We start from the raw sequence: 288,358 nt of genomic DNA, 5'->3' as shown, positions 1-288,358 counted from the left end.
GTTATGACAGGTTTTTCAATAGGGACGCTACAAAAGTAGACCGATAGTAACAGTAAACGACGCCATATTTTCTCGCGCTCTTTTGACATTTCTTTTCAGTAAAGATCTATGAAAAGTAAACTCAAATTCTTGACACGAGTAAAGCCTCAGCTATTTCAAAATTTCCTGATTTTCTTATCAGTTTTTACAACAAAACTTAAACGACGACAATATCTGGAATTTATAATGGTAACCGGACAGAGAAAAAACTACATTTTTACGTATTTAAATATAAGCTTTTATTATTTCTTTCAAAGCCGCATCCCGAGCCCATATTTGATAAATTTTTCTATACAATTGTTATAAGCTTCGGCATTGATAGCCTTTACTGCCTTCAAACAATTTTGTTTATATCGGTTTCGTTTAATTTTTTGAACGTCATCCTTTAGATTATTGGACAGTTTCATAGACCCACGTCTCGTCATTGGTAGTGATGCTTTTTCTAAATGTACACAAATTACTCAAGCATCTCTTTTGCGACCTGACGACGTCTCTTTTGCAAAAGTTTCAGATCTTTTGGTAGTAGTCTGACTCATTTCATGCCAATAACATTAACCAAAATGTGCAGAGTCGATTCGTAATAAATATTGAAGTCCTATGCTATTTCTCTGGTGCCAACACGACGATTAAATTTTTTGTTTTTACCGTCAGTAGCAGACACATTTGCAAAGTTTTTGATGACTGCACGACCTTCGCTGAATGTTTTGTGCCACTCAAATACTAGTGCTCTAGATAAAGTGGACTCCCCAAAACACCTCTGCATTTCTCCTCATTTCCTACAAAATCCACAAAACGATTTCTTTTTTTCATATAGTTGAAAGCAAGATACAAATTTTTCTATCGTAAACCGTTAGGCGGAGGACCTTCACGTTCCTATTAAGAGCTTATATTTGGAAAACCTTTCGTAGAAGTGTCAATCTACCAAATTTTTCACAGTACTAAGTAAAAAAAACATTAGTTTTTGGACCCACCCTAATATATGTATGTACATACTATGTACATAGAGTTGAACTTCCTTAATCCGTTTTTTTACTTGGTACTCTGAAAAATTGGTAGAATTTGACTTATATAGACAATTCAAGAGTTCGGGAGAACTTCGAATTATAGTACATAGTTCGGGTTAAGGAAGTTCAACTGTATGTTTATACGATATATTAATGTTTATAGTTTTAGTGTCTACTCGTACTTACCTCGAAATTTAAATATTTGATTTACAAATTTACATTTAAGTACAATCTTACAAAAAGTTTAAGAAATCTAAGATAAAATTAATTTTTATTTCACGATATTTACAATTTTTGTTTGAAGTTGTTGTTATTTTTTTTTAACTCTGCAATTATTCGTTTTAACTAGCAACATTATTCGTTTCCTGTTAATAAATCCGAATAAAAGTAAATTCAGTATTTTTGTTTTAACGATCTTTGTTTTATTTCAATCATGACCAATTAGTGGCCGTTTGTTTGAATTTCCAGTTTACAAGTCAACACAAAGTACTTAGGCGCATTAGTACTAATGTAACTATAAATGTTTGCATTATTCTAACATATGTACATACATACATATGTACATATTTATAGTATACTATAAGCAAAGACAATGTAATTGTTAATGAAAATAGTAGTTAGAACACAAAACTGTTTATTTGTAATACAAAACCGATTTGGATATCTCTCGTCTCTACTTCGTTTTTTCATTATTCCGATTGTCTAGTTTTTGTTTCAATTCCGTTTAGTGTTTCATAAATTCTATTACTATTTCATCTGTTACAAGCTTTGCTGCTCTCACTTACACCAATTGTTGTTGCTATAACACAGTTACTCACTCTATAAATTACAACAATTTCTTTAAGCTCCACTAAGTCGCAGTTGTTGTTGTTTGTTATCAGTCGTTTTGATGGTGCAGCCAATCAGCCAATCCCAGTACGTGGAGCCACTAATGTGGAATTGTAGATTAATACATACATATGTACGAGTATATGCGTATAAAATCATAGTTAAAGCTGCTTACCAGTTATTAAAGGGAATACGCTCAAGGGGCTATGACCACTTTTAAATTTCAGAAATCGAATTATGTTTTGCATATCGCATATGTATGTATGTATATCGAATCTTCTTATATCTCAGAATAGTTTCGGAGATTTGAGAGTATTTATAAGAATTTTGTAACTTAGTGTAATCGGCTCCTAAAACTTTAAACGCTTTTTTCTCGATGTTTTCAGAACCGATTCACTTGAAATTTTCAAATGATTTTCGGTTAATTCTTGTGAGAACCCTTATGAAACTCTCTTTGGAACTTGTTATGTACATAAATAGAGAAAGAAAAGTAAATTGTTCCACGAATACCTAAAAAAATACCCGAATTAGAACAAGAAAAATCGTTAACTTCCGCTGCACCGAAGATGGAATACCCTTTACAGAGACAAAATATTAGATTATGGCAGCGATTTTGTATAAGTGTAGAATATGGTCGCACGAAAGCAAGCCCGACGATTTAAATTTAAGTGTGCTCTGCCCGATCCACGAAAAGGAAGACCTCACAATCTGTGCCAGCTACCGTGAGATAAGCCTCCTCGACATCGCATATATGGTTCCTTCGACCCTTCAATGTAAAAGTGATTGGACCTTATCAGTGTGGCTTTAGACCTGTAAAATCAACAATTAACCAGATATTCACCACGCGCCAAATCTTGGAAAATATTCGTGAAAAGAGGATCGACACACACCACCTCTTCGTTGATTTTAAAATTGCTTTTATAGTTCCTTCTTTTCTGCTGCTATGTCTGAATTTGGTATCCCTGCAAAACGAGGTTTCTGACAAGGCGACTGCACATCTTCAATCTATTCCTGGAGAGCTGAAAATAGCGGGCTCAATCTTCTAAAAGAGTGAACAGGTGCTGGTCAATGATATTGATATCATTAGCCTCAACAACTGCGCCGACACTTCTGCTTTCTACAGACTGGATAAGGAAGCGTTGCTTCGCTGTGTCTGGTAAAGAACGAGGCAAGCCAAAATATCTCCTGTCATCAAACAAAGAGTCATCGCACTCGCGACTTCGCTCTCACGTTGACAGTCATAGCTTCGAAGTCATAGTTACTTTCGTCTATCTTGGAACCGGTATTAACATTATCAACAACGTCAGACTCGAAATCCAGCGCAGAATAACTCTTGCCACCAGGTGCTACTTTGGACTCAGTAGGCAATTGAGAAGTAAAGTTCTCTCTCGACGAACAAAGATCAAATTCTGCTATACGATGAAGAGGCATGGATGATGATAACATCTGATACGTGAGCTGTACGAAATATACGGCGACATTGATTGTATGTAGTTCAGCGAATCAAGAGACAGGGGCTGCGCCGTTATGTTACCCGGATAGAAGAGAACACTCCAAAAATTTGAAGGTTATCGACCCGCGGGGGTAAGCAGAGGAAGAGGAAGACATCCACACCGTTTGAAAGACCAGGCGGAGAAGCATCTGACTACACTTGGAATCTCCAATTGACGTCAAACAGCGAAAAGAAAAAACGAGTGACGTACCGTTGTAAACTCGGCTGTTACCGCGTAAGCGGTGTCTACGCCAATAACGAAGAAGAATATGTTATAGTGGTCCAATACGGCGGTTTCGACAAAGGACGTGGGTAAAATTTTAGAGCGATGTGCTATGATCCTTGGTATCTTTGTCCAGCACCTTTCTACAGTTGTCTCCTGTAAGTTGCCAAGCGAAATAGTAGTATTTATATGATACACATGGCGTCTACACGAAATATTAAACTATTTACAACAACAATAACGAGGTAAAGTTTAAGCGCAAAGCTCTTTATTTGTGCTCCAAATACATATGTATGTATATCACATACATATGTACATATACATATGCATGTAAAGGAGCCGTAAAGAGTCATTAATTTAAGCTTTCCGTCATTTACTCGTATTTATTGATGCATTAGCATTTCCCCAACGACTCTGCATTGTTGTAAACACAACAAATATTTTCTATTGGCGCATGATCGTGAGATACTTTTCACCTTGTTTCATGAATATTTGATGCATAGGTATGTATGTATGTATGAATACAAATATAAAGCAACTGTAAATGAAAACAGTTACAAGCATATATCTATGTACAAGGTTACATTTCATATACAAGCGATACATCATATATACATACATAAGAATATATACATATTAAGGCAAAGCAATAAGCTCCCCTCATTTAACAGCATTAGAGTCTTTTAAAGTATGTAGATGAATGCAACAACAACAAATTACTTATATACCATACATACTTACGAGTTACATACTCAAGCATAATGTACCAATAACAACAGCAAAGGGCAAAAAACGGCATTTAATTACATTTCCACTGCATCATCAGTCAAAGTGGGTGCTGCCAGTGGAGCGTATACCTTAACTTCACCGATTCATGGCTGCGCTGGCTGGTCGGTTGACTGACGCTGCGTCTGCCAGCGCTTCGGTTGGCTGATGAGCTTGAGCTCGAGCTTGTTGGCAAGAGTACGAGGCACGAAGCTGCCAGTATGGCAAATAGCGCAATTCGAGGAGAGAAGACAATATGTGGTGGGGTGCGATGGAATGAACTCCATGCTGGTCTCATGCGGCAGGCGCTGTTGTTGGTGCTGGTGGCATGTACACTCATACATAGCTGTGAATACAAGATGTAGTGAGGGCGTTAATTGATATTCCGCTCATTTGGCATAATATCTTTTCGAACAACAAGATTAACAATAATACATAAGTATGCGTGTATGTGTGAAAGCATTCAGCAACAACTGCGGTAACGTAATTTGTAATGCTGTATTCATCAATTTCAAATTGGTGGCAAACATTGACGAAGGGAAATTTGTTTGAACGTGTAACTTTCTTTGTGCGTATAAGCATACATACATACAACTCTATGCATATACTATATATATGTATATGTATGTATACAATTACTTATGTGTATATTTTTTGTGTCTGTCCCTACCACCCCCACCAGCTTTCGCATAAAAACGAAGTGCGCCAACAAGTGTATCAGCACGAAAGTTTTTTTCAACACATACATACATACACGTATACACAAATGCTTGATTGTGTTCACTTGAGTTGTGTGTTGAATTTTTGACGAGTTCGCCGCGCTTCACTTGCAGATAGATTATCGTTTATCAGTTCTCGCTTATCGCACAATATACAGATGTTTGTATGTGCGTATATAAGTATGTATTTTCACAAGCAAATGAGCGTCTTCAATGAGTCCACTCATTTGCTACTTATTACCATTACAAGTGTAATTTATTCTCAAAATCATTAATCAAATCCATTGACGTTTTTGTACAAGTATTTTCTCACTGTGAACTTTGCTGATGATTGTTGGCAATTCAATTGATATGAATGAGATCGTTTTACTTAAATACACAAATATGGTATATATGCATGTATGTGCTAAATGGAAGAAGTTATGGTTAACTGTTAACCTTTCATTATGTATTTCAACGTGGCGTTTAATTTGTTAAGCAAAGTATGCTACGATATTTATTAATTACTTGGAATGCAAAGGGTAATTTGAGTTGTGAGTGGAATTCGGTTAATAAATATTTAAGTATGTAACAAGAAAAAGTGGTAATTTCGACAGCACCGAAGCTATAGTAGCCTTCACAGGTGCATTTCTTATAGTATAAAGGGTCTAAAAAGATCTTTATCGTCGATTTTGAAGGGTCAATTTGTATGGCGGCTATATGAAAAAGTTGTCCGATCTTAACAATACTACTGAGCATACTCTTCGCAACAATATGGATCACTAATTTTGAGGATCTGTATTTAATATTAAATACCATTCGACTGAATAAACCACGTCCAGCACGCAGTGAAGAAAATATATCAGCTGCAGATGAGAGTGAACACGAAGATGGTGAAGAGTCGATTCGGCGCCGTTCGTAACTACTAGGACTGACTATGGAACGACTTAACACATTTTACGTCGAGATCTTTAATTGAGAGCGTACAAAATACAGCTTGTGCAAGAACTGAAGCCGCTCGACCTTCCCAAGTGACATCGCTTTGCTCTATGAGCTCTTGAAAAGTTCCCAAAAAATGCGACGTTTCGAGCCAACTTGTATTCAGTGATGAGACCCTTTTCTGACTCAATGTATGTATGTAAATAAACAAAATTTTCGTATTAAGGACGAAGTGCAACCTGTAGAGATTTAAGAGCTGTCGTTTTATCCTGAAAAAAGAAAAATGGTTTGTGGGTCGGTGGAATCATCGGTCATTATTTCTTAAAAAATGATGCCGGTGAGAACATAACCGTCAATCGCGCCATGATAACCCACTATTTGATGCGCCACTTCCCACAATTGGCATCAATCAATGACTTTTATTGAGAGAACACTTCGGTGAACAGATAATTTCACGTTTTGGGCCGGTCTATGCGGAGAATCCTGTTTCGATTCAGGTCTTGGAGCAAAATGTCACGCGTGTCATTCGTCACTTACCAATCGAAATGCTCGAACGAATCATCGAAAATTCGGCTCAACGAATGGACTATTGGAAATCTAGTTGCAACCAACATTCGAAAGAGATAAACTTCAAAAAATAAATATCTAACAATGTTCTTTGGAATGAAAATAAACATTTCTTATCAAATTTGAAGTTTCCGTATTTTTTCTTTAAAAAATTGGGAATGGATCAGTCTTTACCATACTTCTAATGAATTCAGTATTTCGACTCAATTTGTTTACTAAAAGTTTATTAAAGAATTTTTGTTATGTATATACACAGATGTATTTCTATATATATAAATATGAGATTGTTTTGCTTTCCAGTATTTTTAATTTCTCCTCGCTCACATGACAAATTGAAATTGACATTATTAATGATGCTCAAACTGGTGTTTTATTAATTGCTTAACCTCCGGCCACACTGTTATCGACTCGTTTTCAATGTACCGTTGTTGTTAGTTTTTTGCTGGCAGTACTTTTTACAGGTTAAACCATATACTAGACGAACATACCAATGCAGTGGTGGGTCTAAAAGAAGAAAGAAAATTAAATATTTTTAAAATGAAACTTCATAGAAGATTCTTTATAGAAAGTACTTCACTTTATTTTTTATAATCAAGATCCCGTATATACGTATACTATACTCGTATATGCATACACACTTGTTGTATACATGTATGGTTGACTTTATCTTTTTTGGGTTACCAGAAGTCGTATAACATATTGATAATATATTATATTAGGAACGACTTTTTATAACTATTAGACTATTTTTATAAACTATTACAATTTTCTGGTCGGTTTTATCACCTAGGCCTCTTGGCTGCCGCTAACAATCATTGTGCTAGATATTTGAATAAGCGTCTTTTCTTTCCGATTAATAATGCTCTCAATTTATATTAAATTTTTTTCTGGTATCCTAATTTTTATAGCCACTATTGTACAATGTACATTCATCATAATCGCTTTTCGTACATTATGGGAATTTAATTTATTTTTTATCGGCTAAGTATTTCAATCTGAGATGAGATTTTTGGTCTGCTCATATTTATCGGAGAATATGTGTGTATATAAGACAATAACTTGCCACAGGCGTTTATCGACTTGAAATTTGTGGTAAAAATATTTCAACAGTTTTCTAAAAAGCTGTAATTACAGTAAATTTATTATGACCTTGAATGGGTTACAGAAATGGCTCGTTATTAGGTAGTTGTTAGAAAATATGTTAAAGATTTTGTCATAAAACTGATTAATGCGATTATTTATAAAGAATTATTCGTTGATTTTTTCTAACTTCTTTTTTTTATGCTTTTCAGTTTCATCTCTTCTTTTTATTTTTGTCAACTTCGGAAATCCTAAGTTCATGAAACAGCGAGCAGTTTAATGAACCTATTTAAATATTAATCGGTCGACTTTAGCAGATTTATGGTATTGTTATTGTTGTAGCAGCAAACATATGTATCACAAAATATTCTGGATACTTTACTCAGAAGATCATCTTTGGGAGAACATACGGTACGTGATGGATCGCAGATTCATAGTAAATATTTGCGGCATGACTAAAAATAATATTTTTTGTGAGAAACTCGAAACTTGAAACTTATCATATACATAAATAGACAAAGGAATGTAAATGGTTCCACGAATTGCAAAAACAAACCCAGAAAGAATTGAAAAAAATTTATCATTAATAAACATTCAGGAAATCATGTTTTGACGGACAAATCCATGTGTATAATATTTTCTTATTATATAAAATAAAATAAAAAAAATTAAATAAAAAGTTGTGTGCCGTGAAATTACTTAAAATAACTGTAAACGATTTTTTCGAATAGCGTAAATTATATGAAATAAATTAAATAGGTATATTTTGAGCAGGGATTGTAGGATTGTCATGCCCAGAAGGAAACCTCCTATAAAACAAATATAGTATGACGAGTTATACGCGAGCTAGATATCAACCTAAAATTTTGGATTCGATGGATTGCCGACCGAACTACTCAAATACGGTGGTTAAGAACTGATAAGGAGTATGCATCAGCTTCTTTATAGAATATGGTCGGACGAAAGCATGTTCGACGATTGGAATTAGCATAAGTGTGCTCTTTCCAATCCATAAAAAGGAAAATCCCATAATCTGCGCCAACTATAGGGGATAAGCCTCCTCAACATCGCATATAAGTTTCTATCGAGCGTATTGTGTGAAAGATTAAAGGAAGCCCGCGCCGTCAATAAACTGATTGGACCCTATAAGTGTGGCTTTAGACCTAAAAACCCTACAATCGACAAAATTTTCATCAAGTGCAAAATCTTGGAAAAGACTCTTGAAATGAAGATTGGCAGACACTACTTCCTCGTCGACTTGAAACCCGTCTTCGACACCACGAAAAGGAACTGCCTCTAGGCCTCAAGGTCCTTAAGAAAATGATAGAAACTTTGTTCTGCACGCCGACAAATTTTTCAGCTGTGATTGTGATCGGTCAAATGACTGTCACTGTTCCTGCAGGGTAGATATATCTATAAGTTTATGTGTGCCTTGTGTTTTTTTTGTAAATATACAAATATTTCATTCTTAAAATTTATAATTTGGCAAACAAAAATGTTAATTGATTAAATGGTTTAACGGCTTCACCAACTTGTTTACCATATTAACGCACTGTGTGTGTGAAAAAAACAACGAAAAAATTAATTAATGGCTTCGCTAGTTATAAAGGTCGCGGTCAACAGATATGATGATCGCCTGCGGCCATTGGTGCCTTCTTTGAGCGAGCGTGTGTAGCTACACACTATATAAGATGTTAGATGCAGTTAATAAAGTACTTATGTATAGCATATATAAGAGCCAAGACTCCAGGCATAAATATAGTGACTTAGTTATACAGGTAATGACCCAATTAATAAAGAAAGATTTAATATAAAGAATATACAACATTTTTAAGAGTCATCAGATGCTAGTAAGATGAGCTTAGCGAACTCGCGTATACTATTTTCTGAAAATTTTATAAAGATTTGGTTATTTTCAATCTTCTATATTACCCACTTAAAAATGTTCCTAATAATATTTTGTGAACTGTAATCTGCTACATCTAAATAGATACTCATATATGTACATATGTATCCACTTAAAAGAGGGGATAGCAATAATATGAAATTCATTCAAAAATTAAACTTCATTAACAAATTCTAAATTAAAGGCGCCATTATTTTAGATTTAGGTGCTTAATGACTTATAAAAATTAATAATACAGGGTAGGCCATTTAAAGTTGACCCATCTGGCAACGCTGTAACTTTTAACAGCGCTGACAAATCGGCTAATGTCATACCGCGTTAGAAGCGTCATTCGAAGACAATTTATACCATGGAACAGTACACTCCAAAAGAACGCGCTGAAATTGTTCAGCTTTATATTCAAAATAACTTTTCAATTGTGTTAACTCAACGTGCGTTTCGCAAAAAAAATAAAGTGAAAAGTGCTCCAGTTAAGAACACAATTAAGTCTTTATACGCAAAATTTGTGAACACCGGTAATCTCAGTAATGCCAGTCATGCATCCAGACAACGCACAAGACGTTCTGATGAAAATATCGAAGCTGTACGAGCCAGTATTGAGGAGACTCCATCGACATCGAGTTATCGCCGCTCTCAGGAATTAGACATCTCTCGCACCACTCTCCGACGCATAATTCATAACGATTTGAAGATGTTTCCATATAAAATTCAAATGGCACAAAAACTAAACCCAGCTGATTATCCGCGACGCCTTAATTTTGGCAAATGGGCCATCGGGCGATTGATATCGAAAAATGGTGATGTTGACTGGCCACCGAGATCACCAGATTTGACGCCACCAGACTTTTATTTGTGGGGTTATTTGAAATCCAAGGTATACGCTAATAAGCCAAAGACCTTAGCTCAACTGAAAGCCAACATTCGACGTGAAACAGCCGCCATATCATCCGAAACATTGGCCAAAGTCATGGAAAATGTCGAAAAAAGAGTGCATTTAGCTGTCAAAGCTAAAGGTGCCCATTTACGCGATCTAATTTTTAAATATTAGCTGAAACAAATCCCCTTGGACCAAAATAAATTATTTTTGAAATGAACAAAAAACATTGTTTTCTTTTGTTCTTTTTTTTTAGAAACAAATGGGTCAACTTTAAATGGCCTACCCTGTAGAATTACAAAGAATATAGAACAAAATGATGTCTAGTCAGCAGATTGTATTTATAATAGAATGGTTTGAAAATTGTTTGCAATTCTGAAAGCAGTTTCATAATGTCACTCTCGATCAAATTGGATTTTCAAAAGCTTCTTTTCAGATGAGTAATTTCGTTTCGAACTTCTTCTTGGTCGGGCAGTACAACGTCTACTCCAACGTCATCGTTCGATCTAGAATCGGGTTTACCATCTCCTGGTGTTATGCTTTCAGTGCCATTCAGCAGGCTAGAAAAATGTTTCATTCCATAATTTCAGCATACACTAGACATCAGTCAGTAGATCACCTCTACAAGGGTTCTACAAGAGTATGCTCCGATTCCTCCTCCTTCTGTTAGTCGCCGCGTCTTTTCGTAGAATTTTCGAGCATGACCCCTGTTGGCCAGTTTTCAAGCTCTTCGTACTCACTCATTTCGACCTGTCTCTTTTTTGTCTGCAAACGCGTCTCGCTTCCCTCTTCTGCTCTTGGTATCTATCCTTTTATTAGATTTTATATTTATTACATAAGTAGTTTTTCCGGTTAATATTTTGCTGATGTGGGCTAGTAGAGCAAGGGAAACGAAAATCATAAAAATAAGTCATTAGAGTACAACTTCCGGTACAGTCTACTAGTGTATAGGTATTCGCGCTTAATTTATGATGTTTACTTAAAAACTGTATCACTTATTAAAATATTGTTGCCACTACACAAACTCATATTTTTATATAAAATTTCTATACTTATAAATTCAGTTTGTTTTAAAGTATAATAGGCTCAACACATAGTCGAAAATGTTAGTCTCGTGCCACGCCCGCGATCTTATAAAACAACAACAATTACGTATATATGTACTTTCATACATATTAACTTATAAAATATTTTCCCCAGCTGCTGCTGTCTATTTATCTATAAAATACATCGCAATTTTTATTAAATGCCACAAGCTATTAGACAGCAAAGAAATGTTTTTTGTTGTTACACATACATTGATAAAAAAGTGAAAGCGTATGGAAATATTCGAGGGCGACAGAATTTAAAAAGTAGAAAAATAAATCAAAAGCACCACTTTGATATCGAAAATAAATCAAAACTCTTGTGTGTGATAATGAAAACCGCGACGCAGACGACGCCACACGCACATGCTCAGCAAGTGGCGATAGGGTAAAGGTGCAAGAAATGGGCTGAAATCGAAAAGCATGAAAAATAAAGCACTTTAAGCGTTTGGGCAGGATAGTAGCGAGGTTATGTTTTCATATACTGGTTGGAATTTAACATTTCTTCTGCTAAAAAGCTTAGGAGATTAAAAGGAAGTGTTGGAGAATGAGTTGAAAAGTTGTAACTCTGAAGAGTGTTGATCATTGTGATATTCTAGAGATAAATTAACGGCTAAAACGACCTTTCAATGTTAGCTAAGAACCAAAAACCGGCCTCATATTAAGAAGCACAGTTTGTGCAAATTCCAAAAAAATCGATTTTTTCATATTTGGAAAGTTAAAAAAACATATTGCACTACATTTTTTAGTCGATATCTCAAATAGTTATTGAATTACAGCCTTCTGAAGTGTAGCCACTCAGTTCAGATTCACCCGTAAGAGGTCCTTTGAATTATTTACTCTTGGTAAAGTCAATCTCGTTGTAATTGTAGGTATTCTAACTGGATCAGTTCACCTTTAAACAAGTTTTTCTCAAGACTACATTTTTAAAATTGAGTGAATACTTCCAGGAAATGATCCGATCACTATCGGACTACAGATCACTATCGGATCAGTATATTCCGAAATGATCTTGATAAAGAAATCTGTTTCTGTTTCTGTTATATTCATTGGCTCCTTAAGCAAACATCACCCTATATTTATTTAGGTTGTTTTTATTAAAAACCGAATAATTTTAATTAAAAAATGTTTGCACGCCATTTGCGTCAAGCGAAAGCCATTCTGTGCGTCAGACTTGATTTATGAATACAAACAGAATATTAGTAAAACAAATTTATTTATTTGTGAAACATTTAACAACAGCGGGACACTTAAGAAACTTTCTTATAATGTCATTTATAATCTTTTATTACAATAACAATTCGAGCATATATAAATTTATGGCAGATCAAAGAATGTAGCAGCCCGATGGGGTGTTGTAATCTTAAATTGTGGAGGTAAAAGAAGAATTACAATAAATTGTTATCGGTGCAGTCACTTACTTAATTCCATTTCAGATAAATGTTTTAAAATTTTATTAATATTTGACCTACAGGCAGCGGAACTTCCAACATCTACACAGACGAATCAGAAATCGCTAGCCGAATGGATAACGGAGTTTATTGCTCGGAGCTGTATCTCAAGCGACCCTTCAAACTTCCGGAATAATACAGTATCTTTCACACGGAAATTTTTGCGGTCAAAAAAGCAACTGAAGTTGCTAACAACTCAGGAAACAGCGGAAAGAAGATCAATATCAGATGTGTGACGATAACCAGGCGATAATTAAGATAATAATCCCTCAACGTATTGAGTAAGAGAATGTCCTTAGAAGCAGGGAAGAAGTAGATTTAGTGGTTGCCGGAAAGCGCTTGCAATTATACTAGGTTCCAGGTCACAAAAGAATTCCGGGAAACGAAATAGCTTTCAACGAAAGAGTCATCCTTCTAGCTACCGAACCAGTACAGAAAATACGTAAGTCACTAAGACCAATACATAACACCATTTAATTTCCGAAAGGGCTGACAGGCGTATCAGGATGATATGGAAAGCCTTGAAGACATGCAGAATTGCCAAGGTCATATGCAGGGGATTATGAGTCCTGAAGAAAAGCATGAAGGTCTTGAAAGAATCGCAGGACGATTGTTGGCCACGTCACACATTGGTAACGACGATACATACAAAAAGTGTAGAGCAAAAGTTATGAGAGAGACGCTGTAAAACCTCCCATACTTCCGTCTAACTCTAAATAGAACTCATCTTAGATCTGACAGCTTCGGAGTTTAAGCGACTGGTTGAAATATAAAAATTAGATATCAATCGCTCTAAGGTTCGCAAAAAGCTTCGGCTTCGTGTATGACGAATGCTTTAGCTTAAATTATACTGAACCTCCATCTGACATTACTAAAGACCATTAGGTTTATGTGTGGCATGATAGCCGATTTTTCGTCTTGAAACGATGAGTGATTCTTTTTTCCATCGTTAATGTATTAATTTCAATTACATTTTTACGAATTTTTCTCTCAAATAATAGCAAATACGAGAGTGGTCCAAAAGACCCTTGCGATTACAAAGTTGCTAGTCGTTCACCAACGGTTGCAGAACTGGCCTGAGGCCCAATAATATAAAAGTGAAACGCAAGAAACTAACGGAATTTCTACCGGTTCCCATTCTACAGCGAGCCAGACTGAAATACCTGGCCCATCAATCTTATCGGCCTTACAGTTACAGTTACAGTCGAAACTACGGACTTCCTCCAGCAATCCTGCTCCGAAGAAGGGGAGGACTGCCTTATTGGCAGGAAAATTGATTACCACCGTTTTCTCGGATTCACAAAGTGTGATCTAATTTGACTAACACGATATCAGCGCTATACTACGCCGAATTTAGGGCTGACTCTACGCCGTATACCCGGAAAAGCGATTGCAATTTCGAAGAGAAAAATGCCTTTGCACCTCATACCGCCGTTGTCGCCACGGCCTTTTGCTCAATAGATTTGAGTTTTGTAAAGCTTGGATAAACTATATTAAATTATAAACGTCAACACGGCAGTATGTATGTATTTATATAGCCGGTGCTCAGTTTCAAACTTTGAGCCATTCAAGACAACGGCTTAATCTGCTAGAATCTTAAGTTATTGTCTTTTTTTACATGCACTTAAAAATTATTTTTCCATATCTTTGTAGTTTGTAAATCATATGCAATTCATTTAAACAGTTTTAAAAGCATGTTACATCGCTCTCATAAAGCTACTTGCTACACAAAATCCAAGTTCAAAAACAATTAACACCTTTCACCTTTCTAAACGAAATTAAGCACCGAAAATAGTCGAGGAGAACTTGTTCTCATGATGCTTCAATTTTTTATAACCACACTAAATGCACAAATATGCATACAAACCGCTAAGCGTGTGTGTGTGTTGAAATTTGGTGATTCTTGGTGGTTGTGATGGTGGTGGTGGTGTGGCCACTCGTGTAGCATTTAGTCATTTGGTCTCACTTAAGCATTGTTTATTGGCGGGGTTTTATGTGCGCCGAACCTGTTGAAATTCACACAACATTTGCACAGCAGTGACACACATAGACAACAGTATATGCATATACACATATACATACATATGTATGATTGTATGTGGGTATTAATGTTTGTTTTTGCATGCCTTCTGAGAATTGTCTAGATCATTCGATCGAAATGGAGAGGTCTGAGATTTTTGAAAATTAAAAAAAAATTAATTTATAAAGAAAAAAAAAAATTTTTTTGAAAAAATTTACACTTCGGATACACTTTAAAATCTCAAGTAAAATATGTTTTTCTTTCGATCGATCGATTTTCTCTGATATATGTATATCCAAGTAGGGGTACTTTTTTCAAAGTTCCAAGAAGATCCGACGTTTCGAGCCAAATTTTGTTCAGTGGTGAGGCCCCCAAGAGACCAGAGCTGTAATTTCATCCAGAAAAAATCACAGTTTGGAGTGCTTTGTCGGTCGGTGGAATCATCGATCTATATTTCTTCAAAAATGATGCTGGTGAGAACATAGCCGTCTATGGCGACTTTTATCGCGCCATGATAAGTGACTATTTGATGCCTGAGATTGAAGATCGTGATCTCGACGACATTTGGTTTCAACAAGACGGCGCCACTTCCCACACATTGCATCAATCAATGGATGTATTCAGAGGAGACATCGGCAAGCAGAAAATTTAACGTCTTGGGCCGCTCGATTGGCCATCAAGATCGTGTGATATCACACCGTTAGACCTTTTCCTGTGGGAATACATACGTAAACACTAAAGTCTATGAGAACAATCCCACCGATGCATGTCATTCGCCAGTTACCAGTCGAAATGCTCGAACAAGTCATCCATAATTGAACTCAATGATTTGAAACGTAGCCGCGGCCAACATTTCAAAGTGACAATCTTGACATAACCTTCAAAAAATAAATGCCAAAGAATTTTCATTCGAATAATAATAAACATTCCCCATTAAATTTGAAGTTTATTTGTTTTTTTTTTTTCTTAAAAAAAATAGGGAACCTCCAAATGAATCACCTTTTATAACTAAGAAAGTCATGTGAAGATTTCAAGCCAATCGTGCCAGTCGATTCGAAAAAATTTTCCTCAGCTAAGAACATTATTATCCCTACAATGTTCTGTTGCTGTTGCTTTAACTGCTACAATCGATAATTTTAAGTATCCAGACTACAAGATAATCATTATTTTTACACGAGTTTTCTACATGAACGTCCTAAAAGAATTCCAATCAAATACAAAGTAGAAGAACGACTTTAATTTCCTACAGAGTCTACCCATTTTTAGCTTACAATTTATGCTTGACATTATATCACCGAAACAGTGCGCTGCGACTAGCATTCAGAGCGTTCCGATACACGTTCTACGATTGTTCTAAGCGCTGTTGCGCTGCGCCGCGCTTTTACGACCAAATTATCCAGTGCAAAGTTGTTACGAGCGAACACCTTAACGTGTTGAAAATTCGCTCAAATGACCAACAGCAACAAGCACAGCAGCAATGGCTTAAATATTGTTTTCCTAAAGAAATTTTTCGTGGTGGATAATATCTTTTGTTACTTTGTGTTCACTATTAAATTTATATTTTCTGCTTGAGCGCTTTTATTTTCTTTTTGTTTTTAATTTTGGTTTCATTCGTGTTTTTCGCTCCGTTTGCTGGGCTTTTGTTTATTTGCATTACCTTTTTTCTACTACAAAGGTAATAAACTTGTACGAGTAGGAGCGATTCGGGCAATAAAAAACTCCCACGGTCGGTGTATAATTTCTCCAAACAAACATTCAAGTATAAACATGTATGTTGGAATGCATATGAATATTGTATGTGCTTTCATAATATCAGCTCGTTACTAGCTATGGGCACGACCAACAAGAAAAACGTTAACCTCGGCTGCACCGATACCGCCTGCTATGATATCCATCTCGGGCGTATGTTTTCATAACATAAAAGAGATGACGCAGTGAAAATGAAGCTTTTAATCGATCAGTTTATATGGCTGTAGTCCGAATATTGATGTGCTGCCTGGGATAATAATCTTCACAAAATTTCGCGAAGGTAACTCGTCAAATAAAAAAGTTTGCCATACAAGAGCTTGAATTTTATCGGCCAGTTTGCACTACACCTACATGCTATAGTGGTCAAATATCGCGGATACACACATATAAACAGCTTCTTGGGGAGAAAACGACGTGTGCAAAATTTCAGACCGATAACTCCATAACTGAGAGACTAGTGCGAATATTTCCAGAGGGCAAACAGGCGACCTTTCTAAAATCGACGCAGCTCGTCGCGCTGATCATTTAAATATATACTTTTTAGGATATCCAATGATTGTTAAGAACTTCGTGTTAAACTATCCTGAACAGGGCATTAAAATACATACAAATGCTGCAGGCAATCGGTCTTCATTTGCTTGTTGCATGACGCCACACACATTAAATGCAAATAAGTACCCGCCCTCTTTACGAGTGGCTATGGTTGTGTGCATGTAAATTATTCAATTGAAATTGAATTGAATTCATTACGAACTCATTCGCCCCTTCGTCGGCAGCGCAGCTTCGTATCAGCAATTTGCTTGCATTGAGTGAGCGCCAATAAATACTTATCGACATCAAAATGAGGCAAACGATTGGCAATGTAAGCACTTACACACACTTCTTTATATGTACATATATGTGTGTAATCGTTTACACTTCTATATATGTATGTATATGTGTGTAATCGTTTATAATCAGCATTTTATGCACGAGTGCATGTGGTGTGCATCGATAGCTTAAGCGAATAAAAATTTACATATATACATACGAGCATATACAAGCAATCCAACCAATCCGCTGTGAGCGTGCCGACTTCCCCTTGTTTGATTCGGTGCGCGAATCACATACCATATTAAGTATCGTATTGCAATCACGGGCCGAATCAAATGATTCACTTCGTCTCATTTGTGGTGCGATTTGTTGTGCGATTGGCAGTGGCCATGCAGGCAAACGAGGTTGATGCTGGTCTTGTTACCTATACAAATACACGTACTGCTGATAACTGCTGTGGCTGCCTTCACACACAGTAAAATGTGAAAATATTTATAAGTGTTGTTTCCAACTAGTAAGTTTTTGGTACTAGTTAATCAGTAAATTTCCAATAAATAAGAACCCAAATAGAAAGTTTTGTTCACATATTGGTAAGAATATGAAATGAAAAACCTAAAAAATCGATTGATTAATTTTATCATCTTTTATTAATTTTGCTTTTATGACAAAACGCGTAGTTCAGTTAACTTCGGTATATTTATGTTTACTTATATGCAATTTTGGGCTTAAAAATTCCAAAATATTGGAATTAAGAATTTTGAAATATAATTTATATATTATATACTTTTTTATTGCAAATTGCAATACAAAAAAAATTAAAAACAGGATTAAAAATTAATAAATGTAAATCATTGTAATGTGTAAATTTGTAGAAGGCGAAGTATACAAGCGCGATAAAATGTAAATGCAACAAGTAAGGAAGAACTCTGTGCGAGTATAACCTAAAATTTCATACGATTGCAACTTGCAAGTATTAAAGCCAGCGAAGTACCTTCAGGCCTATTAGTTACATACATGCATATATAGGATCTAGGGCGAGTTTTTACTCACTCTCAGCCCAAACTCTGCAGAAAAATAGGGAAAGAGTATAACATTTTTTGTTTTGTAATTTTTACTTATATCTGTACACTTTCATATAATAATGGAATTTAGGAAAATTTTTTTAATTTGCAAAAAATATGCAAAATAAAATAAATTTATTTGAAGGACAATTAAATTATTTTTAAATACTTTAAACATTTTACATTGTAATAATATTATAATTACTCTCAAATCCAAAAACAAAAAAAAATTAATACAATAAAAGAATGCAGATAATGATTGAAGGATTAGCCAAAATTTTTTTTTAGACAAAATTGTGGCTTCCCAAAAAAATATAGTGTGAAAAAATTTACAATTCAAAATGGTTTAGAAAATCGAAATTACTATAAAAAATCTTATTTTTCCGATAATTACTAGAAAAATATATCTGAGAAGGTCGTGAAAAAATTTCAAGTTAATCGCTCCGACCGTTCGGGAAAAGTTTCCTCGCCGAAGTTTAAAGCTTTGGAAACAACTTACAAATTAAAAAGCTAAAAACATTTCGCAGATGTGTTCCTTTCACCGAAATTATTTTCCCGATCAACTGCAAATTTTTATTATAATAATAAATGTATACCTGATATATGAAAATACAAAATATATCGACGTTTCGAAATTCATAAGTGGAATGAACTAGCATCATATTCATTAAATAGTATATGACTCACCTTCAAATGATCATCAAATTCTGCACATATTTACATACAGATACGAGTACATAAACATAACTTCAAAAAAAGAAAACAAAATCAAATAATAACTATTAAATAATGCAAGCCACCAAATTGTTCTGACGCCATTAAAAATACAAATAAAAAATAAATAATAGCAACGTAACTACTAAGCTGTCTTATTTGTACAGCACCATTTACATTAGCATCATGTGCTGATATGACGAACAGTAGATATATATGTACATACATATGTATGTATGTATGTATGTATATAAATGCTTATATTTGCGCCTGCGCCAACGTATCGTTCTTCTTGGTCTTTTCTTTGGATTCGGTTTTGACATTGTCTTTGCTCACATTTAAAATGCATTCGTTAAGGATTCAGCACAGTTTTCGGCTATCTAATCAATAATCGAACAAAGTTGTTCCGGTTCCGGTATATACATATGTACATATATGAAGTACGTGGACACATTTAATCTGTTTGCTTGGTGAGAAAACCGCAATTAAAATTTTACAAAAAAAATTTACTTTACGCTATTATTTTTGATATTTTTTGTATATTACCAATAAGCTAATACATTTTTAGTCCACCGAAAATTGTGATTTGGAAATGATGATAACACTTTTATTCTAAATGCTGGTTTAAAAAGTAAAAAAATAGTAAATAAGAATTTTTTTAGAATTCACTTACTTCGAGATGAAATTAAATTTTCAGTTTTGTATTTTAATTTCGGTATTAATTTAAATTAAATTTTTTTTAAATTTTTTGTATTTAAAAATGGAAAATGCAATTTTTTTAAATTTAAAAAGTTTTTAAGTTTAGTTTTTAATTAAATTTTCAATACCTTAAATTAAATTTTAAATTTTTGAATTTTTAGATTTAAAATTTGAAGTCTAAATTTTTAAGCCAAATTTTTTGTTTAAAAAAATTCAAAACCCTCTTGGTGCATATTCAATCATTTAACATTGATTTACCTCAAACGAACTTTTGCCCATATCTGCAACCATTCCTCTGCTTCTTCTTCTTCTTAATGTGGTTTATGGAAAATTGAAAATTTCAAACGCCTCGGTCATCGTTAATTTTATTATTTATTTAATTACTTATTGACAATGTAACGTATACGACAGTGCAAATTTATTGCATTGTTCTTTTATATGTACATACTTACATGTGAGTATGTATGTGTGTGTGTGGCTGAAACTAAATATGCATTTCGTGGAATAGTTCATAAAAAAAATAATATTATGACATATTCATGCACAGAAGTTAGTAGCATTACAACGACTATACATACTTCCATATACAAAACTCATATGTTTATATATATATATGTATGTATAAAGTATATACATATGTATGTATGTTCATGGTATTATTCGTAAGTCCGGCTCAACTTGAGGTTGAAGATGAGATTTCTACTCTAGTAAGTAATAAAGTTTACTTAGTTATTATGCGGTAACACGTGCAACAAACAGCACTACAAATGCAACAACAACAAAGTGAATAAAAGAAATAGCTGCAGCTTATATGTGGCTCCACCAACCAATTGCCGGCATCGCTGCCATATTCCACAGTTCAAGCATCAACAATCCGCTGATTCGCCACCATTCGGCCACCAGACGCTGTCCGCGCAGTCAGCCAGCAGCTTAGCTTATATACGAGCATAGCTTTGTGCATACATACATACATTGCATGTTTAGATATGGAGGCTGGCAGACATAGAAATTTTCCAATAATTTACATGATAATCACTACTTGACAGAGAGTCGAAAAGCATAAGGTTGAAAGGCAATAAAATGCATTGCCTGCATGTATGTACATACTCATCGTTTGTGAGATATGTTAAATATATCTGCTACATAAATATATACATACATGCATATAGTATATACATATGGTCATGAATAATTTTTATACTTTGTGGCCTTATTGTTGTTCCTTCGCCTGTCATTTTGTATTGGCGGTTTTAAATATTTGCAACTCTTTGTTGCCATTGCTTTTGTTATGTAAAGCACTTGGCGTGTATTTGGATTGTAAATGTAGATACATATATATTTATGTGCATAAATGCAATCATTTGGCTTTGAATGAAGGGAGATAAAAACTTTGTTGCTTTCCAGTATTGCGTTGACTTAGGTTGCGATTTGAGTTTTGTTTTTTCGGTTAATTTGAGTAAGGTTAGGAAAGCAATAGGTTAGGTTAGGTTAATCTGGTAGACCATTGAGCTACGTATAGACCAGGTTTGGTCCTTTCCGCTACCAGATGGAGTTCAGTTATTAGGTCCTTGAGGAGTAGTCATCCTTCAGGCCTGCGCTTGACACGAATTTTAATAGACTCTGTATCCTCACTATCGATACCTATTCCAGTGTATCATACTGTGCGGACCCCAGATGCTTACAGCGTAGTCTGGCCAATGTGTGAACAGTGCACTAGAGATGCTCCTTTGTTTCCCTGATACTCTAGAAATTTCTTGCAGTCTTCTCAATCTGTCCGGTTCATTCTTCATTCTGCATTCTAAAAATTTGCCAAATTCCTTCTGTTGAAAGTTTTAGGAGGATGGGGTAGTGAGCGTGGAAAGTAAGCGTTTTAAAGGTCGGTAAAGAACACTGTTCCCAAACAGCTGGACTAATCGTCTTTCAATTCTCCACACGGTGTTTATTCTTGCAACACGTTGCTACAGAAGATTGAAATTGCTGATGGATGGAATCGGACTATTGACACGCCCACAAAACGTCATTAATCAAAACAATATAAAGTGCCATTACTAAGTTCCACAATAAGATACAAGAACGAAAGCATAAAGAATTACATTTGGAAGTAGCATCTATTGTTGAACAATTTATTTAAAGTGAGCGTGGCTCAATCTAACAACGAAGTTCGCTAAACCCAAACCTTTATGACATCCCTACCCACTCTGTTAAAATGGATAAATTCGGACAATAACCCCACCCTATCTTCATATAATACTTAACAATAAATCCATAATTAACTGAGCATAGGGCACTAAATTTTAAACCCAGGATGATACAAGAGGGCTTTATAAGAGCCACGGTCAGAAACGGACGTTAGGCCTGACACCGCTCAAATTTATGTGAACTCACATATCTCCGGGCTTACCTTACTAATTTTTTATCGAAAATATCGAGAATTCGGTGGGAAGATTCAGAGGGAATTATCTTATATTATTTGGAATGTTTGTAAGTCAAAATTGAGATCAATCGAATTAATAATCCACCACATCTCTAATAGAAAGATTTTCGAACTAACTTTATACCGCATATATCGGTAATTATGTGAGTTACTTTTTAAAATTTATTGAGCGTGTTTTTCTAATAACAATTCATAGTTGTGCCTAGTATAATAACCCCTACACACATTATGAGGCCAATGACTCTTCTGTTTACTTTTAGCCGAGTCAACATCCTTTGTTGACATTTGGGGTCATTGACCCTTTTGGTTACATTTTATGAGGCCAATGACCCGTTTGTCTACATTTAGCCAAGTCAACGACTGAATCCGCTGGCCACCAGAATCGTATGTTCGTGAATTGAGCTGAGCAAGAATCATCTTCAGCGATGAGGCTCAATTCTGGCCGAACGGCTTCGTCAATAAGCAAAATATGCATCATTGGTCAGGCTGGAATTGACACGTACTCCATGAGTTGCACTTGAATCTCGAAAAAATGTCAATTTGGTGCAGTTTGAGGGCCAGCGACGTCGTTGGGCCGTACTTCTTCCGTGATGATCAAGATCGGCACGTTACTTTGAATGAGAATCGCGACCGCTCCATGATAACCGCATATTTTTGACCCGAATTGGCTGATATGTACTTGAACAATATGTGGTTCCAACAGGACGACGACACAAGTCACACAGCGAATGTCACAATCGATTTATTGAAAACCAAGTTTGGTGAACGTGTTATCATGAAACGCGTTTTGACGCCATTCAACTATTTCCTGTGGGGCTACGTCAAGTCTATGGTATGTGCCAACAAGCCAGCGACGATTGATGAACTCCGCACGAATGTCAAATGTGAAATTGCAGCGAATTTCTTATGAAGGAACTTGTGTACCAAGTTTCATCACGATATTTTTTATTCAAGTTACAGCTTGCGCGGACGAACGGACAGACAGTCGATCGGATTTCAATTATATATTTATATATTGTATATTTATAAATAACCCTCTCGATTAGTTTTAGGTGATACAAGCAGCCATTAACTGAGCAAAACTATTATATTCTGTAACAACATGTTGCAAGAGTGTAAAATTAATTCCAGAACCTTCACTCTTCGTTCTGCAAATTTTTTCAGCCCCTCTCCTAGTTGGACAAATCCTTTTGAATTCGTGTTAACATACTTACTGTAAGCAGTTCATGGTCGCTGCAATCCAATTTGACTAGCTGGTGTGACTTATCTGGAGACACACACATATATTTACAAAACTTATACCCTCAAACACATTCATATACATACATACATATGCATCGAGTGGCAGATTTATTACAAAGTGCACTCAATTGGAATTAATTCGTTGGTCCGCAGACGCAACGACACCACTACATACACACATCGATATATAAAATATCCACAAATTTATTTTTAATACAAAAATTGCAGCCGCTACTCCATTCACTGGCTGCATGACTGATTTGTTGCAATGTCGGCTTGTCGCTTGCCACCGCCGCCGCTGCTGCTGTTGGAGTTGCAACGCGTTGTGGCGTGGCGGAGGCGATTTCTTTTATGTTCAATATTTTTATGTACTTTTCGACGAATGTAATAATTTTTAATAAGTTGCAACAGCCGCAACCGCACATACTGCAACGGTTTAGCACGCAAGCGACGCAACAACAGCAATACTCATATGGTTATATGTATGAATGTCTGTATGGTTGTATGTGTGCATTTGTTCATTCAGCTTGCAGCTTTCGCTTTTTGCGCTGATTTCTGCGATTCGTGCTGCTGCAGTCATCGCGTTCGGGCGCGGCAGCATATAAATTAAGGAGCATACGGCGACCGCCTGTGCAATGCGAATCCATCAATTTGCCTCAATTGTTCTGCGAATAAATCAAAGCAGCGTTCCACATCAAAATTTTTATACCCAAATGTAATGCTTGCCGTTTTACGCTTGTTTTTCAAGATCAAGCGAATGTTGCTCGTAAGGGCTCTTTGAAGTTACGCTTGATGGAGGCATTCGAAATCGGAGGATATTAATTGCGAACACTTTGTTATATAATTTTCTGCGAGCGGCAAATGTAAGTTTATATGTTGTATTGGAATGGTGAAACTTAATACTAGAAAGTGGTCTAGTCTGTTTGGTACTAGGGAACAATTAGTTGAAAACCAACGCGCCAGTCGCTCTTCCTTTTCGCTGTTTAGCGCCAATTGGAAATGTGTAGTCGGGTCCTTCTCCACAGGTTTTCCAACAGAGTAGAGGTCTTCATCTTCCTTTGCATCCCCCGGCAGATACTGCGTTGAATACTCTCAGAGCTGAAGTGTTGTCATCCATTCGGACGACGTGACCTAGCCAGCGTAGCCGCTGCCTCTTAATTCGCTGAACTATGCCAATGCCATCGTATATCTCGTAGCGCTCATCCTTCCATCGACAGCGGTATTCGCCGTTGCCAATGCAGAAAGGACCAAGACTCATCAGATGCTGTCATCGTCCATGCCTCTGCACCATATAACAGGACGGGAATAATGAGGGATTTATAGTGTTTGGTCTTTAATCGTCGAGAGAGAACTTTACTTCACAATTGCCTACTCAGTTCAAAGTAGCACCTATTGGCAAGAGTTATTCTGCTTTGGATTTTGGAGCTGGTTTTAAGATAGACGAAATTATTTATAACAGGAGATATTTCGTCTTGACTTAGTTCACCATCAGACGCTTTTGCTTCGCTTCCTTATTCAGTCTGCAGAAGGCAGAACTAACGGCGCGGTTGTTGAGGCTCGAGGCTCGAATTATTTTCACTAGAAGTAGGTTGAAGAAGTCGCACGATACAGAGTCGCCTTGTTTGAAACCTTGTTTTGAATCGAACAATTCGTAGAGGTTCTTCTCGATCCTGACGGAGCTTTTGGTATAGTATTAGTATTAATATTTCAGGGATACGAATTTCTGACGTAGCGGTATAAAGGCAGCTTCTTTTCGTGCTGTCAAAAGCTGCGTTGAAACCGACGAAGAGGTGGTGGGTGTCGATCCTCTTTTCACGTGTATTTTCCTAGAATTGGCCATATATGGGTTATATGCGATGTTGAGGAGGCTTCTACCACGGTAGTTTGCGCAGATTGTGGGGCCTCCCTTTTTGTGTATTGGGCAGAGCATAATTAAATTCCAATCGTAGGGCATGCTTTCGAAGCGTCAAGGTCTGAGTTATAATGCAGGTGAGGTAAAACATTTGCTATTTTCTAAATAGGTTTTAACCAGTTTTTCAACATGATACCGAGCGTTGTCATGACGAAAATTTATTGTATCGCATCTAATCGCAAATTTTGCGGCGTGTTCTGCAATCGCTCGTTTTAGTTTGTTGAGTCGTTCTCTGTAGTGTTCCCCATTAATGGTTTCATCCGTTTTTAGAATTGCATAATATGGTACGCTTTTATGACCGTATTTTTCATCATTCATCACTTTTTGTAGGGTTTAAGCAGTTTGTAGGGTTTAAGCAGTATATCTGACATGCAAACTTGTCTTTTAACGTCAAATGTTACTCATACGCCATGGTGTCCTCTTCAAATATTTGGTGATTAATCAAAAAATCCTTTGACTTTTATATGTAAGAATGGATTTATGAATTTGTGTAGTATCCAAAACTGTTTGAGTAAGTTTTTGTACACAGTAAAATCAATATAAAAATACATCGAAAGAGGAATCTAATGACCATATTTATCATTGGAATCTTAATCGGATCGTCGCTTCATAATAGAATATGAAATTTAATTATTAATATATTTTCTTCCTGGTAATTCATGGTATATTTATTAAAAATGTTGCATAGCTTGTGCAAATTCGTTTAATAAAAGGTCTACCAAAAATAAATCCTTTATTTTTGTAGTAAAATTGAAGATTTTACCAAGCAGAGTTAGACAGATCCGATTTTGATCAAATATGTAGAGTTTTGTGCTAAACTTGTTGGCATTATGAGTTTAGTTCCCCGGTAATCAAAACCGTGATTACATGACGATTTCAACGATTGCCATTATTATATTGATATATTCGAGAAGTGGCCTTCCAGAACGGGGTTCATCTTTGATTTACGAGTGATTAACTCTTACAGATGAGGATTGTAAACACTATTCAGATTTTCAGCCACTTAGATTGCTTTTTCTCCTTTATATATAGTGTCATATTTTAATATCTACATATCTACATATGAGCACATTGCCTACCGACACGCCAAACAAGCCTTAGCAACATTCACTTAGAATAATAATCCTCATGGCAACATTAAAAAACAATATTGAAAATAAATAGAACGATAATAAATGAGCAAGCGTCAAATAACATAGCAAAAGATCTCGAAACAACTTTAAACCCGTCTATAAAGAACTATTTGGTGCATAAAAAATGTTTTGGGGGCTCAGCGAAGCGCTTGATCTGCACCAGGAATATTGTAAAGCGCTGAAACTACAACAACCACACGAGTATGACACCGAAAAGCAAGAAGAAGCCAACGAAGGAAATGAAAAATCGCAAACAACGGGAGATGAGTACACAGAAGAGGCAGAAGAGAAAGTGCCCAGCGCAGAACAAGAAACTGGCGCTTGTGGCGATGCAAAAGACGCGACTCATCAACTCAATATACTGCTCTTCGGTGCTGGCGATCCGCGTCACATCATCCAAACTATGGCCAAAATGTACCAACACAAAGGCAGCCGTGTCAATTTCTATGTGCTCGATGGTTGCATAGAAATCGTCGCACGCAATATGTTGCTGCTTGGCATAGCGCTCGAGAACCCAGAATCGTTTCATTTAGTGCGAAAGGTGCATCTCTTCATGGACGTGTACGGCAATGCGCTGATGCGTCCCGCCTCACATCAATATCTCGTTGGCAAAGCGAAAGCAATGCTGAAAATGATCACCGATGACGAGGAGTTGAAGCGGCTGGCACCACAATTGAATATTGAACGACTGAGGTACCGCGAACGCGATGGTTTGGAGAACGCATTCAACTTTCTGCTGCCACGCGAGGGTTATGTCTTCAATGTGCAGCAGTATTGGACCGAACGCGTGCGCAAATTGTTGACCACGCGTTATGATTATCGCGAGGGCGCCTTCGATTGGGATTTGAATATGGTGTTGAAGGACCGGGACGCAGGGCAAATATGCTCGCAGGTGACTTTATCATTTGCAACATTTTAGATGACATTTTTTGAAACTTTTTATGCACAGGAATACCGTTATTGGCGCGAAACGGGCATCGCTTTTACTTACCCCGAATATGAGCAATGCAAGCCGAATAAAACACTCGTCGCTGGGCTGGTGCGAAATGGCGAGAAGTATCTGCATCGTGGCTATGCTGGGGACATAGAGACAGGGCCGTTTTGTACATTTGGTCTCAACACAGCTGACAAGCAAATGATGAACTCGGTGCATGGCGATAATGACTATCGCGCAACGGACCTAACCGAACGCAATCTGCTCGAATATTTTCATGAATTGCAAACGCGCACCGCTTACACGCATGATCGTAAAATTTCACGTAAATATGGTTCGGTTAAGTTGCTAATGGGCGAACGGCTCACATTTGACGAATGCGATGTGGAGGCTGCGCGCGAGTATGGTAAACCGTGGATACAGGTGGAGCAGTGCAAGGTGTTTTTCCTCTCGGCCGATGACATTTTCACGCTACAAGACGTGAATACCAATGAAAACTGGCGCAACTTCTTCGATGTCGTTTTTGTGGGACACAATTACTTTCCATTTTTGAAGAGCAATTTCGCCGAAGTGCTGCGTGGCAATGCGTTGCTCATTTTGGAGAGTAAACTGTTGACTGTGGCGCGTAAAGAGGTAGTGCACGAATTCGAGGACAAATTGAAGTCATATGCAAAGTTGTTAAATTTAACGCCGGTGATCAATTATAATGCCCTGAACTCGAAGAACAGTATTTTGCGTTATAAGAAAATTATCGAAGTGGAGAATATGGCCGAAAACGACATTTAAATAGTTTAAATTAATTCAGCTAATTTTTTTATAAAACGACTTACTGGTTTTCAACAATTTTTACGGTCTATAATTTCGTTTCAATTAAATATATATATTTTTCTAAACTAAAAACTTACAAAAATGTAATTAGTAGCTATTTTCAGTTTTCTTTTTAGAGCCCCAAGTTTCTAAATTGAAATCTTTTTTATAGGATCTTATTTTGGGCCTTTGCTTGTAATCTCTATCATCGAAGTTATTATCTAAAGAGAAATTCAGCTGCTTAGCGCGTTTTTCCAGCTTACGCTTCTGTTGCAGCTCCTCTGCTGATACATCAAGTATTTTGCGGCGTGGTACATGTCGCAGCGCTTGTGTCCAATCATTGGTAGACTTCAGGTCCAATAATATGTTGACCATTTGGTTAAGCGTTAGCGACTTGCCTGAGCCGGCGCCCCACTGCAGGTAGCGATCGAGCGGCAGACGTGCCATGCGCAGGCCCAAACGTTTCGCTTTGGCCAGCGATAGCGGTTCATTATTAACCTGCGAAGCAAGAAGAATATTATAGATTTTGTAACATTTTTATTGTTGTTCGATGTGTATTTACCGTATCCACCATTGCGCCGACTATATACACATTATCGGGATTATACACTTCCAGATCTGTGCGGCAATGTGGCGTCAAATAGACTAGATTTTCTTTTGGAAATAACTCGGTAAAACATTTTTCATGCACATTCATTGGAAATTCTGTATTGAACATAGTGGGTATGTAACGGTTGAGTGCTTTTGTGCATACACTATTCATATTTACGTTGCAGTAATGCAAATCGAAAGGATCATCATGCGCACGATTCTCAGCAAAACATAACATCAATTGTTTAGCGGCATTTAGCGCCTCTCGACGCGTCATGTGTCGATCGTACGAACAGTCTAGCACAATTTTAGGCGAAAACTGCATCGCGCGTATCAATCTGTATAAGCAACAATAAATTTAAGAAATTGCATTGTAATGAAAGTAGTCACCTGTTATTCTGAAAATTATTTATGGTCGTATCGTAGATGCGTAAAAAGAGTGATGTATGTCCCAAGCCATAGATGATGTGTTGATTCTCCTCACGTTCTTTACGCATTTCCTCCTTTCGCTCTAGCACTTGCACTGCACGTTCTTCTTTTTTACGTTCCTTGGCTTGTTTTTTAGCTTCTACTTGCCATAAGAAATTGTAATACTTGTAACGTGCTGATTTCGAAGGCAGTGTAAGTATGTGTGCCCACTTCTCATCGGTAATTGACTCTAATGGCGGTACGCGTCGTCCCTCTTGATGTGCTATATCGACTTCGAGCTGTAAGACTTTGAGAAGTTTGTCGCGTTCCTCAATATTGGCTGGAGGCTCAGCTTTTGCGCCGGTTCCATATGTTGGCTGGTTTTGCGTAAATGGATTATAATGGGTTTTAGCGGGTTTAGCCTCATTATCGATGTTCTCATCGGCGGCTACTTTAGCACAACTACGCGATGTGACCGAAACACAAGCGGTTTTCGTTGACAACAGGCTGTGATTTGTACACTGTGTTAGCTGGAAATGCTGACGCAATGTACCACGAGCAGGTGCTAACCGGAATAGTGATTTTAACATTATTTTAATTTAAATTATAAACAAATAAGAAGTTTGATAATCTCCATGTGTGTAATGCAATTTGCGGCGAATTCACAATGGTCGCTCAGCTGATCAAGAATGTCAAATGCAAAAGCAATAGCTAAGAAAAGTGAAAGCAGAGTACGTCTAAAAAAAAAAATAAGCAATGCATACTATAACAGCAGTTTTGAAGCGTTGTGCAAATATTTATATGCATTCAGTTTTATTTTATTTAAAAATGTGTACATTATTGTATATATTTTCAAATTTCGTTTAACATTTCTTATGAATTTGCTTTGTTGACTCGTTTCCTTCTTTGGGCACTTTGAAAGCCACTGCAAATGGAACAGCTGTAAACTGTAGCAACTGTCAAAGTCTGCTTTCATTCATGTACACGCCAGCGGCTAATACATTTATTTTAATAAGAGTGAAAAGGAATACAATTCCCCAAAATAATAAAGTTAGCTATTATAGAAGTAGTATTTTTTATACGTTTTAAAATAATCAAAATAAACGTGATTTGTGTTTTAATCACTTCAAGTGCAGTAGAAATAATTTAATACTTTAAGGTAAGAACATATGATGGTATTTTACTGAGTGAAAGTTTTTTATGTTATTCACATACGAATTCCGCCACAGGAAAGAAGAAAGTAACATGCATATTTGGAAATGAAAAATAAAATAATGTGCCTCTTGATGTGATAAAACAGAGTTGGTTTTTCTGACAATAAAGTGTTTCTGCATAAGCCTCAATTAAAACCGTGTAAGGAATGTGCATCAGGAAAAGCAAATAGTCCTTTGTCAGACTTTCACATGTGACTGCATCGCTGCTAATGACAGCAGTAATCAACGTGTACCTTCAGCACCAAAACAGTTAAACTTTTCATTGATGCTTTAATTATTTAACATTTACCTCTGCATGTTTAGCGCACATGAAACGCAAAGCAGTAGTTACGAAATTTCAAATATTTATATATACTTATGTTTGTATGTCAGCCGAAAAAAGTCTTATACGTACATATGCATGTTTGTGGCTAATGCCGCCGCTCACAAAGCGTGTGCTAAGAAAGTTGTGAGTAATCACAAAACGCTCAGGCGATACTCATTTCTTGGTACTCGTAGATATGTATATTAAATTAAACGCTCCGTACCTACATATGTGTGTATGTATGCGTAAATATTTGCAGTTAAATTTTCATACATGCATACATATATTGATGTGGGCTGGGCAAATGTGATGAAGGATGGATTGATGTCTATTTTTATTAAATCATTTATAATTTCACTTATTAAAACAGAACGAAGTAGAGCAAATGTTTTAATTAAGCGTTAGCAATGTTTGTAATACTTGACCGTTATTTTGAAAAGGCTGTCAAATGCAAGTGTTGAAGCTAATATCGACGCTAACACAGTAAAGTTAATAAATATTATACATATGTATATTGTTATAAATTTTTATACACTGATCAAGGTATACCTCAGTTGACGTATTCTTGCTATATATCAGTAATTGTTTAATAAAGAAATGTACTTACAAAGATAATGAGAACATTATAGACACATAATTATATTTTCAATATTTCCGTAGAAATCAAAATCAAGATGTTTACACGTAAAAATGAAGCTTTAGTCAGAATTTTTCTAATATGAACTTAGCACATTCTTAGAAAAACGTCATAACGTTGACTCTGTACCCGCATGCATTACTTTTCTGTTTGAAAAAAAAAGAGTTCAAACGTAAACGCTGATTTTATCGTTCCATGTAAACATATGCATACATATGTATCTGGGATATTCATAAGTGCTATTTTTGAACTCTATAAGTATGTATGAAGCTATTGATGTAAATTGAAGATATACAACAAGCAATTTTATTTACAAATTTAAAATATTTGCAATCAGCTTGCACTTTTATGTTTTTTTTTTTTGCAACAAATTGTCGGAACGATTGCTCACCAATAAAAACCGAAGCCACAACATGAATACGTTTTTTTACAAAGCAATTAAACTTTGAACCCAAGTAAACATTCGACTATGACAAGCGGCAATTATAGGAGAGGGTTTTTCTAAACAACAACAAAAACATACGAATGATTTATAGATTACTTTTTAGCTTAGTTCCTAAGCGACAAGTACGCCGCTGATAAGCTTATCAAATGAACGCTAAAGTCTATGTAATCGATGAAAAGCGCAATTTTCGAATAAAACTGAATGAGTTGTGTTTTTGTGGGTGTCTGCCATTTACTAAAAATGTAAACTAAATGTATTGAATTACATATTTACATGCATATGCATGTATGTATGTATGTACATATATGCAACTATTTTGCATGCCACTTGATCATTGATCGAATTGCTTTCATTGCAACAACAAAATGTCAAATATTACAGGCATTGAGCAATACGTGAAAATCATACAAATCGTTTACGATAAGCAGTGGCAGGGCTTAGGAGTGTCTAGTAAATAAATAGTGTAAATAGGCGTCCCCTCATACATATATGCATATACATACATATGTGTGTATGTATGATTGGTATGCTCAAATGTCGGCACGATCGATAACAAGTTAACTTTGTTGTGCGCAAGCCAAATGGACAAAAGGTGCTTAGCAATCGTAGGGGCAATACATTAACCCCACTACAACAAAAAGTAACAATTGAAAAATAATAACAACAAGAACAGTAGCTCTAGAAAAGCATTTATTGCAACAAGCGCCGCCAAACGCATATGTTTGCTGCTTGCGATCATTTCGAAGTCAGTCTTCTTAACGATTTCCAGCGTTACGGTTTGAAATTTTTGAAAGCTTTGCGCTCCGAAACATTTAGTTGTGATCACGATTACGCGTTCATTGATTCTAAGTATTTTAAAGCTGCATCATCACACCTCTGAGTCGCTGCTGGCCTGTTCGTTGTTTATATCAAAACAAATAAAGCGCCAATTCATCACTCGACATACATAAAGCGAAAACACAAAACAAAAAGTGAAATTTCGGAATTTAAACGGTAAATAATTAGATTTCAAATATTGCGATTCTTTTTTTTTTTCAAATATTATTTAAAAGTGGGACTGCGCGTGTGTTTATGTATGTTTATATATAAATATTTGCGGCTGTTGATATTTGTAAATTTGTATGTTTGCGTCATTTTAATTGATTATTCGCGAAATTAAGAGTATTTTGCTGAGTTATTGTTTTTATGCAGAAATTTAACAAATTGTTTGGATTTAAAAATAATCTTCAAATTTATTTTAAAGAAAGTGAAATAAGCGCACCAATTAGTCTTTAAATGAAATAATTGTTTTATTGGTCTAATTTTCAACTCGATTTTACTTAAAGTAGACAAACGTTAATATAACACAAATGAATATATACATACATATATACATATAACATACGTATGTATGTATATATAAACGCAATAATCTTGTAGTTGCAAGTCACTTGTCGTTTATGTCAATTTAAGGCTGCTTTGGTGCGAAAAAATGTTAAAAATCAACAACAACAAAGTGTTGGACACTTAACTTTTGAGCCAAGCTTGTCATTATTACATGAGGTACTCTAAATTAATTTACAGCTTGACTGACACGTGATGTGAAAGGCGGCAATAAACTCATAACGGGGGGTTTAGTAATGGGGGAAACTTTAGTATACGATCCCACGATTTCAGGGTTAAAAGTGGTATGGTTGGATAGGGCTGATGCTCCAGATTAAGAAAATATATAATTGTTGCCGCCGCAAACTTATAGTTTCCGAGATATTTGCATTTAAAGTTGAAAATTTTGCAAATTTTATCTTGCAATTTCTCGATTGCTAGTAATCATTTAATTCATATTATGCCTTTTTTATGCACTTATACTTCATTACATTGTTTCTACATATTTTTTTTCCAGTAATTATTTAGTTATTTGCTTAAAATAAGCATTTTATATTTTACACAATTTTCATTTCATGCACAATAACAAAAGTATTCCGTGTTTACAGATATTAAGTGTTGCCATAATTTCACATATATCAAACGAATAAGAATGGATATAAAAACTCAAACGCAGAAAACAAATACTATCTGAAATAAATTTTCCATTGTAATAAGAAAAGTTTTAAGGCTTTATTGGCGGCCTTCGGCCGCGCTTCAAAAAAAATAAAACTCCTTTTCGCGTTGGCGGCCTTCGGCCGCGCTTCAAAAAAATAACCCTGGCCGATCCAACACCGGGGTGTATCAGGTTTTTTTTAAGTAAAACTCCTTTTCGCGTTGGCGGCCTTCGGCCGCGCTTCAAAAAAATAACCCTGGCCGATCCAACAACGGGGTGTATCAAGTTTTTTTTTAAGTAAAACCCCTTTTCGCGTTGGCGGCCTTCGGCCGCGCTTCAAAAAAATAACCCTGGCCGATCCAACACCGGGGTGTATCAAAAATCTTGATATATCAAGAAAAAGGGCAATGATTTATGTATTTGGGGTATAGTCCTATTTTTTATTCATTTTTATTCCTTTGATAAATGTGTAATTATGGCAACACTTATTATCTGTCAACACGGAATACTTTTGTTATTGTGCATGAAATGAAAATTGTGTAAAATATAAAATGCTTATTTTAAGCAAATAACTAAATAATTACTGGAAAAAAAATATGTAGAAACAATGTAATGAAGTATAAGTGCATAAAAAAGGCATAATATGAATTAAATAATTACTAGCAATCGAGAAATTGCAAGATAAAATTTGCAAAATTTTCAACTTTAAATGCAAATATCTCGAAAACTATAAGTTTGCGGCGGCAACAATTATATATTTTCTTAATCTGGAGGATCAGCTCTATCCAACCATACCACTTTTAACCCTGAAATCGTGGGATCGTATACTAAAGCCGACCCTAGTAATGATATAAATATTATATAAAAATTATTTTATTAAATAATACAATATAATAAAAAAATATGAAAAAATTGTATGTAAAAATATGTACATACATATGTATATTTAAGAAAAAAATAAAATTTTAATAGACATTACATACTAAATTAATTTTATGGAATGCTTAAGTGTCAGCATACGACGACATTTAAGTTGTGACAGCACTATTTGTAGGTTGTTAAGGGGGTATTATGGTCTAGATGCATGAATTTTAGGCAAAAGAAAAATAACAAAATGGCGTCGACTTGAAAAAAAATTTTTTGAGCCTATTTTTCGACCTTTTCGAATTTTTTAAAAATACTTCAAATCAAAATTTTTGAAAATTCAAGGCAGACACGATAGAGCATTGTATAAAGAAGATATGTACCAAATTTCAAAGGAATCGGTTCAGTAGAACTTGAGATATCATGTCAACCACCTCAAAAAAGTAGTTTCGAGAAAAACGCGTTTAAAGTTTAGGAGACAATTCTAGTGAACACGGACGGCACGTCACAAAATCGGCTGTATCTCCGAACATAAGTCGAATTTTGAAAAATCCTTCCAAGGTCTTATTTTTTGAAAGTCTAAACTTTCAAAATATGCAAAAAAAATCGATTTTTTTCGACCAGAATACCCCCTTAAGTAATTTATCAATATGCAAATATGACAAAAATTAAGTAAAGCTAACTTTTAGGAAAAACAAGAAAAAATCTTGGCAAAAAAAAATTCCAAACAATTTGTCTTTGATCGGTTCCTTTGTATGTCAACTATGTTGTTGTTGTAGCGTCAGAAATCTTCCGAGTTGTCAGTCCTTGGCCGGATAAAAATCCCGGTCCGTTCTGGTTACGTAGACTCGACTGTCGTAGGAACGGGTATGTCAGTTATATGCTATAGCGGTACAATTTCATTGATATCTTAAAAGATTGCAGCATTGTCTTGGATAATAATCATACCAAATTTCCTTTTCCATACAATAAATTGATTTTTTATGTTTAGTGTGTATGGCAGCTATGTGCTATAGTCATCTGATCTCTAAAATATTTTTGGAGATTGTAGCATTGTCTTAGAAAATATTCTCTGCCAAATTTCGTGAAGATATTCCGTCAAATAAACATGTTTTCTATACAAGAAGTTCATTTTGAGCGGTCAGTTTGTTCGACAGCTATATGCTATGGTGATCCGATCTCAACCATTTCTTCGGAGATTGCGCTATTGCCTTAGGCGATAATCTATGTAAAATTTCTTGAAGAAATCTCGTCAAATGAAAAACTTTCCATACAAGTACTTGAGCTTGATCGGTTAGTTTGTTTGACAGCTATTATCTATAGTTGTCCGATATCGACGCTTCCGACAAATGAGCAGCTTCTTGGATAGAAAAGCACGTATACAAAACTTCAAATCGTTATCTCAAAAACTGACGGACTTATTCGGGAGGGACAAACATGCTAAATCGACTCAGATCATCAGATTAAATGATTAAGTGAGGATTGCACCGCGACCTGGGATCTATTATGCCCTCTCATAAGTCACAACGTCTCAACTAGCCCCAACAAATTGGTAAGTTCCAATATACTTCTAGGTGCTATTGAGGCGATGTGACTCACTCAGACTCAGATCGTCTTCCTTGAAGTAATTTGGAGTGATACTGCCGAATTGACAGTCCGTGGTTGGATATAAAACCGGGTTCGTTTCGGTTACGTAGATTCTGCTGTCTTGGAACGGATTTCATCCGGTGGCGCAAATCCGATTATCATAGAAACAATGTGTCTCTGCTTTAGTCCAGTTCTACAGAGATTTCGTTTTATCTAATCACTTCTTTCCTTGCGTCTTGAATGACATTGAAATTTTATGTATGGTGTAAGAGTATGGAGACCCTAAGAAATCAAAAAATATCCACAATTTTACATAAAAAATATATATTTATAGCCTACTGCTTTTTATATCAACTGCATAATTATACAGATAATATCGGATACACGTGTGCGCTTAAATGCGTGTGTGGCGTTACATAAAAAATATATAAAAAGAATGCATCGCGCACTGCAGTTTTCCACACACACCAAATGTCAGTTGAGAACGAGTTTTCGAGTAGCAATCAAACAAAAAATATATATGAATATGTATATATGGTAATTCCTTTGACAACCTGAAAAAAGTCCCAAAAAACAGAGTGATCATGATCTTTACACAAATTATGCAAGAGACCCACTGACCAAACAACACACTGCTTTCATACATATGTACATAGGTGCATGCACATATACATATAGTTTGTGTAAGTAAACATTCCGCTGAAGGCACTCACGCACAATAAGTTGCTCATCCGCACGCTCCTTCTACGCTCGTTCGTTCGGCCTCAAGCGCGCTCTTCACTAAACAATGTGCCAGAGAAAGTTTTTCATTCGATTTCATTACAATACCTTCCACTTACATGCTTATGTACAAGTTGTCTATGTAGAAATTAAATGGACTTACTGACGCCTTCCACAACTGGTCCGTCATGGTGTGGTTGTGGTTCTTGAATGGATGTATAATCGATCAAGATCACGCAATCGATGGTTCATTTCGAACCAATTCAAGACGGCTTACTAAGGTACATTGTGCCCCCTCGTAAGTCACAATGACTCACTTAGCTCCAGCATATTGATAAATTCCAATATACTGCTAGGTGCTATTGAGCCGATGTGATCCTTATTAGGATCCAAGGGTCTCTATGCTGCGTCTACAAACTGCTGTGCAGTCGAGCTCATCAGCCAGTTCATTTCCGCCTATATCTTTGTGACCGGGCAACCAGATAAGGTGCACTTGGTTACGATCTGATAGACTCTTCAACCGTTCTATACGCTCCTGCATCAATAGCGATTTGATCTCGTATGCAGAGATCACTTTTAGTGCCGCTTGACTGTCGCTGAGTATAACTATACGTTCATTGCGATAGTTGCCGTTGAGGTTTATCTCTACGCACCGACTTATAGCAAATACCTCTTCTTGGTTTATGCTCGAAAAGCTACCCTAAGGTATGGAGAGTTAGCGACTCCTGCGCCAATTCCCTCCAACGTTTTCGAGCCGTCGGTACACAATTTGATTGTACTAACTCGAAGCAGCTCGAGAGCGGAATCGTTCCAATCTGAGGGTAACTTTGAACTTCTTAGTGAAGTTTACACTTTTGATAATGCTGGCCTTTGGAAAAAGAACCAGTAGTATTTCGCCACTTAAGTCCTTCATGCGAGATTAACTTAGCTCTGTCAAACCCTTTTGCTATCATTTGGAGCATTGTGTGTTTGACGACCTGTCCGATTACTAGTTGAAGCGGTGTGAGATCCAGCATGACTTCAAGTGCCGCCATCGGACATGTGCGCATGGCAGATGAAGATGAAGACGAATCAGTTGCAGCTTCGATCGTTGAAGTCTTACCGAAGTTGCTTTCAAGGTTAAATCCACTGCTCTATATGTGATAATCAGTATACAACCACCTGATAGTACCCCAGAATTTAACAGCTAGCCGATTTCATAACATAAATGCTTTAGTACCATGGTCAGGTTAACAAGCTGCTTCCACCGCAGAGTGGAATCCAGCCAACGTGAGACCAAGGTATTTGATCATATTAGTGATCTTTATCTCTCTGTCCCCAAAGGTTAGGTTCCTGACGCCAGGCAGGGATCTATGCCTCGTAAAAGGGACGATGGTTGTCTTCGGGGGTTTAACGTTCAGTCCAACTCCTCTGCACCATTCTTTGCCTAGGCCTAGTCCCCTTTATACAATATCGCAGAGAGTGTCCTCAAATTTTCCTCTAGCTATAATAACAATGTCGTCCGCATATCTTTGACAGCGGATTTCATTACAAGTTAACAAAACGAACAGTTCGTCCGCAGCAAGATTTTATATCCTCCCTAGGATAGCATTCCACCACTTTGATGTCATATGTATGAGTATAAGTTCATGTAATGTAATTTCAAGTCGTTCCGTCCATCCGCTTCAGACAAATATCGATTTAGCTAACAAAAAAAGTAGTGCAACACCATTTTGAACTAGTCCAATTCTACCCTACAGAAATTGCAATTTACCACGTGGTTGTATACGAGTTAAATGCGATTTTGATTTTAATATTTACCGTTTTATTATAATATTATATGCAATAGTAAGTTTTATGTCCGCTATATATGTTAATTTCCAATTCACACATTTATAAATAAAGTTGTTTGTATTAACGCAATCATTGCGGCGCGCGCGAATCTTCAAGCGGAAAACTTTTATTTGTTGATTTCGATTTCGATTTTCAATTGAATACTCTTTTTTATAGTTTTACTTGAAATATGCATTCATTCATATTTTGGAAGCCACACACACACACACCCGTACAACCAGCAATTGATCACTCAATTCGGCTCTTGCTGGCTACGCGCGCCGCTCTGTTGACGGAATTGACGTTTGGTCTGATCGACCATCGCTGGCGACTCTTCAACGCTGGTGGATCTCTTGTCGCGCGCATTTGGCTTTCAGCTCTTGAGCGTTCAAGTTGTAGTGTGTTCCCGCGGCCTGCGAATTCTGTGCTTTTGATCTTTCACTCGGCTCTACTCCGTTCGGTTGGCTTTATTTCGTAGCTTTGGCGAGTGTTTATTTAAGAAAACTATTAAACTATTTAGCGCTAACATACAGACAAGCAGCAGTGTTAACTCATCAGCGTACGTTTATTTGTGCTTTTACGTATGTATGTATGTGTGTGTGTAAGTTTGTGTTAAATTGTTGAAAGAATTCGTCGTGCAAACAGGTGAAAGTTGTGCGTGTGTCAAGTATTTGGAAATAAGTAGGTATATAGGTTTACCACGTTTATACCAGTTTACAAGAAAACGAAAATTACATATGTACATACATACATGTTTATGTAAATTGCTTGTGCTTCCGCACGGTAAATAAACGTGAAGCCAGTGCTAACCTTTGTTCGTTTGGTCTTCGACACGATGCCAATTGAGAATTGGACTCTATTTTTTATAGAAATGTGAACTTTTAACCATTTTGTACATACATATGTATGTAGTTATAGTTGCAAATTTTTTTATCACCATTGCATTTATATCGATTTGTTTTTGTAATAATTAGTATTGATATGGTTTTGTGTCAAAGCACTCAAAGTACAGCAATTAAAGTTTCTATGATAAAAAATTTAAATTAAAATTTGTCTGGCACACAACTTTTATTTATGCAAAAAAAGTAAATCACAATTGTTAGATATTAAAAAAAAGCAAAGGAAAGTACTAACAATTAAGTAAATATTTCATTTTAGATATTTCAACATTTTTTTTTGTATTTTTTTCTAAACTTCCGCGAAGCTCAGCTATTTAGTAGTAAAACACAAGACATACGGGAGCACCGATCCGCTCCCTTTCCGCCGATAGCGGTTCTAAGGTGCCTTTCCTTGCTAGCTTATAAGCATTACAGTTCCTGCGATTTCGCTGTGGCCTGGCACACATATCAGTCTTATCACAAACACAGTCGAGGATATTGATAGCGAGGTTAGGCACTGTTTGACCAGGCCTGAGCGCACTGTTAATAAGTTCAAAGCTATTATCGCCGCTCTGCTATGAGTGGAGGCTACACTACGGAGCAGTAAACTTACTGCAACCTCGGCCTGGACACTGCAATAGTAGACCCCTCCACCAATCCTCCTCCCAAGCTTTGACCCATCCGCGTAGAAGCCGACTGCCCCTCTCCTCCAACAGTTTCTTCCCACCCACAACACCCGCACCGGTATATGAGTAGGAGAAGGAGCAGCCAGAGTTCGGTTTGGCGACTCCATGATCCAAGTGATCCGGTATGAAGTCAAAGTGAGTGAGGATTTCCGAGTGTTCGGACCCGTGTTCTTTTTTTTTTACACACTATAATTAATTTTTTTTAATAAGTTCAATTTCAAAAATCGAAGGAAAATATTTCGATTTTAGAGGCTAACTTCGAAAAACGTGGAAATTAATTTTTTATTTATAATAATTCTCCAGAAATATACGGTTTCATCTAATACCCTACTGATTAATGTACAGTTTCATACTTTAGGCAATTACCTTTTCTTTTTTTAAGACGTGGCGTTTGTTATTCCGAAGAAATTATTTCCTCTTTTATATAGGTCATTATTAGCATCTGATCAAATTTGACCTGGACTGACAATATTTTCCTACAAATGCTAATTTAATGCAAATCTTTATTATCGGCCATAAAATAGACTTCTGAGCCAATAAAAACATGCCAAGACCTAATCCTATATTCCATATACTAGTTATAAGACTTTGTTGGTAAGGTTTTCAGTACCTTCAGCGAAATATGATTTTTTTTTTCATGTGTCAAAATAGTTTCTTTCGAATCGTGTCCACGAATAATTTATGAACGATTTTCTCATGTGAGACAGTGAATAAAAAATAAAAACAATGAAAATTCCTATATAATTGTCCTCCAGTGTGAAGGGTCACCCATTGCAATATATGTATACACCGTTATTAATAGCTTACTTCTTTTCCTTTGCAGTCTAACACTCACCCAAGCGCATTACCAACCAGCTCTCAACTGTCAGCTATAACCAACTACTAAGCACTAGTCAAGCTTCCATTTCAACTCGCATATCCTTAAAAACAATCATTTTTACAAATGTGGCCCGAAAATGTTGGCATACGCGCCATTGAGGCGATCTTCCCATCCCAGTTTGTGGACCAAACGGAATTGGAACAATTTGATGGCGCCTCAGCGGGTAAATACACCATCGGTTTGGGACAAGGAAAAATGGGTTTCTGCTCGGATCGTGAAGATGTGAATTCACTGTGCCTCACTGTGGTCAGCCGCCTGCTGGAACGCTATCAAATCAAACCACAAGAAATAGGACGTTTGGAGGTCGGCACCGAAACCATTATTGACAAATCGAAATCCGTTAAATCGGTGCTAATGCAGCTATTTGCCGATTCGGGCAACACAGATATCGAGGGCATCGATACAACGAACGCATGCTACGGCGGCACAGCGGCACTCTTCAACTCAATCAACTGGATAGAGTCGTCCAGCTGGGATGGTCGTTACGCACTGGCCGTTTGTGCTGATATTGCCGTGTACGCGAAGGGTGCAGCACGTCCCACAGGTGGCGCTGGCGCCATTGCTATGTTGGTGGGACCGAATGCGCCGCTCGTCTTCGAACGTGGTCTGCGCGCCACACACATGGAACATGCCTACGACTTCTATAAGCCCGACTTGAGCTCGGAGTATCCCACAGTTGATGGTAAATTATCGATACAGTGTTATCTCTCCGCGCTGGACACATGCTATCAGTTGTACTGTAAGAAGTTTGCGAAAAAGTATCCGCAAGAGGCTGAATTTACTTTGGATAACTTCGAAGCGCTGCTCTTCCACACGCCCTTCTGCAAGTTGGTGCAAAAGTCAGTGGCGCGCGTCGTCTTCAATGATTTCCTACAATGCAGCATTGAGAAGCGTGCGCTGAAATATCCCGGCTTGGAGCGCTTCAACGAATGCACGCTGGCACAAACCTACTTCGATCGCGATGTGGAAAAGGCCTTCATGACACAATTTGCAGACGTCTTCGAAGCGAAAACACGCCAATCATTGCTGCTCGCCAATCAGGTGGGCAACATGTACACACCGTCGGTGTACTCTGGTCTCGTCTCATTGCTCATCAATACGCCAACGGAGCGTCTGATTGGCAAACGCATTGGCCTTTTCTCGTATGGCTCCGGTTTGGCGGCCACAATGTACTCAATGCAAGTGACCAAGGATACTGCCGCTTTCAAGCAGCTCGTATCTAAATTGGATTATGTTTTACCGATGCTAAATTCGCGCGAAAAAGTCGCACCCGAACTGTTCTCCCAACTGATGGAGGTGCGCGAGAAGAACAATCATGCGGCGCCATACACGCCGACCGGCAGCGTAAGCGCGCTCTTCCCCGGCACCTACTACCTACAGTCCGTGGACGACATGCATCGGCGCACATACGAACGCAAGCCGACCATTGCGAATGGCGTGCATTAATAGTAGCTGTTCAAGGATGTGGTCGTCGGCGTGTTGGCGCACCGACAGTGGTGGCGGTGTAGTCTACGTAAACGGCGTCTCGGCGGTTAGAGCAGCGGCTGCATGCGTTGGTCTAACAGTGCATGTTGGTTGAGGGAATTTAGGGCGCCATACGCAGTGCTTTAACTTAGTTTTAGTTAAGGTAGGTGTGTGTGTAAGACAATTTGTTGAAAATTAATAACTGAAAGTACTTAATTTTTTTATAGAAAATAATTACACAAACACACAGGCAACATGTGGTGCGCAATTGCAGTTAAAAACGTATTTGCTTTTATTTAATTAAACTACAAACAACACTTGACAATAATAATTCATTTAAAATAATGTTGCATATACTATACTAGGTAGCTAAAATTCAAATTAGTACATATATATGCATGTATGTATGCAGGTACATAAGCAATAAATGATTGCACTAACTAAATAAACCGTTAAGTAGAATGGCTTACTACAAGTGAATTTTCCACACAAAAGGAATAAAAACCCATAAAGGCCGAGTTATGGTTCGGCGCACCCGTAAACACGTGAAGGCAATGCGAGCGCGCGGCTGGGCAGCAGCGACTTATGCGCTTGTGCGTGCGCAACTCTACCTTGTACCTTATTGCTTGATTGCAAATGTAATTTGCTTTGTTATTTACTGTTATATGCACACCAAAACGCAACTTAAATAGAAAACATATGAAAAATTCAGCAAAATTAACGCTATTATGTAGTTAGTTCTTAGTTCAGCGCACTCTTGAAGAAAAAAAATTGTTTTAAAATTTATGAAAAACGAAAATCCAAAAACATATAGATATTTATATCTACATATAACTAATTTTCACATTTGCTTACGCTTAAGAACGCGCGAAAACGTCTTATGTCAAGCGACCAAGTAGCTTTACATGTTCATAAGTATATGTATGTATAAATGGAAATGTGAATATATAAATTTATATAGCTTTAGGTTAAGACAAAATAAAGGCAAACCTCACCCCAAGAAAACAAAAACAAAATAAATACAAAAAACCGTATTCCTCAACTTATTGCTGTCGGTTGCGGTAGTTAGTAGAATCATATTTACTTATGTACATGTGTGTGTGTGAAACTCCCAAAACATATTTTTGCTACCCGTAGATATTTAATTTACGTGACATTCGCAAGTGCAGCGGATTCCAGGGCAATAATCAGCCGTATGCCCAGAGGGACATAAATCAACTTTGGAAATTTTATACCAGTTTTTATATAAATATATAAATTATACGATAAGATTAATACAAATTCGTCTACGACGCGACGGCTAATCTATCTAAATAAACTTTAAAGATATTAAAACAACAACAACGCTCTCAACTAATATGTATAGAAAAGATTGATTGTATTTAACAATTTAACTACTGATAACGGTAAACCATGCAAATAGTAAAAAAGCAAATAAAAAAATTAAAACAAAAATTTACAGCTAGTAACAAATTATTATGTAAACATTAAATGAAATCAAAAGAAATTTTGTATCGTTGCAACTGCATATATGTATATCTACATAAATATATATTTAGGTATATATAATAATTTATAAATAAAAGAATATATAAATAAAATAATATTTAAAGTAAAATAGCAACTTGGACATGCATCATAGAGGCATACAACCTGTAACACACACTATTCGTTATATGTATGTATGTGTTATGGCTAAAATAACGGCATTAATAGCTAAGTCATTGAGCGTTAAAGATAATGGCAGGCAAAGGAGGTGTTCGAAATAATAAATGTTAAAATATAAATTCGAAATAAAATTGAAATTGTTTGATTTTTAACGCAAAGGCTGTAGAGTTGAGTTGTGTGAATGGTGGGAGCCAGATAAAAATTATATTAGTCAACTACCCAACCTTTCTTGCTTCTTCGCTGCACGGGATCTAACACTCTCCTGGACCATATTCACTACTGGGCGAAGGAGTATGTATAAGTACAGACTTAACCTTAATATTAATATTGCAGTCGAAGACGTTAAAATTCCGACTGTCAATAACGCTAAGATTTTAGGTGTGACATTCGACAGCCCGGCTCCTTTACTCCTCACACGACCGCGATTATTGCCAGAGTACAGACCCGCAACAAAATCGTCAAATCGCTAGTCGGCAGCGTATGAGGAAAATACAAAGAAACTTTGTTGGCAAGGTACAAGGCAATCAGCCGGCCGGTCCATAACTACGCCGCACCAATATCATGGCATGAATGTAGTAAAGCGCAGGCGAAGAAGCTACAGATATGTCAGAACTCCGGACTATAACGGGATGCCTCTTGTTGTCTCCTATCGAACATCTGTACAGTGAGGCCCCCGTGCTCCCAGTTAAGGAGCATAATGAACTCTTCTCCATGTAGGTTTTGCTGGGGTGCTTTTGTGGAAATCATCCCTGCAGTCATCTGTTTGTAACGGAATCGTCTCCTAGAACCATCAAGAGGTCAACTACGTCGACGATATAAAATAATATGCCGACCAGAATTCGGACCCAATAAATTTAAGACTGGCCGCTACTCACAGTGGAGCCATAAACACCTTCACCGACTCCCTCTCAGTGAATGGCGTACTTGAAGTTAAACCTTCACCCATCGAAGACAACGAGCTCGAATTGGTGCGAGAATAAAGAGTGGCATTTGCGCAGGCTCGTTCTGGATAGAGTAGCAGGCTAAATAGGCTGAATCGCTTTTGCTTTGTGTATAGATGCACTGTAGTTTAAAAAAAAAATACTTTGCGGTGTCTTCTGGTCCATGTTGGTAATTTTTCAATCAATGTATGTATGGTTCAAATTGATAATTTTTTGTCTGTAGTGTTTAGTATTAACAGTTTCACCAGGTTTTGGAAGGTCATGATAAATCACTCCCTTCCGATCCAACCAAACGCAGAGCATTGCCTTTTTACCGAATCGATCTGTTTTCGCAGTGTTGATGGTTGTCCCGGTTTAACCTGACAAATGTTCAATGTAATGCATAAAAATTCATCTACGTATTAAATTTCATTCGGATATCTCAAAAACTGACGAACAAATTTTTATAATTCCTAAAAAACTTCGCCTTACAAATCGCTGGTCCCAAAACGGTCTTAGACCCACAGTCACTTAGAAAAAGTTGCCATAAAACATTTCCCACATACGCGAATTTTCCGTTGTTTGTCTCCCTGTAACTCGACCCGCTCTAATGTATGAGTGAATTCGCAATTGTTCGTATATTTTCGAAGTTTTGCAGTGCTCATCACTTTTCACTTCTGTTTATGTTTTATCAATCAAACTTCCAATATAAATTTAAACAATTGTGAGCTTGTTGAAATAAATAACCAAAAGCAAACATATTGACTTAAACAATGTATGTACTATACATACATATGTATGTACATCTATACCCATCAGTAAAATTGGCTAGTTATAAATTACTTCACAATTATATATGTATTATATACATATATTGTTTTCTATATAAAAGCGCGAAAACATGAAAGAAATCTAAAACTAAAACGAACGGATACAGCATCCTCTCCGTAAACTTCACAAATTTCATTGGTGACTTGGGTGGCATTCTTCCCCTTTTTATACGAAAATTTCAAAATATTCCAAACCAACTTTCCAAAAAAATCTTAAAAAACTATTACTTTTCTGACGAGTGCAATTTTATTGGAGAAACCCTACTCTTTGGCATATTTCCTAACTAATAGGAGATTTCATTCCAGTAAGTATGTATGTATATAAGTATGTACACAATATAGTACCTAATGCGATTAAATACTTGATGAATAACTGTTTGAAAGCGTAAATCTGTTTACAATTAATTTAAGAACGTTTTTAGAGAAAAGCTGATTGTGATTCAAATTAAGTTGAAAAGCGTGAAGATGATTCGTTGCACACACTGATTATCGCATCAAAAGTTTTCTTTATTTAATTAGTGTATGTATATGGTTATATACGCCAAAAAGTATTTACAGTGAAGACGAATTAATAAGGACAACTAGCAGTAAACTAAAAATTTAGATATTTGATTTGCATTTCTATGCAAAAAATTAAAAACGGGTTATTTAAGTATATAGATTTATTTTTATTATATATTTAGTAAAGCAATTTGTAACTGTGTCTAGTCTTCAACAGTGTTTAGTCTTTAAAATAGTACAAATACTCTACTGTCAAAAGAACACGCGTTAAAAATATATATAGATTTGTGGCAGGCTTCTTAATTCAATACTGTGAATTTGAAAAAGTTGACGCCTGAAATGGAAAAAGTAAAAAAAAAATTTTAAATAGAATAATTATTCTAAAAGTTGTTTTGAATTTTTGTTAAAAAATGTAATAAAAAATTAAATTTTAAAATATTTTGTTTAAAAATTTTTAAAATTATTTTAATAATTGTTTTGAACCTTTTGTTAAAGAAAATTAAAAAAATAAATTTTAAAAATTTTGTTCAAAAAATATATTTAAAATTATTGTAAAAATTTTTTGAAAAAAGTAAATAAAAAATATATAATTTGTAATTACTCTAAAAATTGTTTCGAATTTTTTGATAAAAAAATGTAATAAAAAATTAAATTAAAAAAAATTTGTTTAAAAAAATATTTAAAATTATTCTAAAAACAATTTTTAAAACAAAGTAATTGCAAAAGAAATAATTTGTAATTATTCTAAATACAGTTTTTAATTTTTCTTAAATTAAATTTTAAACAGTTTTGTTCAGAAAAATATTTAAAATTATTGTAAAAACTATTTTGAAAAGAAAATTTAATTACTTTAAAAATTTTTCTGAATTTTTTGTAAAAAAAATTAAATTTAAAAAAAAAAATTGTTTAAAAAGAAATATTTAAAATTATTTCTAAAATTATTTTGATTTTGTCTGTTAAAGAACCATTTTTTTAAATTTAAAATGTATGTACAATACATAACAATTATATAAAAATTAAAAAGTTTATATTTTCAAAAAATTTTGATGTTTACAAAAAAATGTTTATTTAATTTTTCATTAGTTCTATGTATGTATATACTTTATAATAAATATTAAAACTTTTCTTTAACAATAAATAAAAAAAAAGAAAATAGTATTAATATTTGTTTTAAGTACATATATATTTACCGTTTGGAATAATACGCGTGTTGAATATATGCGTTTGCTTGATCACACCCAATTTTTGTGATTTTTCGAAGAGATTCTGAAAATATTAAAATAGGTGGGAAAATGAAAAATAATAATTTAGAAAATAAAAATAATAAAATGAAAATAATGAAATAAAATTTTTTGATGTAATCAAATAATAAAGTACTTTAAACAAATATAGATACATATATTAATATATTTTAAACTGATTGTTTAATTTTTTAATTTTTGGAATTAAAAGTTATACTCACCACAACGTCGTAGCCGCGCAGGCTGTCTAAACCCATCTCTTTTAAGTTGAAGCTAATCGGATAAGGAGCGCCATCGGTGCGGCGATTTACGAAGGCCACAGCATAAGAATATTCGCTGCACAAAACGTTAAAAAAAAAATTTTTGAAAATAGTAAATATAGAAAAAAGAAAACAATAAAATATAAAAACTCACCCTGCGGAATTCCTTGGTGTAATTGGACGTGTCCAGACTTCAACATTCTTTTGTATAAGCACACGACGACCTTGTATACCCAAAGGATCCTGATTCACAGCGATGATTTCACTACGCAAAAGCACAAATAATTTATTTTAAAATTGAAAAAAACGAGATTAAAAAATGAACAAAAATGATAAAAAAAATATTTCAGCTCACCGATTTTGCAAGATCGCTTTAATTTCGGGACGTACAGTGGCCAAATCGTTTGACATAATCAATGGTGCGGCCAAAATGGCCCACACAGCCATTTGCAATTTGCTCTGATCGTAGCTCAAGCCAAAATTGCCGAGAATTAACTGTAAAATATGAAAATATATTTATTGAAGATTAACACCCAGACACTATATCAAAACTACACACCATATCGGGATCATTCCAATGGCCGGGTCCACCATGTGGCTGTATGCGATCCTGATTTTTCGAGAAGTAATCCATAATCTTGGCCACCGACTCAAAGGAATCATCAATGTCGTCATAATTACGCCACAAATTGCAATGCTGCTTGAGCGCCTCATAGTCGGGCTTAAGTGAGGCAAAGCAAATGTTATATAAGAATTATGAAGAACAGATTACGCCACATTAACTTACGATTTTGCCTTCATATTCTTGATAGACCGGCCAACTGCACGAGTACACCATCGGTCGTCCAGTTTGGTTGAGCAGACGTCCAAATTCAGGGTAACCCGCATCCATTGTAGTCGTATCAGCATAGCAACCATCCAACTTCACATAATCCACATCCCATTCGGCGAAGGTCTGCGCATCCAGCTCCATGTGATTGATCACACCCGGATAGCCGGCGCAGGTGTGTGTGCCATAGTCCTGATACAAGCCGAATTTCAAGCCAGCTTCGTGGATCTAAGCGATGGCGAGCGTTAACATTTTATCTTGTCAATATTATATGAGGTCTTTGTGGCGTTGTGTCGAACTTACATAGTCAGCCAAGTGATTGAGTCCGCTGGGGAAACGATATCTGTCTTCTACTAATTTATTTGTGGCGTTATCGCGATTCTTCTCCAACCAGCAATCGTCAATGATGACATACTCATAGCCAGCTGCGGCATAACCTTCCGAAACCAATAAATCGGTGGTGCGTTTGAAAAGGTTCTCACTGTAAACGAGAAGGGTGTAGAGGGTAAATGGTAGAATTGATAAAATTATAAAAATTGGATCGACTTAGAAAATGTTATTCATCTGATTTCCAATCTTCCACAGCTTTTAACTTTGCTAGCTAACTTTCTCACATTCTCAAGCCGAACTCTAAGTAAAGCTTAATACAGAGAAAATTGGGTCATGGCCATCTACTTTTCAAGGAAAGACAGTTTAAGGCTTATTGCTGTCTTTATCCTCATAATAAATAAAATAAAAATAGTTTGGATAAGTTGTCTTTGTGCTTAGTAAACTGGTACCGGAAGTAGGTATAATCGGAAACAGGTATAAGAAATTAGTCTGCAAATTAATTTTAAAATCCGAGATTGTACATTTTTTCCGCAAAAGAACTCGAATATATTTTACTTTTATTAAATTGTTCAATCCGGGGGAATATAGATAGGGCTCAGTTCTTCTTCTCTCTTTGGAGTATGGAGTCATATGTAGACGTTCACGCAAGTGAGGAAAGTTCTCTCGGCGCCATTCCAAACCCACCAAGTATCCTATAAGTAGCCAAAAAAATTCTCTGAAAGGTGAGCTGAAGAGAGAAGGCAAAACATCGAATCACCAGGGTTGTGCGCTGAGTTTGGGACCCGTAAAAAACATCCCATATTAAAAGAAGAATGCTTCGTTTTGCTCGAATATATTTCCTACTTACAATGATTTTTATTTTTTATACCCGGGTATACCCTATACTAAGTTGGTCATGAAGTTTGTAATATTCGGAAGAAAACATCGGAGTCCCTATAAAATGCATATGGGGTATTCCATACCAAATCAACCACTTTTGAACTCGACCCCTTTAGATTTTGCTGAAACTTATCCATCCTTTTCTACCCTTTGAAAAACATTTTTGAGAATTTTTTCAAAACTTTTTGTCCAACTTCAAAAAAGTCATGAATTTTTCAAAAAAATGTTTTTTTTTATTTTCAAATAGCCATAACTTTTGTAGAAATTTACTTTTAGGGACCTTTTTTTTAAATTTTTGTTTTTGAATGAACTTTTCGAAAAAATACACGAAAAAAATTTAACACGATCAATTATGTATATAAAATAACCGGTTTTTTCGTCATTTTTTGGAAATTCGCCATTTTTTTCCCTCAAAAAAAAACTTCAATTAATTTGACAACTATCCCTGCTAATCCCGGAGTGGGCCGATTTTTTTTATATTTTTTTTTGTTTATTGAAAAAAAATTGTCAAATTTTTCAAAAATGAAAAAAAAAAATTTTTCCGTAAACTTTATTTCTATCATAGTATATACAAAATAAACGATCAAATACAAGTCCTTGTATGGAAAACTTTTTTGGTTGACGAGATATCTTCACCAAATTTGGCATGGAAAAAGAAACTATATAATATCAGAAGAAATTGTTCGGATCGGAGCATAAAGCTGCCATACAAACTGAGCTATCACATTCAAGTTCAACTTTATAAAAAATATGTTTATATATTCACTAATTTCCAACACCGCTTTGTGCTAATCAATCGACAAGAAATTAGGTTCGCTGTTCTTTTTTCCTTAAAACTGCTGACTAAATGTATCGCAAGCGCTTCACTCAAACCCGAAAACTTGTTTATATCGTAGCTATACTTTTTGTGCAAAATAATTTCATATTTTGATTGCTCTAAAGTTCAATAACCAGTAGAGCAATTTGTTTGCACTGAACTTGGACTGAAGCAAAGCTTTCCAGCGCACCTAGCACAGCCACACACAAACAAACACACACACGAGCGCGCTTACACACACTTATACACACCTTATGCACTCATTCGGATATTTTTGACAATCGGTAATGCAGCGGAAGCGTTCCCAATGCATCCAACCCATGGGTGGTGTCCTCGCCAAGCCATTCTCCAACGCCATAGCGGCTTGATAAGACGCCAGTAACACCAAAAGGATGTTATAGAACATTATAACGAAGCTTTTTTCAATCGGAAGCAAAAAAAAAATTACACTAGCAGGGGCTTAACACTGCCTGCGTTTCACACTTTTACTTTCGTTTGTTATTATGTCGCGCAACTCCTGACTTTTGCACCGCGTTCGTGCGCAGTCCACTTGCACTATGTAAGCGGTGAACAATTAATGATGGCTCCTGTTGATGGGCATAAGCGATTTATATATGCTTTTCAATTACTAGATAAGTGGGGGTTCTCGTCTTTTGTTGTTGCTTTTCTACACTTTTTTGTAACTTTTTTCTTTTTGCTACGCAATAGGTGGTGGCAGTAGCGGTGTGCCGTGCCGTTGAAGTGGCCCTATTACCAGCCTAACTAACTGCGCGCACAAATATCGGAGACACAAGAGCTGCGCTCCAATTCTAATGGCGTACTAAAAAACAAAAACGCAGGCGGCGTTGGTGCCGGCGGCACCTACACACGAAAAGTACCAACAACAAGTATCGCGCACAACAACAAAGTATAGCCACTCAATGTGTACGCGACGGCGGCAGTCGTTAAACAGCTACTCGTCAAATGTCAGCGGCGCAGTCGTCAGTCTTATCAGTTTAAGTTGAGATTCCGACTTGAAGTTCAACGTTATGCTGCTCTTGTGCGCCACTTGTTCGCCTCCGCCTTTCCACCGTTTTTATTGTAATTTTTTGTTTAGTTTCGTGCGATTGTCGTCGTCGCTTTTACTAATTTGCTGATTTTGTGGCGTTTTTAAAGTGCTCCTCCACTTTTTTCAATTAAAAATTGTATGTACATATGTATTTGGATGTGTGGCAGGCACTTTATGTGTAAATATATGTATTTACATATGCACTAAAATTGTTCTTCAATTGAATACTCGAACGATAGCGCTGGGCGTCCGCAGCAGGCGTAGACGAAATGCGAAAGTCATGAATACTAAAAAAAGTGAACGCAGCACGCTTAAGCCGGGATATCCGCGCTGCGATAAATGATAAGCAAATGTGCATACATACAGACACACGTACATATACTATTCATGTATTTACGTAGCTTAAGCTTAGCTTTGTTTGAAGTCGCATTGCTGAGGGTCGGTCCGCGCCTCCAGTTTAGGGCCAAGTCGCCAGTAACGCCGATTATCCAAATGACTTTGCAGCTTGTTGAGGGTCGGCAGCCGCTTTGTCAATAAATAATCACAAACTTGTATGTGTGTAGGTGTTTAAGTACACTTACATACATATACTTATTACATATGTACGTAAATGTGTGTAGTATATTGCAACATTTGCTGCCGTTGCTGCGGCTTGTTGTTATTGTTCGCTATTTTTATTGCACTTTTTGGCCATTGCAACTAGCCTGTTTTAGTGTGTAGCAATTACGTTTGCTTATTTTATTATTTTTTTTGTATGTTTCTTTTAATTTTACCAACACTTTATATTTGTGGCATTTAATTGGAATGTGCGACGACTCTGCTGGCACCCGCACTTTCGTTAGCTCCGAAACGAAAACGAAAACTTATCGCAAATCCAAATGCAAATGTGTACCCGCAGCGTTAGCGAAATGAAGTGCTTAGACCCCCTATCCGTTCGACGACTGGCCGAGGAAACGCGGTGCCATACCGTCAGCAGTAACTGGTGCGCTGCACTGGGAATTGTTTGTTTTCAGCTCGCTCGCTTGCCTTTTCGCTTTAATGTTTGTGGCATTTTTTGCCTTTTTGTTTTTATTTTTGCATTTTTGTTGCTGTTTTTATATTTGTTTTTGTGTTTTTTGTAACTGCACGATGATCACCATTGCTGATCTGTCAGGTTATACTGGTTTTACGAGTGTTGATGGACGAAATCGCTAAATTTGCATTTTAATTTAGTTAACGGTAACTGAAACATGACTTTATTTTGACGTAAAGAACATAAATAAAGAAGGGCAAATGGATATAATCTTACAGTTGTGCAGCCATATGTACTTACAAATGTATGTATGTAAGTTTGCATCTAAGTAAATGTATTTGAAAGTACGAGTATATGTACATATATGTTTGTCATCTAAAGCTGTAAATATTGCAGGTAGTGTTGTATCCCACTGACAGCTTGCGGTTTGTCTGGTAATTCGCAAAGTGACAGTTTAACAAATCCATTTAAAACGATTTAACTAACGTGATGCGCTTTCAATGAATTAAGTTGTTTGAATTAAACGCCAATAAGCTGAAAGTAGTTCCGTATTGCTGTTTAAGCGATAAAGAGTTCTATGCTTATTATTTTAATGTAAGAAACTACAATCAAGCTTCCATATAGAGAATCTCAAGGGAGCAAACATAAACTTCGCCAAAGCTAGCGCCTTTGAAAATAGTAAAAAGTGAAAAAATTATTTTACAATGAAATCCATGGGGGGAAAAAAATATAAAATAACAAAATGTAAGAGAGTTCTGAATTTATTTGGGGGAATATGGTTTATCTCTATCTCTAAAAAGATATGCAAATTTGTGTTGTTAACACTTCTTTCACATGACCTCAACTCGATGCTATCCAACGGTAGGCTCAAGAAACGTGTTGTTTCGACGGAGACTCATTGTACGCAGGATTAGATACAAATGCTACAGTATACAGAACGGAGCTGGGCAAAAAAATTTTCTCGTCAAAATATTTGCTATTTGAAATGTGTAGTTGGTAGGATTTTTCCCTTGAAATATCTTCCTTCTGATGACAAAAAAATACATATTATGGTAAGTTTTCTCAGAAAATTGAAAATACCCAACTAGACATTTATACTCGATATTTATAGCTGCTACTAAGAAATAACAGGTAGATGAGTTAAAAAAATCAACTTTGAATCATTTAGTGGGGTCTTTTTTGCATGCTCTGAAAACAATTATATACACAGGTGTATACTTTCTTAGTCATTAGAAAAAAGTTATTTCAAGTAAGTGAGGCATCGCTTAGAAAAATATGCTTAAGTAGAGAAATATGTTGTAAGGAGCGCAAAACTTATTAAAAATTGAATAAAATTGCAATATTCTGGAAAATAATTCCGTATGAAGAAAAGTTCGACTTAGTTTATTTACGACTATAATTATAATAAATGAAGAAAACTAGAAAATGTAAAAAATAATATTTTTACAAAATATATAAAATTATATAAACGAAATCAGAGTTCTTCGATTCTTAGAATAATAAGATTTATGCTGTTTCAATTTAAAAAGAAATTTACAATTCACTTAAAAAAAGATTATAAGTTTATTTTGTCTTTCCAAAGAAAATAAAACAAGATCCCTATTGGGTAAATAGGTACTTAACTTTTAAACACGTACATATATACATAGATATACAATTATAATAATATTATATAAAAAATATAACAATAAAAATTATTTTAATAAATTTTCCAGTAAATTAGTTCTTATTATGCTTATAAAACAATAACAACTATATGAATAACAATAATAATTATAATAATAACAATTATATAATACACTTTTGACAAATATATTGTACATATGCATATGTACATAAATACATACATATATCACATTCTACACATCACAATAAACAGCGTCAGCTTGTTAACTGCATTCAATAACTGCTGATCAAGCTTTATGTTTATTTGCGTGCGCTATATATTTGCAATATTTGCTTTTTGCAATCTATTACAGAAGTATTTAGCTTTTAAGTTGCCGCTGCATTTACAAGGCGATCGAATTCTTGACGCAACGGCGAGAAAACACATAACTATACTAACATATGTATGTACATATGTTCATATGTTCATATATAGGAGCAAATGGAAAATTAATGTCCCACATTGAGGTTATGTATATTTGTGTACATCCAGTGTATACAGCGTAATTTGAATTGCGATATTTCAACCAACCGTTTACCGTAATAGTATTTCCACATTATGGTAGTTGGTCTCACATAACTAAAGACAAGATAAAAATATTTATATTGAACATAAAAGCAGTGAGGCGGGGCGTATATTTCTTGATATAATCGTACTCACGACGCTGCAAGCAAAGCTAACCGGCAGTTTTACAATTATACATACATTTATTTACATAACAATAGCATTGTCGCATATTATTCGCGAAATGGTGTTGCTGAATGTTTTCATATGGGAATTGCTAAATTGCATTCTTTAAAAAACAATTGTATAATATATTAGAAAACTTAAATACAACATTTCTTACAATTCAACGGTGGAGCAAATATATATCTGTATATACATACCTGAGAATTGTATATAATAGTAAAAGCAGTATTCGGGAAATAGCTTTTATCGCTTAATTTCAAAATTCAATTAAGAAATTTTAACGATTAAAAAAAATCCTCAGCGCGGCGATTGATTTGAAAAGCTTTGTGAGCACAATTAGTCCAACTTCAGTAGCCAACACTTCTGCTGTGTCAGAAATACTCTAATAGATTAATCTTTACTTATAATTATAAATAATATATTATTACTATTTTTTGTTTAGTGAAATTTTTATAAGCGTCCCCTTTGTATATCCGTTGCTCTTTTCATTTTTGTATGTCATATTACATTTCCTTTTACTGCCTTGGCGCCATTAACGTGCCTAGTTTTCAAACATTGAACTACAGTGCATGTCAAACTGTTAACTGTCAAATCACGAACGAAATTTCCCTAATGAATGTTATCACGTGAATTTTTTCGTATTCCTTTTTACGCTCACACTAATTCCGTTTTAATCGCATATTCGTTGTGTTGAGTTTCTTCACAGTCTGTCTTCTCGCCGTCGCTGTGGCCGTCGTGTAGTTGCCGTCGTCGTTCGCTGTCGATTGATTTTTGGGCAATAGAAAATTGTAAGTGAAAAGTTTCCAACGCAATTGCAAATTCTTTGCACCATCGAATCGCACAAATTTTCGGCTAGTTTTGCAAAATTCCGTTGCAGTTAAAGTGTGGTTTCGCAGCTTCGCATAAAAAGAAACACGAAAAAAATGTAAGTGCCCCGTGCCAAAGTCAGATGAGTGTGTGAGTGTGGAATGGAAATATGGAGGGGAGCAACAAATGTTTTGTGGAATATTCATGGTTTTGTCTTTTGGTGGGCTACTCGAGAATCGTGTATAAATTCATGGTTGTACAATGTAACAGCGGAATCAAGGCGTAATTATGTAGAAATGTGCATTGCAAATCGGATAAAGTGTATGAATGCATATGCGACATTGTATTGAAGGTTAAAACATGACTTTTGGGTGGTCTTATAAAGCTTGTATAAAAGCAGACAGGATCATGTGTGCATCCGCTAAAAGTGCTTTTGAATGATCTGCAGGTGTACGGTTCGACTGTAAATGTCTGCTAAATGCATTTGATGCATAGAAATAGACAAACATATTGCATAGTTGGCTTAAAAAGCATTTGAAAAAGTGAATTTTCATGATTGTGCGAACCCGTGAGCGAAAAATTTATCGATCCAAAGCTGTCATGTGACTGTCATCAAACAGCTGACACCACATCGCGCTGCTATGGTGGATTTGGCATTTCCAAGCGCAGCGCTGCAGTGAAATGTCAAAACGTTTTATAGCAACTGTGGTGTATTCTTCTTGTATTTGTTTTGGTTACGTTTTCCGCCTTCCACCCCAATTTGACCAACTTACAAATTTCTAATTTCTTATTTGATTTTTGTTTTAATTTGCACCCAATATTAAAAAAAGTTGTAATATGTATTAAATAAATTTGAATTCAAACAATTGCTTTCACCCACTTAATGATAATTTAGAATTGTTTTATAAATGATTTTAAAACTTTTTTCCTTTATAACTGTGGTTGTAATTAACTCACGTGCCTGTTATGATAAAAAAGTTCTGTCAGTTGGAGAAGTGAGTTGTGACATCATTTCACATTTAAACCTCAACAGCTCTCCGCCTAACGAAAGTATATCCAACTTTTAAGGTGCAGTTCAGGACACACGAATTTAGACAGTCGGCACAATTTGCGAATTTCCCATGCACCGGAAACGCGTGGCATTGACACACATTTGACCTGCCTCATTTTCCAACTTAACGCACAGTTTTTGTTTTGTTCTTTTTATAATTAAGAAAGGTTTCGTGTAAAATGGAAATGACAAAAAAGCCGGCACGTAACATCATACCACAGCGTGTATGCCGTGTTTTAAACCGCCCTCATGACATGTCCGGCAAAGACCAAGAAGTGGTCGCGCCTAAAATCAAACAAACAATTTCTATAATTGTAAAAGCAACATTATCTGGGCTTGTAATGGCAGCCCCTTCAAAAATCCAAATGTTTACATGCATTCATACATACATATGTATGTACATGCATGTACATTTGTACCTAATTTGTAATAATACATATATCCTTGTTATAATTTTTTATTTAATTTTATGTGCTCACGCCTGGCATGTGATTGCGTGCTGGTAATTAGGGTAGACTTTTAGTTGGAATTGCCTGCGTTATTATAATCGTAATGGCGGCGAACCACTTACATAACACGGTTTTTGTTTTTGTTTAAATACTAAGTCTTGGAACATGAATGCATACAGGACAATTCTAGAGTAACTTGCCAGCTGTAAATATGATTATGAGTAAGCAGATAATTGTTTGTTCCAAATTTTTAAAATCTTTTTTTTTTTCAAAAACAAAATTGTTTTGTTTATTACTGTTATTTTTATTTGTTCGCCGAAAAGAGGTAGATTTATTTAAAATCCACATAAATTATTATATACTATGTTTTTTTTTTACAATGTTTTCTTTTCAAGGCTCCTGTGGCACGTGGAAAAATGCTTAATGAATGCTTCTTTTTATCTTGCCCAATCACCACACACGCTTCAGTCAGACATCACGTATTTAATTAAAAAAAAAGAAATATGTCCTTCAAGTATGCATATGGGTGTTTCCATGGTTACGCACGCGACATTTGTACACGATTAATTGCGTTTGAATGTTGTAAAAATAGATATATAATGGGAAAAAGTCATATATTTTAGGATCGCTGCATTGTAGGTGATGAGTTCTTTCAAAAAAGTATTATTATTGGAAAATTGAGCAATGGGTACCCAAGTACCAGACAATCAAAGTTGACTTACGCACGTGACAAAAATGGAAATCGCTTTCAGAGCCGTAAGAAAAAATGCGAAAGTAAGCGAACTGTAGGAGATTTTTATCCAGGAAAAATTATTTTTATAAAGCTTAATAATGGAGCTTCATAATTCATCCTTGCTTCTAAAACAACTGAGCATGGTTTGGCTAAGACAAAAAAAAAAGTGTATTACTCACGTGACATTACGTACGTGACACTTTTTACCTTCACACATATTTTAGTAATTTTACATATATTTTCAAAAATTTTGACAAAAAACTTAAACTTTTATTCAAAAATGAAAAATAATAACTCAAAATAAGAATACTATATAATTAACTTAATTTAACTTAATTTTTTCCTTAAGTGAGTATCCTGTTCGAGCAACATTTATATATTCGTTATCTTGGTAGGAAAAGCAATGCATTTTTTGTATTTCTGGAATACCGCGGACAATTTCCCATTTTTCAATTAATGGTGGAGAAAAGTCTTCAATCTCTTTTGATGAGATATATAACAGACGAACTCCTTCGATGATTTTGTCAGCACATTCATAAAATGCAAAGGCATCCGGTAAAATAATATTATTTGCCTTAACCGCTTGCCAAACTTTCCGCTTCACCACCGCGCCGATTCCATCGACTGCACCTTTGTCATGCGAAGTCGCAAAGAAGTTCCACTCTAAATGCTTTAAGCCAAATTCGCTAACAAACGAAGGAATGCTGGTGAGAATATACTTATTTTTGAATTGACTGGTGCTGCCATCAGAGAATATAAAAACCGTAGAAATTTCTTCGAATTGACTTTGAATTTTGTGCACAATTTTTGTAAGGAAACAATAGACGTCAAATTTGTTGTGGGTAAGTTTGTCACTAACGACAGCGAAAGATTCAGTTTGATCTCGCATCCATGCAACGCAAGTGAAAATAGTAACTTGTTGGTAGCTAAAGTGAGCTTCTTGGACCTCATTCTGATTGATCAATCGATAGTTTTCTGCAAAATCGATTTGCAAAATTAATTCATCATCACGTAAATTATTCTTTTTGTCCTTAAAATATCTTTGCTGAGCGCGCTTTATAAAATAATGAAATTTAAAAGCTGGCAGCTGAATTTCCAGTTCATGTAACAAATCCGATAATGGCGCTATGGTATAGCTTAATGTTAAGCGATCATCAACTTTCCTCCAATAGCTCCATTTAACATTTTCTTCCATTTTGGATAGAAAATATATAGGCACCAAATCATGTTTTAGATCCCGTATACATTTATCACAGTCACTAATCATGCACTTTTCGTTCAATACATTGCAGCATGTTAATTTCAAAAAAGATTCAAAATGAGATGGAAACTGAGGCATAACTTTATGACATCCCTCTAGCAAAAATGCGAAGTTTGCATGATATTTACATACACACATATTATGCGGAAGTTTCTCCATTAATTTCACGTTTTTGGGTCGATGGTGAAAAAATTGGGATTTACAAAGATATTCTGAAGTGACCTCGCTTCTGTACATTTGATAAGCTTCTGATACAGATACAATCATAAAGCGCTTTGCAACTACTAGCTTATTGCAGATTAAAGTATCCTTCCGGCCGGCAGCTTGATTGAGATTAAAGTATCCTTCCGGCCGGGCAGCTTGAACACTTAAATAAAACTCGTGGACTGCTTTAATGTTTTCCGGCATATTATCATTTGAACAAACTGGTGTCTCAGTTTCATTATTCGAGAGCTTGGGATACTTTTCATATAAAGCTTGTAGAACTTCATCTCTCTTTATTGCGTTCATTGGTAACGCCCTCTCTACCTTCTTTATTATTTTGGCTAGTGTTTGTTTACACTTGTAACCACTTTTGAATTGAGTATTTGAATTTTTTTTCATTGCCCTACACTTTTGTTGTCGAACGCGATCTATATTTCTTTTTTCTTTCAATAATTTTGAATTATTTTTGGCCTCGCATGCCTTTCTCTTCCGATATTCACGCATTCTTTCAGCGTGTTTTTCTTTATGTTCCTTAAGCTTATTTTCATCTTGCTTAATCCTCTCCCTCCACCGATTTTGATTTTTAGCATTACGTGACATCTAGGTGTAATATGTATTGTAAAAGTACAATAATATTTATCAAATGGACTTTAATTAAGAGTGATTAAAATGAGACGCGTTGGATTCGGTTATAAAATAGTACTCAGCTCTGGTTGCCCAAAGCTCCTTTATTTATAGCATTCCTTATCCTAATTCATGTATGCACCACATGCTGAGTGCATACACACATCTTAAAACACAATTGTTTCTTGTCTATTGTTAGTTTAGGATCATTTGCGATCTCAAGGGCAGGCAGAATTGTTTTTTAGCTATTATTCGTTTAGGATCATTTGCGGTCTCAAGGGCAAACAATCCTTTACATTGCATACATTAAATACTAAGGTCACTAATCAATATTCCCGAAATGAACATTTATTACATTGTTGATATAAATGGGTATTTGTAAATAGATATCTACGTTTAAGACTAGATTAGTATTAATAGATTATTATATTATAATAGATAATTATTATTAGACTATTTGTATACGCTGGCGATAATGAACATAAATATTTGAACTATTACAATTGTATCTTTACAAAAATATCTTCTTTACAATTGTAGCCGTTTAGAACTGTTCAGAAATCTGAACAAAGAGCATTAAATTTTTCGTACTTACCATTACCCACGTGACAAATTTCAAAAGTTAAGAAAAAAATTAATATTTGTAGAATGCTATTTGTATTAATAAATTTTTTTAGCAAATACTAAACTTGCTTTACAAACTAAATAAAAAAACATTTAAACTGATAATGCGCGAATAATGGCACCATGTGGTCCTATTGCATTACGCACGTGACATACGAATGTTGCCGAAATAGAACTGAAAAAAATACCGTTATCGATGTGCAGTTTGATCTTTTCTGTCATTTTTATATTCATTTGTAGTTGTATCAATTACTTATATACCAAATTTCGATATTACATATATATATTTCTTTCGTCAGCAGCGATTAAAAGTAATACATTTCACAGCTTTTAAAGTGAATAAAAGAATCATAAGTTTTGCATACAATTTTTTTTATTTTAAAATTATAATAAGCTGAAATTTTTTTTGCATAGGAAAATATGAATAGTTTTCTTCCATTTTCTGTGTCTAAAAAAATTCTGCGAGCGTTTTGATTTTTTAAGTCACGGTGGACCATTTCATGGAAACACCCATATGTGTTAGTATATAAATAACAACCGCACAACGTGTGATTTGTGGCACAATCCGACAGCGTTTAAAAGCCATATTGACATCTAGGAAACAATGTCCTTTTGTGATTGTAAACATTAGCATTTTTATTGATATACTGCGCTGATAGCCGCTAATTATACTCTATTTCGCCAGTAATTGTTACGCTTTGCGTTTTGAGTAGTGTGTGTGTGAACAAGTTAGTAGTAATTTTTTATTAGAATACTGTAATATAAGTGAATAAATAATTTTTCAGTCAATAACTGACAAGCAGCTTGTGGTTTTTTCTATATTTATTTACAAAAACAATAAAATATTGTACATTGTATAGTGACCATGAAAAGGAAAAAGTGTGGCTGCTTACTCTAATATGTACATATGTATGTCTTCCATCAGGTCAACATGTGCTTTTATTCACTTGAGTTATTTCCTATAAAGCGCGCACATAATCGCCGAATGGTCATGCTGACAGAAATTGGTAGTTTAAGAACACATTTAATATACTTTTTACATACATATATGGCTACAATACAAACTGTAGTGGTAGAAAGTTTTAAACTTTCAACTCTACTGTTGCTTGTATTCACTATTAACTTAAAAAAAGAATGAAACAATAACGTTTGTCGCACCGATCATACATACATACAATACCCTTCACAACTAAAAAATACTTGATACAAAAACTTGATTTTGATCGGTCAGGTCGTTCGAATTTCCACCTTAAGATTTTGCTCGGAGATTGTAGCCTTTCCTTGAACAATAATTTAAGTCAAATTTCGTGAAGATATCTTGTCAAATAAAAAAGTTTTCCTTACAAGGGTTCGTTGTTGTTGTAGCGGCAGCATTTTGCCGAGTTGATAGTCCTTGGCCGAACAAAAAATCCGAGACGTTCCGCTTATGTAGACCCGACTGTCGTAGAAACGGCTATACAAGGGCTTAACTTTGATCGGTCAATTTGTACGGCAGCTAAATGCCATAGTGGTCCGATATTAGCGGTTCTAAAAATTCAAACTTAATATCCCTTGTTCAGGGTATACAACAAACACTTTTTGTTGTAATTTTCACCGACAAACATATGGCGCGCCACCCAAAACAGGTGACAGTGTTGCGCAGGGAACTGGTAGAGACATAAAACCATATAAAATGCTCGAATGGCATTCAATAGGAACATTATTATTAATTAATTAGCGAGCAGCACACCCGTTGAGTCAGCAATTGGGGTGTACAGCAAACTACCCTACAGAAAAGCAAACGTTATACGCTCGTTATTGCAATGCACGCGACTGTGAGCAGTTGTATGTATGGATATGTATGTGTGCAGCACGCCAATTGTATTAAAATACTTATGTATATGTACGTATGTATGTGCATGTGTGCGGTTAAGCCCGCAGTGCCAACAAACTTTGCTATTGCCACCACAATATGGGGATGCAGCAGCAACAACAGCAACAACAGTGTGCGCGGAACTTCGTTGTTTCGTGTGACACGGCTGCTTGCTTCCTCTCTATCTATATCGCGCTGCTCGCTGCCTGCTGCTTGCTTAGTATTCACCCCCACGGCTATGAATCTTTAGCATTACCGTCATTATCGGCGCATTCGTCAGCATTGACGACGCCAGCTAGCCAGCCACCCAGCCAAATAAACGCACCACACACCGCTATGTCGCCGCACATTCGAGGTTAGCGCAGTCACACTATTTGTTGTTGTTGTTTCGTTTGCGCAAATTTGCGCCGTGACGACGATGACGACGCGCACATTTTTCGTTTTCCCTTTCGAATAACGCTGCCTTTTCCTAATCATATTTACTTTCCAATAGCTTACCGCGACTACGCGCCATACGGCGGCCGACAGCAAGTAGCAGTTAACCTCCGTGCTCAGCTAACACCCACCCACCCAGGGTTCAGGCGTCGTTGGTGCGCTGCACTTAGTCTTGTTGGCGCCAGCATGCTTTGGAGTTGTTTATATTTTTCCCGTTTTATTTTTCTACTGTTGTTTTTTTTTTTTATTTTTGTGGTGTCTTTGTTTTTTTGTTATTGTTTCCTACAAAACACTTCGTTACTATTTTCGGTGTTCACTTAGCGCTTCGGCGATTTCGGTCGCCTTGACGTTTGCGCTCTACGCCGCGGTGGGTGCTGGCAGGAAACGTTTTGAGATTGTCGCTCTGTGTCGATGTTTGATTCATACGCTTGGTCGCCAGCCGAGCGACGCCGCCAAGCCATTAGCTGCACTTCGTCACATAAATATATTTGAAAGTATGTATGTACTCGTTTGTGTGCATATAAGGCTTTGTATGCATACATGTGTGTGTTTGTATACAAAAGGGAATTGCTGTCTGCTGTGCAGGTGAGAAACAATTGTGCTGTGGTGCCACATTGTCCTGTGCATGGCATTCGCTCTGTGAGTAGCCCTTCACTTGACCACATATCTCGTAATTGCGGAAGCCAATGGTAGGGAAGTGGCTGTCGTGAGTATGCTAAAAATAGCATTAACACTAGGGAATGAGTAATATATTTAAGTAATGTGTGCCACAAAAGTATACGCTTATACATACTTACATAACGTTTGTAAATACACAAACATACGCATGTACATAAGCACCACGTTTGCGTTACTCATACGCCCTGTCGTTCGCCTAGTCATAATACAATTTGTGCGCTCGTTCGTTGTTGTTGCCGTTCATTCGCCTTGCCACGCGTCCGAAAAGTATTACTGAACTTTACAAGGTTGCTCATTGTGATTCGTTACCATGCTGACTACTTGTCTGACAGTTTCTTTTATTTGTATTTGCATACTTATATAATTTATGCTTGCATGTGTGTACACTCGTTCCGCTGCACTGTGCATGCAGGCACGTTTATATCCTGACTATCGCTGATTGCATTTATAACGCGTGGCAATTGCGCGATTCGTGTGGTGTGAGTGGCACACTTCCGTTGGTGGCGCCTCCTGCAATTTGTTTTGTCAAATTTTACTTCGAATTCCGCACACACTCATGCATACACACATGTGCAGGTTCATTTGTAGTCTGTCGTTTTGCTGCTTTTTATTTTTGCTGCTTGATTTGGTTGGTTTTTTCGGTGGTGGCATTAGTCATGCTCTACAAATGTGTGCAAATACACCAAAGATTCCGTGCTGTATAATTTAGTGTTTTTCTTTGTGTCTGCGGTTTTATGAAAGGAATTTTTTATTTGAGATCGTGATGGCGTAATTATCCTTTAGTGTGCATATTTTGATTTTTTGCGCTAAGAATATTATTTTGAAAATCATAAAGTGCTATGGAGTAAGGAGTGAGCGAACTAACTTAAATTTACTGAAAATGTTAAATAAAATATTTTTTAAATTTTTGTCATTTCAATTTAATCATTTTGATCAGCTCAATTTTTTTTTAAACTCTTTTAATGTTTTTTTTTTTTGTTTTTTAATTTTAACGTCGTTCTATTTCTTTTGTAATCTTTAAACAAATGTATAAAAAATAAATAATAATTAAATACTAATTATTTTTTTATAAAGAAAATATTAGAAAAAATAATTAAAAGTAATGTTTTTTTTTATTTTTAAATAAAAAAATATTCTAATCTATAATTTTTGTATATGTATATTTTTTGTATATTTTTTTATCTCATATTCTATATATTTTTATTTTACCTTATATTTTTACTTTAAGTTTTTTTTTATTTTTTGTTTAATTTTTTTTATTTTTTTTATTCTTTTTTTTAATTTTTTTTTTTTATTTTTATTTTTTATATTACTTTCTGCGTTTTTTATTTTTTTTATATTTTTCACCTTATCCAATATAATCCCTAAAACAATAAAACAATTACATATGCAAATATTTAAATTATGAGAAATAAGTCATGTATAATACAAACACAAATATGGCAGCACAAAAACAAATAATTTCCCCTCCTACAACATTTGCTCCCTCGCACAAAGAAACGCAACGATAAGCGCATCTACACACACATACTTACGTGATTGATGCCCTTCGGAGTTCCGAAAATATCGGTACTTTAAATAATGAAAATGTTCATTGGAGCCACCTTTTACAACAGCAACAAATGCAGGCAACCATTATTGGACATTACGCGCCATTTGTTTATCTCACACAAAAATCCAATTTATTGCACATCACAAACACACCAACGGACATCACAAACAGACAATCAATGAGAAGGCCATCGTGCTCTGCACAAACAGCAATGGAAAAAACTCCTAACAACATACGCAGCGCACAACAACAGTAATTAAATGACAGCAACGTACGCATTGTTGACATTTTGTGCTCATTTTTAATACCGAAAACCAGAAAAAAACCGTTGTACGCCAATTGAATGCTTCAAAGCTGCAGCGGTGGAGCGGATCAAACGCCGAATACCGAAATGTGACGAAAGGACGTGTTGAGCAGCAGAAGATAGAAAAAGTAGAAAACAAAAACAAACAAGCCGTCAGCAGTCAGCCAGACTGTCTGCACGACTATGTGTGTGACTAAGTGACAACAATGGACGCCAACATGTCCAAGCGCATACCGCGCTACTCGCTACGGTCCTCTGCATATGTGTGTGTGCATGCATGTAATATTTTCATCTATCACCATTTTCGCCTGACTAAGACACCATATGCTGCCATGGGGTGGGTCGGTAGTCTGGAGCAACACACATTATTGCTTGGCTATGCGTTTGAGGTTTGGCTGACACGCTCGCTCTCGGTCTGGCATAGCTGGCATGCTTGTTGGGAATGTAATTTCCCAGGACGAGTTCAGTTGCGAACAGAGCGCCGCCGTGTACGGAAACCTGCGTTTTGGTGATACTGAAATAAATATTGAAATCTCAATAAAAAAAAATAAGAAAAATTCTATTTAATTTTTAGAAGCCAAATAACTACCAAATTGTTTGCAATTAAGGAGCGAAATAATTCATACACAAAGTTCCCAAACTAAACAGTGCAAATATAAATTGTTTCAAAATCGAGCGAGAATTGTCAATGCTGAAAGTGTTTATTATTGTGGAAAATGTTAAGAGGCCAGCTAAGTTTTCACGCTAAGCACTCAATACACTCGCGCATTGAATTGTTGTGTGCCATCAGCGGACGTGTATGTAATGTGTGGCAGGTTCACACAAAAATAAATAATAATTTACTATAAAAGCATTTATTTATTAGGCTGCTGGAGCCGCCGAAGACGTGTGTGTGTGTATTTGAATGGCTTTGAGCAGTTGAAAAACTACTAATTCAGATAATTGTTTTTGTTTAATTTTCTTTTATTATTATGTTGCCATATGCAAGTTTGCTTAAAAGCAAAAATACGTTTTATACACTCTTCAATAATTGGTGCTGCTTGGTCCTAAATATACTTACAATAAATATATTAATGCGCAGTCTATAAGGAGTTATAGTATAAGGTGTACTCGGTAATCCTAAAATATTTGAGATTAGGCTTTCTTTTGTTGATTTTCTATTAAAGAAATATATTTTTAATATAGCTGCCATACAAACTAGCCTATCCAATTCAAGTCCCTATATGAAAAACTTATTTATTTGAAAAGGTAGCTTCACGAAATTTAGCATATGTTATTATTTAAGGTATTGCTACAATCTCCGAAGAAATTGTTCAGATCGGACCACTACGGCATATAACGGGTGATTTTTTAAGAGCTTGATAACTTTTTTTAAAAAAAAAACGCATAAAATTTGCAAAATCTCATCGGTTCTTTATTTGAAACGTTAGATTGGTTCATGACATTTACTTTTTGAAGATAATTTCATTTAAATGTTGACCGCGGCTGCGTCTTAGGTGGTCCATTCGGAAAGTCCAATTTTGGGCAACTTTTTCGAGCATTTCGGCCGGAATAGCCCGAATTTCTTCGGAAATGTTGTCTTCCAAAGCTGGAATAGTTGCTGGCTTATTTCTGTAGACTTTAGACTTGACGTAGCCCCACAAAAAATAGTCTAAAGGCGTTAAATCGCATGATCTTGGTGGCCAACTTACGGGTCCATTTCTTGAGATGAATTGTTGTCCGAAGTTTTCCCTCAAAATGGCCATAGAATCGCGAGCTGTGTGGCATGTAGCGCCATCTTGTTGAAACCACATGTCAACCAAGTTCAGTTCTTCCATTTTTGGCAACAAAAAGTTTGTTAGCATCGAACGATAGCGATCGCCATTCACCGTAACGTTGCGTCCAACAGCATCTTTGAAAAAATACGGTCCAATGATTCCACCAGCGTACAAACCACACCAAACAGTGCATTTTTCGGGATGCATGGGCAGTTCTTGAACGGCTTCTGGTTGCTCTTCACCCCAAATGCGGCAATTTTGCTTATTTACGTAGCCATTCAACCAGAAATGAGCCTCATCGCTGAACAAAACACGCGCGCGAAACACATTTCGAACCGAACACTGATTTTGGTAATAAAATTCAATGATTTGCAAGCGTTGCTCGTTAGTAAGTCTATTCATGATGAAATGTCAAAGCATACTGAGCATCTTTCTCTTTGACACCATGTCTGAAATCCCACGTGATCTGTCAAATACTAATGCATGAAAATCCTAACCTCAAAAAAATCACCCGTTAGCTGCCATACAAACTGGCTGTTCGAAATCAAATTCTTGTATTGAAAACTCTTTCATATGACAAGATATCTTCATGAAATTTTTCATAAGTTATTATTTAAAGCATTCCTGCAATCTCAGAAGAAATTGTTGGGATCGGAAAACTATTCAATATAGCTGCCATACAAACGGGCTGTTCGAAATCAAATTGTTGTATTGAAAACTCTTTCATATGACAAGATATCTTCATGAAATTTTGCATATGTTATTATTTAAAGTATTGTTGCAATATCCGAAATCATCATATCAGATAGGAACACTATTTTATATAGCTGCCATACGTACAAACCGATCAACTCCAAACCTTGTTAATAAACCCTTTTTTGGTTGACAAAGTATCGTCACGAAATTTGGCATATATTATTATCTAAGGCATTGTTATAATATCTGAACACAAAGTTCAGATCGTACCAATATAGCATATACAAATCTGCAATTTCAACAGACTTGATCAAATCAAGATAAAAATCTTTTTTATACCTTTTTAGACTATACAAAATGTACCTGTGAAGGGAATTATAACTAGTTTCGGTAAATCCAAAGTTTACGTTTTATCTTCTTTTAATTTATTTTTTTTGTGTCTATTTCAATTTTATGTAATATTTTTTTTTTAATAATTAATTTTTGAATAGCTACTAAAAAATTCTTATTTAAAACAAAATTTTTTTAGTCTTAGTCAGTTATAAATTTGAGGTTAACATTGTTTTTATTATTTCAATCCGGTACTTGGAATAAAAAAACTTTTCAAATCTGAATTTGTGATTAGAAATTTGAAAACAATTTTTTATATATTATTTATTTATTTTATATAAGATTTCTGGGATTACAAAATTAAAGTTATTTTTTTAATGCATTATTTGCAGCCCTAGTTTTAATATTTAGGAGTTTTTAAATTAAATTTATTTATATTTTTTTGGGAATTAGAAATTTGAAAATTATTTTTAATTAAATGAGATTTATTTGGAATGTAAGATTTTTGTAAATATTAGCTAGATCAAAATTTCATTATTATTTAATGTAATTAAGAGTATGTTCATCGTTACCTCCAACGAAAATTTCCGATAATATTTTTTCAATATTTTTCTTTTTTTACATTGTTATAAATTTCTTTAAATATTTTTTTTTTGTTCTTAATAAATACATTTTTTTTGACTTGTTCTTTTTTTATTTCTAACTACTAACTACCTCCAACAAAATTTGCGATGTTTTTTTTTAATATTACACGTTTTTCGATATTTTTCTTCTTTTAAAATTTTTATAAATTTTTTAAAATATTTTTTCTTCTTACACTATTTTTTTTTTTAATTTCTCATTTTTAATATTTCTAACTACTAACAACCTCAAACGTAAATTTTCGATATGTTTTTTTTTTAATATTATATGCTTTTCAATATTTTTCTATTTTTAATAGTCCTGTAAATTTCTTTAAATATTTTTTCCTTTTGTTCCTAATAATATTATATTTTATTTTTAACTTCTCTATTTGTAATATTCCTTTATTTTTTATATTCTTATTTTATTAATTTATTTGAATATTTTTATTTTATTTACTTATTTTAATATGTATTGTGTTTTTAATTTTTTGAAATATTCATATTTAATTTTAAATATATTTATTTTATTTTTTCATTTCCCCTCTGCCACTAAGTAACTCAGTATATTATAATTTGAAATTTACTAATTATTTTATATAATTTATATTTTCCTTCTAAGCATTATCTATATATCCACCTTTTCATCTTTAATTCCTTTAATTAGCATTTCGTTGAATAGTTTTCAATCGGACATTACTCAATCTTGATTACACCTGCACATTACTCATACTCACAACTTTGAACGCCGAGTGTACACACACACCTGCACCTGTGTGTAAATATCTAATCATAACTTATGCAGTCATATGTAAAATAGCGTTTATTTGAAATTGAATGTCACTTCCTGAGTCCTTCGTTAAACTACTCGCCGCCGTTCAAGTTCAATGCGATATCAATTGAAAGTTTTACAACACTATAAATAATTAAATGGATCTATTGATTTTACAACCGCAATGCATTTACTCATCCGTCATGTGCGCAACCAACTACAATTGCCTTACCTTCATTTCACCTCGTTTCCTGCTTTTTTTTAATTTAAGTTGCATAATGTTTATTTATTTATATTTTTCCCGCAGCACCGCCACGCTTAAGGGTTCCTCGTTTGCAGCATTATTGGTTACCTGCCACCTCTCATGCTCCACTACGCCTTGTCTGCTGTGCGGACTACTGCGGTTGTAGTAAACCGTACACGAGCGTGGCACATACAAGCGCATATATTTGAATATCTTATATAATAACGGTTAAACGCAAGCAATGGAAATTGCATGTCGAGACATCCCGTCCATTAAGTGACCATTGACACTTCTGCCCTGCTATGCAATGTGATGTCATGTCGCATGCCATGCGCTTGTCGTGCGTTCGTGTCTGTGTGTGTGTGTATGTTTGTTGAGTTTGAATGCTTTGGCGTGGCCCATCAGGAAGGGGTTGTTTTACTTCAAACTTTGTCTAGCTGAGATTCAAATTAAAATTTTTTATTCAAGCTCAATTTGTGTGGAAATGTTGATTGATTTTTACTAAAAAAAAGTCTTTTAGTGTTTTGAATTTTTTCATTGTGTGTGACTTGGCGTGTGTTTGCTTACATACAAATAAATTCCCATTTATGTATTTACTAATTTTATTTTCTTATTGCCTTAGAAATCATCAAGATGTCCGAGTATTGGCTTATTTCAGCCCCTGGCGACAAAACCTGCCAACAAACGTTCGACACCATGAACAATCTCACCAGCAAACAAAATAATCTATGCAACAACTATAAGTTTCATATACCCGACTTGAAGGTGAGCACTATTTTTGGTTAGAAAATATTTGTTTGTTTGAGAAATATTGTAAATAAGTTGGAAATTGGTATATAAATTAGTTTTGTATTTATGTACATATACATATTGATCAAACTTGAGATTTACCTCCAATTTCGTTCAAAATTTATACAAAGGTATAACAAAAATTTACGAAATTTTTCACTATATAAATTTAAAAAGTCAAAATGGTCTAAAAAAAACTCAATCGCATATTTTTTGATAAAAAAAATAAAAAAAAAATTGTTCCTTCTTGAAAAAATTTCAATATTCAATCGTGCTTTTGTTAAATAACTTGAGTTATAGGCTTAATACAGCATGAAAAGCTTTGAAAATAAGTAACTTTTAAAATTTTTCAATGTATTTTTAATAAATTAAAAAAAAAACATTAATATATAAAAAAAAGTTCGTTCCTTTGCTATTTTTGTTTATATTATATTAACATTTTCTTAACAAATTTTATATAAGAGTCAAAATCTTGCCTACATTTACACCAGGCACCTTGCTAAATAACATACCAGGATGGATTTCGTTCGAATTCGCTTAAATTTAAATTTAAATTTTTAAATGTAATTGAATTTTTTTTTAATTTGATTTAATTATTTTTATTTAATTTATTTTTTTTATAATTTTTTAAATTAATTTCTAAATTATTATTTTTTAATTAATAGTCTTATTTATCATTTTAAATTAAATTAAATAATTTTGAAATTTTTTGAATCAAGTCTCTTATAAAATATCAACGTATAAAAAAGACGTATATACATATATTTTCATAACCAAAAAATATTTTTTTATGAAAACAACAAGAATATACGAACAAAATATTGTATAAAAAAAATTTGTAATTACAAAAAAAAAAAACAAAATTTAAAAAATTCAAATTTCAAAACAATTATTTAAAATATACATATACATATGTATATATTAATTTAAAAAAATTTTTATTTTTGAACATAAATTAATTTTAAGATTTATTATTTTTTCTTATCATTTAAATAATTTTGAAATTTTTAATCAAATCTTACCTAACCTAAAATTAATTTATGTTTCAAAATTACAATTTTTTTAAATTAAAAAACTTTTAATAAATTAAAGAATAATTCAATGAATGATAATTTTTTTTACCTAAAAATTAAATTTAAATCAAAATTTCAAAAAAAAAAAAATAAATATGTAAAAAAATGATTGGAAAAAAATTCCAAAAATATAATAAATCATAAGAATCAAACCTTATGAAAAATTATATCACTCTGAGTCCTTGCTCACACTGGTGTACATAAATCTGTTAAAATTTTTTCTGAAGAAACATTGCCAATCTTGCAGGTCGGCACACTCGATCAATTGGTCGGTCTCTCCGATGATTTGGGTAAACTGGACACTTATGTGGAGCAAATAACACGCAAAGTTGCCGCCTATTTGGGTGAGGTGCTCGAGGATCAACGCGATAAGTTGCACGAAAATCTACTCGCCAACAACAGTAAGTACAAGTACAATTACTAAAGTACACAAACATACATACGTTGAAATAAACTATATAAAGAACTTATATACATATGTAACTGTACGTTAATAATAATTAGTAAATTTAGTTTGAAATATTACTTTTTGTTTTAAGACTAAAGCAAATTTCTTCTTACTTTTGACAAAACACGTTTTTGTACAAAAAAAAATACAGAAAAAGCAGAAAAAATAAACGAATTAACAAAAAGAGCAAGAAGAAAGTTTTGTATACAGTAACACCAACAATATGTTTTTTTAGTAGAAATCGTTTGGAATGTTGATTGCGATGCCAAAATAGTAATTGAAATGAAAAACAAAAAACAAGCATTAAAACAAAAACAAAAAAACCAAATAACAAAATTAACCGAAAGCGTATTAACAACAATTAAAATTGTGCATTTATTTTTGCAAAGCCCTTTAAACAAAAACTAACACTGTTTGCCTACCCAAAATGGAATGAAATAGTTGATTTTACGTTTTGAATGCCCCAAAATACGCAAATTGTGTATAATACACAACAACACTAGCGTTGTTTACCTTAAAAAAAATGAATTAAAATTAAAATTGGTACTAAAACAATTTTATGAAAATTATTATTAGAATTTAGTGCGTACAAAGTACAGATTTAAAAACTAATCGATTTTCAGCTGGAAACAAGCGGTGTCTGTGATTAATAAAGAGTAAACAATGAAAACTCCTCTAAGTTCCCCTTTTCCTTGGTTTCTTATTTACTAATTTATTATTATTATTTTGATTTTTTGGCTCTTGATTTAATTTTGCGTTAATTTCTTCAATTTGCTTTTTCTTTACCACTTCTGTTCATTAATATTAATTTGTTTTTGTATTATTTTCCAAAAACTGAAATTTTTTAATTTAGCTTCTTCACCAACTGAATTATTTTTTGTGCTTTTTCCCATTTAGTTCATTATTCAATTCATGCGCACAATCATCACATCTCAGTCTGGCAACACTGTGTGTGTCGCTTTGTCGAGATGCGCTTCTTATAAGCCTACTATTTTTTTCGTCTTATACATACATACGTTGAGAAGAAATGTAAAAACAGCCATAAAGAAATTATTGTGTTGTTGTTTTTGTACTCTTGTTTTTCTTTTTAAGTGCCAACTATGTCATTTACAGCTACATGCATAACATACATACATACCAACAACATTTACTACTAACAATTATTTACACATGCAGACTGGCTGCTAAGCCGCCACACATTTTAACACGCATACATACAAACATATGTACATAACTCATATACAAAGTACATATATATTTCAGTATAGAACTCCAGTTTATATACATACATTTTACGACCATTTTTAGCGGCTTCATCCCCGCCTTTATCCCCCTTGAAGTCACACATTTTGACGCGTTTTGGTTGGTCTAAATTTTCTGTGGAAGAAATCGCAAATATTTTTTCTTATTGTGCACACACGAATAAGTTCAAAAACATAATGACGCGTGATTAGGGTAATTCTATTTATTATTGAAATTTGGGTAGCTCATTTTCGGCGCACAATGACTAATCAGAAAAGTCAGTTGGAAGGACTGTTATTGCTGGAATTTCGCACAAAAGGTTTATTGGTAGATACCGTTCTAGTATTAAATTCAATTCAGATATACTCGTAGGAATCCAAAAATTAACCATTTGGACCTAAAGTTATTAAAAACTATCGATTACCGATATCGATTAAAAAAAAATATTTTGATAAAATTAAATGATAAATTATTGTTATTAGGTGAAAAAGAAATTTTTTTTATCGCTTACTGATAAAAATAGTTAGCTAATTATGGATTAGATATTTATTAGTAGGTGAATAGGTAATTTTTTGTATAATTTAATCCAGGTTTTTATACTTCTCTGAATACTAATTTGTCAATTTTGCTATTTCTGCAAGTTTTTACATGTTGAAATCAGAACACTAACCATCTTGGCCTGGAAATTATCGTGCCAACATAAAATTAACATAAAAAAACTATCTATTGTTTGATATCGATTATCGCTCAAAAAAATTAATGAGAAATGTGAAATAAAAATTATTAGACGAAGAAGTAAAATTATGGAATGTCGATAAAATTATCGATTTTTTGATATCGATTATCGATAAATAAAATCGATAAATAATATCGTGATAAAGTTAAAAAATTATTATTGGGCGAAAATGTATTTTTTTAACAATTTTACAATTTTTTTTCAAGTTTTCAGAACTTATTTAATGACTTAGCGTGTAAATTTTGTAAATAAATTATTTAACATGAACAGAAATGAAGAATTTTTTTATTTGTTACTCATATTAGTTTCAATTTGATTTATTTTTTTCATGTGCTTTAATTCAAATTATTTTCGACCATTCATAAATCGTCTAAAATTTGGAGTGTGTTCTGATGTTGTGTGTTGCTTCATTTGTCACTTGAAACACAGACATTAAACTGAATGCGTTTTTCATAATTTCTCAGCCGCTTACATCAAATCTGTCATTTTGCTGACGTCACTTTAGCTGATATACTCAAAAGTTGAAGTTTCGTTTAGTCTCTTGTTTATAAATAGTGGGTTTTCAGCTGGAAAATGTGTCTATGCCCTGGAACTAGTTACCACTTAAAAAAAAATATAGCTAAATTAACAAATATCGACCTTTATTTCTACTCATAAACTCAAACACACACAATCTTCCTATCACCCCACAATCTGACGCTAAACATTTTCATTTCTTCATTATTTTGCGTAAATTTTTTTTGTTAACGAAATTTGTTGTAAAAACGTTTACTGAATATATAAACATATTTAACTCAATTGGATAACTGACAGTGCCTCAGTTTTGAAAGGCTTATGATTGATGTCCTTAGCGCTTTGACTTGCCATGTAAATAAGAAAGAGAATCAGCGCGATGTGTGCGCAGTCAATCGTTTAACCGACCAATCAATCCAACAACCAAACATCCAACCAGAAAACCAATTAGTTTTTAAATCATGCTCAGAGACCAAAAACTGTGTTTTGTTGTTGTTCAATTGTCAATTTATTTACGTTTGTTCGTTCGTTCGTTCGCTCGTTCGTTTGTTCGTTGTATCGTTAATTCAGTTCATTAAGAATCACTTTCAACACACTCGTTCTCAACTTGATCGCAACATGATTTATTATTTGTGGTTATTGTTTTTATGCACTGATTGCTGTGTTCTCCTGAGGGAATGGGCAACATTACTGTTTTTCTTTTCGTATGGTAAATGTGTTTTTGACAATATTATATAATGTTTGTGAAAGCACACCGAGTTGCATTTGAATATTGAAAAGTGCAAGCACCGCTATTTTTGGGAGGTTTCTTTTTTTGTGTATAATAATTGCTTTGGGATTTGGATTTTTGATTTTATAAACTTTTTAATTTTTTTTATGAATTTTGTATTTGGTTTTGAAAATGCCTGCATGTACATATGTTTGTTTGTATGTACGAAGAAAGTGCGTTTTATTTAGTACATACATGTATGTATGTATGTATGTATGTTTTAAGGTAGTTGTTGTTTTGAAAATTTATGTTCGCTTTACTTTTAAGTTTGCCAACTAATGACTCGTCACTTATTTGCCTTTTCGCGCAGAGCTTTTAAACGTCAAATAGAAAATTAGTTGAGAAATAATAAAAATAATTGTTGTAATATGAAATTAATACGAATCATCCTTTGGGTGTTATATTTGTTTTGAATTTCAATAAAATGAGAAATTTGAGTTTTAAGCAGAAAAAATTTTCTCACCGCCAATCAGTTTTTTTCGGCAACCCAGCTGGAGATAGGCTAAGGGTTCAAGAAAACTAAAAAATTTCAAAACAAAATTACTTTAATAAAAGGAAGTATGTATATTGAATTCTAAAAAAATTTTAATTATTTTTTAAAGAAATGTTACCTTCAAAACAACAAAAAATCACAAAAAATGCGTTTTTTTCTGCCTGAAAAAGTGTTTATAACTTTAACGTGCCAATATTTTTTGGACTTATGTCGATTACGCTACTGAACAATATTTTTGAGTTTTTATTAGAATTTATCATAGCATTAATTGTATTATCATAGTAAATATTAATAATGTGACGTTTAAAAGCATGCTGCTTTTATAAACTTATATATGCATGTACATTAGGGTGTGCGTTATTACTCAAGTGATTATTTTTTCCTCCGAAATTTGAGTTTTGGTCCTAAAAAGGTACACAATCTAAACAAGCGCTTTCTTTTCAATTTAAATCTTTGCTAAACTGTGCCTGCTATATGTCTTTTCTCATATAAATGGGATTAAACATTGAAAAATTTTTCATTTAACAAGTAAACCCATAACTTTGAACTTTTGTCTTCAGGCACAAAAAAATAGCACTCTACAAAAAAGGCCTAATATTTTTTTTTTTTTTCAAAAAAGCCACTGCTTTGAAAGTTATACTTAGTTAAAGTTATGTATAGTTATAGGTATAGCTGCCATATAGTACACCATGCCGTATGAGCAACAGAGCATGTGTAAAACACTTGTAAGAATTGTACGCATTGCTCTGTTGCTTATACGGCATGTTGCACTTAGTACTTTTGAAGAATAAATTTTACTGCGTATAACTTTTCAAAGAATATGTTTATGAAAAAATATAACTTTATTTGAAAAACGCTAAATTTGATAATGGAATATGAAGTACAAAATAATTATGATTAGGCCAAAAGGCAAAATTATCGATTATCGATAAAACTATCGATTGCTTGATATCGATTTAAAAATTTAAGTAAATTAATGAGAAATGTAAAATACTAAGATAAAATATATGAACTTTCTTGAAGAACGCTAAGTTTGGTATTGGAAAACCTTTTTTTTCAAAGCTGTCAGTTTATTTGCTTAGGAGCTGAAAAATTTAATAACAAATGTTAAACAAGTGCCTTTTAAACACTTAAAAAAAAGTTAAATGATTTACGCACGGCTTAAATTAAAATGTATTGCGCTTGTTTACATTGGATAATTTTTTTAACAGACTTGGATCAGACCCCCTAATGTTCATATGTATATTTAAAACTATTTTTGGTTTTTTAACTATTGTGTACATATGTATATTGGTTATTTTGTAAAGCACGCTATAATTTTTTTTTCTGCTGAAATGTCCGTTTTGCTGCACTGTAAATACAATTTTTTTAGTTTTTTGATATATTTTGCTAGCGTTTAGATGTTTTTGCAACACATCACTTAATTTTGTATAATTTTATTTTCATTTAACTTCTTAATCAATATTTAATTTATGTTTCGATACTTTCTTATTTCAACTTACTCTCTAAAAAAATACAAACCTTGTTATTTAGTGCGCGTTTCAACTTCATGAATAACAGTTTTAGTGCATTTCTGTATGTAGTAACTAATTACAGCAAATTTGCAAGGCGTCTAACAATGTGCCGAGCGTCAAACTAAACAAATCAGATCAAATCATAGGTTCTTATATTACAAATACTTTTTACAAATTATACTATTGCAACCACTAGGCAATAAGTAAATTATTATTTTAACATTATTTATAGTGAATTCGATTTAATTTTGTTGTAAGCTGCTCTGTTTATTATTTAAAAACCAAATTTAAATGCCTTCCTCTTGCACCGAGGAGCGTATTTAAAGTATATTTCTTTTAATGTGCAACTCAAATGTTAAATTTGTATTTTTTCAAACTGAAAATTATACCTGAAATGAATGAAAATCCAAAAACTAAACCGACACCATACCAACCAATGAACGAAACCGCCGGCGCAATAAACAAATAAACCAAAAAAATAAAAATAAAATAAAAATGGAAAACTCGCTGCGCATCTATCCTGCAACCGACAACTGCAACAACTGTTATCCCGCGTACGTGTTGCACGTTGAAATGATGCCTGCCACGCACACACTGTGAAAAAAAACAACAACACACACACATCCCTGTACGCACACACTTACAACAATTAATTAACTACATGCACCACCAACAACACTATCGATATGGATTGAAAATGAAATCGTAAACGTCGTCGTCAACGCCACCAACCTCGCAACCCCACTGCCCTCTAAAACTGCACACATAACATCGTCGTCATCCATTGGCCAACCAACCCGACTATCGAACTATCGTTCCATCGACTGTTTGCCGAACCGTATATTTTCCCTTGTGTCGATTATGTCACCTATCAACTATCGTTACATGCATATTTGACTATATACATATGTGTATATGTGTATGCTTTATATCTGTACTATATATATATATATATATATGCATATGTATATGTGTGTGTCTGTATGTATATATGTATGTAACACAGGTCCGGGGCCGCCCGACGACAACACGCATGCGCATTCGCATTCGGAATTGACGGGTAAAGCATCAAATTTATCGAATAGTCGTGACACGACCACTACCACTACCACTACCACTTGTTCCGCATGCCACACCGGAAGCCTAAATAATTGCTCCTCTAGCGAGGCATCTGCAGCGTCTGCGTCTGAGCGTGAATTCGATTTGTGTGCATCGTCGCCTGTGTGCGCGTGTGATGAATGTGCTGCCAGTGCCAATGTGAGCGCTAGCGTTAGCGCGAGCGGCGTCAGCGCCTGCGCTAGTGCGAGCGCCACAGCCACCACCCTTGAGGCTGATGAATGTTATCCTTTTACTTCTTCCTCCCTGAATGTGCCTACATGCCATGCGTCCTCCGTCATCGCATCCGCATCCGCCAATGCCTACGCCTACGCCTGCACCTCTGCCGCCGATTACGCATCCGCTGCCGTTGTTGCTAATAATGCCTCCTATTGCTCCACATCGGCGCCCACCACAATGGTCGCTGATGAGCGTCGCCACGCTGCTGCTACTACTACTACTTCTACTACTACCGCTAGTAAATTTATTAACAGCTTTTCCAGCAGCAGCAACAATAACAACAACAACACATGCAACATAAATAATAATAATCGTTTGGGTTTGACGATCAGTTGTAGCGGCGCTAATATGCTGCAACTGCATCAGACACACCAACAGCACCACCACCACCATCACCAACAACAACAACCGCAACACCACGAACCGCTTCACCTTCAACATCCGTTGTTGCAACAACATCATCACCACCAACACCACTCTCATCATCAGCAGCAGCAGCTCCATCACCACCACCACCAGCATCAGTCTCATCATCACCAGCATCAGTCGCCGCTGTCGGACGGTGGTGAGGGACACGAACAGCAGAACTTGAAGGGCAGCAACAGCACGTCGGATTTGAGTGATACATTCGATTGGTGGTTTCATAGGCATAAAAGAAATTCGAAAAAGAGCAGGTATCTACAAATCACAAGAACAAATCACTCATTAACGTTCCCATCCACATCCTACACTAGCCAACACCTACACCTACACCCAACACTAAATACCTTCAAAACCCAAAACACACCAAACATCAAATACCAACAGCCAAACAACACCCATCCACCAAGCCGAAATGCTAAATAAGCAATACACAACAACAAAAACAAATATTACAATCAACTAAATACCAAAAACAACAACAACAACAGCTATAGTGAAGATGAGCGCCATGCAAAGAGAAGAGATACAGATCGACCCACGAAAGGCGAGAGCCAGTCGTTAAACAATTACGTAAATGTTGAAGCCTGATGAGGTTAAGATTTATATAAGCAAATATCTAGAGTACAGCTCAATATATATACATATATAGGTATGTATGTATATATTTTTTTAGTCGCAAATAAAGTCACTGGTTTGGCAGATTCGGGTTTTCGCTGAAGGCATGCCATAAAAATTGTTTATAAAAAAGAACAATATATCGAGAATGAATAATTTACAAATTAACATTAACAAAAAAATTTAAGCTTTATTGCACCGAATCCATAATACCCTTCACGCAAAAAAGTTTTTTTTTTAATTTTAATTTATTTTGATCGGACAGCTTGTAGGGCGCCTATATGCTACATTTGCCCGATTTTAACAATAATTTAAATATCTCGTCAAACAAAAAAGTTTTCCTTACAAGCACTTAATTTTTTCGATCTGTTAATATGGCAGCTATATGTTGTAGTGGTCCGATTTGAAAAATGTATTCAGAGATTGTAGCGTTGCTTTAGACAATAATATATGCCGTATTTCGTAAATATATACCGTTAAATAAAAAAGTTTTCTATACAAGCACTCGATTTCGATCGTTCAGTTTGTATGGCAGCTATATGCTATAGTGCTCCGATCTATACAATTTCTTTTCAGATTGTACCGTTGCTTTAGATAATTATGCATGCCAAATTTCGTGAAGATACCTCTTGAAATAAAAAAGTTTTCCATACAAGCACTCGATTCCGATCTTTCTGTTTATGTGGGAGCTAAATCTTATAGTGGTCTGTTATACTCGGTTCCGACAAATTAGCAGCATCTTGAGCAGAAAATGACGTGTGCCAAATTTCAGATCAATGTCTCTAAAAACACTATACAGACAGACATACATGTCTGAATCGACTCAGCTCGTATACACTGCACAGGCTCTAAATATTACCCTCCTCAGCTCTATCGTGCACTATAATCCTACTATTAACGTTTTCACATCTCCAATTCTACCAAAAGCTGAAAAAAAAATATTCTGTGCAACAACAATGACTTTATTTGCGATTTGTATATATACTTCCATATGCTTTGCAGGAAACAAAGTTTAAAAAAATAGAATTAAAACTAAAATCTGTAAAAAATTGTTAGTTAAAATTTATTCATTAGCTAAAATATTTGAAATACCATATTCCATAATTCAAATTAATATTACCCGCGTCAGCTTTTGATTTTTTTCCGCTTAGTATGAGAAATTAGACGCATATGTGATAATTATTAACAACAATTTTGAATAAGTTTGCATAAGAAAAATCTAGAGCAATGAAATCTTCAGCACGTACATACACAATACGGTGACCGTTATTTTCCAATTTTTTGATATTTTTTTTAACGTTCCATAAAATTTAAATCGTGCCTAAATCATTTTACCCTGCACATATATTTTACATGGCATTTTTGGCTCCAAACCAAGAGTACACCATGACGTATGAGCAACACAGAATGTGTAAATGATTTCAATGAATGCTCAAGTCATTTGGTTGTATATCGTCACCTAAAATGAAAAATAACGTAACATCACTTTTCATAAGTTTACACCGTTATAATAGAAACCACTCATATTGAAACAAAATTTGAGTTGTGGTTATAAAATGGTTATATATTGGTTATCATACAGTTATTTTGAAACAAATTTGAGTTTTGGTTATATATTGGCTATTATATCTGATAGCGATTTTCGATTTTTTTTGGTGATACGTTATTTTGTGTTTTAGGTGATGTTATGTAACTTTGACTGAATTTTTTAATGAAAAAAAACATCAATATCTTTTCTGTAGACCGAAAAATTTCAACACAAGTTTTCAAAATTGCAGATTTACTTGCTTAATGTAAAATATCTAAAATATACATGTTATTTGTATAAAAAAAATAAAATTTAGGCGCGGTTTATTTTAAAAATAAAGAGCTTGTTCACATTGAATCCTTGTTTTTAATCAGAAACTGAAATTTAAGTAGCCATTTGTATAGAAAAAATCAAATTGGAAAATGACGGACACCCTAATACAAATAAACAGAAAGCAAACGGTAATTACAAAGGATATACTCAAATCAACAGAAAGCATAGAAGCGCACAAATTATATACACACACACATATACCATCATTTTTATGTACACATACACGTAAAATGCCAACACTCTCACCATACACCCACACGCACACATTTAACGCCCACCCAATAAACAAATAACAAAAAAAAAACAATTGGAATAAGCACTTGCACACTTGCAATCAGCGATAAGCAATCATGCACCGATCCGTAGATCCATCAAACATAATTAATTTCCATAATTATTGATTTTCAAATTAATACAAATACACTTACAAACACACATACATGTACATACATATACATACATATATACAGACATCAAATGCACCCGTTCACCTAAATCAAAATTTTGAAATTATTGAATAATTTGCCAAATGAAAACCTAACCAAATCAATCCAATCACGTCCAACAACGCGCGCCTCGTTATCTCTCTTTCTCTCTCTCTCTGTGTCTCTATCTCTCTCTCGATGCTCATTTTTTATAGCAGTCGCTCATCAACGTTTCAATTAAATATAAACAATGGATTTAATTTCACACCAACTCATAGATCGTCCCCAGTGAGTAGTTGTTGTGGCAGTAGTAGTCAAGGTCGTTCCAGTCCGGACACAGATTTGGGCGAACCACCGGCATTCCCATTAAGTCCAGGTTAGCATGCCTGGTTTACAATTCTACTCTAAATATTATCATTATTTTTTCAACCAATTATCAATTATTTTTTCAGTTTTTTTTTACTAAAGATTTTCCGTTATTTCAATTGCCTTCATTTTCTTGGATTGTATACCGATATATTATACTTTTTTCGTTATATTTTGCAATCACTTCTTCGATTTCCTTTACAAATACAAGTATTCCACCTTTGTATGATTTTACAGATTCTACTTTGTCAACTTTTCTCTCTCGCTCACACACGTTTTGTCTTCAACTTCGCTCTGTCGCACACTTTGCCTACTCGTATATAATATCACAGCGATTTGTGTAAATTATTTTGTAAATTTGCCAAATATGTTAGTCAAAATATGTAAATCATAACTGAATTATACAAAAACAACACATACATATATAATTCTAGTACAAGTACACGCGTATATGCAAGTAAAATCATAAATATACATATACCAGAAGGTGTGCAAGGTGACTCATAAAGTTTGTTGTTAAGCGCCGGGGTAACAATATTACAATAACAATGCCGAAATGCTTAGTAAATAAGAAATGCGCCTGATGGTAGGCTACACGTTTTATGTTAATGCAAATTAAGTCTCAAATATGTAGTTCGGCACATAGGTTATATAAGAGTTGTTGACTTGACAACTGTAGTACATCGATTTATGCCATTTATCGATATTTTTTCAACATTATTTCGATAAAATATCGACTTTTGCCATTTATCGATATTTTTATAAAAATATTTTTTTTTTTTAATTATGAAACAAAAATGTTTAGTATACATTGTACTATTGATTAATTTACTTTTAATATTTGCTCAGGATTTAATTTTTTACATATTATGTAAGGTTCTGGGTATTATGTTTACAGAATACATACATATTTAATATGTTTAGAAGGATTTCTAGACTTTTTCTAAATAATTTTTCATTTCTGCAGTATTCAAGTGTTCAAGGTGTACGGACGTATTTTAATTCGCTCCGTGAATTAAAACGCAAACAAGCAAAAAAAAATTAAAAAACCAAAAAATCGAATAAATAGAAAATAAACAAATAGAAAACAGTGCACACAAATTGTTATAAGTAAACATAAACAAATTGTGCACGAAACAAAAAGTAAAAACAAAAAAAGAAAAATAATCAAATAAAAAAATGAGTGCTACTCAGCCTCACCAGCAAGGCCGTAGGCATTCTTTAAATGCCTACTTTAGCTTTGTCAACAACAGTAACTCCTGGCAAAAACAAAATTAACGGCGATGACTCATCATCGCAGCGATCAGCTGAAAGAGCATGTAAGCAAGCGGAGCCAGCAGAAGCAGCAGAGAACAGCAAAAGGGCAACAACAAATGCGTTGACAGCAAACAGTACGCAGGTACCAGCAAGCACCCGGTCAGCGAAGGAAAACAAAAAGCAAGGTGAGAATGTACCAAGCAAAAAAGGACCGTCTGTTCAGACTGGTATTGATCGCTATATTAACGTAAAAAGGAAACTAAGTCCAGTTAAATCAGCCGTCAATACCAAAAAATTTCAACCAGGCACGCCAAATGGTAAAAAGCCAGAAATTCTTAATGGCAACAGATTTGCCTTATTAAGCAAGGAGCCTAACGACGAAGCAAAGGGTACCACCACGGTCGTGAATGCCAAACCCCCTCCAATCTATTTGCGTGAGTGTAGCTCAAATGCGCTTGTTTCCAAAATGAGCAATTTAATAGGCACAAACAATTTTCACATTGTGCCCTTGAAAAAAGGTAACATAGATGAAACAAAAATTCAAACATACACTGAAAAAAGTTTCATGGATATTGTAAAATTCCTATCAGATAATAACAAGAATTACTACTCTTACCAACTGAAGAGCTCAAAAGGCCTAGTTGTTGTAATAAAAGGTATAGAGTCTTCGGTAGACTCTAACGACGTTAAAGAAGCACTAGAAGAAGGTGGTTTTAGCATTAAATCAGTAGTAAATATTTTTAACAGGAACAAAGTCCCACAACCAATGTTCAAAATAGAATTTATGCCAGATTCTAACAAATTAAAGAAAAATGAAATACACCCGATTTACAATTTAAAATATCTTCTCCATCGCAGAATCACCGTTGAGGAACCACACAAGAGAAATGGTCCAGTACAATGTACAAACTGCCAAGAATATGGACACACGAAAGCATATTGCACTCTACGAAGTGTCTGTGTAGTATGTGGTGATCTACATCCCACTTCAAAATGTACTCTTAAAAAAGAGGATTTAAATAAAAGATGCAGCAATTGTGGAGGAAATCATACTGCTAACTACAGGGGTTGCCCTGTTTACAAAGATTTAAAATCGAAATTGTCACAGGGTATCCAAGCACGTCGTAATCAAATGATGAATATTCCATCTAATGAAAATATTAAAATCCCCGTCCATATTTCAAAACCAGTAAATCTTAAAGACAATGCTACACAAGGGAGTTATGCAAACGTTGTGAAAGGCAATACTACACAAATGCAATTACCCCAAAACCAACCAAATGGAAGCGTTGAAACTATGATTTTAAACCTTACCCAATGTATGACACAATTTATGGCTTCAATGCAAAATATGATTCAAGAGATAATCAAATCTCAAAACCAAATGTTGCAAACTTTTTTAAGTAAAAAATGAGTGTATTGAACATTTGTTTATGGAATGCTAACGGTGTTAACCAACATAAATTGGAACTTATTAGATTTCTGGATGAAAATAGCATCGATGTAATGCTATTGTCAGAAACTCATCTTACGAACAAAAACAAATTTTTTATACCGGGATTTAGACTCTATGTTACAAACCATCCAGATGGAAAGGCACATGGAGGAACAGCAGTGTTGGTTAGAAAACGGTTAAATCACCACACATCAGAATCTTATGCCACAGCGCAATTACAAGCTACAACAATAACTATAAAAAATCGCTGCGGGGACTTAAATCTGACAGCCATATACTGCCCACCTCGGTTTAAAATTACAGACATCCAATTCAAAGACTTTTTTGAAACACTAGGCCATAGATTTATAGCAGGTGGAGATTACAATGCAAAGCACACGTATTGGGGCTCACGGCTAATTAATCCGAAAGGACGACAGTTGTACTACACTATTATGAATAAGCATAATAAGCTGGATATAATATCTCCTGGTAAGCCGACATACTGGCCCAGTGATAGAAGAAAAATACCAGATTTAATAGATTTTGCTGTCGTCAAAAATATAGATAGATCGCTTATGACAGCTGAAACATGTACAGACTTATCATCTGATCATTCTCCTGTACTAATAAAGTTATACGAACAGCCCATGATATTTGAGCCGAAAGTTTCTCTAACATCACATAAAACTAACTGGTTGAAATATAGAAAGTATGTCAGCACCCACATCAATATTGATTGCAAAATAAATACAGGAAGAGACATTGATGAAAATATAAGAGAAATTAATGAAGTAATAATTAATGCAGCTGTATTGGCAACACCAAAAAGAAACAACAAACCAGTAGGTTTTAGAAAGATCACTAATAATGAAATAGAGAAACTTGTAAATGAGAAAAGGCGAGCTAGGCGGGAATGGCAGCTAAATCGATCCCCTTCAACTCTGCTTCAACTGAAATCTGCTGTACGAAAGTTAAAAAAAGCGCTTAAACGCGAAGAGGAACACAACACTGAAAATTATATAAAGAAACTGTGTCCAAATTCTCTCAAGCAAAACTCTCTTTGGAGAGCACAAAAGTCTTTCAAGCCACCAGTAGATTCCAACATGCCTCTAAGACAGTTGAATGGTAATTGGGCACGTAGTGATGAGGATAAGGCAAATTGCTTTGCAAATCACCTAGAAAAGGTATTTCAACCCAATTGCCCAAAGAACAACTTTGAGTTGCCAACCTTGCCCAATGCCGCAAACGATTCGCATGTGTCTATTAGGACTTCTACTTCTGAAGTTACTAGAATAATAAAAGAACTTAACCCCAAAAAATCACCAGGACATGATAATATTACCCCAAAAATGCTAATTGAGTTACCAAATATTGCCGTAAAGGTGCTCTCTTTGCTCTTCAATGCAATTCTTAATCTCGGACACTATCCAAATTCATGGAAAAAGTCGCAGATCATTTTGATAGACAAACCTGGGAAAGACTTAACACAGCCGTCTTCATACAGACCAATCAGTCTTCTACCCTGTCTTTCTAAGATATTTGAAAAATTGTTACTATCAAAGATGACTCCTTTCCTCCACGAAAATAATATTATACCAACGCACCAATTTGGCTTTCGTGAAAAACATGGCACGATTGAGCAAGTTAATAGAATTACTAACGAAATAAGAAAAGCATTTGAGCACAGAGAGTACTGTTCAGCTATATTTCTAGACGTGGCTCAGGCGTTTGATAAGGTATGGCATGAGGGCCTTTTATACAAGATTAAAAATATTCTACCTTCAGAATTATATAAAACATTGGAATCGTATTTAAAAAATAGAAAATTTATGGTAAAAGTGGGAAATTTCATATCTGATGAAAGACAGATAAGGGCTGGTGTACCCCAAGGCAGTGTTCTAGGCCCAACACTTTACATCATATATACAGCAGATCTTCCAACAGCTAACAATGTATTAACTTCTACTTTTGCGGACGACACAGCTATAGTGAGCCGTAACAAATGCCACATAATAGCATCAAGAATATTAGCCGAGCACTTAAGGTTTGTCGAAGAATGGCTAGCCAACTGGCGTATAAAGGTAAATGAACAAAAGTGTAAGCATGTTACATTTTCGCTTAGACCAAAAATGTGTCCGGCAGTAAAAATTAACAATATTTTAGTACCCCAAGCGAATGAAGTAACTTATCTTGGTATTCACCTAGATAGAAGACTTACGTGGAAAAAACATATATCTAGTAAAATAACTTGCATGAAGATAAGAGCTGCAAATTTAAATTGGCTAATAAATAAAAACTCCAAACTTAGCCTAGACAACAAAGTGCTTTTATATAATGCGGTCATAAAGCCGATTTGGATGTATGGCATTCAACTGTGGGGTACGACCTGTGCAACTAATATAGACATAATACAAAGGTTCCAATCAAAAATGCTTAGATCAATCACGTGTTCACCATGGTACATGCGTAATGAAAATATCCATAAAGACCTTGGTATTTCTATGGTAAGAAAAGAAGTAGAAGACAGCAGAATTAAATATATATCTAAACTCCGTGATCACCCAAACCCTTTGGCTAATGCTTTGGTACATTCCTGTGATCAAACACGCCTTAAAAGAAGAGATATGCCCGCGTACTGAGGAGCAATGTATCACCAAAACATCTCAATCACTTGCTTGAGCGTGTCTAGTTTTTAAATAGGTTTAAGATTTTATTACTTATTGTTAGGCTTTTAAAACAAAAAGCAGATTCAATAAACAAAAAGATATTGAAACAAAAAAAAAAAAAAAATTTCTGCAGTATTCAAAGTCATATAATTCTTTTAGTTTGTCATAAAAACTGATCGATCAAAATCAAGTCCTTGTATTTATATTTATTATCATAAGAGAATATTAAATGGTAGTTTTTTATTTTCTAAATTTTATATTTCAAAATTTTTGGGTAACAATTTTTTTTTAAATAAGTTATTAATTATTGTTATTATAAGAGAAAAAAATATGGCTTATAGTTTTTTTCTAAATTTTATTTTTCAAAATTTTTGGAAAATATATTTTTGTAAAAAAAAATAAATTTCTTAATATTTATTATTATAAGCGAAACATAAATATGTCAATGATATGTTTTTTTTTTTTATTTTTCTAAATTTTTTATGTTGCAAAACTGTATAGAAACTTTTTTGTTCCGTCTTAAAAATTGTAAATAATTTTTCTATGATTTTATATTGTTATCCATTTTGTCATTATTTTATAAAATAGACTATATATAGTAATATAATGCATTCTCAATAAAAAATTATAATAATAATAAAAAATAACTTTTATGTTTTCATATCACCAAAAATTTCAATTTACGTTTTTGGTAAAAAAAAATCCACTTCATATATTTTTTATAATTTTTTTTCTAAATTTTGTAAATATCTTTTTTAAGGTATTTTTTTATCTTAACGAACTACTTTATGAGCCATCGCACACCGTTTTTTTATTTATGAGCAGTAACTGACACACTTGCATATAATACAACAATAAAAAAAGAAAACAAAGAATTTAGTAATTTACTTGTTTACACTGAAATTAAGTAAATACACAAACCTGGGTACTTGAAACATTTACCACTAAAACCCTGTAATATTTTGTATAACAGTTCCACAGACTTCCAAAACACACCACCCTTTCAGCAAAAAAAAAACTATTCTACCACATGATACATACATATTTGTACATACGTGTATATATGTATGTATGTATGTATATGCCACATTACACCCGATATCTTCCATTTCCCGCCTTCTACAGTCAAACTTTCTTTTGCGCTCGTTCATTTGTGTTTTATAAATAATTGGTTTTGTTGTATTTTTAACTTGCAATTGCTGGCATCTTAATTTATCTAACTGTCAGCTGACCGTTTTTACATTTCATTCAAACTATGATTTGTGTGTGATATTTTCTTTGCTCTATTTTCACGCCGCACAGTGTATAACGCTGACATTGTGATATTCCTTGAGTGTTTGCCACCATCACTAGCTACTTGCATACATACACATACAAACATACAAGCATATGTATAGACGCATCATCATATGCACAGCTGTAAAGCATACATAACTGTCAATGTTGTCCACCAAATGTGTCCATGTGTTGTGCTCTACAACTCACCACTACCACTACCAAAACCACAACCACTACTATGTGTACCATCACCACCAACGTTCACCGCTCACTGCTCGTCTGCGCTTCCGTCAAGCGTTTAAATGAACAAAATAAAAAAGTATATTTGTGCCATAAATGTGCAGAAATTGTATTGAAATAAAATTTGTTTGTTGTTATTATTTTTTTTTTAAGCAATCAAGGGTCGTGTGTATTTTGTTGCTGCTGTTTTATGCCAAAAAATGTGTGTTTTCCGACAAAAAGTGACAAAAAGTCATATTGTATTGCTGCGAAGTTTATATTAAAAATATTGTGCGATTTAAATATTTAATATTGTTTTATTTTATATTTTTAGATATTTATCATAAAAAAAAATTATTTAAATTTTATTGTAACAGTGTAAATTATTTTTAAGTTTTTTTACTTAAATTATTTTTAGTTATTATAAAAAAAAAATTTTGTATTTAAATTTTATTGTAGGAGTGTAAATTGTTTTAAAATTTTTTTATTTAAATTATTTTTTGTAAAAAAAAAAATTATTTAAATTTTTTAAGTTTTTTATTTTAATTGTTTTCGAAAAAGTACATACACATTTTTTTAAATATGTTATACTTCCTTTTGTTGCATTGTTATACAAATATTTATTTTATTTACAAAAAAATTGTTAAGAATGTGAAAAAATACTATATTTCATATTTTCGACTCAACAAATTTTAATGTTATTTTATTAATATTATTTTTTTGTTATAAAAATATTCTTGTCCGACAACAAATGTTATTATTTTGTTATTATTAATTATTAAATATTTTCCAAACAAATATTTATGTCCAACGTAGCCCTTAAGCTTTAGCTCAATATTTAAATCACAACACTTTTGTACGCCTGTTATTTATTTATTGTTAGACTTAGTTATAAGCTTGTTAATCGTATCTCAGTTACTTCATTGCTTGAATTTTGCTAATTGTCCGAACTTGTTTAACAAATTTTGTAATATTTTGTGCTACTTCCCATTTCTGTTTTGCCAACCCCCCCAAAAAACCGTACTATAACTGTTTTGTCTCCCAAAAATGGTCGTGTGTTTGTTGCTGTGACTAACCAAACTAAATATGTACTATAACTACTACTATTTTATTGTCGAATTTCCAAATTTTATTCACTCTACTTAATAGCTAGTATTTTATTTCAATAAAAATTTTCAAAAAAAACCACCACTTACATTTGAATACAATGTATAACTTCAATGTGTTGTTAAGAGCTACTTAACTCGAGTAATAATGCTTTTGAAAACTTTTTCACACTTTTTATTATTAATTTTTTCTTATAAAACGTAGATTAAAGCTGCCAATGATATTCCAAATTTTTTTTAATATTGAAAAAATAAATTTATGATAATGAAGTAATGTTTATTACATAATCAGTTAACTAAAATGTACTTAGCTACGGCTTAAATCTACGCTCAAGGTCAAATGCTTGTCTTATTTTATTAAAAAAAATTGTTCAAAATTACCAAGCATTTGGCCTAATTTTTTCTATAATTATTTATTTTTTTCAATTACCTTTTTTTACATATCAATTTTATATAAATTTGCATATACTCTAAAAACTCTTATTTTACCAATTAAATATTTTTCAATATACCAAGTATGTCACTAATCGTATTTTACCGTTTTTCCAACTTCGTCTTCACTTTCTCGTCATTTATTAACTTCGTCAACGCTCGTCAAATTTTCATACGCACAGCCGATCTATCCGTGTACATTACCCGCTTTCAATGGGATATGGCCAAGTACCCGATTAAGCAGTCGTTGCGCAATATTGCCGATATTATTTCGAAACAAATTGGGCAAATCGATGCGGATTTGAAGACTAAGTCAACGGCTTATAACAGTCTTAAGGGTAACTTGCAAAATCTGGAGAAGAAGCAAACGTAAGTGTGGCTAATTTAAATAGAAACCATTTAAAGTTTTTAATGAAAAAAGTGGAAAGAATAATTCAAGCGCTCCTTCAGCGAAAAATTAAAAAAAATCAAGTAAAAATTCAATTTTACCTAATTTAACTAACATTCCATTTTTCTGTATTTAAAAAATACATTTTTTTGAGTAAAAATTAATTTTAATCTAATTTAACTCACTCTTCATCTTTCAGCGGAAGTTTGCTGACCCGTAATTTGGCCGATTTGGTCAAGAAAGAACACTTCATTCTCGATTCGGAGTATTTGACCACATTGTTGGTGATTGTGCCAAAGTAAGTTTCATTCAAAAATTACAAGTTTTTCAAGTTTCTAATATTCTCTACTTTTCTTTGTAGAATTCTTGCTAACGATTGGTTAGCTAACTACGAGAAGATCACTGACATGATCGTGCCACGTTCCTCGCAAATGATCACACAAGACAATGATTATTGCTTGTTCAATGTGACACTCTTCAAGAAGGTCGTTGAAGAATTCAAACTGCATGCGCGTGAACGCAAATTCATTGTACGTGACTTCGTCTACAATGAGGAGGAATTAGCAGCTGGCAAGAATGAGATGACCAAGCTCATTACCGATAAGAAGAAGCAATTTGTAAGTACTTCATATATACACGTTTAGATCCCAATTTAATTTTGTTGTGTCTAACATACCCTGTAGTTTCTGGTTTTGCCCAAAAAAAGTTTTCAACATAAACGAGTTCCTTATTTTCAATTTAATTCGTGCCAATATTTCTTTTATTTTTAAAAATTGATATTAGAAAATTCTTGCTCTACTCTTTTTTTTTTTAAGTTTGAAGTTTGGAAGTTATACATAGTCATTCCCACGTCAGTCGGGTCTACGTAACCGGAGCGAACTCGCATTTTTATCCGACCAACGACTGTCAACTCGACACTATTCCGTCGTAAGGACAACAACAACAACAAGTTATATCCAGTCCAAGTTATACATCAATTGTCCTGAGCATTCATATAAATGATTTACACCATACATTCTGTGTTGCTCATACGACATGGTGTACTGTATGAATACAGCACATTTGATCCATGAGTTTAATTGCGTATAATTTTTAAATCGATGCTTTTACAAAAAAAAACTATTACGATTTTTTTTGTAGAGCGGACAATTTTTTACTAGAATATCATCTTTTTAAACTTCAAGGTTTATTATCTTTGGAGATATAAAATTTGTTGCAACAAATCAAAGAGTGCCATGTCTAATATATGGGAATAGTAAAATCATTTAGGCACTGTTTAAATTGAGAATAAAAATCATGTTTGTGTTGAAACCAATCTTTAAGACTAAAAACTGTAACTTCAGGGCATTATCATTAGTAGTAATAAAACATAGATAAATTGATATATTTTCTTTCCGTAGGGCCCATTGGTCAGATGGTTGAAGGTGAACTTCAGCGAAGCTTTCTGTGCTTTGGTGCATGTGAAAGCGCTGCGCGTCTTTGTAGAATCCGTTTTGAGGTGAGTGGTATATATGGCTTGGTATGAATAAGTATGTCACGATTTTTAGAAAATATTTATGTATTTTCTTTCATTTTTTCGTCTGTATATAACATTCTATAGACAAAAACTCCATTTCAACATTTCATTACATTTTCAAAATTTCGAAATTTTTGTTGTATTTCCAGTGAGCTTCTATAGACAAAAACTCCAAATTTCTAAATTTTTGTTTCCAATATTTCATTTAGAAAGGCACATAAATACCTAATAAATTCATTTATAACTCAAATTTGATCAGTGACTCGACTCTTTATAATCGATTAGTATCCAAATTTCACTTTTTTGAAACCCCAACTGGCTTCAAAACATGAACCCTTCGCAGGTGTATTTCTTATAGCATAAAATGATATAAAAACTGGAATCCTGATTTTGATCGGTCAGTTTGTATGGCAGCTATATGCTACAGTGGTCCGATCCGAAAAATTTTTTCGGAGATTGTACCGTTGCCTTGGTGAATAATCCGAACCAAATTTCGTAAAGACACCCCGTTAAATAAATAAGTTATCCATCCATAGCTATATGCTGACCACTAAGTTTTCCTGACGGCTATATGCTGTAGTGGCTCAATGTGAACAACGTGTTTGGTGCTTCTGGTTTTGCCTTGGACATTGGGCATTTTGTGAAGACGGCCTTTCATATAAAAAAGTTTCTTATACAAGAACGACTTAACTTGAAACGATCAGTTTGTATTGATTTTTCCAAACCAATTAACTTCGGTTCCTGTGTTTGAGAGAGTACTAATTTATTGGTATTAAATTAATTGTCAAAAATCAGCATAATAATGTACAAAAGGTCCGAGTAAAATTAGATAATCAATATTTAAGAAATAAATTCGCAAAAAAAGCATTTATTTTACCTTGAAACCCTAACTCCTCCCTTAAGTTGACGCAAAACGCTCAAATCAAAACTCATAATTTTTAACAACCTGTTCTTCTACTCCACAGATACGGTCTACCTGTCAATTTCCAAGCCATCCTCATCGAACCCAACAAGAAGAGCGTGAAACGCCTACGCGAATGCCTTAACCAACTATATGGACACTTGGATGGTGCTTCTGCTGGCGGTCAGAGCAATGCCAGCATTGATGTAAGTCAACTTTGCTTTCATACCTATTTATTAGCATTAAAACAACTTCCATACATGTACTCTCTTTTCTCATATAGAATGTTGACATCCCCGGCTTGGGCTTTGGCCAATCGGAATACTTTCCTTATGTGTTTTATAAACTGAACATCGATATGGTGGAAACAGCAAAAATCTAAAGTTCTTTTGAGTTGAACGCTCAACAAATCCAATTTAGCCTAATCACAAATGAAATGAAGAGAAATACCTTTACAACAACAACTATGTTTACAAAACAAGCGAGAAGAAGCAACAAACTATAATTATTATCCTACAAGTGAAACAAACAAGCAAACGCTAAAAAAAGTTTATATAAATCTTTAAAATAGTATAAAGTAAATTACTAAACCATCTGTATGTATGTTGTCAGTTCCACGTTCTTTGTTCGGTAAATTACGCGGCACAAACGAACGGCGTCAGCGCAGTGCAAAGTGTTGAGAGAGAGGAGCGTTAGTTAGACTAAGTGTACCCGCGCGCACGCCATGCCATGTTAAACAAAAGTATAAAAGCAATGCTTTACATATACATATATATTTTTATATATATATGTGTGTATATAATATATGTATGTATAAATATTTCGCGTCTTCTACGAAATTTTGTAGTTATTTCTCTATGTTGTTAAAATTTTTATTAGTTTCATTTATATACACATATATTTGTTTTATCATTGTTTGGAAAAAAAAGTTAATTTACACGCACACATACATACACACACACTAAATTCTTGTAAAGTGTATTTGCGCAGGAGCATTGCTGTTAAAACCGATTTTGCCAACAAATTTTAATGCCGAGTTTTGGCTGCAGTGGTTCAAGTGTAATTAATTATAGAATATTAATAGTAGGTTTCTTCGTTTCGTTATTATCTACTTTTTGTGTGGTTTATTAAGCCAATTTGACAGTATTTTCTATTTTCCTTTACATCTGTCGTTGTGTTGTTAGTTAAAAAAAAAGTTAAAGAAGAACTCTTTCTGCAATTTTCGCCATCAATTCAACAACAATGGGGTAAATTTTTGTTTTCGCACTAAATTTTATTAAATATTATTGTTAAATTTAGCCTTTTAGCGCAAATTATGGTCAGCTACGTTGCGTTTTACTTTCATCCATAATTAATAATAGTCGAAAATGTTTTTTTCTAAGCGCAAAATTACGTTAGGCTATTAGTTGGTGAGTTAAACCGTAAGCATTCAAGCAATTATACAGCCATTGTACTTTTATACATGCAAACACATACATATATACAAAGAAAAATATTTAATTGAACCGTTGATTTAACGGTTAATTACAAAAATTAAAAAATTACAAAAGTGTTCTCGATACTTTTTTTTGTATTTTCGCCACAATTTCATAGCTTTGGTGTACATACAGGCAGCAGCGAGTTAATAAGAACACTAAGTGAAACTTTAAAGTAATTAAAATCAAGTGGGAACATCATCATTTATTATTATTATTATTATGCGAGTTATAGCGAGAAATAAATCAACGGCATACCAAATTCAATAACAATGCTAATATCTAGCATAAAGTGTATATTTACTATATGTATGTTTATTGTTGTTGTTGAAGCTAGCTAGCATACATATATACTGCGTGTTTTTTATGCATAATCATACTGTACAACTGGCCCATATTGCTTGTGTTAAACTTAAAACATTTTTAATAAAGCCAAGAAATATTAGAAATAATGCGCATAAAAGGACATTACGGCCAGGGAAGCTGTTGCGCGGTTGTGAAGTCATGCTATAATTTCTATGTTTCTAAAAGCAAAAGCACTTGCGTATTGTAGTTTACATTTTAATTCTATCACCTATGCAACAACAAACGCATGAGCTTCCCTAACGCAAAGCAAAGCAGAAACAACGCTTTGTGTCCTTTTCAACCCCGACAACATGTTGCGAAAGAGAACGTACAATAATATTTGTAAACTCTAAACTTAAAAGTAAAATAATTATATATATATACATATATATTATTGTTATAAAGAATGAATATTTAAAATTTTATTGCATATTAAATGAAAAAGCTACACATCCAACTTACATAAGCTTACAGAATTATACACTTCCACACACAGACACACATGCATATATATACACTCACACATACAACTACCTTGAAGCTACACACAAGTAACAGAACTTATTTTGCAACAGAAAAGTGAGAAAACCAAACCAAACTCTATGTAAATGTACATTACGAGTATTTAAGCAGTCAGTATGAAAACATAAATAAGTTTGATGAAGCGTAAAAGAGTAACGAGCTAATAACGCCATCCTTGTAAATAATTATACGAAAAAAAGACATTCCAATTTTGTTGTTTTTTCTAATGGGACGCGCTGCGGTGCTATGTAACAGGTAATGAAAATTTATATGTCAAGCGGTTGTAAGGTTAAAGGAGTGATGTCTATAGGGTGGTCCTTAATGTTTATAAGATAAGGTTGTCCATAAGATAAAAAAAAAGAATTAACGATTTCTCAGTTTAACTCCTCGACCGACAATACTACCATTGAGAAAATTGAGTTGAGTGCTGTTAAGATAATGTTTGGACGTGTTGGACAGAAGGTTAACAATCAAATTCTTCTATGGCGAATTTTAAAAAGTTGAAGTTAAGGTTTGTTGTCCTCTAAAATCGATACAAGTGTAATCTAGAACATCAAATCCAAGTTTTACACTCGATTGGAGTCGGTTAAGGTGTGTCACACAGAGTAGATGGTCTAGAAAAAAATGCTCTTAGTTAGTCTAGCTCCAAGGAAGTTTTCTCAGGTGCATATTTTATAGTATAAATGGATATAAAACGATATTCTTGATTTTGATTTATTTAATTTACAGTAAGGTTGGAAATAAAATACAAAACCAGGTACTTATCGGTTACTTATCGAGGTCAGGCGTGCATATAAGGTCATGATTGTTGTCTTGTAAGACATTCGAAGGTCTTGTAGGACAGGTAGAAGTTTGCCTACTACTATTAAAAAGAAAGAAATGAAAATATTGATTTATTAATCAAATAAGTATATCACACCTCCTCATCAAAGTGTAAAAGCAAGCTCTGTCAGCCGCCTTTCTAAACACTTGCCAACTTTCTCGTATTCACAGTATTACTAGTGATAGACTTATGGAAGGAAAAATATCAACAACTAGATTTTGCTTTATTAATTTAAAAACTGTAAAGCACACACATAAATTGCTAAAAAATCAGCTACTTGAAACGGGGAATGTATGCATGTGTATCCCAGTATATTTTCAATAGATATACCACGCATATGTCTTGTATGACTTCTTAACTTAACTCTCATGCTCTGCTTCCAATTTCATCAAACGCTTTTTGGTTTGACGACGTTTGCGCAAATTATCATACAAACGCACTGAGAAGAAGTAAACCAATTCGATCAGACTCAAACTGGAAATGCCCATAAATAAGCCGAGAATGCCACCCCAGTTGGCTATCAAGGTAGCGATGCTGAAGAGCACAGTGCGCTTGATGGCCGTAAATTGATGCTCCTTGAAGTAGACCGACAAGCGCGAGCCCATGAAACTGTCGAGTGAAGAAATATTAACTAGTGCCTGATAATCAGTTATCGGCTGTCACTTACTCCTCATGCTCGTAGACCTCGCGGAAAGCCTGCAATGTTTTGTTCAGCTCATAGCGTGCACTCGAAATCTCCACATTATAATCCAGCGAGGTGCAGGCTGGCATACAGTCGCAAATGATTTTCATATTCGGATCCATGGTGGCCTGCATAGTTTGATTCTGTATTAGGATGCTCAATTCAGACTGCGCAGTATCATAGCAGTTTATGTCCTCCACACTGCAGACGGGCACATCTTGCGGCTCTGTGGGACGATGCAATTGAAGGTTATGTATAAGTATGTATATAGGAAAGCTGTGAGGGGGCTTACTTGGCATCCAAAATTTGGCGCACCCACATTTATTTATGGTAAAATTGGTTAAGCACTCCACCTGACAGTTGGATTGTGAATAGGAGCGGAAATAACGCAAATAACGCTCGTCATTGAAGTAGCACTGGCGTCTGAAATATAAAGAGTGGAGACGATTGTTAATTAATGCAGCACACGAATTGTGTTGTATATAAATGATATCACTTCTCTGGGCTGAAGTCATGCAGATTATCCGTGGATATAACGTAATGCGGCAGAACGCTGACCATCACTTCGTCGCCGTGCGGCAGCAAAATGTAATTACTCGTTGTCACCGGCACGCTCTCGGGGGACGTGAGGAAAACCTGTGGGGCGAGCCAAAAAGGAATAACTTATTTAATTTTGGTTAATACTGAAATAAGCGCTTCATGTGAGTGTGTGTATGGTTGAGGACGATGGTTACTATGAGGTTTGTAGCAATCACGGAATGATATGAATCCCAAATACATTTCTAAACATATGATGTCATTACTTGAATTGAACCACACTGACTTAAGAAATCCTTCCAAGCTTCATATTTTAAGGATGGTATATCGGGGTAACTGATGACATAACATGAACAATTCTTGAATGGAAAGATACTTTTCGTACAATGTTGCTGAACTAACTCAATTTTTGTACGGAAATAATTCTTCAATACCATTTATTTCGGTCTTCGGCTTGCCTCTTGATTTACCTCCAACCTGGATTTTGGATATTTCGTCGTCCAAGTTCCTTCCCCAAGTAAGAACGTTCTGGTCTTTCCGTCGGCTGTCTTGGAGATTCCGGTCGTTAGTGTTTCGGGTTATTGTGTTTGCATCTCATCTCCAAACTTGCACGACCCAGCAACATTTGCCATTTGAGCCCATAGGTGCTTGATTTACGTGTGACCATAAGTCCTTGTTAGCATCGTCATCCAATTCCTTGCGAAGGCATCGATTTTTGAATAATTGCAGCTTTTGGATGTCTGAAGCTACGATATTCCATTTCGTGGAAATACCGTTAGATGAATTTGATTAAAATCTTAGTGCCCTCTACCCTGATCTTAACCCTTTTGCGTTTACCTTCAATACCACTCGACTCAACTCACCTTATACCCTTGCTTAAAGCTTCGACAAGCATATTCGAAATTGTGCTGGAAACCTTGTAGAAAAGCAAAAAATCCATTGCGCGCCGACGAAAATGCTGTACGTTGCGGATACGAATTGTAGCCTTGACCCACATACCCATCGTCCAATGACCAATTGCCGGTTAACTCGTTGAAACGTGGCAGCGGCTCGAAGAAATTATTGAAATCGACAACATCCTCGTCATAATAATTTACAAAGCTACAGCATATGCAAAAAATTAAATCAAATTTTTTTTTACTCAAACCACACCTTACTTGACATCTCGATATATATCCTTAGCCTGCAGACCATTAAACTGATAGCAAATACCCTCATCGGTTGCCACAAAATTAAAAATTTTGTCACAAAAGTAAAATCGACCATTCCACTTACAAAACGGTCCCGTTTCGTTCTTCGAAATGGAGATATCGACCAATGTTTGCGTAATGTTGGGCTTGAGGTTCTTCGGTAAATATTTTGCGAAACGTTGCACAACTTCGGATTCACAAATGTGCAAAGTGGACATAAAACGTTCCAAACTACGAGCAATAAGTTTAACTGTATATATAAACATATACGCAGGTGCATTTATAACGGTTTACAAACTTACTCCGTTTCGCTTAAGTCTTCATAATTTTGGAATGAGCCATATTTTTGTATCTCCTCCAATATGCGACTCGAAATATTGGTGAAATCAAAGACATTACGCTCCATTTTTATTTCCGGGCATATCGTAATTGTAGGAAACGGTATCTTATGCACGGGCACAAGCGTTTCGTCGAAACCCAAAATTACGGGTGTGTCCTGCCATTTGAGGTAAGTGGCCCAAATGAGCGAAATCGCAAAATACACCGAAATTACAAGCACCACAAACCAATATAATCTGCAAATTTATTTTATAAAAAAAAAATATAATTATAATTATATAATTATCACTAATTTAAAAGCTCTCTACTTTCGCATTATCTCACTTCTCATAAAATGGCCTATGCAATTCCACCAAGTAACGTAATCCATGAATGGTTGTATTCTTGGAGTATTCCATAATCAAGCCCTTGCAGGCAGACCACCTTGAGCCATATTTAATGCGAGATTTAATAATTATATCGCTCGGCACTTCACTAAGCCCAGATATGGTACTCAAAGAATCGGCATTCTTGGAGGGCGTTGGCAGTTTTACATCCACTTGTGGCAATGTGGCTTCCGAGCCTCTATTGCTAACTTCCATAATGCTTAGATTAATCTTTTTATATATTATTCATTAAACAACTCGCGTTACACTTGCGTACTCCATTTACCGTTAACTACTAAATGTGCAGCTTTTAACGCCACGGCTTTTATAGCCGCTGAAACTGATGATATGCTAATTTTTAAACTATCCCTAAAGGATTTATGCCCGAGGGAGCCTTTTCCTTCTACCCACATTTATATGTATGTATGTATGTACGAGTGCCGGTAGATGGCAAAGGTGTGTAATGTGAATATACAAACAGATATTCTATACACTCGCTGACGTTTAAATACCTGCCGGTTCTGTATCATTTTATTATATAGGTGAGCCCATTATAAAAAATTCTTTTGGCAATATTATAGATTGTAGAAGCAATGCCTTAATTATTATTCCTTGCCATCTGAAATTTTGTTTCTGAGCAATAAAATATTATTCAATAAAAATTGCAAAAAGCAAAGAAGTAAGCTGAATGGCACATAAATATTTTATTTTATTACTACACTTTGGCACATTTATAAAAAATAAACCCAAGTAAACCATTTTACTAAAAAAATAAAATTTATTTGCGATTATTTTATTCTTAATATGCATAAAACAGAGTATTAAAAATATATGCAAAACAACGGGTGTTTTGTTTTGTTTACTTAATTAATGACAATAAAATAGCAACTATAAACAATTTGACAAGTCAAAAAAAGCGCAATGAACCAGTCATTGCTTTATTTCTTACTAAAGAACGATGCAATGCTCTTTGTACCTTTAGCACTCTTTGCTAACGCTTTTTCCTTGGCTGTTAAATTTCTTTCTTTAACCGGAGAAGGGGTAATTGGTGCTTGCACCACACTAAGCGGGCTTACTTCTTCACTGGAACTACTATTTGGCCTACTATGGTCATTAGTTGGTGAACCGTCAACCAAGCCACTGCTTTTAAGTTTATCTGTTGCATTTTTGCCTTTATCTTCCAATTTTATTTTCTTGTTTTCATTGGAATTAAGCTGTTGAAGAGATTTTCGCTTCTTGCCACCTTTTTCTTTTTCCTCTTTCTTCGGCGCAGTTGTCAACGGCTTTTCTTCGGGTATATCCAAATATTTTTTAAGCTCCTCGTATAAGTCTTCATCCAAATAGTCACCCACAATGTCGCATGCCATGCGTAAATAATCCATATCAGATTCTTCTCTGTTCTCGCCCTCAAGTTCTCCGCGTACATAATTTTTTGACATTGCACTCTGACCACAGTGCACGCCAATGCTGCGCAGCTTTTCAGTTACACGACGTGTTTTAATAGCTAACCACGCCAGCGTTTTCTCCGCATTATATTTATAAAATACCATGCCATTGGCTTTCTTTACATCGGCGATACATCTCAAATGCTCCTCACCGCGTATAAATTCACGCAATAAACGCAACGTGCTCTTATCATCTGCCTCACCAATATCATCTAAAGCCAGCGCTTTTTGTGAACGATGTAAACGTATATGATGCAATGCCAGCAGCGTTATATCGATCGGTGTTGTCATGTAGATGCGTCCGTTTGAGCACACATCATTGTTGATTAACCAGCAACGTCTGGGTTCAGCAAATTCTTTCACTTCCATTAGCTCTGTGTTAGATTTTGTTATAAAGAGTGTGGGCTTGCCTTTTCCAGGATGATAAAAGTACTCCAACGTCAACTCATTTTCAGGATCTTCCAATAGTTCTTTTGATATGAACATCACTTTGTAAAGCGCTGGCGCCTTCGCTGCCGGAACAACTGTTTCCTCAGTAGGTTTAGAAGACCGTGTAGACTTTTTACTCATTTTAAATTCGTCTGCAATATTTTGTTAATGATGTTAAAATTAGTTTATAAAATTTACTACAATCAAAACAAAATGCTTGCAAAATATCGCGCGCTAAAGAAAAACAAACATTTATGCGAAATGTCAAAAATGCAACTCTGTTAAATTAAAGGTCTAACCACAGTATGGTCATTCACAGTGCATAGTAAAAGAGATTGACTTTTATATAATTGGGTTTAATTTTGGACCAGTTCGGAATAATTTTCTACTAGTTTATTAGGGTGTGGGAAGTACTCATTGTGACTTGACTAAATATGATATCGGAAAAGGGTAAATTCATTGAAATCAATTTGATATTGAACTGCATGATATCAAAAATTATAAATATGTAGACGTATTACGTATACAATGCCATCTCCGAGCTACTCTTCTTCGAAGATAAGACACAAAAAGAGTTTTATACCAAAATATATTATTCGAACAAAGGCTTTCGATAATATCGCAATTTTGTTAGATTAATTCAATTTTAGAAAAAAATTCTGTCGTTTACGAGTAATCACTCAAGTACATTTAAAGAAAGTCTGTTGCCTACTAAAGTCTGTAACTCAAAAACAGAATTTTTGTGTTTTTTTTAAATATTATCAACTTTATTTGTATTAAATTTTAGATAAAATACATTTTAATACATTTCAATACATTAAAACCTTATACTACTAATTATCAATAGACAAAAGTAATTATTTGCGTACATTGTATTTGTATGGACACTGTACTTCACTGAATTTTTAATTGTATGCACATAAAAGACTTACATTACTTTAATGCTTGTGTATGTGTGTATATGTACAAATGTCTTTAAATACAGTTTTTTAACTATAAATATGTTTTAATGCGATTGTAAATAATTGTAAACACTAATTGCATACATACGAATATGTTTTTTGTTTTTGTTTCTGTTTTCAATCTAAATATTTGCATAATAATAATGCGAAACTAATTAATGTCTTTATTTTACATGTGCAGGCAAACGTACATATGTACATACATGTATGTGGTGTGTTTGCGCTTAAATTTCAGATTGAAAAGTTTATTATGCCTCATTAATTCATAACATACACACTATTACATTTTAATGTCTAAATTTATTCTTTTATTTGTTTTTTATTTCCTTGCTTGGCAACTCATCCGCTATCATATGCATGTCAGTAGTTGAAACGTTATAAAACCCGTTAAAACTTACCGTTAGTTTTTATGATTTAAGAAAAATATCATTATCATACACATGATTTTTTACGAAACCAGTATTAATTTAACTATTTAATATTTATTAAATAACTTTACATAAAGGCAAATATTTCAAGTCTTTTCAGTATTAAGTTGCATGTTTTGTTATTTCTCCGCTCTACCAATCTTGGACTGGCACGAACGTTGTGTGTTTACTCACAATGAAATGTGAGTATTAACCAAACCATTCAATATTCCTAACCTACTTATATGCCAAACTTATTTTAACTATTTATAACATGTACATATATATGGCTTAAAGTAGAATTTTGATGAATCTCTAACACTAAGTTCAATCACTATTTATGGCATTACGCGTTTAGGTGGGGGTGCACATAACTAAATGAGTGACTGAGATTGGCCTTAATTGCTTTTTCCATTACAAATATATTTCCTATCCACATAATATAACCTTGTAGCAAAAATGCTTATAATATGTTGTTGACAAGGCGTTTGTTGTGGTCTGAAAATATTTCTCTAATACTTTAAACTTTTTGTGTAACAGTTTACTTTCTGCTTTTGAAAGTAATGCTTTTACATTAGTTTTTACTAATCTCCGAAATATGCTGCTTATTTCAAAGCATCTTCCAAGCCGTTCGCCTTCTCATTCTTTAATGGTTCACCCTCCTCGGCACTAACAACAGATCTGCGTTGTTTCTCCGGTGGATTGTTCCAAGGCTGCAATTCGCCGGAGCCCAAAATAATGTAAACAATAGCGCTGGAAATGTAAGTGACGGCCAATATGCCGAAAACTATTTGCCATTGATGATATGATTTCTGTAAAAGAAATTAGATAAATTAATTCTCAATTTTTATAAAATAAATCACTTATGGATTTATGCCACTTACATCATCATAGGTCAGCGCACCCACCATCCACGTCGACAAGAAGCCACCGAATGAAGAGAGCGTATTGGCCAAACCGAAAATGGTGCCGCTGAAATTGGGCGCAATATCCAAGCCGTTGCCGAGATAGCCTGCTGTTACGGCGCCGTGTGTGAATAAGGCCAGGGTGAAGATCGTCACTGACCACGCTGCATCGCGTCCCAAAAATATTTGCGCAATCATCAAGGTGCCGGGCGATATCAGTGCTGTAATGAAGAAATGTTAAAAAATGTTAGACGTCAACGTCATTTTTCGTAGGCAACACTCAATAATATTTCTTTAAAAAAAGTACCCACCAAAACCGGTGAACACCTTCCTTGTGGCCGTTGTAGACAGCGTACCACGCTGCCGCAGATAATCAGCAAAGCAGGACGAACTGAAAGCCATTATATATTTGCCCAAATATGGCAAAGAAGAGAAAAGTCCATTCTAAAAATGTAACAGGAAAAAATAAATGTTTTGTTTGTTATGAATTTGTTAAACTTTTCCTTACTTGTTTAATATTAAAATGTAATATTTGATCCATAAATGTCGGCAGTTGATTAACGACAGTGAAGAAGCCAAATACAGATAAACCGTGCGTAATTACAATTGCCCACACAGGTGCTGAGCTGAACAGATCGCGCCATGGCACATAGCTAGGACGTTTCTTGGAAGTCGAGCTGCCGATGGCGTCTTCAATTTCGCGCCGTTCTTCAGAGCTGATACGCGGATGTGTGGCGGGTGTCTCATAAACAAAGGTAAACCAGCAGATAGACCACAAAAGGCCAACACCACCTAGAAGAATAAAAATTGTATATTATTATACATTCTGTTTGTTTTTATTGTTGATATAAAATAGTAGAACTAAAACTAATATTTTTTACGTTTGTTAAAAATTATGTATAAATTATTATTAACACTTTTAAACATTTTAGATATTGTCAGTGGCAACTACTGCAAAGTCATCCGCTTCCGCAGAAAACGAAAACTTGGCAGCACTGCCGTTGGTATTTTCTACACACGGCCGTTTGTGCAAATATTCTCTAATTTTTTTCGCTTTGTAATTGTTTTTTAAATCGGGAAAAATTTGTTTTTTAAACTTTAATAGTGTGAATATAAAACGCCGTATAGCATTTTCACCTACCTGTCAAATAGAAAACGCTGGGCCAACCCCAAATGGAAATGAAGTATCCACACACCGGCATCGTTATAGCTGCACCCAAAGAGGAAGCTGTCAATTTAAATAGAAGACATTTTTTTTAAAAACATTGTCATGATTGACTGGCTGTAAAGTGTACTTACCCATCATGTGCGACATGAATTTAGAACGTTCCATTGGTGGAATCCATACAGCCGCCACAGGATGTATAGCTGGCCATGATGCGCCCAACATAAAGCCCAATACAACGCGTACAATAATTAACATTATATAATTAATATGTGCCGCTAATGGTGTAATCAGTGTAAGCAAACTAGCCCATAGCATGGAATGTCCGAAGACACGCCGTCCACCGATTAGTTCAGCAAGTCGACCGCCGGGCAGTTCAGTTAATATATAACCCCAGAAAAAGGAACCTAGTACAAAGTTCGTTTGATAAGAGTCCCATGGAAAGTAATCATTTCCATCGTCAGTTGGTGGCAGCTGAGTTGTTGTTGTCGTGGTCGTAGTTGTGGTTGTTGCTGCTGTGGCATTATCAGCTAGCTGTGCGGCACTCATTTTGCCGACCGTACGCGGTGGTGAGTGCACATCTGGATGCACCATTGCCACAATGGCTATTGTCAGATTTACGCGCAGTGCATAGTTCAACATGAAGCCAAGCATGGTGAGTATATTGAGTACTTGACGACATGATAGCATATCTATTCGATTATAAAGAGTGGAAAGTTTTTAGATTAATATTAGTTCGAGAATAATAATAGAATGTGCAACTTGTGTGTTTATATGTATATAAAATATTTTTAAGAATCTATCTATCTATGAAATAATTTCATGAAGTATTTGAAATTATAACAGATTTTTAAGATTTTTTAGTGTTTGGTAAAATGATATGTTCAATTTCAATACTTCACGCAAATATCGTGTTTCCATATACTGCTTTAATTTACAACATTTTAAAAATAGGAATCCAAAGTGTTTCTTGCTATTTTTGTTATTTATTACTTTCTTTCAACTTTAATATATTGTTCAAACATGACAAAAATTTCCAAAAAACCAAAATGTGTGAATCATGATCTTATATCTATAAAATACAACCTTCTTTATTTAGTCTATATTTCTCGAGTTTGTGTATATACATACATATGTATATAAGTATGTATCTGCCCGTTTAATATATGTATATGGACCCCCGCATTCATTATCAAACCGCTATAAATTTGCCGGTGAGATCATATTTGCTTAAGTGTTTAATATTTTATGGACTGTTGAAGCTCTATAAGCTTGAGGAGAATTTTCAAAAGTGCCATAATTAATTGTGCAAAAATTCGCATTGATTTGGAGTCGCAAAAAGTAACACCTTATATGGTAATCATAGTAAAATAGCGTCACAATTCGAAACACACATAAGCTGAACAAACACAGACCGGCATGAAATAAAAAATGTGCGCATAATTATCACGTGATGTTAATTTTATAAATGTTTTTTCGTTTATTCTTTACGCAATTAACATGCCAAAACGCTCGTGGTCAAAAATGTACATGTGTATAGGATGTATGTAAATTGTAGAGTCAACTAAACGGCGCTCGTGCGAAGAATACCTCAGACTGATTTATTGATGGCTTTTGCGCGGATTCCAGTTTTTTATTGATTAGAAGAAATTAGCAGGCTCAAGTAAATTATAACCGTAATGAATCTACTGTATATAGATATATAGCTCTACGATTTCACTATTCAAACGTCAAGACTTTGAACTATCGCGGTTATATATTAAGACCGATGACGTGTGTACCTTTATTTATATCGCATAACCAATATTTGGTATTTGCACTTCAATATTTGATATGAGTGTTTTAAAATTTGGTTCGTATGTACATACATACATATGTACACATGTATATATGTATGTATTTTTATATGAGTACGCATGCTTATTAAGTGGTAGCGTTTTAAAAACCTGTTTCGGCATATGCTTATTAATCTGCGGTTAAAAATCCCCGTCGAACAGACACAGAAAACAAATTAATTATTTAAATTATAAACAATGTGTTGTTTTTTCATATTTTTTTGCACGGTTGTACGCTTTTGGGGGCCAAACGTGATCTTAACTAATTCGTAGAAGTCGGCACATGTGACAAACGAACGACTGCCGACCAGATCAACAAGCACGATATTTGCATAAATAGCTTGAGGCGCATTTCGCAGTCAATTTGAGTTTTTTGAAAATAATTTTGAAAAGCACAGTTATTTATTTGTAGGATTGAATATTAGCTTATACAACAAACTGTTTACAGTTTTTTTAAGAAACAATATTTTGCAAAAATTAGCCATGACCGTTTGTCTGTCGGTATATACACGAACTAGTCGCTCAATTTTTGAGATATCGGTATGAAATTTTGCATACATCTTTAAGGAGTTTTATACAGTTAGAATTTTCACGCAAATTCGAAAAGACATTTCAGAGTGCATGGAAGTACAAGGCTAAATTTTAAACGCGTGGGGCTTTCAAAGTCAGTGACCAAAATTACTTGATAACGGCTAAGCCGATTAGTTTCAAATTTTAACACGAGCTTCTTTAATATATTTTTTTAGTAATTAAATGAAGATTTTTTCTAACCGAAAAGTATTTTTTTTTTAATTCTATTCTTGAAACCGTTCTCGAACTACTATGGGATAAACCTATCGATCAAAATCAAGTGCTTGTATGGAAAATTTTTATTTGAAAATAAATTTGGCGTGGATTATTTACTAAGCCAACGTACAATCTACGAAGATATTGTTCAGATCGAAACCCTATAGCACATAGACTCCATACAAATTGTTCTAACAAAATCGAGATTATAGCATTTTATGCTATAATAAAAAATGCATCTGCGAAGGGTATTATGGCAACCAAAGTCAACTTTTTTCTATTTTGTTAATTCATACTTTATTTTTTCAGTTTTTGACCGGCTCAATTTCATCATAACTAAAAGCTTCTTAAATAGCTTTTTAGCTTTTAACTCCGCTCTCATTCAACACTCTTATTTCAAAAGCGCTACTAAAAGTGGAACGCACCGCTTCGGTGGGCATAGAATTATGTGTATGTATATTTGCATATAATAAAAATAAGTTAATAGCTTCTTAGAACTAATAAATGCTTAACTATAAATCTTACTTCGCTAGTAAATTGGATTAAAATCGTTCAATGTTGGTTTAATCATTATAATAATTCTTAGAAAAAGATTAATCAAATAAGCTCAAATCTCCAGAAACTACAGCACAAACAACAGACTAGCAGCTGATGTAAAGTTTGATCGCACATTTTTTTGTGTTTAATATATGCGAGCCCATACATATGTACATACATACATACAATACCCACTAAAGTTGTACAAATCGGGAGGTACGAAGCTTCCGCTAAACTCGCCGTCTGTCCAAATTGCACGAGCATTGTTTATTTGAAATACACACATAAATATGTACAACTGAAATAATATGAGACACTGTTATTTCGCACATACTTTTTTGCGGAATAGAAATTTCTCACGGCCATTTGAATACAACTCGTGCGTCCACACTTGTGTGTAAAAGTAGCTACGCACATAGAATTTGCGGTAGAACACATAGAATATGCCGTACTTACTATGTGCATAAATATGTCTATGTGTTTGCCACTTACAGTTCTGCTTTAGAAAATGCGTCATCTGCGAATTCTAACAAATATTTGTCTTTTTCGTTTTGCGCGGAACGTCGCGTGTGTGCGATGACGAAAGCGGCTTCCAAATGTCAATTTTCCAAACATATGTACATACATACATACGTTTTATTTTAGTTACTAAATTTTTTAATTTTTTTTAAATTTTTTTCAGAAAACATTAAAATTGTTGAATCTTTAAAGCTCTCAAATATCATCTTTCAAATCAGAAAAGAATTTCGCACGGTTCAAGGTGTACCAAGAACCTTGTGAAAGCGTTTATATTTCAATGCAAATGTTGTGTTCTTCATGAAACGATTCATTGAACTCAAGTTGTTGTTATTTTGAACAAGTTTCCAATTAAGCATAACAAACAAATAACGGCTGTTTGGGAGTCGCTAAACCTTGGAGTTTGACGAAACGAACAAATAACTGGTATAAATATAAACGAATGGTATAATCTAAGGGAAATATACCTACATTAAGACAAAAAGCACCTGGAATTTGTAATAAAATTCCCCGGGTAAATGATATCTCAAAAATATGTACATGAGTTGGTAGGACTGTCCTTAATTACTATGCCAAATATGAGCACGATTTGGCAACCAGTTTGTTTACAACAGCTGCTTAAGTTGTACTTGTCAGGATAAAAATATCGAAAAAAGAATTTTTTTCAAATTTTGTATTTCTAATCAAATTTGCGTAGTGTGTGGAGTCATTGCAAATGTTGGAAAAGGCTTGCGGCCATTCTGTTTTGTCAGATGGTCAAGAGATCGTTGAAAACGTGCCTTATTTTGTAATTGATTGGCTTTCTTTTAGTATCTACGCCGAATACCGCGTGAATCACACTAAAAAAAAATTTCATAAAAATAACTGTCTGCATTAAAAAATTTACGAGCATATTCATTTGCGTCAGCATGACTGCATATTTGCTTTGGACAGTCAAAGCTTTTGCATCTTTGAGCGCAATTTTTTTACTGTCTAACTTAACCTCTTTATTTTACTTCGGAAGTCAATAATGTAAATAAGCTTTGCATGAAAAAATCTCACAGCAAAAGCTTTGTTTATTTATTTAACAACCTGTTTTATAAATTGAAGGCTTTTAATAAGCGTCACACTTAGTTTGATATTATCTTAGAAACAAACACATCAAGCGAGTATATTTCAAATACTAGGGTGAGCCGTTTTTCGGGGGTGAGGAATATTATTTTTCACAAAGCAACGTGGAAGACCCTATAATGCATATACATACATACATATGTATATAAATCAATAAACGTGAGTTGTGTCGGTTTAGCCATGTACGCCTGACTGTTCGTCCTTTTGTCTGCTTAAATGCGAACCAGACCTTCAGTTTTGCTATCAGTTTTACTTAAAGTTTAGACAAAAACAAAATTTAAGATTTTTAAAATATTTTTATTTTATTATTACGAAATAAAATAAAATAAAATTAATTAATTAATAAATTTTAATAATTAATTAATTAAATTAATAAATTATTTAATTAATAAAATTAATTTTATAATTAATTAACAATGCCTAAAAATTCAGAAAATGCTCACTTAATTAACTTTCATTACTTTTGTATACATTTCAGTTGGAAACTTTGTCACTTTCAGCCAGATCAGCTTTGGTACTGCAACTTTGGCAGCAAGTATGTAAATGATCTAATGCCTGTTTTCAATTTATAAAAGCGAATCTTTTTATTAGATGAATCATTTTTTGAGCCTGAAGGCCAGTATACACTAAAGTGTGACGTCAATTTGTTGTCCCTTTGTATGTGTGCACAGAGCTTAATCCGCGGCCTGTATAAATTTGGGTTATTGTCACAAAGATTTTGTCATTCGCAAGATTTCAATTTCAATGAACTCCTTAAGCTTTTTTCACGTTCAAATATGAGTACATACGTACTCACACCATAAAAAATACAAAATGCGCCAATATTTTTTTAAGTAAATATTTTTTTTTTTTTTAAATGCGAAATACGTCGTTGGCTCGATCTTCCTTGACTTATGTACATATGTATGTGTGCACATGCGCCAATATTTTTCAAAAACCGCAATATGAATGCTTTTACACATACATTGTTGCAAAAAGTTCTTGGTAGGCGTGCCACCATGTCTGTATATACCTCTGTACGTATGTTAGTGTCCACAAGTATGTTTATCATTAATGCCAATATTTGGATTTCAGCCAATAACTGTCTGCCTTTCCACAGCTATGCATTAGTACGAGTGTTTGCATATAATATCTAATATAACGCTCGTAAATTGAGTTATGTGCGTGTGTTTGTACCGGTGAATAACAGCAAAAAATCTAAAAACACTTTAAACAACTGTCCACACACATATAGTATATGAACATACTCCACCGCAGGTACAAATGCTTGTATGTGTTGGTTTACCGTCAGTAAACACATATCAATCATACGCAGTTAACGTCGGCTAAATAGCGGTACTTTTAAGTTTATTATATTGTATAATATAATAACATACATATTCGCCCGTATTTGTGCTATTGTCTCAATGTCAATGGATATCACGTGATATTTGCGGTTTGAATTTGATTATTTCGCTCACGTGCTAAACAGCCATTTTCGTGGTATTAAAATGTTATCTGCGTTGAAGTTACTATCTAATGCTATAATTAATTAATTAGTGCCATTTAAATAGGATTGAATACAAAAAGAAGCATGATGTCGGGGTGCCACATGAGTTGACACGAATAAACTCCAAGCCATTTCTGAAGCAGATGTATGTACATATACTGATGATGGAAAGTGGCTCGCTTTCGACGATGTCAAACGAAAAGAGTTGTGGTTGAACCGTGCCGAGTAGGCTGACCTAGCCAAGTATGACTGCCAGGAAGACATTACTGCATGTTTGGTGGGTTCGGAAGAAAATAATTTTCTATGAGCTGCTCTCCTATGACCAAATACCTAATTCGGACGAGTATTGCCTACAATTTGAAGAAAACAATATCTCAGATGAGCGATGAGGTCAATAGGAGAAAAAGTGTGTTCCATCAGTACAATATGAGGTCATATACAACGATCTTGACTCGACAGAGGCTCTGGTAGCTTGGCAATTAACTCACAGTTCGGACGTGGTATCAAGTAATTACTACTTGTTTCTGTCTTCAACGAATGATTTTGCTGGTGAAAAGTTCGCCTCACAAGAAACTTGTGAAAATCGACTCTTCCAGGCTTTTGTCAATAGGGATGGGTTTCACCATGAAATGGATATCTTGAAGTAACCTTCAAAACCACAATCAGTTTTCGCACGAAACGGTGAATACTTGAGTTAAATCGGATCACTCTAAATGTGCTAAATATAACCGTTATTTTTTGCATGGATTTATTTTTACTAGCCCTTATACTTATAATACATATTCACGCTTGTCTGTGCTAGTATTCAATGTCAATGGATATCACGTGATAATGGCAATTTTAGTTTATATGTGCCAATCACGTGAAAACGATATGTATGTGTATGTATATTTTTATGATATCTTCTTGCCCATTCTATATAATTAATAATTAAGTTTTTTTATGATATGACATTGATTGATATTGAAGTAAGATGATTTCCGGACCACCATAAATTTAGATTTAATTATTTATAAGTGGCAATTTAGCGGAAAACCATAAATATTTATGTCTGTATAATTTAATTTTACTCTATATTTATCTTTCATTTTTACTTTTGGAAAATAAAAGCAACTGCCACTAACCTACTTAATCAGAATGTAATTGGGCGACATTTATGCGCACAAGTGGGTCTGCAAGTTGTGCCAGTTGCTAAAAATAACCTTGAAAACAAGTAAGCTCATTTGAATGTCTGTCTTAGAAAAGCGCTATCAATAGGTCATCGACCATAAATATGTTAATTTAATTTTATATACAAACAAGTGTGAATAACATAAATATGGGCATATGTATATATGTATATATAAGCATTTATAGTACCTGCCGACAACATGAATATTCACAGGCAATAATGAGCGTCAACACTATTATTGTTTGTATGAAATTAACGGTTATTTATTCAGCATACGACTAACTAACGAGTCATATTTTAAATGAGGCCGCACAGCTGTGTAATTATAAAAAAATCGTAAATTTAATTAAATTTTTTTCTGCGATAATTTTACTGTGGACTCCAAAAGCATTATACTTTTAAATTTTTATGCAATCAAAACATTTGTTTATTTTATTTTAAATTCCCGAAAATCGCCTGTTTCTTGGGCTGACACGAATTCATATGTATATACTATATAAGCTTGTTTACACAAAAAATTAAAAAAAAAAATTTAAATGACACAAAATTTCTACAGACAGAAACAGAAGAACAGCTGACCTTGCCTTAAAGACTTCTTCGCCAACTCTTCTCTTGCCATTTTAACGAATTTATAAACTAAATTTGGCATTCCGTTATGGATTAATTTAAAATTAAACTAGATTTTTGCGGATATGTGACGACGGTTATACATACATATATACGTATCATACTCGTATATGTACATTAGTGCTCCTAAAACTATTGGAATAACTTGAAAACCGATTATTCGAATATCTGGTTTATAACCGTTCGTAAAAAAATATTACCGGTTTCTACTATTCGATTAGCCACAATTTTATAACATTCTACTTGTTCTACTGCGACTATTCGTACATTTACTCTCACGCAAACGACGAATAGCACTCAAATATTATTCCATGTCGACAGTTTGGCTGGTCGGAAGCAATTCGGAGTGCCCTCATCTCGATAATCGAAGAAAACTGTCAACATATCCTTGATTTTTGACCTGCTTTGTTGTGATTTTATGGTTTCGGCTCATATTTATCCCGATATTCAACCCATTAATCATTATTCCTGGATCGTAAGCATCGAAAAACGCTTACTATTCGAATAGTCTACAAAGAGCGGTAAACTTAACGACTTGCTAATATCCGAATACTGCAAACCGAATATTATTATTCGAATAATACCCTATCTGGTTCATTCCGGTTCGATTAGTCGAATACCAAGTGCTCTAATATATGCACATACATATACATATGTATGTATATATCAACTAACCTGCTCTGGTCGAATTTTTAGCTAATTTTTCGTCGCATGTTAATTAGTTAGTCGAGTCTATTTTACTTGCACGATAATTCCTGATACATTAATAAAAAAACTAAAAATATACTACATATACTTATATATTGTACATAAACATAAACATATACATATGTATTTGAAGGAATTCCGGTTTTATGCAAAATATTCGAAATACTAAAATAAGAATTTTGCTAATTGAGAGATATTAATGGCACGCAGTAAGGGGAGTGTGTTGATATTGGAATGCAAAATGGTCGAATTTAAAAGTAGGCGTGTACCTATTATATGTAGTGGATCGTGTTAGCTTCCTAGCAAAGTATTAACAGTTTGAATATCACTCTAGAGCTTGTACTGCGCGACCTTACAGTTTAAATTAAATGAATTTAAGGGGACTCTCATCGAAATTTGAACTATTTAATAAAAAAGAGAAACGAAATTTTAATATTTTTGCGTATTTGTAGTGATTTTTACTTAGGCTTACTCAAAGAGAAAAGTGTTTTATTTTATTATAAACGTCAAGCAATATTAGTGCTAGCGCCAGGGATACTAAATACAAGTATATCGATATGTGCCTCTGTGAAAGGTTTAAGCTGTTTAACTAGAATTCTGCCGCGGTTATGCATATTAATCTGGCTAATTCTATAATGATTGGCTAATTGATATAATTGATTGTCTGGTCAATGTAATGCTTGGAGAAAAACGAACGTGTGCAAAATTTCAGTTCGTTATCTCAAAAAGAGAGGAACGTATATAGTGTGTACGTACAGACATATTACTTTACATAAATACACACATACATATATACATATGTACATATATTTAAAACGAACGTACAACGAAATTAAAAGAAGAAGCATATAATGCTCCCACATTCCATAAAACTGATTAAAACCGCACTAAGCTAGTCAAAGCACAAAAAATACTGGATACAACAACTATATACTCGTATAGTAGATAAAGTTAAACTCTAAATTCCAATCGATGCCATAAAAAGCCAAAGTGGAAATTTCAAATCCTCGCATTTCCGCTATACAAACAACCGTTAAGTAATCGCTAATGCTGCTTATCAAAGCATGAAAATATTCAGTATAATAAAGTCGCAGACACGCACACAAACACATATGCACATTGATATTTCAGCACACGCGCCAGCTAGCGCTACAAGGCGTTCGAGCCTCTGCTGAAAAAGGGGGCTCGACTTGCTCGCGGCCAGCCGACTGATAAATGCTGGCACACACACACACACTATCGCATATTAGCAATTGTATGCATGTATTTAGTCACATTCGCGTTAATGCAAATATTTTTTAAATGTGGATACACATACATACATATCTAATGCAAAAAAGTTTATGATTAAAATTCTCAGCAGATCATAAATATTTTTTTAAATATTTATTTTGGGAAAATTCCACTAAGAACCGTCCATATAAGTGTGGTTCGTGGATATTTTTAAACATATACAAAGATGTGTTTGAAGTGACTTGCGTCAATAGCTGCTTGAATCTCTTATATAAATCACTGCTGCGACATTCCAAAATATAAAAATACAATGTTGACGGCGCCTATTTTTTCGTATTTTTTTTACTAATAAATGAACGGCGTTACTAAAAATTAAAATGTGTACATATATGCATGTATGTATATATAAAATTTATAATATTTGATATAAATCTAGAAGAGATAAGTACTCATATATATAAAAAGCATTTTTAAGTGAATTGGGTTTTCCAAACTTATACACAGCTTTATTTTTTTAATAATTTATTTGTTCAAATTTACTATAAATAAAGGACAAGATAGTTAGACTAATTTTAACAACTTTCTAAATTTCTAAAAAAAAAATTAAAAAAAAAACCTTTGTGGAATTTTTGTCTTTGTAAAAATAAAAATTAAAAGTGTCATATTTCATATTTTTTTAAACCGATATTTCATATAGTTTTTGAGTTACAGCTTTCTAAAATGCCCCTTATTAATGGGTTACATGGGTTTGCGGGTTCAAAAAATAGTTTTTTTTTTTTATATTTATTACAATTAAATTCACAACACCTATAGAATATTGTCCAAAATTTTCTAGTTGATCTGAGTAATAGTTTAGGAGATACAGCTTTGAGAAGTTGTGCGCTCGAGGTTAGCTAGACTAAGCTTGTCGTCTTTAAACACTTTTTCTCGAAACTGTGTTTTTGAAGACGGATGACAAGATTTCGCGAGAACTACTCAACTGATCTTCATGAAATTTTTCACAGGCCTTTGAGATACAATTCTTGCAGACTTAGACGAAGGTTTTATTTTTCGATTACAACTATTTAAAAAAAATGTCGCGAACCTTTCACTAAAATTTTAATTTTTATGTAAAAATGTATGCCAAAAATTCAATTTTCAGTTATTTTCCCTTCGTTCAAGTTCTAGGTTAAGATTTTAACTAAAACACGTATTTTTTTAATTTCGATGACCCTGTAAGAGTTATTCTACCAACGCGGGCGCATCTTTTTTCTGAGGGGTCCACGGAAATGGCGTCGCAATGACCAAGTTTAAATTTTTTTTTTCAAAAATTTCAAAGACTCTTTGTTAATAGTAACAATAAAAAATCGAATAAAAATTTGTATATCTTAAATGAGAAAAGAATTGTTGAAAAAAGGTTGTTTTTTGCCCGAAGAAGCCCATGTGAACCCTTAAATCCTACATTTGGCAAACATTTACTCTTGTGTTTAAATTGAATGCTTTTCGAACTTTATGTTTATTTTTTGAACAGGTGGCAACTCTATAAAAATTAAATTTGAATTGTAGACTTTTTGCAATCCGTTACTTAGTATTTTACCAGCTTTTGGCACACCTTTTATAATAATTTTCTTAGTCTTACTTTCGAATCGTCGCTTCTCTGCTTTTCAGTTTGAGTTAGTTAAAAAGGCTTTGGGAAAAGTCCCTTACTTGTTATATTAATTGTTCAATCGCTTGCTGCCTCACATTGGACAAAGCCAGCTATCAATTCGCTTCACCATTCTCTAAATTTTGGCGCACCGAACATTGCTTTTGAAAACATTGATTTGCTGCTTTGATAATAATCGCTAGACCAATTCTTTTTCTTTTTTTACGTTTTATAAATAAACAAATATTTGCTTACAAATGACTAGCACATTTTTACGACCTTGTTCCTTATCTTATGTCTGGGCATTATCGGTTTCTTTTATTATCGACATTTTATGAATATCATTATAGAATGATTCGCCACGTTAAATGACAGGTGTCATCCTCCTTAATTGCTTCTCTAAGCACTAGAGGCTTATTAGAACTTCAAACAGTCTATTGCAAATATGCGATAAATACCTTGAAGCACTACGATACTATGAAATACTATAAAGCTATTTAGATATATGACTGCAATTGTTCACATGAACGAGCACTTCATTAGCACTAGAACGACTTTAGTATCTTGACAGCGGCAAAAAATCATTACAACGCAATAATTTCCGCTAAATTTGTCATATGTGTCAATGTGTTGGCGTAGCTCGTGTACGAGCGCATACGAGTTGATGTGCATATCTACATGTTTATTGAATTATTTTCTTATTAATACGCGAAAAGCAAAATATTTATTTATTTCCTTTTTAAATGTTCTACGATTATGGTATATTTTATTGCTGTTATTGTTTTTATTTGGTTTGCAAATAGTTGCATATATGTATGTATTTACATCGTAAATGTATCTATGTATGCATAATAATATTGTAACTATTTATTTATTGCAGTATTATGCAGATATGCATTTTATATTTAACTATACATTGTGACAAAAAAGTTCCGGAAATTGAAAATCAAATTTAATTATTCATCAATATTTATTTTGTCGCCTTCAAATAATCTCCAACAGATTTGATACACTTATGCCAACGATTTTTCGAGGGATGACCTTCAGCTCCGTTTGCGTATTTTATTTTATCTCTTCGATCGACTGAAAACGGAGCAGCAATTTCAGTTTGGGGAACAAGAAAAAATCACGCGGAGTCAAGTCCGGTGCGTACGGTGGTTCATTGCGTTTTTGGCTTTAAACTCGGTCACAAGCGAATGCATTATCATCGTGTAAAATCCATGAATTGTTCTTCCACAATACCGTCCATTTTCGACGGATGTTCTCACGCAAACGTCTCAATACGGCCAAATAGAACTCCTTATTGACCTTCTTTCTCTTTGGAACAAATTCATCATGAACCAAACCATGAATATCCAAGAAAACAATGAGCATCAACTTTATTTTTTTCGTTTTTTTTCCTCCATTCCGATGATTGTTGACTTCTTGCATGTCAAAATCATAAACCCATGTTCATCGGCAGTTATAATGCTCTCCATTAATGTGAGAACAGAATTCGCACGATCAAACATGTCTAAAGAGACCTTTGTACGGTAGTCTTTTTGAAAAAAATACAAATTTATCGGGACGAGTCAAGCAAAAATGCACTGCATACTCAAAATATCTACCAAAATCATTCGAATGGACTCGCGAGAGATGTCGAGCTCTCTCTCATCTTTCTAACACTTGCCTGACGATTTTCAAGCACAATACGAGTATCCTTTCTTTATTTTAATATTTTCATCAGTTGCAGAGGTCGAAGATCGTCCAGAACGAGGCATATCTTCAACGATCTTTTGACCGTCTTTGGAGTATCATTTACCCGAGGAATTCAATTACAATTTCCGGGCGCTTTTTTGTCACAAAGTCTGTATACGTAGGTATGTGTATACAACACATACTGCTAACTAATTACGATCTTGTTTACAAAATGCTTCAAGCGTTTTCAAATTACCATTAACACGTAGATACACGTGTTAAACTATTCGCAATAAATTTTATAGCAAAACTCTAATATATCGCAAAGGCAGAAATATAAACCGTAAATTTTATATTTGTTATATTTTTAGTATTTTTTTTATGTTATGACTTTGTTGACTTTCTTTGCGTAGTGGTGTAACATTTTTATTAAGGAAATGCACAAATATAATAAACAATTACAATTATTAACGTAACAAATGTCAATTCATGCTGACACTCAATCAATTTTGCATCTAAATTAATTTATTTTATTGTTTTGTGTAAATATTATGGCAATCAGAAGTGGTTGTTATTCAATTATGTGTTAAATTGAGTGTAGACAGAGAAAGCACAAAACAAAGCATGTTAAATTATTTTCGGAACTTTGTGCAAATTGATTACGAAAAAACTTAAGAGACACAGCTAGTGAAACTTTGTTTTTTTTTTTGTTTGTATGTATAAGTACTTGCATTGCTTGTGATAAGTACTTTCAGACACTAAATTTTCCATCTTTACTTATGAGCACTTCGATAGTAATTTTTATAATAATAATAATACCCAACAAATACCCTCCTCCCGCCCAGCCGACATTGAATATTTACCTTTGTCTTGATCGCAATATATCTTTTAAATTTACACAAATAGAATACTTTTAATATTTTAACACATTCTGATTTAAAGAAATAAAGTGAAGTGAAACAATTTATTACATACATACATGTACTCGCCTGAAATGAAAACAAGTTTAATATTTTCAATCAGCTGTTTTATGTTTACATTCATTTACAAACAACAGATGGCGCGAGAGAGATGATGGGTAATAGGTAGATTAATTACCGGTTAAATAGACGAAAGGGTGCTCATACCACGCCATAAATAGTTACAATAAAGTAACCTTAACAGGATATATTAAAGTTACCACGAAGTTCGATACACCCAGAAAGATATTCGAGACTCTATAAAGTATATACAAATGTATGAATGTATAAATGATTAGCGTGGTGAGCTAAGTCTTTAACAAATTTGGCATGAATTATTGTCCAAGGCAACGGTATAAACTGTGAACATATTTTTCAGATTGGATTCTATGGCAAAAACTGTCATATAAACTAACCGAGCAAATCAAGAAATCTGAGGGGTATTTAAGCATCAGTGCTGTTTAAATTAAAAAGTTTGCAAACATTTCAGTTATTTCTAATAATTACTTACTACAAAAAAGGCTGAGCCGTGCTTGCAATAATATACTCGTAATATATGCATTTATACACATTGTATGTATGCCATTAGCTTTTCTGTAAACTTCATTCTCTGCTCATAAACTATTTATGACTATGTCCACTTAAATTCATTTCGTTGGCCTATTTTTAAGTTGATAGTTTTGATTTCATTGCATTTTTATTAAATTATATTCAATAGTGAAGTCTGTAGACTCCTTCAGACGTCAACTCAATTGACATGGTTTATAAATAGTACGTGTGTGTGTTATATTCTCTTTCCAAAACACACGCACACACAAACATATGGAGAAACGCACAAATTGTGAATGCAAATTCATGCATTCTCGCATGCAGAGACTGAATGTTTACGACGTGCATTGAACCCGTCTCCTTGCATCTAAGAAAACATGCAAGTTATTATACTCCTCAATTAAGAACGTTTCGTATATGACAAACAATTTCCGAAGTCAGCCAATTTAAACATTATGACCCTGTGAAGCATTTTTCAGAAGTCGCTACATAAACATACATATTTATATATACATACAGACATATATGTATGTGAGTGTGTCAGTACGTGTTGATGTGGACTTTAATAAGCTCATTAAGGCCGCTGAGCGCCATAGAATTCATATCGACTGAATAATTGAGCTGGTAGTACACAAAAGAGGCTCGACTCAATGCGATCGGACATGTGCAGTCCATTGAACGCTTATAAATAGTTTTAAATGCTTTATTTTGTGTTTGTTTTTATTTTTAGTGGCTTTTTATTTATTTATTTTCTTTTCTTTTTATTTATTTTTTTTTTGTATTTTTTTTACTTGACTTTTTTTAATTTATTTAACTTATACAAATTTATTGCATTGCCTCACCGAGTCACACACACATATTAAAAAGTTGCAGGCGTAAGTTAATTAAGCGTGAAAATGTCGCTTTAATTCAAGTGTACACACATTAAAGTGCCGTTAATTTACGCTAATTAGGTCTTAGTATCTTAGGTAACTGTATTTAGCACATTTGCTACACTAAAATAGTTATTTACTGTAATTAACACATTTCTAGACAATTGTAATTAAATTAATTTGTAACAATGTATTTAGAGGCTTAAATACACTTTGAAAAACCTCTGGGCCATTGGATGAGGGGTTTGATGTAATTAATTTTTTCTGGGTAGAAGATCAGCTCCATATTTCTACCCTTATTAAGGTATATTCAGAAAGAGACATCGGAAACCCGTTAAAGTTCATATTTTAATGATCAGCATGACGACCTAAGTTCAGTTAGCCACACCCGTCTATCAGTATATATACCAACTTATCACTCAATTTTTGAGATATTGATCTGAAACTTTACACACGCCCATTTCTTCTCAAGAAGCTGCTTATTTGTCGGAACCGCTGATATTGTACCATTATAGGATATAACTACCAAACAAATTGATCGATTCTACTTAAAGCCCCTGTATGGAAAACTTTTTTATTTGGCGAGATATCCGCACGAAACTTAGATCGGATTATTGTTGTTGTTGTAAAGGTTATCTAGTTTCCGTTAGGGTGGTAAAGTTTAGATAAGTTGTCATCGTAACATCGAAGAGTTGGTTCATCCGTAAAGTTTAAGCTGTTCTCTTAAAGGAGACAGTTAATCGCGCTTCTAGCTGAATAAACCTCGTTAAAATCATTAATTCGCTTTCTGTACGTTTTCTCTGATATCTCTGCTTCTACTATTCATGCCATTTTTCGAGAATTTGACTTATGCTTTCATAAATATAACGCTCTATTGTCCATTAATATATCAACTTTGTCATTTACCGCTTCTCTTCCTGTGGTGAACGAACCCTTAACACACTCTACGACTATCGAATTGAGCAAAAATATTTCAAATTCTGTTGACAAGCCTTCTTCGTATTTGGCATGCAAATTCTCATTCTGTGTAAACAACACCCACACATATATATAGACACTAGTAAAACTTTTAATCATATAGAATATCATAATTTATTGCTTTGCCCCAATTAGGAAAATTGATTCGTCATATGTGTGTCTATTATAGCAGCTATTCAGATAGCAGTAACATTTTCAAGTACACATTTTCGCACGCAATACATATTTATGTAGTTATGTTACTACAAATCTGTTTACATACAATATATATATTATTATGTATTTAGTGGCAATGAATATGAAACGCTTTTTCATACATAAATTAACTCGAACGACTTTGAAAACAAGCTACAAATCAACTATGTGCCCATACTTACGTATATGTATATGTATGTATATAAAAAGTACGAGCTACAAGCATATATACAAATGTACGAGTATATAGTTTTTTATTTATGTACTATATATCTGTATGTATCTGTTGCATATTCATTATGTATGTATGTATAATCAGTCAGTCGGGGCGCGTCCTGGCCACGGCAAAGTTTACCATTACAGACATACTTATTGTAGCTGGAGGATAGTGACTCAGACTAGCTAGCTACTATTAAATGTGTTTTAACTACACAAATACATATACATATGTAAATGTGCATACATTCATATAGTTACAGTTAACAGTTTTTATGCGTTTAATAAACTTAAAGCGAATTCAATGTCAGAGTTATAAAACTTTCTCTATGCATACACTTTTATTAGTTATTTACATGTACCACACATGCATACATACATATGTACATAAATAAATTTAGCAAACAATGTAATTAGTAAGTCGTTGTAAATATATTGTATGATATAGCGGCTCCACAAGTGTCAGTTTGCACTATGTGTTCATGTGACTTCGCCTATTTGTTTACTGTTTACATGGAAAATAGTTACAAAGTTATTGCATTCGTGCTTGGCAACGAAAAGAACGCGAGTCAAAATCTCACCCGGTGACTTAGAATGCCGAAACATTGTTGTAATGCGCCGAACGCTGTAATATTGCTTGTAAAATAAATTTTATTAAACAGCTACAAGCCTTATCTTTTCTTGTAAGTGTCGGCACATTTTATCTAAACTCTTGTAAGTACATAAGTGCAACTAATCGCCGACAAATTTCAATGCAATGGTGGTTAAATATTATTAATATGTTATCTTTGTGTACATATCATAAAATCCAATAGCTTTGTGGTTCTAAATTTTATGATTTATTATCTTATTCCGGTTAGAGATAATAAATCTTTCAGTAAAGAGAGCAGTAAGAGTCTAGGAAATTATTAGTTTTTCAGTTCAAAGACAATGAAACTTAACAAAGAAAAGAATATATTTTGCTAAGTTGGTAGGACTCTCCTTAGTTACTATGCCAAATATAAGCGCGATCTCTCTATCAATTTGTTTATATCAGCTGCTTAAGTCGGTCCAACTCAGTAGTGTGTTGCGATTTTTACAATGGATGAAAATATCGAACAAAAAATTTGTCTCAAATTTTGTATTTCTAACCAAATTACGAGTGGAAAAAGCTTACGGTGATTCTGATTCATCAAAAAACACAAGCCAACATGTGGTACCAAGCCTTCAAAAACGGTCGAAAAATTGTTGAAGGCATGCTTCGTTCTGGTGGATATGGTGCTTGAAAATCGTCAGGCAAGTTTTAGAGAGATGGCAATAGAGCTCGTCATCTCACGCGAATCCGTTCGACTGATTTTGGTGAATATTTTGGGTACGTGTTTTTGATCGACTCGTCCGATAAAGCTTATTTTTTTTCAAAAAGTACCATAAACAGGTCTCTTTGGACATGCTTGATCATGCGAATTCCGATTTCCCACATTCATAGGGACTTTTATAACTACCGATGAGAATGTGTTTATGGGTTTAACATGCAAACAAGTCAACAATCATCAGAATGGAACCTATTTTCAGTCGAACGAAGAGATGAAACAAAATTTGCTGAAAGAGCTGAATGCCATCCCAAAAAATACTTAGAAAAGTGTTTCGAGAATTCGAAATCGTTGGCATAATTGCATTACATATGGTTGATATTACTCTCAAGGTGACAAAATAAATATTGGTAAATAATTAAATATTTTTCGTTTCATTTACAATTTCTGGGTACTTTTTTGTTACAATATATACCTATAGCTGTCCATACAATTTTTTGAACTTATCAAAAATCGAATTTCGGCATGCTAAAATCGACCAAAATTATGGGAAAATTCAACTTTTTTATCAACGACGCTAACTTGTCTGACTGACTTGATTTTTTTTTCATCTGTGGGTCATTGTACGGAAGATATAAAGGGTGATTTTTTAAGAGCTTGATTACTTTTTTTTTAAAAAAACGCATAAAATTTGCAAAATCTCATCGGTTCTTTATTTGAAACGTTAGATTGGTTCATGACATTTACTTTTTGAAGATAATTTCATTTAAATGTTGACCGCGGCTGCGTCTTAGGTGGTCCATTCGGAAAGTCCAATTTTGGGCAACTTTTTCGAGCATTTCGGCCGGAATAGCCCGAATTTCTTCGGAAATGTTGTCTTCCAAAGCTGGAATAGTTGCTGGCTTATTTCTGTAGACTTTAGACTTGACGTAGCCCCACAAAAAATAGTCTAAAGGCGTTAAATCGCATGATCTTGGTGGCCAACTTACGGGTCCATTTCTTGAGATGAATTGTTGTCCGAAGTTTTCCCTCAAAATGGCCATAGAATCGCGAGCTGTGTGGCATGTAGCGCCATCTTGTTGAAACCACATGTCAACCAAGTTCAGTTCTTCCATTTTTGGCAACAAAAAGTTTGTTAGCATCGAACGATAGCGATCGCCATTCACCGTAACGTTGCGTCCAACAGCATCTTTGAAAAAATACGGTCCAATGATTCCACCAGCGTACAAACCACACCAAACAGTGCATTTTTCGGGATGCATGGGCAGTTCTTGAACGGCTTCTGGTTGCTCTTCACCCCAAATGCGGCAATTTTGCTTATTTACGTAGCCATTCAACCAGAAATGAGCCTCATCGCTGAACAAAACACGCGCGCGAAACACATTTCGAACCGAACACTGATTTTGGTAATAAAATTCAATGATTTGCAAGCGTTGCTCGTTAGTAAGTCTATTCATGATGAAATGTCAAAGCATACTGAGCATCTTTCTCTTTGACACCATGTCTGAAATCCCACGTGATCTGTCAAATACTAATGCATGAAAATCCTAACCTCAAAAAAATCACTCTATATTTTAAATTTATTTTTTGGATTCACCCACAGATTTTCAATAGTTATTTTTACGATTATTAAATTAGGCGTAACTCTTAAAGCAAAATGATACATACCTCTGCATCTATTAAGTCCTCCTTTTTCTGTATTAGACATTTTGATATTGTCTGTAAATGGAAGAAATTACATCGTTAGTTGTCTGAATTATATATTTTAACAGCGTTTGGTTTGTTTTTAACTGTCTAACTCTAGCGGTTTTAGCCACTGTTGGTATAAAACTTTCTGAATAGATTGAGATCTAATGAAACTGTACTAATTTTTATTATGGTTGAAGTCTTGACTTAGCTAAGACACTCATAGAAAAATCAAAACTTCTAATTTGGAATGATAGTTAGGGATTTAAGACACTTAAGGTTTAAATGTGTATATTTGTGTATGGAAATCCAGTTTCCAACTTGTTTTGATAATGTGGCAACCTTTATATAAGCACGCATACAGATATACTTATAAAAAATTATTATTTGTATGCAACTTTTTGTAGAAAATACTTTTTGGATAAATTAAGCTAATTTTAAAGTTACCCAAAAAAATTACCTTAATTAATCAAGTAAAAAGCATTTTCTATAAAAAGTTGACTACAAATTCGTCATTAACAAATTATTTGATGTAATTTACAGCTTTTTAGGCAATTTTTAATTATCAAATGCGATTAAATTCAAATTTGATTTATTATATCAAATACAACACCATCATTTTAATAGCTACGAAAAATTGTTAAAGCACGTTTTCAGCGTTCTAATGAGCATAAAATGTTTGTAGTAGCCAAGTGACAACAACAAAGTTGCAAAAGGCCACGTTCCGCCAATAGAAATTAAAGAGCGATTTCAAGGTAGTAAACTCACTAAAGCTATGCAAACGTTCATACATACAAATGGCACATATATAGATATGTATACACTTAAATGCGTATATACATATCTACTTATATGCAATGCAAATGCATGCAAAATAGCTGAAAAGTAGAGCAGTAACAAGCGAAGTCAGTTTTGCTGGAGCAGAACTTAAAAAAACACCCAGCGTGCATTTCAATTACAATGCTTAAAGTGATTGTAATGAATTTTCCAAAAAAAAATTCATTTATTCAAAAGTGTGGCTTTGTGGCATACATACAAACACATTGCTTTCGATTTTACATTCTTTCATAGTTTGGCACATGTTCGAACATATGTTGACATGAGCGCCCATATTGCTGTATGTATATGTATGTTTTCGTTTTCGGTAATACATACATACATATGGACTGGCATAAAAATGGTACATATAATGGCTAGCCGAGCTTTTTGTGAACTTAACGAGTCGATGTTCTAAGATCGCACCGAAATGTGGATTAAAGCTTTAAAAAGTATAGTGATGTTGAAGTTAAGTTAAGAAAAAAAGTGAATTTATTTTCTTTTTTTGAAGATAAGTTAATAAAAAGTAGCGAATTTATTTAATTTTTTATATAAAAATTTCTATCTCCATTGTTTTCCGATTTATAAATACTTATTTCTTTATTTAAACGCTATAATAACTTATGCCACCAAACAATTAATAATATTGCTCACCAGCATGCCTAGTATATGGCATCATCAGGTTGCCGATAAATGTCTATAAACTTATGCATATAATTGTACATATTTAATTATGTGCATATATAAAACAAAGCCAAGTGGTTTATGCGTTGGAAAATAGAAATAAAACAAACGATTTTTTTTTTATATAATAAAATACTGATTACACACAGAAAACTTAAGAATAAATGCATTCTCGCGGGTTACTTATTTCCGTGCCTATGTATATTATTTCGGGTACATTGTTGGATTTCAAATAAAGCACAGCGAAGTTAATGAATTTACGAATACTTTGGTGTTACTGTACCGCAAATTTTATAATATTTACTATTCTAACGTATTCTAACAGAATTTTCACGCAAGAGTTGGGGGATGGGTTTGGAACACGCCACGTAAAAAAAACCCGCAATGAAAGGAAGAAAGCAGTCTCGGAAGAGAGCCCTAACTCGGCTATAACCACGTAAGCGGTGTCTACTCCAATAAAGAAGTAAAGGATATAACTCCTTAAAAGCGAAAAAGCTTAGTCACCCAAGCAAGGCTAAGCACATAGTCCACGGCAACATTAATTTATAAGTGGATAAGAAGCACCGGAGTTTACGCTCTAATTTATATAATTTCCCTGCAGTTTTTTCTCTTGGATTGCTGTGGCATTAAAGCAACAATATTATTACACATAAAATATGTAATTTTATTTACAATATTTTATTACTAAAGCAACCATTATACCGGCTTTATTTTGGGTATACATACATATGTATATGAATTGCCTGTTCATATATGTATATGTATAACAATAAAAATGTGTCTATATATAGAAAAAAGATTTGGAAACACTTTTCTATATAATTTAATTAGAAGTTGTGTCTATTTGTGCTTATTTACTATGTACATACATATGTATGTCCTCCAACCTGCATGGATACATCAAATTCACTATCTAACATATGCTTGACAAGCCCACTGACTCAGCATAGCATCAAAACCAATTGTTGCATGACGACGCACACACAATTGTGTAAATACAAGCGCCATTTATTTTTCACATGGGCGTACACAGATTGGGGCTGATACAATATTACTTAATGCCAAAGAGAGATTTTGCTGTACTTATATTTTCTTGTAGAGGGTGAGAGTGGAAGCATTTTCGACTTCAAAATGAACAAATTTAATTAAATGAAGGAAATATTTAATATTTTTGTTATATCACCGCAAGTAACTGCAAACCACTTAGTGCGCCTCTTTAAGCAAAGCCAACGACCGCCACTGTTTGGCTGGCTTATGTATAACGTATTTACATTCAAAGATTAAAAAAGCACATGCTAAGCGACAGTCTGCAATTATGACGTATAACTTATTTAGTCACATAGATAAAAAAAAACTCCTTAATTATCTATGAGGTATTTGACTTTTCACATGAGTGTACCTAAGCGACAGTAACTCATATTTAAGCGTAATTAAGTTGTGCCACGCATACATATGTTTATTGTAAATATGTACAGCAATAAATTAATCGTACAGCAACACTGAATGCCCCCTATGTACTTGTACATTTGTATGAATGTTGAAAACGTCAGCTCGTGCTTTTTTGAAAACGTCGAAATTGTGACAGCCGTTGGTTTCTATGTACATCTAAACATTTATATTACATATCTACATTTATGTAAGGATGGGTTTATTTTCACTAGATATGTGTGTATTTATATATACTTCTGATACCCATTTACTATAATATTGTGCTTTACTTTTGTCGTTCTACAAACCGTCTCGTATTTCCCCTAATTAAATTTGTTAATTAGTCAGAACTTTACATTAACACTTTTATTGCTGCGAATTTAATTGACACTATTAAATTGTATAAAATTAATGGTGTTTCGCCTGTGGATATAAGTTCTTTAAAAAAATTATATTTTTTTGACGCTCAAAGGTAATTTAATTATCTATATATATAAAAAGCCAAAAAAAGGTAAAGAAATACATTTCTTTTCCTTTGTATTAATAAAAATAGTTTATTAAAAGATATCTTTTTTAATAAATATTAATTTTTTATAAATATTTTTTTATTAATCGAAACTAATTATTATGTGGATTACTTTTTTTAATTTTGTTAAATTAAATTTTTTATAGTCAAAAAAATATTTTTCTGAGACATAAAATTTTTATAAAAAATTAATTTATTAAGTATGAAAAAAAATGTTTAAGTAGGAAAAGTTTTTTCAATCGAATTTTATCAAATAGAAAAATTATTTTTAAATTTTTGAAAAATACGATTTTTTCACGATAATATTTTAATACAAAAATTTATGTAAAGGTGGAAAAATTATTTTTTTAATTTACTTTAATTACAATTTTTACGAAAAACATTCTTTTTTTCTTCACGAAAGCACAAATTTATATTTTTTAAATAAATTGGAAAGCGAAAAAACTATAACATTTATCAATTTTTTTAGTTAAATCCTTTATAGTCGAAAAAATTCCAAACCATTAAATATGTATTCAAAAATTAATTTATAAATAGAAAACATATTTTTTACATTTTTGAAAAGTAAGATTTTTCATTTTTTATGCAAAAATTAGTTCATAAGCGGAAAAATTATTTTTTAATTTTGTTTAATTACGTGTTTGTTTACGAAAAAGAAATTTTTTCTTCACCAACATGTATATTATATATATTTTTAATTAATTGCGAAGCGAAGAAATTATTATAATTTTAAATTTTGTTCAATTTTGATTTTTTGTACACGAAAAAATTTTCTTCACCGTTCTAAATTTGTCCAAAATTGAATTTATAAAAGAAAAAGTTCTTATAAAATAAAAATATTATATTTTAAAATTTTGTTTAATTATGATTTTTTTGTATACGAAAAAATTTTCTTCACTTGCCTATTTTTGTCCAAAAATTAATTTATAAGAAAAAATGCTTATACATTTTTTGTATGATATTGATGTGTTGTTTAAAATAATCAATTTACAATATTTTCAAACTGTGCAACGAAAGTTTTTGAAAAAACTGTCAATGAATCGAAAAAAAATTAATTCAAAATATTTAAAAACCATTGGAAAAAAATTATTTATAATATTTATATATAATATATAAATTTATATAAAATATTATTTATAATATTTTTCAAATAGTGTTACGAAAAATTTAATTCCTCTTTGGAAAGAAAGCTTCGATTAATAGAAAGCAAATTTTAAATCAAAAGTTTCACACACAACACGGAAAAAATATGTATATTTACAATGTTTTCAGACAGTGCTTGGAAAAAAATCAGTTTGATTAAAAATAATCGTCGATTGATCAAAAGAAAGCACATTTTTTACACTATTTAATATTTTTTCAAAATTATTATTAAATAAGTATATTTATTTATTTTGAGAACGCTTTGTAATTAAGCATTAAAAATATTTAAGTTTGAAAACAATTTTTATGCACTATTAAACATATTTTGTCACTTTTTATAGTTTTAAACAATAAACTATTTAAATTTACGTTAAATAAATTTATTTACATTAAATAATTTTCAAAAATAATTTTGAAGTTTTATTGAAAATAATTTTTATGTATTATTAAACAAATTTTGGCACTTTTATAGTTTAAAAAACTAATCGTTATTTTGTATTATTTGAATTTGATAACATTTTGGGAAAATAAATTTAAATTTTTTAATCTTAAATTATTTTCATGCATTAAACTTTACTATTTTTAATATTATTTCACTTTTTGTTTTAAATATTAAATTATTTTCTTTATAGCTGCACAATAATTGTCATTTTAGTTTTATTTATATTTCTGTTAATAATGCAATCTGTTAACTTTTCTTCATAATATCCAAATTATTATTTTCTAAATTTAATATTTAAATTACTTTCTTTACAGCAGCACAAAATAATTCATTTCAGTTCTATTTATATATTCAAAATATTTATAAATATACATATTTTCTATACATTATATGTAGTCAACAACGCCACTTTATGGTGTGAGAATTTCGTAAATTACTTTCTTTGACTTTCATTTACACAATATACAAGCAGCCCTGCCAAAATTTATTTTATATTGTTAAACGTTTTCGGCCGGTTGCCACACTACACAATTTAGATCTAGCCGACATTTCTTTTTTTATTCTATTGTATTTTCAGTATTACAACGCAGCATCTGCTTCTAATGTGTCACCCCTCAGAACAGTCTATTTTCAAATATAAATGCTCAACTGCCGATTTACAATGTACGAAAGCAACAAAATTACCTTTTCACTGTTAACTTTCGAAAGTTTATTTATTATATATAATTAGTTATTTAATTTTAAAACTTTAGTATTTTTCTAGTTTTATTTCACTGAATTTATTTTCCGCGAAACAATTACATATGTCAATAATGCACTGGTGCTTTAGGTGCCGCGCCAAAAATCACATTTATTATAGTTATTTGCTCAACTAAGGAACTAAGGTGTGTGTTATTGTACGTTCTCGAACTCAAAAAGTTCCGAAATCAACCAACTGTCGGCACCACTGCACAAATTCAACTGAAAATATCTCAGCGTTGACGCGCCTTTAAATTTGCTCGCTCTCAGTTGGCGAGTAGATGAGGCACATGGCAAGAGTGCAGGCAAACTCGCGTATATACTTATGAAAATATATATTTGTGACGCGCTAGTGTGTGTGTTTAGGTATATTTATATATGGATTTTCGTCACGATATTCGTACCTCGTGGGTTGATTGTTTCAACAACCCGATTTTTATTCACTCTGCCTTCTGGCGTGTACTTGTATTGGTGTACAGCACTCACAGGTTTGTTTGGATGTTTGCATAGCTGTGCGTTCACATGCATATTAATGCGCATATACATATGTACGTATGAATGTATTTTTATGGAAATTGTGAGATGTGCATTTGTTGTAGAAGAACTCTATTGTTTCTATGCAGCTTCATTAAAGCTGACTATCCTTATACTAGTTCCCTAAATAAGTATGTTTGTATGTATGTGGCCAAGCGGTTGGAATGAATTCATGCAAATTGCATTTAATTATTGAAATATGTGGCGATAAGCATTATATTCTCGCTATATTTTCTGCATGGAAATTTTAACTATAGAAGCTTCTTTGGATATATGAAAATATTGTTTAACCTTGAACAGGGTATGAGCTGGGAATTTCAAGAACTTTGTAATACCCAGGAAAATATCGGAGAACCTTTAAAGTATGAATATAGATACTGATCAGCGGGACGAGCCGAGTCCGTCTGTCCGCATATACACGAACTAGTTCCTCACTTTTTGAGATAACGACCACCTGAAAATTTGCTCACGTCCTTTTCTTCCCAAAAAACTACTCATTTATCTCAACTGCCGTTATCGGATCACTATAGCAATATATAGCTGACATACAAGCTGAACGATCGGGTTCAAGTCCGTATATGGAAAACTTTTTGATTTGGCAGGATATCTTTATGAGATTTGGCATGGATTATTGGAAATGGCTGTGTTGTGTTGTTTCTACCTTATATTCTTCTATACAGCTCCTTCAGATGGCATTTGGTAAGATTCCCAACCTTACAGGATGGACGCCAATCGTGCAATGTACCGATGGAGTACCCAGCGTTGTCAAGCTTCCGCAAAGCCCAGCTATTTAGTAATAGAACACAAGAGGATAAGGGAGCACCGTCTCGCTCGCATTCTACCGATGGCGGTTCTAAGGTGGCTTTCAGCTTTGCAATTTTCTGCGATTCCACTATTGCTTGTAACCTATACCAGTCTTATCACAAAGACACTCGACACTCGATAGTGTGGTTAGGCACTCCTCGACCAACTCTGAACGAAATGCTTTTCCCAAAATAAGTGCTCTTTGACCGTTCTAAGTCGATGTAGAATTTATTAGACTTTTCAGAACACCCTTATATTACTGTCGAAGATCGCATCGCCAGGATAACTTTTTACTTCAGGATATAGTTGCCTCAGATTCCTTTGGGAAGCGTTAACTTTTATGCCTTGCAGATATGAGAAATTTTAGAAAGATAACCGTTAATCCTTTGCGACAACAGCCGTCAGCATTTGAGTTTAAGGACAAGTGCTTCAATTTGATGAAAACCCCCGACGATGCTGAACTGAGCATCAAAAAACATTTCCTAGAAAACTTAAAATTTATTTTTTCGAAAGTGATTCATCTATCAGCACCCACATGAGTGATAGCGTTACACGCTTAAATATATAATGTATATATGCCACATAGTAACATGTAAAAGTGCATTTTAAACGCGCGTGCACGCACACATACAAACATAAAGTAATGTATAAATAAGTACAAGAGTTGAATTCAATCTGATAACGTTTTTATAGACACCCATCAGTGCCAGAGTTCAGCCATTTTACTACGAAACCACACACATGCACAAACAATAAATTGATATACATATATAGTATGCCTTTAGCCATACATACATACATACATATACACATTTATATTAATTCTCATTTTAAATATTACTCCAGTTGTCATTTTTAATTGACACTAGGAAAACAAAAATGTTTTTCTCTAAGCAAATATTCCAAGAAAATGCGACTTGGAAAATTAATGGGACAATAAGTCGTAATTCTATATAAACTGGGCTATTCCTTAAAATCCCAAGAATTAATGTATATATGCAATAATGGCAGAAGCCAATTTAAAGTGGTCCATGCGGTCGCTAAAACTCAACCAAATGGGTGATAAGAAGCAGAGAGGTGCTTAAAAATTAACCACTTCAAGTGAAGTGGCACGTATAATACTCAAATATTCATATTGATAAGATTATCAGTTAGCACACACTCAAATATATATTTATGGACTATAAACAGGGATTGTCTGTTTACCTATTACTTCATAATGCCCTCGTTCACCTCCAGACCGATTTACCTACGTTCTTTATCTAATTTGAAGAAGATATAACAATTAATAGCTGTTTTCGAAAAGCCAGAGCATAGAAAGCAATAAATCAAACAATCTACTTGAATAATATAAACTGTCTTAGAATCTTTAAACCTTGAAGAGTAGTGAAACGAGCAAAAACTGGTATAAATGCAATAGTCATACTTTGGAAGAAAGTGAATCGAGAAATCTAGTGGTGTAAATGCAATAAATTAGCATAATCAAAAAACATCATAAAATCGTTAGACCTTGAACCGTAGTGAAATGAACAAACAACTGGTATAAATACGATAAACTGATATAATCAAATTGAAAGTGTTTTTGATTCCTGAAACCTTGCAGGAGAGTGAGTAGAACAAACATTGGCATAACCAAATTATAATATCTAATTGATTAATCAAACCATAGATGCGAGTGAAACTGGTATAAATAGTAATTTTCATAAAATGGTTAGACGTAAAAGAGTAGTGAAATGAATAAACAACTGGTACAAATACGATAAACTGATATAATAAAGTAGAAAGTATATTTGGTACCTAAAACCTTGGAAGATAGTGAATAGAACAAATATTGCCACAATCAAATTGGATGAGAGTGTAACGAACAAATAACTGGTATAAATGAAATAAATTGCGGCAATACAATTTGAGTTATCATAGAATCGTTAGAGAATAGAGGGGAGTGAAACGAATTACGATACACCGACATAATCAAATAGACTTCGATTATCGTTTGATAATCGAGCAAACAAACGGTATAAAGGCAATAAATTGGCAGTATTATAATGGAATCTTTAGATTTTGAAAAGTGGTGAAGCGAACAAACAACTGGTACAAATACGATAAACTGATATAATAAAATAGAAAGTGTCTTTGATGCATAAAAACTTGGAGTAAAGTGAATCGATCAAACAAATGGTATAAAGACAATAAATTGGCAGAATCATCATGGAATTTTTAGGCTTTGAAGAGTGGTAATACGAACAAGCAACTGGTACAAACAAAATAAACTGGTATAACCAATTAAAAAGTGTATTCAATTTACCAAACCTTGGAGAAGAGTTAATCGAACAAACAATCATCATAAATATACGAAAAATTAAGAATTGAGCTAGAGTAAGAACCGTACTACTAAAAGGTGATTCATTTCGAGGTTCCCTACTTTTATCAAGAAAAAACTCAGACACTTCAAATCTAATAGGGAATATATATTATCATTCGAAGAAACATGCTTTGTCATTTATTTTTTTAAGATTAACTCTGTCAAATTTTGGCCGCAGCTACGTCTCAGATGGTCCATCCGTTGAGTCCAATTTTCGATGACTTGTTCGAGCATTTAAAATGAGGAACCGCCATTCATTCGTGTGGATAAAATTTAGTTGGACATTTTTTGTCGCTTTCACATTAAATTTTGTAGATAAAATTTAGTTGGACATTTTTTGTCACTTTCACAATAAATTTTGTTTTTACAAGTGATCAGTGATGAATCAAAGGCGCCTAATGATATACCTGGATTATTATCTCTCCTCTTTCTCTTAAAAACTGCATATTTTATCATTTTATAATTTGCTTTCAATTGCTACTAAAATAAATGTTAGTTGCAGATACTCTCTGATCTCTCAATTACTTTTTCTTCTCTTATCAAGATATCAGAAATTTCTTCAATGATGACTAATTCAGATCTTCCAAAAGGCAACAGAAGTCTCAGCAGCAGCGATAAACAATTTGGTGGCGTACAATGTTTTTTCAAGTGGTGACTGTAGTCAGATGCAGTGTAATTATATAACCTTTCGCAACTCACTTTGGTAAAACTTTGTATGCAGCTCGAGAATATTAACAGAGCACTAACCCATCGATAATGACAAACTCAGGCGCACACATACACATGCACTCACATATATGCACATTTTTCGGCGAATTCAATGCCATATTGTTTACTTGGACGCATGTGCAGGCGCTTTGCACAGCACCATTGCCCAGCAGGTAAGGAATGGTTGTGGTTAATATGTTTCTCCTTTCAAAGCTATCAATTCACAAACAGGTAAGCACACTTGAGAATTACAAATTCGCCATAAATATAGTGCTCACAGTGTGTAATATTTATATACGATAATATTTACAATGTGCGCTTAAAGGATCATAACGCAAATTAGTGGCTATAACGGTAAATACGTAGCGATTTTACTAAATCAAATGGACACATTGAATTAAGTCATTCATTTACACATGTCAATTACAAATATACTGGGTGTTAAGGGAAGAAAGATGTTGTGTATTTTTATGGCAACTGAAATGCTTGACCATCACACAGTAGTTACTAATACTCATCTGCACGCGCGGCTATACATATACATAATTACACAATTGGATGTTCAAAAAAATGTATTCTTTATAAATTCTGTTATTGTTAACAACAAAAACTGCTTAAAGCTTTTTGGCCTGCTAAATGCTTTATAAATGCGAATAAAAAGTTAGGAGTGCGAAGAAATGCAAATTCTTCAAGCGTTTTGCACTTTCATTGTGAAGCAATTATGAAATATCATCTGATTAACACGAGAAAATTTCCAATGAAATGCTAATCGGCTGATCATTATGAGTTACTTAATAATTTTATTTTGAAAGAAAATAAAATGTTAAAAAAACTTCCAATGTGGCGCTAATCGCGTCAAATGGGCTTATAGAGTTGCGTAGTGGACTAAAGACTATTATACATCAGCCGATTAAATTTGACCCGGACTGGCCGGTATTTTTTGTGTTCGTTTGAAGTTTGATCGCCATACGTTAGTTAGTGTATGTTTGGAAGCTATTTGTTTAGAACACTCAAGGTTTGTCTGGCAATTTTTACCATGGAAAACAATTTTACAAAGAGGTTGGTTAAAATTTGTATAAAAATGTTGCAGAAGTTTTTTTCAAATTCCACTTTATGTTCGTGATAAAAATATTCAAATGGCAAAAAGCTTTCAGTGAAGGTCGAGAAGTCTTCGAAAACTTGCTCCATGCGTCGTCAATCCACGTTTGTTAATGCCGATACGAAAAGTGTCAGAGAGATGCAAAGAATATAAACTCCAACATCTCTTATGGATCCACTCCACACATTTTGGTTAATATTTTGGGTATGTAGCGTGTCAATGCTAGACACGTACCAAAGGAATTGAATCTTTTGCAAATATGACGACCAACAGATGTCGCAAAAGATGCCTGACAACGTAACTAACATTTAGCAAACATACTATTATTGGTGACGAGATGAGGGATTATAAATATTACGTCGAAACTGTCCAACAAAGAAGCTAATGGCACTTCAAAAATAACTCGAAACCGAAAAAACCACGTTGAAGTAGGTCAAAATCAAGGTTATGCTCAGCGTTTTCCTCGATTATATTGATGTGGTCCACTATGAACTCGTTCCACAGGGATCAAAAGTGAATATTACTTTATCGTTGTCTATATGAAGCATTCCGCCTTAAATGACGGTATTGGTGAATATAAAACTCGCAGATATTTTGTCACAATATAGCGCCGTCACAGTCATGATTGTTACTGACTTCTTGACCTAACACGAAACGAAACTCATCGCACAACCATCGCATTTTCGTATCGCAGCGACTTTTTTCTGTTTTCGAAACTAAAAACCCGCTTCAAGGAATTAATTTAAAGTCGTTTCCTGAAGGTTCTCAGGACCAACAGAGGCCCTTAACAATTTTATGGAAAATTAGATTATGCATTGGCTTATACAGGGTCTGAAGCCTGATCTGAAAACGTTAATAAAAATTTGTATTAAAATAAGAGAAAATGTTTTTGTTTTTTGCCAGTCCGAGTCATACTTGACTACCGCTCTCTCGCAAGCGAGCTAAAAAAGAACACATGCTGATTTGCTCTATCCGTTTGTGAACTTGTAAGAGAATGAGATTTCTTAATTTTTTTAAATTTTTTTTTAATAAACACTCACTACTCTTAACATTAAATATAAGTTATAAATAACTCAACAAATTTACTTAAATGTTTTTTTAGTTAAAATAAAACTTTCGCCTTAAGGAATAAATAACTTGTAGCACTGATACAATTGAAATGAGGTCACGGGTGCAGCTGTAAATATAAAAAATAAAAATAATAAAAGTAAAAACATATATTTTTCATACAATTTAAAGTTGCTCAATCAATAATTATGCCGATCACGTAGGTGAAACCGTTGTCGTCGCGCGAAATTGCCAATAACAATTTACTGCCTAAACTTCCTGTAGATTTTTATACGGTTTTCATTGAAGAAAATCAAGCACTGCCTGCAAATTACTTCACAATTGTTTTTGCGTTTTTAATAAATATATAATTACAATGATATTATTTTTGGCTTATTGTGGCTTAACAATAATGCTTTATAGAGATGTTTTGCGAAGAGGGAACTTTTGGTTGTGAGTCAAATATTAAAAATATATTTGAGTAATATGTTATATTTTTCACTTTTCTAAGTTCAAACTAGGCGTCACTGGTATACAAAGTATATAAGGAATAAATTTTAATATAACAATGATATGCTAAAGAACATTGAAATTATTAGAGACCTCCCTTAACCATTCAAAAAATATTTCGACAATTTTATTTATTTACTTAGCTGGGTACTGAACCTGCAAACACAGAGGGGTACACTAGTACATATCTAATTATTATGATAAAGCCCACTGTGTCTGGTTTTAAACGTAGCAATAAGAAAAGCAGGCTCATCGAAGCCTTAATACCCTTTACGGTGTTTAAATAAGTAGCATAAAAGAGTCCAACGTGGACGAATAAGAGAACCCGTTTAGCATTTTACTACAAAGAGCGTTTTTTAAAGGGTGCCCTATTTATAGGTTACCTCCATTTTTTTAAGAAAACACACAGAAACTTCAAATTTAATGCGAAATGATTATTATCATTCGAAAGAACATTCCTTCGCATTTATTTTTTAAGATTATATCTTTCAAATGTTGAACGCGTCTACGTCTGAGATAGTCCATCCGTTGAGTTCAATCTTCGATGACTCAATCGAGCATTTCGACTAGTAACAGGCGTATGACACGCGTGATGTTTTGCTCCAAGGCCTAAATCGAAGCAGGATTGTTCGCATAAACTTTAGAGTTTACATATCCTCACAGAAAAAAAGTCTAACAGTGTGATATCACACACAGATTTTTTTGTAAACGTTGTTTAGGCGTCTACTTAGATCACCCTATACATTCTTACGAAAACTCAGAAACGATTACAGCTTCCTCTCTGTGGAAAAAAAAAATTTCATAGTAATACTAGTCAAGGGACTTAATCGGTTTGAAACAATAACACGTTTGGATAAATTAGGTGCCATAAATTAGTTAAGAACGGTTATTTGAAAAGACTAAAGACCACAAAAAAAAAAAAAACAATTTTATCGATAACCGTTGTCAAGGTGCCAACGCTAGGCTTACATGAATACTAGTACGATATTAAATAACGCTTCATAAAGAAAGTACTCAATTCCAACTGCGCCCTTTATTAAACTCAATGATGCCTACAAAGTTACTTTTACACATAAAAGACGATAACTAAAATTAGATTGCCAGCACGAGAAGAAGCAGCAAAAATGTGCCCTCTTCACAAAAAGTAGGACGTTTAACTATTTTAAGATCGCCAGCGCAATCAAAGCTCGAACTTCAATTGCATTTTTTTATTAGCAGGTCTATTAAAAACGATACACCTAACTGCTGATATTTTTAGATTTTCTCCTTTGCCTTTGTCTTTAGCAGACATTTGAAAATGTCCATTGGGAGGCAACGTTAAGTGGTCGCCATGCGCAGACGCATTAATCGACCGTTGATTAAAGAGTATGGAGTGTGTGGCATATAAGGTTAACGTTCTGCAGGCAAAATGCAACCGTGTTGCGCATCGTTACTATTTTTACACAATGCAAAATACAGATTTACTGGTATTCGCATATTTATGGAGGCATACATATTATTACAGGTATGTGAGCAGTAGGTGCAAAAAGTATACGAACCAGTAGTGAGTTTGAAAAAGTAATACATATGCTTGCAATGACTTAAAAGTAAAAAAATCTTCGACTTCGATGTGACTCACCTAAGTATACCTCACTAAGCTTTCATCAGAAGCTGGTATCTATTGCCAGACCTGTTTCCATATTTTCATGTGTTCCTAAAGCCGTGAGCGTTCTCATTTCCAGATATCTCCAGAAAAGTTTTCACTATCTGCTATCAACGAAAGGCTGGTGATATTTAGAGTTTTTACCTGCAGGAGAGAGAAAATTCGTAGGAGTACAAACCTTTTTGATACACCTTGACTGACATATCCGATATTTGAAACATGATTCTACCTTTTTTATTGGATACGGAGCCAGTCGAAGCTTCTTATAGTAGGTAGTTTTTATAACTTCATTTAGATTTTCTGAGATGATTTAGAACTTGAGAAGTTCTTCATTGGATACATAATATCATGATATTTATAAAAAAGCTCGATCTGAAATGGATGGTTAGGTACATACATATTTCGTTCGATTTGAATTATTGTTTAAGGGGTTATATCCACTTATGAATTTCCATTTTTTTTTGTTTTCCTTACATACATATATGTTTATCGAATTTACAAACAAAACATTCTACGAAAATCTGGGCTGTAGGGCGGCCGCGGAAGCGTTGGCTGCGATGTCGGACTTGATTGACCCATCGTTTGAGTCTCTTGAGGACTTTCACGTAAAACTTGGCCTTGACGGTTTGTCGAGGAGGAACAAATTCATGGTGGACGATGCCTTTGATGCCAAAAAAAAAACACAATGAGCATCGTTCTCTCTTTCGATCTGCGACCTCCTCCCGGCCCTGCAAAAAAGCCTGTAGCCACACACCACTTCTTGCTAAACCAATATCTGGGTAAGTCTGCTTGATCATATCAAACGTCTCTGTCGCAGATTTACCGAGTTTCTCACATTAATCGCGAACCTCTGCTCTAACGAGCGCTGCATTTTCGGCTTGTAGCACACACAGAAATATGTCACGCGAAAGTGTTTGTCGTGACTCTCCAGGTGCTCGGAGCCAACTGACCAGCCGCTTGTTAGCAAGGAACGCCTTCTACCTAATCCAGTCGGTACGCGCACGCTCTGAAGTACAATCGCGGCGGAAGAAAACCAGTCTTATTACTTTCCGGATAAACGCTGTAGTTTATTTGGATTCCAAACCTTGAAAAGCGTTTTCTTCCAAACGTTTTTTTGAGAGTTTGTAAGAAAAATTTCTCCAAAATTGCTGGACAGAAATTTTCACATAGCCTCCTTAGATATATTTTTTAGATAACGGACGAAGAAAAAAAATATTTGATAATAATTTCGTTGCAAAAAAACGAAACTTTTCAAAATGAATCAAAGTCATATTAAATACTGTAAATGAACATTATTTTTAACAATTTATTAAATAAAATTCTTTTTAAAGAAAAATTCACTAAAAATGCGTTTTTTCTGATGAAAAATAGACAATATAATAAGCCACAAAGTCGAGTCTCGATATCAGAAATAATCACCAATCATTTAAGTCAATAATTCGCTTAATAAGGCACATTTGTTTATGATTTTGCAGGTTAGTGAAAGGATATAACTATAACTAACTTTTATCTAAAGTGTTTTAAATCGTATCTGAGCCTGACAAAGCACAAACGCTCTTACAAAAATATCTACTTCCTTTAATATTCAGCACTCCCATCACTGTTTTGAGGTGCCTACTTATTAAATATATTTCCTGATTGCCGCTAAACATATTTTTGTGGCACACTGTATGCATGAAACGAATGTAAATACTCGTATAACTCAATCTATACCCGCGAACGTAACGAATGCGAGTTAACAAATGGATATGTATGTATATGCATGTGTGTGAGGCGAGCTGAATGCAGCACCACTAATTTAAAACGATAGTCGATTCATGTTACAAATATGATCAGCAAAAATAAAAATTAAAATACAAAGAAACCAGAAAAACCAAACACGCTTTATTGTAAATAAACATAAAAGCCACATTCCGATGCTGCACCAAAGCACACATTACATTGACACAAACACGTGCCTACACACAATAAGACTATACCTGTATAAGCACACTCACACACATACACTAACACGTGTAGCTGTCCACTGGCAGTACACTGACCGGCCGTTAATGCTGGTTAACCCGCTGCCGGGTTGCCGGACCGGCGCTGTGCGAAGCGCGCGCAAATTTCGTACACACGCACACAGACACACTCTTGCAAACTTGTATTTATTTACACACATAATTACATATAAACACGTGTGTGCGGTGTGTAACCACAAGCGTTCGCCTGTAAAGAGGGGATGGTCCACGCTGTTCGATAATAATGATGATGATGATGATCACGACCGCGCCGCCGTTGCTTTAGCCAAAGTTGAGAATGTGACGAGCCTCCTTCAGCTCTGATTCAGCTCTTTGCTGCCCATATGCCTACGCACATCTCAACATACGCACACATGCATGTATCTTCGGTTGTAACAATGTGGGCTGCGTCTTTGCGCCACTTGGAGCACTCCTCACGTTGGTAGAATGCATGGATGTTCTAATTTGCAAATGGAAGGTAAAAAAATAACAAAAATAAAAGCGCATAATAAATTCCAGCATCTAAAAATAACGCAACGCACCTGCAACATACCAATATTTAGCTCTGACCACCTTCTCCAGCGCCTTTTCGAGCAGCGCGCGGCCTATTTGGGCATAATGTTAGTGGCACCCAACAGCGAATGCAACTAGCGCTAGCCGCGTTATTACCAATATGGTGTAATAAAAATTCGCTTTGGTTGATGGTAGCTATTGCTTGCTCAGCCTTTTTAGATTCGAATGGAGTTGGTGCTGCATTTGGCGGAGCTGAAGTCTTAGGAAACTCTAGTTAATTAAAGAGTGATGATTTTGAAATTTATGTAAATTAATTTTTGCAATGAAATATACTAATATGGCACATATATGTATGTGCAGTTAACTAGTTTTCATAAGTTGCACACATTTCAAGAAGTTTCTTACAACAACGTCTTCTTTGTGTAGTATTAATCCCCGGATAAGTGATATTTAAAGCAAAAAATGTATTTTACCAAGTAGGTTAATTGCTATGCCAAATATGAACGAGATCTGTCAAATGTTGGAAAAGACTTACGATGATTCAGTTTCACCAAAAACACTAGCATATGAGTTGCACAAAGATGGTCGAGAGATCGTTGAAGACATGGCTCGTTCTGGACTATATACGACATCTTCAACTGATGAAAATATTAAAAAAGGGAAGGGTATGTTACTTCAGAATCGTCAGACAAGTGTTAGAGAGTTGGCAAGAGAGCTCGACATCTCTCGCGAGTCCGTTCGAATGACTGTGTTGGACATTTTGAGTATGAAGTGTGTTCTAGCTCGAATCGTCTGAAGGTCATCCCAAAAAGTGCTTATGAAAACTGTTTCGAGGCCTAGAAAATCGTTGGCAAAAGTGTGTTACGGTGGCGGGGATTACTTTGAAGGCGACAATATAATGACTCATTTTGAAGAGTTTTTGAATTCTTTGCTCCCTTAACCGATCTCCAGAAAAACCTCCGAAAAGAGATGCCTAGCACTGAGGGAGATTTTTATGCTTGAAATGATCTCAAATGCAAAACCAAAAAAAATATGTTTTTATTATAAAGGAATACATGTAATGATCAAAGGACTAGTCAAGACTTGAAAGTTCTCAAAAATGGACGCATTTCTCCGAAATTATTTACCGAATTTCGGAAAACATTTTATATTTGAATAGACAAAAATTTTATTTTTTTTAATACACGAGGGAATATAACAACTTAGTTTTCGAATTTGAAAATAATAAACTTTCAACTTCGTACAATAGGCATAAGCAGGAATTACAAGTGTTCGAGAAACCTTAATTAATAATTGCTAATAAACTTTTAGCGCCGCCTGGATATTTTTAATTTTGAATAACAAATGTAATGAAAGTAACTCCTGAATATTTCACTGCACCTGGAACAAAAGACTTAAGCAACAAACTTGGTTTGCGCCATTACACCTGTGAAACAAAAGATTTAAGCAGCAAACTCGGTCGGGATCTTTCAAGGCTTAAAACAAAAGACTTAAGCAACAAACCCAACGCATACGTGGCACTAGGGCCAACTTACACTATTTGAAGCGAACTTTTGTTTCAGAAATAGCTTAAGAAAACGAAAAAGGTAGAAATTGTAATAAAACTAACAGCTATGACTCTCCTGTTCTCATTAAATATATCAATTCGACTGAGGAAATGTTTTTACTAGCAATCATTCAGCACACAAAGAGTCTCAATGAGCCTTAAAATAATGACATGAGATGATATACAAAAATTATTTTTATTTTTAGTTGTTTTTTTTTATCTAGCACATTTGTTGCATATCAATAAATGCGCCATGGCTTAGGTATCATAAGAATGATCTTCATCATCGCCCTTGCGCACCTTAAAGATTCAAAAATCTGCCCAAAATTAAAAAAAATTACTTTTAAAAATGGTTATCGATTACTCCAATTATTTTTCCACACTGAACATAAATGTATATATGATGTGCACATACATATTTGTATACGTATATACGTATGTACATACATATATACGATGTGCGCAATAACAGGATCGCAGCAATCTAAACAACAATATTCCACACATTTTAATTGATACAAAAACCGGCCCACGTCAATTAACTGTAACGCACAAATTAATTTTGATTTCTATATACATATGTATATATATAAAAGTTTAACAATGCTAATATGCATTCATATCATACATACCCGGTACGCAAAAATATAAGTCAGTCCAGCCTTTACAAGATTTGGTAGTAACAAGTGCAAATGTAGATAAATAAATGGCTTCAGAGGCAAAATGAAGTTGAACAAAGATCACAGAGTAAGTAGTTAATTAGACTTAGTTAGTCTGCAGAATAAGTTGCTAATTTATAAGGTAATACTTAGGTCGATCTGGACGTATGGCTCTCAAATCTGCGGTAGTGCAGCGAATTCAGGTTTTAAAGTAATTCAAAATAAAGTTCTGCCCACCATAGTGGGGCTCCTTTCTATGTGTGAAACGATGTTCTCCACCGGGATCTAAAGTTGTTTACTGCTAAGGAAACAATCGCAGTATTTAGTAGACTTTAACTCTTCCATTTGGAGAATCAAAAAAATAGCTTATAACATAGAGGATTGAAAAGATACCATTCACTGACCTGCCTTTCGATTCAATTAATGTTTAAAATTTTATTTTATTTCTTTGTTTCGGTTTTTTTATTTTCTTAAAGTCATACTATCATAATTCATCGTCATTGTGTTTTCATGAAATTTAGTTATTGAATTTTTTATGGTTAAACAGATTCTGAATATATTGAAATTTACAAAAAAAAAAAACCTAAAACGAAAATAGCATCGATCCAATGAATTTCCTGCTGAGCTTTCAGAAATACATCCATACATGGTACAAGCACAAGTAATGTTTAACGAAACTTCTATTGTAGCTACGGTGAGGCAATTTGAAGTTTAAAATTGCTCTTAATTTAGCAATTAAATGAATGGATACGTTTTCTATCGTATTAGGGATGTTATTACTATTTATTTAGTTTATTTTTTGTGATGTATTATTTGCAAGATTTTAGTGAATGTTTAATGCTACATATTAGACTCTTATTAAACAAAATGATTTATTTAACAAAAACACAAAAAAATAAAATTATATTACTGAAAATTTTAAATTTATAAACATTATGTAATGAAATTATGTAACGAAAAACCATTTCCGGATATAAATAATTAGGATTTTTGTTATTTTATTGAGGCTTGCTTATATCATTTTTAATGTATGAATTTCATTTGAATGAACGGAAATATATAAACACGTATACTTAAGTTTACTTGAACTATATTTACTTTTTTATATTACATGTACGAATTTAATATTGAATTATGCTGTGTTCTAATAACATATTCTATAATTGAGCGACATAACTCTAGTGGACCGGTCATACTATGAGTTCATTGCTAAACAGAACATGTGTTCATACGTATGCATGTTTGAACATATACGTATACATATATGTATATATGTACAAGTATTTATTTCATATATGTAGTAAGAATGAACTCAATAAACATTAAATTAATTATGATTTGTTTTCGTTTGGTTTTTATGCGCTATTTGTGCTTATTATTCTTGTATAAAAAATATTTATACTTGCTGTTATAATTTTTAAAAATATATTTAACCTTCTTAGCAACAAAAAACCATAGGTTATCAATTTGACCTGATTTTGTGTTTATTATCGAGTTGTTGCTTTATTTATTCTCACATATGACACTTAATAGAAATATCCGGTCACTTGGACTGGGGTAATATATATAATAAAGACGCCACCCAAATCGATAAAACTTTTTTCCTAGATTGGTGCAACCTTTTTTATAGGGTGGGTCATCTAACGTTCTGAATTTGAATTATCTATATTTCAACATTGAAAACGTCAAATACCATTCTGAAAGTGACAGATATTCAGTAAATAGTCTAAAATTTACGAAAAATTTAGCAGAATTGTCGCATTTGGGGCACAGAAAACCCGCACGTAATTGTCGAGAAGCCAATGCACCCAGCGCGAATCATTGTATGGTGCGGATTTTGGTCTGGTGGAATCATCGACCCATTTTTCTTCGAAAATGAAGAAGAAACCGCCGTAATTATCAATGGTGAGCGATATCGCGAACCGAACCGAATTTTTTTTTTTCAAGCAAATTGAAAAGGAAGACTTGGACAACATTTGGTTCCAGCAGGACAGCGCTACGTGCCATACAGCAAACGCTACACTCAATCTTTTACGCCCTATCTTTAAATTTAAAATTTTATATGGCCCACCCGTTATGTTCATCTGAAGTTTTATCTCCATACAGAAATAAGTTAGTCAGTGGAGGATGGAGACATGTGTAGAAGTTCACGAAAGTGATGAATGTTCTCTGAGCACCATTCACTTGAGAATGGCCAGAAACGATTCTTTTACATATGACTCAAGTAGTTCACGACTTCCGGTCCTAGACCAAGTATCCTCTGTATAGCCAAAAAAACATCCGTTTGAAGGCTAAAGTCAGAAAGCAAACCATCTCTCCCCAAGATTATGCTCTGGGTTTGGAACCATCCAGCCTGATATGGGAGACGCCCTTTTTGATGACGACCCCTGCAAATGTGTTAAAGCGACGCAAGATTTCGGACGAGCTATTCAAATATGGTGGTTAAGAACTGATATAGAGCATGCATCAACTTTTTTGTAGAATATGGTCGGACGAAAGCATGCCCGACTATTTTTTATAATTTTTTTTATAAAATTAATGTATTTTAAATTCAACTTTCTTATAAAAAATGTTTACGATAATTAATCATTACATTTATGTTAAAAATTATAGAGAAAACAAAATCTTCAAACCATCGAATATATTTCTGGCATTAAACAACTTTCAACTATACGAAAATATTAGATTTTTCTCGTAATTTTTGCAATTTTTTTAGTTTTATTTTTAACGCCAAACATGGCACGTGTAGCCGTTTACTCATGATTCCTGCTATTTACGATCGCTTCGAAGCATTAAGTTGCCTCAAAATATTTTTCTTCTGGGTATTCACATGCGTATGTGCTCCAAGACAGCTTTTCTTGTTGTTTTAATTTTTTTGAATCTCCTCTTGCGTACATACGCACTAAATAAAAATAAATTAAATTGTGTGATCTCCCGCATCACAGGCAGTGGCGTTTTACGCTTCGCGATTTTTACCACAAATTATTACTTTTTATATAACGAAACATAATTGTGTGAGTATATAGATGTGAATAGTATCTACCGAAATTACATATAAAACATGGAGTTAAAGCTTTTTTGAAACAAGAAATACTTATGCTTTAAAAAAACCGATGGAAGGAGGTACCTGGCTGCAAAATTGCAAAAGTTATGTGCAAAACGGTAGATCGGAAATACACAAAATTCCTATTAGCATTATCCTCGATAGAAGAGACTGTAGGAACATGATCGGAATACTAGTTAGTCACTGTCTGGTGGCGACTCACGCTCGCTGTATAGGGCCGACATATCGAGAAAACTGCAGGAAATATATCTATGTCTTGTCCTGCATTGGCAACACTACACTGTAAGCATTTGGGGTTCCCTCGGTATGATATACGGTAAGGCCACAGAGTCTATTAAAACTCGCGTTAAGCACAGGCATCCTAAAGGATGACTACTCCTCATGGACCTAGTAACTGAATTCCATCTGGCATCGCACAGAACCAAAACTGGTCTATACGTGGCTCATTGACCTACCAGGTTAACCTAACCTAACTTATGTTTTAAGTAATTTCTAACATGAATTTTACACCAGCATTTTCGTAACCCTGAGCAAGCCTAATTTCGAGATTATTACACAGAATTCGAAGAAGTTTCATTTTTATGAGAATAAAAATGCACTTTAGAAGGTCAACGGAAGGAAAGAAGCGGTGTCAAATACAAATGAATATTAACGAGTCGGTGAAGCCTTAAGGCTTAGCGTTTATCATGGTACCTTTTCGAAACCTGCAAGGTGTTTCTGGGATTCAAAACCCAACTCTTTGCCTTGATGGAAAAAATTTAAATGAAGATTTTTCAACCTTGGTCAACCTTGGTCTGAAAACAAAGCAGTTTGTGAAAAATTTCTGGTGCAATTTAAAAGAAAGCGCGAAAAAACGATTTGTGAATTATAAAATCAAATTTTACCCGGACTGGCCAAAATTTTTTTTTTTCTTTTTTAAAAGAAAGTGCGAAGAAACGATTTATGAATTATAAAATCAAATTTGAACCGGACTGACCAAAAAGAATTTTTCATGTATTTAAGACAAAAAACCTTTTGGTTTTTTTTTAATCAGGTTCACTTTGGGAGCGCCACTCGCTGGATTGTTGGACAGTTTCGAAATCATATTCATAAGCCCACATCTCGTCACCGAAAATGACGACCGTTTACGACCACTCCTCGACATCGTTTTTGCAGAAAATTATGTTGTTTTGGTATGAGTCTATCATTGATACGCTTCCTATCCGAAACATTAACCAAATTATGTTGAATCAATCTATATGAGATGTTGAGAGCACTGTTTCCTTGACTTTTTCTCATTAAAAGAGATGGTTCCATTGGAAAATAAATTTAATGGCGAGTAAAATTAGCAGACAAACCGTTCGCCTCAGAGATAAACAGCTTTCAAAATTGACTTATGGAGATCAAACTTCACCACACATGTCTATTTAATAGTGGGTACATTCATTTTCATAACAGACTGTACGAGTACAATCTTTATGTATATACTCGTATACTATGTGAGCACCTAAATTTGTTTGCGTGTTCTATTTTAAAGGTCGTTCGAGCCAACAAGCCCCCTTTAACGTATACAAAATGGACGCTGTGACGCGCCTCCATGCCTAAAATGATTTTATTTTCTCTTTTAATTTTATTAATAACAGCATGTGCCATCAACTCGCTATTTTTTGTGTTTAAAACGCTTTTGCCAGTAAATAATATTATGCGCACACGAGCAGGAGAAGTAAGAAAAATATTATATAAACATACACGCTTACGTATGTGGATGTTTTCATATTTATGCTCATTACGTATATTCGAACAAGTATTAAATATTTTTGTATTTTTTCGAAAGCATTAAATAATCAAGATTTTTTTTCATGTCAATTCATTAGACACAGTTCTGCAACAATAGTTCGAATTGCGCATGTTCTATTGCGTACTTTGCACTTTGTAATAACATTTCGCAATAGTTATATTACAATACATATTTACACCGATTAATATATTTGTAAATATGTCAGATTTACACTATGTATTATAATACTTGTCTGTGCTCTATCAGGCTTCTAATCTTTCTACAGACGATATTCTCGTAAGTGCTGTGCTTTATTAAACTGTGTGTGTGTGTGTAGATGTGTAGAGGCACTCGCCCAAGTCTGAACGTCTAAATGACGCATAAACGCCGGAACAGAGGTTTTAATTAATTCTCAATACAATAGCACTTGAAAACCTTCAAATCAAATACGAGTTTGATTCGCCTGACTCAGAAATGTTTGAATCTACACACATAAGAATGCAATTGGGCGGCATAAAAACAATAATAAAAAATTAAATTGTATTAAAGAAATATACATGCATATAGTATTTCGATTATTCGGCGTTCAAAATATCTATATTTATAAAATTTCGATTATTTTACTTATTAAACATTATTCAAACAAATTATATCACACTAAAAAGCTTTACTTCGACTGCACAGAAGCTATAATACCCTTCACAGGTGCATTTCTTGTAACAAAAGAAAAAATAAATAAATAAAAAATTATAGAAATACAAAAAAACATACATTTCTTATTCTCATCAATCAGTTTGTATGACAGCTATATGCTATGGCAGTCCGATCTCAACAATATCTTCGGATCTTGTAGCGCTGTTTTAGACAATAAGATGTGCCAAATTTTATGAAGATACTTTGTCAATTAAAACTTTTTCCACGCATCGTATCCGATATCGGCGGTTCAGACAAGTGAGCAGCTTCTTGGGGAGAGAGAGATTTGTAGAAGTTTCAAATGGACAAAAGCACTAAATAGATAAATGACTCATCTCGTCTCGTTTGTATCGAGACCCATGTCCAAGACGGCCATCAAGATCAACTGATGATGAACACGTCAATAAAATAAAGGAATTGGTGGTTGAGATTCGACGATTAACAGCCAGAGATCTTACTGACATCGTTGGAGTATCGGAAGGATCACTGAAATCCATTTTGTAAGATCATTTTGGTCTAAGAAAAGTGATAGCACGACTGGTTCCAAAATCACTTCTTTCGAAAAATAACTTCGATCTGTCTGTGAAACAATCGTATTCTCACTGGCGATGAGTCTTCGATCTATGCTTACGTACCGGAAACAGACGATCAATCGACCGAATATCGTGACAAAGGTGAGCCGAAGCCAAAAAAACCACGTCAAAGCAGGTCAAAAATCAAGGTTATGTTGACAGTTTCTTCGATTAACGAGATGTGGTGCACTCCGAATTTCTTCCGACCGGCCAAGCTGTCAATAAGGAATACCTTTTGAGTGTTATGCCTCGTTTGCATGAAGCTATTCGTAAACAGAAGCCGGAAATATGGGCCCACAACTCTTTGTTTTTGCACCAAGATAATGCGCCGTCGCCTACTGCATTGATTCTCCGTGAGTTTTTCGTAAAATTTTCAATCAATATAGTGCTGCAACCACCTTATTCAGCTAATTTAGCTCTGTGTGACTTCTATCTGTTCAGCAAACTCAAACGACCGCTCCAAGGAAACTGTTTTGATTCGATTAATTGCATTTGAAGTGAATCGCTGCACGCATTGAGGTTATTCCAGAAATTGATTTAACAGCTGTTTCGAGAATCGGGAAACACGTTAGCACAAGTGTATTGGGGACAAGGGGAACGGCATAGATTTTGAAGAAAAAATTAAGAATTTTAAAATTATGAACAAAGTCTTATTATTTTTTGCCTATGGAAATATACCACACTTATACACTACAGAGTCTCCGACAATTCTTTCCACGTCTTACAAACTTCCTGGAAAACTTAATATATCCGTGTTCAGGGTATGAAAAATCGACTGCAGATCAATTATATAAGTATATTACATTACAATATTGTATATAACATTTTTAGAACTGCTTTGTTAGAAATTAGCGGAAATGCTGAAACAAACATCAGGAAGCGTATAACTTACACACTAACGGCCAATAAAACCGCACCTGTTTTAAACGATTTCCACGAGAATAAACTCTTTCGCCGAGCATCTCATTGTAGGCTGTAACTTTTTGTTAGAAATTAAGAATCCCACTAGCTTTAACTCTTTCAGTCGTGGTGGTTAGTGTCAATAACCACCTCTTTCCGATTTTTTATATTTAAATCCACGCCAACTACCGACAATCGCGTGAATTATCATGAATATTTGTACCTTTTTTGACAAGGTGCGACCGGTTAGCGGCATATTCGATGAGTAACAGTTCATTTGTTTTCATTTGAAAATTGCGCTAACGTACATTTTTTCTTGTGTTTGATAAAAAATATCTGTGAGGCGGGTAAGTAACGTTTTTCTTTAATGTTTTGTATTCAACTTATTCTCCTATATCTATTTCTTATGTATGTGTATGAAACTATCATTAATTTTTTTATTTTCAATGTGTATTAACGACGAAAATATAGTGGTTAGTAAACTAACCACCGTGACTGTTGCAGGTTTATAGGTTTATTCTACATATGAGTTAGGCATGTAAGTATTCATGTATTTTTATATTTATTTCAGTATATCGCGCAAGCTAAATAATAGACAAATCGAGGAATACTTGTTTGAAGATATTCCTTCAGATAGCGAGAGTATTTGTAGCAATGAGGATACAGAAGATCAGCCAAATCCGCTGGTGTTAGGCGATTCGATTGGAGAAGTTCAAATGACTGATTATGACAACTTTGATTCCGATGATGACATCCCTCTGTCTAACTTAGTACTTCGGAATCCTGAATCTACAGAGTCTAACAATGTAAACTCAAACAGACCGGCTACAATGGCTCCAAAATGGAAGAATAATTATAGAATGGACATACCTGGTGAATTTACTGAAAGTGTGGGAATAACCGATCAAATTCTTAGCATGGAGAATGTGCAACCTCTTCTACTATTTCGCCTTTTTTGGACAGAGCATTTACAAGATATTTTATGCTTTCAAACTAATCTTTACGCTACTCAATCAGGAAAGCTTTATACACCCACCACTACAGAAGAGCTTATTGATAGAAAATCCCACAAGTGGTGGCACAGGATTTTCTTTCATTTTCTTGATTGTAGTATTGTCAATGCTTTTTTTAATTTATAAAGAACTACAGTCCTCTTCACGCAGGGATCTATGCCCTTTGACTTTGAAAGCATTCAGACGAAGCGTATACCAGGGTCTACTGGCCCCAGCATATGTCAGAGACAAAAGAAGGCCCGAGTCAGTGAACAACAACCGCAATTCTACTGCTTCTTCTACAGGCCCTGCATTTATAAAACGTCACAAGCCAACAGTTCCTTCAGAAATTCGTCTTGAATCCAGTCGCCATCAACCTGAAAGAAGCACATCAAGAAGATGCTGTCTAGCAGCACTAAAAAATTTCCAGTCCGTACTGTATGGCAGTGTAGTACATGCAAAGTGCCTCTTTGTCTACGCAAGGGAAAAGCTTGTTTTCAGATTTTCATAAAAAAAAAATTTACCTTAGTTTTGTTCCGGAGAATTACATTATATCATATAATATTAATAAACAATATAAGTAACTCATAATTGTTTTGTTTCTATCAATAGTCACGGTGGTTAGTGCCACTAACCACCTCATACCTCGAAAACCTTGATACGTAAATTTTTTTTTTTATACTTTCAGAGATATTTCAGCTGTAGATAATGCCAACACAATAATCGAAACATTCAATATATTCTTAATCTAAAAGCGTGACTGAAAGAGTTAAGAAGATCTGAACAGCTAATGAGCTTTTGTATAAAGCTTTTCTTGACAAAAAATATGCTGAGAGATTTCAAATGTGCAGTTTAATGACAGTTGAAATGCAATTTTCCATAACTTAAGTTTTCGGACCCATATTTGTGCCCACAACTTAAAGAATGATATTCGCACACTTCACTTTACTTTAGCTTTGCGTCCACTTTCATAAGAGAAATTAACCTTTTGACTGCATTACAATCTATGCTTCATTGTGTTTCCTTTCGATTGTTGGAAGCCTAGGGACCTAGGGAGCCTACCATGACTCCTCAAATTATGTATTGTAAAAAGTAACGAAGTGTCCATTACGTGGTAAGAAATACCGCGCTGCTGAAACGTTAAGTGGTCCTCAGATAAGTAAAGATGTCCCTACCACCTGATAACGACACTTGCCCACCCAACTTTGAAGCTCTCTTTGTATAATGCATGAAGTTTTTTGTGTACGTATTTTGCTTAAAATTTCTCAATGTATCTTCACAATAATTTCTAAAAATGTTTTCTTGATTTTAGAAAACTTGATAAGAAAGAGGAAATGTGATCAAAAATATTTTTAGATTACCTTGAACACTGGTTTCCAAATACTGACGTACTCTCCTGTGGTGAAAATACACAGATCGTACATAAGCACCTGCAACGCCCCAATCGGCGACATTAAAATCCTAAAATATATATGACCTTGCCTGCACCTCTATATCAGTTGCGGCCAGTAACTGCGCTGTGGTTTTGGTTCCATAACAATTATATATGTATGTTAAATCACAAAACAAAACATGTTCCCGGGGCCTGTTGCGGTTTGGCGCGTGTCTGTTTAGACTGCCAAGCTTTTTATGATGGGAATTATCAATAAATGATGAACTTTTTGAACAAGTTCAAATTGATAAGAACTTATGATGTTCTCCAGTATGTTGAAGCACACTAAGAATACAATGACAATGGTGTTTTACTATGTGAATTAGTTCATCGGAAGGGTCTTCTCAAGATTTATGACATCTAACTTATATATTAAAGTTTGCAATGGCAAAAATATTAGGCATAAATCCCCCGTTTGATTTGTTACAAATGTTTTTAATAATATTTTGATTTTGATTTGGTATTATGCCAGCATTTGAGATTAAATCTCATAATACATATATGTATATACTTATGTGATAATGTGGTTATGTGTATAATATTGAGTATAATATGAAGCTATAAGCTATGAATTGCATCATTCTTTCAAGCAACAGCCGATAACTGGAGCAAACTAGCTTTCAAACTAAATCTATATATGTACTTATAGTACATTTCTCGGGAAATTCCGAAATTCGCTAATACAACTCTGCTCATGTCATCAGATTTATTTAGCACGAATAATACGTTCCTTTAAAATTGGTCCGTATAGGGCAAAATCTTCTGATGCTAGTACGTTGGAGGCTTTGTAGCGTTCAATATAATTCAAAATAGACGAGTTAGTAATGAGAGCAGCAGATCAGGTGAGGTAAACTGCAGCCGAGTGAGTTGGACTTGGTTATATCCTTCGGTATCGAGTAAATTTTAGTCGAAGGCAAAATTTAAGAAGTCTACATATTTATCAACCTCTTAAGCAACATATTATTTAGCACGACTTCAGACCACACTCATATACTAGTAATCGCATCATACAAGAATATGGATACAGGTAAGAGTGCTGTCTTTCGATCTCAATTAACATTTTGATACACTATCGTTCGACCTTATCTTGATACCACATTCCATTGGGGTTCTCAATCCATATTCTGCTCTCACTGAAACTATTTATGTCCTTTATGTTTTTTATAGATAGATATTCAAGGTTTGCTAGCTGTTGGATTCCAAAAATTCGATGCCTGATTTGTGATAAAGTCCTTTAGTGGAGCATTCCCATTTTAACGTTTGTTCTCCAAATGGTCAGTGCCCCGTAATGCTATCTGTAAGCCTGTATATACTTTTTCTGGACCAATGTAATAAGTCCTTAGTTTTTGTTCTGTCATAGTTTGGCCACATCTGTTTCCTTATCCCGCATTTGCTTGTAGATCTCCATTTATTACGCGCTGTTTGTTCAAATTGCTCATCGAACTGTATCTTGATCGCTCCTGGCGGGCATGGTATTGTCTCTGCCACGGATTCATTTAGAGAGACTCCTGACTTAACCAACAAACTGCTTTTTAGTTGCCGAAAATGTTCCTATGACCGAAAACCCAAGTTTTGGATAAGTCGAGTTGACCTGCCAGTGAGCTTGAAGTCGCCCTTGCTTTGTTTACTACGCAGGAGTTGATCTTTGGCGACGATAAGGCTAGTAGTGCCGCCTGGCGGTCTGTGTCCTTCCGCAGTTGTACAATAGAACTTCAAAGGCCCTCTCTATGCCCAGTACTTTCGCTTGAAAGTTGCCTGCTGAGTTAGTTAGACCGTAAGATAAAAAGATATCAAGCTCTTCGGAGAATTCCTCTGTCCCTACACCGCAGTTAATTTTGGACTCATCGGTATAGACTGAGGTAGTATTGTATCATACATATATGCTTGTAAAATAGTGCTGAGGACCTATCTTATTAATCTAATTTAGATTGTTACGTTTTTAATGACCGTTAGTGTGTAGATCCTCACATATGTGCAATGTACGAGTAGCATTTATGTATGCGTTTACAGTTATTTACGATTGTTACATAAAATGCACATGCCCCCTTTACAAATACAAACACAAAGCCAGTTTTATCTATCTATACACCAATAATCCCATGTTGTTATTAAAATTTATCGCTTATGACTTTTAGCAAAGTTGAATGCCAATTAATAATTGCGCAAATTGATTGTTTACACAAGAGAAATTCCGTGAGTATTTTGCATTTCTATATATTATCCAAGAAATTGTTAGCGAAAAAATTCCAAGTTCATTTCAATAAAAATTGTGTGTCAAACTCTCATTTCTGCTTGACTAATTGATGATTTCTTCTTTTTATTGCATATTTGTAATCATATAAGTCACTCATCATTGAAATTAAGCAGCATTATGCAAATGCGGAATTTACTATAATCAAGCGCATGAGAGCTCTTCAATTGTCTTTCATTTTCAAAGGAAGTTGACTTCTGGATTGTTCTTAACTCTGCTAACATACGTTGCAAATTCAAGTTTGTGAAAGTAGAGAAGTCATGACTTTGGAAATTTCCTACTGGTCCATATTATAAATCTAATAAACCATATACCAATAAAGGCGCTTTGCATGGACCAGAAGAGGCAAAATCTGTGAAATAAGGCGACGCAAAACTTCCCAGCAGAAATTATCCAAATAACTTTTAAACGATCTTGTAACATGAGCGTTTTCATGATGGAAAGTTATTGTCTCGTGTCTAATCGAGAAATCCGACCTTTTTCGCCAAGCACTCGCCATATAATGAGTTATTATCTATAGCATTTCCCAAAAATTCTTTCACCCGGTTGTAGAAAAATAAGTTTCACCTACATGCAAAACCCAAAAATTCATTAGGGAAACTTATTTTCATAATTGTAAACTACATTCATAATCCGATCCAAAAACGATTTCTTTTTTATAAAGTTCAAGCACGATTTCTGACATGCCAGTTAATTTTTGAAGGCCTCTAGGCTTCAATTAATATGGTACCCAATTTCGTTCCCTTTGAATGTATCCTGCCGCTTTTACCAATGAAATGGCTGTTTAAGTGACTTAAGGGGTCAGTAGGGTAATCGGGCCTGTTTTTTTTTTACTTTTTTTCATAGAAATTTTTATTCTACAACAGAATTTTTTCACATATCATGAGGTATATCGTGGAGTGTATAAACAAATTTTTTCGGGTATTTTTTTGATGACATCTGTCGGTAAAATGGCTGGGTGAATGAGATGCGTTTGTTTGGATCATCTTAAAAACCCAATTTATTCTTAAAAAGTACGTAAATAACCATTCACCATTCGTCCCTACTAGAATCATGAAAAAATGTTGATAAATAAAAAAGTAATTAACACTTTTTTAATTTTTCACCATTTTTTTACATAAATTTTGTCATGACATTGTCAAAAAATTATAAAAAATATATGGATGATAGCCAAGAGTTTTGTGAACATTTAAAAAAAATTAAGCAAATCGGTTGAGTAGTTCGGCCGCAATCATGTCTACCAGTTTAAAAAAGTGTGGTTTGAGGAAAACGCGTTTAAAGTGCCAAGTGTGCACTCCGAGCGATATTATTATTTTTGGACCTTTTTCGAAACCTTCCAATAGTAAAGTGGGTTTCTACATTAATTCTAAGAATATAAGGATACAGAAATTGCAAGAAAAAAATTTTAAGAAAGATTACCCTACTGACCCCTTAAAAATATTCTCTGATGTTCACCATAAATTTCCACCAAATTGCAATGACTTTCGGCCGATCAGATGGGATTATAGTACTCTCAAATTATGGAAGTCAATGATGTTAGTTCCATAGACTTACTGAAACTGGTGTGTCTAGCTTCTAAATACTAATAATAATTTTGTATCAATAATGGCATACAAATACATATAGTATATATAGACCGTTAAAAAATTACTAAAGCGGTAACTACTAGAGATCAAATAACTACGCTAGACATTGATGTATTGAGTTGATTAACGCCTTACTAGCATAGTAGGCTTGGCTTAGCTAAGTCACGAGAACTTTTTAACAAGATCCATTGTAAACACGACGGTCTATTGAAGATATTTCATCTCTTTAAAATAATTACATTCCTGCCTAGCTTCAGGTGATGACCCCGTATTGATAAAAAACGACTTATGGTATATTATCATTCTTTTTCTTCTTCTTCTTAGTCCAAAGTAGCACTGTTAGCAAGAGTTATTCTGCGTTTAATTTCGAGACATTGACATTTTTGTTGTTGTTGGAGGATGAAGTCACGAGCAGAAGTTTACGCAAGTGAAGAAAGTTCTATGATTGTCATTAATTTGGGAGTGGCCAGAAACGATTCTTTTACATACACCCTGTCAAGAAAGTATCGGAAAATCTTCATTTCCCCCTCTCATCTCCCGCTTATATTGAAGACACGTAAATTTTTTTCCTGGGTTGGTACAACTGTCCTTAATTTTGTTGCCAAAAATTAGCGCGATCTGTCAACCAGTGTGTTCACACATGTGCATCGGTTCAAATGGCTGTTAGTTTGAAGGCAATAAAATATATTTGGATGATGAATGAAAATTTTTAGTTTTATTTATAAATTCCCGATACTTTCTGGACAGCTCACTTACGGTCCTAGACCAAGTATCCTCTGGGTAGTCAAAGAACATCCATTAGAAGGCAAGCTAAAGTGAGAAGGCGAAACAAAGAAGAACGGACTGGCGCGTTGTTGTAAACTCGGCTAAAACCTCGTATGCGGTGTCTACGTCAATAAAGAAGAAGAAGGGCACGGCATTTCCCCCCAAAATGATTTTTATTATCAAAATACTTCAACAAGATATTTATATCAGTAATTTTGAAATTTTCTTGTTTTTTGTGTAATTTATTTGATTTTTAAATTAATTTAAAATTCGATTCATACATATATGGTAACACCACAGCGATCGTGTTTCTTAACAGGGTTGTATCTGGAAAGTAGTACGCTGTCTATGCAGCAGAATACTTATTGTTATGAATAGAGCATCATAACTCTTCTCGATTGAGTAAAAATGATCAACTTTTAACGATTTTAAATATTTAACTGTTTAAGCGAGTTATGAAACAATATTATCCCTTTAACAATTTTTTGTGAACAAATAAAATACTGAATTCTAGTAGTGCTGTGAAAAGGCACAAGCACCCTAATTTATATTTTCACACAAGCTGGTAGCACTGCTTAGTAGAAATGTATATGTTCGAATTAAATTTGTTGATTTGCTCTCAGTGTTCAGTTGGGCGAACTTTGTGTATATTTTCAGCGAGAATTATACAAGTAAATTTAACAAAATATTGAATAAAACGCTAAAGAATACGTCAAATATATAATAAAGTGCGTAAATCACATGAAAGTAATTGAGTTTGTATTTAAATTACATGTTTGTGATGTGACCACAATTGGCTACATTTGTTTGCATATACGCAGGAGAAAACCAAAACCGGAAGCAATTTTTCAGAGCGAACCACAGCGCGAGAGTAAAAAGTCAAAGAAAACAAAAACAAAACAAAACATTCCTATAAGCATTTCACTAAGCCGCCGTTGTGTGTTTGTTCGCGTGTATGTGTGAGTGTGGGAAGTAAAATTGTCGCAATACAAATTCGTTTGTTGCAAAGTTGCCGATCGTGCGTGAGTTTGAGGCTGTGAGAGCGCGCTAGCAAGAGAGTGAGCTCTGGAAATCTGCTATTTGTGCGTTTCGTGTCGCAGATACATAGATATTTAGATACATTTACCATTGGATGCACTTGTGTTCATTTAGTAGGTAAAAGATGTCAAGCATCTGCTTACAAAATTTTTTTGTTTTTAGTATAACTGCAAGTTGAGTGAGGTGAAAATGCATAAAATACTACTTTGTGATTGAGGAAACGAATTTATTTATTTATATTAAAAACAAATAAGTGGAAATTGTTAAATTTTTGAAAAAAAGTAAAACAAGAATTGTGAGTGAAGTGTTGTGAAAGCAAACCCACACAAAACGAAAAATCCTACCTGTTGAATGCCGCTGAGCAAGTGAAGCCCTCTAAATGTGGCTCAGTGATCGTGCATTCGAATAAATTGATATTTCTTTCAATTCCAATTCAATCGCGTAAAAAATGTGTGTTAAACTCCTGCTTGGTTGATGTCTACAATATTTGAAGAAATCTAAAAGCTGAGTTTAATCTCGTAGAGCAAAATCTAATTGGCTTGTGCGCCACTCAAGTTCAGTGTGCAAGCAATAAGTGACCTCGATTCGGAGAAACCAGAAAAGGATGTTAGAAATTAATAGCAAGCGACATGCGCATAGACGCAACCATTTTCTTTATTAATAAAAGTGCTGGTTTTTTCAACTACGTTTCATAAGCAAGATCAATATGCAACACCCTACATGAATAAATATATGTATGTATGTATATATGGAAATTAATTTATGCGTAGAAAGGCAAGTCACCAGCTTGGCGGTATATCTGAAACGATTTTATCGCCAACGTAAATCTAATGACATATCTTATATGTATGTACGGCTCATATACTTACATACCTATGCACATACATACATACATATAATACTTATATGTAGGCGCGTCTATAGCGCCTCGAAGTTGTGCGACAACTCTAGCAGACGTTCGCTGAAGTGTAACACTTTTCCTTTTGATACTGATACAGCCATTTATGTAGGCAGCCCCATAATTACATGCCTAAATATGTAGAAAGGCGCATAGATCGGTATGTAGGCCTAAGGCACATTCCGGCTTAGCAAATATAATAAAGCTGCGTATATTGACAGAATTATATTGTACAGATTTCATGCTCGGTTTACTCGGCTTTTACTTTCTCCACATAAGTATTTGATATTTCGTAAAAATAAAAATATTTTTTTTTTTTATTTTTTTTTGATGAAGTATTGTGGGAGTCTCCTTGGTTTACAACAAAGACATCTACCAGCCGAACTTGATAACCATAGGCTTTGATCTTTATCGAAAGCTGTGTTTTGATTGAAAACTTGGTTCCCAGAGCCTAGTTTAATAGATTTACAGATAATAGCAGATACTAATTTTCTTAAAAATATGCTATTGATTGTTTTTAGTCGCATAAACCCGGCTTAAAAAAGGACACTTTGTTACTAATATTGATTTTTAAACCAATATTAGTCTCTGGAAATTATTTCGAATCAAAAAGTTAGATTTTAACCAATTATGTCATATGATCAAGTTTGACCCGGACTGCAAAAAAAAAAATCTAAATGTTTACGTATTTGAATACAAATTTGTAATATCGTCTTCAAAATAGGTTTTTGAGCCTTTAGAAGCATATCAGCGCATAATTTTCCATACACTTGTTAACAGCCTCGGCTGGGATGACATACAGTGCCTTCAGTGAACTTTGGTTTTTCGGTCTCGACTACATGCTGGATTGTTCTACGGTTTCGCCGTCATATTCATAAACCCACGTTCCCGTCACTAGCAATGAAGCGATTTCGATTTTATCGTCATTAACATTGGTAGAGGGACGACTGCCGTGAGGCGATGACTTATTATATTAGAAAGGTTGTACCAATCTTGGAAAAAAATTAGCATCGATTCGCTTTACATGCAGTATAAATGGACCAGTCCGGGTCAAATTCGATCAGAATGTGTATTAAACAATAAGTGAAAATGGTCGAAAGAGGGTTAAAATAACAAATTTCTATATAATACTAATAAGACGTATTCCGAAGAGCAGCTTGAAGAATTTTGTTTTTAGAAGCGGAATTGTTTCCACGCTTCTTACCATCTTTAAGCTTTCTTCAACTTTCTTATTTAAATTTGAGAACTTTTCGCGTTCTTCATCACCAATCTGGGTCATAAAGAAGCACAGCTTGTCTAGCGCCTCAAATTCGTTTATTTATTATTATTTTATTGCCTTCTCGTTTACACTTTGTTGAAATTCTTTGCCTTTCATGGATGACACGCAGAAAAAAAGCAACGCCGTGGATGTTATTTGCATAGACGCCAATGTCAAAGTAATTTTTTTTTCAACACACTTAACTATGTATGTACAAATGTATCTACGTTTATATGAATATGCCAACTCATATTTAAATACTCCAAAATTTGTAGACGATTACAAAAGTTTTAGCAATCATTTGTACTATACATTTGTTTTGATACTTATTCCGATCGCTAAGCGTGAAGCGTAAAAAAATTATCGTTAAATATTTATATTTTGAAATATGTGTAAGTGAAACTAATATGGTCGTTACTTTATACCTGGAGCAAATAATTACTCTTTGATTAAATATATTACACTCTGAGACATTGATGATTTAGGAAACTTCATTTATAACATATTAGGAAATCTAAAAACAATTTACTTCTTTAATGAAAAAAAGGTTAGCTGAGAGAGCTCTCTCTCTTAACACTATTGGGGTTATCTCGACATCGTGTTTCCAGTACGTTTCATCTAATTTTCTATAACAATTTCTGGCGATGAGAGTTCGAAATCACATAAATTTAATAAAAAAAGTATATAAAAGGTGATCACTTTCGACGTTTTCTACTTAAAAAAAAAAAAAAAAAACAAAAGCTTCAAATTTAATGGATAATGTTTATTATCATTTGAAAGAACATTCTTTGGAATTTCTTTTTTTTTTTTTTTGAAGATTATCTCTTTAAAATGGTATTCCATCCGTTGAGTCCAATTTTCGTTGACTCGGACGAGCATTTCGACCGGTAACTGGCGAATGACAGACATGATATTTTTCTGCAAGGACTGAATCGAAGCGGGATTGTGCGAATACTTTAGACTTTACATATTCACACAGGAAAAAGTCTAAAATGTGATATCACACGATCTTGGTGGTCAACCGACTAGCCCAAAATGTGTAATTATCTGTTAACCGAAGTGTTTTCTCAATAAATCCGTTGATTGGTGCGATATGCGGAAAGTGGTACCGTCATGTTGGAACCAAATGCCGCCGAGATCTCGATCTTCAATTTCAAGCATCAAATAGTAGGTTATTATAGCGCGGTAACGGTCGCCATTGACGGTGACGTTCTCATCGGCATTATTTTCGAGGAAATATTGACCGATGTTTCTACAGGCCTACAAACCACACCAAACCGTTGTTTTTTGAAACTCTTCAGGTTGCTCTTCGTACTAAGGTTGGCAATTTTGCTTATATAAATACCCATTAAGCCAGCTTGAAAACGTCGGAGCTTCTTGAAATTTTTTAAAAGCCCATAGAGCGAAGCGGTGTAGCTTGGGAAAGCCTTCAGTTCTTGTACAAGTTGTATTTTGTACGCTTTCAATTAAAAATCTCGCTGTAAAATGCGCCAAGTCGTTCCATACGTCAGTCCGAGCCTTCGGTCTGCTTGTGCACTCTCAGATACGGCATCTATATTTTCTTCATTGTATGCAGGACGTTGTCCATTCAGACAAATATTATCCAATAATGAATGCTTGATCTCAAGACGGGTGTTGGCGTTGCGAATAGTACGCACAATAGGCTGATTATGTTGACCATAAGTTGAGCGAAGCGGGCGAAACAAATTCTTTATAGAACGTGAAATTTCGTAATAAAGTTGAATGATTTGTAAATGTTGTTCAGGCGTAAAACTTTTCATGTGAAAATGCCAAACAATGCTGAGCAAAAATAATATGACAGCTCGACACGACTCACACATGTTCTGTCAAAAAAGGCTATTGAGAAAAGTACCTATACTTGGATCACCCGTTAGTAGCGATTGGCTTAGATAATGTGGCAGATCTGAAGTCACAAATGATCGCACTGGAGCAGCTAATAACGTCAGTCCATGGTAATGCTTTGAACTTATGTATGAAAAGGTCTTTGCATATCGTCAAAGGTCTTTGATCCTGTCATATATTATTTAAGACGGCTAGTATCAATTCGCCTAGTTCAGAGAAGGTATAATTACTGAATTGCTTTAACTTTAGTCTCGTGAAAGCTGGAATGAAGTTAAAAGCGTTATGTTTCACTTTCGCCAGTATTTCGGGATATATACAGGTAGGACAGTGTCCAAGAAGAACTTTTGCAATGGTGTATAATGAACCTTGCTAGGAGCTAATAATTCTGTAGACAACTCACGCTTTACTTAGAGGCAACACGCAGCAGCACATTTTCTGGTTGGTAACCAATGCGTACCGAGCTTGGGTCAGATCCATGATAGAAAAAGGCTAGGAGAGCGCCGACTAGTATTAGTTTCGGCTATATACCCTAATTCGCCGAAGGTATGCTACTCAATTCTTGAAATACAGTCTCCAACAGTCTGTAACATTTTTAGCTGACGTTTTGATGATTGAATGTAACTATTTACCGTTGATTGTGGCACTATAAACAACTATATAAATTACCTGCGAATAACTATTTGATTTTATAACAAAATAGTATTAGTATTAGAAAAATAGCGTGAGTGAGAAACTTTATTTTCAATAACTCTACAAACTTTCTTGGTCTTAAGTCAGCACTGTCGGCTAAGACCCTCCTTGGTTGGAAAATACAATTAGTTTTCTACGTAAACACTGAAAAAGAAAGGAGAAGCAATAAAAAATGTATGTTTAAACCAATTAAAGTCAATCTTAATTATTTATCCTTCTCAATATGTAGACTACTTCAAAATGTCTAAGGGCAAGGAGGAGCATTGGTAGACTTTGGGGTCAACAATACCCAACTACAACATAAACAAACAGCAAATGCTTTAAGCAATGACTAAGACGTCTAATAAAATGTCTGGTATTACTAACAACAACAACAATAATAATAATAACAATAACAACAATATAAACAAACTGAGTGAAAAGTTTTTAAGTGCAAGCAAAACAAAAACGATAGAAACGTCGTCACACACATTGCCAACTGGTGTCAACACCAACACAAGCAACATTAATAATAACAACATCAACAACAACGCCATCTCCCATAATAACCCGAAATCGAATAATAACAACGAGTGTGACAAAATAACACAACAGCAATTTTCTGCTACGATTTCGAGCAAATTACAAGCACCACAAACCCGGCGCTCGCTGCCAGCTCCCAGTGCGGTGCAAACCTTGGCGCAACGCACACTCCAACAGCAACATCAGCAACAGCAAAGCGTGACGACAAACTCATCGGCATTGCCATCAGCCAACCCAATTACAAAATACTCAAACGGCGCCACATTGCCTTCGCACCAGCTGCAAACCATCGCCACTGTACACCAACATCACCCACAGCAGCAACAGCAACAGCACACGACCGAGCCCACGACAGCTGCGTCAACTGGTGGCATATCAACAGACGCACAACAACAACAAACACACCTACATCCAACATCCTCGAGTAGCGCAAAGGATAAGCGTCCACACAATCACAACCAGCACCACCACCAGCAACACCACACACAGCACCAACCACATCATCACAGCCAGCAGCAAACAGCTTCGAAGCATTTGAGTGGCGAGAGTGAAGGCACTTCGTCTACGATAAACGGCGTCACCTTGCAGCAGCAACGAAACACATACAATCTGCAGGCGCTGAAAGCTGCCAATCATTTGAAGGCGCCAGCACATTCCATACCGCCACGCTACCAACCACCACCCCAACCGGCTGGCAACCAGGCGGGCATATTGAAGCACATAAATACACTGCGCAGCGGCGGAGCGGAGAGTGCTGAGACCTTCGGCCAGCGCCAGTCAGCGACGGGTGGCAACAAACAGCTTGCGTCCGCGAATTTCGATACTACGCATTTCAATCTTAAATATCCGCCGGACATACCACAATTGTCGCCTGTCTATATACCAGATTCGCTGAAATTAAACGGTGGCAGCGGTCGTTACTTGCCAACGCATCAGACAGCGCTTGCACAGCGGCAAAGTACGCGACTCGCGGGTGGCGCTACGAATCCACAATACTTCTATAATTCACAGCAACAACAGCAACAGCAGCAGTACCGGCAGCAACAAGTGGAGCAGCAGCAGCAGCATCAACAAGATATGCTTAAGTTTGTGCGTAAAAGTGATCAGGATCATCCATCGCCGAATGCTTCGATCACCTCGAGTGCCGCTGCTGTGTCGACAGGCACCACTCGTCTCACCGCCGAACAGAATCGACAACTGCAGGTAGGTGTTTAATATTTGGTTGCAAGTTATGAATTACTATTTAAACACTAGACTACTTTAGTCCGTAGTCTGGATTGGTTTTTTAAGTTCTGAGTTTCGTGTTCCTAAAAGGTTCAAAACTTCCTAATCGAAGGTGGATCTCATATTCGTCAATGTGAAATTTATTTTAGACTACATATAACCGGCTCAATCAAAAAGTCTCTGGCCTACCATAGTAAAACACATTTTTTTTGGCAAAATTCGTTGTTCTTTTTTATTCAACATAGTTCATTTCAAGGGAGATGCGTTGAATATAGCAACCCTTTAATTTTTGATACAATTTGTATAGTACAATTTGTCCTTTTCTTCAAAATAGGCCTCTTCCAACGAGCATTGAATGAATGAATGAAGATGAGGAATGCACCACGACCTTTGGTCTATTGTGCCCTCTCCTGACTCACATTGACTCGCCTAGACCCAGCGCATTAATGAAGTCCAGTAGACTGCCGTGCGGTAGCGAGGCAATGCGATCCCTATCTGGGAACAACGATCCAAGGGGCTTAGCTCTGCGTCTACAGACTGCTGTGCAGTCAATCAGCAGATGCTCCGGGGTTTCAAGCTCCCTGTCGCAGAACCGGTAGTTAGCGAAAGAGGATAGGCCCATGTTGTGCAGATGCCTATTCAGCTTGCAGTGGTCAGGGTACCATGCGACTAGTAGCCTGAGTTTGCTCCTGGCTAGGTTTATTACAATTTTGAACCTTGCAAGTTGTATCCTCCCATTAGCAACTTGGCATCTCTCATACCATGAGTTTGTAGCCATTGCTCCTCCCTGCCCACTCTTTCCTCCTTACAGAGCATTCTTTTGAGATCTGAGAACAGGCAATAGTTGCTGGGGCCTGATCTAGAAAATACGGTGGATGCGGAAGCAATCCGAAACCCAATTCATGGATTTTTGCAATCGTTTTCACTGACTTGTGACACGGTGCATTGACTTAGTGAAGCAGTACTCTCTTCTTCTTCAAAGGTGGCCGCTTTTCGGTGATTTCGTCCTTCAAACGCTATGTAATAGTCGATGCCGAAGGTCCTTTCTTTCAAGGTAATCAAATAAATCACTCGATGGAGACACGTTTCATTCATTGTCATATATCAACACAAACTCGTCGATGGTTTTGGTCAAAAGTGAGCGGCACCCATTTTGCACAGAGCATTCTCATACTCAATTATTCCTTCAGTTGATATCTTTACAGTGCCTGCTATCTCGAACAAATTCGCTTTACGGTCAACCAAAATTATTTTGTGGACTTTTTCGTCGGCAAGAACCTATTTGGGCGTCTAATCTATAGAAAAAATTATCGATTCCAGGCCACTCCGGCACAAATTTGAACAGATATACTCGTATATAATAATACTTTCGTTACTTTAAAAATAATCTATATTTTAACACTAATTTTCCAAAACTTCAAACTACCAGGGTCTCATTAACGAGCTACGCGTCTTAAAAGAACAGAATCAACGTTTACTCGATGACAATCAGGAATTGCGTGACTTGTGTTGCTTCCTCGATGACGATCGTCAAAAGGGTCGGAAACTCGCAAGAGAATGGCAGCGTTTCGGCAGATATACCGCCAGTGTGATGAGACAGGAGGTGGCAGCATATCAGGTAGGTCTAATGCCCTAATGATCTTAACTTTAAGTACTTAACTAATAATTTCTCGTAAAGCACAAGCTACGCCAACTCGACGACAAACAACAAGAACTAATTACCGATAATCTGGAACTGAAAGAGTTGTGCCTGTACTTGGACGAGGAGCGCACACATATTGCGGCGAATGCGCTCTGTGCCAATTGTGGCAGCTCGGTACGCAATCCGTTACGGGATGATGGTGATGGCAGCAGTTCAAGCACAAATGCAGAAGAAACTTTATCAGCGTTAAGGAACTATGAGCGCCAAATGCCCGTAAGTACAACGCTTGAACAGGTTTGGAACTTAAACTTTTTTGACAGGAAGTTATAAATAGATTTTCTTGTTACAAAACGCAAACAAGTTTGTCAAATACTTGACAGAAATTACCCTAGAGGGTAATCCATTTCGAGATTCCCACTTTTAATACCCTGAACAGGGTATATTATGTTTGCCACGAAGTTTGTAACAACCAGAAGGAAGCGTCGGAGACCCTATAAAATATATATATAAATGATCAGTATGTTGAGCTGAGCCGATTTAGCCATGTCCGTCTGCCTGTCTGTCCGTCTATCCGTCTGTGTGTGTATATATACGAACTAGTCCCTCAGTTTTTAAGATATCGTTTTGAAATTTCGCAAACGTCATTTTCTCTTCAAGAAGCTGTTCATTTGTCGGAACTGCCAATATCGGAACACTATAACATATACCTCCCATACAAACTGAACCATCGGCATCATGTTCTTGTATGGAAAGCTTTCACATTTGACAAGGTATATTCACGAAATTTGGTATTTCTTATTTTCTAAGGCAACAATGTAATCTCCGAAGAAATTGTTCAGATCGGCTCACTAAGGCATATAGCTGCCATACAAACTGAACGATCGGAATCAATGGCTTATATGGAAAACTTTCGCATTTGACGTGGTATCTTCACCAACTTTGACATGAATTACTGCTGAAGGTAATAATATAATCTCCGAAAAAATTGTTCAGATCGGATTACTATAACATATAGTTTCCATACAAACATACACACAACACATAGTTACTAAAAGAAATGCACCTGTGAAGGGTATATTAGCTTCGGTGCAACCGAAGTTAACGTTTTTTCTTGTTTAACTACTTTATATTTCCTCCCTCCCACATTCACAGGAAGCAACGCTACGAACAACGCTAAGTGATCAGACCGTCCAATACGTGCGCTCGTTGGAACGACGCATACGACAATTGGAAGAGGAGCGTGTGGGCACAACAACGCCAACATCCAATATCCTAGCGACACAGCATACCCAAACGCAAGCACCAACCGCACAAACGCAACAACATCAACAACAACAGGCGCAGCAGCAACAACAACAACCAGCACAAAATCCACTAATCGATCCGATATCAAGTCGACCCGAAGCTGTGGTGCGTGCGCTTCAAGTACTCGAGGTACGCGAACAGTTGGAACGAGATCGTCTCAGTGGACTCATTGAGAACTCAAGAGACCAAATGGATGACGGCGAAAAGGCGTTGGTGCGCGAAATGTGTAATGTAGTGTGGCGTAAACTCGAAAGTAATGTGCCGAACGTGTCGAGTAGTATGTAACTAGTAATGTTAACGGAAAATGTAAGATGAAGAATAAGAAGAAGAAAATATTGCCAATTTCAATCATTAAATGAATCACTAATATTCACGTGCACATACATACACGCATAAGCATTAAGCTTATGCTATTGTCCTGGAAGGAGTTGATTGAAAACACTCTTACATCACAACTTATTTCAAACATTATTTATATACAAACTTTCAAATGTACGTACATATTTTACGAAATAATAAAGCGTGTTTTTTAAAAATATGCAAATAATTAGTAACGGTTTTTAATTAATATGTATTGAAGTGTGATTTTTATACCATCTTTTCGCACCAAGAAAGAGCTCAGTTTTCGACACAACAGCCGATATCGCACCAGTATATTATACATATAACTGCCGTACAGACGGATCGATCAAAATATAGTCCTCGTAAGGAAAACTCGTATCGGATCGGAATATTGTAGCTTCGCTGCAGCCGAAGTCACGTATAACGTTGTTTTCTTATTTCCATAGATATCGGAATAGTCCAAATTGTTTTTTTTTTGTCGAATTGACCCAGCAAATCACTCTGTGCATATTGAAACCAATACAAAAACAAAGTTTAACTTCGGTTAGTCATACGACTCGTTTGTGCGATTATCAAAATTTATTGAACAAAAATCGATTTCTTTTAAACTTTTGCATACCTGACTTTTGCAAAACTTTTCAAATCAAATTATCAAAAATTAAACGATATTTTGAACTTATTCAAAAACGACAAAAAGAAAATGAAAATAAAATAAATTTACATAAATACATATTTACATATTGCTGACAACTATTGATAAGATAAACTGATATCTAAACGCATGCTTTGCTTTATAGGATAAACAATCTCGGCAAGCTATGCTCAGGGCGCACTACTCTCTGTTAATGCGCTCGCCCTTGGAGGCACTGCGCGTGCGTCTTTGCAATCCCGATACACGACAATTATTTGTGCTAGACATACAAATCGGCGAGACACTTGGCGGTTTGCCATACATACGCAGGCGTTCAATACGCTGTTTCGGCGTCGGATTCGATTCCATTTTCATAATGTTGCTGCACGATGAATTTGACAATCTGCTGGTATTGAGCGAAGTGGCGCTTTTATTCACACTGTCATTTTCCCAATCAATATGCCGAAATGAGCCATCATTGGCCGGTGTCGTGATTGTTGTTTTGTCTTTTGTTGTAGTTGGTGTATTCAATGCGGCTGCTACCGATTCCGCCCGCTTTCTGGCACGTGTGCTCATGCGCGTTTGCTGTCGTACTGAAGGCTGTGGTGTACTGGTGCTCATGACGGCTGAGTTGAAAAATTCTTGCAAATTTGGTATGGGTGTGGCAGGTGGTGAGTTGGGTTCGTTAGCCATTGAGGCAGCGGTTGTAGCGCCGCTTCGTTTCGTTGGTGTTTTAGTCACGCTATTTTCTGGCTTCATGTCCTGATGTTTTGAAGATTTCGCTTTCAACTTGTTGCTCATATTTAGAGATAGCAGATTCTTACGCGCTATTATGCCATGTCTAGCGCGATAATCTGGCGGAGTGTTCACTGCCATTTCACTCAAACTGGAATGAGTGACGGTCGCTTGTATGTGAGCTAGCGGACTACGTTCACCACCAGTCGATTTGCAAAATAATTTTGGTGTTCGCGGTGGAGATGTAGATATTCGCCGATTTTGTGCACTTTCGCTATCGCTACGCTTTCTCTTATTCAAACCATTCAATGTTCGCTCGGGTTTATCGGCCACACGGTCTTCAACAACTGTAACTAAAGACCGCTCAGGAAACAGCAAATTATCTAACGACTTAGTTTCTGAACTCTTTTTGATATTTTCAGTCTTCAAGTTCTCAGTGACAACAGCTCTTTGGTTTGCTTTTTTAGGTGCTGTCGAAAATCCAGGAAGGTTAATTTTGTTTTCATTTGCAGTATTTGCATTTACCACTTTTTCATTCGCCACTTCTTCATGAACATTTATTTCCTCCTCCTCTTCCACTGGCCACTCACTAAATTGTAAATTTTCTAAAGACCGCTTAACATCGTCCTCAACACTTTCTTTTTGAAATTCCATCACGTCTTCTAATATGCGCGCAGCTCGTTTTTTTGCATCATCACTTATTTGTATAGTTTTTCTTGACGCAGTGGCAAATCCAGTCAATTTATTCGCATCAAGTTCCGCTTCCATGCCATCATTTGGCAGTTGCTCTAGTATTTTTAACGCACGTTCCTGAGCTTCTTTCGATATATTTATTGATTTACTAGAAGCTGTGCGAAAGCCAATGAATAACTCTTTACTAGTCGAGGCATTGTTTAAAGTAACGTCATTCTTTAAACATATTTCGTCCTGTGGGAGTGGCGTTAGCATCTCCAGGGCGCGTGCCGCTTGCTGCTTTGCTCCATTTGAATTTGTAATTGTTTTATGGGAAATAGTGGTAAACCCGCAAACATCCGCCATTTCTTTACTGCCGATTAGTTCGTCCGGATTTGCTGAGGTTCCAACTAAGTCATCAATTGTTTTTGAAATGGTTATTGTTCGGTTCATGACATTTTGACAATCTTCTTCTCCCGTTTCGTCTTCGATAGGTAACTCTTCGTCACAGCTGTTATTTAGCGGTAGTGGCGGTAGATTTTGAAAAATGGATGCCACGCGTGCTTGAGCTTCCGCAGATATTTTAACTTCTTTATTTGAGGCTGTTCGAAAGCCTATTATTGGCTCAGCGTTTATTTGCGCAACATTACATCCGTTAGTATCCATTGTATGAGTTGCTTCAGAAGTTTCAATTTTGTCCAACTTGAATGATGAAGCCGCATCCAAGGCAATACCCATATCGAATTTCGCAAATATATCACATTCATCATACCATTCATCGTTTAGCTCGTCATTATTTGTATCGTCTTTTATATAAAACAAAAAAATTAGAATGCATATGCTGAATATAAAAGTAAATAAGTAACATACCGTTAGGTGTTAATGTATCACAGTTTTGTTTTGTGTCCTCTTCCTCGCTGCTGAAGCCTTTAAAGTCTTCTTCGTTTGAAATGTGTCCATTGGAATTGGTCTTGGATTGTTCTTCCGTTTCCGGTAGCACTAGTTCTTCGTCGACCTGCATACATTCATCTTCTGCTCTGTTCGTTGTGTATGATATGTCCGAACGACTTTTAAATTGTTCCTCCGTTTCTGGTAGCACCAGTTCTTCTTCGATTTGCATACAATCATTATCTGCTTTGTTCGCTGTGAAATATATTTCTGAGCTACTTTTTTCTGCTAATGTCCTTACACCTAAGTAGTCTTCCGCTAACTGATGTTCTACACATTCCGTACTTGGATCTTGTTTTTTATCTCTCTCCCCGGACGACTCAGTAAAATAAGCGCTCAGGTTTTGTAAATTTTCGCATAAACTCTGTGAATGCTGCAATACGACGACTGCTTCTTTCAAGGGTATAAGTTGAGTCTGATCCTCCTGCACCGAGAGATCAGTAGATGAATCATTGCTTAGCAAATCATCATTAAGCACACAATGTGCAACACTATTGGTGGGCTTGTTATATTGCTCTGCAATATTTTGACGTGCTATTACGTTTTCATGTTTGCGTCTGCTGTAAGTTCGCAATGGTTTGTTAGCAAAGCGGAAATTAAAATTACTCTCCTCGGAGGACTGCTGGAGTTCAGGAGATTGTGGAGAACTACAAAAATCCTCAAGTATTAAATCTACTATCGACTTTGTTTTTCTTTTAGGCGTTGAAGGCGATTTGTTTACGTCCCCTTTAACTTCTTTTATACTTGACAAATCAATGGTTTTCTTTTCTGTTTCCTCGCATACTTGAAGCAATTCAGAATCTGTGATTTCAAATCCATCAGTCTTATTACGATTATTTTCACTAATATTGCCTTCTCGCTGTTCGAGAGATTCAAATAAAAAATTATTACAGGGCTCAAAACCTTGCGTAGCTTTAAAAAGGCGCGAGCTGGGCATTGCTCTACTCCTATCGGCAAGGACAAGAAGACGATGCTCAGCAAATGGATCGTAACTAGTATTAACTTTTGATATTGTCTTTTCTACGCGCGGACATTTATTTTTAATAGAATTCTCCATAGTCTCGTCGGAGTCATACATTACCAGAAGTGTGCAGGATAAATCTTCTTCCTCGACTTCATGTGTACATGGCGTTCCCGAAGTTGTAGTGAATGTTGCGTTAAGCCTTTTATGTCTTCGATGTAAACGTGATTTGTGTATGGAGTTATTCAATTTTCGTGGGCTAGAGTTAATACTTTCATCAGCCATTGAGGAAATACTCGTCAAAAATATTTTTAGTTAAGATATAAACAAAACTATTGTCTATAGACTTTTAAACGTCACCAAAAGACAGCTGTCAACTACACTGAGGAAAATAAGGTAAATAGGGCCTAAGTAAAGCACAAAATTGAATAACTTTTTCATTTTGTATTTAAAATATAAATTTTTTGTAATTGTTATTATTTAAATAAATATCTTCAAAATGCAAGTAAATCAAGCTAGGATCTGTGACTTGTCTGATAAAAAAATATTGAAAAATGGATGATCGGCAAAAATATAAATAAATTTATTATTACGGGTGGCAACATCTTTTCACTTACTGCTGAGTGGCCACTGCTTTTCACGTTGCAATACGTGCCCATTTTCTTTGCTCGCACGCAAGTTCGTGGCTCTAGTCTACAAATCGTTTTTTCGCAAAATAAATTTGTTAAATAAGAACTAAGTAATTTGGTTCTTCTAAAGAAATTTAAGAAACTAATATTCTTGTTATGCGATTGTTAATTGTTGTAAAATAACATCAACACCAAAATTTGCTATTACATTAGTAGGCAATGAAAAAATGCAGGTAGAATAAAAGCAAAGAAAAGTGTTAAAGCATTAAGTGAAATTTTGGAGAAAATAGAAAAGAAGGAAAATACATGAAACAGCAAAGGAAATAAAGTAATCAAACAAAGAAAAGTGAAGTGAAACAAGGCAAAGCAAGGCGGAAAAACGATTTTTTGCAAAACGCACACGCAAACGAAGACGAGAAGCGAAGCGAACTAGCGAACGGACAAGTTACGAGCAATTGAAAATTGTTAACACGGTTGGAGAGGTGTGTGGGATAAAAAAGTGAAAACTGTTTGTTGGGCGTCAAACGGTGCACATAAATTTTTAGGTAGCTGATCATTTACTTTACCGCTTTTCACACATATTTATTAAAAATTGTTATTTTTTTATTGTCTATTGATTTTGTGAACAAATAGTGAATAGATATACGTGCATGAATTATAGGTAAAGCATAACTGAGTAACTGAACGTGCGCCGGTGCTTCATCAAAAAGAAAAAACTTCAAAATTCTTAGCTACGGCAGCAATTCTTACAATAACGCTTATAACAACTCTATCGTCACCACCACGCTCCATAAGCAGCCCGCAGTGCCGCCACTACCACCTCCAATTATGTTTGTCAATTCGATGACGTTTCGCGGCAATCCTGCCCCCAACCATCATTACGCTGGCCACCCATTGGCTACGGCACATCATCCACAACAACCGCAATTGCACCATCATGCTACAACTGGACAAGCTGGCGGGCCAATGGCTCACCATCCATCGGCGGCACATGGTACGCATCCGGGTGCCCATCCCGGCTCAGCCAACAACAATATTCACCATGCCGCTTCGGCTATGAATCGTCATGCACCTCATGCGCCCATGGGTATGGGTAGCGGCAACATCACCTCAATGTCGCCTCATATGCCAAACAATGGCAGCGGCATGCCAGGTAGCGGCAGTGGCAGCGGTGCAAGCTCTAGCTCACCGGATAGTGGTAAAATTTATATCAAGAATTTGGAACGCTCCATTGACAACAAAGCAGTCTACGACACGTTTTGCGTGTTTGGTAACATTTTAAATTGTAATGTTGCCAAGGATGAAGATGGCAATTCACGCGGCTATGGTTTTGTGCATTTCGATTCAGAAGAGGCTGCACGTATTGCTATTTCAAAGGTGGACGGAATGTTGTGCAATAATCAGAAGGTGCAAGTAGTAAAATTCATACCACGCCGTGATCGTGAACAAGAAAAGGCATCGCAATTTAGGAATCTCTATGTGAAGAATCTCAGCGAAGATTTCACTGATCAACATTTACATGAAATGTTTGAACCGTACGGACGCATAACAAGTCACCGGGTAAGTTTCAGCGACCTCATTTATTACTATATGGTGTGGTTGTGAAGCAATGTTAACTGATAAACAAGTCAATGTGAAATATTAATATATATTTAATGTTGCGCAAGTGTCTAACAGTAAAATTATGAATATCTCATTAAGTTATTGTTTTTTTTTTTATAATATGCTGACAGCTATGTATTTATAAAAATATGTTTAGTAGTTTTTTTTTGTGTTTAATACCATGCCTGCTCACTAGCTCTCCTGCCCTTTGTGCCCCCCTGCATCTATGTTACTCTGTTACACAATTTTTCCTAAATCCTATGCTGTGGTATATTCAGTTTAATGTTTGCTTCGTAACAATATAGCGTTGCGCATGTCCTTGTTTATGCCTTGTGCTTTGGTGTGCCACCCCAACTGCCACCCTCCTGAACACCCGCTTCTTTACTGCCCAGGTTAGGCCTTGGCTTGACAACTAATGGTATTGGTTAATCATGCATATGCCTCGTTTGATTGGTTTAAAATCAACTTTTATTGAATTAAATTTTTAACATCATAATGACGTTGTTAAAATCAGAAAATAAATATTTCGATGTTTATACGAATATAATATGACTGTCATAGGTACGTAAATAAATGTATTTTAACATTATTTTGTTCAAAAGTCAATGTAAGTGAGAGCGAGCGTTGCGATTTTTAAAATGTTCAAAAATTTTGGATTACTTTTTGAGGTTAAAATTATTTTAGTTCGATATTTGATTTCACAAATTTAAAAATAATTTCTTATTAAGATTTTCAAATTTACATAATAAAAATAATTTAATTCACTTATTTTTAAACGCAATATTTGCAACCCTGATTAACAGTAATATCTTAGGTGTGCGTTTCACGCGCTTGGTACAAATTCAACTAATTCGGTCTTATTTTTTTAAGGTGATGCTGGATGAAGAGGGCCGCTCTCGCCGTTTTGGTTTTGTGGCTTTTGAAAGCCCACAATCGGCTCTGGCAGCTGTTATCGGTCTAAATGGTAAGCAATTAGGAGACAATAAGTTCTTGTACGTTGCACGTGCACTGAACAAAGTCGAACGCCAACAGGAGATCAATCGAAAACTCGAAGAACGTAAGCGGCAGAAGGCTGGTCAAGTATTCTACTATTAAATGAAAAAATATAAAGGATGCAAAATTAAAAAATAACCGTTGATGCAGATAAGGATGAAATATGAGCCGAATATTGATTGCGAAGTGGATTAGTGATGAATATTGGTTTCGAGCTCATGAGGTGGTAAGTATAAGAAATATGTTTCAATGAAGCATTGGTGAATAACAACAATTAGCTTCAGAAAATTTAGTTGAATCGACGAAAGTTGATAAATGATCATGATAAATGATGTATCCACACATACATAAGAACTTTCGCAGGCGAGTCGATGCAACTTGATTGAAAGAAATTTTCGAATATCGTATATAATTAAGAATTATTAAAAATTTAAAATGAATATTATAAAAATAACAAATAAATACACATACATACAAACAAATACATATATGTACATGTAGAGATGTAAAATTTAAAGCAAATTATGGGATTTTTCAATTTTGGTTTTGATGTTAAATGAAAGTTTACATTAGTAAAAACAAAAAAATAAAATAAACAAATAAAAAAAAATGTATTGCTTATTGTTAACTTTTAAAAACTAAAAATATTCCGCAAGTAAAATTGGAAAAAAGAAATCAACTACAACAATGAAAAATGAATGGAAAAGTAAACTTTATATAGAAACGCCGTTTAACGTTGATTACACAGTAGAATTTATGAATGTCACATTGAGCTCATCTCAATGATTTGCAGCTAAAATTAAACATAAATTTAACTTCAAATTAAATGGCATATGTATGTATGTCTCTATCTATATATATATAAATATTACTATTATAGCTACTATTACAATTATTCATGCACTCCTCCTAAATGTACACAAACAAACAAAATTTTACACACACACACACGCAGCTTAAAGAAACACATACTCACACAAACACACACACATACAACCATGTTTGCTTATATACATATGTATATGTAAAATGTATAATGAATTTTGTCACGAATCGGCAAGAAATTAATAAACACTATTGAAAACATGAAAAAGCACATTTCATAAATTTGAAAGAAGATAATGACGCGAGAAACGCTAATATTAACATGAAAGTACATTTATATTAAATTACTCACTTTGCAAAACCAAAAAAATAATATTTGTAATATTAATGACCCCCAATTCCATATTATGTGTAAGAGTATTTAATTGTATTGCAAAAAGTAAAATAAAAATAATAAAAACAGAATCGTATTATTAGGAAAAAAATAGAAAAGGACGTAGGAACAACGTAAGATGTCTAAAAACAAAAACAAAAAGAACGGCAGAAACCCAAATGCAAGAAAAGGCAACAAATTTTAAGCGTAGTTGTAAAATCGATTCAAAATGCAAGAAATGTGTATTTACTGTAATTAAAAAGGCGAAGAAAAATAATACTGGCATAAAACAAATAAATGAATATAAAATGATAAAAAAACAAAAATATGTGTAATCAAAGGTGTAGAAAAACAAAAACAAAAAATGTAAGACAAAAGGTAAACATCATGAAAACATTAAATTAAGCGAAGAGAAAAACAAACGCAAAGCACAGAAATCCAGATGAAGTAAATAAAAATATGACTAACCGTAATTTATTTTATTCTAATTAACCCAAAAAAATACTGGTAATAGGAAAAAAAGTTATGATTGAAATTATTATACTAAATGTTCCCAAAAAATTTTAACATTTAAGTTCTTAACGTAGACAAAATGTATAGATATTACACAAAGAAACACACAAATGAAAATAAATGTAAAAAAAAGAATACAAAAAACGCAAGTAAAACAAAAAACAGAAAGGACATTAATGAGTTAGTAAAGGAAAACAAAAACAAAAGAAAAGCGAAGTAAATGCATATACATATGAGAAGCAAAAGAGCAGCAAGAAAAAACTGAAAATTTTATTATTAAGCAAATGAAAATTTACTATATATTTTTACTAGACGAAATGCAATTGCAATTCTTTCCATTACAAAACCCCTTTTACTCCCCTCTTCCCTTAAAAATCTATAATTACAATATGATTAAAACAATGTATACATGTTGTATAAATATGAATTTAACTAGTAATTATTTTTTATTGAAACCAAGGTGTTGCAAAAATAACTTAAATGATGAAAAACAACCAAACTGTAACGAATTGAATACAAACAACTAGAAAAACAACAAGTAATTTAGAAAAAAAACTAAATAAAACAAAACTGGCAGTAAACAAAGCAAAAAATTAAAATTAAATAAAAACCACAAAGACAAAAACAAAAACAAGAAAAGTAAAGACAAACGTAATAACAATCGAATGTTACAAACTTGCCTAATGGCAGAATCATAGCGGTAACCGGCAGCAGTGGCCACAAAATACATGAGAAGAATAAGGATAAATCAAATAAAATCTACGCTTTTACATTTTAACTTCATGGGCAGCTGGGGAGAGGGTGAGACTTTTTCCTCTTTAATCGCCACTGCCATGCCCAAGAGAATCGTCGTTGCTGTCATTACCCTATGATTCGGCTGTACCATATTTATATGTTAAATGCAAAAATAAAATACACATGTAAAAACAAACAGCTCGAAAGGTGAAAATTTTTGAACATCACTTAGAGCCATTTTCTATTTTTTATTGCAGTAAATTGTTGTAACGTTTTCGAATTTCTCTACAAGCAAGTAATTGGTCTCGTAGACATTCAGTTATACATTCTTGTTAATGACTATTAACCACATACTATATGTACATACATACATACATATCGTCACCTGAAATGCAAAATAACGTATCATCAAAAAAATCGAAATTGAGTGTCTTATTGATTACGCTTCACTACTTCAAATTATATACATAATATTACATATGTTCAACATTTTCTAGTTCTGCGGTCATATATAAACCAGTCTTAACCAATATTAATATTTTGTTTCACTCATGTTCGATTTTATTTCGTGTTTCATTCATGCCACTGTCAATTTTTGAAAATGTTGTTACGTTATTTTGCATTTCAGGTGACGATATACTTTATTTTATTCTTTTATTTCTTAAATTAAGTTTAAGTATGACGCATTTTAGCGGCAACTATGATGACTTTATTATATTTTGGTTTTTTTTCTTATTATATATTCATACATTGGGATTTACATTGACAAACTGTTATACAAAAAAAAATAAATGAATAAATAAATAATAATAATAATAATGGGAGTGATAAAATATTGAAATATCGGCAAAAAGAAAAAATATACACAGTAGCCAAAAGAGAATCGACAAAGATTAAAGACATCTAAGATGCGATAAAAAGTATTACGCCTGAGGTATAATACAGAAGAATACAAAGCAGCACGATTGTGTAAATGTAAAGCATTTGCAATAAAAATAAAACATAGACACATACACACATAGAGTGTGGAATCGCGTTAAATAACCCGATATGGGAGGCGATTTTGTTTTCTTTGCATTTAATGCACATACATAAGTATAAATGAATTGTAGCCTCGTGTTTGTTTGTTTTGCGATAATGATTGGATGTTTCACAGTGTCCCACACACCCTCCTAAAAAACACTTTAAAAATATTTTAACATTGTGAACGCCTAAAAGCAGGTCAATAAAAAGTGCGACACATTTACATGTCGATCTGTTCACTGCGTAAATATGCCGTTAATGTACAATTTGCTAAAAAAATATAAATAAAACAAGCAACTATGCATTCAATTTCAAATAGCAGCAAAACACATTAAATGAATCAGTGCAGTCAGTAGTAAATTTTTTTTAACAAATTGACACACAGCGAAACACCTACACACACACCATAAATACACATACACAGGGAGATAATTGATTCAAGCGATGCAAAACACAATCCGGAAAGTTGCGTGCTTCATACTGACATACACAAGATTTATTTATCTTTGACCATATACATATATGTATGTACTCTTCGTATTTTGTGTGAGATTGTGCATTTACAGTATTGCGATTTGCATCGCTAGAAAGTGACATCGATGATGTCTTATATACAAGTAAATAACTTATATACACACATTCATACATATTAATTCCATCAACTATCTATATAAATATAAAATATATAAATATATATATATACTTACTTGAAAGTGAAACAAACAAAAAAAGAAATAAAAATAAATAAATAAAATGCTTTTGCAAAAAGTGTTTAACAAAAAATAACCGTATTCTGATTTAAATGTTTGTCCTTAGATTTTATGGTAATCTACTAAACCTGAAATATTTAGCAATTCTCTATGAGATTGATATTATTATTTATGTCAGGAAAATGTACTAAAATCGATTAATAAGAAATGAGGAGTTAAATATCACATTACGTGCGATCCAAAAAATTAAAATATATTTTTTTTATATTATAAATTAACTTTTATTTTCTCTTTTATTTATTTTGATAAAGACAGTTTTATATCGGTCTGCGATACGATTTCAGTTGGTTGTGGTCATAATATTTATGTATTATATCGTACATGTTGGCAAAGAAAAACAGCAAATTATCATATTGTCCATTATAGGGCGCATCACGTGCTACATTTGTAGCCTCCGTGTCTACTAAACGTGCAGTCTCGTAAAAGCCTTGACCAATTTCAAGATTATCTAAACCACGATACTGCCTATTGAGGCCCCAAGCATTGACATGTACTTCCAGCAAGAATTGATGTACAGCTTCGACTGTGGCGAGATACCAACGCGGACTGCCACGTTGATGTCGCCAAAATTGCGAAAAACGGTTTTGTAGAACTACGGTGGGTAAACCCTTTAAGCGTTCGTCCTTATAAATACCGCGACTTTGATTCCACGTGCTATCAATGAAAATCGCACGCTTTACAGGTAGGTTATCATATGTGTATACCTTATCTGTGTATTCTTCACCCTCTTCTGGTTCATCTTTAATTTCATCTATGCGCCATCTCAACATTGTGCCAATGTTGTGACCTTTCGGTAAGCCGTAATTATTTTCCGTTTTTAATCGTACACGTTGATTGAACAGCTGTGGTACTGTTAAACTTTTTGCACTTGGAAATATCAGTATAACACCATCCATTTTTGAATAATCAGGCATATCTGGATACGCATAAACATGCACACGATCCTTAGCCAAAACTGCAGCGTGCGCTGATGTGCTCTTGCCGTCAATTTCCTTTTTATGCTTTATGATATCGATGTCGATTGGTATCTCTACGTGAGGTATGAAATCACCCACATTTCCAACCGGTACATAGCAGTTATAACAATAAAATTTACGTGACCGATTGCATTGTGTGCAAGTAAAGCGTCCTTCAATGGCATCCAATTGATGTGTGTCGTCTAGGCGCATTTTTGCAAATGGATATTTCCTAGGTGTTGAAACAACATTCTCCAATGGGTGAGTCATTGCACAGAAATTATATTATAAGAAATTGCAAATATTTTATATATGTTTGCAATTTAATTGAATTGTTTTCAATTCAATAGAATTAAGAAATAGTAAACACTTGTTTCGGTGCCATCTAACTGGGCGAAATCAGCTGTTTGCGGATTTCTTCATAATAGGTATGTGTTTACTTATCGATATTAAATTTTTTAAATTTTTGAGACAACGGTAAAAGGTTTTCCCTTTGTGTAAATATATATAAATAAAAACTAAAGAGTTTTTACATGTGAAATGATTAAAAAAAATAAACCGATGCAACTTATTACACAATAATCGTTTCGATTATTGGCATATTCTATCCTTTCATAAATGTTACAATCTGGTAACTCTCAAATATTGTTCTCTTATTTGCTATTTGCTTTTATAAATAAATTTCAAGTTTGTTGTTTTCCATTGCTTCTCATTTCGGACACACACATCATAAAATTGTGTTAATTTTTTCACAAATCTGGAGAGTAAAATTAAGTGAAAATATTGTGAACAGCAGTGGAAAATGGAAAGTTGCTAATACGTGTCAACGTCGTTTATAACATTTTACTCCGCGAAAATCTAATTAGATTGCTGAAACAAAAGTTGGAAGGAGCAATTGGAAAACCTCCAACGCCAATTCGTAAATACATTGCAGTTATTTTGGAGTTGCTGGAATAGGTAAAACGAAATTGTGCAAGTGCCTTATGCACTTACATATGTATGCATGTAAGTACATATATTCACATATGTATGGAAAGCTAGTAAAGAGGAAAGTGAAGTGCGCTGGGAGGAGATTAAAACTGGAATCATATACTAGCTACATACATATATTAATATTATGTGATATGCTATTTTATTTTAGGAGAAGCAAGAGCGAAGTATATACGCCAATGAACTCATAACTAATAAAATGCAATACAATTCTATTGATGTGCTAATAAATGCATATGTTTATATACACATACAGAAACATATGTAGATGCATCCGTTCATACCCTGTCATATTCATATAATAGTATGTTGCTATTAAACCTGCTTACAATTTACTAATGTGCATATTTTCTGAAATTGTAATGAGATGATGAATGAGATACCCAAGTGGCATATCTTACAAAATTGAAATTTGTAAAAATGGTTTTGCAAGATGTAAAAACATATCGCATTCTATGGACACATAATAAGTATATATATAAGGATAGTTTGAACCTGGTTTGATTATCAATATTCTACAAGTTTAATGCAATATTCCATGCTTGTTTTCAAAGGTCGGTGACAAATTGTGACCTACAAGTAATTGGTTTATTCTCGTTGAATTGTTTTTCATGCTGAGTGATTGTTATCTGCCTATCAACTGCAGCTTTATATGATATACTTACATTAAATAATTTTATAAAATTTCGGATGCATATGTTAATAAAAGAAGGGTGCAATTTAAATTCTTTGTTTTAGGCGTCCTTCCCGTTTGTTTTACTTTTCTTATCTCTTGCTAAAAAAAGAAAATACAGTGTTATGTTACAAAAAGATTAAAAAATAAACATACAAACAATAATAATTAAAACTTGTCATAATGCCAGACATTTTTGCAAGCTACCCACAATTTATTTGTATTGTGTTGGAATTTACTTCGTTCAACTCGCATTTAGAAACCTTATCAGTAAAACGAGACGTGTGAGGAAACAATTTGTGTGTTTTATGAGCCGTAATAACACTCGCTTTGTAATAAACTGAACAATTCAAAATCTAAAGCTACATTTCAAAGAGTTTACATTACTGTTTAGTTGAAGTAAAATTTTAATGAAAATAAAATTTTGTGTACGTATCTATATATTGGAAAATTATCTTAATACACCTCTTTATAGTAATTTTATATAAACAAAAAAAATATTAATGCCTTCCTCTCAATTCTTCGTGTATATGTATGTAAATGTTATAGCAAGCTTTTGTATACATACATATATACGATTGATTGTGTACTTTAAATACAAAAAATTTACTGCTATAATATTGTTTTATACTTAAGACACGTCATTTATATACATTTTGTTTTAAGTTGACACCACAACAAATAAACACGGATAATCACTTGATAGCAGACTTTCTCACTTTGGTGGATTTAATTTAGATTTTATGTTGTATTTTGGCAGTTAAACAAGCAATAGTAGTGCAAATCTTTGGACGCACAAAAATGGGTGATGAATTTGATGGCTGCGAGTGTGTCTGGTCGCACGAGTACGCGATGCAGCGACTATTGGCGATGGTGAGTGGAAATCTTTTTATCTCAAAGCATTTTATATTTACAAAGATTTATGTACACGCTAATTTTCATCAATTGTTTCTCTTACAGATACGGCAGAGCCAGAATCATTGCACGGATACGGAATGCGTCGATAGTGAGTTTCTGGTGGTTGACATGTTTCAAATTTATTGGTTTATAATTTTTTTTACATTTTTTTTACAGTATCGGGTCGCATGCGTGAGACCACTACAACTGGCAATGGAAATGAGGAAAGTAACTTCACTATGGTTACAATGTTTATGATCTTTGCGGTGCTTATGTATTTGATACGGCCAGAATCGATTATGAAATTAACAAATACAAAACGGCGTTCGCAGAGACAAGATCCTAATGGTGGCTTGCCACCACCACCGCCGCCACCGGCACCGCCTGCAGTCAATTAATATTGGCGTTTCGTTTTGTGCGAACTGCAAACACTAAATTTTTTGTCTATCAACTGTAATTCAATACAAATAAGTTAACACCACCTATTCTTTTCAAGTATAATTCTAAATACTTGTTCCCTAAGGGGGAATGCGAATTTACATTGCAACCGTTTTAAAATTATTAAAAGATGTTTATAATGGGTTCTAAAGAGCTTAAAAACAAACATTTGGAATAAATTAAATTATTGTGCAATAAAAATTGAAAATTTTTAGGCACGTTATAGATCACGCGAAGAAAATATATTTATAAAATTTTTAAATAATTTGTAATTTCTGCAACTAATGCAAACCATTCCATACAAGGATTTCTCAAGTGAAAATTAGGAACACCAAATTTGCCCGCAAATCAATAAGAATATATTTGTAATTGAAAATATAAGAATATATGTACATATACATATACATATGTACATATATAGGTACAAGTATGTACATTCATATAATATATTTGATTGTACAAGTGTTTGAATAATGTGCTTTAATTGTGAAAATTATATTGGGTCGCTTTTGGTGTATCTTAGAAGCGTGAATGAATATAAAGTGTTCTTTGTGAAAAGCATAAAAATTAAAAAAAAATCTAAGACGATTTAGCAAATGCCACCTATTCAAAGCAATTAATATTACCACACATAAATATATATATACATATATATATATATAAATGTGCGAATACATATCTGCATAAACATACTTTATTTTTGATTATATGCTGCAGCTTGCATTGTATATCACGAACTTGAAGTAGATAGTTGGTAATATTTCTTATGTTAAATTCTTATACATAATCTGAATAAATAAATTTACAACTGCACACATAAATACTATCTCTGAACAGTGTATATTAAGTTTGCTTCGAAGTTTGTATTGCTCAGAAAGAAACGTGCGAGACCTTATAAAATATACGAGTACATTATCAGCATGAAGAGCCATGCCCCACGATAGTCGGGTCGAAGTATCCGAAAAGAACCCGGCCAAGGACTGCCATGCCTTAAAACTACTTCAGGAATGTTTTCTGTCGCTATAACATCCGTGCCCGGCTGGCTTCCCTTGAGATATCGATCTGAAATTTTGCTCACGCTCTTTCCTCAATGTTTTTTTATTGCAATTCTTGGCAAGAAAACAATTTCAAATTTTGGTTATATATGTATATACTTATTTTATAGATATAGAAAATGTTGTTCGTACCTTGAGAAACAATTGTTTTTGTATTATAAAAATATTGTGAAAATTGATTTATTTTCAGTTTTGTCTTGAGTAAATTGTTTTCAGCGTTACAAAGATTTATTTAAATTCATAATTACACTCATTATATTCTACCATAATTTTTTGTTGCTAAAATTAAGTAACGAAATTCCTTTGCAGGAACATCGCGGGCTTTTAAATCTTAGTAAATAATGTAATCATTTTATTTTAAAATTATTATGTATTTAACAGTTAAAATTAACCACAAGCATACGTTCGCACAACCATTCAGAAATTTTACAAAATGCAATTTCAAAACGAATCTAATACTTAAACATGCAGTATATTCATATTCGCTCTTCATCAGTCGTCATCGTCGTTATGCAATTTAGTAACGATATTTCGTACTTTCTTAATAACCTCCTTCATTTGCTCATACTTGCCCGTTGAATCCGGCAGATTTTCAAAATTAATAACATCACTAACACCCACTTTGAAATTGTCACCAGCTGGTAGTTTTTCGTATGGTGAAAAATGCAACACTGGTGTACCCATGTGTGATTCCTTAATAATATCCAACGTAGGCGTTGGTTCAACCGTGTGTATTTCGTTCGTATTTGTTGGTTTGGATATTTGGCTGGCTTTCGTCTCATTATTGCTCGTTTCCAGTGCGAGTGATTCTTCAGTCGCACTACTTGAAGACAAACTGTCAATATCACACAGACCAGACTTTAATTCGGCAAGTAACTTTTGTTTGCGTTCCTCCAAATAGTCTAACGTGGGCGAACAAGTACGTTCATTTGCAACAGATGAGCTTTCTTCATTCGTTGCTGAGGTAGTTGCATCGTCTGGCGATGTTGGTGGTGGTGGTGGTTTAATGTCGTTTGCGGGTTCCGGTGGTGGAGGAGGGCGAGTAAACACCACATTTTCATCAACCGCAACGTCGTCTTCAATATCCATATCGGCATTGTCCAATATGCTAGTTTTAATCTCAGCCACATTAGTTGTTTGTGGTAGACTCTTAAGTCTTTTATGTTTATAACCCTTTACAACGTTGCTTCCCAATTTCTTGATGAACTCTTCTTTTCGTTGATGGCGAGACAAAGGCGGCACATTATGGTGCTTATAGTCCTAGAATGATTTGAAGTTGAAACATTTACAAATAAATTATATACTTGTATATCTTACATCATAGAAATTCGGACCAGGATCAACATTGAATCCTGGGAAGTCTACAATTTTCGATATATCATATTTAATCTCATCGCTTTCTTGTGAATTTTCGTCTTCCGATGCCATCACTGCGTTTCCCTTCAATATAAAAAAATACAAACGTAACGTTTAAACTTAAAAATTATACATGTTTTTTTCTTACATCTGAATTGATTAGAGATATGCCAGAATGCACCACTTTTGCCTCCTCCAGCCAGCCTGGTGGATAACCAAGCTTTCTCATACGGTAGAAAAAGAATGGCAGTTCTCCGCGCTTTAAACCAAGTGCTGTCTGCAGCTTGTCACTTATCTTACCCGGCCTTAAATGCCCAAATCTTTGTTCAATGTCAATGTGATATCTCTCTTGTTTACGTGCTAATTTTGCACGATTTATACGCGCGTTATTTCGTGGTTTAGGACATTCACGTAGTGAGTGCCCATTTACTCCACAATTGAAACAAGCCACTGTTGTTCGCACCCTTTGGCACTCGTTTTCCTCTTCTAACTTTTGTCGTTTACGCGCTGAAGATTCTTCATTCAAAACATCTTTAATACTACGTTTATATGAAGGTACACATTGGGTGTCAAGTTTTTTCGAGCCAGAGGTATCAATTGTAAATAACGAGGCCAAGTCTAAATCCGGCGATTCATCTTCATTTTCTGACAAATGGCGCTCAGGTGCTACTTCAGTTATGCTCACCGCCTCTTCACAATCACTTAATTCCATATCAGAGTGGTTGGCAGCTGAATCTTTTGCTATATAAGCGTTTATACTACTAACTGTAGTATTTTCAGAATTCGAAATTTTAAATGCAAAAATTGGATTATCCACATACATATTTAGTGCCTTATCAAGCGAGTCCAATATTTTATGTCCATATTCCTTGAAAATGCTTTCATTTGAAAACTTTATTTCAAAAGCCAATGTTTGTTTACTACTTGTTGGTTCACATATTTCCGCAGCTTCCTGTGCTTCCTCCACCTCACCTTCTTCGAATTCAACGCAGTCAATTGACTCTTTTAGCGGGACAGCCACCGGCAATTTTTTCTCAGGAGTTTCATTCATACTAGTGTCCGAAGTTAAATCAACTGTGGTGGTATCACGAACACGGTCATCCAAATCTTCATTATCACTATCCAATTTGATTATATCAGCATTTTTGTCCATTGTGAATACAAAAATTCACAAAATATTGTCTATAGAAAGTAAACTTTCGACCGTGCTTAAATCGAATTGTGCTAAAATTATAGAAACGAAGTGGAATCAGTACAGCACAAGAAGCACGAAAAATATAACAGTTGGAAAGTGAGAATGATACATTTTCACATTCTCAATGTTGATAATATAAATTATTGAAAATATTTTTAAATAAGAGTCCTCCTAAATTAATATTATGGTATAATTGAAGGCTTTAATGTGTATATCAAAAAATTATAGAAAGTATTAGATAAAATAGTAGTTATATTACAAATTATTTCGGTTTTTATTTCTTTGATGCACCCTGTCCGAGGATATGGCTTTGAGCAACCGTTAGTTTAGTCCACATTCTCTAATCATCAATTTCTTACAATTTAAGGTAAGATTACTAATCAGTCACTGATAATTTAAAATAATTGCGCTCATGTGGTTCTAGAAATTTGGACAACAGCAATATACAAAGAAAAATTAAACCGTAACTATACCTATTATAGCGTATCAATTGTTTATAAACCAAATAATAAAAAAGGCAAAACCAATTGTGGTTGCTACTTGGATTAATATACAAAATATTAAAACCTTGATTTGTTAGCGGTTTGCCTCGCGGATTTCAACTCCTCCCTTCGACGTTTTTGTAAATATTAATATTCAACCTGTGCATTGGATATTTGTTATCTTAAATTAAGTCAACTCAAGTTCCGCATGAGGCAGCAGATATGTATACGAAAACGCTCGATCGACGTGACTGTGGTGCTTAGTCACTAATCGTTAACCCTTTTTTTTGCAATAATAACAAAAACAATTTATTAGAGTTTGAATTATACAATCTTTATTTTACGACTAGATCCAAAGAAGTTTCAATTTAAAAGTAATAATCATACAAAACTCAAAATCAAAAACAAATAAAATATTATTACAATCATAAAAAATAAAATCTTAATACGCGTTATGATATTCAATGTATATATGTATGTAAAGTGGAAAACAAAGTAAAAAAGATTGTACAAATTTTTAGCGATAGTTACATTTAGGTTTGTGGACGTGAGTGTATGTAGTTGCAAACATATCTTTTAGTTATGTTTAATGCACATGAGTGCTAATGTACATATTACAAGTTTATGCACACATTTACATACAAGTGTACGTATCGTATCATATGTTAACTACATACTTTCCGTCATTTGTGGTCTATTGAATTTACATATGAGCTTATGTGGGGTGTTCTTTTTATTGTTTGTTGTTGTTATCTTATTATTTGCACAGTATAAAAATCATCGTAACGATAGTACAATATAGCATATATATACATATATATTTACTATATATATGTAGGTATGTTTGTATGTATATAATTAGTAAAAATAACTTAAGGATATTATTGCAAAAATAATTTACAAATTAAAAATACTTTTATGTTTTCAATACAATGCATTCATATTATGTTCTGCAAGTATATGTATGTAAAGTTATTAAATTGTAAAAAATAAAAACCTCACGATTCGATAGCTACTACTTATAGCACATAATTAATAATTTATGATAGTTAAATTTTAACATAATAATAATTATATTAATATAAATATAATTACAAATTATTACAAAATAATAATAAAAAATAATGAATCATCTATTTACATCAGACATTTAAAATACTTGTTTGTGTGTGTTTTCCGTTATATTTATGTATATATATTTGTCGCTTGTTTGTTGCTTGTTATCGGTTTCGATTTAATCGATTTGTTGCATTTAAATTTAATTTGAATGCAATCGGATTTTTGCTTTTTTCGTTTTAACGGACACTGTGTTTCAACAAATTGTGTAAATGGAGTATTATTTGAGGCTGAATTTATTATTTTCTTTTGTAAATACTTTTTTGAGGCTGCAATTATTTTTTTTTTTGTAAATAATTTTTTAAATTATGAGAGCTTTAAATTAACCACTGGAGACGGTTATATAACGCAAGAAACGAAAACTTTACACACATTGTATTTTGTTCAATACCCACATTTTGAAATTATTTTTTACATTTAACATTTTTGTGCATGAACTTAGTTTTATTTCATGAAAAATAGCTATACATACAGAAATATAGAAAATACGTATTTTGTTGTTATTTTTTTTTCAATTTTTTTCAATTAATTTGCTAAAACTTTGCATTAGGCAGACATCAAAGTACATCAACGAGCAATTTGAAACGATTAATTTTGCTTTAAATTTAAATTTCAATTATTTTATTCATTTGTGCTAAATACTTTAGTTTATTTCATTAAATTTCCATTGATAATATGTATGTGTGTTCTTTTTTTACTCCTTTCTAAGTATTTTTTCAAACAAAATTTAATATAAAATTCCATAAATATTTTTTTTTTCAATTTTCCATTACTCCATAATTTATATTCATGCTTAGCTGCCAGTGTCGTCATCGTCATCGTAGTCATCATCATCACTCCATTCATTGTCAACGTTGTCATCATCAGGATCACATTGCCATTTTCGTTATACGGTTATACATTCATACATCACTTGTTTATTTAGCGCCTTCGGTTGATTTAACATTATCAGTGTTCCAGTCCAAGTCGTCGTTTGATCTTCATAAAAACGCCAACACAATCGCAAAATCCACAAAATGTACATACAAGCCACACACTGTAACCGTCGCATGAACGTCGTCCGCTGGTCGTCAACAATGAAATAAGTAGAACGCAATGGAATGGAACGCCTTACTTCTTGCCGAGAGTGAAGCGCCATTCATTGTATTTGTCCATCTCTTCGTGCAGTTGTAGAGCCTCGACGCAGGCGGCGAAGAATTGTGAACCGAAGCAATCTTGCCTGTGTGTGAGAATGGGAGAACAGTTGCCGTTAGTCATGTTATATTGCTGTAATTTAATTTGCAAAAATTCAAAAATATTTTCAAAAATTCTGTTACAAACGCAACAAAAAAAGTGCGTTTTCAATTGGTAGTCAGCAAAATCGAACAAGTTCCGACAAAAAATGTTTGGAAATCTTGTTTCTAAGAGCGGACTTTATCCACCGTGTAAAAAATTTATGTACAATATTATTATATACATTTAATATTATATGTATGTATGTGTATGTATAGTCTATAAAAATTTTATTTAATTATTTACATGTATTTATGAAAAATTGCGACTAGAGCGCTTGGAAAAAATTATACTCTTGCGTGTTTGTGCCTGAGTGAGTGTATAGTAAACAAAAGTAATAATCGGATATGATATTACAAAATTAAAAAAAATATATATTATAAAAAATTTGATAAAAAATATTTTGAAATTTATGTAATATTGAAATTTGTGTATTAAAAAAATTTTAGATTTTAAAAAATTTTGAAATTTAGATTTTTAGATTATAAAAAAATTTTTAAATTTATGTAATATTGAAATTTGTGTAGTAAAAAAAATTTTTATTATAAAAATTTTTGAAATTTTTGTATTATAACTACATATGTATTATTATATTTTAATTCCAAAAAATTTTCTCGCAAACTAGGTACTCGTACTAATTCAAAAAACGCATAAAAGATTAAAGCATCATATTTACAAAAAAAATCTGTTTGAAAAATTCATACTTCAAACTTATTTACTGATAAATTCAAAATCTGCAATGTTTTATATACACAAGTACGTATATTTAATTGTTCATAGGTAGCCTAACTTCAGGCGCTTGAGCGCGCTGCAGCCTTACAGAGTGGGCTAAAAAATGTTCCGTTCAAAAAGCAGCCACACAAAGGGCCGTTCAGCATTTTAACAAAATAAAAAAATATTTTTATATATAAATCAAATGAAATGAAGAAAACAAACATACCAAAAAATCAAAAGTTCATTATTGTTGTTGTTATGGCATTGGTACATGTGTGTGTTTGTAATTGTAATGTGTTGATGCGCAAGTCCTGCAAGTTCAAAGCCATGCAGCGCTGCCAAGCACACACAGACAAATATTTGTCAAATGCTTGTGTGTGTTGTTGTTTTTCCGTGCGATCTGTATGATTGTAGCCACAAAACACGCTCCTCTTTGTGGTTTCGCCACTCGGTCTCGCACTGTGGTGTTGCCAGGGCCAGCTTACGCCAGTTGCTTGTGCGCTTGGTCGGCGTTATTGTTGCTGTGGTTCGTCTCGATCGTTTTCGCCGTTTTTACAACATACTTTCTACTACATATTTATGCTTGCTTGTCGTTCTACTACTTTATCACAATAATTTCAGTAAATATTTGCTAACAAATTTCTTCAACATTCACATACATAACCAATATGCACATACATAACATATAGGTGTTTGTGTGTACATATGTAAGTCACTATGTATGTATGTGTACGTTTCATTACCATAACTCGATGCCATCTTTTTTGATTTTAAAATATTTTGAAATTTTTTTTCACAGTTTATCTTTTTATAAATTTGTTATAAATATAGTACATAGCTTTTGTAAACGATTCTAGCATATATTTATATTTATATATAAATGTATTGATTTATAAAAAATTTAGAAACTCTTAAAAGTGCTTCAACTATCTTAGTAGTACATTCTGAATGTAACTGCACTGAGTAGAATATTTTTTTTGTGAAAGTGTTTGTATGTATTTTTGTTGTTGTTGAGAAAAATTTCATTAGTGTTTTTTGTGTTTAACTGGATTTTTGTGTGCTTTTCACAAATTGCAAAATGTATAAAGGAATAGTTAGTTGATTTTGTTTTTATTTTTTTGTTTTTAATTTATAAAAATAACATTTTTTCTAGATAAATACTTATCGGAAAGCACTTACTACAATAATAGTTTAACATTTCTTCTTCATGCATTTATACCTACATATACACTTGTATATTCTAACAAACACATGTAAAGTAAAAACTCAAAGTTATGCTTGGTGATTTTCGTTTAAAAAAATTGAAAAAAGTACGAATATATTCATAAATACAAAATCAATACTTTCTAGTATTTAATATTCCCGAGACATGTTCTATGCTTGCGTTTAAGCTGTTAAAGTGATGTTGCGTAGTTTGGAATTAGGTTAGCAGTACTGTCCTTGAAGCTCAGTTAAACTACAGTTTTATGTAAGCTTAACAGAACTGCCTTTGAAAATCTGTTATACTACAGATTACTGTGTAGTTAACAGCAATGCAGTTTAAAAGTTGCAGTTTTATATAAAGTTAACAGCACTGCACTTGAAATTATGCTATTTTACAGTTTTATATAAAGTTAAGAGAAGCAGCTTTGTTATTCTACAGTTTTATGTAAGGTATGACGCTCTGCTCAACTACAGATTTGTGTAATGTTACTGTTACTCTACAGTACTGCGTTGTATTTCTATTGATTGTCGAATGTTTTTGTGCAAAATTTTCTCTAGACTCCACATTTTCTGTTTAACTTAGTGCAAATACAAAAAGCGTATTTATGCAAGTCCGTTATATTTAATTTTTGCTTTAGTTTTTTTCTTTTTCCACTTCTAAAACTTTGAGTTTATAGTTTACAATATTTTTCACTTTTGCTTTTGTCTCCGTTTAAAGAGTTACTAACTTTACTTATAGAATAAATAAGTTTATAAATATTTTGAATTTCATTCTCTTCTCTGCAAAGTTTTTTTTTGTTTTTTCTATTGTATATATGAGTGTGTGTTTGTGTGGGTGTGAGTTTCATTTATATCTGTTTAGTTAGCTTTTAAGGTTCCGTTTTGTTATTTAAAATAAATTAAGCATATTTTAAGCATAAACATAATTAATTACATCTGTATGTAATAAATAACAGAAAATCATAAAACTCAAATGAAACTTAAATCATCGTAAAATACAATAATAAATAAGTACAAATTAATTGGAAATTGGAAAGTTTTGCATCTAAACTAAAGTTATGTTGGGACCGACTGTGGGAATGATATTGGAGAGCCGTTAATCACTTTAATAAAGTGCTGTAATTTCGAAATCTCTTCCGTTGGTATTAAAAGCACTTTCAGGCATTCTCCAAACCATTTCGAATCGAAGCAGTTTTTCCTAAAAATAAACAAAAGAATAAAACAACAACATAAGCATAAAGAAATTAAATGAAGAAATTAATATTTAACGACAAGTTAGGTTAAAATAAATGTGGTAAAAAAAAAACATTTCTTAAATTAAATTGAAATATTAAATTTTATGAAATAAAATATATTAAACATTTTATATACTATAATTAAATTGACAATTAAAAAATACTTAAAAAATTAATTATTTTCATACAAAAATTTAAAAAAAAATCTAAAATAAATAAATTTCGTAATTATATAATTAATTTGTTCAGTTGCCATCTTAAAAAATTAATTATTTAAATAATAAATTTAACAAATTATTAAAATATGTAATTATTGATAATAATAATAAAACCGCAAAATTTTGAAACAAATAAATTTCGTATGCTAAATATGTCTCTATATGCTATATGTCTGTACGTATGTATATAGTCCGTAAATAATTTTAAAAATCTAAATTTAAAATATGATATGCCAAACAACAAGTAAACTGGAGTTCAGCGTCTCCGTAATCTAACCACAAAAAATAAATATGTTTGCTTACAACAATTTGAAAGCGTGAGCTTCAATAGCACTTAAGGTAAAATGATTGTGTATGATTAAAGTTTACGATTCCTTCCAGCTAAGCACTATCAAATCGGTATGTATGTGTGTAATTTAAAAATATTTATAATATATTTATGTTGTTGTAAACACTAATTCATTCTTAGCCGCATCTCTTTATTGCATGTTTGTAAAAGCGAATGGCATTGGCGAACCGTTAATAACCTTAACGAAGTATTGAAGTTGGCTAACTTCTTCTTCGGGTATCATTAGTACTTTGAGACATTCGCCAAATGTTTCGTGTGTAAAACAATTTTGCCTGTTTGAATGAGAATAATGCACAAAACGAATATTTTATGGCTTGTATACTAGCTGAAAGGGATATTGGATAGATTTGAGGATTGTAGGATCATAAGTGGTGAAGTTATATGAGGATTATATTTACAAGTTTTTTCGAAATCTTTGATTTTTGAAATTTGCAGGCAAATAGGTGTATTTAAAAATATTTTTACTATACTGTAGGATTTTTCTACTTCCGAATGGGTTTTAAGGGTTATAAACTAAAAGTAGTAATAATAATATGAGATCATAAACTAAATTTCAGTTGGAATATGTTAATTTAACTAATAACCTGCAAATATAACCTATTGTATTGTTTTAGTTTTACTCTAAGGACCTTAAGTTAAGGTAAATATGCATTTTTTTCATAAATAAACTAAATGAGTAATACATAAATAAAAATATATTATATTATTATATATAAAGATACAATTATGCAACCCTAGACTTAGCAGGAAAATGCTATTAAAGAGATAATGAGAGTTAGAATACTCTCCTTACTTAACACCTTTTTGTGTATATTGTAAATTCTTTATTTTTCTCTATGTTAAACACGTTGTACCACATCATATTACGCGTCTTCGATTCGTCACTTACTTATCTGCACGCTTTGCTTGAACTCTGCTCGCTTGTCAGAACCAACAAAGTGTCACCATTGAATGTATGACAAGAAAGTACGTTTACAAGTAATTATCTGATTCATTCCTATGTGATTTATAACTGTTATTTTCGCTTTCCGCTACTCTCGAAGGCTTGGCGAATCGAAGACAGCATTTGAAACATTTGAAATTTAATAATACTGTGGGAACGAATTGAGATCGGTTAAAGATTTTGCAATAACTGTTATTAGCTCTAAATATGAAGTAATATTTTTACGAATTAGAACGAGGATTAAATTAAAACAGATGTCAGACTAGCATAGTGCTGTCATATTATGTGGAATTATTGACTAGAAAAACGTCTGTATAACAGACAAGTCTTTGAAAGAAAACTTGATTAATACTAGTAAAATTTAGTCCATACGATAATCTATTTATACCACAGTTAATGCACCCATTTAACCGACTCTCTATGAGTCAGTTTCCACAGCGTTTATATTAAATAACAAAATGTGTTTGGGTGTATAAAATTTCTAGAGATCTTGTGAGGCGACAACTTACTTGCATAGTCGGTGTATACTTGTCTCGCGGAAAAGTTGATAGCAGTCTTCGCAAATGCGATCCAAGCGGAAGAACATTGTTTTGTTGAAGATGCCTTTGCACTCTAAGTCGAAGAAATTGCTTCGCTTCGACAGATTGTGGTTGTTGTGTGGCAAAGCTGTGATAAGTGGAATCAAGACAAGAAACAGCACCACCGAGATCTTAATGTTGCGGGAACACATCTGTAATGAGATAGCAGAAACAAGAGATTTGTAGAATCAGTAAAAGATGTAATTAAGAGAAATTTGATATTTACTATAATATATAGTTCTAAACTTGTACGATTTTGAAATACAATGCAAAATGTAGTAAAAACCTGCTAAGAACTTCATTTATACATAAAATAAATAATTTATCTAGAAAAATATGTTTCAAAACCGGAATAAAATGTAATACGGACGGTAAACGTGATCGATTATTAAGCGGGAAACGGATTTCTAAAACAAAAATGTGTATTGTTGTGGCGTAATTGATGGAAAACATTTATACTCGTACATATATTAAATTTATAGTTAAAATCTCCTAGTGTGAATATGGCTTAAGCTTCAGCTGTCACAGTGGTAAGCATGCTGCCGATAGCAGGAAAATCATCAACTATCGTTAACACCATTGTGTCTGGGACGATTTTGTTTCAATAAAGTTGCAACGAGAACTGCGCTCCTATGCGCTACTCACGCTGACTACACCTTGGTCACGGGCGTGATATTTATTTGTCTACTATTCTTATACTTTTTTTTCGCTGTTTATGTTTCGCTATTTTTAAAGTTTGTCTGCCTACTGCTGTATTCGTACGATTTTTTCGTTTTTTTTTCCGCTTCCTTTGTAAAAGTATTTATAGCTGCGTGCTGTCTGTCGTCTGGCTGGCGTATTCGAAGAATTGGGTAAATGGATATGGGCCAAGTTGAACCTTGAATTTTTCGTGACTGCCCAGCTACACGACTATTGTCGCTTCCCTTTGTCGGCGGCAGGCGTCTGACTTCTGACAGCTAGCGACCGGCCGGTAGCCAGACGGCGTGCAGTAAGCGCAGTTGCTTTGTTGAGCCGGTTGGTTGCTGCGACTGACCCATTGGTCAACACGACACGACCGGCAGCTTGTCGACTTGAGCGCTTGTAAGCGCCGCATAGTCTACATTCTCGACATACATATAAACATCTCGTGGTATTATCGACAAACGGTAGACGTATGTATGCATGCGGTATGCAATACTATAAATAGCACCTATAGCTAAACACGTCTGTCTGTGGCGCTGTTGAGTTCAATGGGTGGCATTGCATAAAATTGTATTGCCACTTTCAAAGGCGTTACCGACAACATATATCATTTTAACATGTTGTTGTTTTTTGTTTATTTTCTTTTCGAGTTCCACCATTACTGGATCTGGTTAGGTGTATTGATCGGTCGTCCATTGAAGTGGCCGCCAGACGATGTTATCTCTATGCAAAAAGGATAATATGCGCGCAGAACAGACCAGACGTAGTCATAGACACATATACATACGTATATACACATACATACACATATAGAGTTTTATAGAAGCCAAACCCTCCAGCTGCCTTGCGGTTAGTTGTATTTGCTGCGCGGCGAGTCACGATCTGTGGGCAGCTCAGCAAGTGTGTAAAATTTTATTTATGGCATAAGTTGTAGCTAAAAATAGCGTTATTCCTTGTAGTGCTAAGATTAATATTGCCAAAGAGGCAAGGTATCGCATACTATGAGCGCTTGCGGGCTTGTTTATTTATAGTTGGCGTATGAGCTTACAATATTATGAATTGCAGATTTAATCAATGGCTTGTAGTCTTAAAGAAAATATAATACATATTATTTTATAGCAAAAGTGGGTTATTTTTAAATGTTAAATTATGACTTTGGCGGGAGTCTGCAATCTTTGCATGAAAAAAGTACCCAACATTTTTGTATGTAAAAAGATTTAGGGATAATGGCTCAAATGTGGATGTTTAGTAGTAATCCTGTAAGCAAAATACAATATAGTTTAATTTTATACCTTTCAGGTTCTGGGAAAAGGCGAGTCAAGCCAATACAACTTTGAAAATATTCTAATACCAGGGATTTTTGAGAATGGTTCTAATGGTTCAGCTCGTTACGATGAGCATTTATACACCTTCTTATTCTTTTTAGGGTATTCGCCGTTTCCTTATAGGTGTTACAAACTTTGTAGCAAACTCAAGAAAGCTGTTATTATAGCAACCATATGAACACGTGTTTGCACACCCGGAAATCCTCACAAACTTTGACTTCGTACGAGTTCAATCGGATCATGGAGTTACCAAACCGAACTCCGGCGAGTCCTTCCCTGCGTATATACAGGCTAGGGAGTTGTGGGTGGGAAGAAGTCGTTGGAGGAGAGGGACAGTGAGCTTCTTTACGGATAGGTCAAACCTTGGGGTGAAGGTTGTTGGAGCTTTCTACTGTCGGGGGTTCTGTATCAACTCCAGCTTCAGAGTTTCTGACTATTGCAGTGTTAGTAGTAGATTTACTCATTTCCACTCAGATAGCTGAGCGGCGATATTAGTCTTGAACTCCTCACTGTGCAGGGTTGGTCAAAGAGTGCCCAACCCCGCCATCAATAGCATTGATTGTTTTTGTAATAAGACTGGTACTGACATGGTTCGCGGGAGCTTGGACAGTGCTGGCCAACGGTACATGCGATTTAGTGATCTCTTTGCCCTCAGTAAGGCTAGGCACTTCCTAATTGTGGGTCTTTTAACAAGCCCTTGCCTTAATGGCGTCAATGCTGTAAGACTGGGCATCTTAACAGACGCCATCTGCAGAATCTGTATGGAAGAAGATGAGATGGAAACAACTCAACACTTCCTTCTTGATTGTCTCTGGTTTGGAGTCCATGTGCGATATCTCTAGATTAGTCATCTAACCTCACCATATTCTAAAAATATTTTTTAATGATAGCTTGAATTCTCTTTATAATATCTCATTGAACTGCTGAATAATTCCGCACAAATGATTGCACGCAAATTCCTTATATAACATTTGTATGTATGTCTCGCAACATTTTGATTAAATTACAACACACTTCTTAAAAATTTTTATACAATATTTGTGCCTTGCAAAATCTGATAAACAAATAGAAACACATAATAATTTTAATATAAAGATGAAGTCATTCGGCGGACGCTTTGAAAATTATATTGAAAACAAAAATATTATGCAAACAGCAAATAACAAATTGATCAACGCCTATCTATTTGCAATAAAAACACAAGTTTATATTTTGTAAGACACACATACACACACATATATACTAATGTATAGTACAGCGTGCACGCGCGTCGCTTAGAGATCGCTTCTGCATTTGGGAGCAGTGCGTCAATGTAAATTAATGAATGGCCGGTCACCCGTTCGCACAGACATGTGTGTGTGCATGAGTTTGTGTTGTGTTTACATGAGTTTTAATTGAAATGGCATGCAGATAATGCTGATGCATCACTTTTAATTAATATATTTTATGCGACGACACTATGGCTGGCTGTGCCGCTGCGCCCAACGATGATGAGCGATGCAATGATGAGGTTGATGCGATGATAAATATATGGTACATCTGTATGCAGATGATGATCGCAGCAATATAGACGCGGGCGATAATAATTTATATTTCAGCGATAACGGCCGATGATGCATCACCGTGTGCCGCACTTTATTTGCATTTGTGAAAGACGCAATTCGTTTATGGGCGCGACGGCCGAATCGCCGCCGCCGCCGCATAGCGTCACATAGTCAATGTGCTGACAAGCCCCCCTGAAAAAATGTACAAATACAATAATAATAATGCTGTTTGGCATGCAGATTGGGCGACGGTGTGGTGCGAGCGCCGAAGTGGTGACAAGTGCAAGGAAGCGAATGTCGGCAGCTTCGTGAGCCAAAAACATACAAAAAAAACATCAAAAAAGCAGTAAAAGCGCGCGAAGTGCTATAAAAATACATTACACAAACATACGGCAACAGCTACTAGAGGTCTGCAAGTGGCCGTGCGAAGGGGGGCAAGCGCGTTGTAAATATACATACTTACATATACCAGATATGTTTTTGTATGTGTGTTTGTAACTTGAATTGCGCGCGCTACTCGTGTTAAGCATGCTGTATGCGTGGCGTACAACGCTTCTGCAGCGCGCATGTGTGTGTGTGTGAAATTAAAAATACAGCACACGTGCAAGCGCTTTCGTAAAACGCTGCCGCGTCGCGCTATGATATGCGTGGCAGATATGTAAATGCGCTAACGTTTAGGTGATATTACAGTAAAACACATGCACACACATACATACATACGTCTATATGTACTTAATATGTCTGTAAATACTTTCCCCCCACATTCATATCCTCATTTGAGCTATTTTCAGCGCGCTCTTTGCATACTCATTATTACTGCTGTTGTAATTTACGCGCTGCGCACCAGATTGTTGTGCGCCCACCGCTGAGTGGCAAGTGTGTGTCTGCGCGCCAGCAGCGCCAACGAGTTCGCCGTGACAATTTCTCAATGAATACGCGATACTTGTGGCAGACATTGTGTCTAAAATCAAATAATCGCGCTGCATATACACGGTGTCTAGAAAAGTAGGTACACATGTTCATTTAGTTAAGTACATACATATGACATATGTACGTATGTATGTTTGCTTGTACTATATGCTAAAAATATAATTTTCACTCAATTAAAATAAACTGTTGTACAGTTTTAAGCGTTTTTGCTGCAAAGTTTAATGAGTTTAAGGTTATGTCAATAAAATTTTGTACCAAAAAATAAAAGAAAAATCAGATATAGACTAGAAAAATAAAAATATTTGATTTAAAAAGTAGCATTTGTATAAAAAAATATTGAACTAGAAAAACATTGTATTCTTCAACTTAAAAAAATTTTAATGTTGTTCTAAATACTGTATTCCACAGCTGTCTGTTATAACAAAAAGTCAAGAATATTAAAATTATCGAAAAACATTTTTTAATATTTTCAATAAAGGCATATTTATTTTTTATTTTTTTTTATTTCTTACTATATATTTATATATACAAAGCTGCATATAATGTTTAAGGAGTTACATGGGTTTACGGGTTCCAAAAATCGAATTATTTTTTATTGTCTTATTAAATTCTACAACACCTGTAGAATATTGTTCTAAATTTTTGAGTCGATCCGAGTAATAGTTTCCGTGATAAGTACAGCCTTGAGAACTTGTGCGCTCGAGGCTAGCTAGACTAAGTACGCCGTCTTCAAACGCGTTTTTAGCGAAACTGTGTTGTTGAAGTTGGTTGGCAAGATTTCTCGAGAACTACTCAACCTATCTTCATGACCGATACACAGGTTTTTGAGATACAATTCTTACAGACTTGGACGAACGATTTTTTTCAATGACAAATATTTGAAAAAAAAAATGTCGCGAAATTTAAATTTAAAAATCCAATTTTCAGTTTTTGTTTCCTTTGTCCAAGTTTTAAGTAAGGTAAGGTTTAACTAAAATACGTATTTTTTTTTACTTTAGATGATCGTGTAAGGAGTTATTTTCAAAAATTTTAATTACTAGCTTGTGTTTAAAAATTCTTCTTTTTATATATAGCAATATTATATTGTTATTGCATTTTCGATGTAAATTTATTATTAGCATTTTTATTTAATTTTTTTATTATTTGTTTTCATTCAAAGGCAGTATAAAATGTAATAGGTGTATAATATGTGCCACATTATTTTGGTCTAGCAAAGCAGCCACAAATTAGAAAATGTAAAAAACGCAAAAACAAAAAAGAGAAAGAAATCAATTGCATTATATTTATTAACACCTCACCGATAGAGATCACGAGTTTCTAAAAGCAAATAAAAAGGAAATAAGAATTAAACTTTCCGCATTGGATGATATTGGCGGATGTGCCCAACCACGAACACAGACACGCAAACCATAATCACACATACTCATGCGAGTAACGAAAATCTGTTTTCTCAATACACTTTGATTTCATACGCTTGTCAGCACGACTTTGCGCTCATATATATAAACTGATTCTTATAAATATATATGTATATGCAGCAGCTTTCACGCTTGTGTGTGTTTTCGTCTTTCTTAAGCATTTGCGGATGCCACTCAATATAAATGTCTGTCTATCTGCTTGAACCTAAGCGACTTGCTTACATACATACATAGCATACATATGCTTTTAATTGAATTTTTTATGAGCTTGTTGATGCTTTCAATTAAGTTGTTTAAGAAGAATATTCTACTTATTCTACAACGAAGAATGCCGATTCAATTTCGATGATTCGCGGCGCAAAAACTCATAAAATACTCGCAAGCGTCCTTTGAATGCTGAGTATATGTATGTGCGTATATTTATTGAAGAAAAGTGAAGGTTCATTCGACTTATTGATAGAAATGGTTGTATGGCGTATTTTAGAACAGTTTTGGATTCACATGTCGAATAATATTAACTGTCTATTTTTTGCAAGCTTAAACTTGGCTTCATAGCGATCAGCTGAGCTTAGCAAATATTAGTTCAGCTCGGTTTGTATCGATACACTCGATTGTTAGATTTTTAAGCCAAAATCGAAATTTTTAATCTTCATCCAGATAGAAAAATGTCTAAAAAACATATTTTTTTATTTTTATAAACAATTACTTACTGCATCTCAAATTTTATCAACATAATCAATATAAAAATCGAAGAGATGAAATTTTTTCATCCAGTAAAGTTACAGAAAAATGCAAAAAAAAAAAATAATTTTTTTTATTTAATTTTTACTGCATCTCAAATTTTATCAAAACCTGAGAAAATTAAGAAAAAAATTAAAAAAATAAATAAATATTTATTTTTCATAGCTCTATCTGTTGTTTTGAGGCACGCGATAGCTAGCAAATAAAAAATATTTATTTATATCAGCGCATGTCTTTATAGTATTTAAGAAAGCGTGCACACGCCACATATATGTAGGTACATACATATATATATAGTATATATATAAATCTTTGTAAATTTGTGCAAATATATTATATGTAGGATACACTTGTAGCTAATTAATTAAGATGCTAGCCTCATCTAGTTCATTAATACATCGCCGTCTAATTTGCCAAGCGAAAATATTTATAATTAATTAATACACATTTTTGTACTACAACTCTGCAGACATACATACATTTTAATAAAATACGTATGTATATACATATGTCTGTGCACATGTGTTTTGCCGGCGCTATTTGGGAAATATTTGAAACACAAAATTATGTATCAAAACAAAACGCATAGAATTTTTATATGTTCAAGGTGTCTGCCGCGAAATTGTATGCATGTTGGTGTGCGCGTATGTGGGGGGCAAATATTTTTAGCTGGGTGTTTCCAAATTTATTATTGCGCATTAAGCATTTTTATTGCTAATAAAATTGTGTACAAAGCGAATAACTTTATATGCATGCAAATTCGCTAAGAAAATATTAAAGAAAAAACAAAACAAAAAAAAACGAAAAAATATTAATAAAAACATGCGCGATGTCTTCCTTGTATTTTTCGCATACAACTCATGAACTGATTTTATATTTACGAACAATTGACAATTTTTATAGTCATATATGCATATGTATAAATATATATGCATACTATATACACAGATATGTGGTATAAAAACATGTAAAATATCGAACTCCCATTGACCGCATCCCATAAATGAAGGCAGTAACCGAAAGCGAAGAAAAAACAAAAGCACAAATATGAAAAAAATCGAAAAAATATTCACGCGAAAAATATGCATTCGCATACATACATATGTACATATATGTATATGTGGTTTTGTATATGTGTGCATTTGAGTGTACGCGTTTATTAGGCGACAAAAAACATGCCGCCTTGACAGTTATAAATTGCTATTAACCATTAAATTGCCAACTAATCAAAGCAATAAATTACACGCGAATGCGCACACACACAAACACAAGCAAATTTGCTTATATGTATGCCTGTAGGCCTGTATATGTATGTGCGCATTCCAACATTATCGTACACGCCGGCAATCAGATCCAGATCAGGGCAACAGATAGTACTGCACAACACGCACCAGATGCAAATACTCGACAAATGGAGGCTTGGCGCATTCACATTAATTGCTCCACTTCAAAATGTTGCATGTGTGTGTGTGTGTTTGTGTGAACGCATGTTGCTGCCTTGCCTCCAATGCGTAGCCAATCAACTGATATTCATGCGATATTCGATATGCAAACATACGTACATGTGTAACGGTAGTTTGATTGACTCTTTGAAGCAAATACAGAGAGATAAATGTGATTTTACACATAACCAATATTAATGCCGCTATTGATACACTGGAAATGTATCACAGCAAGCGTGGACCCATCAGTGTAGATACATATGTACATATGTATAGATATTCGCACAAACCGAGAAGTAAATAAAAATAAAATAAAATTTGTCGCCTCGCAAATTTGCTTCATGTCGCCATTGAAATTAAAAATATTCGCCATGATCACATAATATTTCCGAGATTTCTCGAATCTCAACAATATCGAATTGCGCGCTTGAGCGTCCAAATGTTTCCAATCGCCACGAATTTGCGTTCAAATTATTTTTGGTGTCAATTGGTGATGTTAATTGTATTTTTGGAAGTATTTAAAATAGATTTTTCATTGATGAATCATGACGCTGGCGTAAAATCATTTTTTCTTGGTCAGAATTTCGTTAGAACTCTTAAATTTCAAAGCTGTTTTAATAATTTCACGGTCATATTATATTTTCGGTATATTAATGGGAAAGTTAGTTCCACTTTTCGAACAATTATATGCCACTTGAGTCACAGTAATGTCATGTTCATTACGCGTATGTATTGATTTCATTTGCAAACGTCATTATATTGACAGCGGCTGTCATTTTGACACTGACAGTTGTCTTTTTGACGTCAAGTGTAATTGAAGTGGCGCATATTGACAGTCACTTTGACGTATGCATCTATTAAATTGTTGCAAATGTCAAATCAATCATTCGCTTTGACATTCAGTGAAATAAACAACTTAATTTGAATCTGTTTGTCGTTAAGTTTACGGTTGTGATTTTTAAGCGTCAACTGAAAGTTAATTTATAAGGAAATGTTACATGAAGGATTAATAAATTTATTGAAAAAAATTTAGCAGCTTGAAAAATCTAAAAAAAGACATATTTACAAGATATTGATTTATTTTAATACAAAGAGTACATATCTTATTTTAGAGAGCTATCCTCTCTCTCTCCCAGGATATATCGTAATTTCGAAAAGGTTGGAAATATTTCTTAAACCATGAATATTGATTATATTAGGTGATTTTCAAGATTTATCGCGTTTCACTACTCAACATTTTGTTTTAAAATGCCCAGCAACATTTGTGAGTATTATTAGAAGGGTTTCAGGGCATATATTGGGTAGACGAAAAAGTATTTTCGTATTCTAACCCAACTTCAATTGTACAATTTTGGTCGAACACTTTTTGCCATTTTTCTGCAGAAGACATTATTCCATCAGTGTAAAACTTTAACTACTGTAAATCGAAATTTCGAAATTTGCAGAACGGAAGCCTTGTGAACCTTAGTTGTTCTATTTGGACTGATACAGCATCGTGTGCGTAAACTTCACAAATTTCCTTGGTGGCTTGCATGGCATTCTTACCTTTTTTATACAAACATTTTTTTATACATTTTTGAGCTTTTTGAGCTGTAACTTTTTTTCAACCCCCCGAATTTATTTTTTTTCTCGTTAAATGAAGCTTAAAATCTCACATTTCCTACACTATATGATATGACACAATGTGATTGATAGCACTGGAGATTTAGGACTACAACGACATCTGCTGACAAAATATGAAAAGACTTTTTCGACTACCCAATAATTATCATCCATTATTTGGAACTGACTGATATCTTTCTCAGCTGTCTTAAGCTCTTATTGTTCTCTTCAGAATCGATACATATTCAAATAAAAGTTCTTGGTAATAAAAATAAATAAATTTTTAATTTTAAGGCTTTGCAAACTTCAAAACTCAGCATTAAAATTTATTGAAAACAAATTTAACGGTTTATCGATTAAACATAATGGCATTTGCCGGCCGGCATAAAAGCCAACAAACTGTCTTTCCATGAAAAATGATGCAGTCTTTGCGAAAATCACACAGCCACACACAAACACATACACCTTCAAGCGTGTATGTCTGTTAAATGAAATGCGAAGAGCAGATTTTAAAAATAAAACTGTAATAAATTTTGCAATTGGACGCCAATTAGGCATTTGGCGGTACACGCCATACGACCCATGCCTTAAAGAAAGCACACAAACACACACAGGCACACATGTACGCCGCCAACAAGCGATTTCAGCCGCTTACATGCCAACGTTTGTGTGTGATGTAGCATTGTGATTTCGCTGAAGCGCCGTGGGTCTGCGGCTGTTTGGCGCTGCCAGTTAAGTTGCCCGTGTGGCCATTCGATGCCACAGTAGATTTGCGCGCGCCAGCCGTCGTGTGGCGGCAAATAACTTGAGAATGCCTAGGCAGCGGCTGATCAAATCTGAAGTACCTACACACTTATGATGTCCCGGAACGATTGAAGCTTGGGCTTTAAATGATCGACAAAGACAGCACAACAACACAAACCACAGCAGCAGGCGGGTGTCTGTAAGTACGTACGTGCGTTCAAGCATGTAGCACCCAGCGAACCACAGACATATGTACATATATATTTATATATATATAGATGTACATATATGTATGTATACATGCGCACATCATGCTTTAAGGTTGACTTTCGTTATGGTCAGGGTTGTGCTGTGTGTTGTTGTGGTCTACAAAAATAGCAAGAATCTGTAAATCTTCAAACGTGTGACATTTCTTGGAACGCGCATTTGAGGTCATCTAACATATGGCAAATAACAAATGGAACGAATTTGGTGGAAAGTATAAAAATAGATAAATGATGCCGCTGATGGCGATTGTGACAAGTTTGCGCATTCGCTACGCCCAATTTATTGATTTCAAAGAAATTGGGTAGTTCGGTTGTGCATAAATGATATCTACACATATCTACTTACACACATGTACATACAGTTATAGAAATATTTATGGAAAAACGTTAATTTGGTAACTTTTATTTATTTTATTGAATTTCTCAGAATCCAATCTGAGTTGAATTTTAAGCTCTTTAGCCGAAATGAATTAGTTCGCTATAAAAATGGAAAAATGTTACATAATTGCAATAAATAAATCACTTTTTAATGTCTTGCTGATGGGTTGTATATGATATTAAATTTCATTCAATAAGAAAGAAATATTGGTTATATAAAATTGTCCACCTTTTTCTGAATAAATGCGAAAAATAGCATACAGGGTTTGATGGAGATTTATAAGCAGAGACTTGTGCTTTGTGTAGTTAGCAACAGCATCTGCTTAAGTCAGTGAACCTCAGTAGTGTCTTGCGATTTTTACAATAGATAAAAATATCGAACAAAGAATTTGTTTCAAATTTTGTATTTCTAACCAGTTTGCCTCTTTTTGGACGACCTCTTCTATTGATGAAAATATTAAAAAATTGATGCATATGGTTCTTGATAACCGCCAGGCAAGTGTTAGATGAATGAAATAAATTAATTCTCAAAAATGTATGAATCGATGCTTTTACTATGTAATCAAGAACACTCCTTTTCAATATCATAATTCGGTCTTTTGCGCCGAAAAGTAGGCTATATATTTGAGAAAATTGAATTTGAGTGTCACAGCTCTTCGATTTGTTCTAGTTTAACGTCACTTTATAATAAATAATGAACTACCAAGGTCCAACGTTCAATTTTGGCATCTATTTGAAGAAAAAATTTACTACTGATGTGCTAAGTGGTTTGTGTGGCATCTGTAATACACTACTCAACAATTCTGAAGGAAAAATTTCTACTGATGTACTAAGAGGACCGTGGGGTATTTAAGATGTCGATGATTACGAATTTGAGGTCAACAATTTTCCAACACGTACAGCTATTTTTGTAATTTTACTCCTACACCTCTTGAATACAACACAAAAAATCGGACTTTTACTATAATTTTCAGTTTTAGCAACTCAAAGCCAGCAAAAAACAGCCCCTAACAACACAATCGTAAAATGACTGCAATTTACCGATATCAATGAATGCCTTTTATAAGAGCTGCTAAGCTTTGAAGGCGTCAAAGCGTACAGAACCAGTAAGATGAGCAGCTCACCCAAGCAACTGACCGAATTGTAAGTGTCAAGTAAGCAGCAAGCTTGTAAGTCATCGCAATTAAGATATGATCTATTTGAAATTCATTATAGTTATTAAATTTTGCTAAAGGGAATTTAATAAGCTCCAAAACCGGAGAATTTAGTTGATGTAATACACTTGATCATTAAATTTTTATTAGCACTGTCAAACGGTCAAATATACATACACTGAGATTTGCATACTCAAAAAGCCATAAAATTATCCATCCACACACACACACACAATTATGCACATGAGTGTGTCCATTATTAATTGCAAGCAATCAAAGTATTTATTTCTCAATTTAGCTTCCTACAATTTCCTTATTCGTGCACTTGACCAACAACACACAGGTAGCACATATTTATGACACACACACTTGATTATCATGAGCAAACAACTGATTGAAAGCGAAAAATTTAAATTCGACAAAAAGGCAGGCAAATGACTTGCCCGGCAACTGATTGCATAAATTGTTAAAATATTTAATAAAACCGTTAAAATGAGAGTAAGAAAACAGTGATTTCTTGCGAGGCGGTTCATTTCGGTTTCCCATAAATTGGCCGCTTTTGAGGGTTACACAAAAGAAAACAACAACAAAAAAAAGAAGCGCGCAAAATCAAAGATGTCACACGCCCACTTCAATATTATGTACATATGTATGTGTTGGTATATGCAAAAGTCGTATATACGTGTATATATGTGCACACTATAATATATGTGTGTCTGTGTCATAGTTGCAAAGTTGTCTCTGCTACTTGGTGAGCGTGTCGCAAGCGGTCATTTCTGGATACAACCAATTTTTGCAGATCAACGGCAACAGTCAATGCGACAACAACAATGCGTTTGCGACTTGCGCAGCTACGCGCATACTTACATACATGCAGACATATGTATATGAGTGTGTGTGTTTGATGCTGTGGCAAATATTTTTATCATTGAGTAAAATGACAAGTTCAGGCGTACATTGCTATGCACTCGGGCATTCATAAATCTGTATTGTATACATATGTATATGTGTGAGCGATAACATGCTTGTATGAGTGCATTGATACAAAAAGCTTGCTTGCGAATATAGCTGTTCTGAATTTATGCATTGTGTGCGCTAAATTTGCTATTTTCTTTTTCACTACATTCTTTATAGCAAAATGCAAAATAAAATAAGTAATAATAAGAAACTAAAAATATGTACAAGAGATTCCCATACATAAATTAAGTCCAAATCAATTGGACTTTGTGACAGTAATTTGTAGAGATTTAAAGTAAGTGAGCGCAAAAATGAAGTGCAGCAATAGTTTTTTATATACCTTCTGAACTAATTTGATCCGAACTGACACAAAATACAATATTTACACATATTTTCATATAAATCTTTAAAATCGACTTCGAAAAATGCTCCTGAGCCGGAATGTATGTATACCCTTAATTCAAGTCTCCATAGACTTGTTATAAGTCTCGGCTGGTATGATCTCCATTGACTTCAGCGAGTATTGTTTTTTTTTCGTTCGGCTCATTTTTGTAGCGCCATTCGCTTGACTGTTGAACAGTTTCAACGTTATATTCATAAAGCCACATATCGTCACTAGGAAAAAACGTTTATCGAATCGATTTGCGCGAGCAGTTCATATGGTCCAATCCGGGTCAAATTTGATCATATGTTACATATGGTGAATAAGTTCATTTTGTGGCTGAAATCCTCTATATACAAACAAAATTAGGAATAATAATTTTCTAAGCAAGCAGTTTATATGGCCCAGTCCGGGTCAAGTTTGATCATATGTTACATATGGTGAATAAGTTCATTTGGTGGCTGAAACCCTCGGTACATAAAGAAAAATTTCGAAAAACAATTTTCTAAAAATTTCAATAGCGGAAATATGAAGTAATTTCTAAGCAAAAATTGTCATATACATATTATTATATGCTTGAACTTTTTGCGATTTTCCCTTACTATTTTATTGCCTAATTATTCCTACACATTTATTTCAACTTTTAAAAATAATTTTTTGAACAAAATTTTCCATGCTTTCCACACAGCGCTGACAGCGTTAACAATGTTGAGTCGCTTTTCTGCATACATTTCATGCTCTGTTGTGCATGCTCCGTAGGTAATGCGAATAATAAAAGATATTTGAAATAAAATTTGTGCACAGAATGTAAGCCGACTATGAGACCCAGTATAGCACAGTAAGTTGGAAATGTAAATTTTATACGTATAGCGCTTTTATTTCAATTGTAGCTGAGGAAGATGCATGAAATTGCTGATATTTGGGCTTTAGGTTAGATTAGGTTAGATGGCTGATCAAAGATGAAGCAATAAAAAAAAGAATTTCTGTATTCAAATTTATAAATTAGCAAAACGCTTAGTAACCAATACAAATTTACAGAGGCGTTCAATTTCCACTTCTGTCAGTTTGATGGGATATTTATTTATTTGGCATTTAGTATTTGAACATAAATTCGGGTAAATATCCATTACCGACTGTAGTAAAGAATATTCTGTTGGCCTAGCTTTGCTTAAATTTTTTCGAAAAGTCAAATTTAACTGGACAATAATCAGACGAATGTTGGTCAGAAACTCTCCTCTTGCTATAACTCTCTCACACAAACGTTGGTCTAATGGAATCAAGCCACCTGATTTCTTTAACTCTTCAAATGATTCTTTCCAATTCGTTCGTTTGTTATTGTTTTCTTAAAAAATACATTTTTTGTCATTAATTCACTACTTCCTAACAATTTTTACTTAGATTTTTCGATTTTATGTAAAATTATATTTTGGCATTTCACAACAAATACAATCTGCTCATATTTATCAAATTTTACTACTGGGTTTTCGTTGTCACATTTCTAATTTTCACTGCTGTTGTGGTTTTTCGTCTTCGCGTACATGCAACTTCACGCAGTAACTGGAAAATGCGAGACTGCGTGGTACCAACATGTGCAACGCGCACAACAAACGCAGAGCATTACAAAAGACACACAAATATATGAGCGTAAAATGCTCACACATGCCTAAGGGAAGGAAATGCAACTGGTTTTACAAAAACAAAATATATAACAAAAACAAGAATAACAACAGCAGCAACTAAAATCGCTACCAGGAAAGCGTCAACAATTTTACAACGCGGCACATCTGCCACAGCGTCATTAATAGCAGTCTCGATTGCAATATAAAAACAATAACAACAACGACAACATACATACCAACATGCATGCATAGACCAAAAAGCTATAAACATCGTACAGTTATTAATATATACATATGTATATATATGTATCATAGACACCTGTTGGCTCGCTTACCAAAGCAACTTGCAACATGTTGACGTGCAATGATCTCGTTGGCAACAATTTAATGCCCACAGCGAGTAAACTACACATATGCAATATTATTATTTTTTATACAATTTTCCATAGAATAATTTGCGCGCCACCCAAGTGAGCAGTTAATTTAATAAAATAATAAAAATAAATAAATTAAAAAATTTATAAAATAAAAGTGGAAATTTAATTGAATTAACTACACCGGCGGGCAACAAATGTGGACAGAACCTGTCGCAGTTGTGTGTGGTTGGCTTTGTGACTCTAGTGCAGAGCACAGCACAGCAACAGGTTGGCGAAGGGAACAGCATTACAACAAAAACAAGGAGCAACATGTTTATAGCATTGTGGCTATTATGGTTATTAAGGCTCACTTTAATGACAATCATGTCGTTGACCATCATGTTGTTTGTTTATTAGCATTCTGCAGCGATTCGTGGAACATCTGATGGCGCAGGTTGGTGTTGATGGCACAGTAAAGTGGGGAGAGTGTGTGTGAGCTGGAGTGGCTATAATTGAGCACTAAAGCATGCTTGTGGCAGACTTGTGTGTTGTTTGGCTTGTCTAAAAATTAATTGCCGCTGCAATGCTGCCTCTTTGAGCGTTTATGTGGTGCCTTAGTGTTGCCAAGTTAATGAGAATTCTGATTGTAGGTTATATTACTGGAAAATGTTGCTTAGAAAATGATATAGTAATTTGTATTTCAGTGTATGAGATGAAAACTTTCTAAGTAGCGAGGATCTCGAGATGGAAGAAGATATTTTAGATTATCTAAAAAAGTAGCACCGACAATTTAACTTTAATAAAAAGACCTTGAGAGCTTAATTACAGACTGAAACTCACATATTTTACATGTTTCCCTCAGCTAGTCGGTCTCTATGTACGCGAACTAGTCCGCAGTTTTTTTAGATAACGACGTGAAGCTTTGCATATGTCTTTTACTGGCCAAAAAGCTACTCATTTGTCGGAACCACCGATATCGGAGTACTATTACGTATATCTACCATACAAACTTCTCACCCAAACTTAAATCTTTGTATGACAAAGTTTTTAATTTGACAGGTTAACTTCATGAAATTTAATTGGAATTTATGTGCGGGGCAAGGAGGTAAAATTTCTGAACAAATTTTTCGGATCAGACCACTATAGCATATAGCACATACAAACTGACTGTTTAAAATCGAGTTAAAAATCTTTTTAGTAGCTTTGGTGCTAAAAGAAATGCACCTGTGAGGGGTATTCTAACTTCGGTGCAGCCAAAGTTAATGTGTTTTCTTATTATCTTAATAAAAGTATTTGGCAACTCTATTTACAAATTTTGTGGAGCTCTGCATTTATGATTGTGTATTTTTTTTAATAGATTTTAGGTAAGAGTTCTTAGCTGTCTCACTAATACAATTTAGTGCATGGAAAAAATTAAGAAATGTAATTTCATAAAGTTGGCAACCCCGCTTACTTATATCATTTAGTAGTATGTGTGTACAGTAGATAGCGTGCTTTGTGTACATAACAGCAAAGATGGTTACGATTATGCTAATCAGAGTGAACGTTCGAGACAATGAGACGCGCCAACAGTAGGTAAGGTAAGTAAACATACTTAGGGCGAGTATGAGCGATAATAACAAAAATAAAGTTATAAACGAGCATATACATATGTATGTATATATATAACAGAAAATACAACAAAAAACCATAAAAGCAATGCGCGTTTAGCTCTTATGCTTTTTTGTTGTGTTTAGATCGCCAATAGGTACATACACATTGAGCGCTCACAGTCTGTTCAACAAGTGCCGCACACGCCAGCCAAACGTACGCCATCAAACGGCTATCGAACTTCCACAACAATGTGTACTTGAAGTTTCCGCAAGCATTCAATTACGTATTTAATTAATTACACATTATGTACGGTGTATATGTACATGTAAGTAGTCTTGTTTGGTACTTGTCTGAAATTGTTTTGTAATTGCGCAAACATATTCATTTGCTCAATGCTAATTAGTTGATTAATTAATTCTGTAATCTTCCGAACTGTTATTCCAACTAGTTAATGAAAATGTTAACATTTACAGCTGTATAATTTGCGTCGCCTGTCACATATAATTCATTTAATATGCAATTGACGTGAGTTCGCATACAAAACACGTGTGTGTGTATGTATATTTATGCACGTGAGAAGCGGCTTGAAACTTTTGCTCAAATTGAGGCATTTGCCATGCCGTTGAGAAAATAATTTATGCGATTTTCTTTGCTTGACAATGTGCCACGTGTCATGCACTTCAAGTTGCCAAATGACAGCGGCGGAGTTGTCAACAATTTTACATAGCAAAATTAATATTATTTTCACTTAATCAAAGAACAGCAATGATATGCGATTAATTATGTGCAATGAATTCATAAATGATTCAGATTTCATTGCATTTTTGCCAATAATATAATTTATGTAAAATAGAATAGTTATGGTATAGAGTGTGTCAGTGCGTATGAGTGACATACTCTTTAAATGCTCTGTGTGCGATTGCACTGTGTGACATTTTCACTAACTTTTAGAAAGAGATAAGTGTTGAAATTTTTTGGTAATTAAAAAAAAATTAAATTGCAAATTAATTTTTTTTAATTATTTTTATCTTACAGTTTTATTTATAGTTCATTAAAAAAAGGTTGCGAATTGCATATTAGGGAAGTACAAAAAAATGACAAATGATCGAAAAAAAAAAAATTTTTTTTAAATTATTTTTATTATATAGTTCATTAAAAAAAATGGTTACTAAATGGATCCTCATGCTAAAGTGAGCAAATATTTTTATTTTTCATACGTTACTGTTGTACTGTTGATTTTCAAAACAAAACGAAGTAAAGATTAATCTATGGTAGCCGTAATGTTAAGATCCACTATTTTATATAAAAAATTGTTTACAAAATTTTTGTAAAATAAAAAATATATAATAAAATTTAATAAAAAATAGAAGAAAAAACCCTAACTACACCTGCACCAATGCTATAATACACGACACAGGTGCTTTTCTTATATCAAAAGGGTATAAAAGCTATTTGTCATTATTTTGATTGGCCAGTTTGTATGGCAGCTATATACCACAGTATTCCGATTTGAACAAAATATGCGAAGATTGTACTGCAACCTTAGAAAACATCTCATGCCAAATTTCATGAAGATATCTCTTCAAATAAAAAAGTTTTCCGTACCAGAACTTAATTTTGATCGGTCAGTTTGTATGGCAGCTATGTCTAATAGTGTTCCGATATCGGCGATTCCGACAAATAAGTAGCTTCTTGGGGAGAAAAGAATATGTGCAAAATCTTAGATCGATATCTCTACTAAGCGTGTGTACAGGCGGAGATACAAACAGGAGGACAAGGTGAAATCAAAACAAAATTACACAAATTTAAAACCAATTCAAACCTTTTTACCTAGTACTAAGTAAATTAACTAGTACACAATTACTTTGTAACCAGTTGAACAGTAATTAAAAACTAGTAAACAAACGAGAAATAGTCGCCTACATAAAGTCAAAAATATATACAAGTGAACGCGAGAAAATATACACATACTTATATAACTAAACGTACGCATCAACGTCAACTTGGTGGTCGCTTGTTACGCTGACAACAATGCATACGTTGACATGTAAGCGCAATATTGTTGTTGTGCTCCAGAGCTTGTGTCTAAATTTAGCAAATTTTGCTACAACCGGTTGCAACTGGTTTTCGTTACACTTTATTTTGCTTTCAATTAAAGTAATAAAATTCCAATTGCACACGAAGCTAGCAAGCCCACATGGCGATATGTGTGTGTGTTCTTCTGTGTGTGTGGTGGATTGCCTGCAATAGAATATGCATGAATGTAGAGGCAAATGATATGGCCAAAGGTATGCCGCGCATGCGCTCTACGCGCCACTACTCTCAAGCACCCAACCGGCTAAGCGCGAGCTAAGACTATGCAAAAGACAGTCGCCCAAATGGCTAGCAGACCCACACGAGCGCGTCGAGCAACAAGCGCAGCCATGCGCAGCAACGGCAACATGTACGGCAGCCAAGCGACTTGGCCCGCCAGCCGCGCCATTCACAACATTGAATAGTTTGTGCCGTGCACTAAATCACAGCGAGCTAAAATTAGACAAAATGCAAGCGCAAGCCACAACAATAGCAAAAAAAAAATAACAAAACACATACACACACACGAATGTGATTGATATTTGCATTGCAAGTTGTTGTCGTGGCTTGTGAGTCGCGGTCGCGGCGGCAGCTTGTTTCGGCTCACCTTGTTTCTTGCTTTTGCTGCGAGCGTACGGCGAATTGCAATTGACTTTTTATTGTTGTTGTGCACATGTATGTATGTATGTGTGTTTGTGCTCCGTTGCAGCGCGGTGTGGCATGTAGCGCTGTTGTTGTTGTGCTGGCTCGTTAGTGGTAAAGTGGCGTGACCGGGCGTGCCGTGTTACTGTTTGTTTTGTTGTTTTTCGTTGTTGCTGTTACTGCAACAGCTGCAAAAAAAGCCGAAGCCGCTCACTTCAAGTTGTGCATAGGTAAGCGGTCGCTGGCAAGCAAATTAAAAAGCGCAACTTGTGTGGCTTGCCGCGAGCGGGTGGCCAAGCCCCACATGCGCAAAAAATTGTACGAGATAAAAATACAACAGTAACAACAACTATAACAAAATATAAAACTACAAAAATTGCCGCTTGCAATTCAGTTCAAGTTGTGTGTACATATGTACATACATACACACAAGCATATACATATATAAATGTATGTATTTGTTGTGGCAACATGAAGCTGTGGTTCGACGCAAACGCGGCAATGGCAAACGTTAAACGATATCATTTTTATACTCTTGCAACATGTCGTTACAGAGTGCAATAGTTTTGTTCCCCAAAAACTAATTGAGATATATATAGGGTTAAAGTTGAAATCCGTAACAAATATCCGAATAACATACCTGCTAGATGTATTTCAACTAAATTTGGTACGCAAAACTCTTCTAACATCAACGTTTTATACCTTAAAGTATTTCTCCGGCTTTCATTTTTGAAAGTTTCAAGCGTGTAAAATGTTCGGTTTCACCCGAACTTACCTCTTCCTTACTTGTTCATTCAAAACTTGTGTCCGTAAAAGCGCATATTTGTTAAGAAGAGTTGGTGCTGTGTATTTTTTACGACAAATTTACTTTTGGTATCTTTTCATATAAAAATTTTATGTGTACACGAATACATATGTATATGTATATACATATATACATTTTTAATTATTGTTTTAGTTATTAGTTATTAATTCTCCAACTTTTATGGATACTAATTTCATTTGTATTATTTTCTTCAAAATCAGCTTTGAAAAATCACGTATCCGCCATGATGTACCTTGACAAATAAAAATATTTATATATGTATAAAAATAAAGGCATATGGTCTCTACTATAATAATTTGTGATCTTACAGTGACTTTTATGCAAACTAATCTTCCAAAAACATTACTACAACAATATTAATTAATTCATTTCCAAGAGCATCCAACACAAAGTAATTAATTGACTCCTTTTAATACCCACTTGTTAGGACGTTGTCAGTTATTTTTCATTAGTGATTTGAGGATTGAAAGTAGTATTGCAATAAGTATATAATACTAATTGCCAAATGCAAAATTCGTATATAAAATATCTTAGTAAAGAAATTGTTTATACAGTGATCTACGATCGAAAAAAAATTAAAATTGACGAAATGAGACATTTTATAAAAAGTTGAATTTTACCCAAAATTTTATTAAAATTATTATAATTAATAAATTTTTGGACAAATAATTTTATCAGATCAAAAAATTGGTATGTCATAGCGTAGCGTAGCGTTCATTTGCCAACGAGCAGTCATATCTTTCAAGCGTATTTCGAAAATGAAGTTTTAAGGAGAATGCTTTTTAAAGACAAACTCTGGAGATGGTTGAACTAAAGGGTTATCCATTTTGAAGTTCCCTACTTTTTTTAAAGAAAAAACACAGAATTATCGAATTTAATGGGGAATGTTTATTGAACTGGGCGACTGCACTTTAGAGTACAACAACTCAACAACTCTTTGATATAAAGATTTAAAGTTTTGGTATGCTATTTTTAAAGTTATAATCTATAGACATATGAAAAACCCCGATTTTTATTATTGTTTATATACATATATAAACTTATATACAATATACAATATATACAATATATAGTGATGATATTTTATTAGTAAAGATAAAAAGATAAGTTTAAAAAAAAAATCCATGTTCACCAAAAATAAAATATTTCTAACTTTAAGGAAAAATAAAAATGGTTTTTTTTATATACATATCTACAGATTATATATATATATAATATTCAATTATTTTAAATATGTAAATTATATACTTGCATATATTTTTTTCATAAACACGTAATATTAAAATTTTATCAACTCATTTCCTTCAAACTTGTGAAACAAAAATCGTAACGCTTTTCAACAAAAACTTGTTTACCTTTAAGTTAATATTTATAACTACAAATTGCCTTATATTACATTATCTGATGATTGTGTAAGTGCTTGTACAGCGTCAGACTGTCTGTGTTTTCTTAACTGAAACGTTTTGCTTGGCGATTTTAATGCAAAAATGCAGATTTACGTACGTGTTAAGAATGTACATACATATATGTATATATACATATGAATATAAATACAAGTGTGTATATATGCATTAAAATACAAAACTGTGAACATTGCGTTAATTATAAGTATAATGCCTAACTTATCAGCACTTTTTGTTTACCATCTGCATAGTTTTGCATCTTTTATTGCGAATTAAGGCAACAACAACTTGTTTACACGCAAATATTATAAATATAAACTATAATTGCAGGTAATTACTTGAGTGAATCAAGTATGCGTGAAATATGCACACACATAAGGAAAACAATTCACATACATATATAGAGCTATACGCCTGCCTATCAGGTACTTTGAGTATGCAATAAAAAATTAAGTATTAAAATAAATCTTTAAGATAAGGCGTTCAGATTTATGCATGTAAAATTAAAAACAAAACTTCAATTAACGTACACCTAGCTACAAACAAATACACATATGCAAAGAAAAAACGTCAACGAGCGAGTTTAATATATTCAACTATCACAAACACACACACACACATTGACACGAATAAGTGTGCATGTGTGTGTTTGTGTTCGCAAGAAAAAACAATTGAAGCCAACGACGACACCCAGTCTGCCATGAACGCTGACGCGTTTGCGGGCATGCTGTGTAAGACGACTAAATATATACATTCATATAGTATATACATACACATACATACATATGCATATATTATTCATGTATTTGTGCATTTGCTTGTACCTAGCGCAATAGCTGTTGAAGAGCCAGCTAGAGTTTTGCATTAACTTGGCTAACTGGGTGGTGGTTCGTTGCGGTTGTAGGTTGGCTTGCGCGCCTGCTGTTCGCCTGGCCACCTGGTTACATGTTACAAATAAGTTGTTGTTGCTCATTACAAAATATACACACGTTCGGACATATGTGTTTGCAAATGTTTGTGCTGATTGATGTTTGACAAATTGTTGGCTGGCTGCTCTGTCAAACAACGTACGAAACTCAATTTGATGAACTGTCAAAGCATTGGCTGTCAGTTATAGATTATGCCAGAAATGAACTGTAAAATCAGTGTGTTAGGATTATATGAATTTTAAAATATTCAAATTAGTTGAAGTTGATAGGTTTAGATATTGGTTTTTCAACTGTATTCGATAGTATGTTGTAGTTGATAATGAGAATGTTGGGTTAGGTTGAGCATTGTATGGCTTGACTGAAGTTAGCTTATAATATGTTAAATTAAGTGCGATTTGCTTTATTTGGATAAATAAGTGGAAATTTGAGTTAAGCTAGGCAATGAAAATCGTAAAACACGGTATACAAGTGTAAAGCCGTTTTCAGTCAATCGAAGAGTTAAAATAAAATTCACTGAAAAAGCTGAAGGCCATCCCATAAAGACTGTAAAAATTGTTAACATAAGTGTATTACATCTGGTTGGAATTACTTTGAAGGCGACAAAATAAATATTGTTGAATAATTAAATATTTTTAGTTTTATTTACAATTTCCGGGTACTTTTTTGTCACAATGTATGTGGCAAGTTACATCGAAAAATTTTATAGACCTTTGTATCTGCTCATTTTCGAAAGTCGAAGGCAAATTTTTTTCGATTTAAGAGGTTAACTTCAACTTTTAATTCAGAAATTATTTTTTTATTTCTTATGACCCTTCAAAAAAGTTGATTTGTTCCCGTAACCAGCCGAATATCGTACGATTTTAATACTGGAAATATGTTTTTAAAACAAAATTTCGTGTCTGCCATGCTCATTAAGTGATCAAAAGTTCGAAGTGACTATCTGCATACGAAAAAAAGTGGAGTGAACAAGAAGAGGTCATAAAGTAAGAGTCATAACAATACATAATTACACATGGTCACCTAAAATGCAACAACGTATCATCAAAAAAATTTAAATTGAGTTTTTTATTGTTTACGATTCATTACGTCATATTACATATACATATGTATGTAGCATACAATTTTCAGGTGCCGCTGACAGATATAATCAATATATAACCAATTTATAACCATTATATAACCAACACATAGCCAATATATAACTATTTTAATCAAAACTCAAATTTTGGTTCAATATGAGTGGTTTTTATTGTTTTTGGTCTGTCGAAGTTTGGTTTTGAGCAGAACCGGCAGGCCATTAAGTTTAAAGGTATAACCTAAGCAAAAAATACAAAAATTTAAAAACCTCAAAATTTTTTTATTTTTATATTGGAAGTTATGCATGCAACAATACATGCTACTCTCAATTTGTGATTTTTTTTACAAAGCATGACTCATATGGAGAAGGGACGGCAAAATCTAAAAATCTCAAACACACCAATAAAAACCACACAACTCAACTGTCAGCACTGCTGGCTAACAGGAACGTTCTCTGTCAACGGCAAATGGAGATCAAATGAAAAACCAAATACAAATTGCAGACAGCAGGCAGTAAGTCACCAGCGAAAGGGAACAGTAAACCGTACTCCACAATATGACACTTAACTACATGCCGTAGGCTTGAGTAGCATGTATGTATGGTATATATGACACCACCGCCAGACAAGCATATTGCGGCCAATGAAACCATGTCCACGGTGATCGACAAGACAGACGCCACAAGAAAGAGCAACAACACCAAATGGCAGCAGTAAATACACATACACACATAAATACAAATACATATACACATATACATAAATGCGGTGACTATGACGGCGTTGAATGTGGCATGTGGAATTTCTTCATTCTCAATACTTTATGCTGCATACAACATTGCGGAGCATTGCATCAGCATAGCAACAGTCGCAAAAGCAAAAAAGCAACGGCATGTGGCTACTTGACCAGTTGAAAATTAAGCGCAAACGAGCAAAGACCAAAGCATTAGTTTGGGGGCACGTACCACACACGCACGCATTGTGCTGTGGTGTTGCCGAAAAAAGGTGTGGTGCCGCAGGCATTATGATTTTTTCAGCTCATTTTTCATTTCGGTTAACAACAACGCACAGCATGGCAACAAAACCGCAAAGAGACGAGTGTAAGCGTTTTGCGCATGCGCGTCATATCTCGGCCAATAGGTGCGTACATATGTATGCATGTAGCTGATACTCGATTGCCGTTGTTGTTGGTGTTATGAATGTGTGTTGTATGAATAGTTGCAACAACGCCGGCGACTACCTGTTGGCTCAACGACCGAATGGAGCGACGAGCGAACACATATACACAAGTTTATATTATTTTGATATGTGTGTCGGCACGCATGAATAACCCCAAAATACAAATACCGAAAGATCTAAATTTTTTATATGCGTACGAATTTCGGTCGATCGAAGCGCGCCGGCGCAACGGGCTTTCATGCAGTTTCGCAGCACAAGTGTGTGCGAGTGAATGTTTGTGGCAATGCAAAAACCCGAATGCGTTTTTCGGCAAAGCGGCATTTTTGTTGAGTTATGCGCCCATACATATACAAATATTTAAGCGCATTCATATACACACACACACTCATATATTGGGAATGAGTGCGCCAGCTTGTGAACCCACCGCTCAACAGTCGCTTTTAAAAATAGTTGCGCGCATTTTTCTTCAACTGTACGCATTTCTCAACCTTACAAACTGCTTTTGCAATCAATTCTGCACTTTTTGTTGTTGTTTTCGGTTTCATGTTAACTGTTGAATGTCGTCGCTTGAAAGTGATGAAAGATTGCAATTGTAAATTTGCACATAGCACAGCTATACACACATATGTACATATAAGCATACATAAATAGCTGTAAGTGGCATTATTTATACATAGCACTATGCCCGCTAAAATTAATGTGTATGCAAGTGTGTTGCTGTGCTTATGCTGTGACACACCCGCAAAAATGACTTGCAAACGTTCACTGCCTGACCATGAACTCGATACGTCGCAACAAATGTGAATGCCAAGAATGAGAGCTCCATCATGGCAAACACTATAAATATGAATGTATTTACATGCATGCTAACATACAGACATGCACTGCTGCTAACTATATGAGTGCTAAACAAGCATTTACAAGCTTATAAATAATTGCATGTACTATATATATGTACATATGTACATGCATATATATATTTGTGTTTAAAGTGCAGCTCGATTGACATGTTAGTGAGCTCAGTCAGTTCTTGTTTGTTATACTAGAAGATGCATTTTTGCGACCTAAGTGTAATCTATGGTATAATTTTTAAATCTTTAATGTAAACTTAAAATCAATTCTTTTTAATTTTATATTAACATCGGAATGTCGGTATTTCAGTCGGGATCCCGAAAATTCAAATTAATATTTTAGTATATTCGGAAAATTTCGGGATCCCGAAAATTCAAATTGTATTTTTATATATGCAAAAAACTAAAAATTATTTTGTTTTACTGTTTTTAATAACTTCGGGATTTAAAATCGGGATCCCGAAAATCAAAGTTAAATTTTTATATGTTCGGTAAACTTAAAATTACTTATTTTTTATTTTTTTTTTATGGGATTTAAAATCGGGATTTTTTAAAGACGGGATTTTGAAAATATACCGAAAACTTAATTTATTTTTTGGTATAAATTCCGCGATTTCAGAATTTAATATCGGAATTTCGAAAATTTCCCAAATATTTAATTTTTTTTGTTATTTACTTCGGGATTTAAAGTCAGGACTATTGAATTAAAAAAAAAAATTAAAATTCACTTCAATTGAATTTTTTTTTGTTAATTTCGGGGGATCTTGAAAATATCTTGAAAATTTAAATTGTATTTAGTTTTTTTAGTATTCACTTCGGGATTCAATATCGGGATCCCGAAAAAATCCCGAAAATTTAGATTCATATTTTTAAAGTTTTTGGTATTTATGAAACTTTTTAGAGAAATTATACCTCTAAGTACCTACAAAACAAATTACCCAATGTTCCAACATCTGACTCTGAATATTTCTCAAACTCTATAAGCGATGGTTGTTGAAGAGAGGATGGGCTAACTTTGAATTTATTTAAATGAATAAATCATTGTAAAATTATCAATAAAATAAATCGTCATAAAATTGTGCAATATACTAGAATTAGTCCTCTCGATGATACGATCTGATGTTTTGGAAATATAAACTCTTTATACAAGTAGAAGAAAATTTAGCTAAATATTACAGTGGAAGAGATTTCTACAAGATGAGAAATATTGGCAAATTTTATTGTTATTTTGCAATGTTTTTCTTCGAAAAGTATAAAAATTATATTTTTTATAAGAAATAGCCTCAAACTTTTGCGGCTTTGCTGCATTTGCGCTATAGTAGCACCCACAGTGCTCGCTTACTTCTGCTTGGCGAGCCAAAAAGACTTTCTCCTAAACAATTCCCAAGTGCGCTTGAATGCAACGCAATTACAAATTTATGTATGCTTGTCTACACATATGTATGTAATGTAGATATAGACATATGTATTTATAAATAAACGTTTACGCATGGCATTTTTAACTTAACATAATTATGTAGTCACCCCACGACAATTAGAAAACAGTCGGAATGAAAGTTAAATTTCATTAAAGATCGTTACAAAAATAAAACCAAAGCGAACGCAAAGCACATACATACAGTATATATAAAAGTGCATTTGTAATATATAGGATATAAATGTGTGTAAGTACTTGACCAAGTGCTACCGCAGCAACACGCCCACTTTTCTTATAGTTTTGCGCCAAATATTTCATCAGCAATTCTGCGCGTATATTCAATTTCATTACTCTTTCAAGTGCACACACACAAACACCTGCAAAAAAAAATGTGCAAAACTAAGCTATTTGGAATTTGTATTTCAACTTGCAAGGCAAAATTCATTAAAATTTGTTTTATAAACACCTCAATCAGCGGTTTTTAATTTTGGAACTCGCAACGCAGTTATGTGTAGGCATAAGTGCATTGGTATGCCTACGTACATATACGCAGGAAAACGGAAGTGACTCACGCTATCCCGAGCAGTATGCGCAGCCTGGCAAATATTTTGCAGAGGAAAGCATTAAAATGAAAAAAAAATACAGTAAATGCAGCCGGGCATATTTGTGTCAGTTAGTATATTATATTATAAGTTTGTGTGTGTTAATTTGTATTTTCTTTACTTATAAGCAATGTCATTGCTGCAAATGTGTGTGTGTTAAAATAAACTTAAAATTTAAAATTGTATTTTTGGAATTTTCAATGAATTCCATTTAGTTTAAAAAAAGACTTATCGCACCGGTTAATATGCATATACATATATATGTATGTATGCGGCATATTTCTATTTACGCACATATTTATATTTAGTTCCGCTGAAAATAGCAAATACTTTTTGCTGGAAATGGTGATGCATCGCTGAGGTGGCTGCGGTTGCCAACTGTGTACATACCACTTACCACATAAATATGTACAAACACGCATATCATATGTGTACAGTCTTATGTAAACATTATGTGGGTAAACTCATAATAATTATTAGTTAGCAGCCATAAATACAAGTTCAGCAACGCGATCTATGAGGCATAGAGTCAGAGCAATGGGAGAATTTGCTATTGGCGTTGGAACAAAAGAAAATTATTCTTCTTCTTAATTGGCAAAGACATCACACAACGAATAAAAATGAGAAAAAACGTTAATTTTGGTTACACAGCAGCTAAAATACTCCTAACAACTGAATTGATTAGACCAAGAATTGGTATACAAGTATCTTTATTTTGCTTCGAAAGTCAGGATTTGGTCCGATCTAAATGAATTTATCCAAAATTTTGTATTTCTAACCAAATTTCGTGTGCGAAACCGTTGCGAATGTTGGAAAAGGTTTGCGGATGTTCAGTTTCATCAAAAACACAACCCTAGAAGTGGTACAAAAATTTCAAAGACGGTCGAGAGATCGTTGAAAACGTGCCTCATTCTGGACGACCTTCGATCTCTTCAACTGATGAAAATATTAAAAAAGTGAAGGAAATGGTGCTAGAAAAATCGTCAGGCAAGTGTTAGACAGATGGCAAGAAAGCTCGACATCTCTCGCGAATCCATTCGAATGATTTTGGTGGATATTTAGGATATGAAACGAGTTCTTGCTTGACTCGTCCTGATAAAACTGAATAGAACTGAATCAAAAAGAGTACTGTAAACAGATCTCTTTGTACATGCCTGATCATGCGAATTCCGAACCCACATTCATGGAGAGCATTATAACTGCCAATGAGATATGGGTTTATGAGTTTGCAAACAAGTCAACAATCATCGGAATGGAACCCGTTTTCAGTCGATTGAAGAAAAAAGCCAAATTCGTTGAAGAAGCTGAAAGCCATCCCAAAAAATACTTATGAAAAAGTGTTCCGAAGACTGAAGAAATCGATGACATAGGTGTATTACATCTGGTGGGGATTACTTTGAAGGCGACAAAATAAATATTGATTGATTTTTTGTCACAATTTATAGTACTTGAAAGTGTGCTAATTTTTTAAAAATATTTTAAAGTTGTTAATAAATAACTGAATTTTGTGTTTGATCGATATTTCCTTATACTGTTAGCGAGCTATTAAGCTTTTGTTTTAAAATTGAAGCTATCAAAGTTAAGCAAACTGTATTGTATTGCTTTGTTTATGTCTGTGGTTATATTTTTTTACTTGTGTAAGCAATAGATATTGTAGAAAAAACCACAAACATCCAAGATTGAATAGTTTTTTGAAACCAGAAATTTTATGAGCCAGTGTTAAGAGCACAAAATTAACACTTAACAACTCTTAATCAGTATAGAATGACAGTAGAAAGAAAAGTAGACAATAAATATTTTGTTGCAAAATTGTTTGTCTAAGCAATAATTTTTACAAAGAGTAGCAAATATCTTTTATAATACTTAAAATCAGCCACCAACACCGCTGTACACCTCGCTTCACTCTGCACTCAGCCAGCGCTGAGACCAGATGACAGCCGCCAGTAGCGTTACCAAAAAATCACACTCCAATCACCAAATTCAGCTCTTATGTTAATTAAGTTTTTCGTGTGAAATTAAGTCAGCATTTAGCGCTTATTTCTTTGAACACTTAAATCAATATTAATGACGCTCAACCAATTAAGCTGCATACGACATCAGCTGAATGCCTAAAATACGAGCAAGACAAAATGAAACCATAAATATGTGCAACCGATTTAGGCAGCAAAAAGCTGTTAAAAGCAGATGATAATCTTAATTTGGGTTTACCCCATGTAAACCACAATGAAAATGAGTTGAATAAAGTACGGAGCTGCATACATACATACATAAGTGTTTATGAAACAAGTTTTGAACTTTATAAATACATGCAGGTAAATGTATCTGTAGGTCAAATGTGAAGAAAACGACGCTTAAGCACTTAAAAGATCAGCTGATATTGCAGTGACATTGCGCAGCACACATCTATATACATACGAGTATATATATCTAGCATATACATATATACTGCGTATTGTTTGTACAAAAATGATCTCTTATTGTGGTGCATTCCAAGCCTGTGACGTCATATCTAAATTTCTTGCTGACTTATCATTACCATTACGCTGCAAGGCTTATATTTCAATTTGTATGTGTATATGTCTATAAGTGCCCGCGTTTGTGTGTGTTTGAGTCTCGCCTTGTGTACGTGAGGAATCACCACTGCTGCTTTGATTTCATTTACCTTTTCTTTTTATCTGCTTTTTGCTGTCTGCTGATAAAATTGAAAGCAATTTCTTAGAAATTTTATTAGTCATTTGGAATTATCGATTTATTTTCAGCGATTTTAAAGTCTCTTTCTTGTAAATGGTTGACTTTACGACTTTACAAGCAGTCATCATATTGTTTGATTTGGATTACAAAAGTTATTTTAGTTCATAAATATATCAGTATGACCGATTTTTTTCATTGGGGCATTTTTTACGAGGCGGGTCCCAAACCCAGCGCACTTTTCACTTATGCTTTAGCTCGCTTTCAAACGGATGTTCTTAGGCTACCCAGAGGATACTTGGTCTAAGACCGGAATCCGTGAGCTGCTTGAACCATATGTAAAAGGATCGTTTCTGGCCACTCCTAAGTGAATAGCGATCAGAGTACTTTCCGCCCTTGCGAGAACTTTTGCACATGACTCCATCCTCCCGCGACTAGACTCCCACGTCACTGTTGACAGTCAACGACTTCAAAGGTAGATAACTTCGTCTATCTTGGAACCAGCATCAACGCCAACAACAACGTCGAAGTCCAACGCATAATATCTCTTGCTAACAGGGGCCACTTTGGACTAAGTAGGCAATTGAGAAGTGAAGTCCTCTCTTGACGAACCAAAACCAAACTCTATTCTAAGTAACCGGAACGGACCCGGATTTTTATTTGGCCGAGAACTATCGCCCCGGCACCATGACTTCAGGAATACTTTATACTGATACAACAACAACAACACCACTGCTTATACAGCCAGATGAAAGCTAGAGTGGATCTAAGGTCACATAATTGAGGTGCGAGACTCTGACTTCAACATAGGATATAGGAATGGGAATTATTTCCATGTAAAACAATTCAAGGAGGAGTTTGCATGAAATTTTGCGTTTCCAATGTAAACACGGCAGCGAAATCGTAAAGAATGTTACAGGACTGTTTTGATGAGTCTACCTTATCACGAACCCAAGTAGGTGAGTGTTCATGAAGTCACCGAAAACTCGCCTCCAGCGTGTGTTCATTCATCTCTGTTAATAACCATTATAGCGAAAAAGTTAAAGAAACGGCGCTTGAAAATCGTAATTTTGACATCGAAGATATAGCAGAGCAATCTTAACAACTATTATGGATTGACTCAGCAAATTTTGGTTAATGTTTTGGGTATGAAGCGAGCCAACATGAACCTGAATCCTGTACAAAAACGTCATAATAAAGCAAAAGGTTGGTAAAGAGATTCTTGACAATGTAGCTGAGGACCCTACAGGCATCAATCGCAGCATTATTGGTGGTGAAACGTGGATTTAGCGTAGCGAAAAGCACCCCAAAAAAGAACCAAAACTCAAAAAACAATAAATTCCTTGATGCACTTAAGGTCTTTTTAGCCAAGGCCAAGCAAGTACTTGGAAAATTGGATTGAGCGTTGGCATACTTGTATTGACTCCGGCGTCTAATTTGAAGGCGTTTATTCAATAAAATTTGATGAGTTGGTTTCCATATCACCAAATCAAATCGTTAACATTTTTATACGACTTTATGCCGCGAATATTCAGCTAATCTTAATTTACATCCATTATTTTTCAATTTCGTTGTAATTACCATGGTTTTCGCTTTTGTTGCGCCTAAGTGTCAACTAAAAAGGCATTAGCATAAATCGCAATATGGCCGATTACTATGCGCAATCACTGTAAGTGCAACACAAAATTTCTCCGAACACAAAAAAATATTTATTGAGAGATAATAAAAATGAATTGATTTGGCGACAAATGCGCAAAATTATGCTTAAATAGGTTGATTGCTCACATGTGTGATAGTAAAGTAAAAAGCGCGCAATAAAAGCGAAAAACTAGTGCAAACCGGTTTGCGGCATTTATTGCATTGTTTTTGTAATAGCAAAGTGTGCACAATTGCACTTAAGAAAAGTTTGAATAAAATTTCGCAATAGCAGCCGCGTGCAATAATAATGGCACATATTAAATAATACATAACTATAAATATTGAATCATGCCGGCCGTTAGCGGAGCTAGTTTGCCAAAAATGGTCTAAACTTAACTGGTTCAGTTTTACTTATGGCATACTTATTTTTAAATGCCCCATACGGGGTTGGAAAGTGCAAATATATATGAATGTGTATAGATATGTATATGGTATTATATATGGCCAATCAAACCGGCCTTTTTGATTTATAGTTCAGCGTAATTTCGTGCACAAGCTTTTTATATTTATAGCGCAGGAAAATAAGCACAAATAAAATTAACGTATATTTAACTATTTTAGCAGCTGCTATATTTATAAAAACCCATTAAGACTTTATTGTTGTTGTTTGTGAATTACGACTATGCCTACGCATATTGAATGCCGAAAAAAATGGGCGGCGGTGAAAGCTAAGAATGGCAGTTGGGAGCAACTGTGCATGTAGCCTTAGTACGGAGTTTGTGTGGCTTCTTTGTGTCGTGAAGATAACCTTGTGTTGAAGCAAAACTCCAAAATTTCGTATTTCGAAACGAAAATACATTATTTTCTAAGAAGAATGCAAATTCGGAATGTTGTTAGTTCGTCTGTATCGAGCCAAACGTCCTTTCCTTCCTAAAAAGCTGCTTACTTGTTGGTACCAACGCTAACGGATTCCTATAGCATACATATCGCACTTGTTAAGTTAAAGTGTAACAACTCAAAATTTGAACATTTTCAGTAGAGACGAAAAACTGTTTCCGTAAATATTAATAATATATTACAAAGAAAAAACAATGTAATTGCACGAAAATATCATTAAAAATAATATAACCGTTGTTTCATTTTTATTTGTTTAGTATTTGCACGAAAATAACAAATTTTTGAGTTATTACTCTTTTCCTGAAATTTTTTTATATACATGGTGGTACAGTGTACAAGTGTAGAAGTGGCACAATTCAAAATGTTACACTTTATGTGATACACTAACGAACCAATTTGATAAAACACTTGGAGACAACTAAAAATGTAACTCTTTAGTTGAGTCGAAAGAAGTCATTCTGAAAACAAAGAGAGAGTCATAACGGTTTTTTTAACGAAAGACTAGGCAAATCACTGAACGATTTTTACAGTGGGTAGAGATGACCACTGCACATTATTTTCTTGCAAAAAACTAAAATTTGGAAATTTTGAGTTGTTACACTTTAACTTAACAAGTGCGATATGTACATATAGCTATCATACAAACTATTCGTTCAGATTCAAGTCCTTGTATAGAAAACTTTTTATTTAACAAGATATCTTCCCAAAATTCGGCACCAATTATTGTCCTAGGTAGAGCCATAATCTGCGAACTTATTGTTCAGATCGCACCACTATTGCATATAGCTGCCATACGAATTAACCGATCGAAATCAAGCCTTTGTTTTTTATTTGACAAGACAAGATGCACGAAACTTGACATAAATTATTGTCAAAGGAAAGGCTACATTATCCGAAAATATCGTTTAGATCGCACCACTATAGCATATAGCTGCCAAACAAATCAAATAATCAAAATCCACGTCCTTGTATGAACAACTTTTTTATTTGCGAAATGTATTATACTATAGCTTCGATGCAAACGATTTAACGTTTTTTATTGTTTTAATAAAAAAAGTATTGATAACAAAAGTTTCAACTTCCACACCCCTTTACATTCACATTTGAAAGCTTAATCCTCAGCAATACAACACCATATGGTAAGTTCAAGTGCATTGCCGTTGAGTGACGTCAGACCCTTTTGCTTTTCGCTAATTTTCGAGTACTTTTACGTGATAAGAGTTTATCAAACAAGCATATTATATCACATATACCATATAACGGTAATTGATGATAAAATATCTTTTTGCAATCAAAAGAGACAGCAAAATATTTATCTAATCAATGCCATTGATGACTTGACAAATTCCATACTATTTATAGCTGTATTGCGTCATTGCGGCAATTTATTTATTTATTTGCGACATACACGCCTACCGCAAATTGCGGAAGCCACATAAATGTACTCGTATTCAGCTACTATTTCGTTATCATTTTTATGCCCATTGCATGTAATCCTTTGGGTAGTACTTCATAATCGTTAGTTACGGTTTAAGCTAGCAGACTTTGGTGGAAACCAGAACAGAAATGGTAGGTTGATTTGGGGGGCGACACTCTGAATTTCACTTTAACTCAAATCAGACGCGAAGCCTGACAATATCTAATCAATTATATGAGGCAGATAGGTAGCAGCTCGGAAGTGCTACTGCTTAGTTCAATGCCAAGCTAGTACTCGTACAGATTCTTCAGCAGATATTTTGCTGTTGGGGAGAATTTACATTTTTCGTATCTCTTCTAGCATAGGCACTCTCTAGATATATTTTCGCCTTAACCGTTCAATTACTTCGTGTGAAAAACGAACGCAAGTCAAGTGGCATTAATTAACTACTCCAACTAGGTATAAAAATCGCTTCTTCTCAATGATTTAATTAAATTTCACGCATTTATCTTTTTATCGTTTAATCGATCAGTGATTATTGGTGGAAAATTTTTCATTGCTATGATAAAAGCTCATTGACGCAATTGTATTGAATTTTTAGCGCTGCAACGAAATATCATTGAACTTAGTCTTATGAGACTTCATGCAGCAAGGATTATTTAAAGAAATTAAAATAATTGAATGCTTGAAAATTCTAAGCAATAACACATAATTATCATATAAATAATTAAAAGTTATAAAAATAGTTTTATATTTATCGAAAGCTTTCCATGAAAGCGCCGTCCGAATTGTATTATATTATTAAATGTAGATAATTTATTGTAGAATAAAAGCTTTTCGTGAAAGCGCATTATGAAGTGGCGAAAGCTTTTAAACAAAAGTAAAGTTACAGAAAATATTCTTCGGTAAAGTGAAAGCTTTAAATAAAAGCTCACTGCGAATTTGCTTGAATTCCAAAATATACGCAATAATTTCAAAACTAAAATTTTATGAAATATTTTTCGGCATTTGAAAGTTTTCAGTGAAAACTTGCTGCAAAGCGAAGGCTTTCAATGAAAGCTTATTACCAATTCATCGAAAGCTTCCACAATTGCATGCGCCAAATTTATTTATTTAATATTTTATTCTGAAAATTCGTTTAAGTTCCAAAAATTATTCATTAATTTCAAAACTAAAATTGTATGAAATATTTTTCGGCATTTGAAAGTTTTCAGTGAAAACTTGCTGCAAAGTGAAGGCTTTCAATGAAAGCTTATTGCCAATTCGGTGAAAGCTTCCACAATTGCATGCGCCAAATTTATTTATTTAAGGTTTTATTCTGCAAATTCGTTTAAATTCCAAAAATTATTCATTAATTTAAAAATTATAATTTTATGAAATATTTTTCGACGTTTGAAAGCTTTCAATGAAAGCATTTTGCGAATTCGTTTATATCCCAAAAATCTGTCCGTAATTTAACAATTAAGTTATAATAAATAGTTTTCGTGCTGGGAGAAAGCTTTCAATGAAAGCTCAGTGCGAATTCGGTTACATGAAAAAAGCTTCCAAAATTGCATGCGCCAAATTTATTTACTTTATTTTTTCATTGTTTGCAATTTTTTGTTTTGGTGCTGGGAAAAAGCTTTCAATGAAAGCTCAGTGCGAATTCGGTAACATGAAAAAAGCTTCCACAATTGCATGCGCCAAATTTATTTATTTTATTTTTTCATTGTTTGCTATTTTTTGTTTTGGTGCTGGGAGAAAGCTTTCATTGAAAGAACAGTGCGAATTCGGTTACATGAAATTAAGGAAAATAGTTTATCTGCAAACAGACGGCTTTTAATGAAAGCTCATTGCCAATTCGGCGAAAGCTTTCAAAATTGCATGCACCAAATTTCTTTCCTTTATTTTTTCATTGCTTTCAATTTTATATATTAATATTCAAAAGAAAATTGGTTTTCCTCGTTTTCCTTCGCTTTTCTAGCAGAGCTGAGCAGAGTTATCTCCAAATGTGGTGACCTCTTTTCAAACAAATCACATCAACCTTTTGAGGCCGGCAGACAACGTCAATTGCCAAGCGATTTGTATTGTGTTTTATTTGCCTTTTCTGCTTTTGTTTCGGTTTTTGTGTGTTTGTTTGTTTGCCTCTGTAAATCAAACACTTGCCTTCCGACACCACATGCTTAAGTGGCACGGGGTAATAACCTTTGCCGCTTTATTGCCAACACGGTATAGCGCTCGCAGTATGCACATACAAACATCCACGCACACACATATGAGCATACATATGTATGTAAGTGGTACAGATTGATGTTTGTTGGCCGCTGCCAGCTGCACATGTTGCCGGCTTGATGGAGGCTAATGAAGTCAAAGTCTGCACATACATACATAAGGTACGTATATAGATAGATGTAGATGCTCGCATAAGTGGGGTTAATTGAAATACAACTGCAACACAAATCGAAAATTAATCGAAAATGTACAATTAATAAATTTAAATCAAAGCGAAATGAAAACAAAAAGAAAGAGCAAAAAAAAAAACCGAAAAAACCGCGAGCGCAAACGTGCGATTGCAATTGCTCGAAATAAGTATGGAAAATGGAAAATGATAAATGAAAAATGGAAAATCATATTTGTACGGTAAATCTCAAAAGCTTCGATAATTGCAGCCAGACACAATAGATCGCTTTGGCATCACTTTATTAGTGCTGTATGTATGCTTATTTTCCTTTACTTTTGACTCGTTGCACCTCAATTGCTACAATTAAGAGATCACATTACCATACACACGCACACACATACATACACTTACATACACATATGCATGTATATATAAATATACGGATCGCATCTTCACTACAAATTACAACAGCGCGTTGACTGAAATGCGCACAAGCCATTGGCAAGTGCAAAAATGGACCTACAAGATTTATTACGAAAATCAATTAAGTCAGAAGTATAGTATACATACATACATATGCATGTACATACCGAAAATGCGCAATGTGTATGCATTTACAGTTGGCGGTCGCAATATGACATTCAAATAGATGTTAACAACTCGCTCAAGGTCAGACTGCTTGAGGGCCAACTATGGTTAGTGGCACTGGTGTGGGTGAAATACCGTTAATGTGGGAAATTCTTGCACACAAGCATACACAGAGAAGCGTGTGAGCAGAAGTATGTCACAGCGGAGTATTTATATTAAAAAATTTTTCAATTTGATTAGATTAGATTACAAAAAGTTTATGAGAAGAGGCGTCTAGCCACTTATGGCGGACTATTTCTACTTTTGTTTCTTACTATTTATTCATCAAGATCAAAAAAAAATTAATTTTTCAAAATTGAAAAAAAAAATCAAAATAAAAAAAAAAAATTTTTCCAAAATCTGACTGCCTTCTGATTCACTAAGTATATTCCATTATTTCTTCTCAGAATACGTAACCATTTTCGCGCAAAATTTTCATACACATGATATATTTCCCACAGGGCACACTCCCTTTTGCAACATACAATGTTCAAAGCGAATCTGTAAAATTACTTAATGCAAGTGCTAAATGAATTATTGTGTGATTGCCTTTTGCCTTTTAGGCTGTCGCATATGCATACTCCCACACCACAAGCCATTACAAGCACACTTCATTTACATTAAAATCGTTAACAGTTCATTTGTTTAATTTTATGATTACGTTGCAAATGCCAGTGTAAAAAGGCAGGCATTTACTTATATACATATGTAAGCATATAAGTATGTATGAAATTATATGCGCAATTATGTATATGATAAATATTGAACTTCTGTATTTGTACCCAATTCTGCTAAACATTACATACAAACAAACAGATATATTCCTAGAATGCAAATTTTTTTCTACCCAGAATATTCGGTAAGTTTTGGCTGCTATGCTGTTGCAAGCATTTAATTACTTCTAAAGTTTAGATATTTTCTAATTTTAAATTGTTATTTTTTGCAAGCTTAAGTATCGCTAAATTCCTTTTCAAAGGAATTTCAAGTGAAAAATGTAATCATATAAGCATAGTGTTTATTTTGAGCTGCCCGTCAAATCAGGAATGATAAAAATTTCCATAGTAAATAAAACTGAATATAAACAAGTATACCCAAAAGTTCAGGACATACATACAAAGTTTTTGCAAATTCGTTTTATATTTAAGTGCCACTGATGGAAAGATACTTGAAGGTATAAAAGTGAAATTCTTTGGTTGCATTGTTTTAGTAAATTTAGCTGCAATAAAAAACGGGCTCCAGACTATTTATGTCTACATTTTTGGCAATCTTGTGACTGGGACTGTTAGATTTATTTGAATAATTTTCCAGTGAATCGGTATGCTAATTTATTTATTAGTATACATAAGATTTACCAGGAATAATGCAGTTGCTTTCTTAAAATGTTTGTTTACCCAAATGCTTGATTTTAAACAATATTTTCAATTAAACGTTTGCAACATGCTGCAAATCATCTCATATTTTATTTAATGTTTTTTAATTTCATTTACATAATTTTTAAACACTTAAGGAATATTTGTACCAAAATTGCTTGAAGCTTGGGGGACATGTTGCTACCAAATTTCCTATCAACGTTAATTTTATTTTGCTAGCAATATTTCCTATTAATATGAATCTTACTTTGTTCTCATAAACTGATATCAGTTTTAAAACATATTTTTTCTCAATATGTTCCTAAAAATTTCATATTTTGTTTAATATTTATGAAGTCGTTATTGAAAATTTGGCAACATGTTGCTAACAACACTTTAAAAAATTTCAAATTATTTAAAACACTTCGGCAAAATGTTCTAGGAACAATTTAAAATTACAAGTTTAAAAAACTTTGGCGACATATTGCTAGCAACATGTAGATTTTAAAATATTTACCAAAACTTTAATAAATCATTTCGGCAACATTTTCAAAGTTATAAAAAAAACTGATTTCCTTACAATTTTTAACACTTTACAAAAGTTTTAAAAAATCGTTTTGCAACATTTCAGCAACATGTTGCTAGCAACATTTTCATATTGAGAACTACTTTTTCAAGTTGAATTTTGCTAAAAACTTTAAAATAATTTTACAAAGTTTTAATAAATTATCTCGTAACATTTCAGCAACATGTTGCTAGCAACATTTTTATATTGATAATTTTATTTTTGTTGTAGAATAAAAAAAATCTTTTAATTAATAATTCCGCAACATTTCGACAACATGTTGCTAGCAACATTATTTTCCATACGAAAATCTTTCAACTTTTAACAACATTTTCTGTTATCTTAAACCTTTTGGCGCATATTAAAGCCTTTCTAAACAATATTTAGCATATATGTATACACATAAAGACTTCATTTTTGAAATTTCTTTTATGACTGCTACGAAAATTACTTACATTTATTGAGAACTTCATTTGTATGCAATTCAAGTACAATGCCTTTTGCTGGTTTGTAGTAAATTGTGGTGTTTTGTTGTTGTTGATTTTTATTTTTTCTAAGCAAATATACAGTTGTATGTATAAATTGCTTTCAGACGGCGCTCGTTTAAGTACACAAAGTTGCGCCTCGCTTTTGTTTCGAATTCACTTTTCACACAGTTGAAAAAACTTAACGATTTTCTTCTTCCTCTTTTACCGGAGGTGCGAATGCAGCAGCAGTATTAATATATGAAATCTTTCACTGCCGCTTTGCTTCTTCTTTTTTAACAATAAATATATATTTTCTACTTTTTTGGCCAACTCTCGTTCTGTTTATTTGCCTTGGGTGCAAATATTTGTGTGTGTATGTGTGTGTTATAGCGAACTTTTATTGTATTTATTAAGTAACTTTTGCCACAAATCAGTTTATCAATATTTGTTTAATTTAGCAATACTGTGAGCGCTTGCCGCCAGTTAGTATTGTTGTGGTTGTTGTTGCGACGAATACTGCTCAATCTGCATCAATAAGAAATCAACTCAATTTAGTTTAATTTAGCGCATTTTTTACCCACAAGCTTCACATACAAACGCATACAAATAGGCGCACATGCGACTATAAACACACATATATATTGATATATTTATATGTATATGTACATGTGGCTATGTTTGGTTTGTATGCAAAGTCTGTGTGCTTTTAATTTTTTGCGTTGCCTTTTCGTTTGGCTGATTATTGGTTTTTGCTATCTTCTTGTTTTTGTTGCATTTTCAAAACAATTAATATTTATAAAACAAAGTTTATTGTTCCGCTAGTCGACGCCACTTTGTCACGTGCTTCAATTTAAATGATTCACCGGCAGACAAGAGGCTTCGCTTTCGTTAGACTCTGAAGAAAGCTTTAGCTTTTAGTTTGGTTTTTTGATTTATTATAATTTTACTGATTTTTTTTATTTTAATTATTCATTAGATTTATCAATGTATAAGTACCGTTGTAAAATATTTTATAGGTTATGGTGTTTAAAAATTTTCCTAATTAATTTTTTCTTATTAAGGTGTGAAGTGTTACGAGTTTTTGAAAGTTCTCTCACATTTCATGTGCTTGTGCTTACATTTTTGCTTTTGTATGTATAAAATCTTTTCTTACAAGTTTGCGAAAAATTAAAAAAAATATATATATAAATTTTTGAAAAAAAAAAATTTTTTGAAACTGGTTTTAAAATATAAGATTAATAGAGAAAATCTTGGATAGAATTGACTCTTCTAACTGTCATTTACTCCGGTCGCTTAAAACTTCAAAATAATTTTACAAAATTTTAATAAATTATTTCCTAAAATTTCGGCAACATGTTGCTAGCAACATTTTTGTTATGATAAAAATTGTCAGAAAGATGGAAAATTCTTATAGCTTGAGAAGGATAATACTAATGCACATATTTTTCTTAAATAAACGTCCACATTTTGAAAATATTATTATTATTATTTTTACAATATTTTTCTCCCTTTATAACTTCACTTTCCAAATCCCTATCCCAGTAGTTTATTGCTATGGTACCTTTGCAAGCGCCTCTAATATTTAATTTCCTTTCATTTCTAATTTCGTAAACATTTGTTATCTCCTCCGTCTACAAAGATTGTCTTCCTCGGTACTTGCTTTGCATTGCTGCTTAGTTGGCAGCAATTTTCGTGTTTTTTTTTTAGTTTTTTGTTTTATCGCTAAAAGTACAAGCGTATTTTCAATTTCGCGAACATTTGAAATGTCGGAAGTGTTTGCTTTGCACAAAATAATATTTCCTGTTGAGTTCAAACAAGCAAATGGCTACAACACACTGATATCGGTGTATATACATATGTACATACAAGTATGGCACAAAGTACAAGTTATTGTAGTTGCACTCAAGACTGAGACAATTGGAAGCGCGAATGACTTATCTAAAAATAGGCCAGACCGCATCCCAAAAGGTGCTGATAATCAAAATAATATTGTAATTTAATTTTAAATATTTTTGTATAAATTCAATATTAAATTTCAATTAATTGTCATAATTTTGGTTTCAAATCAAATAAAATTCTAAATAAATACGTTAATTGTTTCAAAAATTGTGAACTCAATATGCAATTATACATTAGTAAACTGATTAAATTATCTCGCTAACTGAAAGTAATGCCTTTTAAGTATAAAATTATTGCCTTTCGCGATTAAAAATTTCAATTTTGTTCTAAAAATATGTTCATTCATTAAATGTTTCTGCATATTATAAATGGGGACGTGTGTTTATAATTCCAGCTCCCACACAGCACGTGCCTTGCATGAGTAAGCGGATTTGACCTCAAAAGACCTACAAATATTCGAAAAGTGCGGCAAATTTTTGAAATGCAATTTCCTTTTCAATTATTATACTATTTTTGAAAATTATATTTTTCCAAGAACTATTATTAAATAAATATCTTCGAAAAGTATACGCTTGTGGTTAAAGCGCCGTTTAATCTTATAAATTCCACTAATTTCAGAATTTTCAAAGTAATTGGCCTGAAATTTCACTATGGTGGCATAATTTAAATAATTTGCATGTGAAACAAAAATAGTTTAAAAATAGAAAATGATTTTAAAAATAGAGGACGGTTTCGGGAAAAATATTGTTTTTTGTCAATCCGGGTCAAGTTTGATCAGATGTAAAGATATGTGTCAGGATTGTAATTCCTCGTACTTTACGTATGCCAAAAAAATTGCTAGATTTTAAGTAAAGCTAACAAGTCTAGCCGATATATTATTTTCAAAAATTATGTAATGACGAAAAAATTGTCCTTTTCAGGTAACACATTTGTACGTACATAGGTATGCCCTCTTAATTACGCAATGAAGTTATTGACTTTTTGTCATAATTGGACGTGTGCTCGCCGTAAATCATAAAAAAATAAAAAATAAAAAATTATTTTGAAGAAGCACAGCTTACAAGACTGTTACCGATAAATCTAACAGTAGCAGCATAATTACACGCATGGCAGCATTATTTACAGACACACATACAAATTTATTACAAATTTCTATACAAATGTATAGGTATATGTATGTCAGTTACTACAAAAATTTATTGTGATTTTGACAGTTGTTCTTATCAATGCTGCCGCCAGCGTTAATGATGCGGGCGATGCCATTTTTGATAGACTAGTAATGAAGCCGAAAATCGCTGGCACCTGAAGCCGTGAAACCAATAGGTAAACACAGACACGCACAAATTCACATGTGCGCATCAATTACTGTCTGTCTGCAAGTGTAGAATGCTTTAAGAATGTTTCTGCTACCAAAAAACACGGCGCTGGCAGGTAAGAGTGTAATAGTAGTAAAAACCACTTAACAACAGTCGCAACAATGGAACAGGACAATACAACAGAAATGTAGTAAAACATGGAAAAGAGCAAAAAAAAAAAAATGTAAAAATCACTATTGTCTAGGAGAGTTGTGGCAATGAAGAAAACTATAGAAAGAAAGCAAACGCACTAATGAGCAAACAAAATGAAGTGTGCGTGTAATAGGGATGCCATTGGAAAGATTGTTGAGAGATACGAAACCGTGATAAGATCATTAAACATGTAGTATTGTGAAAGCAAACAATGGACGGCGAGCGCGCTGTGTCAGTGACTCATTGACTTAATATTAGCTAAGCAAATAACGGTTTAACTTGTTGATTTTGTGCGATTGTAGGCGGCGCAATGGCTTTGGTAAATCCTGTCTTTGAAGAGTTGGTGTGAAATATAACTTCATGAATATATGTATGTATGTACATATATATCTATGAGAGTCATGTAAATATTTCTATATTCAAAAAAAAAAAACTGTATTTATATTTGTAATGAGAGCACACATTATCAAACTGTCTTAGTTCTTTCTTTTAAACAACAAAATATTTAAACTAAAAAATCTGCGTTTCCAAACTGTATTAACAGTAACTTATCTTACTAAAAGCCAATACCGGCTGAAGAGCAACACACACGGCATCATCTGATGAGCAACCAAATGAGCCTTAAAACAAAATGACAAACAGTGATCATTTTAGTATTTTTCCATTGCAAATGCGAGTTAAACGAATGCTAATTCGAAATTAAAAATTTCTCACTTCTCAAATATTGTCAATAACTACATACTATATGACAATGTGTTAGTGTGTGTGTGCGTGTAAGTGAATATTTGCAGTTATTTTTGTTGGTCTGCAGGCGCGCACGCCAAATAGCAATGAAAATGAAAATTTTTCAATTAAATAAACTACATCTCTTTATGAGACCTGCCGTGGGACGCCTGCTTTCTGTCCAAGAACAGAAAATAAAACCAAAAAACACAAGCAAAATCAACAACAACTTGCTGACAGCAATAGTTGCGCGCTGCACGTGCGTAATTAACACTTGCAATTTATATCTTTGGCGGAGAAAATGGTTGCTTTTTGCCACTATTGCTTATGTAAGGGGGGTATTGGGCGATACATAGTGCGCTGGCGTGTTTTTGCTGTTGGATGCGTGTTATTTAGAATATGGCTCTCAAGCGTGATTAGGCTTATTTTTGAGGAATTGAGACGTGCTGCTCGTAGCTAAAAAATTGTTTTTGGAATACGCTATTTTTATCGTTAAAGAACTTATTAAAAAAATATTTTTTTTAATTAATTTATTTAATTTATAATATATATTTTTTTTAATTTTTTTTTCATTTGAAACAAAAGTGATTTTTTAATTGAATACATTTATTTTTTCTTAGAGAAAATTGTTTGTAATTTAATTTTAAAAAATTTTTTGTTTAATTTTTTGTTCATTTAAAACAAAATACTTTTTAAATTGAAGAAACTCATTTATTCCTTAGAGAAAATTTGTGTAGTGGAGAAAAATATTTTTTTCTCTTTTATTTTTTTTTTTCATTTGAAACAAAAGGCATTTTTAATTGATAAAACACAAATTTTGCTTAGAAAAAATTTTTTTAGGGAGAAAAATATTTTTTTTTTGTGAAAAAAAATTAAATTAATTATTGTTAATGCTTTTTAACTTATCAAACCTTATTAGCATCTTTTTTTTTAAATAGAGTATTAGAAAATAATAAATTTTTTCATTACACAAAAATTTGTTTTTTAAGATTTTTTAAGTGTAGAAGAGGTTTTTAAATTTAATCTTATATGCTTTTTGATTACTTAGTTATTGTACTTTCCATTTCTTAACTCATTTTTTTTATTTGTATAAAGTAAATAATTAAAAAACACAGTTTTTAAAGCAAAAATTCACATATCTGCACTTTTTTTATAGAAATTTCAAAATTGTAATTTTCGCATGCGAATTCTAAACACCGTCATTTTACTGTTTTATCTTCATAATTTTATTATCTTTTTTAGATTTTATTAATTTTTTATCCAGACGTCTACGATCATTTTAATAAATGTATAAATTTATTTTATTTTATTTTTTGCAATATTCAATTTTTCAGATTCATATTCAAAAAATATAAATTTTTTTATATTTTGTAGAGATTATTTTTTTCTAAGTCTCAAATCAGATATCAAAATATTTTTTATATTTTTTTTAAATTTTCTTCGTATCATGTTAATCCAACAAGACATGTACGACTTTTCTAATACCTGTAAAAAATCATTTTTTCTCGTTAATAAATTATTTGCAGTTAATATATATGTATATATTTTATAGAAATTTCAAAATTCAAAATTTATATCATCTATATACATACATTTTTTTATTTTTTTCTTTTATTAATTTTTTATCCAAACATCTACGATCATTGTAATAAATGTACATATTTAATTTATTTTTTATTTAAATAATTATTGTTTCTGATTCAAGTTCAAAAGATTTTATATTTTTTGTAAGCAATTTTTTTGTAAGTATAATAATATCAAATTTATTTTATATATTTTTTATATCTTTTGTTATACTTTTTTTAAATATTTTGTTTTTATATTTTTTTTAATTTTTATATTTTAAATAATGCTTTTAATTTTTTCATATATTTATTTAATATTTTATACAATCCTATACTTTTCTTAATTTTTTTTAGTACAATTATCAAAATTTGTTGCTCTTAGGTCGTCTCTTTGCATTTTTTGTTTGCCAATATTTATTGGTTAATTGTCCGTTCGCCTAATGGCCACCTCGAAACCGCAAAATGCCGTCGCCACAACAAACGTCGACGCTGACACGGGCAAAGCGTTGTGCGCTGTGCGCTCAAAAGCGTTTACATAGCCAAAAAAACGAATTGGAATCAAACTGGTAACGTCGCTTAAGCGCGCACAAACGAATTTTTTATAACTTTTGTTTAAAATAATCTTATTATTACTGACTAATTTATTTTCATTGCAATTTCATTTATGCATTTGTTTTCGTTGCGCATATTTTATTTAAATAAAATTAATTATATTTTTTTCTGTCGCTTTCAATACAAACTGTTGTTGTTGTGTCGCAAAATTGCAAACGCTTGCAAAAAAATGAAAAAAAATATATAAATCTTGCTTTTGCTTACATCTTTCAATTAGTTGCTTTTTTTAACTTCTTGTATTCTGGCACTAGCTCATTGATTTATATTTATTTATTTAATTTCTTTCGTGTATTGCACACTGACACTTTTCGCTTTGCTTTGACTTTTTTCAAATTAATATTTTGTTGCTTTTTGTTGTTGTAAAACTGCGTTTGGTTATCTAAGAAACAAGAAACTTGTTGCTGTTGTTATTTATTGAATTTGTATCTCTCGCGAAGTCAAATGAATTTGAGCTGATGTTAACTTGTTGCTTCTTATTTAAGGACTAAAGCAAATGCGACGTCAGACATTGTATTTTAAACCGCTACCAATGCATGCAAGCAATGCCAAGCATTATTGAAACAGTCAAGCGGCCAAGCAGTCAAGCAGCAAAGGCAAAGAGGCTGCCGGCTGGTCTGAGCGCGAACGGCAGCAAAGCAGCAAGCAAATCTCGCGCAACTGGCTCATAGAAGTTCCCACTACTGTCCCAAAAGATAGAGATACTCGCACAAATCGCGCTTACTTTGCTCACCATACATAATCATGCAGAGTGGCAACAACTACACGCATAGAGCGTTACATGCCCACGTGCGTTCGTATATCCATACACGCGTACATATTTACTCGCTCACTTATCAAAAGTGCTGCTATCCAATCTCGTGGTAGTACTCTCTTTGGTAACCAATAATTTTGGTGAGTAGAAGTCAACTCTTGAAATGCATGGCTCGCATAGATACTAATGTGTACACGAGCGGACACATACGTGCATGTGTGAGTGAGTGATAGTTGATACATATGTGAAATGCCCAGCAAGAAATTTAAATTCATAAATTGTTACTATTGGTTTCTCTCATTTCTGTGATAAATGAGACTCTCGTAGTCGGATAATACTGTACAAGCTGACCAAACCGTTCCTTGGGGTCAAAAATATATTGCATAGAAGTAGTCAGGTAATCACATTGAAATAGTTCTGCTCCATGAGGATTTCCGAAGAAGTATATCTCTAATTTTGCTCGGTTTGTTGCAAATATTATATTTTCGTAAAGCCGTAAAACTTCTTTAGGAAAAGATAACCAATCTTAAAAAGTCACATGATGTCTACGTAATTGGGTCAAAGCTTGGGGGGAAGGTTAGTTGAAGTGTCTACTGTCAGTAGCTCTCAATCAACTTCAGCTTCAGATTTCCTGACTATTGAGTGGCTTTCTGGCCAAGGTTGTAGCCATTAAGGTAGCAGTCGATTTACTGTTCTGGAGTGCAGCCTCCTTCAGGGAAGTGAGCATCCACTCAGATAGAGATAACGGCTATACTAGTCTTAAACAAATTAACAGTGCGTTCATGGTTGGTCAAAGAGTGCCTTACCTCGCTATCAATAGCATCGAGTGACTTTGTGATAAAACTGGTATGTGTGCCAGGCCACAGCAGAATCGCATGAAACTGTAAAGCTGATGAGCTAGCAAGAAAAGGCATAGTTCTAGTGTTCTACTGTTAGATAGCTGGGTAGTCATTGGACCACCATCGTTACATGCGCTGTAGCAAAAGCCTTTTGGACCAAGATCGATCGCAACAGATCTAGTGATCTCTTTGCCCTCAATAAGGCCAGGCTCTCACTAGTTGTGGGGCTTTTAACAGGCCATTGCTCTACTGGCGTCCACGAAGTAAGGTTGGGAATCCTACCAGACTCCATCTGCAGAAGCTGTATGGAAGAAGATAAGGTGGAAACAACTCAACACTTCATTCTTGACTGTGTCGCGTTTGGGCGGTCAAGACTTAAACACTTGAGAGCACATACCTCAAATACAAAAATATATACCGAGCCTTCTTCTGCCATCAACCGGAAATCCTAGCACTTATGTACCTATCGTAGACGCTCAAATATCTAAAAAGAACTGTAAATCAGATGTGTAACGCCTAAAAGCACACCACATTTTTCCAAAACATCTTATTTATTCAAAAGAATTTTGATATAACTGTAATTTCCTTCAAATATGACAATTCCAAACACTTAAGCAAATCTCCTACGCGTTCAAGATTGAAAGTCAATACTGACTAATAAAAATTTCTGTGTAATTACGCAGATATTTTCAGTTAAAAAGGAGCAAAACACCAGCAATTAAAACAAATTCGAAAAAACTTTTTGAAAATACATACATACATACACACGTAAATGCATATATGAATGTATTTTATGGGTTTTACCAAACACCAAAGAGTCACAATCGAGTATATTGACACACTTTCATATACATATAGTTTCGTGCATGCAAACACCGTGAGAGTATCACAAATATCACAAGTACTCTTTCGTTGTACTTGGCAACATCAGATGTGTGGCGCGACAAAGCGACAAATGCACTGCTCTTTAGCTCAACATATCTGCTTTGGCAATCAGTGATAAAAAAGGTTGAAATTTTTGTCAGTAATTAATAAATAGCGCTCTCGCTCTCTTGCACGATCTTATGCGCTCTTTTTTGTGCCCCCTTTTTTCAAATGCTCTCACTACTTCCGAGCAGATTTTCATTTTACAAGCAGTCAATGGAGGAGCAGCATTTTCAAGAGAATTTTTGTATACACTTAACTTATGTATATGTGTGTGTATGAGTTTGCAGCGTCGTGACCACTTGTTGCTTGCCACTCCAACAACATCAAATTGGAAAATGTTCACTCCAGTTCGAAATATATATTAGGCATGGAGCATGCCACTTACTCGTACATACTTTGAAATATGTATGTATGTGTGTGTACTAAACGTTTATTCTGAATGTACATATGTATGTATGTAGGCATAGCTTATGACTAATATGCTCTTAATTGATGTTTGGAGTTTCCCCAAGCCTTTGCTATGCGGCAAAGGAAACTTTTTGAACTTTGTTAATTGCGGTACTAAATATTCCGCGTGTGCAGTATACAGCGATTTAAATGACTCTGTACAATATTTCTTTGCAATTACAATTTTTGGAATTAGAAAGCTTATTGTTGGAGCATATACATATGTATGTAATTGTTTATTGATTAAAAAAATGACGAAAAAATGTCAGCGTTTCCGAACTTTTAATTTCGGACATGCTTTTTGAGCACTTCCAAAATAAATTTTTCATGAAGAATGAAATATATTTTAAGTTTTCTTCCTACTAAATACTGAAATATGAATTAAACTTAAAAAGTAATATCGAAATTTTTCGGGATCTCGACATGCTCCAATCGAAATCCCGAAATTAAAAAGATCCATAAATTGCATAAAAATTATGAATATTTTAAGACAAAATTTTCGGGATCCCGAAGAAAGAAATATATTTTTAAATTTTCTTCTCTAGTAAATACTGAAATATGAAATAAACTTAAAATAGTAATATCGAACATTTTCGGGATCCCGAAATGCTCCAATCGAAATCCCGAATTTAAAAAGATCCATAAATTGCATAAAAATTATAAATTGTTTAAGACAATTTATTTTGTTAACCAAATATACATATTAGAAAGTTTTCGGGATCCCGAAAATTTCTTCTCGAAATCCGGAGTTTAAAAAATTTAATAAAAATTAAGACTGTTTTATTTTAAAGCAAATTAATTTTTGTTAATTAAATATACCTCAACATTTTCGGGATCTCACAGTGCTAAACTCGAAAACCCGAAGTTAAAAAGATGTCAAAATTGCATGAAAGTTATGATTCATTAATTAAACTTTTTTTTTTTGTTAACTAAAAATATATCTGAAAATTTTCGGGATCCCGATTAAAAAATATAAAAATTGAATAAAAATTATGACTTTTTTGTTTTAAAAGCAAATTTATTTTTCTTAACTAAATATATCTGAAAATTTTCGGGATCCCGAAGCAATCAACTCTGGAAATTTTAAATTATTTTTAAAAAATTTACAAGATTAAATAGATTTAAAAATCGGATAAGAATTATAAACTACATTTTCTGAAGGCACTGTTTTTGCAAACTAAATATATTTGAGCAATTTCGGGATAGCAAGAATATTGTCCCGAAATCCCGGTAATAAAAATAACTTAAAATTGCATACACATTCTGGTTTTTAGAGGCAATTTATTTTTGTTAACTAAATATATAAATATTTTTTTATATATATACATACTTATGTATGTATGTATGTATGTATATGTATGTATGTAAATATATCATTTGTCTGATCATCTTTTTCACGAATGCATTCACGCGCAGAGCTATTATTTTGCATTGTAATTATGTCTCGTGCTTTTCTCGATATCGCAATGTTGCCATGAACTTTTGGCTGCATAGCAAGCAAAGCAACAACTTATGCCGCTTGTTGTTGTTGTTTTACAAAACCCCATTCAACAGTAAATGCTCAATGATCGTGTACACGTTCGCCACAACGGTGGGCGATGATGCGTATCGGGAATTTTGTGAAAATAAACACAGATTACACAATCAACCAGCAGAGGCAGGCATGTAAACATAAACAAAAACAATAAAAACGCAACAAAATATATTATAAACCTGTAATTCGAGCTAATGGCAAACGATCAATGCTCACCGAACGATCGTTAAAAACTAGCGCCTTCTTACACACACGCACACAAAATGAAGTATGTCTGTTGGTGTGTTTGTATGCGTTTGCATACTTATTTATGTTTGTAGGTTTGCTTGTAAAAGGAAGCAAATCCGTAGACTTGGTCACACTCGCAGCGACGGCATGCTTGGAATTGCATCGATCGGTTGACTCGGTTGACGGCACGCTGCAGTTGAGTGTGTGTTTGTTGGCGGTGATTATGTATACCCCTTGGGAATGGTGGTATTTGTGGGTGTTAATTGCATAGAATAACAAAAGCAAACATTTAAATTGGAATTTGAACATGACTAAATAATAACAATAACAAAGCAGTCAACTAAAGAGCTTAAGGGGAGGCGGGTGACAATTATTGCCTTAACGCTGTGCAACACCTTTACACTCCACACTATGTGTATGTGTGTATGTGTGTGTGTCTATGCACCACTGTTTATATTGCATAATCGTTCGCTTCGTATGAATCAAACCGTGTTGCGTACACATTTTCCGTAGCACCCAAATCCAAATGCACATATATATTTATGTTGACATACAAACGCACAATGTTGTCGGCGGCATGCTCGCATAAATATTTGTTAGAAGTATGCACGAGTTTGTAGAAATATTTAGATTTGAAAAAAGTGATTTATTGGGCGCACGCTTCGTTGACATTTTCAATTGAGAAGTTTACTATTTGGCCGTAAACATAAACAGGATATTATGTACGTAATGAATAGCGGTATTGGGTGTCTGTCATGCTCAAGTGGTCTCTCATTTTTGGTCACTTGCATTTGTGTACCTTGCAAGTGATTGCAAAACGTTTAGAAAGTACTAAGGCAGCTCGAAATATGTGTGCATAGACTCAGTCGCAATTTATGTGGTCTCAAGTTTGTTTACTACAAGTTAACCTCTTTAAGATTTTATGACATTTTTGAATTAATTTTGAAGCCATTCCATAGCAAAAAACTCAAAGTTTTGTCAAAAATAGGTTGACACAATTTTTAAACGGTGAAATCTTCGGTCCATATTACTTCAAAAATGATGTCGGTGAAAACGTAACCGCCGACGACTACCGTTATCAACAATTTGATGCCTGTAATTGAAGCTCGTGATCTCGGCGACATTTAGTTTCAACAAGACGGCGCCACTTCCCGCGCATCGCATCAATAAATGGATATATTGTGAGAACACTTCGGTGAGCAGATAATTTCACGATCTGGGTCGTTCGATTCACACAATTAGACCTTTTCCTGTAAGGATATGATAAGTCTAAAGTCTATGAGGACAATTCCGCTTCGACTGAGGCCTTAGAGAAATACATCACGCGATTCATTCGCAAATTACTTCGACTAGATCGAATCGAAAATTGGACTCATCGGATAGACCATCTGAAAAGTAGTCACGGCCAACATTTGAAAGAGATAATCTTCAAAAATAAATGTCAAAGAATGTTCTTTCGAATGGTAATAAACATTCCCCAATAAATTTGAAGCTTCTGTTTTTTCTTTAGGTAAGTATAATAGGGAACCTAAAAAGCTTTTTTACTGGTTTATCAGGTATAACCTTGAGATGAAATTTTTCCAAAATTTGGTGAAGATCATAAATTATCGTCTTTATTCTATGCTTGATTTTAAACCTCATTTAAATTGATTCAGTAAGATTCATGTATTTGAATATGAATAATGAGGTTTAAGAAAATATGAGCTTGAAAATATGAAAATACGGTGCGACCAATTTTTTAAATCGTTTCCAAAATGTGGTGCAATACAAAAATCGACCTTCAGGAACATGAGATAAAAAGGAGCTTGGTGTTCCTTAAGAAAATTTATACTTGGCTGTATTACATCTGTCAAATCAGAAAAGTGCCAAACTTGAATGGCAAGAAACACCACCAGACTCTTATATACATATGTACATAAGTAATAGCTTTATAGCCTCAAAGGTGTTCAGGGTCAATATTTATTATCTTCTTGTAAATTATTGAGTATGAAATGATGAAATGTAAAATTTTTTATAGCAAATCAATTGTTCTCATAAAACCACTGGACTTCTCCGGAAACTTAGTTGTGTAAAAATAAATTCTCTCACAAAAAAACCCCCAATAACTTAATAACGATTAGAAAAATACAAAAATTCCGAAAAGTAATTATAAGTATCGTACCATTATTAGTAAAAGATTAGCGACCCCTTTAATTGCATACAAAGAATTCGAGTCAGGTGCTGTTGTTCGGTTGAAACGCCTACTGAGAGGTAAAGATCTATGCATGATAAATTGCAAATCAATACGCTACAATATTGGTGAATAAAAAACATTAAAAATTAATGGGAATAGAAGGTAAACAATTTATGTAATTTACAGCGAAAACTTAAGGCATTCCTTTTGTCATAGAAATACACGAGAATGGTGTAATTCAGTGAAATCAGCTGTGGGCAACATAGGAATCTGAGTTGCATACCGAGGGATGGAAAAGTTTCCGTTAGAAACTGTTATTGTGTCAGAGACGTTTAATATTTGCACTATCATGCATAGGTTGCAATAAATTGTTAGAGCCATGCAAACGCAGGAATAACTTATGAAATCGTTTAAAGTGTTTTGCAATTTGTTTTGAATGAATCATTTCCGAACATATAATTGCCACATTTGCAGGCATACGAATGATCTTTGCCGCACCGCAATCTATGTACATACGATCTATTGAGAATTGCTCGCATTTGCTTGCGTTCTTAGTTTACATACATTTGAAAAACAGACCGATTTCTCAACAACAACAATGCATTGCGTAGCTGGCGCAGATCCATTCACTCGTTCCTCCATTCATTGGCACGTTCGTTTGCGTGCCTGTTCGCCGTGCTCGCTTGTTTGCCTGCAATTTGCACGTCAAATGATCATGCAATATAATTTAATGTTAATTGCCAGCGACGATTAATTGAGTCACAAGTCAGACAAGTAGTACTCGCAATTTGTTATTCTAATGTAATTATTAATTTATTGTTGCTACGTATTAAAAAATTGCCAAGCAGTAGTCGGTCTGCCGCCTAAAAACACAATGTGTACTTTTCCATTTAGAAGTAATACTGCGAAGAATGGCTGCTCGCGCTGCTCATTTGCATCGAGAAGCCCATTTTGGTAAGTCAATGCGCGGCGAATGAACTGAATTTTACGGTAACGAGCTGGCCAGAACCGGGTCGCAGCGGCTCTGTCATTTGTCATAACGATTGTGACGTCAAATGCATTGGCTAGATCGAGTCTGTTTTGTTTTTTAATTGCATCGGTCCTCTAAGTCAGCGGTGCACAAACACTTTCTTGATTGTTATAATTTATGATTGAAGAAGATTTTTAAAAAGAAGTAGTATTCTTATTTAGATATGCCAATTTATTTTTCTTTTTCGACAAATAAGCCATCTTCAAAATAATCCTGGCAAAAATTATTGAATCTGAAAAAGGAACTTCAACATGGCAATTAGGTAATAATAAAGTGATATCTGTAAATTCTTGCTGAAGATGTTCTAAAACAACCAATATTTAAGGAATGAACAGTTTTTAAATTGAAATTGTGCCATAGCGGTCCCATAGTAGTTTGGGAACCCCTGCATTAAGTAATATCTCAAGTATATTCTAAAACAACTAAAATTTATAGAATACATAGTTAATAATAAATAGAAATTTTGCTTAAGTGGGCCCCTAGCAGTTTGGAAAACCCTGCATTAAATAATCAATGCCGTATTTGTTACATTCAACTGTAATGTAAAGTACAAAAAAGATTTATTTACATCATTTGTTGGATTTTATATCGATCAAGGTTGTTTGTGGTATAAATACATATATGTATTAGAATACAAGTATATACATATATTCATATTGTCATCTGTAAATAATTACACAAATATGGCAAATTACTCAGCGTTATTGGCAATTTCTTAGATTTTTCTTATCTTAGATTTCTCATTAAATAATGACAGTGTTCTCATCAGTTGATTTATTAAGACTTTGAACTTATTTAGTATTTAGATCACTGATGTAGATAAGTTCTCTGAATTTCGTTGACTAATCAATGTTAAGGATTAAGTGATAATAAAACGAAAACAATAAGTCAGGAAATACTGTTTAATTCGGTGTGTGTAAAAACTGGCGGAAATCGCATTCATATTTTATTTGAGAGCATCACAAGAAGAAATTATTGCCAAGCAGGCGTCATATCTTTCTTAAAAAAAAATTTTTTGAGGCACATTTGTTCCGTTTTCATTGGATTAGGACCGAATTGGACCTCCGCTGTCCTGTTCCAGCGCTGTACTGCTGGACTTTGCATAAGCTTAGCAGGGGTTGGTCAACAACTAGCTCGTCCACCGAAGACTCGCTCTCAGTAAGGTTCATTTTGCCGCAATCGGAGAAGTTTTACTGCTCATTGCATACATTAACGCAAATTTTCACAGTTGTATGGAGGAAAATGCAGCTGAAACATCTACTTATCATCCATCTATACTGTATTATTTAGCTTTTGAGAGTCTGAGGTTAAAACATCTCAGCAGTCATATCTTATATACTGAACATGGCCGAATAAACGGAATTATTATCAGCCGTCTCAACACAATTGTGGCAAGTCAAAGCTGCTTCTGGATTTTTGATAATATTTTCGGTCAATTACAGTGGACCGGCTGTTCAAAGAAGGTCCGGTTTTATTGTTTTGGGTTGACCTAACCTAGCTTATTGGTATATTATTTTGAGTAGTATATATCGGAAAATCAACTTTTATATAGCACCCCAAATTCTATACCGATTGTGGTTAAGAACCCAGAGAAAGAACTTTTGAGTTAAATAAATAAATGAGGACTGCACCGTAATCTCAAGTCTATTGTGATAGAGAGCAACTCACTAGGCCTCCGCTGCGCTTTCTCTAATAAAAAATCAAAGTCAAAGCAATTTATAACTTAAAGTTTCGCTTCGTGGGATGCCAACTTATCTATTATTCACTATTTGTAGGTTAAGTATATGTACATCGGCCGCCAATAAAAAATAATTTCTCACATTATTTAATAATATTGTTGAATAAAAACTTTCGGCGCGATTGCTTTGGAGAGGTCTAGACAGTTGACATTATCATTGTAACGCATGGACTCTCTTTTAGCTTCGCACTTTCAAGTGTCATTCAATTAAAATACCGTTGTTCTATGCCGTTTAAGTGCAATCATTTTCGAGCATTATTTTGCATGAAAGTGCCTTCCTGTACTACACATATACATATACATAAGTACCAACTCATATGTATGTAAATATCATATAAAGTATAAATAGTAGCAATATTTGTTATTTAGTGTTCGGAGCCGACAAAAAGCGATTATTTAATCACGAATTACTCGGTGTTTCCTTTGCTTTCGAAAGCCGGCTTGAACCTGAAATAATCTGAACAATTAAAAGTTTATCTTTACCGCTCTCCGTCATTGCAGTCATTTTAGCAGAGATTTTTTGTAAGAAACACAAAACAGAAATAAATTGAAAGTCATCTTGATGAAAGCGCTGAAAAGTAAAACTAACGTGTTTAATAATAGCAATGTATGTATATATATGTATGCACGTACGAGTATGTAAATATATATGTATGTATATGTATTAAAATGTCTGTATGATCACAAGTGGATTGCCGTGAATCTGCCAACTAACGGCGCTTTTCTTCGTGCTCTCTTTTTCTGTAATAACAGCAGTTGACATAAATCAGTTTGCCGTTCGTAACTTGTTTTTATTCACGCTCACGCGCGATACTAATATTTTCATGCTTATATTTCGAATATATATATATTTTCAGAGCGCAAGTTACGTACATCTGTCATATATAACAATTTTATAACCAAAACATTTGTCCAATATAACCATTATATAACTATTTTATAACCAAACCCCACATTTTGCTTCAATATAAGTGGTTTCTTTTAACTAATTTTTTCTACGCCTGTAAAGTTATGAAAAGTGATGTTACGTTCTTTTGCATTTTAGGTGACGATATGTACATACATACATATATACCATATGTGTATGATTTAGTTCGTCTTTTAGTTTAAGCTTCGCGAATTCTTACCAAAAAACGGCATACTTGTCTGAAATATTGAAAATGTCTAAATACTGCTGCACTACCACGCCCGCCTAACAGATTACGGCAATTTCAAGTTTTCCATATGGTTCGCCTCGCATATAGACCCACCTTACATTTATGTTTCTAATTTTAGCAACAATTGCTAAGCGCGCAATGTTAATTACAGTTTTTGCGACGGAACGGCGACAACAACAAAAACACTAATAACAACAAGCGCGGAACTGTAAATTCAAATAGCGCACATATCTCAACGACATACTCATAACCGTACTTGACGGTTATTAAGCAGCGACTTTGAGATAAAATGTGTAAATGATTGCAAATACACCGTACACATACGTACATACAGAAATTCTCGTATGTATAGAAATTAATAGCTGGGTATATTGCAGGTGAATGAAAAGTGCGCATTTCACGCAGAACTCAACCGTTCGCTTATATTATATATTGTAAAAATCATATTTTTATATCAAATATTTTTACTAACAGTATGTATGTAACTATGTGCACATGTATGTGTATGTATGTTTATTTTAAGTACTTAATATGGAAATAAGCTGAAACAAATGAGCTTCTTTGATTACTGTTTGCCACCGCTGGCGTCATGATTGGCAGGTTGCGTATACGCCATGTACCATACCTCGAATATATCTTTTGTTATTATGTAAAGTAATTATATTTATATACAGAACAAAGTATTTGCAGTTAATAACGAAGTTTGTAACACACAGAGAGAAAAGCGGAGACCATAAAGTATATATATGTATAAATGATCAGCTATTTGACGAGCTGGGTCGATTTAACCATGTTCGTCTCTATATACATAGTAACTTGAGTTTTTGAGATATCGTTCTGAAATTTTGCACGCGTTCTTTTCTCTACAAGAAGCTGCTCATTTGTTCGAATCACTGATATCGCACCACTATACGACATAGCTGACATACAAACTGATCGTTGGAAATCAAGTCCTTGTATGAAAAATTTTTTTATTCGCAAAGATTTATTCTCAAAATTTGGCATAGTTTATAATCTGAAGCAGCCCTATAATCTTAGAATAAATTGTTCAAATCGGACCGCTATACGATATAGCTGTCATACAAACTGACCGTTCCAAAGCAAAATAAAAGTCTCTTTACACCCTTTTGGCATAAGAAATGCAACCGTGAAGTCTATTATAGCTTTTAGCAACAGAAGTTAACGCTTTTTATTCTTTTTTTCTATTTCGTTTATTCTCTCATTAATAATTAATGATAATAAAAAAGTTATAAACACTTGCTAGTAATCAAAACAGTAATTGGCAATAACACTTCATATCTCAATTATTTGAAATTATCATGCTATAAAACAGTTTATTATAGCGAAACCTTCTAGTAAAAGCCTCTACCTCTGATAGTGTTGGAGTAAATTTACACGACCATCTACATACATTAACAATCATGCAGCATGACAGGTAAATATTTATATGAACTTACTACTTAGGTGAAACTATTTGTCTATGAGAGCAAATGATACCTCATAGGAAACTTTTTTTTTTTTGATAATTATCAAATGTAGTTATGTTAAGGTCTACTAAGTATGTTAAAATTATGTGATCTTAAAAAATGTGAAGCATACACCGAATTTCGACTGTTTTGTTGAGCTTCTTTACTCTCAACCATGATCCAATTTTAGAAATTTTTGATGATAACATGATATTGACAAGTGTTTTGCCTTCGTTTTAAGGTTCAAAGTTAAATTTTTAAAATATGCCAGTCAATAAATGCAGGCTTTTAAGTGGTAACTGCATACGAATAGATTGTACAATACATCATCATAATATAAACAAAAAATTCAGGAAAAAAATATAAAAAGGTATATCTGGCATTATGAATTTTAATTTACATATTTCCATAAGAAAAATCACTCACTCAAGAATCACGCTTTTAATTTAAGTTCTTTTAATTCTAATTTCACTAGAATCGAATAAGTTTCATAAGCAGTGGCCTACCTACTTGCTACCTACAAAGCATCCACGTAAGCAGATCTCATGTGAGTAAATAAAATTTAACTTAATTTTTATTGCTTAATCGTTTTTGAATAATTTAATACTTTTCTCAATAATTAATTAGTTTCTAATTTATACAATAGTCTATAAATTCGCTCTTAACTGTGATTTTCTGCCTAAACATGTATTGTATACTAGCACTCTTAAATACAACTAAACACGAATTGCCTTTCAATAGCATGTACTTAAGTAATTATAAATCATAAAGTATTGCAGTTACGGCATATAGTAAATCCCCAGAGATTTAATGTTTAAAAACGATCATTACGTGTATAGCGCGTAAGTTTTAATGAAGTTATGATTAAAAAAATTATCCTCAACTGAAATTTACGTTAAGAAAAAAATTATGTCGAGATCTTAAAGTGCAAGCGTACAAAATAAAGCTTGTGCAAGAACTAAAGCCACTCGACCTTCCCAAGCGACATCGCTTCGTTCAATGGGCTCTTGAAAAGTTCGAAGAAGATCCGACATTTTCGAACTAAATTTCGTTCAGCTTTGAGCTAATTTTCTGGCTCAATAGATATGTAAACAAGCAAAATTGCCACATTTGGGACAAAGAGTAACCTGAAGAGATTCAAGAGCTGCTTTTTCATTCAGAAACCACACCGATTTAGAGTGGTTTGTGGGCCGGTGGAATCTATGATCCATATTTCCCCAAAAATGAAACGTAACGTAAACGTTTAAAAACGTAACCGTCAATAGCGACCGTCATCAATTTTACCAATTTTATGTTTTGTGTGATATCACCCCGTTAGTCTTTCCCCTGTGGGGATATGTAAAGTCTAAAGTCTATGTGGACAATCCCGCTTCGATTCAGGCTTTGGAGCAAAACAACACACCTGTCATTCGCCAGTTACCAGTCGAAATGCTCGAACGAGTCATCGAAAATCGGACTCAAAACAAAAAAAAAGTTTTGCAAGTAATAACTTAAATAGATCGATATATTGTGTTATTAACTATAAGCGTCTGAAATCGACTATTTCAACAAATGAGCAACTTTTTGGGGAGGAATGGACGTATGCAAAATGTCAGATCGATATCTGAAAGACTATTTGCATATATAGTATATATTCAGCCCATACATATGTATGTATATTTTATAAAGTCTCCGACGTTTCCTTCTAGGTATGTAAACTAATATACCCTGTTCGAGGTACTTGTATAACAAAACCTAAGTAAATAATAATAGTAATAACCTCCATACAAAAACCTTTATGCTATCAACAAGCACTTTTCTTCAGACAATTACTTAAAGTTGCGAAACCATGGAGAATAATATCTACTTATGTATATTTATTTTAATGCCGGTGATGGATGCTTTATTTATTTAATATCTTTTGCTCAGTTGCCTAGCACATAAGCCCTAATTTACATATATATAATTTTGATATAAGTATTAACACACAGCCCGACAAAGTCTTCTTAATTTTTAACACATCAATATTTGAGAATTGGAAAGAACACTTTACTTCCTCACATTCTCGATGCGCTAGGCAAACATGTGACTACATACATATGTACATATGTATGTATGTCTGTTAAGTGCGCTACATTTTTTAAAGCGTCTCTGATTCACTGCGGAAATTGGTGATGCTGCGGAAGTGTGCGCCCTTAACACAATTACCCTCATTAAATTAAATAATTTCCTCTTTAAGTTTCATATGCGGTGCTATTTTTACGCACAGCCCTAAAAATAAATAGGAAATAACTAGAACATTGTAACATATATTTGACACCGCAATGTGCTACTTCAATTATGGTCGCAGAAATTAATGAAAAGTGTTTTTTACTTGAGTTATATATATTTTTGTATTAGATTTGAACGCAAAAAATCGAAAATTATTTCGACTAATACCTAAGAAGCAACAAATTTTCTGCACTTCACACTTTGCGAACTTACGACGTTTGGAAATCTATAAAGAGGTAAACATAGGCAAAGTAAATTATAAGCAAAAACACCACAAATCGATCAATATTTCATACCAAAATAATCAATGCCCACAATTTCAGCAAATTATTGCAAAGAGATCCGAACTAAATGCAAATATATAATATTGACTCGGTATTTAACTTGAAAAAAAAATGCAAATTAGGTTATTATCAAGTAGACTATGACAATATGTAAATGGGAGTGTCCGTCTTGAATCGCAACCAAGAACTAAATTTGAAAGTAAATACTTGTATTGGATTAATACCATATATCTAGAAATTAGCATAAAAACCTTCATATTTATATTAAAGTTGCTAATATGTCTTCTAAGCAAATGTGACTTTCAATTGTTATCGCGTAGAGCAAACACAAATGAACGTGAAAAAAGAGTTTACTACAATAAAACCTACTTGAATACAGAAAATGGACCGCAGTGAGTGAATTGTCAAGTTAAAGTTTTCGGCTATCAAAAAGTTTACTCGAAATACATACATTCGACTTGGAATCTTAAGCCTACACAGTTAACGTTTATTCAAATTTGTTTTGTAGTGAATCAAGTTCATTCAACTCACGCTCGCATAGCGCTCATCACTTGTGCAAATTATTTGCTAAAGTTTCACTTTAATTTGAATCAAATAAATAATCTGCATGACCTTTTTTACTAACCCAATTTTTGCTCTTGAAAAATTTATGAAAAAAAAATGTTAGTTCATTGACTGCAGAAACCTGACTCTTTGGAGATTTAGCAGCAAGTTTTCTGTACTCGTACATATCGTATGTAGTTTAACACATTCAGCAGTTTCAACTACAGTTACAAGGCTGCGAAGATAGCGAAGCTTAGAATAAAAGAAGTGGAAGGTCTATCGTACAATTTTATATTTTTTTAACACTAAGGCGAACAAAATTTCCAACTTTAAGCAAAATCAAGCTATGAAGATAATATTTAATGCAGTATTAGTACCTCTACTATGATATACAAAATAATGTATATACATACATACATACTACTGTGGGCAAAAAATAGTAAGATTTTTAAACTTAAATTTCGCGTGGAAACCCGTTCGTCGAAATATTTTTTTCTTTGTTCGTATGACTGTCACTGTCACAATAATCGTTAGTGTTTAATTTACGCCGGTCTTTAAGAAGTACATAAAGTATATTTAGCGATTTCAACGCTGAGTGAAATTATTCAACAAAGATGTTCCATTAAATTTTGCGAAAGAAAATTTCTGCCTTCGGTGATAATTGTTTATCGCTAGCAAGTGTTTTCGATTGGCACAAATTATTCAAAGAAGGTCGAGAAAGCATTGACGACGAACCACGGCCAGAACAGCCATAAACATTAACTAATAATCAGTGAACAAAATAAAGGAATGAGAATCAACGATTAACAGTCAAAGATTTTACTGGTATCGTTGGAATATCGAAAAAATCAGTAAAAACCATTTTGACAGATCATTTGGGTCTAAGAAAAGTAAAATCACGATTAGTGCCAAAATCACTAATTTTTTCGAAAAAAGCGACTCGTTAAGGTCTGCGAAATTTCCGACTACCAGGATGTCATGAAACGTATTATTACTGGCGGCTAATCTTGGATCTATAATTACGACCCGGATACAGATGATCAATCGCCCGAATATCGTGGCAAAGGTGAGCCGAAGCCAACAAATCACGTCAAAGCAGGTCAAAAATCAAGGTTAGGTTGACAGTTTTCTTCGATTATCGAGGTGTCGTGCCCTTCGAATTCCTTCTGACCGGCCAAACTGTAAACAAGGTATACTAACTATTTGAGTGTTATGCGTCATTTGCAAAAAGGTATTCGGAAAAAGAGGCCAGAATTATGGTCCGACAACTCTAGGTTTTGGCACCAAAAAAATGCACCGTCGCATACTGCATTGATTGTTCATGAGTATTTTGCGAAATTTTCAACCGAAAACGTGCCGCAACCACTATATAGCTTGGTGTGACTTCTAGCTGTTCCACAAACTTAAACGACCGCTCCGGGGAGACCGTTTTGACCTTGAGTGCATCCGATGCTAATGTAATGTATTTTCTTGTTCTAACTCATATTAACCACAGATGACCGATACGTCTGGATGAAGTAGGGGGCAGCTCACAAGGAGCTGTAGCGCCAAACTATGATGATAATGACGAACCTTTTTTGTAGTATTGGGGAAGTGTAAATATGTTATAAATTAAAAAAACCATAAATAACTTAAATAAATTGAAGGCCCCCTTTGTTTCTTACCTTAGACACAACCAAGTTGCGTGTGTATTGCACGGCTTCTTGTAAGAGTGTAGCCAAATCTCGTGCAAGTGGATGCCACATGAGGAAAATTTTATTGGCTTTTGTTGTAGGTGAAATATTAAAGGATTTTCAATGCTGATTTCGCGCTTTGCTGTATTTTAGACTAACACTAATGGCTGGTTGACAGCGAAAGCGAGCGAAAACTTAGCGCTACACTTTTCTAATTCAATAATTTTTTAACCGATATATATTTGGGATAATTCAACACACTCTTTCTTTTAGTAACACTATAATTTACATAGTAGGCGTATGTTGCAACACTATACTAATATTTGGAACTGCACCAGCACTGGTAATATTTTCTTTCCTTTACGCACTACTTTCGTACATAACTGCGCTAATATTTGTATATAAATTTAAAATTTTTCTTTTCGTCGAGATTTTTTTGAAATCACTCGTTGACGGTGACACTCACTTCGTAACGTTTATCGTAGCGCATCTCTAGTCGTCGTCGATCGGGTGGTGTTATTAATCGCCATTTTGTATGAACTTTTGTTAAATCTTTATGTGTGCGTTGATACAATCGGCACAGCTGATACATCAAGTTGATTTTTTTATACAAAAGCGTCGCAACGAAATCAAACCGTATGCAACTTCCTTGGGGTGCTGAACTTCGACGAACGCGTATTTATGTGTATTGTAACTTCTCGTATTCTGCACTTAAGTGGCAATTGTCGGTGCAGGCGCGTAACGAATGTTGGCGTTTAAAATTGCAATGGCAACGCCTATAAGAATGCCAAAGCTAATATTAGCGATGCCGATGATACTACAGTTGTTGTTGTTGGCGTTGGTGTTGGTGTTGAATTGTATGTTGTTGTTGCCGTCGGCAGCAGAAGTACTTTTCTTGCGAACGAAAATTGCGTAAATCAAAGTCTTGAACATCGCGCGTTTCCCGACTCGTGTTTGTTGCTGTATCAGAGCGTGCATTCAAATGTGTGTTTGTTTGTTGTCAACTATGTTCGTTGTCTGCTTCACATGTGTGCTTTCAAGCTCACAAAACGTACACTTACACATTTGTAAATGTCAATTGCGCTTGTTGTTGTTATTGTATTGTATGCGGGTGACTAGCAACAATTGCAGTCAATATGCGAATGCGTTGGCTACTCTACGAATTACATACACAATTTTATATATCTCGAATATTTGGTGTAGAAATGACACAGCGGCTCAAAATGATAGCAACACCTTATACAATATGTTGTCAGTGAGATTTGGATCTCAGCGATACTCTAGCTACATGATATCCTACCATTAAATTAAGAGAAATTCTTGAGCATTTCAATTCTATGGCCTACATAAAGAAACTTAAAAAAATTGTTTTTTTAACACCCAAAAGAAAACGTCAGACCTCTATAAAGTATACAAGGTTTGTCCGGAAAATAATAGAACTGAGTCAACTTAAAAAAATTTATTAAACTAATCGTTACAATTCTTTAACAACTTTCAAAATAGGCTTCTTTTGCGTCGATGCCAGCGCGATTTCCAAGCATTGAAGACGTCACTGAAGGCATTCTCCGGAATATCCTTGAGAACAGAAGTGCATGCTGCTTGGATTCCCTCTGACATCTCAAAATGCTTGCCTTTCATCGGCGTTTTCAGGCAAGAAACCAAAAAAAATCCGGGGGGCCACATCTGGGCTATAGGGCGGCTACGGAAGCATTGGTTCACCGGCCTTGGTTAGGTAGCTGCTCACAACAAAGGCGGTGTGAGCCGAGGCATTGTCGTGGCGCAACTTCCAATCGGCTGCGATGTCTTTTCGAACCCGATTGACCCTTTTTTTTGAGTATCTTAAGGACTTACACGTAAAACTTGGCCTTGACGGTTTGTCCAAGAAGAACAAATTCATAGTGGACGATCCCTTTGATGTCAGAAAAGATAATGAGCATCATTTTCACTTTGGAGTTGCTCCCTTTTTTGGGAGGAGAGGTCGGCGTATGCCGCTTGGAAGATTTGTCTTGGGATCATACTCAAAGAACCATGACTCCTCACTTGTGATTACGTTATTCAAAAATTGGGGGTCACTTTCACACATGTTGAAGTTCTTCAATAAGGCGCGTCATTTTTTGACATAGAAGCTGTTTTCGAGAAGTCGATTTCTTCTCGATCTTGGTCAACTTTTTCAAATAAAATGTTGCAGAATCAGTCAATAGATCACTTCTGGTCCTATGTATGTGTCTCACACCTAACGTAACCAAACATAACCTAAAAGATATCAGTAGCATTGAGATTCCTAGATGTAACTATTATTTTGACCCGCTGTGTATCTCTATATAAATTTATAAATTCCACATTTGTATGTATGCGTTGGTGTGCGAGGTTCAGACCACTCAAGCGAATGATGCGTGAGAAAAATTATTTAGCAACTTTCATTTAATACTGCTATGTATAACACTTCTATTAATACATACTTTGCTGTGCTGAATATATCGAGTGGGAAGCGTTAATGGTTACTGAGCACGAGATACCCCTAAAAATCTATTAAATAAATAAATAACTGACTAAACTTGAATTGAACAGGCGTGTGTAGGAACCGATGGACCGGCGAGCGGTTGCGTGCGATCGCAACAACAAAAGACACACAACATTCTACAACAAAAACGAACAGCAGAGGAGCCGCAAAAACGAACAATTGCCACACGAGTGCTGACAATCACAAACAGGCAATTACACATTAAATATTATCACGAGATTCTGATTTTGTATCATTTACCGCCGTGTATGTGTGTTTGTGTGACATAATAAATTATTTCACTTTTGCCACCAAGACTTTACTTGACATGCAAATATGTTTGTTTGTGCTTTCTCACAAATTTGTTTGCTTTGTTATTATTGCTTATTTTCTTTTGATCATTATTTGCTTTAATTTTTCCGTATTTTTATCATTTGCCTTCATTTGCCACAATTGCAGCCCAAATGTGTGTATATGAATGTATGTATGTACAAATTCAAAAATTTGCTGACTCGAATGACTTTAATATCACCGATATACACTTACGATAGGTACACACACACATATGTATATATGTATATAGACAGCACTACTGTGCTATTGTCCAGCCTTTATGCATATTCATCATTATATTTGTTGATTTGTTTGCGTTACGCATAGTTCATGGCATTTTATTTTGTGAGCTTTTTGTTTTATGTCCATTAATATGTGAGCATATGCGTGAGAATGTCTGTGTGTATGTACATATGTGCATAGTTGAGCAGGAGCCGCTAGAGCAGTGACATTCAGTGCCAGGCTACTTGCCCCCGAAGCTATTTAGATTAGTTCGGTCAAATACATATACATATGTATATGTATGTATGATACATAAGTACATAATTTGTATATATTTATTTTATACTCTGTGTGTGCTTGTACAACGTTGGCACCGAATGTGAAAGAGCGTAACTTCGCTCGATCAACTGTCAAATGTCAGTAGATGTTACAGTGTGTACAAGTGTATAGTGATTACAGTGTTTCACAAAAGATGAACAATGAAAAATTTGATTCACTTCAGTATATTTATATCGTGAACAGGGAATATTGATTTTGCCAAGAAGTTTGCAATAACCAGAAGTAACATCACTCTATATAATATATGTGAATAAAAAAAGGAGCTGCCTTCATGCCGCGGTGTCTGAATTTGGTATCCCCGCAAAACGTATACGGCTGTGTAAACTGACAAAAGCTCTGTCAGGATCGGGAAGGACCTCTCTGAGCCGTTCGATACTAAAAGAGGTTTCAGAAAAGGCGTCTCCCTATCGTGCGACTTCTTCAATATACTGCTGGTCAAAAACTAAGAGCTGCAGATCTTAATCGAGCAAGTACAATTTTCTAAAAGATGTACTATACAGCTACTGGCGTTTGCCGATGATATTGATTTCATTGGCGTCGTTGGTTCTGCTTTGGATAAGGAAGCAAAGCAAATGGGTCTGGTTATGAACGAGAACAAGACGAAATACATATCTCCTGTCATCAAACCTACAGTCGTCACACTCGCGTCTTGGCTCCCACATCACGAATCAAGAGACAGTAGCTGCGCTGGCTATGTCATATTATCTGTTTGGAAGAGAACATTCCCGCTTTGAAGGTTTTCGATTCAGTATCCGCCGATGGAAGCAAAGAAAGAGGAAGACCTCCACTCCGTAAGGGAGGTATACTACTATCAGGAAAGGCTACTCTGTCTAGATAGTCTATCTTTATTTCTGCTTAGAATGAATAAGGTCAGGTGAAACCTCGCCCTAGAGTGTGTATAAGAATGAGAAACTAAGAGGTAAGCCAAATAATTTTTATTACTGAAAATTGAAATCTCTTTTAGAATTTTGTACACGGTCTAGAGTCTCTATAAAGCTCAATATATCATATTGTACGAACACTTTTGGCTAGTACTGTCTGTGTGCATATTTAAACTCGCGTCATTTTACTTTGATTTTAATGTTGATTATTTTCACGAGTTCACACACATTTTTGATGCTTTTTGTTTAGGTCTTCAACAATTTCTCTCTCTCCACCTACTACTTTTTATGTGGATATTTATTTAATGTGCCTTAACGAGCAATAATCGCAAGAATTGCAAAAAATCCTGGTCAACACTTGGAAACTTTAGTGAATTCTGTTATATTACTACACGTGTTTGCAGAAGTAGATAGCAGATAATTTAGGAAATTCTTTTTAGTTTTTAACTGACTCAAAAGTAACTGCCAAAGATGCGGTGGTTGATGATACAGCGATTGATCTGGCCGCTGCATATATTCTGCATATAGTGGAGCTATGATAAGTATCTAGTAAACCAAGCCTCTTACACAGAAGATAGTCATATCTTTTTGCTACCTTTCGTTGTATTTGGAAAGTTCAGTTTGCTAAGTAAGAGATAATAATATAAAACCTACATCTTAAAGTTCTCCTTTGTGAAGCTGTGACGGTGTTCGAATTTCCATTAAACTATCTGTCACTCCACAGATCTTCATTTATAAAAGTAGTCGTCGCTCAAAGCAAAAAATCGGATTAGAAACAGTAAGGTTGCAGATTTCTGAAGTTAAGTGATTGGTCGTTAATGTCAGTTAAAAAGGAACCCTGAGTCGAATACGGTTTAGACTCGGGCAGATTTACATTCCTCATCAGCAGAGCTAATCTGATTGATTGTGCATTTGAACTACTTATAAATTAACAAAAATAACTTATTAATAGGCAATGATCGACATTTCGATTCCGACTCGGCTATAATACCGTAAGCGGTGTCTACGGTAGCGCAGAAGAATAAGATCGACATTTTCAGCTACAAAGCATTGGATTTCTCGCTCAATTAGGCGGAATGGCTGGAAAATTGAAACAGAAGAGGTTAAAAAACCGATTTTCACAACATTTATAACGTGTTATTTTTAATTTTTTTTTAGTTAAGCAAGAAATTAATATTTTGTAGTATTCTAAGCTATGTTGCAATCGCAGAAGCAAACGTTTTACGTTTTCACGTCGCAATTAATTTTCCAAAAATTTCCACGCATCATTCACAAGAGGCTCGTACGCGCTGTTTTACCTTCCCCTTTGCGTCTTAGCCATTTTACGGCGACTATTTTTAATCCGCACAACTTTATAGCTTATAAAAATAAGCAATTAAATAAATTCTCTTAGCGCGACACCCAAGTTCCCAGACATTTGCGTTTTATTTGATTTTTTTATTCTCGTGTTTTTTGTATTTTATATTTTTTATTTGACTGCTGGCTTTACGAAATTCCAATGTCGCTCAAAATTGTGCAAGTGCGCCGACTATATCCACCGACTGACTATCGGCTCATGGACTGCAATAAATTTTCGAAGAAAATGATTTTCGCTACACTTGACGGCACAAAAGGTTGACAGCAAACATAAGCAACTTTTATTTTTACTTAAGATTTTTTTTATTTTATTTATTCTTTTATGAAACTGGTATACATATATGCACGCAGATATGTGTGTGTATGTGTGTATATTCGGTTGCGTACGGGCGCACTTTCCCACTTCCGTTGCACACACTCAGGGCGCGTCACTTTCCGACGTTGTTGCACGCAAGCGACACACGACGCATTGCGAAAGAGCTCAAACTCAAATTTATTTAATTTAATTTTCCACTTTTATGCTTATTACATATAATTTTATTTTATTTCAAACTTCACTGGGCACCAGCTTTCATTGATTTAATTAGTGGCACATATATTCGAAACTTTGTGTGAGAATTTCATGAATTAAAAATAATTTTATTTCGAATACGCAAACTTTGCTTTGTGAATATTTTTTGATCAAAAATTATTTTTTAGAATTTGTAGAAATATATTTTATTTTGCTCGATTTAGTTGGAAAACAGACGACGCGTTATGAGCGCATAGACGCCACAGACTAAAGAACACTGAGAGTTAGACCAAGTGACTAACTAGCTAGCTGGTTGACTGGCTGCAGGCTAAGTCGCTGCAGACAGAGAAGACGACACTCAGACAGCAGACAGGCGATAGGCGACAGGCGACGGCGGAGACAACGAAATATGCAAACGACCAACGGGCAACGGGCAATGGGCAATGCCGGAATATGAGGCAACGAAAAAAAATTATAAAAAAACGCAATGAAAAACGACCAAATCCGAAGAATTAACAGCAAAACAAAAACAAATCCGTTGAAAATGCAAAAACACTGGCCTCATGTCACATACGACGACGAGTCCGCGACAAATGCGAGCGAGCAGCAAGTGAATGAGTAACTGAGCCAACGGAATGGAGGCACTGTGGTTACTGAAAGGCAAAATATTTCAGAGAGAACTCGAAAAATAGATATTTCAAATAGTTTTTGAGTTACAGCCTTCTAAAGCGTAGACGCTCAGTTCAATTAGCTCCATGAGTTTATTTTTAACGCTATTTTTTCAAAACTACATTTTTCAATTTTTCAAATTTGCTTCCACTTCCCCTTTTTAAAGTGGTTACATGGGTTTACGGGTTTAAAAAAATCTAATTTTTTTATTATTAAATTCTACAATACCTCTAGAATATTGTCCTAAATTTCAAAGTGGATCCGAATAATAGTTTCAGAGATACAGACTTGAGAATTTGTGCGCTCGAGGCTAGCTAGACCAAGTGCGCCGTCTTTAAACGCATATTTGAAGTTCTGTTTTTACAGGATTGCTCGAGAACTACTCAACCGATCTTCCTGAAACTTTACACAGGTTTTTGAGATACAATTCTTAAAGACTTTGATGAACGTTTTTTTTCGATTACAACCATTTAAAAAAAAATGTCGCGAAATTTTTACTGAAATTTAATTTTTTTGAAAAAATACTGTTTTTTTACTCGAGGAAACCCATGTAACCCCTTAAAATTCCACCATTTTATCATGAATTTGGAAAATATCTTCTGGTACAAGATTATCTAGTAACTTGAAAATAAGTAATTGAATTTGTTTCTTCCAAAGTTTTATTAGTAATTAAACCATACAAATTTTGAAATACATACCTGATTCAATAGTTTTTTTTTAATTCCTAAAAACCAATCATTTTGCCAGCCCTACTAGGTATTCCTCTTAAGAAGTCTATTTTATGAGAAACACAAAAACTTGAGTGGGAAAGCGTTCGGAGAGCATCGTGAGCAAAATTAAACGAAATTTGCTCGACAATAGTCTATAAGCATTGGACAATTAATAGAGTCTCTCAAAAACTCTTATGCAGCAACCGAAATATATTTAGACTCAAATCCTTAACCTAACTTTTGATATCTCTAAATAGCACATCATTGAAATGTTTTCGAAATACATGTGTCTATCACCTTTGACTCACTGTATTTACTCCTACAAACCCCCAACGCTGTATTTAGCATGTAGAAGTGGCAGCAAGCGGGGAGCAGTCAGTAGCGTCGACATTTTCTGGCAGCAGACATCACGAAATGTTTGCGCGTGTGTGCGTATGAGCACCTACGCATACATACACACACACACACACCTCACTATGTTTCGACGTGAGTCTCTCCTGAATATTTTAAAAACAGTTTTCTGTTACAAATTTCGAGAGTACGCATATTATAGCAATATATAATAGATTTAAAATTTGTTGTTGACATACTGTAACTATAGCGAGATGGGTATTAAAAAGGGAACAACAATATTGAAAAGAGTAACAATAATAATAGCAAAGATTTGCGCTAGCAACATATGATAACAATGAGCAACACATCAGCAGCAACAACAATAAGTAGTGATTATGTGAATGTGAATGCAAAAAAGGAAGCAAAGAAAACGCAAACAAAATTTAAGCGATGAAGCGCTAATGTCACCACTGTAGAGTATAAAAAGGGGGAGAAGAGCTCCCGCTGAGGGGCGGTACGCTGCGAACAGCGGCATAATTCAGACATGCAAGCGCAGCGCGACATAATGATTTCTTTGTTGTCATTATTATACGAATGCGATTATATTGCGGCACATGACGATTGAGTCAAAGCTGAACCAAATCAACGAACAAGCCAGCGGGCGCATTTACTATATGTACATATGTAAGTATGTATGTTTATAGTAGATATGTATGTACGTATGCAAGGGGGGGTGTTGTGGCGCTGGCATATTATATACATATATAAGTGTACAGAGTGCTGCCATTAAGTTATCGAAAAAGCTACATTTGCATTCTCGAGAAGTTTTTGACTTTTCGAAATCTTTAAAGATAGTATCAAAAGCTATTATATTCTTCACAGGTGCATTTCTTATAATAAAAAAGGATATAAAAAACTTGTGTCTTGATTTCGATCGGTTAAGTTATTTGAGATCGGTTCTTTAGACAACAATCCATGCCTAATTTCGTCTATCTTAGAATCAGCATCAACACAAACAATATCAGCCTTGGAATCCAACACAGAATTATTCTTCCGAACTGGTACTACCTTTGACATAGTAATCAATTGAAAAGTAAAGTGCTATCCCGACGATCAAAGACCACACTCTACAAATCCCTTCCGTCATGCTTTATGGTACGGAGGCATAGACAATGACATCTTCTGATGAGTCGACCTTAGGAGTGTTCGAGAGAAAAGTTTTGCGAAATCTTTATGGTCATTTGCGCATTGACAACGGCGAGTACTGCATTCAATGGTACGATGAGCTGTACGAGATATACAACGACATTGAGATAGTTCAGCGATTCAAGAGACAGCGGCTGCGCTAGCTAGGTCATTTTATCCGTATGGAAGAGAACACTAAAGCTTTGAAGGTTTTTGATTCGGTACCGGCCGGTGGAAGCAGAGGAAGAATAAGACCTCTATTCCGTTGGAGAGATCAGTTGGAGAAGGCCGCACTTGGTATCTTAAATTGGCGTAAGCGATGTCTACGCTAGTGAAAAAGAAGAGAGAAGAACTTGGTGAAGATATATTATCGAATAAAAAAGTTCTCTATACAAAGGCTTAATTGGATCGATCAGTTTATATGGCAGCTACATCCATATTGAAAAATATGGTAATATAACATTGTAGTCTGATCTGGAAAATTTATTCGGAGATTGCAGCATTGCTTTATTCTTTACCAATTTTCGTAAAAAAAAAACTCGTAAAGTAAAAAATTTTACCAAACAAGGATTTGGTTGATCAGCTGTAGTGGTCCGATATCAATGGTATCGACAAATGATCAACATCTTGAGTGTGCAAAATTTCAGTTCGATACCTAAAAAACTGAGAAACTGGTTTACGTTGTGGGTAAATATGTGAAATGACCCATCTCCCTTAGTATGGCCTACAATTAACCTTCAGATCTTCACAACTTCACTCCAGAAAACGCATGATAACCTTAAAATTCTTTCTGAACCACGCATGGCAACCAAGTATAAGATATATAGAAATATTAAAAATAATAATTTAATTCTAATTTAATACATTTTTAATAATATTATGTATGTTTTACTTCACAGATTTATATTTCACGAACAACTTTTAATAAAGAATATAGATATACGTATATATGTATATATATATTAATTTCAATTCATATCCACCCTAACCAAACTATAATATAGTAATGTATTATCACAATTCTTCAACATTCAACAGTCTCACAGTTAATAATAAACGAAATACCAAAATTACAATGTTTTATTACACGAAACGAAAGTGAAAGCGAAATAACATTTACTCGTTATATGAACATAAGTCTGGCAGCAACTCACACTTATACAAACACACGTGTGTAATTGTATGTTCGCCTGCGCTGACAATGTGAAAATTATCAAATTGGTGCACCCACGAATGTCTGATAGTCACACACACATAAAGTACATACATATGTAAAATGTGTAATTTTGTAAAAGTGGATACGATCTACTTCTATTCACATATGTACTCGTACATATAGATGTATGTATCTAAATTCATTTGCTTGCCAAACCAAGTAGTGAAAATACTTAGCCAAATTTAAAAAAGGTTAAGAAATTATTTTTAAATAGAAAAATATAATTTATTATAAAAAACATTTTTTTTTTACTTTTTAAGTGTTTTTTCGACCGTCAGTCATTGTATGGCCAATATCTTCTATTCGAGCATTTTTTAGATTTCCGGCACGGAGAAGGCCGGACTCACTACTAACTTGGGGGTCTATGTTTTAGCGCACGTAACTCGAAAAGTATTGAATTGTTTAAAAAAATTTACTGTGTATTCTTAAAATATGTAGAAATCTACATTTGAAATATTGAAAATTGAAATGTTAGTGTTTTTGTTATATCCCTAAAAATCGCCGTTTTTAGGCTGATAGTGTGCCTCTTAAAGAAATCATTTTTTAAAAATTAATTTAATAAAGTGTTTGTAAATTAACAATTTTTCGAAGTCAGTCAAAGCTAAAAAAATATAACAGACATTCGATTCTCATATATTCCGTTTCATTGTTCAGTTGCCATTGCAATTCACTGCTGGGTAGAGATGTAAGAATAAAATGGGCAGCTAACTAAGTGGAATAAATGTTATGCATATGTACAAATATGCCTATTTACCTACGTATGTCTATACAATCTACCATTCATAATTGTCTGATTCATAAATAAAGAATGTTGCTGCTTAAAATGTCATAGGAATAGTCGGCATACATTTACTTGATAGTATAATGTTCCTATATGCTACTGAATAGACTGTTTATAGATTTATTAAGTAATGTTTAACATACGCGGTTCCTATCAAAAATTTATGAATTGGATTCTGCTAACCATGTTTCAAGCATGGATAAAAACAAAAAGCTGTTGGACATGGTGAATTATCGGATAAGCAATTAAAACTCAAGTTTGGGTGGAGGCATCTACAATTGGCGCAAAATTCACAATCCGTCAAATATTGGTGAGGTGAAGAGCCAAAAAAGACGGATCGATACTCAACGTCTACATATTGAACTTGAGGCTAACTCCGCTAAGTGCGTCGTCTTTAAACGTGTTTTTCTCGAAACTATGTTTTTGAAGTCGGTTTGCAAGATTTCTCTAGAGCTACTTAACCAATTTTCATGAAATTTTACACAAGTCTTAGAGATGCAATTCTTAAAGATTTGGACGCAGGTTTTTTTTCGATTAAAACCTTTTTTTGGAAATTTTTATTTTTTTGTATAAATGTCTGCCAAAAATACAATTTTCAATTTTTTTCCTTTGTCCTAGTTTTAAGTTAAGGCTTTAAGTTAAGGCTTTTTCTTTTCAGATGACCCTGTAAGGAGTTTTCCCGTCAACGCGGTCACATTTTTTTCCGAGTGATCACCGGAAATGGCGTCGCAATGGCCGAGTTTAAAATAATTTTTTTCGAAAAATTTCAGTTTTACTTTGTTAATAGTGTATGTTTGTAACAATAAAAAATTCTAATAAAATATTTAATTTTTTATATGTGAAAAAAGTTGTTAAAAAAGGCTGTATTTTATCCAAGTAAACCCATGGAACCCACTAAGTCATTCAATTATTGGCACTTCTTGTTTTTTGTAAAATGTTGCCTACATTTAGGAGAGTAGCAAGAGATAAGTAAGTGTGAACATAAAAAACGCAGAAATAACCTTATGCTAAAAGAATCCTACTATCAAATACTATCTAAAAAAACCACTATCAAAAATTTTAAAACCGTTTAGATTAACTTGTAATAGAGAATTTCAACTCAAGAATATATATTATAATTATTTACACTACTTCAAAGATGTATGTTACAGTTAGCTTAAAAATGTGTGATTTAAACACAACAAAAAATAATAAATAACAGGATTAATAACATTTCAATTATTTTAGAAGAATACTTTTTCCTTAATATAAATATTGCCTTAGCATTTAGTCAGTATTAGGAGCCGCCAAGCGTCGTCTCAAATACAAGTCAACAAATTCCATTGATCCTACATACAAGCACGCTTGTCTACTTTTTTATATCAATTCACTTTTTATAATATCAGTTACCGCTCAACTTTGCAAATTTTTTAAGTAAATTCCTTAACAAATGATTGAACATAATAAACTGGAAAAATGTCGATAGTAATAAAGCTGCATAACACACACAAACACTCACACCAATATTGTCAAGCGTACATGCCGGTGAACATTTATTAATAATTACGAATTACTTGTTTAATTAAAAGGTGGGCACGGCTGCTTGCGATTTAGATTTCAACAAATACAAATCCATTGTCCCTTCTCAGTCAGCAACTTCCGCATATTTGCATATAATTATAGAATTTAATATGGAATTTTATATACAAGTATTTAGATTTGTTGTTGTAGGTCGTATTGCAGTTATTTATCGAAAGCAAATCTTTTAGAAAGCAATGCAGATTATAATTTGTATTATTTACATGCAAATATTTGCAAAAAAAATTTCAAGTGATCGGAAGTCCTTACAGTAAGAGGATTTGCTCGCTCAAAAATGCTCTTCAGAGTTGACTCGCTAGCATTCGGAAGTTTTCGTCGTGTGCTTTAGAATGAGATGAGATCCATATAATAAATGAAGTAGCTATTTTGTCTGAGAACCTCTTTCTGTTTAAAAATCATAGTGTTGGTATGAGAGAGATATCTAGCAGAAGATTTTAACATCTCTTCAGGGATACACTTAACACATATAGAATTATGTTTAGGGTATGAAGAGTGCCAATACTAGACGAACAACAGGCAAAAATCGTAAAAAATAGTTGTCAACGTAGCTGAGAACCCTAACGCATCATTTCATCGCTCAGCGACAGTGTTCGCCAGATTTGTCTCGCTTTCTTTTTTCTGTACTGCAAAATCCGCTTCAGAGACAAAAATGATGGTCATACCAAAAAAGGCTTATAGATAGGTAAATATATAGAAAATATTAAAAAAAAGAGTCCAAAGGTCCAGTATTCTGAATAATTCCAGAAGCTTGCAAGGCGCGACTGAGGTGATGTAATCCGTGTCCACGTATATGGAACCTAGGGCTTTTAACCTGCTTCTACAAATTGCGGGGCAGTACAGAATTAGGTGTTTTGTAGTTTCCTGCTTCATGTCGCAAAAACCGGCAGTTGCACAAGAGACTATGCCCATGCGACAAGGAGGCAGAATTTGTATCGCGGGAGGTTGATCATTTCCTTAAACCTTCCAAGGTTGTACCCTCCCAGAAGTAACTTGACAGGGCGCATTCCTGCTGCCTCTCTCCTCCATGCCGAGCAACTCTTTTATAGTGTAGGACCCCACCGCAATGCACGATTCTGGCCCCACCATCCTGTATGCTGCCGCAAAGCCGGCTAATTCCTCTACCGTCATTGCCGGCTACCCCTTTATGCCCGGCACCCATATTAGATGTACACGGTTGCAAACTGATAAGCGGTTCAGCCTTATCATACGCTGAGATCACCTTTAGTGCCGCTTGACTATCAGTAAATATAGACACTGGTAATTATAGTTGCGGTGCATTGCTGACTTATAGCAAAGACTTCTGCTTGAAAGATGATCGGAAAACATCCCATTGGTATGGATAGTTTGGTATGCGGTCCCGCAATGTCTACTCTAATGCCTTCCGGTGTTTTTGAGCCGTCAATGTATCACTTATTAGTGCTGCCCCTAAGTAGTAGGTCGAGTATGGAATCGTTCCAATAAATAAAGTTAACCCTCTTCGTAACAGCGCCCCTTGGAAGAAGGGCCAGACGCGTGTCTTCCCTTACGGCCTTCAGTTGTTAATATGACATTATCTTCCCTTTGCCAAAATCCTCTGCTGTCATGAGCAGCATCGTATGTTTCGCTATCTGCCTAGGCAACCGAGGCTTGGAAATTGGATCAAGACTTGATATGTTTCTTTTATCTCAAAAAAAAACGTATTTTGAAGCCGTTTATAAAAATTTGTATTAATATGTATGTATATATGAATGTATACTTTTTGTTAATCTTGCTCAAATTTGACTTCACTTCACATTAATATTTTACTGATTGCTTTACTACTTCTCTTCTAACAATTTCTAGCCTTTCGCAGACATCGTTAAACATAATTTCTATTCGATTTTTTAGTAAGAAACGTTCATAAAAGTAGAGAGTGTGAATTTTTTATAAGCATGAGTGCTATGTACTCTTAGGTACTCATAAATGAAAGTGCACTTCAACATTTTATCAGCAACAACTCAGTGCTGATTAGTAAAGCAGTCATTAGTGAATGTACAAAACTCAATATCAAATTATGTATTACTTTTAACAAGTGCTGATTTTGTTTTTAAGGGTACTCAAAATTGGTACTTAAATGATTCAACTCCAACTTATTGCGAAATATGAAACATATTATATAATCCTTTCTCAACCTTTCAAAATTTTGCAATCTCAATAGTAAGTACGCCAATTGCATATATGTATATATACATATGTATGTCTATATAAATCAGATGGTAGGTAAGTGACAACCAGCTGACTGCATTTCGATTAGCAGCTGATCGACGATCTGATTAGCCATTCGCTGCGGCCGACTAGTGTTAAGAGCATCTGCAAACAGCGGAAATTTTCGCAGCACAATTCTGGGCAAATACAAATAACATACAAATCCAAGTAAATATATGCAATTAAATGCATGTGACGGCGCATATATGTACATATATGCTAAGTACATATGTATGTGCATATGTAGAATGTTCAATATTTGTATTTTACACCTGCTTGTTTAACACTTAACAGCGACGCCAATTCGACAGCTACACAAATATACACATACAAGCATATATATATGACAGACATGTTTGTATGCAAATGATTGTAATTGATCTACATCGCAAGGAAACTGCGTAAAACTCAATCAATTGTTGCTGTAAAAGTTTTGTGACACTTAAGGTGTGAAATACATAGCTTTTGATATTCTTAAATTTGCGTATAAAATAATAACTTAATGCTAATTACAGGTTAAGGCTAAAAGCATAGTAAAGTGTTGAATAGAGGGCGATAAATCGATTATTATACTCATTCAAGAGTTTGTGGTAAGGATTATTTTTTCTCTCTAAAGTGAGGTGGCACAGATTACCATTAACAACTGAATGATTCGACAGAATCGTTCGTATTTAACACACAGATGTATAAGGTTTGACCATAAAAGAGCATATCAGAAAATTTTAAAAATTTAAACCGGTCTTAATACTTATAAAAAAAACTGTAGTACCTCAAAACGCGCCAAAAAAGACATTTTCATAAAATGTTGATGGCATTTTTCTTTAGAATGCATGGCAACGAAGTTCTTCATTTGAGGTTTAAATATTGCTTACAAAGATATGGCTGTAGTCGATATAGCAAAATTTTACATAATTGAGGTTATAGTTTGCTTCAGCAGCAATAACTCTTTACAAAGTAGCCTCTCTGTACACACAGGTGCAAATATATATATGTAAGTGAAACTTTAAACGCGTTTTTCTCGAAACGACATTTTTCAAAATTGCTGGTTAACTCAATGAAAAATTAACCGATCGACTTCAAATTAAAACTGAGTATTTTTGCATACATTTACTATACAATGACCTACGATCTTTTTGATCGGTTGAAAATCGTCAATTTGGCATTAAAAAAAAGACAATTTTTTACCTATAACAACGATTTTTTTCAAAATTACGCCATTTTGTTAATACATTGATGATGTTGATATTTTTCAAAGAATGTAAAGAAATATCTTTAATTTTAATAAACTTTACAATTTTTTTTTGTTTCAGGTACTCCTTTGGCCGGAATCACACCAACAGTTGGGGCACTTTTTTTTTGGCACCTCCGAAGACAGCCCATAACTTCGTTATTTTTCAACGTTTTCGTAAAAAAAAACATTCTTAAAATATAGCAGAAGATATACCTTTTTGCGGTCAAAGAAGTCCGAAAGATTCAATCGCGTGTTTTCTCTTACCTAATCACCTAATTTTTCAATGCGTCACACTGGTATAGCCCCTTAATAAAATCTAGAGAACATTTTTTAGTATGTGGCATAATAATATTTAATAAATAAAATCAGGTCGATACTACCCCAACTCCCATATACTACATAAAATGATTTTAGTTTTTCTAACAAATATTATGGCGAATATGTCGGTCTGTACATGAGTTATATATAGTATGCATATATAAAATTGCTTGGATTTAAATCTTCTGGTTGACATTTTACACCTTAAGATACATATTTCCCTGGCTTTCCTGCAAGTTGTAATAGCATAAAATGCTCGGTTGAACCTGAACATAGCCCTTATTAAGTTGTTTGTTATATAGTCTTCATTTCTAATGAGTTCCTTCATGCCGATACTATTTCTTTTTTCAACCATATTAGAGACTTTAGCCTTGGTCTAGTGTGGTATCTGGCAGGGATAAAACCAACTTGAAGCAGTATTGAAACAAATATGTAGAGGGCTAATTCGAGAAAGAATTTTTTTTCTTGTGGAAAAATTAAATTGCACTAATAACTAATAAATAAAATTAACTTTGAGGTTAGAAAAACACAAATATATCACAATTAATCGATTCCAATTAATACAGGAATGCATTTTAGTTTAATACCTTTTTGACTTTCATAACTGAATATATATTCATCATGTTCGTAATATTTACAACAATTTAAGTGCAAAATAACTGTGAAATCTCAATTCAGATGAAAGTAATGAAGCTTACCATTTTGAAGTTCTCAAAATAAAATCACAACACACCAATAATTTCCTATTATCACCTCTTAAATCCTCTTAAATGTGGTTGTTGTTGTTGTTGTTGTTGAGGTTAAGACGATTTAGATTGCTCAGTATGTATTTTTTTAAACACGAATATTAATTAAACAACATTTATCGTGTCGATCGGCAACACGAGCGCTTTAAAAATGCATGCATTATGTTCACATGTTCACATACATATGTACATATATCGGTGCATATATTGGTCTATAAATAACAATGGTTGCTGGTTGTTAACCGTAATGTCTAACGAGTACTGCAAGCGAATGAAAGTCGGTCTAAAAATAGCTACACAACTCCGCAATAAGCACAAAATACGGCAATAAGCCGCATATAAGTCGATACTAAAATAGCAGTAAAAAAACGGAGTACAAGCGATGACTGTATGGGTGTGCCTGAGAGTATGTGTGGCTGAGGGTGTGTGCATGTGTGCTGTTGTTAATAGATATTAAACGCTTTAATAACTGCCAACAATCCGTCGAATGTACACACGTGAGAGCAGAATAGATGCTGGGCATTAGCTCCGCATTGCAGCGAGTATTCGATTTTTACAATTGTTTGTTTGATTAAAAACCGCAAATCTCAATATATTTATTTATAAAATGCGATACGATTGTGAAATGTGGTTTGTAATGAGATATCAAATCAAATGTGAACTTTTGTATGAAACTACGAGCAGCACACCTAGTCATGTATTCCGTATATATGTATATATACATATATATTTATAAGAATATATATATATATTTATTAGATTAAAGCGTGTTAAGCCCACTAGCGGCAATTTGTAAATTATCGATAAAAATAAATTGATTTTTTGTGTTTATATATTTTAAACCAGAAAAAATATTCTTGGAAGCAAAGTTATAAGATAGAATTGAATTTATTTTTAGATCTTTTTATATGGAATTTCATGTTAAACTGTTCTAACGAATTTTTTTCAAGGTAATCTCATTGATGTGATTGAATTTGAATAAAGATCAGAGTCTAATAAATTTGGTCAGCCACGTATAGTATGACAAAACCACAAAAGAGAGGAGGTCGGTTAATATTTTTAACCTCTTTGAGCAGTATAGATTGTAAATGAAAAATGATGTTAAAGGGAACAATCGGCATCTGATCCTCTTAAATTGTTAAAAATCCAACTATTCAAATCCAATTATTCTAACCTTTTATTAAACCTTGTAAAATCCTCTACTGGGGATCCCGAAGTTAAAATTTCCAATCCCAAAATTTATCGATTCCAAAAAGGTTAAATATACAAACTTTTTTACTTTGACGCCTTGTTTCAAAATTTTTCTATATCTTTAAATAAACATTTAAAATTTACTACTTTCGGGATCCCGAAGTTAAAATTTCCAATCCCGAAATTTTTGGATTCTCAACTCTAGATATTTCAATAAACAATTTAAATTTACTACTTTCGGAATCCCGAAAGTAGTAATTACCAATCCCGAAATTTCTGGGTTCTCAAAATGTTAAATATGGAAATTTTTTTTTTTGAAGGGTTATCTCAATATTATTCTATACCTTTTATTAAACATTTTAAAATTTAAAATCCGAAATTTCTGAATTTTCAAAATGTTAGATATGCAAATTTTTTTACTTGAAGGTTAGACTCAAAATTATTCTAGACCTTTTACTAAACCTTTTAAAATTCACTACTTTCGGGATCCCGAAACTAAAATTTTTCAAAACCGAAATTTCGGGATTTTAACATGTTAAATAAGTAAAACTTTTTACTTTGAAGGTTAGGCTCAAACTTATTCTAAACCTTTTATTCAACATTTTAACTCCTCACTACTTTCGGAATCCCGAAATTAAAATTTTGCAATCCCGAAATTTCGGTACTCACAAATCTTATTAATATTGCTAACCTTAGCGCGCACACACAACAAATAAGTAAGCAAATAAATGTGAGCACACTTTTGTCAGTTACTTTGTATGAGCAAATAACGGCGGCAAGTTTGTTTTCTAAGTCTTCGGTTTCTCGCATGACAAGCAAATTTATATGCACTCGATATACAACTTCCACACTGTACATACATATGTATACTATATATGTGTGTGTGATTCGTATATTTGCTATTTTTATAACAATTGATTCTTTATAAATAGTTGAAGTGGCTGTGCTTATTAATGAGGCTAATTCTATGCACGCTTATTTTTTATACGCCTTCTATGTGTGTAAGACATATATGTATATATGAGTGTGTTTGCTGAGTTATTGAAAGGATTAGCAAACTACATCGAAAGAGCTGTCATATTATTTCGGTAGACAATATTGTATTTCTGTTCGCAGCTTTAAAAGAAAGAGATCTCAAAATGATTATCAAATAATGAGATTATCAGGAGAGTAGGAAAACAATGGATAATGGCAAGCTGCCGACTGGTTTCTACAATTAAGATGATGTTGGGTGTTAGAAAGCTGAATTTAGCTTGGCAGCTAAAATAAGTAAGAAATTCATAGTTGCAACTGTGCTTTCGATTTTCTTCTATCCACATGAACTCATTTGCAATCTGGAATCTTCAAATTAAAACACATCAGAACCATTTAAGAAAGGCAGGCTACAAAAAGAAGTTCGATGTTTGGATACCACATAAATTGTCTGAGAAAAATTTAATGGACCGATTGGTAGCAGGAGACGAAAAGTAGATCCAATACGACAATAATGTGCGAAAAAGATCTTGGTTCAAGCGTGATGAAGCTGAACAAATGGTCGTAAATCCAGGATTGACGCCTCGAAAGGTTATGAGCTGCTCGAGCTATTGATTCTACATTTTGCTGTCAATAACTGGTAATATTGAAGCAAGCAATCGAAAAAATGGCCAGAATTGAACAACAGAAAGGGCTTCGTCTTCCATCAGAACAACGCTAGACCACACACATCTTTGATGACTCGGCAAAAACTGGGAGAGTTTGTCTGGGAAGTTTTGATACATCCACCATATATGTAGCTCTGACCTTGCACCATCTGACTACCACTTCGGTCAAAAATAAGTTGAAGTATGATTATAAATACGAAAAGACTTTTTCGACTACACTATATTTTAAGCCCGGTGTTGGGAATTCAAATAAAAATTTAATTTTTTTATCCAAAATGTTTACGATTTAAAGTTTAAAATTGAAAATACTATTTTTTGATTTTAAAGAAGTACGCAAACCTAAAAAAATGTAAATTCTGAACCAAATTCTTAGTTCTTAATTATACGCTTGGGATTAAAGTTTTTTCTAATTAGTTAGTTTTTGGGTTTACATTTTTTAATCCGCTATGTGTGATTTTTTATTTTTAATTTTTTAGGGATTGAATTTGGGATTACAAAATAAAAACATTAAATTTTTTATTATTTTAATTACTTTTTTGCAACCCTGATCCTAAGTATTTGGAATTACGAAATATAAAAAAAAATATTTTCTTTTTTTCCCGAGTTTATAATTAAAAGTTAAAAAATTTTCTAGCGTGCGCGTACTTTATGTTGTAGTATTGAAAAGGAAATCTTTTTTAAAGAAATTATTTTTTATTCCAGATATTAATTTCAAAAATAGTTTTTTTAAATTGCGACTTTAGGATTCAAAAAAAAGTTTTCTAGTTGAAACAGAAGTTTGTAAACTTTCTTTTAATAAAGGGAATTATTTTCTTTGGTAATCGAAATTAAAAAATCTAACTTTTTTTTCATTCAAAATTTTTACACTTAACTAACAAATTCCTACTTTTTAATAAAATTTTGAAATGAATGCAATATCAATGTGCTCGCGCCTAAAACTATACTACTTTTGTGTATAAACTAATGTACGTCACTTACCATTTTGCTAATGTTGTTGTTGTTTTTTACGTAAACGACAAGCAAGTGTTGCTGAATGCAAGCTGTAAATTAATTAATAAAACACTTGTTTAATTAAAATCACGCTAATTGTAAACACTTAATTTTCTTAAGGTTAAATATATTACCTTTTTTTGGTTGGTTGACTTGTTTTTTGTGTGCAGCACCAAACGCGGTCAAATGTTGCTTGCGATGTGTTGACTTAGGAAATTTGCAAGCGGTTTATATACCGTTGAGATGCCACAGGAGCAGGCGTTAATCCTCGCGATTGCCGCATCACTTCCTCGCACTTCCGACTTTCCGCGGTAGCACAAAAAAACGAATTCGAAAGAAATAAACGAACACCAAACACACCCACAAGGCAATCGCATAAAGATAATAGCGATGCCAGAAAGGGATACAACCCTTTTGTGAAGAAAAATGAAACTGCTGGCATGTTTTAGTGTACTTGCTGGAGTGCTGAAAATATGGGAGACGGAAAAAAATTTGGATTTGTTTTTGTTAAATAACTCAATTCATTAAAAAAAATTGGACTTTGGTCCAAAAATATTTGTTGGTTGAAAATTTGGTAAAATATTTTTTTTTATGGTTAGGTTGAATTTATTTAATTATTTATAATTGAACAAACCCAAAAATATTTTCAATAAAAATTCTTAAATCTCTTCTCTTCTATACCCAGGTCAGAATTAATTATCCAATTATTATTTTTTTTTGTTAAAAGTTTCAAACAGCTGCCACACTCCTCGAAAAATATATTCATCTATAAACTAAGAAATTAAGGCTCTCTAATTTATAAAATCCATATCATTTCTTTATATCATCAATTATTAACTAAAAATTTTCCAATTTTTCATCCTAGTATTACATCCAGACATGCAAAAATAAAATAATAGTTCCACCTTCTATAGTAAAGTTCCATGCTGCATATTTTATACTAAAACTACGAATTATTAACCTCCTACTTTCATACTCTTTCCCATTTGGCGAAGATAAAAAGTTGTCAAGCTTTCAAATGAAACACAGTGTTTCAGTGCCTTACGCGGACACACACATACCTAAAAACATACACACAAATATAAGTGATACACTTATTCATATTTGTATGCGCTTTTAAAAGATAATAAGTTTTGTTGCTCACTAGATTATTTGTTGGGCTGTTAATACGCGGTTAGATCTGCTCCTGATGCTGATTACAAAGCGCGCTCCCAGCAGATGATAAAATACACACGGGTAACCAGGAATTATTTTTTCTTACGCATTCACTCATACGGCGGAGAAAAGTATGCATAAAATCGCGTGAAAATTGTAACTTTCTTTCTTAGTACTTGTCTTGCATTGAACTGAAGGAGGTTACTAATGACGTTGATATGTATAAATATGAATATGATATGAATATATTTTCAAAGCACCGAATATAGGGGGATTGTGGGATTTAAGGTTCAAAGTAATTTTGATTTTCATATAATATTTTTATATATATCATCTGATCAAAAATGACCCGGACTGGGACCGAAAAATGTGTGTATTTAATTTAAGGTTCAAAGAAATTTTGATTTTCATATTTTTTGTATGTACCATATGATCAAAAATTACCCGAACTGGGACCGAATAGAAAAAAAATTTCTTAGATGGGCATTATCTTATTTATGTTCGGAACATATTTATTTACGACGGAAAACGTGTCTGGAAAAGTGTTTTAGAGAGCATACTTTATTACAAACAGAAGTATTTCAGTGGGACAAAAGATTAAGTGATGGTCGTGAAGTCATCGACAACTTTCTTCAAGCGAGTCGTCCAACCACATAACATCGATACAATTAAGTACACATCGCTTGAATATAATTGTATTGGTAACAGAGAGATGGTAGAGGACCTCACTCGACTCATTCTTAATCATTTTGGTTAATGTTTTGGGTATGAAGCGTGTCAATGCTATATACCGGAAAGTAAGAGGACTGAGTCGATTTAAAAGAAACTTTCAAAATAGGCTCTTTCTGCGTTGCCGTTGCGATTTCCAAGCATTGAAGGCGCCACGGGAGGCATTGAGTTTTTACAAAATATTTTTTTTACAGTATTCTTCCAGGCCTCACCAGCAATCACAAGTCGCTTCCAGTAATCCGTCAGCAAGGGTTCTGTGGATAACAATAATTATGAATTTATTATCATTACACCGCCACTTGATAGTGCAGCGTATAATAACGGTACTTCCATTGATTATAATGACAATTGTAGTTATCGACAAACATATATACATATGTATGTATATTATGTTTATATGATAGCATAGCAGCTCCTTTAAGAAAACACCACAAAACAAACAAAGGTCATTCAAATGTTGTCACTCTCATTGCGTCGCCATATGGTCGAATTGGCGTTTGAATGGTGAATTGTATTTGATGGATTGTACTAACTACCCTTTCATCACAGGCGCAACCTGTTGCCACAGCCCCTTTAATGTGGCACGAGCGCGTCCGCGAAATAATGACAGCGCCAGTGAGTTAGCGTTCGCTATCTGTGAGTGTGAGGGGCGTCTTCTAGTATTGGAAAGTAATGCAGTTTTCTCTAAATGCATACACATAGTACATACAAGCGAAGAAACTTAATTTGAGACGTAACATCCTTTGTGTTGGCCTTGCTTTAGCAAATATAACGGAAATTTCACTTGTGAAGAAGCAGTTAAGAATATATTCCACATTTACTAGTTGCTAGGCCTAAGATACCTTTGCGGTTTTATTATAGGTAGATCAGGTGGTACCTTTGTTAGGTTCTATATATGTATGTGAAACCCATACTAGCCTTTCAATTACACTTTGATCTGCTTGCCCTTGCGACTTCCATTTGATTTGTGTAACCATTGTAATTTTTTCAAAAGCAACCAACATACTTGAGAACCAAATTTTAGAAATTTTTATCATATTCTTCAGTTCTGGTTATATTAGCTACTTGAGCACTGAACTCGCCCACTTGTTATTCGTCATAAATAAAAAAATGTTAGGTTAGCTTATACTGGCTGACTATCACACCGCACATTTACTAGAAATCTTCTGCACCGCCAGATGGCGGTCCAGTTTAATACGAACTATAAGTTTAATATAGACTTCCAGAATGTGAATCGTTTTTTTCTTTAAATATTGTATATAGTATTGCAATTCTTCCTTAACCGCTGTCTTCGCAAGATTATGCGGACATTCTGGCCTAATGTTATAACTAATCTCACTGTCCCGTTAAATTCGTTGCAGTAAATGGCAAGTGATCGGGCAGAAGTTACGCAAACTTCAAGAGAACATCACAGAACAGCTTTAGACTCAAATGAGCCGCGTCCAAGGAGACCAGAAAACACATGGAGGCGACAAGTTTAAGAAGAGTTGCAAGAAACAGGCCGTTTCTAGAGACAAATCAAGATTCTGGCATTAAAAAATTTAATTAAAGTTTGTATATTGAGTCCCAGTGTCCCATTTAGGAGCTCTGAGAGACTTGATATCCAATTCTGATATTTCATCTAATCCCTTGAACTGCGAAGTGCCTAGATATCTAAGGTGCATTCAAGGTAAGATCGGATAGAAACACAAGAGCTATTCCAGCGTCCAGCCTGTCGTAAGAGGCGACTAAGATCCTGGCCACCAGTCCAGAGTTGTGTGGAAACTCAACTGGTTGTAGCTTCGGTTACAAGGTCATACCAAAGACTTTAACCTGGTACCACGGGGAGCAGTAGCCCTTGGAGGTAACTCCAATCTGCTCATTGGGTTTGGCCCTTTGTGGAGATTCGTGGTGGTTGTGGTTAAAACCCAAATCGCGGGAAAAACTGACTTTGTCAGTTCGAATGTGGAGTTGCATTGCAACCTGGTGCCGTGCACATAGTACGGTAGAGGTTTTAGATGGGCCTCGAAACCTACCAAGGTGGTTAGTGTGTCCATGTCACACTGCCAATTGGTACTGAAAATGTTTACCGAGTTTCCAGGGCGCTGATCAACGCATTGTATTGATCCGTTGTGCTTCTGAGCACCGTGGAGTTAAGCTGTTCGACAGTAGGAACACAACTAAACGTAGTAAATAAAGTAACATAAATCTTCCACAGAACCTTTGCAACACCTTGAAATGTTGTCATTGCCATGCCTTTGCACCATATAGCTGGACGGGGATGATAGTGACTTGAAGAGTTTGGTCTTTGTTCGTTAAGAGAGTCTATTCAGTCCAAAGTAGCACCTGTTGACAAGGGTTATTCTGTGTTGGATTCTTGACGTTGTTGTTGGTGTTAAAGACGGTTCCAAGATAGACGAAATTATCTATGACTTCGAAGTTATGACTGTCAACGGTGACGTGGAAGCCAAGTCGCGAGTGCGACGACTATTTCTTTGATGACGGAGGATATTTCGTCTTGTCTTCTTTCACTAACACACCCATTTGCTTCGCTTCCTTACGCCAGCAGCTGAAATATTTACAGGCTTCAGATTTTTCAAAAGAAAATCTAATGAGGACCTTATGTCTTACAAAACTAAAGGAATTTATTCCCGAGAGAATGCAGAACATTTTCCCAAATATGTATCTCTCAAGTTTTCATCTCAGCTCTGGAATATAGGAAAGATAACAGGAAAGCTTTCCAATAGAAAACAAAAACCACTTTTCTGTTACACTTATTTTTATATTTTAAAAGCAAAATTTCGAATACACATCTAAAATACCTAAATATACAATTTACAGTTATAGTTACTTGCGGTTAGCGAGTAAGATTTACATAGAAAATAATTAAAACTATTCAATTCTATTAATTTCAGCCATGATGTCCATGATGACCGTGACCGTGACCATGGCCATGACCATGACCATGACCACCGCCACCACCGCCTCCAACGCCAACCGGAAGGACCACGGGTTTCACAATAATCGGCTTTACAATGACGGGCTTCACCACAACCGGTTTCGATATTATCTTATTTGGTTTACCGAATGACGGTATAAATTTCGAATGTGCCGCAACCGTTGTCAATATAATGGCCACCACCAAAATGCGCAACAACACAATCCGGGTTTCTTTACTGTCCATTTTTTGTGCGGCGACGGCGTTCACCTGCTCCTTTATGCAATTAACTACTGAACCTTAGGCGGCAACGAAACTGTTTATATATGACAAAATAAGGAACTCGTAGAACGAAATGAATTAATTAACTGCTTTCAATCATTTTACGCACTTTTTAGGAGATTCGCGGCATTGATTTGTATGCAGTAGAGGCGCCCGTCATAATCTTACGAATTGCGTGTGTCCATTTTATTTATTGCCAAGTTGTAGCAATTATGAAGTCATTGAATGTGATGTCCAGTTTCTTGCGGTATTTACGAGTGTTGTGTGTCGGCAAAGTGAGACTGTTGGTTATTTGTATGCAGAAGGGGTTGAAAGTAAGCAAAAACCCCAAGTGATGGAGATTTGATAAAGCTTTTTATTAAAAATTCTGAGTGCACATCCAGCGTCTGGCGGCATATAGTAGGTAACTATCCACTATTCAATAATAAAACTGATCAGATGTTACTATAATGAAGCTACCTATTGCACACCCATTTCAAATTTAACCCAAATTTCCAGATGCAAGGTCGCACCTACTATTTATTTGAAATTTTTTAAGATCCATAAAGATCGTAGAGATTACTCCATGAGTAAAATGCACAACCAAAGCTTGTCACTTTAAAGAGCTAGCCAATTTTTAAACTGGCTCAAATGTTTAAAGCAAAGTTGAGAATGCCGAAAGCTTACCAAAAATGTTTGATTGCTCGGAATTCCTGTCACGAAAATCTATTTACGTCATTTGTGAAGCGTGCGACACCAACAAACTATGAATTAATAATAGTAGTTTGGTGTTACCCAATAAACCATGGAGTGATACACCAAATATTTTTGAGTAACCGAACCATAAACTTATAACAAAGTATAAAATCACTCTTGAAACTTCGATTCTTGAAAAAGTATAAAATTTCAAACAATATTTAATGTATAAACAGCAAGGCAATACAATTAGCGATAGAGTCCTGATGTTCGATATTTATTTTACATACATATGTATATTTTACGATATTGTTTTTAAAAATTGGTATTTATATAATTTTCAACGGAATAGATCACGTCCAGCACGCAGTGAAGAAAATATAGCAGTCGTAGCTGAGAGTGTACCCGAAGACAGTGGCAAGTCGATTCGGCGCCGTTCGCAACTTGGACTGACGTATTGAACTACTTGACGCATTTTACGTCGATATCTTAAAATGAAAGCATATAAAAAACGCCTTGTGCAAGGTATGAAGTTTATCGACCTTTCAAGCGACATCGCTTCGCTCAATGGGGTCCGAGAAGATCTGACGATTTCGAGGCAAATATTGTTCAGCCGTGATACCTATTTCTGGATCAATGGATAAGTAAACAAGCAAAATTTGCGCATTTGGATTAAAGAGTAACCTGAAGAGATTCAAGAGCTGACATTTCATCCAGAAAAAACAACAGTTTGTTGTGGTTTGCGGGCCGATAGAAACACCGGTCCATAGCTATTTCGTACACCTTCAAAAGATCATCTGCAAAATACGAAAACGTGGACCGTTATCGCTTTATCTTCCGTGATAAGCATTTTCTGGGCATCTGGATGTATGTAGTTCATCAAAAACAAAAAAAAAAATTAGAAAATTCGCCGACACAGCTGCTTCCACAGGCGATCAAAGTAACACTCTGACA

General features: G+C 34.1%; 15 protein-coding genes across 43 annotated transcripts; 6 read left to right on the top strand and 9 right to left on the bottom strand.

Moving 5' to 3' along the window:
• Window positions 1-26,648: 26,648 nt before the first annotated feature.
• LOC105227738 (dynein axonemal assembly factor 3 homolog) lies at window positions 26,649-28,474 on the top strand. The gene is made up of 2 exons (XM_011207232.3): window positions 26,649-27,620; window positions 27,678-28,474. Exons 1-2 carry the CDS (start codon window positions 26,853-26,855, stop codon window positions 28,446-28,448), a joined length of 1,539 nt encoding a protein of 512 aa, XP_011205534.2. The 5' UTR covers window positions 26,649-26,852; the 3' UTR covers window positions 28,449-28,474.
• Window positions 28,475-28,492: 18 nt separating this feature from the next.
• On the bottom strand, window positions 28,493-30,151 carry LOC105227739 (mitochondrial ribonuclease P protein 1 homolog). Its single transcript, XM_011207233.4, has 3 exons — window positions 29,451-30,151; window positions 29,032-29,398; window positions 28,493-28,967 (listed from the first exon to the last, which is right to left on the bottom strand). Exons 1-3 carry the CDS (start codon window positions 30,056-30,058, stop codon window positions 28,578-28,580), a joined length of 1,365 nt encoding a protein of 454 aa, XP_011205535.2. The 5' UTR covers window positions 30,059-30,151; the 3' UTR covers window positions 28,493-28,577.
• A 289-nt stretch (window positions 30,152-30,440) lies between these two features.
• LOC105227740 (hydroxymethylglutaryl-CoA synthase 1) lies at window positions 30,441-44,346 on the top strand. 6 transcript variants are annotated; one of them, XR_002183922.3, is made up of 3 exons: window positions 30,441-30,627; window positions 41,456-43,139; window positions 43,204-44,346. XR_002183922.3 is itself a non-coding variant. In XM_029550872.2 (2 exons), the coding sequence occupies exon 2, from the start codon at window positions 41,576-41,578 to the stop codon at window positions 42,956-42,958; it is 1,383 nt and encodes a 460-aa protein (XP_029406732.2). In that variant the 5' UTR covers window positions 32,645-33,061; window positions 41,456-41,575; the 3' UTR covers window positions 42,959-44,346. The 6 variants fall into 6 exon arrangements, 1 of the variants encoding a protein (XP_029406732.2); XR_007422346.1 differs by lacking the exon at window positions 30,441-30,627 and adding an exon at window positions 32,645-33,061 and having other exon boundaries at window positions 41,456-43,143; XR_007422345.1 differs by lacking the exon at window positions 30,441-30,627 and adding an exon at window positions 39,420-39,551.
• A 2,694-nt stretch (window positions 44,347-47,040) lies between these two features.
• On the bottom strand, window positions 47,041-53,331 carry LOC105227741 (alpha-N-acetylgalactosaminidase). Its single transcript, XM_011207240.4, has 9 exons — window positions 51,503-53,331; window positions 49,529-49,706; window positions 49,184-49,453; window positions 48,956-49,117; window positions 48,752-48,891; window positions 48,551-48,661; window positions 48,358-48,472; window positions 48,086-48,161; window positions 47,041-47,229 (listed from the first exon to the last, which is right to left on the bottom strand). Exons 1-9 carry the CDS (start codon window positions 51,655-51,657, stop codon window positions 47,195-47,197), a joined length of 1,242 nt encoding a protein of 413 aa, XP_011205542.3. The 5' UTR covers window positions 51,658-53,331; the 3' UTR covers window positions 47,041-47,194.
• A 2,975-nt stretch (window positions 53,332-56,306) lies between these two features.
• Window positions 56,307-96,774, top strand: LOC105227744 (V-type proton ATPase subunit C). Of its 6 annotated transcripts, none has more exons than XM_049452786.1 (11): window positions 56,307-56,455; window positions 71,283-71,425; window positions 72,770-72,923; window positions 79,244-80,246; window positions 83,112-83,272; window positions 91,841-92,027; window positions 92,246-92,344; window positions 92,408-92,663; window positions 93,447-93,544; window positions 94,528-94,669; window positions 94,747-96,774. In XM_049452786.1, the coding sequence occupies exons 2-11, from the start codon at window positions 71,294-71,296 to the stop codon at window positions 94,843-94,845; spliced, it is 2,331 nt and encodes a 776-aa protein (XP_049308743.1). In that variant the 5' UTR covers window positions 56,307-56,455; window positions 71,283-71,293; the 3' UTR covers window positions 94,846-96,774. The 6 variants fall into 6 exon arrangements, with proteins under 6 accessions (XP_049308743.1, XP_049308746.1, XP_049308745.1 ...); XM_049452789.1 differs by having other exon boundaries at window positions 56,362-56,592; window positions 83,175-83,272; XM_049452788.1 differs by having other exon boundaries at window positions 56,362-56,592; window positions 83,115-83,272.
• Window positions 96,775-97,832: 1,058 nt separating this feature from the next.
• LOC105227745 (pickpocket protein 28) lies at window positions 97,833-101,045 on the bottom strand. The gene is made up of 8 exons (XM_011207244.4): window positions 100,701-101,045; window positions 100,340-100,612; window positions 100,005-100,268; window positions 99,711-99,948; window positions 98,807-98,946; window positions 98,603-98,733; window positions 98,296-98,536; window positions 97,833-98,237 (listed from the first exon to the last, which is right to left on the bottom strand). The coding sequence occupies exons 1-8, from the start codon at window positions 100,955-100,957 to the stop codon at window positions 97,988-97,990; spliced, it is 1,794 nt and encodes a 597-aa protein (XP_011205546.2). The 5' UTR covers window positions 100,958-101,045; the 3' UTR covers window positions 97,833-97,987.
• Window positions 101,046-101,509: 464 nt separating this feature from the next.
• LOC105227746 (ribonuclease H2 subunit B) lies at window positions 101,510-102,885 on the bottom strand. Its single transcript, XM_011207245.4, has one exon. It carries the CDS (start codon window positions 102,754-102,756, stop codon window positions 101,680-101,682), a length of 1,077 nt encoding a protein of 358 aa, XP_011205547.2. The 5' UTR covers window positions 102,757-102,885; the 3' UTR covers window positions 101,510-101,679.
• A 1,366-nt stretch (window positions 102,886-104,251) lies between these two features.
• On the bottom strand, window positions 104,252-132,115 carry LOC105227747 (sialin). The gene is made up of 8 exons (XM_011207247.4): window positions 131,835-132,115; window positions 126,094-126,144; window positions 106,189-106,746; window positions 106,031-106,117; window positions 105,398-105,681; window positions 105,201-105,333; window positions 104,869-105,110; window positions 104,252-104,796 (listed from the first exon to the last, which is right to left on the bottom strand). The coding sequence occupies exons 2-8, from the start codon at window positions 126,131-126,133 to the stop codon at window positions 104,590-104,592; spliced, it is 1,551 nt and encodes a 516-aa protein (XP_011205549.2). The 5' UTR covers window positions 126,134-126,144; window positions 131,835-132,115; the 3' UTR covers window positions 104,252-104,589.
• A 27,794-nt stretch (window positions 132,116-159,909) lies between these two features.
• LOC105227748 (serine/threonine-protein kinase pakD) lies at window positions 159,910-170,313 on the top strand. Of its 8 annotated transcripts, none has more exons than XM_049452796.1 (5): window positions 159,910-159,997; window positions 165,303-166,798; window positions 168,249-168,437; window positions 168,498-168,734; window positions 169,614-170,313. In XM_049452796.1, the coding sequence occupies exons 2-5, from the start codon at window positions 165,401-165,403 to the stop codon at window positions 170,049-170,051; spliced, it is 2,262 nt and encodes a 753-aa protein (XP_049308753.1). In that variant the 5' UTR covers window positions 159,910-159,997; window positions 165,303-165,400; the 3' UTR covers window positions 170,052-170,313. The 8 variants fall into 8 exon arrangements, with proteins under 8 accessions (XP_049308753.1, XP_049308749.1, XP_049308748.1 ...); XM_049452792.1 differs by having other exon boundaries at window positions 159,911-160,054; XM_049452791.1 differs by having other exon boundaries at window positions 159,930-160,073.
• Window positions 170,314-170,647: 334 nt separating this feature from the next.
• On the bottom strand, window positions 170,648-174,431 carry LOC105227749 (breast cancer type 2 susceptibility protein homolog). The gene is made up of 2 exons (XM_011207249.4): window positions 173,017-174,431; window positions 170,648-172,952 (listed from the first exon to the last, which is right to left on the bottom strand). Exons 1-2 carry the CDS (start codon window positions 174,338-174,340, stop codon window positions 170,941-170,943), a joined length of 3,336 nt encoding a protein of 1,111 aa, XP_011205551.2. The 5' UTR covers window positions 174,341-174,431; the 3' UTR covers window positions 170,648-170,940.
• A 254-nt stretch (window positions 174,432-174,685) lies between these two features.
• LOC105227750 (polyadenylate-binding protein) lies at window positions 174,686-180,544 on the top strand. Of its 4 annotated transcripts, none has more exons than XR_852642.4 (4): window positions 174,686-175,229; window positions 175,318-176,244; window positions 177,157-177,505; window positions 177,564-180,544. XR_852642.4 is itself a non-coding variant. In XM_011207251.4 (3 exons), the coding sequence occupies exons 2-3, from the start codon at window positions 175,513-175,515 to the stop codon at window positions 177,379-177,381; spliced, it is 957 nt and encodes a 318-aa protein (XP_011205553.1). In that variant the 5' UTR covers window positions 174,686-175,229; window positions 175,346-175,512; the 3' UTR covers window positions 177,382-180,544. The 4 variants fall into 4 exon arrangements, 2 of the variants coding, with proteins under 2 accessions (XP_011205553.1, XP_011205552.1); XR_852641.4 differs by having other exon boundaries at window positions 177,558-180,544; XM_011207251.4 differs by having other exon boundaries at window positions 175,346-176,244; window positions 177,157-180,544.
• A 1,171-nt stretch (window positions 180,545-181,715) lies between these two features.
• LOC105227751 (tRNA-uridine aminocarboxypropyltransferase 1) lies at window positions 181,716-183,012 on the bottom strand. The gene has a single exon (XM_011207252.4). The coding sequence runs from the start codon at window positions 182,742-182,744 to the stop codon at window positions 181,776-181,778; it is 969 nt and encodes a 322-aa protein (XP_011205554.1). The 5' UTR covers window positions 182,745-183,012; the 3' UTR covers window positions 181,716-181,775.
• Window positions 183,013-183,149: 137 nt separating this feature from the next.
• On the top strand, window positions 183,150-186,293 carry LOC105227752 (small integral membrane protein 14). Of its 4 annotated transcripts, none has more exons than XM_011207254.4 (4): window positions 183,150-183,431; window positions 184,898-185,010; window positions 185,098-185,143; window positions 185,212-186,293. In XM_011207254.4, the coding sequence occupies exons 2-4, from the start codon at window positions 184,939-184,941 to the stop codon at window positions 185,430-185,432; spliced, it is 339 nt and encodes a 112-aa protein (XP_011205556.1). In that variant the 5' UTR covers window positions 183,150-183,431; window positions 184,898-184,938; the 3' UTR covers window positions 185,433-186,293. The 4 variants fall into 4 exon arrangements, with proteins under 4 accessions (XP_011205556.1, XP_011205557.1, XP_049308771.1 ...); XM_011207255.4 differs by having other exon boundaries at window positions 183,161-183,431; window positions 184,804-185,010; XM_049452814.1 differs by having other exon boundaries at window positions 183,161-183,479.
• A 170-nt stretch (window positions 186,294-186,463) lies between these two features.
• On the bottom strand, window positions 186,464-189,149 carry LOC105227754 (zinc finger CCHC domain-containing protein 8 homolog). Its single transcript, XM_011207257.4, has 3 exons — window positions 188,032-189,149; window positions 187,845-187,967; window positions 186,464-187,787 (listed from the first exon to the last, which is right to left on the bottom strand). The coding sequence occupies exons 1-3, from the start codon at window positions 189,034-189,036 to the stop codon at window positions 187,020-187,022; spliced, it is 1,896 nt and encodes a 631-aa protein (XP_011205559.2). The 5' UTR covers window positions 189,037-189,149; the 3' UTR covers window positions 186,464-187,019.
• A 1,801-nt stretch (window positions 189,150-190,950) lies between these two features.
• Window positions 190,951-281,877, bottom strand: LOC105227755 (ion transport peptide). Of its 6 annotated transcripts, none has more exons than XR_007422348.1 (5): window positions 281,781-281,877; window positions 281,635-281,696; window positions 197,120-197,340; window positions 192,889-195,063; window positions 190,951-191,895 (listed from the first exon to the last, which is right to left on the bottom strand). XR_007422348.1 is itself a non-coding variant. In XM_049452813.1 (4 exons), the coding sequence occupies exons 2-4, from the start codon at window positions 260,763-260,765 to the stop codon at window positions 191,787-191,789; spliced, it is 411 nt and encodes a 136-aa protein (XP_049308770.1). In that variant the 5' UTR covers window positions 260,766-261,849; window positions 266,267-267,098; the 3' UTR covers window positions 190,951-191,786. The 6 variants fall into 6 exon arrangements, 2 of the variants coding, with proteins under 2 accessions (XP_049308770.1, XP_049308769.1); XR_007422347.1 differs by lacking the exons at window positions 281,635-281,696; window positions 281,781-281,877 and adding exons at window positions 260,685-261,849; window positions 266,267-267,095; XR_003845881.2 differs by lacking the exons at window positions 281,635-281,696; window positions 281,781-281,877 and adding exons at window positions 237,335-237,871; window positions 243,858-244,305.
• Between the last annotated feature and the right edge of the window lie 6,481 nt (window positions 281,878-288,358).

Source organism: Bactrocera dorsalis, chromosome 3 (assembly GCF_023373825.1).
Source record: "Bactrocera dorsalis isolate Fly_Bdor chromosome 3, ASM2337382v1, whole genome shotgun sequence".
Lineage (NCBI taxonomy): Eukaryota > Metazoa > Arthropoda > Insecta > Diptera > Tephritidae > Bactrocera > Bactrocera dorsalis.
The sequence above is the reverse complement of the archived record's forward strand: the minus strand, read 5'-3'. Positions and strand labels throughout refer to the sequence as shown.

What these genes read in the sequence shown, in the direction of transcription:
- LOC105227738 (XM_011207232.3), top strand. Translation starts at nt 26,853, where the DNA reads ATGTTTTGGGGGCTCAGCGAAGCGCTTGATCTGCACCAGGAATATTGT. An exon ending in CAGGGCAAATATGCTCGCAG is followed by an intron (nt 27,621 to 27,677) that starts GTGACTTTATCA and finishes TTTTATGCACAG; the next exon opens with GAATACCGTTATTGGCGCGA.
- LOC105227739 (XM_011207233.4), bottom strand. Translation starts at nt 30,058, where the DNA reads ATGTTAAAATCACTATTCCGGTTAGCACCTGCTCGTGGTACATTGCGT. An exon ending in AATAATTTTCAGAATAACAG is followed by an intron (nt 29,399 to 29,450) that starts GTGACTACTTTC and finishes TTGCTTATACAG; the next exon opens with ATTGATACGCGCGATGCAGT. An exon ending in TCGGCGCAATGGTGGATACG is followed by an intron (nt 28,968 to 29,031) that starts GTAAATACACAT and finishes CTTGCTTCGCAG; the next exon opens with GTTAATAATGAACCGCTATC.
- LOC105227740 (XM_029550872.2), top strand. Translation starts at nt 41,576, where the DNA reads ATGTGGCCCGAAAATGTTGGCATACGCGCCATTGAGGCGATCTTCCCA.
- LOC105227741 (XM_011207240.4), bottom strand. Translation starts at nt 51,657, where the DNA reads ATGTTCTATAACATCCTTTTGGTGTTACTGGCGTCTTATCAAGCCGCT. An exon ending in TATCCGAATGAGTGCATAAG is followed by an intron (nt 49,707 to 51,502) that starts GTGTGTATAAGT and finishes TCTCGTTTACAG; the next exon opens with TGAGAACCTTTTCAAACGCA. An exon ending in AAGAATATGAAGGCAAAATC is followed by an intron (nt 49,118 to 49,183) that starts GTAAGTTAATGT and finishes GCCTCACTTAAG; the next exon opens with CCCGACTATGAGGCGCTCAA.
- LOC105227744 (XM_049452786.1), top strand. Translation starts at nt 71,294, where the DNA reads ATGTCCGAGTATTGGCTTATTTCAGCCCCTGGCGACAAAACCTGCCAA. An exon ending in AGAAATTCGAAAAAGAGCAG is followed by an intron (nt 80,247 to 83,111) that starts GTATCTACAAAT and finishes CATTTTTTATAG; the next exon opens with CAGTCGCTCATCAACGTTTC. An exon ending in CCGATAAGAAGAAGCAATTT is followed by an intron (nt 92,664 to 93,446) that starts GTAAGTACTTCA and finishes TTCTTTCCGTAG; the next exon opens with GGCCCATTGGTCAGATGGTT.
- LOC105227745 (XM_011207244.4), bottom strand. Translation starts at nt 100,957, where the DNA reads ATGGAAGTTAGCAATAGAGGCTCGGAAGCCACATTGCCACAAGTGGAT. An exon ending in GATATATATCGAGATGTCAA is followed by an intron (nt 99,949 to 100,004) that starts GTAAGGTGTGGT and finishes CATATGCTGTAG; the next exon opens with CTTTGTAAATTATTATGACG. An exon ending in CGCCAAATTTTGGATGCCAA is followed by an intron (nt 98,537 to 98,602) that starts GTAAGCCCCCTC and finishes ATCGTCCCACAG; the next exon opens with AGCCGCAAGATGTGCCCGTC.
- LOC105227746 (XM_011207245.4), bottom strand. Translation starts at nt 102,756, where the DNA reads ATGAGTAAAAAGTCTACACGGTCTTCTAAACCTACTGAGGAAACAGTT.
- LOC105227747 (XM_011207247.4), bottom strand. Translation starts at nt 126,133, where the DNA reads ATGTCTAATACAGAAAAAGGAGGACTTAATAGATGCAGAG. An exon ending in ATTCATGTCGCACATGATGG is followed by an intron (nt 106,118 to 106,188) that starts GTAAGTACACTT and finishes TTAAATTGACAG; the next exon opens with CTTCCTCTTTGGGTGCAGCT. An exon ending in GAAGGTGTTCACCGGTTTTG is followed by an intron (nt 105,111 to 105,200) that starts GTGGGTACTTTT and finishes TCTTCATTACAG; the next exon opens with CACTGATATCGCCCGGCACC.
- LOC105227748 (XM_049452796.1), top strand. Translation starts at nt 165,401, where the DNA reads ATGACTAAGACGTCTAATAAAATGTCTGGTATTACTAACAACAACAAC. An exon ending in AACAGAATCGACAACTGCAG is followed by an intron (nt 166,799 to 168,248) that starts GTAGGTGTTTAA and finishes TCAAACTACCAG; the next exon opens with GGTCTCATTAACGAGCTACG. An exon ending in ACTATGAGCGCCAAATGCCC is followed by an intron (nt 168,735 to 169,613) that starts GTAAGTACAACG and finishes CCACATTCACAG; the next exon opens with GAAGCAACGCTACGAACAAC.
- LOC105227749 (XM_011207249.4), bottom strand. Translation starts at nt 174,340, where the DNA reads ATGGCTGATGAAAGTATTAACTCTAGCCCACGAAAATTGAATAACTCC. An exon ending in TGATACATTAACACCTAACG is followed by an intron (nt 172,953 to 173,016) that starts GTATGTTACTTA and finishes TTTATATAAAAG; the next exon opens with ACGATACAAATAATGACGAG.
- LOC105227750 (XM_011207251.4), top strand. Translation starts at nt 175,513, where the DNA reads ATGTTTGTCAATTCGATGACGTTTCGCGGCAATCCTGCCCCCAACCAT. An exon ending in GACGCATAACAAGTCACCGG is followed by an intron (nt 176,245 to 177,156) that starts GTAAGTTTCAGC and finishes TATTTTTTTAAG; the next exon opens with GTGATGCTGGATGAAGAGGG.
- LOC105227751 (XM_011207252.4), bottom strand. Translation starts at nt 182,744, where the DNA reads ATGACTCACCCATTGGAGAATGTTGTTTCAACACCTAGGAAATATCCA.
- LOC105227752 (XM_049452814.1), top strand. Translation starts at nt 183,458, where the DNA reads ATGCACTTACATATGTATGCAT. An exon ending in GCACTTACATATGTATGCAT is followed by an intron (nt 183,480 to 184,897) that starts GTAAGTACATAT and finishes GTATTTTGGCAG; the next exon opens with TTAAACAAGCAATAGTAGTG. An exon ending in GGATACGGAATGCGTCGATA is followed by an intron (nt 185,144 to 185,211) that starts GTGAGTTTCTGG and finishes TTTTTTTTACAG; the next exon opens with TATCGGGTCGCATGCGTGAG.
- LOC105227754 (XM_011207257.4), bottom strand. Translation starts at nt 189,036, where the DNA reads ATGGACAAAAATGCTGATATAATCAAATTGGATAGTGATAATGAAGAT. An exon ending in TATCTCTAATCAATTCAGAT is followed by an intron (nt 187,968 to 188,031) that starts GTAAGAAAAAAA and finishes TTTATATTGAAG; the next exon opens with GGAAACGCAGTGATGGCATC. An exon ending in CTGGTCCGAATTTCTATGAT is followed by an intron (nt 187,788 to 187,844) that starts GTAAGATATACA and finishes AAATCATTCTAG; the next exon opens with GACTATAAGCACCATAATGT.
- LOC105227755 (XM_049452812.1), bottom strand. Translation starts at nt 260,765, where the DNA reads ATGTGGCATCCACTTGCACGAGATTTGGCTACACTCTTACAAGAAGCC. An exon ending in GCAACTTGGTTGTGTCTAAG is followed by an intron (nt 197,341 to 260,684) that starts GTAAGAAACAAA and finishes ATCTCATTACAG; the next exon opens with ATGTGTTCCCGCAACATTAA. An exon ending in AGTATACACCGACTATGCAA is followed by an intron (nt 195,940 to 197,119) that starts GTAAGTTGTCGC and finishes TCATTCAAACAG; the next exon opens with GCAAAATTGTTTTACACACG.